Here is a 288,358-nt window from a genome sequence, read left to right as displayed (position 1 = left end):
AGAGAAAGCATTGTGCTTCCTTCACTCCCCTGTTCCTTCTGTGCTACAGAAACACCCAAGCTATTAATTTAACTGAAACACTCAAAATAATGTGATACTGTATAGATACTGAAAAATCAAATGGAAACATTTTTCCATATTCTCATCTGTTCCAATTTCTTAAAACCATGTGAATTTTGGGACATGTTTTTGTGTGCTTTTCACCATCACTTCTTCGCAACATTATCCCTCTATGAAAAGGAATATAGTTAATTTCTCTTACTCAGGTTTTTCATGGAAAAGAGAATATGTCACGCTACAAGCATTATATGTAGAAAGCGTTCCAAAAAGTTCATGAACTCCATTAAAACAGAGTAGCAGAGAAACACAGAGCTGAATTGTATCCTTAAGTCATTCCACTTCATCTATGGAAACAGCTAGAGAATTCAGCTTAGAAATCCATAAAAGTATATGTACATTATTTGTGTTACCTAAGGAACATGTTGCACAGGCATTTTAACCTCCTACTGTACTAGAAAAACATCTCAAGTAAGTGCTTAAGAGCTTGATACAACTGTGGATGACAAGCTACCTTAATTTGGTATGACCAGTAATAGCTGATTCCTGCTTCACAATATCTTGCCACCATTCACTCTTGGTATCATAGCTAAAACAGCTTCTCAGCTGATACTATTTATTAGCTAGCAAACTCAGGCAACTCAGCCAATTATCTTAACACACCAAGCTATGAGCATATTCTGAAGCCAACCAAACAAATGCCACAGCTCTCATTTCAACACCAACAAACTGGAGATTCATCCCAGCACATGCTTACAGCTCTTGCTCTCATGATTAATCAAATCACATAAAGAAAAAACAGTTGACTTATTCTAGTGAACATGTGATCACTACTAGCAACCTCTTCTTTGAGCACTGTCTTTGTGCTCCATTTGTGTGCAAAATTATGTCATGTAGTAAAGGCAAAGAAATGAAGTTATTAAGGTTAATGTCGGCTATGTTCTCAGATTAGGAGTGTTAGCAGCTCAGGAATCTCCTTGGAGCTTTTCCAGTCTCCATAGCTCTTGACACATTGAATTCACCTGTGCATTAACCACAGTTGCTCTTGGCAGGTTCCCTCTCTGACAGTTTTGAGATGTGAACTCTGTCATAGTGGGAAAACCAGATAGATTTCAACAATTTCCTAAACGCATAGTGGTTAACCAGAATTTGTGATATCATTTCCTAAGTAAGACTGGATGTAAGTTTTATGATTAGCTTAGAGGAGGTAACAATGTACATTCTGGTTTTATTGACATCTAGATACCCCATCTAAAATCAGTCCACCTAATCATTACATGTGGGCAAACCCAAGGAAGGAAGATTATAATCTGTGGTTTTGAAGGACATGTCTGAATTAATCTAGACAGCAACAGCTTTAAAATGAAGCCAGTTAATTGTATCTATCTTCCACATCACCCAGATGCAGATTTGACCTTATTCCATAGCATCTAAAAAATAATATTTAATGATGTGCTTTCCACTGCAATATGATTACTTTTTGTGGGTTATCAGTAAATGAGACAAGACAGATTTATTCCAGTTGTGGTGACCAGCTGGGAGTGGGAGGGATGGTCTGGCTTTCCCTAGCACCAGCAGAACTCATTACTATATTTTGGAGAACTCAGCCAGTGATGGAGCTCAGGTACGTCAGTGTTTTGGGTGGAAATGTTGAAAGACAACCCTAACTTGAGAGATATTCTTTGCTGTTTTTTTTTTTAAAGGATGCAGGTATTGCTCAGCTGTTTTGGAACAAAATCTTTTATTGATTATCTTTATTTTCTGTAAATTTGTAGAGTTAAATTAAATATAGTCATATCTATGAATCATAGAATGGCTTGGGTTAGGAGGGACCTTAAAGCTCATCTAGTTCCAGGCCCCCAGATGATACAATGGTACTGTACTGGTCAACCTCATTGGCTAAAATAAGGCAGAAAATAGGTTTAGGTTTGCATAAGCTTTCATCATAGAAATGGTTTCTCCCACAGAGACGATTAGAGTGTTCTGTTTTTGAAAAGAGATAAGGAGTTTATAGGCTAACAAATGTCCCCTCCCATAAATCCTTCCCCTTGATTCATTTGGAGAGTGATTTTTCCTATCATCTCCTGCACATCACTACATTTCACACACAGGTAATACCAGTTCTTCCCTGAGGAAGTTCATAGCAGCACATACCTCTAAAACACACTGCCCTATAGCCATCCAAGGAAGCAAAAAGGGAGAAGTTATGCTGCCAGGGAGCAGATCTATTTGGTCACTTTCAACAGAAAAGGGCAAATGTTTATTTCTGTGTATGCAAAGAGCCTTGTCAAAACTGCCTGTTGGGAAATGTGCTGATGACTGTAATAGACAGGTTGTCACACAGAAGAGTAAAGCGTAAATAAACATGCAGCAAACCCAATCAGAAGCAGAGACAAGCTGTAAGTTTGAAGATGTTCTTCAAATATGCACATCATGAAGTCAAAAGAGCAAAATGAGTTCGCAGTTACCACAGAACGGCAGCTTTTAGCCTAGGCAGAAAAAAAACACAAAAAAAAAATCACTATAAACTAGAGGGTTTATAGACTTACTAAATTAAAATCCCTTTCTCTGAGAAGTCAAGAGATTTAAATTAAAGAAAAAAAAGAGAAAGAAACCACCTCCTGAAAAACTGTGTTTGTGTATTTAAGTGAGTTTCTTTGTCAGCTCTTAGGCAACAATCTCCTAGTATTCATCAAACTAACAGTGAAATTATGTGGTGAGGAAAACCTTTATTACTACAGTATTGCAATAGTAAAAGTCATGGTAAAATATTTATGCTATTCAGTTACAAATGTCCCGGATAGCACTTACACCAATGCTTTCTGGTGCATGCTTTTCTGTCACAAAGCCTAAGTAAGGAGTTGCAACCTCTGCTGTATTCATGTATGTTCCCTCTATGATGAGGGGAGACAGACATCTCCAGAACATGAGCAATCTCATGCAGTCTTTAAATATCTGAGGTGGGTGATATGAATTTCCCCCTGGAGAATTCTCCTTCTCAGTTGCCTGCAGAAGAATCCTAGATTAACTAGTGTAGACCACTTCAGCACAACTAATGTTGTTTATATCATCTTTTCTTAGGTGGCTCTGCAAGTTACAGTGCTCATCAGAACTAAAATATTTTCATGCCTAAGGGAAGTTCTAATGACAAAACCATCTTTGAAAGGAACACACCCTGTACTCTTACTAAATATTTCCTTCTTAAGCCTTACTATTTACACTGTGAGCAAAATTATTTAAATATTGCAAAATCCTTCTTTTACAGAAGTACCTGTAATGAAGATTTTCAAAACACAACGGATATCTAATATATATTTTTGGGTTCGTATATATATGTATTTAATACCATATTAATGCTTCTGCAGGCTAGCATGTTAGTTATGCAGCAGTATATTTATGATAAAGCAAAATACCCCAGCACGCAGGGAGCATAAATAACATCTTACTAGTCTGAGCTCAAGAAAAAGTAAACTGAGAAATATAAAGAGCAACAGCACATTTGCTTCTGCATGTTTGTGTATGGAGGTATAGTCTTGATTTTCTAATTACCTTTCTTTTTACCCCTCTCAACCACATGTAGATTCTTCATTCATTAACACAAATAAAAAGCAAGTGCAAGTCTGAGCAATTAGACATTGCAGATTTCCTGCAAATGCTGCTGAACCAGGTATATGTGCATTTATATCAATGTGAATATGTGTGATATTCAATTATTACTATCCAAAGTTAGCTAGGAACAGATCTCGTTTTTTTAAAGTGATATAGTAAGCTATAGCAGTAACTGGTGGGGTTTTTTTCACTTCTTTAAAGGTAGAAGATAGACATTCTGAATACCTGCACGCAGACTCTGTATTCTGTAATGTCCTGCACCTGTTACAGTCAATGGCAGAGTTAAGGTTATATAAACCTTAAGGACAAGGATCCAATTACAGCTGATGTTTCTCCTTTAGTATCACAAGAATCTGTACCAAACTGCTTGAATAACAGAAAGAGAAGTAGTCATTGGGGTCTTTTTAATCTACAGACTAAAGTAGTTAGTTTTCTTACAATAAGAATTTGGATTCTGAAAGCAAAGCAAGATAGCTTTAGTGCATATCAGTTTCAATAGAACTTAGAATGCTTAAACCTAATCAGAAAGATTTTTCAATATACACAGCATTGAAAATACAGACTTTGTTAAATCATAAAGTGACATCATTAAAAACAGCTTTCTTTTCTGTTTCACTTTTCTCCTGTCTTTCCACTATGACAGAACATGAAAGTCATCCAATTCCGATTGGATTTGCCTGTTTCTAGGTGCTATCAGTGAGACCAGTGATTCAAGGAGCAGAGAGTATTCTGCTGTAAGGGTGAACTAGAGCAAGGTAACATATGTAGAAAGAACAGAGGATAAGTACAGAGTGTCAGGGATTAATGATCTTGAGAGCTGGAAGAACAATGAACAGGTAAAGGAAATTAAAGTATGAAAAAAAGAGAGACAATGTAGCACTGGCTTGGGAAAAACAAAAAACACCTTAATGAAAGTGTAAATGATACAGTCAGTGCTGAAAAAAAAGACAAAAGCATTTGTCACATGGAAGCTGATTAAAGTTATGAATCTTATTAGCCTCATGGAAACAGTTGCTGCAGATCCTCCAGGGATGCTTTATTTGTGTTATTAGGAGAGAGATCAGGTTTGTTATTTCCTCATTATTGATAGAACCAAGAACATTTTAACCTTAAATTATTGCCCCATACATGAAGAAATATTCAAAGTATAAGCTTTCTTCAGCTTTAACTTTACCATCCTAACTTTGGGGGACAGAAAAAGTCATGACCTCTTTAGGCCTCTTATAAACTGGATCTAAAGCTGCTCTTTCCTTACCTATTTCTCGTTAATGGAGGAATATCATTAGTCAACTTAAATGTTCCTGCGCCTTGACACTATGTTCCTGTAGCTTGACACCATGGCCCTTCAACAAGAACTAAGGGACTGTTTATTTATTGTATGCCCCATCTCTGCCATGTTTGTTTTAGGATCTGTTCCTAATCCTACTGCTATTTGTTTTACCAAAGGTTTGAGTATTTAGTGGAAAAAAGATCTACGTATTATTCTTCCCCTGAGGGGACACAAGAGGTTATTTTGACCTCCCATTTCTGTCCAAATTTTCAAATACTCAGCAGCTGATGAAAAATATACTTCATTCTGATGGGGTCCAGTTAGCCAATGTCGTTACTACCAGAGACAGCACTGTCACATTGTGACTCCACCATACCTTCATTTGCTCATCTGTACCCCTGAGCTATTGAAACCTGTTATGTTTATCTCCATAAGAGGTCACAAAACCAGCGTGCCAATCTACATCTTCCCATATCTGGAGTATTTCAAGCACTGAAAGCTTTTACTTACAAAATGAAGTACTCAGCCTCAGTTTGTCCAAGTGATTCTCCTCAGAGGGTTTTAATTTCAGAAAGCATTAAACAGAATAATGAATTACTGTGAAAACTTAAATCTGCTTGTTTTTTTCTGAAAAGGGTTCTAGAAACCAAGCTGGCTGTCACACCTTCAGCAGTACCTTTGTTATTGATCCTGGTGTCAGAGACCACCATCTTTGTCTGTGTCAAGTTGTAGATGTCAGCTGGGCTCCTTGTGCAGTGAGGTATTCTGTTGCATGAATAAATAGGAAAGTTTACAAATATTTTTCTGTCTGCATTGCTATTCTGTCCCTGGACATTTTGTTGCTATTGAATATGCCAATAATTGAACTGATCCCATTAAAAAGGGGGAAAATTGTATTAGTTTAACCAGAAAACTGAATCTGGTTGTTGGGAAGAGACGTGATTATTTTTAACCAATATAGCTTGCATACTAATATGTCAGCTTAACAGTTTTCTTTAGAAAAGTATTTTATTTCTTTAGTAAGGTTAATACAGTTTACCTGAATGGGTTGAGGCTACCAAGTTCAATTTTCAAGGTTTAAAGCTGTAACGTTTCTGGATTCAATTTCCCTTACTCCCTAAATAAAAATACTGATATAAATGTTCAAAACACTAGGTGACATCTGACCACCAATTTTTCTCTAAAGTCTTCCTGGAAAAGTCAAGCTTATTTCTGCTAGATCATTCATAATACCGTTTTCAGAAGCAAACTGGAAAGTTAATAGGAAAGTGCAAATGTTAAGCTGCATGTAGCGCTGAAATAAAAAAAAAGCTGATAAATCTTTTTGTGTCTGTTTTTGCTGGCTCGAACGAACCATAGCTTTTTTGAAAGTCTTGATAACTTTACTTTCCTATGTTCTTAGAAAAATAGTTTTTATCTTGGCAATTTGCAATTGGGTTGTAATCATGCCATTTCAAATTCACCAAGGCAGTATTTGAAGCCTATCAAGTAAGAAAAAGATTACACATTTACATAGATCATAGTACTCCATTTTCATCAGTCAAAATAAGGAGAAAAAAATGATTAGAGTCCTAAATACAGCATTTTTCTATGCTTTAAGCTTTGAAGTAATCAATCATGTTCAGAGCTAGAAATCAAGACAGAATAAATACAATGTCAAGAAGAAAGGAGCAGCCTTACAGAACATAAAAGGTGCTTATATTCTTTCATAGAAGAGTTTATATTGTGTTATTTTGAACCATTATCTTGTATAGTCTAATCAAATTCATTAGTACAGGAATATCTAGAGCTTGTTACATGAAGTGTCAATAGAGAAACAGAGCTGTGATTAAGGGTGAGGAAAGTCATGATCAGCACCAAACCAGGTACTCACCAGCAGGGCAGTAAACTAAGCACTCCCAAACTGACTTCTTCTCCCACAAAATCAAAACTCATGATGCTACCAAGCCTGTTTTGAAGGGATTTTACCCTGGATGTCACAGCAGCAGGATGCAGTAACCATGCTATTTAGTACTGAATTAATAGACTTTGGAAAAGGCTACTTCCAGGGCTGCTAGAGACTCAGGATCAAACTCAGGTCAAATCCATAAGCTGACGTTTATGTCCTAGACACTACCCGGAAAACTGTAGGAGGGAAAGAGGATTCCTACTTTCAAGCAGTATATTTTGTTGAAGGTGTGAAGTACATAATTGTACTGCCATATAACTTTATAGCGAAAATTATCATTACTATTACTTCAAGCCTATATTAAAGTTAGTTAGAACAGTTTTAATATGTAACATTTTAATGTTTTTCTAACAATGTTGTGTTCCTCAAAATTGGTATTACAGCAAAATAATATGAAATTATTTTATGTGATTATTTCAGAAAAAAAAAGAAACAAATCAGAAAATATCCTTTTATACTGCCATTCCAGTTTAAATGTGGTTATTGTTAGTGTCCCCTTCCATCAGCTGCATTTGATATTTACCTATTGAATAAACAACTAGATAGCTCTTATTGAGTAGAATTTTGCAGGAGACAGGGACACTAATGTGTCTGTATTTTCATGTAATTATCTATTGGTAGATGCTCTAATGGCTTATGTTACTAGACAGTTGGAAAAGAGCCACCAAACACTGCCCTGGAGCTGCTGTAGAACAGCAGCTAGCAATAAACTGTGGCACTGACCTCAGGCCCTCGAGCATACACATTACAGCATGACCTACCATAATTTTTTATCCAAAAGTAAGAATAAATGTATTAAATCAATAGTACATTTGACAATAGAAGAAATAAATTCAATAAAAAACAACAATAATGACCCCCAAAAAAAAACATTGGTTCAAGCTCACCCAGTTGAAGTATTTTAAGTGGTTAACTAACATGATCTAGGATTTATTTTTTAAATATTTTCATCCTTACTTCCCTTCATTATTTTTCACTTCTTCAGCTTTCCTGAGTTCTGCCATAAAGAACTAGCAATATTCAAAAGTTGTTAAAGACTAGTTTTGTAGCTTTTCTTTCAGCAATAAATTATGAGTTACCTTACAACTTGTCTATAATAAAAAGAACTGTGACCTTAGCCACACTGTTTTCATGACCTAGTGAAGCTATTCATTACCCACTGGCAGATCCAGCAAGGATAAGAAATCCTGTATCAGCTCTTCTCACATAAATGGCACATAAAGGAGATCTTTCAGAGGGTAATACAACTGGCAAGGAACCTGTCTGCTGAGTCTTGTTATATTTCTCAATTGTGTTACCATCTTCGTCAAGTAATAGTACCACTTGACATAGTAGCAGCACTCAAGTAGTACTACTCAAGTCAAGACCAATGAGATAAGGTTATAAACTCCCTGAATCAGAATAAAGCAAGCCATCCATAGGGACATATAACTCCCAGGAGCCAGGGATCTCCTCTGTAGCAATTCTCTGACTAAGGCCAGTCTTTCACTGCCTAGTAAAATGGAGGTGAGAATTCTTAATACACCAAAGCTAAATACTGTGTGAGAAAGTCTTGATAAACAGTGTGTCCCAGTCATTTGTACGTCTCCATGTCCTTGGAGCACACATGGCTTCCCACTAGAGACAAAGAAAAATCATTTCAGCTATTACTTGCACCTTGCAGATGATTTTATAAACTGTTAATATAATGTATTAATACACTGCTTCTGTTCCAGTACGTGCTTTGCTATTCAAGAAGTGTAGTCCATTGACCATTTACTTGTCAGCCTAAGGAAGGATTTACTGAAATAAATAGCAGTTAGTTCTTTCAATCCCCTAGAGCTTGGCTGCTTAACACAGCTAATACAAAACATTGCAATACCTTGAATTAATTTGCACTCAACAAAATACAAATATATACGATCATGTTTGACTGTATTATGTTGCTAATCAATGTATTAAATACAGCTGCATACATATTACAATAAACTCTCCTTTATTATGTATGTGCATGAACTGTAGTAAGTCAATACATTGCTTAATTGCGTAGGCAGGAACAAATCTGCCCTGTTGTTACACATGTTGCTACAGTTTACTATGACAGAAATAGCTTTTACTTTGAATCTTTCTGTTATGTGATAGATTAGCAAAGCACTACAATCCCATGAAAGACATCAATGCTAAATTCTTTCGTGTCAGTGCTATTCATTTGCTAAATGAATATTTTCCTCTTATTAGAAAAACACTTTATTAACATTTAAATACCTTTTTTCATCTGAGTATCAGAATGCTGTTGTATTCACTCATGTTTTCTGCATCTGTCAAATCTGTACTCTTAGTAAGTATCAATTCATTTTTAATAAAGCCCTAACTAACTGCAGTAATTAGTCTTCTAAAGATAAAAATATTACATTCCTCAGTAAAATATTAAGGTATTTGTCTCTAAATAGGACACTTCCCTTTAATTGAGTAGATAAGTTTTAATGAACTCTCTCTAAAATATGAAAGTTGTGATTTAGCTTTAATAGTAGAAAATTTGATGATTGGAGCATCCTCAGCAGTGTTATTTAGTTCAGATGTTGTAATGGTTTTTCATTTTCAGTGACAATCCTTATACAATCTGCTTATATAACCTGAAATATTAGTCCATGAGAGGAATTTAATCCCTTTTCACAAAATGAATATATCACAGTATGCCAGAGATTGGAAGGGACCTCAAAAGATCATCTGGTCCAATCCCCCTGCCAGAGCAGGAGCACCTAGATAAGGTTACACAGGAATGTGTCCAGGCAGGTTTTAAATGTCTCCAGAAAAGGAGACTCCACAACCTCCCTGGGCAGCCTGTTCCAGTGTTCCGTCACCCTCACTGAGAAGAATTTTCTTCTCACGTTTAAGTGGAACCTCTTGTGTTCCAGTTTGTACCCATTACCCCTTGTCCTATCATTGTTTGCCACTGAGTAGAGCCTGGCTCCATCCTCGTGACACTCCCCCTTTATATATTTATAGACACTAATAAGGTCACCCCTCAGTCTCCTCTTCTCCAAACTATAGAGACCCAGCTCCCTCAGTCTTTCCTCATAAGGGAGATGCTCCACTCCCTTAATCATCTTCGTTGCCCTGCGCTGGACTCTCTCCAGCAGCTCCCTGTCCTTCTTGAACTGAGGGGCCCAGAACTGGACACAATATTCCAGATGGGGTCTCACCAGGGCAGAGTAGAGGGGAAGGAGGACCTCCCTCGACCTACTAACCACCGCCCTTCTAATACACCCCAGGATGCCATTGGCCTTCTTAGCCACAAGGGCACAGTGTTGGCTCATGGTCATCCTGTCGTCCACTAGGACCCCAGGTCCCTCTCCCCTACACTGCTCTCTACCAGGATGTTCCCCAACCTATACTGGAACCTGGGGTTGTTCCTGCCCTGATGCAGGACTCTACACTTTCCCTTGTTATATTTCATCAAGTTATTCCCTGCCCAACTCTCCAGCCTGTCCAGGTCTCGCTGGATGGCAGCACAGCCTTCTGGCGTGTCAGCCACTCCTCCCAGCTTAGTGTCATCAGCAAACTTGCTGATAGTACACTCAATTCCCTCATCTAAATCGTTGATGAATATATTAAATAATACTGGTCCCAGTACTGACCCTTGAGGCACTCCACTAGTTACAGGCCTCCAACTAGACTCCGCCCCATAGACTACAACTCTCTGGCTTCTCTCCTTCATCCAGTTCACAGTCCACCTCACTACCTGATCATCCAGACCACACTTCCTCAATTTAGCTGTGAGGATGCTGTGGGAGACTGTGCCAAATGCTTTGCTGAAGTCAAGGTAGACCACATGCATGGCTCTGCCATCATCCATCCACCGTGTTATTTCCTCATAAAAGGCTATGAGATTGGTCAAGCATGATTCCCCCTTGGTGAAGCCATGTTGACTGCCCCTGATAACCCTCTTATCCTTGACATGCCTTAAGATGGCACCAAGGATAAGGTGTTCCATCACTTTCCCAGGGATGTGGAGGCTGACTGGTCTATAGTTACCTGGGTCCTCCTTCTTGCCCTTTTTGAAGACTGGAGTGACATTTGCTTTCCTCCAGTCCTCAGGCACCTCTCCCGTTTCCCAAGACTTGGTAAAGATGATGGAGAGTGGTCTAGCAATGACTTCCACCAGTTCCCTCAGCACCCGTGGGTGCATCCCATCTGGACCCATGAATTTATGGATGTCCAGATTGCTCAACTGGTCTCTAACCCATTCCTCATCGACTAAGGCAAACCGCTCCGTTGACCTGACTTCATCTGAGGTCTCAGGGGTACAGGGCTCTTCAGGACTGCCTGCAGCACAGTAGACAGAGACAAAGAAGGCATTCAGTAACTCTGCCATCTCTGTATCTTCTGTCACCAGGGCACCCATCCCGTTCATCAGTGGGCCTACATTGCCTCTGGTGTTAGTTTTATCTGTCGTGTATTTGAAAAAGCTCTTTCTGCTGTCCTTGACCCCTCTCGCCAGGTTTAATTCTAAGGAGGCCTTAGTCATCCTAGCTGCCTTCCTACATCCTCTAGCAGCAGCCTTATATTCCTCCCAAGTGGCCAGCCCCTCCTTCCATGACCTAGAAACTCTCCTCTTCCACTTGAGCATACCCAGCAATTCCCTATTTAGCCACGCAGGTCTCCTAGCCCTCTTCCTTGACTTCCTACGTGTCGGGATGCTCCAATCTTGAGCTCGGAAAAAGCAGTCCTTGAATGCCAACCAGCTATCTTGGGCCCCTTTACCTTCAAACAGCCTTGCCCATGGGATTTCCCTCAGCAATTGCTTGAAAAGGCCAAAGTTTGCCCTGCTAAAGCCCAGGGTTGCAATTCTACTTGCTATTCTACTGGTCCTACCACACAAGATCCTGAAATCCACCATCTCGTGGTCGCTGCAACCAAGGCAGCCCTCAACCCTTACTGCTTCGACCAGACCCTCCTTGTTAGTGAGGATGAGATCCAGCAGCGCTCCTCTCCTGGTTGGCTCATCCACCATTTGCATGAGGAAGTTATCATCCATACACTGGAGGAACCTCCTGGACTGTGGCTGGGTTGCTGAGTGGTCCTTCCAGCAAACATCAGGGAAGTTAAAATCCCCCACGACGACCACGGCCTGTGACTGTGAGGCCGCTCTCAGCTGCCTGTAGAAGGCCTCGTCAACTTCCTCACCCTGATCTGGCGGTCTGTAACAGACACCCACAACAGTATCCCCCCTGCCAGCCTGCCCCTTAATTCTCACCCACAGACTCTCAACTCGCTCGTCATCTGTCCCTGGACAGAACTCGGTGCATTGTAGTTGCTCCTGCACATAAAGAGCAACCCCACCACCCCTCCTGGCGGGCCTGTCTTTCCTGAAAGGGACATAGCCCTCCATGATTATATTCCAGTCATGTGAGCTGTCCCACCACATCTCTGTAATTGCCACCAGATCATAGTCTCCTGACTTAACACAGGTTTCCAACTCCTCCTGCTTATTTCCCATGCTGCGCGCATTGGTGTACAGACATTCCAGGGAGCGAGCTGAGCACACCGATTTCACCCTAGGATTATAGGAGGCCTCCCAGTCTTCATCAATTCTGGAGTGCTGCCCCACTGGGGCAAGCCCAGCTACAACCCCATCCCCCTTCGAATCTAGTTTAAAGCTCTCCAAATGAGCCCTGCTAATTCGTGCCCCAGCATCGTTTTGCCTCTGTGAGATAAACCTTTCCCACTTGTCATTGTCCAGACTGGTGCCCTATAAAACCAGCCGTTATCAAAGAATCCAAAGCCCTGCCTGCAGTACCAGTCTCAAAGCCAATCGTTTACGAACTGAATCTTCCCATTCCTTCCCACATCATCAGTGGAAGATGGAAGGAGTGAGGAGAAGATCACTTGAGCCCCAGACTCTTTCACCATCCGCCCCAAGGCCCTGTAGTCTCTCTTCATCCCCCTCAGACTGCGGGAAGCAGCTTCCCCCTCACCTGTCTGGAAGACCAGCAGCGGGTAGCAGTCTGTCGGGTGCATCAGGCTGGGGAGCGCCCTAGTGATATCCCTGATCCGGGCTCCAGGCAGACTACACACTTCCCTATGATGAGGGTCAACTCTGCATATCGGGCCCTCTGTTCCTCTCAGAAGGGAATCCCCTACTACAATGACCCTTCTTTCTTTCTTAGCAGAGGCAGTCTTGAGGTGCAAAGTCGACCGCCTTTTCCTATGTGGCCTTGTGGGCTGGCCTTGCACCACATCCTCACCTACCTCTCCTTCAAGATCCAGGGCCTCAAACCTATTAGGGAGGGACACCTGGGGAAGCAGGGCAAGAAGGGGAGAGGGTTTCCCACAACACCGAACTGGAACTCGCTTCCAACCCTCACCATCTTTTTGGACCCCTACCTCTGCGCAACAGCTAAAGGGCAGGGGCTGTCTCGGGCCATCCCCCTCTGTGTGAGAAGGCAGGGGGTCCTTCCCCTTTCGGGGGGTATCTCCCTGGAACCATTCTGACTGGCACGCCAGGGAGTTACTCCACCAATCGATCTCCCTTTCGCACTCCCTGATGGTCCTCAGCGTCTCAACCTCCTCCTTAAGTCTTGCCACCAGGCTAAGCAGATCTTCTACCTGCTCACACCTCACGCAGGTGGAACGCTGTCCTCCCTCCCCCGGCAGCAGTAGGCTCTGGCACTCCCTGCACCCAGAGACCTGAACAGCCACGGTTTGGGACAGGGTCTCTGTCTGAGTTGCTAATGTAAACTCCATGTGTCAGGTGTCTCAATCCTGTAGTCACGATTGTACATAACTGTACAATTGTACAAAATTGGCTTCTGGCAGCAGGAAGAATGTAACATTCTATGAACAATATATAACAAATATGAAAACATATATGAATAACATTCTATAGACCATTCCATGCAGCCAAAAGAAACTACAGTGAGGGTACTGTCATTTCTGAATAAAAAATAACAACTCATAATACTTAGCATAAGTAGTTAGTTTGAATGAGGACTAAACTGTATCACTATTTCTACAGTGATTTAATTATTGTTACTAACAGAAACAATGTCATAATCTGTGCTATGTTGCACTGTATGCTACAGACATTCCCTCTTGTCTCCAAACCAATAGCAAAAATCAAACACCACCCCAAATGCTGAGAGAGAAGAGAAAGAAGTCTGAGGAAATTTGCAACAAGATGTCTGCAGACATCATTTTAAACATCCATGGTATAGTGTGGGGGACATTACGTAAAATAATGGAACTGAAAAAGAAATAACTGCAAAGAAGAAATAACTGCAAAAAAGAAACAACTGCAGTGTCACAGGTATGAGGTATCTGACAAAAGGGTGTAGTCCTGGAGAACTAGAGATGCTCCAAGTAGGGGAGGGACCATCCATAACACAGAGGATTCCACATTACAAGCAGAACCATGGAGAAAAAGACTTCTCATCAGCATGAGCAGAATACAAGAAAAAAGCCAGTAAGCCAGGTGTTGAGAGATGAGACAAAATGTAGACACCCTGGTGCCAGCAATGCAAAAGACACAAGTAAAAGGGAAGGAAAGTACAACCTGGGACAGGGTTTGAGCAGGGACAAATCTTACATCCCAGTGCTACAACTGCCTATGGAAGAAAAGGTAGCAGCATATAACATTATCTGGATGACAGAGGCATCAAGTCAAGAGAAAAATATTTATGGTGTGACGCCAGTAAATCTAACGAGTCAAAGTATATGAATGTCAGGAAAAAGCCATCTCTACCCTCACTATGTCATGAGGTGAAGAGCCAACTTCATGTGTAAGAATCCGTTAACTCCACGTGCTGAGAATAAAACCAAAATCAACAATTTAAATAGTTATTCAGTAACTTGCACAGTGTAAATTTCTGCAAACCTGGAAATTATCCCTGTGTTTTCTCTATTGAAAGCAATGAAGTCGCAATCTTCTTTAATGTGGAAAACAAAACAGTGATATAAGAGCCTGCAAGTGCAGCTTCTCTGGTATATCAGTCAAAATACATCTCTAAATAGAGAGCTAGAAAGAAAGAAGATGGCTGCTGTGGATATATTTTTATTTAACTTCCCTCCAGCATGTTTGAAGACAGCTTACAGACCACACATTACCAATTGCACAAGGGAATTCTGACTCATGGATAATCACTACTATCTGCATTCATATGAAAGGATTTTTGCTGTATTAAAATAGAGGCAACTACAAATGTATTTTCTATTTCTTTGTAAAAAAAAAAAAAAAAACAAAAAGAAAAAGAAAAACAAAGTAATGGAGTTCTCTTAGATTTCAATTAGTTAATTTACTGGGTAAAAATAATTTGGCTCCATCTACTAAACATCCCCAACGTAAACTTTGAATGCTAAAGCAGTTGGAAGACATGCGAGTTCTCTAAGTTTACTAAACTGAGGTGTTTGATGTTAAGCAGAAATTGAAGCAAAATAGCATAGGGAAGCCAGTGAATACTTTTTATCTTAAACTCACATGTTAAAATGGTGTTCATAAGTTCCCTAAGAGAAAAAGAGGCAGTCATTAAAACCTTTGAAGTTTATCTGCCCGTGCAAAAATTAAAAAGAAAAAAGCAACTTTAATTTACATTTTAATTTGTTGTTCTGAATTCAGCAGGACATTTGAGGAAGCAAAGGTGACCTCTCTCTTTATTCCTATGTATTTTAATGAGTGACAGAACTTACACTGTGGATTACTGCAGTTACACAATTATGAGTCAATTTTAAAAACAACAGAATTTTTTTCTTATTTAATGCTTTAGAACTCAATTAAATAATTTTTGCTTTGAACAATCAATTAGAAGCTTTAAGTAGTCTTAAATAACTGGATCTTTTGGAGGAGTTAAATGGAGTCTGAGGTACACCTCCGAAGTCCATTATGACTTTCTTGCAGGGACTGCTACTGAAAAAAAAAACATCTTTAAATCTTATAGTAGCACAACACAATGCCTCTGCCTCAGTTAAAAGGGACCTGTGAATTCAAAGCTCTTTCCCACTTCTGCCAATGTCAAGGAAAGCTGCCTGAGAGGAGCACACCTGGGACCTCACATCTGCAAGAACCTGCGCACAAAAATCATTGTACACTTGAGCTACAATATGCTTCTCCAACTAAGTAATTTCCCTAAATAGGCAAGCAAAACCCCTTTGTTCTTGTATTTCCATGGCTGGAAAATGGTATAATTTTGAGAGTACTTACATTACTAATTTACATGTGTCATGGTTTAAACCCCAGCCAGACAGCTTGTTCGCTCACTCCCAGTGAGTGGTGCCAGGCTGAGAGCAATCGAGGCCCCAACCCCCACCAGGGCTCTCCCTTTCCCCGCTCCCAGAGGGATGGGGAGGAGGATCGAAAGAGTGCAACTCCCACGGGTTGAGACAAGAACAGTCCAGCAACCAATGTACAACACAAATCGCCACCGCTACCACCAACGACAACAATGATAAGAGAAAATAACAAGGGAAGAGAATATGATACCACCGGCCAAGAAACGAGTCCCACCCGGAATCCCGTGTCCTTCCGGGTAACTCCCAGTTACCCCCCACCCCGGGCATGACATGCTGTGGTATGGAATACCTCTTTGGCTAGCTTGGGTCAGGTGTCCTGTCTCTGCTTCCTCCCGGCTTCCCCTCCTCCCTGGCAGAGCATGAGCCTCACAAAGTCCTTGGTCAGGGTAAACATCACTTAGCAACAACTGGAAACATTGGTATCACCAACACTGTTCCCAGGCTGTAAGTCAAAACAGCACTGCACCAGCTACCAAGAAGGAGAAACATGACTGCTACAGCTGAACCCAGGACATTATCCACCCCTTATTCCATACCATTCACGTCATGCTCAGATCCCACATTTTCAATACACCATCACTCTCCCACATATATACATCCATATACATACAGACCAAGAGAAAAAGATCATTTTCTTAGTGCATGGACCAATCCCTATAATGCTGCCGAGTCCATTCGGTCCATGATGTCAGGTTCCATCTGTTGTAACAATCTTTCAGGGCAGGAAAGGCTGTGTGCAGTATTGAATCATTGCCTGCTGATGCTGGTCGTTCCTTTACTGCGGAACTCATCCGGTTCTACCAAAGTTCATTCTCTGTTGGGATGATGGTTGGAGGGAAGTCAAGGCTAGTCGCTGGTGACCTGGAGACATCTAGTTGATGGGCTATAAAAGTATTACACAGCAGGCAACAGCATACAATTAAGTTCATATCTATAGTATCTATAAGGTTATTCTGGAAATGAGTCCCATTGTCTGACTCAGTTCTCTCTGGGGTGCCGTGTTGCCACAAAATCTGTTTCTCAAGGCCCAGGATAGTGTTCCGGGCAGTGGCATGGGGCACAGTGTATTTTCCAGACACCCGGTGGTTACTTCGACCATGGTAAGCACATGGCGCTTGCCTTGGCGGGTTGGTGGCAGTGTGATATAGTCAATCTGCCAGGCCTCCCCATATTTATACTTCAACCATCGTCCTCCATACCAAAGAGGCTTTAACCGCTTGGCTTGTTTAATTGCAGCACATGTTTCACACTCATGAATAACCTGGGCAATAGTGTCCATTGTTAAGTCCACCCCTCAATCACGAGTCCATCTATAGGTTGCATCTCTGCCCTGATGGCCTGAAGTGTCATGGGCCCACCGGGCCAAAAATAATTCACCTTTATGTTGCCAATCTAAGTCCATCTGAGCCACTTCAACCTTAGCTGCTTTATCCACTTGTTGCTTGTTCTGGTGTTCCTCAGTGGCCTGAATCTTGGGTACATGGGCATCTACATGACGTACCTTCACCACCAGGTTCTGCACCCGGGCAGCAATATCTTTCCACAGTGCAGCAGCCCAGATGGGTTTACCTCTGCGCTGCCAGTTGCTCTGCTTCCATTGCTTCAACCACCCCCACAGGGCATTTGCCACCATCCATGAGTCAGTATAGAGGTAAAGTACTGGCCACTTTTCTCGTTCAGCAATGTCCAGGGCCAGCTGGATGGCTTTCACCTCGGCAAACTGACTCGATTCACCCTCTCCTTCAGCAGTTTCTGCAGCTTGTCGTCCAGGACTCCATACAGCTGCCTTCCATCTCCGATGCTTTCCCACAATACGGCAAGAGCCATCAGTAAACAAGGCATACTGCTTTTCACTTTCTGACAGTTTATTATATGGTGGGGCCTCTTCAGCGCGCATCACCTCCTCCTCTGGTGACATTCCGAAATCTTTGCCCTCTGGCCAGTCCATGATGACTTCTAGAATGCCTGGACGACTGGGATTTCCTATTCGAGTTCGTTGTATAATTAGTGCAGCCCATTTACTCCATGTAGCATCAGTTGCATGATGTGTAGAGGAGACCCTGCCTTTGAACATCCAGCCCAGCACGGGCAACCGGAGTGCCAGGAGAAGCTGTGCTTCAGTGCCTATCACTTCTGAAGCAGCTCGAACCCCTTCATAGGCTGCCAGTATCTCTTTCTCATTGGGGTATAGCTGGCCTCAGATCCTTTATATCCCCGACTCCAAAAGCCTCTGTCGACCTCGAGTCTCCCCTGGAGCTTTCTGCCAGAGGCTCCAGGTAGGACCGTTCTCCCCAGCTGCAGTGTACAGTACATTTTTTACATCTGGCCCGGTCTGGACTGGTCCAAAGGCTACTGCATGAACTATCTTCTTTAATTTGCTCAAAGGCTTGTTGCTGCTCAGGGCCCCATTTAAAATCATTCTTCTTGCGGGTCATATGATAGAGAGGGCTTACAATCAAACTGTAATTTGGGATGTGCATTCTCCAGAACCCCACTGCACCCAAGAAAGCTTGCGTTTCTTTCTTATTAGTTGGTGGAGACATTGCTGTTATCTTGTTGATCACATCTGTGGGGATCTCTCCACGTCCATCTTGCCATTTTATTCCCAAAAATTGAATCTCCTGTACTGGTCCCTTGACCTTACTCCGTTTTATGGCAAAACCGGCTTTCAGCAGGATTTGGATTATTTTCCTCCCTTTCTCAAAGACTTCTTCCGCTGTATCGCCCCACACAATAATGTCATCAATGTATTGCAGGTGTTCTGGAGCTTGCCCCTGTTCCAGTGCAGTCTGGATCAGTCCATGGCAAATGGTAGGGCTGTGTTTTCACCCCTGGGGCAGTCGGTTCCAAGTGAACTGGACACCCCTCCAAGTAAAAGCAAACTGTGGCCTGCACTCTGCTGCCAAAGGAATTGAGAAGAATGCATTGGCAATATCAATCGTGGCATACCACTTGGCTGCCTTTGACTCTAGTTCATACTGAAGTTCTAGCATGTCTGGTACGGCAGCACTCAATGGTGGTGTGACTTCATTCAGGCCACGATAGTCTACTGTTAGTCTCCATTCTCCATTAGACTTTCGCACTGGCCATATGGGGCTATTAAAGGGCGAGCAGGTCCTGCTGATCACCCCTTGACTCTCCAATCTACGGATCAGCTGATGGATGGGAATCAGGGAGTCTCGGTTGGTGCGATATTGCCGCCGGTGCACTGTTGTGGTCACAATTGGCACTTGTTCTTCAACTTTCAGCAACCCCACAGCAGAGGGATCTTCTGAGAGACCAGGCAAGGTGGACAGCTGCTCAATTTCCTCAGTCTCCAAAGCAGCAATACCAAAAGCCCATCGGCACCCTTTTGGGTCTTTGAAGTACCCTCTCTTGAGGTAGTCTATGCCGAGGGTGCATGGAGCCTCTGGACCAGTCACAATAGGGTGCTTTTGCCACTCCCTCCCAGTCAGGCTGATTTCAGCCTCCAGCACAGTCAACTCTTGGGACCCTCCTGTCACTCCAGAAATATAGATGGGTTCCACCCCTTGACAGCTTGATGGTAGCAGTCAATTTTTCTCCTTCTTGGTAGCTGGTGCAGTGCTGTGTTTTGACTTCCAGCCTGGGAACAGTGCTGATAATACCGATGTTTTCAGTTGTTGCTAAGTGATGTTTACCCTGACCAAGGACTTTGTGAGGCTCATGCTCTGCCAGGGAGGAGGGGAAGCCGGGAGGAAGCAGAGACAGGACACCTGACCCAAGCTAGCCAAAGAGGTATTCCTTACCACAGCATGTCATGCCCGGGGTGGGGGGTAACTGGGAGTTCCCTGGAAGGACACGGGCTTCTGGGTGGGACTCATTTCTTGGTGAGTGGTATCATATTCTCTTCCCTTGTTATTTTCTCTTATCATTGTTGTCATTGGTGGTAGCAGTGGTGATTTGTGTTGTACATTGGTTGCTGGACTGTTCTTGTCTCAGCCCGTAGGAGTTGCACCCTTTCGAGAGCCCGGGGGGGGGGGGTGGGCCTCGTTTGCCCTCAGCCTGGCACCACTCACTGGGAGTGAGCAAACAAGCTGTCTGGCTAGGGTTTACACCATGACAGGTTCTCTTTGACACCTTTTTACTCTTGAATGTTCATGGTGAACTGAGGCTCTTGGATAAATGTCACCAGCCCTGTAGGAAAAGTCAAGCTTCAGAAACCTGATGCTTTTTTAAAGAGTCACAAGATGGGCAGATCCAGTTGGTACAAATCCATTTACATTTCGAAACGACTCCCATATGTCTCCTATTATAAGCTTTGAAGATATTTAAGCAACTTTTGCTTGAAAAGGAAAATAGGTAAAATAATTTGTTAAAAAGCAGTTAGGAAACTGAGAATAAGATAATTTTCTCAATCGAGAATGATCTCTAGTGGTGTTTTCACAGTCTTCCCATCCTTCCACAGTTTTGAAGCATGCCATAACCTGTTCATAACCCAAAAGCTGACTGCTCTTTGTGATACACACAGAGAAATGTTCAGAGACATGATTTGGCCAACATACTTATCAATTAACTCTTATCTTTAAAAATATGTTATAGAATACAACTTGCTGTGAGTTGGGGCTGAATTCAATTCGTATCATTTGCATTCTACAGATGTGCATGATGAGTTCCTAAAAGTACTGAAAATTTTCAAGTTTGAAAGGAACTGCTAATTCCTGAGTAGAAATTACACCTGAAAAGAAAAGCTAGGAAGTTGGCACTTCTACATCTCCTGTGCAATGGAAGCAAAGTTTTACAATACAGCTCAAGAAAATGCCATGTATTTTGTTACAACAATACTTAGAAACAGTCTAGGAAACATTCTTAGATCTTTATTTTGTTGGACCCCTTAAAAAAATAAATTGAAAATGCCTGTGCGTGCGGTACGTATATACAATAGACACTTACAAGGCAGTATCTTGAATGCAAACTACTGTTTTTATCTTCTCTGTTTCAAGCATCATATGAAAAAATCCTTAGTAAGCATAGTCACATTTACAGTGCTTAAGATCAGTGGTCAAAAAGCAGACTAATGCTCTCTCCCATCCCCATCACCTTGAGCCTTTTAGGCATAAATTTGTGAGTGAAAATATGGATTTGGCTTTCCTTTGTGATCTTAAAATTTCAAATGGACTAAAAAACGATGGCAGCAGCTTTATAATCTTTTGCTGAAGAGGGAATATCATGACAGTGAAACACAGCAAGGGTCTCCATTAATCTTCCAAATTATTCCATGCTTTATGCTTTGCTTCTGCTTACCCCTGTGCTCCCAGAGGTGACTCTGCCAGGTTTCCTTCCTGAAGTTCCCCTTTTGAGTAACCAAGCATTAGACTTTGACTCCAATCTTTATACAGTGTTCACAGGAAATTTCATCCAATTCTCAGCAGTAATAGCTACATGGACATAATAAATATGCTTACATCAGCATGGCGGCTCAGCTCAGAAGCTCACATGGAAGCAAATATCTCTATTTATCCCCTTTGCTGTGGTTTTCGCTCTTCAAGTCATTCTTTTCCTAAAGTAACTTCCAGGCAAATAACAACAGAAGTGGTATTTCACATTTCATTTCTTAGCAACTGATAAATGTCAATTTTTATTGTCTGATATTATAATGAAAGTAATTTGTAATTAGTTTAAGTTCTCAAAATTAATATATTTTAGTTGCTTTTCAGGCTGCAGTCTCCTTACAGCATGTTTGCATGATGAAAACAAATACATTTGAAATAAAATCACATCCTTCAAAATGAAATATTTCTGAAATAAGTAAGAGTGGCAAACTCATGTAGTGATTAAAAGTGAAACAACACTTTTACAAGAAACAAAGCGTGAGAGCATGTGTGTGTGCATGTACGTATTTAAGACAGAAACTTTTTGAAGAGAGTAACAGAAAACCTCCTAACATTCTCTTCTGAAAATTAGCCACCTGGTTAAATAAATTTAAAAGAAATTACAAACTCTTTTCCAGTGTTCTTCTTCGCCATATGCTTATGTTTATTATTTTAGGTATTTTATTTTTCAGCAAGTGGTAGATTGGAATTGTGAATGCAAAGATACAATATATGCCACAGGTACAACCAAGGAATTAAAAAGAAGGTTTCTAAAACAAAACTCTGCTGATAAATCAGATCTACCCCTATTCTATGTAAATTCTATGTAAATTAAATTAATAACCAAATACCTTCCATATTCTCACCTTAATCCAAAAGGATTTTGCCTATTTTTATACCAAAGTCTAGTGTATATCCATCTTAGAGTCTTTCTTTTCATTATAGCTGTAGCAGTGCAAGTGAGATCTATTCTACATGATCTAAATAACTGTAGGTTTTTATCTGGAGCAGTAAACCTGAAGCCAAGGCAGTATCAGCCAAGCTCTGAATTCTGTTAGTGGTAGGTCGATGGGGAAGTTCATGCCTATTGTCAGTGCTCTGACTACCCATAGTTTGCACTGGACATGAGCAGCTCATTGTTGGTATACAGGTTTGTAAAGTGGAATCATATGGTCTGTCTTGCTGTCTGAGCAGGAGGTGACATTATACTTTTTTAAAAAGGCAGAGATCCTGACACCTAACTGATTTAATATAAGCATCTTCAAACTCCTCTAGTAAAAGTGCTAAGAGAGAGCAATGGATTTTTTTTTCTTTCACATTTCTTTCTTGTACCAAGAAAGGCAAAGGTCACTGAAAACTTCATTAGTAATTTTGCTTTCTGTTTACTCTTCTTCCATTCCCTGATTTCAGAAGCTGCTCAGCCACTTTGGCTTCACCTTTGCAACTGCGTAGGAAACTTGGAAGCCTTTTACAAGGGATGATGCTCATGCCACACAATGATGTATACTGAATATATGTCTGATTCACACATCTCCAGCTTCTGAGAGCCCAGAACTCTCTTAATAAAAGTAACTGGAAATTTTAAGCCATCTAAAGCTAATTATATTCAAGGACAAGGAATATTTCTTCACATTTGCCTCACAAAATGCCACTCTATATTGTTGCCTGGCTACCTTCCATTGAATTCAGGTACAGCACTGTTTCTGCCCTTTAAAAGCACTAATTACTTACTGCTGTAATTGCAGCACACTAGTTTAAACATTTCATCATTACTTTGGACAGATTAACATGCTGCTGTAAGAACACATCAGAGCCTTTCATTTCAAATTTCCATCATTAATCGGGCCAATGTTTCTGTAAAATTCAATATTTACTTTCCTGATAACAATGTGTGTACTTAGGGCATCTGTGCTTATAAAGGACACATAAAATAAGGGTAAACCAGTGGTCAGTGAGTACATAATGTATCTTTCTTATGTACTAGAAGTATTATACACCTGATGAATCTATTTTTTACCTGTTATGGCATAAAGACATTGTGGAGCAGGATTTGAGAAAGGCCAGTCAATGAATTGCTCATCCTGCTTGGACATTGCTGTGCATATTTGTGTGCTGTGGCCCTGCATCAAGAGAGATACTGACAGCTCTGGACATCTGGGAAGGGGTGAAGAGAGGACACCCCTCTGGCCCTCTGCTCAGCTCAGCCTGCCACAGCTGCCTTAAGCAGCAGTGCACAAGCCTTTTTCCATGCTAACCACCCTCATAGGCAATTTGCATATAGCAAGAAGCGCAATAATTGTCTTCTACTAACCAGCTCCACAGTAAGGGCTAAGGATGTTGTACGCATTACAACTTGAAGCACGTCACAGAGATCGTGTTCTATCAGAAGAATAACCAAAGCAAAAGGGATAAAGTATTTGCAAATTAACTATCATTTTAGTAATTTGTGCAATAAACATTTGTTACTCCCTAATAGTTATGTATGGATCACATTGTGTATTTCTTCTGATTCAACAGATTACGGTTTAATAATAAAATTAATAAAATGATTATTTAATAATAGAATAATAAAACAATTGCTTTTGTGTCGATAAATTCCAAGGTGACAAAGCAACTTAATCTTTTGGTAAAAAAATGTATAAGATTCAAAGCTTCTTTAAAAATTTTAAGCAAGGGTATTTCTTACCTTATGAGTGCAAATGTTGTACAGCTTTATTTATAACTGTACAACTAGAGATTGAGTCCATCCTACAGATGTTAATCCTTCCATTCTTTTCATAATTGCAGCTTTATTTCCCTTTCCATTCAAGAAAGAGTCCAGTATTATCTCTTTCATATACTAAGAAATAGACTGAGTGTGATTACTAATTGAAACACTTACTGATACCTTCTTCTCTACAAATTTACTCTCTGCAAATACTCCTCTAAACAGCATTTAACTTTATGCTAGTACTTATTGATAACTACTGAGAGGAATACAAAAGCTAGAGCATAGAGCGAAATATTAAAATATTTCTTTTCATTATGACTTCCCAGCTATATCTGGCTTCAAGATATAGGCCAAGTTCCCACCTGTAACTGTCTCCAGCTGTGCAGATTTTGCTAGCATCTTGTGCGGGTTACAAGCATTTGAATCACCTTCCTTTTGGCCACCCTACAGAATACATTTTTTTTGCTTAAATGCCAAGGGTCTAAGCACCTTCTCACAGCTTCAATGGCCAAAACTATTCCCCAAAACCACTTTTTTCTTGTTTCATAATAGAAAGTAGTAGCTTTCTTCCACTGAGTTTAGGCACATCATTGAAATGAGTAGCTAAATTTAATCAACTGACTTCCCTGAGGCAATGGCCTAAATCAGTCCATCAGTGCAACATTTGGAAGTTTTTCCCTGCAAAAAAGGATTGATTTTCTGTCTAAAGCAACCATTGACATTTTATTTACTTTGTTTTTCTTGTTCCTATTATGTCATGCAGTTTTAGCCATTTTATCAAATACTTCTGATCCAACAAAGATATCTAGGCTTTGGGTTACAGATGCTGAAAATTCTTTAAACACTACATTCAAGTACAGTCATTGTTGCAGAAAGTATTCATACAAACTGTTTATGTCAAGGTGACAAATTCCTGACAAGGTCAGAAAACTTGAAAAACAGAATTAACAGCTTCTACCTTAGTTATCCATTCCAAAAGAAAAAGGCAGTAAGTACTGTAAAAGAAACTAAAAATTAGAGTCATATGTCATTTTTGCTGGGGGAAAAAGCTAATAAATTGAGGCAGGGGATAAATATTTACAAATTAGCTATTTCCAGAAACACTGGTAAGGAGCTGAAGCTCAGTTACCCTATTCACCAGAACAGTTTTCTATTAAAAATGACGATTTAATGATGTAAAAGCATGCTCTGGGAACTTTAAATAGAACTGGAAGTCACATAAATCAAGCATCAAGCAGTGCCTGATTTCCATAACGTCAGGGAAAGTGAAATTTAAAACAGGACTTTCTAGTTCTATTATCTTATATGTGCAAAGAGCCTCATTTAGGCAGAGCATCTTTGCACAGAGACTCAATTTTGAAATACTCAGATGGACTTGGCTAGATTTGTATATTAAGACTGCAATAGCTTTAGCAACAGAAGTAATATTGTAACCTCACAGCTTAGCTTAACAGATGTCTTAAAGTTACAGAATATCTTCAAGTTCATCTGTACTTGAGGGAATAGCTCAGTGTGCTTATTTTCTGAAATAATACACTTTACTTTCATCTTCCCATTGAACTTGATTTCCCCTTACTGCCTTCCCATCTGAGAGTTGCTCATTTTTGTGTTTGGTTATGATTCATTTGAATTTGAAGCAGTAAATGAACCTTTGGGGACAATGACATCTCTCAGTAGCAGCTGCCAGAGTACCCAGGTCTGAACTAATTAAATCCTTTCCTAAAAAGTACCATTTGTGTTCAGTCGTAATTCCTGGACTCAGCACAGAGCTCCATTAAGTGCCTTTAACAGGCAATGATGCTCTTCTGGAGAGCAAGTGGAAACAGCAGAGAACAGTTAGTAAAGAGAGATAGAGCTACCCCAGTAGTGGTCTACAAATCATGAGTGACATGTACAGAGAGGCTTTCCACCATCTTCTCCAGCAAAAATCTGGGGGGGGGGGGGCTAGCATGAAAAAATTCTAGTGTGTTCAAATCAAACCGAAGAAACTTGTTCTTCAAAGGCCAGGTGGGAGACCTGTGAAACCTCTTCCCAACGAGGGCTATGAAAAACCTACAAAGTAATGGCATAGATATCCATTCAACAGTCACTAAACACATCAGAAACCACATTTGAACAAACAAGTTCCTAGAGATGCTACTGGTCGGTTGCTGGAAGATTGCCTCCCCTTCTACCTGCTTCCTTGCAAGTCCCTGGCCCTTTGCCATGGCAGGACTGGGCACTGCTTGTCTTACAAACAGGTATCAGGTTCACCTCAGCCCTATACTCTCAGTCTTCCACACAGAATCATGCATAAGCTGCCTAACAACCCCATTATAAATGCAGCTAAACAGTCTAAACCATCAAATTATACACATCCCACTGTTTAAAGCCACTTTTAATTATACAGCACTCCATACATTTCCAGACTGCAAGGAAATGAATAATCTTACAATGGCTACTGCTAACGACCACTTGCAAAATGAGGTGTTTTAAACATAGTCTCCTTGAAAGCCCAGCCTCTTAGAAGAAACCACAGGAGGAGTAATCTCTGGTTTAGAAGTGTTAATTTAAATGATGTACTCAAATACTGCTTATTGACAATATGACAGACAACCAGATACCATGAGATTTAATGATGGTTTTACTGCTTGGATCCCTGGTGCTCAAAGCGATAATCCATGAGTTTTAAAATTCAAATAGTTTACTGAAACTCTGGAAACTCAAGAGGATTTAAACCACAGTTGATAAAAGTAGATCTTTAATTAGACCATCACTTTATAGGAGATTTCTTGTATGAATATTAAGAAGGCTTGAAAACCTATTAGAAGCTGTTTACAGAACACATGCAGCTCTGGGAATTTTTTCCTAGGAAATCTCATGAGTATGAATATCTTTTAATAAAACTAGATATGAACTATCATCTATGATACCGAGTCATCAGGTTACACTCATGGGATAGATGCCCTAAAACTGATATTGAGCAGTCAAGAATCCCCACTAACTCAGAGTACCTTTAATATATGAAACACAACGTAAAACTTGCAATTTAAACTTTGTGTTTTCCTTGCTATTTCACATCACAGATTTTTTATTCTTCTCTGACTCAGTAATTCAGATGACTATACAGCTTTTAAAGTGCCACTTGAGGTACCCTGCACCTCTCTCTTGCCTTACATCACAGCCAAACCCAAATTGTGGCAAATACTCGAGAGTCATGTTCCATAAAAAAACAGCCTGCTTAACATAGTACATCAGCTTTCACCCTTTCCATCTCCACTCTATTCTCAGGATTAGTTTAAATTACGCACTGGTTCAAATTTGTTTATTTTTCCATGGCCGGGGGAAGTTGACTTGTTTCCTGAAGAGAAAAAAGATTGATTGCTAAAACAAGTCATGTGCTACTATGCACAGGTGCATTATATCTAATATTCTAAATGAAACACTGTTGTAGTTTAAACCCAGCCACGCAGCTCATTCACTCACTCCTCCCCTTCCTCTCCCCCAACTGCCGAAGGGATGGGGAGGAGAATCAAAAGAATGTCACTCCCATGGGTTGAGATAAGAACAGCCAGTAACTAAGGTATAAAACTAAACCACTACTGCTACCACCAATAAAAATAATGATAAGGGAAATAACAAGGGGAGAGAATACAACAACTCATTACCTGCTGACCGATAATACCCAGCCACCAGCAGTGAACTCACCCTTCTGGGTAACAGTCCTCAGTTCTACATCCTGGGCATGATTTGCTGTGGTAAGGAATACCTCTTTGGCTAGTTTGGGTCAGGTGCCCTGTCTCTGCTTCCTCCCAACTTTCCCTCCTCCCTGGCAGAGCATGAGGCTCACAAAGTCCTTGTTCAGAGTAAACATTACTGAGCAGCAACTAAAAACATCGGTGTTATCAGTGTTGTTTCCAGGCTGAAAGTCAGAAACACAGCGCTGCACCAGCTACTAAGAAGGGGAAAAATGACTGCTACTGCTGAACCCAGGACAAACACTCGGGTTTCAGCTTTTAATTTCTGCAGGCACTATGCACTGCTGTTTAAGAAACAGTAGTACTTGTTCTGAAGGAAAAGGATGATATTTAACTTTCTCAACACATTCAGGCTTGCTAGTTTCCATGCACACCCCACCTCCAAGTCCATCCGTGAAAAATCTTCCTGTTTGCGAGTATAACTCAAACATTAACTTATAAGTTATAATCCTGATTTCTGCCATTCCTGAAGCTAATCTGCAGTTAGAAATTAAGTAATACCTTAATGGGTTTTATGCATCCCTTTTTTTTTTCTCAGTACACTACCTGCTATTTGCTAGAAATTTCTGAAATAATAACAGTGGCATTAGAGAATAAAGATAAACCCACAAGTTGAGCTTTCACTTTGCTATATGACCCATGCTATGTGTCTGGTTAATTCATGCCCTAGTTATTAATTGTTCTTCCATAGTAAAGAAAAACAGAATCCTGTTATCTGCTTCTCATTTTTATTACCCCTTTCCCTACCAGTTTTTACTAATATTTTTTACTTATCTCAGGTGACATAACTCACATCCACTAAAAGCTTTAATTCCACAGTGATCAAAGTAGGTGTCCTGGGTTCAGCAGTAGCAGTCATTTTTCTCCTTCTTGGTAGCTGGTGCAGTGCTGTGTTTTGACTTTCGGCCTGGGAACAGAGCTGATAATACACACCATACCACAGCATGTCATGCCCAGGATGTAAACGGAGAGTTAGCCAGAAGGGCTGGGAACTGCGGGGTTGGACGAGGTATCGATCAGAGCTTGGTCGGGCTTGGGGGGGGGGGATGTGGGGCAAGTTATCAGTTGGCTGGTGGTGAGATGTTGTATTCTGTTCCCTTGTTATTTCCTTTATCATTGTTATTATTGGTGGTAGCAGTAGTGATTTGTGTTATACCTTAGTTACTAAACTGTTCTTATCTCAACCCGTGGGAGTTGCATTCTTTTCGATTCTCCTCTCCGTCCCTCCAGGAGCAGGGGGAGAGCAAGAAGGGGGGGGGAAGTGAGTGAACAAGTTGCTTGACTGGGTTTAAACCACGACAGTAGGTCTTCTTTATTTCTCTCTTTACTAAGCCTCTGGTTTATACTTCGTAATGTATCACCTTCATTTCTCCCCTTTCTTGCTATATACCCATGCAAAAAAGAAATCTATATTTTCTGTATCTTTTACTATTCTTTCCACACAAATTTGTGGTAAATTAATTCCTGGGAAATCCCTGGGGTAAATGAGTATTAAAAAAAAAAAAAATAAAGAAATTTCCAAACTGCAATAAGTTAGTAAGCTCCTATAACTTTAACATTAGTGACCAAATGCACTTTCTAACTGATGCAGAGTGAGATCTATTCAAATATATATGCTTTTCTTTCAAACTGCCATTCAATTTGGCAAGCAATGTGCTGAATTCTAGCTCAGATTAAATTTACAGCAAACCTTTGTGTTACCATTACCTTTACTATGAAAATCATTGTGAGGATCCATTCATTCGTAGCCATATCATTTTGTAAAATCACTTTCTTTTATCTTGATTTTACATAGAATCACAGAATAGTTAGGGTCAGAAAGGACCTTAAGATCACCCTGCTCCAACCTCCCTACCATGGGCAGGAACACCTCACACTAAACCATGTCACCCAAGGCTTTGTCCAACCTGGCCTTGAGCACCACTGGGGATGGAGCATTCCTAACTTCCCTGGGCAACCATTCCAGTGCCTCACTGCTCTCACAGTAAAGATTTTCTTCCTTATAGCTAATCTAGCCTTCCCAGGAGTTACTATAGTTTGTATCTTGCCTTCTCAGAATCTATCAGCATTAGCTTATTAGTCAAACAGCACTTCTTAAAATACTATGTATTTATTAATACTATGCATTTGTTTTATATTCATCATGCAGGTTTATACAATGGTTATAATTCCTTATCCTTTCTTGCAGAATCTACTTGATTTCCAAGGTGTGCTTCTGCACATAGCCCCGGTGGCTCCTACAACTGATGACAGCTCTCTCTAACCGCGTCTATAAGTGCTGTCTTGTCAAGTTCAGGAAGCTCTTCCTAATTTTTGTAGCAAAATGGTAGGGAAACCTTCAAGTGATGAGCCTCATCTGCAGGAATGTGGCTCCATTCATTCTGCTTGGATCCTGTTCAGCTTAAAACTGTAACTGTGGGAAGTTGTAGCAAATACATTTTAACTAGAATGAGCTTATTAGCAGATAATTTTTTTCTCAATAAAACCAATACCACTCACATCTGTTTCTTGATACATGATCTACTCACTTTGTATAACAGAAAATAGAACTGATTGCAGCAGAAACATTTTCAAAAAGCTTTTTTCAGGTGGTGCCTCACCACCCTCACAGGGAAGAAGGTCTTCTTATATCTAACCTGGACTTCCCCTGTTTAAGTTTTAATTCATTACCCCTTGTCCTACCACTACAGTCCCTGGAGAAAAGTCCCTCTCCGGCATCTTGTAGGCCCCCTTCAGACACTGGAAGCTGCTCTGAGGTCTCCACGCAACCTTCTCTTCTGTTCACAGCCCCAACTTTCTCAGACTGTCTTCATACAGGAGGTGCTCCAGCCCCCTTTTCATCCTCGTGGCCTCCTCCAGATTTGCTCCAGTAGCTCCATGTCCTTATGTTGAGGACACCGGAACTGCACACAGTGCTGCAAGTGGGGTCCAACAAGAGAAGAGGGGCAGACGTAGATCTCTGTCTTATCTCTGTCTCTCTGAATTTCTGAAAGCCTCAGCAACTCCACGGCTCCTGCAGCATGCATCACACACCTCAGTGCCTTTTGGACACTGGAGGCATATCAATGGAAACACTTCTACTTGTTAGCATGTGAATTCTAACCTGAGCCACTAAAGGTTTCCCTGTGCGTACATAAAGTCAGTGGAAGTTCTTCTGTATGTAGTGTTACACTGAAAATACGTAAGGGTTGGGGATATATGACTATATCAAAAATCTTAAGACAAAATCTTACCCAACTGCCTTGTGGAATTTAGAAGTTAATAGGACTACTCAAAATAAAAATAATCTGCAAAATCAGGCTTTTGTGTATGTTTGGGGAGTGGTTCTAGTTATGGTTTGGTTTTGTTAAGTAGTTTGTTTGGTATGTATTTTTTTGCAGGGAAGGATGTTTGGCAGACTTCATTATTCAGGACACACAAACAAGTACCAAATAGAACCTATGGTCCAAGAGTAGGAATTAAAGGATAGAAGTTTCTATATCAATGTACTTTTCTTCTTGTGGGAGAGTGAAATTTAGTATGCTCCTTGCTTCCCTCAGTCTTTTTTTTTACTGTATTTTTTAATACAAATTGCTTCTCCTGATCATTTCAGTGATGTTTAATTTTTCATCTGTAGAGTATGGTCTCACTTTAACGTTGTTTAGTTAATACCTAAACACCTCAAAGATTAACCTCTTTTCACTTAAACTCTTCATTTTTCATGGTTGGGATCCTTGACCAATTACTTTACACCATGTCTTATCCATGACTGAAATATAGTCTATGAATATGTACTGGCTTATTTATCTCCTTTAGAAAATTGAAGAGCCACTGTGGAAGTACTAAAGAGATGCTATGTTTAGCAAGCTTCCTAATGATATTACATATTTTCTGAATCTAATAAATGCTCTTATGTTACTAAAGAGCAGGTACATGCAGAATTAACTACCTGTTTTCTCATTAGTGAATTATCTTTATGTATTTTTCTACTCACAGACAACGGTATAAAGAATATTTCCAGGATTATTTTTGTGAGCGCATATTTAAATGAAGGGAGAACAGAAATTTGTTACAGCTGTTGCTTAAGAAAACCTTGTTATTCCCAAAGCAAAATAATGCTCCTGCTTTGTTTGTTCCCAGTGCAACACAAGACACAACATGTGTGTACTATACTGTTTTTATGGCTTAAGAATAGACTACTGATTTTAAAAGAAATCTTACTTTCTCTTCCTGACATACATTGACTCAAGCAGTCTTACTAGCAACCTATTTCTTTCTATTTTGCATTCTCATCTCATGAGCTGGGGCTTGATGCTGAAGTCTAGTTTCACTGACCAGCTAATAAAGTGTCTTCTCTAGTGTAACTCACTCTAATGTACTTACTGGTGTATGCAAATGGTCCTTATAGCCTTTGCAAATATAGCTCTCAAAGCAGCACTCTGATAACTGGTAGTCAGCATTCTTACACTGCAATCAAAATGATGTTGGCAAGTACGGGATTACAGTTTCAAGGTGAGAAAGCGCAGGTAGCAGACCTTAACTTGAAATATTCCTTAAAGAAGAGTGAAGAAAGAGAAATATAGAAAGGAGCAGAAACCTACTGTGAATGCAGAAATATTTGGCTCTGAAGGCGATGTTTTTCAAACTTACCTGGGACGTACTGGTCTAGTTTTAATGTATACCTTATCATGTCAAGCCAGGCTGTGGAAGGAACAGACTATGAAGAGCTTTAGGGGATTATTTTCCCTTGTCTTACTCAACTTCTGTTCTCTTTCAGTTTCCACTGCCCCACACCCCCACTCTCCCCTGCCCCCCACCCCAGGAGAGACACTATGTATGGATGAATAATTTGAGCAATTTTTCACATAGAAAGGCAGCACCCTACAGACTAATAGACCCATAAATTTCAACCTTCCAGTGAAAACACAGCCAGGAATTAATATGCTGGGGAGAGGGAAGGGCTGGCAAACACCCTGTGGGCTCCCAAGCCCGCCAAGTCTCTGCCAGAGCACCTCAGTGCTTCCCTGAATAAACCTTTTCCAAACATGTCCTCATCCAGAGCCACTGTGATGAACTGCAGCAAGCTATTGGGAATGTCAATGTGGATGCAAGTGGAGGGGCTAGCACAAAAAAAAAAAGTCTTATTCATCTGAGGCCTAATTAGCATTTGCACCTGTGTCACCCGCTGAAGAGATTTCTGCAGCAGATTCCTCTTCCCATGCCGTGAACACCCACACTTGCTGCACTCTCAATAACAAGGTGAGAGAAACGATAACAAAAAATACACCCTCAGCCATGACATTTTTCAGAATTCAGCTGGTAGCAAACATAGCAGGTGCTTTTATCTCAGAATCTCAGTTAATTTGAACACCCAGCTTTGCTTTAAAACGGGTATCATTCAGATAGGTGTGTTGTGTACACCCACATCACCAAACCCTTGGTCAGGCAGCAATAACTCCAGATGAGAGGAACTCTTTTGCAGCTTCAGAGGACACAGCACAGCACTGAAGCCAGCCACTTTGCCTATAATGCACTGCATAAAACAGCTTGAAAACGGAAGCAGTTTGACCAGTTTAAGAGGTGGCTTTCCAGTTGGCACTTACTGTGGTACCACTTGCTCATAAGCAATTGTTTAGCATCAGCAATAAGTCACCTTGTAGTGTTCAGTAATGGCAGTTTGATCTTAGAGATGGATTTTGATCAAGTTTTGTAGGAGTTTAAGCTGTATTTACCTACCACCAGAGAGTTGTTTTTTTAAATACAACTCCTTATAGTGTTCATTGGATAATATGAACATTATAAAGAGTGAATAACCACTCTTTCTGCCTGTGGGATTATTGTTTTTCTCCAGAACGTTTTCCTCTGTTGTCCTCTGGGAATAATTTTCATCCCAAGACCACTGAATTTTCTCTGGCTTTGAGGCATAGCTTAGCATAAAACCAAAATGAGTATCATATTTCACCCCTATAAAAGTTAGTTCATCAGAAAACAGCACTGTGAGAATCCAAATTACATAAACCAGTCTTTTGCTTTATTAAGGATGTGATATTCTTATACCACTGAAACATCAACAGTCATGACCACTATCTGTTAGCATCCAGAAATATGTGTATAGTGTGAAATAACTATAAATGCTGTTAATGTATCTGATTTTGTATAAGATGCCATGAAAATCAATGTGCTGACAAACCTAGGGAAATTCTTAAATAAAAATGCAAATACCACACAATGAAAAAAAATTTCCTATGCCCAGGCACACTGCAGAATGACATTTTGGAGCCAGCATTTGAATCCCCACTTATCATGATTCCTAAATCCATTTTTATCTTTTTATTGATTTTAAGGCCAGAAGTAGCTGCAGAGATAGTCCAGTCTCACTTCCCACAGAATGCAAACCCCTTCACTTTCAACAGTAAAATACTGACAAGGCATATAAGTTAATCAAATTTTGCTTGTCCTCAGTGCTGTCCTTTGGGCTTTTAGAATTCCAGGGAGTCCTCCCAAAAAAGATAAAATTAGGTGTTCCAGAGTTTGCAGCTGGAACCAAAGCTGTCCAGAGAAATTTTTTGGAAAGCCACCTAATTTATTCATAGAAAACACAAGTTTACACACGCATTTCCAAATGTACATCTTCATCTTCTAGGTTTCCTGTTTCCTTTCAAAACAAGAAGCTGAAAATGATTAATTTTTTGGACAAACCTAGAGAGGGTAAATTCAACCATCTCATCGGACCTCCCATTCCTGGAAGAATTCTGCACTTGGCAATTTCCATACTTTTACCTGGAGGCATTGACACAAAAAGCTGGGACTGTAATTTCACTTCTTCAAGAAGAAAATTGAGGAAACTTCCTACCCCATTCAAAATACGCAAAATGCTGAGTAATGTCCCAAAGATTTACTTTCCTGTATTATCACCAAGACTTGCTCTCAGTGCCTGAGACTTTTTCTATCTTACATTCTTTATCCTTACGTGGATGAGTTTCCAGTCTGACCAATACCCGTAACACAAAAGCATTAAGGAGTACTCCACCAAATTATACTTTGGGCAGCATCAGGAACCTCACATGGAAACAGTTTTCAAAATTTAGCTTTTCCGAACAAAAAGAAGCTTTGTGATAACATAGGTAAAATGAGAATTTCCAAGTCCTCATTAAAACCATCGTTACAATCACTATTTTTTCTTAATTCATCAAGAAGAACATAAAAGTCTTTAACCTTGAAGTTAAATTGTTTTGAAGGCATGTTCTGGCACCCATTAGTTCCTTACGCTTCCCTTTAACGAAACTGTTTAAATGCTATTTGGTACTTCTGACTGCGTAAATGTTCCTCTCATGATGACAGTTACCTACAATTATACTTAGTCATGCTTTTTTTTTTTGCTTTTCCAAGGTATAAATAATGTTCATTATTCCTGTTTTCCAAGCTTTGCAGTTTAATGCACAGCCTCAATTGTACAGTTGTAAACATTGTTGTGAACTGCACCTTCCATTCCCACACTTAATAGGCTGTATAATGAAAAAATATAAAGGTCACGATGACCTACAAAATATCTTCAGTTTCATTTAAAAGCTTTTTCAAGGGTCAGAGGGGAAATCCTGCAGCATCTTAAGATCCTAAAGATTCACATATCTTAAAATTCACATAAAGCACAATCAAAGCAAGACACTCATGGAATAAAAACACATGTACAAACCGAGAAAGAGTATGACTCTTTCTTTGGAATTTTGATTTTAAACCTGGGTTTTGATCCTTGGGAGAGTTGAGCTAACGTATTTTCTTGTAGCATGGACTAAATAAGTGGAAAAACATTTAACTGCAGAAAGCACAACGGCTTTATGTAAATGCCTTGTAGCTGAGGAAAATGCATTTCTCTGAGGAAATGGCAATGGCATTTTATGTTCCTTTTTTAAGGAGGGAAAAAAAATAACACACGGGAAATACCATTTTTTCACTCCTCCATTTGCAAATAAAAATAATGAAGTATATAATCAAGGCAAAAACGGTAATAAATTTAGACTCAGGGGGAAGATATCTTGTTTCAGTCAGCATTTTCAAGGACAAGATGACAATGTTTTATTCTTTTGCAGCAGCTGGATTTATACAGCAACAGGGTTGCTGCACCAAAATTGCAATAAAGCTGGAGACTTACTTGTCTATTCACTCTGTTCTTCTGTTCGTCCTGGCACTAAGTGAAATGCTCTTCTGCGTTCTTGATTTTGTGCTGTGGGACTTCAATGACATAGCTTTAAGGAGGAGCATGGGGTAGGGAGGAGACAAAAAAAGACAAAAAAGTAAAAACTGCATGTTAAGGAGTTTGCTGGAGGTTTTTGCTCCTATTTAACTTGCAGAGAAGGGGGAGGACTTGTGTTTTCTAACTGACTGACTCTCCCTTCAGGAAGACGACACTGATAATATGGTGCCAGGACTCCATAGTACTGATATTTTCATTTCTTTATTTGTGTAAGCATTTCAGGTTTCAAATCCTGAAAGCAAGATATGTAATATCAGTAATCCCCTTTCCTTTTCCCTTCCCCTAAGATATGAGAAGATAAGGTCAGCAGTGCTTTCACAACACTGATGAGCCCTCAGAAGTCTTTTATACTGCTCCTGCAGCTCTTGGAAGACTATCTGTGAACTATCTGTTTTACCGTCTTATGTTTTGCTTTTAGGTCTCTTTCCTTTGTCTATTCCCATCGAGAGGAGTGTTTCATTAACCTAAGTGAGAAGGAACAAGCAGTTCGATTCCTCACCTCTAGCAGTAAAAACTGTAATGCAGTTCTAGTTATTGTGAGGCCATTAAAAAAAAATAGGCACAAGGTTTCAGCTGCATCCTTCTCGCTGTACACTGTTCATCAGCCCCGAAGCTGTTCCACCAGGGACACAGAGAAATCCAGCTCTGTGTTTCTTTGGAATCACTCTCTGCAGGGGACTTGTCAGAAACAATAAGCATAATAACACAACACCTTTTGCACTCTTGCAAGCTCTAACCCAAGGAAGATGCTGCTGCATGCCTTTCCTTAGGAGACAACTTGGAAGAGGTTTTATGCTGTTCAGATTGTGCCAGCAGCTGAAAAGCTTCTAGATAGCCTAGGGAAATTAAGTATAGGAAGTTAGTTTTATTTCTTTCTTCTCAGGTCCTATGCTTCACATTTCACCTATCTAACCAGAAGATTGCAAAGGCTGTCTGAGCATCCCAAGATCAACTGCCTCTACAGAAATCTCCAACCTTGTCATATAAACTCTGTCAGACAACTCTAATCTTTCTTACTTGTGAATAAAGACCATTGTTAGAAAATTCTTGCTTCCTCATATTGTCAGATATGTTATTATTTCTGCTAAGTATATGAAAATACTTTAGCATCCTTGTTATATCACATTGTGGCAGTTCTAGAGAAAAGTTGATCTTTTTCTGTGAAATCTATTCTGTGCATCTTGGTCATCACTACCTACATTTGTCCCCTAAAAAAAAAACAACACTGTTTTGGAAGGTCTTCTCTTTCACGAAGGGATGCGTTTGGCATAGGCACCAAATTTCACAAGACCTGACACACTGTCACGTGTTCACATGAAGAACAACTTTTCATTTGTATCCTGCCACTTTCAGGGCTGTTTATATCACGGCATTAACAACTGCAGAGGTTTCACACAGAGTCAAGTGAAGCCTTGGAATGGCTACCAGTACTCACACCAGCACACTGAGTCAGTTACCACCATGTCCTACCATTCTCTTCGCTCCCTGATAAGGGAAGTAATATCTTGGAGGGTTTTTTTTCCTTTTACCCTTCCAATCCATAAGCAAAACTAATAAATGCAAGTTTTACATAAATAAGACCCCGCAAACCTTACTCCAAGCAATGTTGCAGCCCATGAGAGAAGAAACACATGTAACACTATGTGCATTTCAACATCCCACAGAGCCTGTCTTAAAAGGACTTATATGCAGCAGTAAGAAATATAAATTTTTGAAATTCAGCCACAATTACTGTGTTTTGTGTTCACGTTTAGGAGCAGCAAGTGTGACACTGTGACCCCAGAGTAAAAATAGAATTTCTGTTTCAAAGGTTTTAAAAAATAATAAAAAAATAAAAAACTAAAACCAGACAATAGATAGTAAGCAAATATAAACAGATAGAGAATGAGTACAAGAAAATAATATATTCAATCGGAACTGTGCACTTTTAATGCAAGAAAGCCTTTTGGGGTGTTTATCTATTAAACAAATGTATTTGCACCTTGAAAGTTTCAACACAATTCTACATAAAAGAGACATTTTTTTCTCTTTCCTGCTGTCTTACAGCCATCTGCAATCAGTTACTAAATATAAGCCCAAGAAAAGCAATTAGACCGCATGTGGACTCATGTAGGTGTACAGAAAAGGTAATGCAGTTATGAAACTGCAAGTATTTGCCTCCAATCAAAACCTTCTGGCTGGATTCCAGGAAATCAATTTAGCACCACTGAAGGCTGTTAGTATATCTTCAAATCTCGTTGTAATTTGTCTTTGTTCCTTTGCACAAAGGCATAATTCTTGGGAAAAAATCTCTCTAAATGGGAAAATGGGCTAAGCATAATTCTAATAATGTGTGATGAGATTTGTACAATCCAGAGTGGCATAACATAACCACGCAAATTGAAAAAAGGGAAAAAGCCACGCTGTTTTCCCTAGTGCAAGTTAGTGCTTACATCTGTAGACAGATATACATACTCCAGTGAAGTATCTTTATTTTACAGCACCTGATGCATCAACACCTGACTTCTAATAGAACTAAACCACTCTCTCTATTTAAAAAAAATACTGCCTAAAAGGCATATGTATTTACCTAATCAATGGAGACCTTCTGATCCATCATAGTGTAACTGGTGTCTCTACAACCACTGAGCCTTCAAAATGTCCTTTAGAAGTATAGCATCTCAAAGACATTGTCAAGGAGCTCCACGCACATTAGTGCATATGGATTTTTGGCTATCACATCACTGGGTGTTTTTGTTTTTTTTCTAAACCGAATGTTAACTTTTCATACATAATTTTTTAACCTGCCAAAAACATTTTGCATGAAAACTTAAAAAAAATGCGTGAGTTTAGAAAGGAAACATGCCATTTATTATATATGACATAGGAAGACTGAAATCTTGTACCTTTCTTCATGAATAACAATTATTCTTAGTACACTGTCAATAGATGACAAAAGAAAATAATTATAAAGGTCTTAGTACCTGTGCAGAAGACGTTGGACGCTTCTGAAACCAAGCCACTCATTTCAGCGACTAATGCACAGATCCACACATCTAGTGCTGCACAACAGCTGAAAAGTGTGAAAATTCCTTTTATATGAAATTCTAAACAGATTACAAAGTTACTGAAAAGTTCTTACTATTGCAGGAATCACCTAGAAAGTGGGGTTGAAATTTACGCAGTATAGCTCTAATGCACCTAATTTTGAAAATATATTCACAGGAGGAGAAACCTGTCCTGTATTCATCGCTTTTTTGTCTTCCCCCAGACTCTCATTAGAATTTAAATCTCATTCAGGACACTACTTTAAACTAGGAATTTATACATAACAGTATATGGTAATGTCACTCACTGCTACACTTGCTGAAACTAAAGCTGAATGCAGCTTTTCACTGAAGTATTCAGGTTCAGGTCTGCAGCACTTCTGAATTTGTGTGGGATTTAACTCAATTGACTGAATACAAAGGACAAACTATACTCCAAGACACAGAACTTTCAGCACTTCGGCATTTTCATGATGTTCAGGTAATAGTTTAATTTAAGAAAAAACAATTTGTTTGAAATATCCAAAAAGGATTCAAAAATAGTAGCATTTTTTTCCCTGGAAAACTCAATGAAAAATTATTTTCAGACTGGTTGTAATAAATTCTTTCTTTTTTCTTTTTTTTTTCCTTGAAACCAAGAATAAAATAATGCTTACATTCCTAATTGAAACATGATTTTTTGGACAACAATGCAATACACAAATAAGCTTTGTAGACTTCTTCCCTAGGCAAGGGTGTTCATTAGGAAAGAGAAGTGGCTCACAGCTAGTATAACAATGAAAGTATAACAATGAAAAAGGACCTTAAGTTCTGATGTGGTGGCAGACCCCAGCTAGCTGTACTTGCTACACAAGGTTGTTTGAGCATGCTTCTAAGTGAAAATAGATAAATAAAATAAACGATCTTTAGTTTCAACAACAACAAGATCCTGTTGAAATAGCAGCATGCTTACTGCAGAGAAACACTAAGTGGCTAAGTAAATATTCATATCTCCCTTTGAGTCTTCAAAAATCAGTAAATTAACTTCAATTTTCCCTGCTACCACCAAAAAATCTAAAGAAAAATACCCAAGAGTTTCCTTTACACTACCAGGTTGTTTTATCTTGGAAGTTCAGCTTTGAGGAATAATATTCTACATGAATAGCAGATGGGGTATCACTTGTGGATCTGCCATCATTTCATTCAAGTCCCTGCCATCATTTCATTCAAGTCTCTATCGCCTTCATTATGACAGAGAAATTAAAAAAAAAAATGATACCTGCCAGAATAATTTTTAAAAATCTTTTCAGGAGGGACTTTCTTCTAAAAGATTAAAAAGCAAGAGAAATGCCCAGTGATCTCACACCATATGTTTGTTAAAAGACACATTCCTGGGACAATACTCTTAAAAACTTGCTTAACCCAACAAAATGAAGAAAAGCAAAAATAATCCATTTTGCAGATGACACACATTCCCATGGGCTATTACATTTTGTAACTCTGCCAAAAAATTTCATCTATCTTCATTAAGCTATAGGCATGTGTAATTACAAACTTGTCAGGTAAAATCTAAATTCAGAATATCAATTTCAAAATCAAGTTTGCATATGTCAGGAAATCTTGAAATTCTACAAAATTAAAATTTAACTCATCCCACTCAGTATTTCTTATCTAGCAAGTCTGGAGAATTAGTTAATCCTTGCACAAAATGTTATTTTCTAGTATGTTTACAATACCAATAAAAAGTCTAAAAAGCACTCTTGCAAGAGACTATCATGAAGTACATGGAATTGACCAAAATATTAATGGTTCCATATTGCCTTTATATTCCAATTATTTTCTTGCATTTCCTCCTTACCTTCTATACTGAAGCAGATGCTGTGAATAAAAGGCAGCAAGACTGGCTGGACAGACTGGCCTCTGAACATCTTTAACAAGGTTGGATTTAGGTGTCATGAAATGTACCTTCCACTTCAAGACTTACCTTTGTGTGGTAAATGCTCCATCAGTGCATTTGTACATCAGTGCATCACATCCATGGCAGTGCTCAAGACCAGGCTGGATGGGACTTGGAGCAACCTGGTCTAGTGGAAGGTGTCCCTGCCCATGGCAGGGGGTTGGTCCCTTCCAATCCAAAACAGTCTGGGATTCTGTGTTTAGACATTTAGCTGAGTTCATGTAAAGACATACTGCACTTACTGTATAAGGTTAATAATAGTTTTCATAGTTGACTATATATCAATATAGTTACCTGCTATCGGAGACCTTAGCTGAGAACACAGGGACCAGAGCAGCTAACTCTTTGTCATTGCTGAAAAATTTCTTCTGTCAGGAATTCCTTGAATATTATTTTAAACCCCTTTTACCTGCTTGGGTACTGAACTGGGGGAGACCCAGACTACAGCCAGTTGCTACTAGACCACCCTGAATTCACTAAGGTGTTAGCATCAACAGATTCAAGCTGGTTTTGTTACTAGCAGGTACTAGCTATTCACACCACGCATGGACTTCACATAGAGGAGCACACAGAGGTTCAGATGGTTCCTGGTTTCTGCATCAACCTATTCTTGCCCACCAGGGCAGATGACACCAGAGTTCCTCAGTCCTTGGGAAACTTAGGCACACTGTCCATTTCTCATCTCTTCAGACTGCTCTTTTAATAGGAAGAATTTCTGCATCCAGACCTATAGGTACATGGAGAAACCTCCAAACACTCACATGGAAGTGGCCTAAGAGTAATCCTTTCTAGAGCGTTGGGCACCAGAAAGTTTCATAATATTAAAATTAAATTCAAAACCTTCTCGATCCTCCTCCCCGTTCCTCCGGGAGCGGGGAAGGGGAGAGCCCCGGTGCGGGGGGGGGGGGGGGAGACGGACACGGACCTTGATTGTTGTCAGCTCGGCACCACTCACTGGGAGTGAGTGAACAAGTTACCTGCCTGGGTTTAAACCACGACACCATGTAATAAAACCAGGAAACCGAACAAATACGTATATATAGTGCATTCTCAACTTTCAACCCAGAGTTTCCAGACAGAAAATTTCCACAGGGAAAACCTTTAGCTCCAGAACTCTAAACCCACTCATTTTCTCTTCACCTCAACCACGTTATGCAGTAATATCATTGAAAGCATTACTTAAAGTCTGAAATTGAGGAATGTTTCTTGAGTTTTCCCTGTCATAATGTGCAGATTTAAAAATTCTTCTAAATTGCAAAGTGAAACATAGTGGCAAATATGGATACATTTTATATATATGTCAATCAGAATAATCCCTTTAAATAGGCTTCTAGCTTTAGGTCTGGTTTTATTTGCATCTCTTACATATCTTTATTCCACATGAAAAGAAAACCAAATAGCAGTTTTACTTACAGAATAAATGATAAAAGTATTAAATATATCGTATTGTTTTTAAATAAGAATTAAAGGAGAATCAGTAAAAGCAGCTCTTCCCTAATGAAATGTTCCTTTTCAGCAAGTTGCAACTTCAGGAAAAAAGTTTCAGTCAAAAGCTGCTGCCTAGTGCAGTTCAGCAGTATGGAGTCCTTGTCTCCCAAGATAAAAGCCAGAGCCTAATTATCCCAACTCTCTCTACCTCAAGGTAGTTTTCCAAGCACCCCAAGTTCCACAAAGCTTTAAAATATCAAGAACATGCAGGAAATGAGCATTAAAGCACAATGTGCATTCAAACCTAACTTGAAAATGCCTTTTTTGGTGCAGGTAGGAGAGGTGGTGAGCTCTGGCAGGTCTTCTCTGACAATTTCCACTTCATGGTATTAGTATAGAAAATTCCTCACCTCTTCTGTAAGGCTGTCAGAGTGTCTCTACCTTTAGTCCATCTGATAGAAAGTAAACTGAACTCTTAGGCACACATTAGATTTTTATAAGGGAAGCAAGGGTGTTTTTTGCCTTAAAACTAATGAAAAATGCACTTAACATGGAATTTAATTACGTCAAGTACACCATGTGAGTTTCTGCTGATACATGGTGAAGCTCTAACTAGAAGAGTGACCATTATAAGCAAGGAGGTTTTGTCTTTTTTTCTCCTTAACAAGGCATATGAAGATTGAAGGACTCTTCAATACATCACTCAAGTGTTCATAAAGGACAAGCCTAACATCTGAAAAGATCTAATTTTGTTTCACATATTCTTCCTGTCTTCTCTCCATTCACTGGCTAAAAACTTGATAAGCACATTACAGACTTCCTTATAGACATTTAACCTCAACTTCTAAGTTATATTCTAAGTTCTTTCTTCCATAGAATTAAATCTGTATCAAATTATGCCTAGGCTTGTGCTTTGCAAGAAGATCAGACAATAATGCCAATCAAGGCATTATTCATTACATTGCTAGGGCAATGTATCTGAAGATGATAAAAATATTCAAATACTTAGAGCTTAGAATATGAGCCTTAATATGAAAGTATGGTGTAAGCCAAGGTTGATGTGAGTGGAAAGACTAGGATAGTTTTCAGTGGGATTGGGATCCGGGCCCCTGTGATTTAAGAAACTCAACCCTCAAGATCGTTAATGCCCAAGCCCATGTAATTTTATTGTCTGAATCTCACAGTTGCTGAGAAGTCTTCCAGCTACACAGCCCAGAACACACTTGAAGCAATCAACTTCAGTTGAAATGAATAAAGCAGTAAACTTCTGGGACATTATTACTGATTCTTGATTGAAATGGACTACATAGCAAACAGTATTGAAGAAGGCTATTAAACTGAGAAACACAGAAACTAAACCCCAAACCTTTGCTAGCATTTAGACTCTCAGATTTCAGGTGAAGCTTCCCTCTTCCCACATGGCTGCTTTCAGTATGCAAAAGTGCTTGAAAAAAATTAAAAATAAATCTTTTGACATAAATGAAACATTACCCCATTATCCACATAATCCAAAAGTTAGCAGTATGTTACAAAGGTTCTGGACCTGTACTAGGGTGAATGAGGATAAATGTGACATTATTACATTATTTCAATCCAATTGGAGCTAATTAATCTCATTCATGAAATTATGCGCATGCTTATATCTATGCAGAAACACATACCAGTTTCCAGAGGTCTGGCTTTGAGTTTTTTATGCTTGTTTGTTTTTTCAAACACTCTCTTCAAACATATTCTTCGACTACATAGAATGTTCCTTCCCTATTACTTAATGCTAAATGAAACATCACTACTAGTATTTGCATCCTCTTTAATAAAAGGCTTAAATTTTTCCTACATGGCTTTTGACACTTGGTTGGAATATAACTGCTTTACTGATTAGAAGGTTTTGTGCCTGCAGATCCAAGCCTAGTCAGCAAACATAAATATTAATATCTAGTGCATTTCCTTACAATTTACCTGGAAAATAAACAGTAATTTTCTAGTGCTTGAGTTACAAAAACTTGTATATATGTATGCATGAATATGCATATCTAGACACACACATGTAATTTGTGCAATATATTCAAGTGGAATAAAGGTAAATAATTAAAATATCTTGTTAGTTTTCTTTTCTGCCCTGGCATTACATGATGCAGTGTATTACATGATCTTTTAACATTTTTCAGTATGTAGTATGATATTTTCTTCTTACTCTAAATGCATCTCAACCCACCAGCAAGAGGATTATTAACAATCAAAGCAAGTTAAACTTCTGTTCACTTTTCCACTTTTACTACTCTTCCAATGTGGTTAAAGACCACATCACCATCTTTGATGTGGTCATCTTTGACTACATCAAGCTTTTGACTTGAGCTGATTTTGTTTTATTTCTCTACTCTACCCTCCCCCCACCACCCTGCTCCTTTTCCTTTTCCCTATTTCAAAGAAGTCTTGAAGTGTTGCCCTTCAGGTACTTCATTATTTCTCTCTTTTTGGAAGGTTACAGAGCAGAAGTTTGCCTGTGCTAATCTGCTGCACCAAGAGGATACATCCTGCAGAAGAACTCCAGGACTTTCTAGTCTAAAGCATCATAAATGTATGAGTACAGGCTCCTGTGCTGGGAAAGACCCTTGGTTAATAACGTCATGACATTTACAAGACAGCTGACACTAATGCAGCTTGCAGTCATATATTGATTCAGGACATACATGCCATTCCCCTCAAACAACACTCAAAGGAATGCTTTATGCTCTCCTATTCAAAAACATCCCTACTACTTATTGCAGAAGCCTGCCTACTTTGAGCACTGAGGCAGTGCCACCATGCAAGGGGATTTGTACCACCGTTGGGGAACCCGAGGATGCAGTCCTAAGTCCTCCTAAGGCAGGGAATGCTGTAGTACCCCAGCTAGATACATAATTTCTAAACACTGACCCTCAGTCATCACACGAGACCTACACACAGATATTTCCAGGCTGTAAACTGAAAAAGAACAACAACAAAAACATTTCCAGACAGCCACTAATGTGTTACAGGGGAAGGGCAAGAAGAAATGCAGTGAGACAACAACTCCAGAAAGATAGCCCAGCCTTGCTATGAGGTAACCACCAGCAGACAGCCCACAGGGGAAGGCAGAAGATGCTTCTGCCTGGATCAAAGCACCTAAGACAATTCTGGGCCACTGTGTGCTTCGCATGTGGAGTGGTGACACAACAGTCTCCCAAAGTGCTGTCCTGCCACTGAGGTCACTGAGGTCCTTCAGGTCCTCCTGGGGAATGGGTGGGATCCGAAATGCAAAGGAATTTTAATAAACAAGAGTCAATTTCCTATGAGGCAAAGCAGAAAGTCCTTCTGTGCAGAAGTACAGCGTTCAATTTGTTATGTAAATCCTTCACAGAACATAGAATCCAAGACTGGTTTGGGTTGGAAGAGACCTTAAAGCTAATCTGTTTTCAACCCCTGTCACAGGCAGGGACACCTTCCACTAGACCAGGTTGCTGCAAGCCCTATCCAACCTGGCCTTGAACACTGTCAGGGATGGGGCAGACACAGCTTCTCTGGGCAACCTGTGCCAGGGTTTCACCACCCTCATAATAAAGAATTTCTTCCTCACATCTAATCTAAATCTACCCTCTTTCAGCTTAAAGCCAGCCCCTCTTGTCTTGTCACTACAGGCCCTTGTAAAAAGTCCCTTTACAGCTTTCTTTAGGTATTAGATGTGTGGAGGTCTCACTGTTTTCCTGATCCATATGAAATTAATAATGTCTGCTTTATTTCTATGCAAACATCACTAGTTTTATGCTGCACATTTAGACTCAAGCCTCTTCCCCCCATTTCTCTTTTGCTAAGTGATTAATAAATTTTTAACTCCTATAATTTTAAAAAGCAGTTTTGCCTTGTAGTGGTGCCCCAGCCCCCCTCTGCCCCCCAGCTGTTACTACCATTTTGGAAAAAAAAAAAAAAAACCTGTATTTTAAAAGCACAATTCCAGAAGTAGTAGCATGAAGGGAAAAACAGCTTAAATTAGTTAGTCATGACAGTAAAAAGTTTAAGACATGCTACCCAGAACTGAGGAACACAGTTCAGAGTTAGTTACTTAAATAAAAAGGATATTAACTGTCAGAGGTGCTAAGCAAGACAGCATCATTTCTGGTCTCAAGTCACCCATAGTTTCTTATATAAACTAATCTGATTTTCTTCACTGCTTGAATCCCATCTGGTTAGCTCCTCACAGCAAAGTCAAGTTGCATCTTCTCTAAGAAGCGTTTGTACAGGCATAGCAAAAGCCCTCTGCTGAGATATGTCATGGTTTCCTAAGGTGTGTGTTTCCATTCAGCACTGCACTTTAATTCAGCTGGAGAGATATTTTCAAACTTGTTATACCCTGTGATCTTGAACAACAAAATAATGAGCTGCTTACCCAGATGCCTCTTCTGAACAAGACACAGTGTGGGCTGCTGTAAAAGCTTCTGTAATCATTAACTCCTTCACTATGAAGCTGAGTGTTGTTTGGACACAAAACACAGGAGGCCTGGACTTGCCAGGAAAGCATGAGTTGTGATAGGAATTGCACACTATCCACAGCAGCAAGTTAGACCTTTGCTAATAGCCTGGAAATGCAAGACCTGTAAATAAACCTGCTTGGACTGATAAGAGGAGGTTATCAATATCCACCCTATTCCACAAAGACTTCTGCACTGCAAAGGTGAAATCCTTTTTCCTGATTTCATTGCTTTTGTGCCTGAAATAGAAGAAATCAAAGTGCTCTGAGGCTGCCTGCTGCCATCTGTCAGTTTAAGAAAGAAAATATGAGGATGTGTCAAGACAGCATCATTAAGACCATCTGGGAGCTCTGGGCACTGGGCAAACCAATTCCTCTAATTGTGGTAAGTATATTCTATGGGATTCCTTTTAATTGTTTCACAGATCATCTTTGTTAATGTAGCAAAGCTCAGTAGTGGCTAGAGCACACCCTTACAGAATAGCAGGGACACGGACTAATACCTTGACTCTGTCAAAGAAATGCACACAGCATTGTGGTAAATACACTAATCTCCCTTTTTAGACATGATAGGTAAGTATTTGATGAAATTTCTCAAGTCATTGAGTTGATTTCTTTTTGGGGGTGTTTAGAGGTTACAGGCAACCCCACTGTATCTCAGCTTTGCTAGCATACATTGAGCTACTTCATTTTTTTTCTCCCAGGAATGGACAATAAGTCTGTACATTGACATTTATTTAAACATTTACTGTGACTCAAAGCATCATCAAGTAGGGATTTAAAGCCTAAAGTAGTTGCCTGATGATTAATTTAGCCTCCTAGCATTGCTGATTAAGGGCTCAGTTTACTTAAGAAGGATTTTTTGAAGTCAAATAGATGCAGACCTCCTCAGAGAAGATGATTTTACACATCTTTAACTATCTAATTAAAACAAGTAAATGGTTTCATTTACTATTTTTAAGAATTTATCTACTCCTTGTTTTTACTCTAGAGCAAATAAAGTTGTCAGATTCGTCATTTGTGGTCTCAAGAACATCAGTAAATGAAACTTCTCCTATGTATTGTTAAATTACTTTTTTTTTCTTTTTGTGGTATTAAGCACAGAACCGCAGTCTTGTCCTGCACAGTCATTAAAAGCAAATCAAACCAGACAACAAAAACAACCACAAAAAAACAAGCCATAAATCAAAGTGTTCCTGGTGAAGTAAATTCTTACTGGTTTGGGTTTGGTTTTGCTTGGTTAGAGGCTTCTTTTTCTTTTGGTTTGTGGTTTTTGGTGAGTTGTTTGCTTGGTTTGGTTTTTTTCTGATGTTTACTTTTTTTATATGCAATTTTAAATGTTTTAGCTCCAGAAAATTTTGCTTTTAAAGAGATTTTGTTTTGCATTTCAGGTAGTATAAGATGTTTATATCTGTGTTCCATTTCTTCAAACAAGCAGAAACATCATGTTTTGGTTTAGGCCATTATTTTTCTTTCTTTAGCTATATTAGCAAACAGCACATGCTGAAGCTGATGTGGAGGACCTGACAACCACAATATTTTCATTTCAAGGAGTTATCACAATAGAGCTCCAGCCTGGTACTCTCAACAGACAGCTGGCTACAGACCATAGCATAGTGATAGGAACAAACTGGGATATTCACTTCAAAAGCATGTCCCTGGTCCAACCTAAACCACGCTTTCGAGTTTTCCCCTGGATCTGCTTAAACATCCTCCAACAGCCTGGTTGCTTCCAATAAACCAACTGAATTATATACTAGCGTACAGCCACAGGATCCTTCCAGCACAACTATTATACTGACACTGTCTTTTATTCCAGGATAAGTTTCAGATATAGAGAATGTCAAAACATTGAAGGCTTTTTCTGATTAAGGACAAAAGTCTGTTATATGCTTTTCAGAGCTACTATTGCTCTAGATTTTCTTGTTTTCTCAATACATTAACCAGACAAATTTAGTTACTTCTTACAGCTATCTAGACACCTGAAAAGGACTATACATTCTGAAAGGTGAAACAAACTGTTATTTTCTTTATTTATGTATATGACTGCATCAGAAAAAAAGAATAGGAAAATTGCACAAAAGAATAAACAAGCTGGTTTTAACTCATGTTTGATTTTTTTAAAAGCAGTCATTAAAGTTTCAACCCTATTTAAAATTTCCCACAGTTATATTAAAACCAAAGCATTGCCATACTGCAAGTAGATATATACCATAGGGCTACAAGAACACATTTCTTATTGACAGTGAATTGCACTTCCTGTGAAGAAGAATAAACATATTCTAGAGGCTGGTCATACAGAAAGGTCATACAATGCATTTCTGATTAAAAGCAGATTTTAAGTTTTCTTAGCTTCTTCTAAATGTGAATTGTGATTCACGTCATGCTATTCAAACCAGCCCAACTCCATAAGACCCTTAGATTTGCTTTTGTCGAGCATGAAATCAATGCCCAAAGATCTTTTTTCCATCTACAAGATGGATATTCTCAATGAAATCTAACAGCTACCCAAGGATTTGTAATATCAGAGTAGTAAAGTGGCTACACACAGCCAGTGAACAAGAAACCCAGCTCCATTCTGGCTGACATACTGGACCACAGGTTAAAACAACAAAGCTGGTTCTTTTTCCCTTTTCCTTTCATTTTTTTTCTCAATTCTGCCAATAAATTGACATGTTATCTTTGGCAAATCAGTTTATTAGCAGCTTGGAGATAAAAAAACTCGGCTAGCTGTTGCAGAAGTACCTGCTACAGACAAGTGGCACAGTTTTATTCTTATTACAACTGCAGACTGTACCTCTATACTGTAAGCAAGACGTGATGAAGGCAAAATATTGAAACCATGGCTGGACAAATAATATGATGAACCCAGAGAGAAGAAGAAACACGACCAGAAAACCTCACCAAAATTAAGGGCTTAGGCTGTAAGACAAGGTTTTATAAACAAGCATTAAATGAGAGAAAAGAAGATCGAGCATGGATATTTAAACTTCAAAATATGACTGCTACTAGCATTGCAGGTTTTTTTTCACCCATGCTCTTATTTCAGAAAACACAGGGCATCTATTTTAAGAAATGAATTTTACCTGTGGTATTTTGAAAGCTCAGGAGAAAATAAAAGTCTATTGATTTTATCTGCAGACAGAAACTCAGACACAAATCAAGGTGAAGTGACAAAGCTAATAAAGGGCAAACCATCACAATGAAGTACAAGAGGGCAATTTACTCAAGTCCTTGAAGCAGCCCATTAAAACGAGGCTGTGCTGCATAGTCAGCATCATTTTTGGATTTTTACAATCAAACTACTTGGCTAACACCAATTAATGAAAGTTTACCTTGTAATCAAACACCTCTATAAACCCATTTCCACCAGTTTGTGATGCCTGTGAAGATCACAGATTTTACTAGCTCCAAAACTTTGCGGAACGGATCTTATGAACATGCACTGTATTTGTCTTAAGAAACTGTAAATTCTGCATAGTTTTCTAGCAGCCTTAATCATGAGCCCTTAAAAATCACTTTTCATCAATAGGTGGCTAAATAGTTCACAATGGAGAATGATTTTAGTTTTCAGGACTGTATCAGTCTGAAAAGCATTCAGTTCTCCTGAGTCACAGCCCAGTATTTTTAACAGTCATACAGGTTTGTCATTTGGATCACTGCTTTTTGGAAAAAGTTAATGCTTCAAAAGTGTAGCAAGGTGTGGTCATCTGTTGAAAAATAACTGCAAAGTATTATCCAGTACATTAAACAGCATTGACTGGATTCTGACCTGTCAGATACACACGTTATCTATTTTCCATACAATACGATAACATTCCTGCAGCCTCAATAGTATTATAAAACATACTCACAGAATTTTGCTCAACAAAATAATTCATTTCGGCTTCAAGACAAATCAATATTATGACTACCAGCAGGAGATCAGGCACATGCTTCTCTCCTTATCTGGCCCAGGATAATCTCAGCTACTCCTTTGGAGCATTTTATATCAAATTGTTATGCATATGCTTGCAAAAATGACAACTAGGTGCAGAGTCATTATCTCCCCATTTAAGCCTTATTCTAATGTCATGTCAGCAAACCAAGAACTGGTCAATTATTTTGCAAGTAATCCAGAAATAAAGGCAAAACCATAACAAAACCCAATAAAGAAAACCCCCCAAATATGAACTGTAAATAATTTCTGAATAGAAAGATTATATATATATACACTTGAATCTATTATTCACTACAAGTTATCACTCTAATCCTTCTGTAATGTCTTTATTTATAGAAAACAGCAAATGAGCTCTTCCTGCTGTCTGCTCTGCAGAGCCACACTAGCTGAAGAATAACAAGCTGGTCTCATTCTTTTCTAATGTGATTACTGGAATTAACAATACTTCTTCCACAGTCCTTATTGTCATCATTATTCTGTAATGACAAAAATGCGGTGATTGATTCTTAAATTCAGGTGAAGCTCACAGTTAAAACAAAATGTCTTTTTTAATTTTTCTTTTTTTGTAGTGTAATTCAATAGATTTTTATCTGAGAGTCAGTGAGGGAGAATAAATGAGACACAGAAGTGATGCTTTCCCTCAGAGACTCACCCTTCAGACAAGATCTACATGCAGAGGGTTTTCATTTATCTTAATGAAAAACGGCAGATCATTAATATGCCTCTAAAAACTCAAGGTGCACACTCCAGTAAAGATGTGAGGAATTAATGGGCTAGCTACTCACCCTACGATGGCTTCTTGGATGTTCAGCAAGCAAACTGAATGAAAAGCCCATTTAACCAGGCAGCTGTGCACAGATCCTGCTCTGGATAGGCTGGAGGGTGCTTCAGGGATCCCAAAATCTGAGCAGGGATTAAAAAAAAGGACCTTAACCCAGAAACTGCTTTCATCTTCTCTACAGCAAACAGGCCAAGGACTAGCACTCATACGGAAGGTCCTTTATTCATACCTGAATTCTGTTTTTCCAACCCATTTCAGGCAGAGCCAAGAATTTATCCCACTCAGTCCACTTCACTCCAATTTGTTGGGTTTTCTTTTGGAAGGAATATATGATGGAAAATACTTTGCATTTACCTCATAAAATTTAATCAAACACACAATGTCCTTTTTCAGCCAGCACAGCCAGAAATATTGTCCATTAAATGAATACAAGAGGAAACATTTCAAAGGCTGTTCCTAGTTCCCAGAACTGTTCATTCATAATGAACATCTAAGCTGCTTTCAATAGATGTTGGAAGTAGTAAATTGGAAATAGAAGACAGAGCCTGGAAGCTTTGGGGTGGGCAGGGGGGAGTAGGAGAATACCAGAAAAAAACCTTTTAAATGTGTTAAATTTCAGACCCATCAGACTGATGCATTACTATAATGCTTGCCTGCAAATCACTGGATTATTTTAACTGCCAGCCACATTAGTGTGTAACACTCCCATGTGTGTGCTGATGTTGCAAATGATACAGAATCCATGAGTGAAGGCAGCTATGTTTTATCCCCAGCTCTCCTGAACATCTCATCTCCCATGCCACACCATGTGGGATGCTCCACCTGCCTCAGCCTTGTTCTTCCCACTGGATCACCCTCCGGCTCCCTCGGGATTGATCCAGGGAATATGAGCTGTGTGACAAATTGTTGAAGAAGCACAAGTAAGTATACATCTATGGTGCATAAATGAGCCTTTTACATTTCAGAGCAAACATGGGAGGTGGGTGGGAAGGCTCTTTTCTTCTGATGGATGATTATAAGAGATACAAAGAAAATGATGAGTTCACGTCTTACATGTCTGAGACTGATTACAGAAGTACAAACGTTTTTCTGAAGATGCCAACCCATTTAGACACATTTTTCAGCTCCTGGTTATTTATAAACAGTAGCTCCCAAATGCTTGTTATCGAGGCACTAAAGGCAAATTTGAAGAAAGCCGTTACAGGTATTCTGAAACATCTCTCTTGTCCCATTATATACAATTTTATCTAACACTTTCACTCAAAACCTGCATAGCTGAATCATTCTCTGTGAAGAATGCAAGATTTATTCAAGTTTGAAATGTTAGCTGTCTGGTTTGTGTAATTTTCTATTTGCTCCAAGTACTCAGATATTTAATTCTACCAGCCCTTAGAGTACAATTGTACCGACACTAGCACGGGCCTCATTGCAGTAGTTGGAAAAGCTTGGTCTTGGGCTTTATGGACACAGATGCATCCCTTTCTCTTTCAGATTCTGCACTTCATCCTGCTGTGATGGGGAAAGCAAGGCAGCAATCCCAAATCCATCAGATTCTTCTTGCCTCTCAGCTTTCACACAAAGCACTGACAAAAACATTAGTGGCTTCAAATGCATAACCCTTTGGCCTTCCTTCTGCAGAGAAGTTAGTGTTGAGGAGCTGACTGCAGCTCCCAGGCGTATTTTCAGCAATGCTCTGTACAGTCATTGCATTAGTTTCTCAGCAGTTCCCAGTGTACTGTAAATGTAGCTGCATTTCAGTTTCTATTAGGCCATCACAGCTGTTGCTCCCTTTCTTGTCAGAGGAAGAAAACCTTTTCAAGCCAAAGTGGCTTAAATCTTCGAAACCTCAAGACAAGAAGAAATGTTTCTTCTGCTTGTATTTTTTCCAGAGTTCTCATAGCTTGTTTCCTGTTTTGGCTTTTCAAAGCAGACACAGAAATATCTCCTTTTCCTCTAGTCACCAGAGTAGTAAAGAACTCTGATCACTGCATATTTTGCATACTCATCTGTGTTATAAAAAATTGTCCATTTTAAGCTGGCGTTTTGTCTCGACAACTGCACTGGACATCATATAGCAGTTTGGGATTGCTGCCTTGTTCTAGGTAGTAATCTTTGTGCTTTTTTTTATGTACACAAGAAGGATACTGCTACTACACACCTGTTGCTACTTCCAGCTTTTTTTCCTGAAACCAGATATTGGACTGAATAATTTTCCTTATGCTTGGTAATCTAGATGGTATTCTTTACTGTAGGATAATTTTGAAGTTATTACATTCCAGGGAAGGTCTTAGTTGGAAATACAAAAGGACTCTTTCTGCATGAGCTTGTGCCTTTTCAGTATTAACAACTCTAGCATCTTTCTTTGTAACTATTTTTATCTCATCAGCGTAAGTTACACTTAATACAAGAACGCTGAATGATGAAGAACATTGGAGATGGAATACGGGTATCAAATTAGATCTGAATCACTGCAGTGTTTGGTAGCCATTTCTACAGATTTTTCCAATACCAGTTTTCTGATATTTGTTCAGAAAATTAATATAAAATAAAAAAATAATAGGTATAGTCCAAATAAGGCTTAATCTTATCAAAATGGTTACCAATTTTCCCAAAGGTCAGAACTTTCTCTTCTCTCCTAGTGGCCTACTTCAGCTGGGATCTGAAGTAAATGTATTAGACAGCTGTATGTGTAAATATCAAATCTTCTCTGGATAATTTGCTTTAACATGATTTACAAAGGAAAGTCACCAGCATTATTAAAGTTATTATGTGATTGCAGAATATTCATAAATACTTCTGCAATATTCTGCCAGAAACAGTGTTTACCTTGACTTTCTATTTATCAGTGTGCTCCAGTAAATAAAAAGAAATAAGTGGAATAAAAACTTGGGTTATAAATCAAGATGGCTCTCCTATATAAGGGGACTAGTCTACCTTCATTGGCGGTGGTCCCACTCTTTATATTTCTTGTCCAAGTGTCAGAAGATAAACCTCTTGAATCATCATGTAAAGAACTTGAATTAAAAAGAGACAATAATCCTTAACTCAGTTATTTCTGTTATAAACTATACTCTTTCTTAGAAACAGGATAGGATTCCAGAAAAAGGAAAGTACATCTTGTTCTAACAGTATGTTTAATTGAATTTCAGTCTTTTGAAAGTAGATAAAGCTGACCTTCATGCTCAGCACAGTTCATTTCAAGAAAGAAATTAATAAAGACTACTAAGACTATAAGGATTTCTCCATCAGCTACTCCTATGTTACATTTTAAGTGAACATAACACTAATGCAAATTTATCAGAAACTCAGTTATTGTAATCCCATGTAGCTCACCTAAAAGTTAAATCCATTTACTGAAACTCCCTCAAAATTACATATTCATCTATTTGCCATTGCAGATCTTTTTCAAACTTAGGAAGTATTTTAATGTTTTTATGTAACTTATATTCCCAAATTATCTTTATTAAGAGTTTTTAGCTTGAAATATGATTACAAACATACCTGTATTTTACTGCAATTTAATGACAGTACAGATATCATAATGCATTAAGTAGGTGGGTCATTTTACTTTCTTAGCATGAGTGGCCCAGTAACCTATTTCAAATAGTGCATAGTGAGAAAAGAACTATAACAAATTCATAAAAGCTTTAATAATAAAAAATAAAAAATAATTTAAAAAGCTGCTACTTAGGACAGACTCATTCTATTTTCTTGAGCAAAAAGTCTTAACTGTCTTGCAATGATCCTATATCAAAATGTCACACTCTTCAATAGAAACACAAGGCATATTGAAGCCTACACAGTAAGACAGGTCAATCAGCATCTCACCTATTTTTAAAGAAAATCTAACTTTTCAGTTATATTGTGACTCATATATAACACAGTTGATCACCCATTGATACCCTGAACCAACCTCTTAGGCTTCATAGAGCACACGTGAAGTGGAGCCCCAAAATTTCTCCTGCCAGAGCAATCCAACAGCTCTGAACAGTTATATCTCAATCCTGCCTTCTTTTGATTTAACAAGGCCCTTAGCAGCAGGCTCTTCCACCTAGAAAAAAGAAGAAAGACAGTATACTCTATAATATATACAAAATACAGTAGTGGATCTGTTTTGTCTAAGATGAATTTTCATCAGAGCTTCCCCTGGCTCTTAGCCAGCTATGTCGGAAGAAAGGCACCAGATCAATTTTCCTGTATGTTTTGGGTTTTGATTTGGTTTTTTGTTTTGTTTTTTTTCATTTAGCTATAATCCTCTGTCATTAAACAGGAAAAAAAAAAAATCACCTGGAGCTGACGAAAACATCAAAAAGTCAAATAGAGGGCCAGTTTTAATCAGTATTTCATTGTTTATCTTCAACCTTCTAATTTATTTACAAGGAACTAGGTATATGATCAGATTTCAAAAAACTAAGCACTTAAGTGATTTGATTGAAATTAGGACAAACAGGTTTTGTCAAACAAAGCTGATTTTTTTTTCTTCTAAAATAAGTTTGGTTAATTAAATTATTTTTGGTGACTTAGTAACCTAAGTGGGAGAGTATTTTAGAGAATATTATTTCAGCTAATTAATTTTATTATAATTAAAGCCGTAAATGAGGTTTTATTCCAAAAGAAGTTAATTCAGAATAGGGCATTCTAATTTACTTTTAACTCCAATCAGTGAAAATTTCACTGCTCTTATCCTGGAAGAAATAAGCTTTCAAGAAAATTACTTAGCTTCCATAACTTGTTTTTATCACTAAAGAATACGCATTCAGCCTTAATTTCAGTGATGAAGAAGTAAGGAGACAGTCATTTCACAAGAAACCTCATACTGCACACTATGTTCAGCTTTGGTAAAAAAACAAAAAAAAAATAATGTGGAATACAGTTCCATGTTAATTGGCATAAGGAACCAAGAATGTACATCACAGGTAAGGTTAAGAATTCAAAAGCCAAAAGAATAGCCAAGTACTAATAAGATGCTAGGACAATTGCAATCCTTCAATGAGTTTCCAGAAGAATACCACCATCAACCAAAAACCTGTTATTGCCATGACATATCATCACTGAGACATTCCTAATGATTCTCTCCTAATATATTCTAATAATAGTGTCTCGATTTCTAAACATAGTTCAGTATAAAGAAATCTGGGAATATCTTTTTAGTGTTCAACAGATACGGCAAGATATGGTTCATTTTTGAAGTGAATTTGGTAAATCAAATAAAATTATGTGCCTCACAACACAGCAAAGTTAGATCTCATGAATTCCTCTACTCAGCCTTTCTCAGTCATTTTTCTCCACAGCCCATGTAACACTTTTGATATCTCTAAGAATTTCAGTTCACTAGGTTTCTTAGGGACCACGGGTTAAGGGCTTGACTATGTCAAGTGAGCTTCATGGTTGATAATTATTTATGATACAGGTCCCCAGAAATTATTTTGTTGGATATATCAAAAAAAGGGGACATAAAGGGGAGAGATGGGACAGAAAGCAAACAGTCAAGCTGCTTGACTTACTTTCCTTCTATATATGCCTTTGCTGGTACACTTCATTTCCCTTTTAAAAAAATATACATACATATACACACACATGCAGAAGGCAGATGCAGAGACACTGCATCTTTACATTAATCATTTAAAAGAATGAATAACTTAAAAGAATAAATAATTACAGAAGCATTTGATCTTTTTAAGGGTACAGATGGCAGGGGAAAAAAAAATCCACACTACACAGACCAGTAGAAGCACCAAGTAGCACCTAGACAGCATCTCAAGCAGGTAAGGAAGATGTACTACATACAGCATTAAGAGCTCTAGTTTAAAGGAAATCAGACTAGGAGAGTTCAAGTCCTTTGGAGACAAAGGCTAGAAGATTAGTGATAGCTCCAGGCATATGGAATGGCTTGACTTTCAAAGCTGACTGGAAATGAGGGATATTTACAAGTATTTCCTCCAGGCACTTGATGCTTTTAGCTTAAGCCTGGGTTATAGCACATTTCTTACCACCACCGTTCTTGGAAGAAAAACTGAAGTTCAAATGTACTTATAGTATATCCATTTACCCTTGAATTACAAATTAACATGCCCTGTCAATTGACAAACCTTTATCTATTCAAGAGGTTACAGAAGCTGCTTTTTTTCTCAGTATAATTTCACTGGAAGGTGCTGTTTTCAAATGAAAGGAGGATTGGAAAGGCCAGCAGAGGCCAGGAGCTAAAAAATAATAAGCTTAGAAGCCACAAACACCAAGAAAGAGATGAAGAATAGGGCAGGAAAAAAAAAAAGTGGCCCTAAGATGATAAATTTAAGACACAAAAAAGAAACAAATTTGCCTTTGTACAAGCAGTGAGAGTTTCACTGGTTTCCAATTCAAAGAGAAAATGAGTTTAAAAGTTCTGATATTGGACCCAAGAGCTGTGTCTCCACAGAATACTGCTTTCCTTGCTGCATTTACTTTGTATGCTCATCTAAGTCCAAGAGAGACAACCGATACAAAAACAATGCAGAAGCTACATGGCTGAAAAGACACAGGAATTAAACATTCAGATACCCATACCCAACAGATTGATTTTTTTTTTTAATGGAGAATTTTACCTTTCTTTGCAATCTTAAAAGAAAACCTGAGATCCAGGTATTCATGCCAAATAACTACAAGAACAAGAAATCCTTGCAGTAACCTCTAAATGACCTGAATGTGCTTCAGTCTTCTTTAAGAGAGTGCTTTGTGGAATTATACCTAATTTTGCAGTAAGGTTTTAACATAACTATTTTGTTTATTCTTCACTTACTAATAAGCAAAAAGCCCTTCACATAAGAAATTAACAGCAGTTCCAGGAAGTTGCTCATATGGGGAACTCTAAACAAAGCTCCATAACCCTTCCGTTTTCACAGAACATCTAGAAATAAGCAGAGAAGAATGCATAAGCTCTTAAAATAATCATAATGTATAAAGCAAGACAAGGAAGTAGGACACTATGTAGGACACTACATCATTCTGATCCTGGTAAGAAATTCAGTCCTCTACCATCATTGCTTTGCCTATTTTCAACTTCATGAAAAGATTGAGAACTCAGTTCTCCTCCTGTATTTGGGGCTAGATTAATTAGGGGCTATTCATATTGATTAGCTATGACAGCCAGCAGCTAGTTATAAACAACAACAAAAATTCTTTCTTCTCCTCATACTGACCTACCATGGGAAAATTTGTGTAGGTGCAGCAGAAGAGAAAAGTGGTCACCTCCTCTACTCTTCTTGGTACTTTCTTAAGCCAGAGGACTTAATAAGCGATTGTTTTTCATTAGCATTCCTTCTTGTCTCAAGCCTTTTCTTCTCTTGCCCTAAGTTAATTTAAACTCTTAAAGGAAAAAGGAGGGGAACAATGAGGAAGGCAGGCCCTTTCTCACTGTTTGACATAGATATTTTCACCAACATTTGCAGGTAGGAAAACAGCATGGGACTGATTAAAGACAGTTTTATTCTCTCTCATTTTACTCTCCTTTTTGTTGCTCTGGGCTAAAATTGTGTTACAAAGGAACAGACACATTAGCTAAACACAGGCTCTTCCCACAATCAATATTGCAGTGAGCTGAGTCACAAGAGTAAACTGGCACATACTGCTTATATGCATTCCTGGGCATTTGTTAGACTTGGCTCACTCCTTATTCACAGGGACTCTCACATATTTTCTCCCTTTTCTATGAAAACTAAGTTATCACCAGAAGACAGACTTCCTGCTACAAGCACTAATAGCCGACAGACATATTAGAGCACTTATACATTGGTTTGGGTTGGAAAGGACATTAAGATCATCCAGTTCTCACCCCCTGCCATGGGCAGGGACACCTTCCACTAGATCAGGTTGCTCCAAGCCCCATCCAACCTGGCCTTGTACACTGCCAGGGCTAAGTCATCATCATCATCATCATGGCTTGACTTCGCGAACGAAGATTTGGGAGGAAGGGCTTTACCCACGCTTACTACAAGCACGCTGATGACTAAAAAGGCCAATGTGGGATAGGCAAATCCAGTTGCAAAAAGCACAGCGAAAGGTCTCCTCGGATGGGGTGCAACTCTTTCTACATTGTCTTTTCTCCTCGAGACTGATTCTGTGTGAGTTCTCAAAGGAGACAACGGCATTATGTATGGTCTCCAAGTCTCCCAATTTGAGTCCAAGGTGGACCACTGATGGCAGTCAATATGACCTGCCCATGGACACACTTGATCTGATCCTTCAGTTGAGACCTGTCTGGCATGGGAGACCCTACCGGAGGCATATGCCACACCAGCATAGCTCCCAACCTCACAAGGGCAAGCAAGCTCTTTCCCCATGACAAAGGGGTGCCCGTGAAAGAGCGCCAGGGCTAAGTATATTGTTTAGATATTGCATGCAAGACACCTCAAATTAAAGCTGAGGGCAAAGTTAATTTTACACTCCAGCCCCTCAAAGTCATTATGCTATACCAGGAAAACAACAGTAATGCAGAAAATGCGCCACAGTACCCTTCTCTTGAAGCTGGGATGGGCAGAGTTACTTTTTTCCTTTTATTTAAGGAAGGTATATAGAGTCAGTAGTACACATGCATCTGCATTGTAATTTGAAGCCAGCTGTCAAAAGCATTAAGACCCACTGAGATCAAAATTGTGATATCTTAGGCTGTTACTAACATATTTACCACAGATTATCTACAGATTTTCTTAGAAATCCTTTGACACAAAAACTTGATTAAATAGAGTGGTTTGTAGGACTAGGTAGTATTTTTTTATGCTGATAGGCAGAGAAAATGCTTTTACCAGCTCAGTTTCTTAAATTCAATCTCATACAAACAAAACTGTTTTTTCCAACCAGCCCTGCTATTAGTTCTCTGACAGGTCTTGCCTCATTCATACATATTATCTGTCAAAGAATAACAATACTGGTATACTACACAACTTGGGCAAAGCATGAGGAGAACTGCAGGAGCACGAAGGAAAAATCAGTTCAACATCAGCTCTTCCAACACCGTTAGAATGCAGAATGTTTGTCTCAGGTTTCTGGCAGTTTTATAACCTCCCCAAATATGCTTTTGCACCCAGGTTTTTTATATCCTTATCTGAAAGACAGCTTTCTTCACTTGGTTTCCTACTCTAACAATTTTAGTGACAAAGTAAGTGCATATTCATTGATTTAGACAATTGATACTATAGTTCCCAGGGTATTTCTCACAGCATACAAATCAAATCCTTTATTTTCATAAATAACCGAGTTCAAGATCACTACTAATGTTACTATTCCAATTCAGGCCCTTGAGAAATCTTGTGCTACTTCAGGAAAATGTGGTAGGGTGGGGAAGGGTACAAGAAAGAAGTCATTGTGTTAGATTAAACAAGGTAGCACTGTTTAGCAAATTCAAGCAAAAATTAATGATACAGATCTGGTGATCCATGGGAAAACCACCATGGTTGGGAACATACTCCCCTCTGTTTTTCAGACAAGACCTACATATATTAAACTCTCATCTACTCACAGAAACATGTATCTGTACAACATCACTCTGACTTATCCTGAACTTAGCCTTTCCTCCTAGGAACCATCATTACATGTATTTCAGGGTTTTTCCTAAAACAAGATCTGAAAACATTCAGCTCACACTCAGACTTGACCAGTTTAACTAGAACATTAGGCAACAGTCATTATACTGGCTCATTACAGTAACTGCACTAATCAGATGTAGCAGGAACAGGAGGAAGATGCTTTCACGTAACACGGTTTCTGAACATCACTGCAGACCTCTCAGAGTAGTTCCTACTACTACTGCAGAGTGGTTTACATGCTAGATATACTGCTGAGTCTTGTCTGAAAAGAAACAAAAGCACTCTAATTTTTTTCCAGTTATACGTATTTATCAGAGAACAGATTTGCATTGCAACCAAAAAAGCCTATGTACCACATATAGAATAATATTTGAAAAAAGGCAGGCAGCTTAGCTTTACCACCTCCTGCAGTGCTATGCTGTTTCAAGGAGATAGGCAAGACACACAATTCTAATATTAGTCATTTGTTTGTCCTGTACCCTGTGCTGGTAGATGCCTGGCAAGGCCATATTTAAAGGAAGCTTTCTTGATAGGAAAACTTTTCTGCATCTTTCATATGTGCATAAACAGCATAGTAATTGACAGAGCAAGCAATAGCTGCAATATCAAGAAATCTTAGATATTATTTATAGAACAGACAGCTGTGCAATTGCAACGGCATCAATTTCATTTGCTAGTTTTTGGGCGTACCCACAGGACCATTAATTTAATATTTAGCTCACCCAAATCCAGCTACAGTGCACTTCATGCAGGCAGGCTTCTTCCCAGAAATAACTATTTTCTTAACAGGCCTTCAAACAGTTTTCTTAATTTACACTTTTCAAGCTTAGGCTGTCTTGGAAATAAGGGGCATTGGATATTCTGAGTCCTGGCAGAACACATGAATTCTAGAACTTCACCCAATATTTTTTACAGTTTGCCATAATTCCTAACTGAATTAAGGCATGTCATGAAGTGCCTTAAATCTTGACTTAAAATTTAAGAGGATTGGAGAGCTTGTGATTCTAACAGTCTCAATATGAGCCATCATTTTTATTAAGTCCATCAACATGTCCTTAGAACATCTTTCAAGACGAAAGTTACTTGTGGAGTTAGTACAGGGATCAGTAAATTTGCGAGCCCACATACAACACAAAGCCTGTATCTTAGCATGCATTTTAATATTTTTGTTTGATAAAAATTGATGAGAAACCAGATGAGAACTTAAGTAACAGACATTATTTCTCTGTGCAGTGTGTTTTCCCACAACATCCTGTCAGTTGTCTTCTATTCTTGTTATTTAGAAAATAAATTGTCACTGTAACTGAATGCACAAATTTCTCAGCCAATCAGTGTAAACTAATCCAAATACAACAGGGATAGTGCCACATATCCATAGGCTAGATTTGGTTAGGCATCTTTCAGACATGATCCATATAAAAATGAAGGAGAAGATACAGAAAATTGTGTGTCCTTTCTGAGGCAAGCCATAGAGATAAATATGTTGCAGCTTGCTTAAAAATCTTTTTATGACTGTGATACCTCTGGGTCAGACTCTATTTTGTAGAGCGCAGCAAATTTTGACAGAACAGTACCTCTTTGTGGCTGTAATACAGTAATGTATCAAATTGGTGAACAAGACAAAATGGGATGACACTTTTTCCAAGTTCACTGAAAACCAGAGGTGTGAGTCATTACACAAATGAAAAACCCAGAACTAAAGAACCCCAAGAGGACAAAACAACTCTAAAGTATACTTGAAGCATCCTCTGCTGGAATATACATTCTTTTTCTTTCTTTTTTTGTTTTTTTTTACAACAAACACACAAGGGGAAGCTTTAAACACTGAGTATGACTTCACTCACTATCAGATGTAACTGTATTTCTCATTTGTTAGGTAATAAACAGTTTGATGACTACCATTTAATTTACAGGCAGAAGTCATCTGCAAACTTCAGAAGGTCAGAAAGATGCTTGTGAAAAACATGGAGGCAAAGGAAAGGAATTTGTAGTCTGCAGAAAACAAGCAAATAAAATATAAGGAAGACTGGGGACCTGGCTAGGGTCATGAATATTTTCACAAGCCTGCAGAAAACAGAGGAGTGAATTACTGTAATGCTTTGCCAGTGGAACCTACTGTATGCTATTACTCACTTTCAAAACCTCTCTACTTCGAAGAAAGTGCTTTTGCGTGAATTTGGATGACTAAGCAGGCCTCAGTACCTGTTTCTTTTTCTTTTTTCTTTTTTCTTTTTTTTTTTAAGCCCCACACAATGGATTTTTTCATTTCAGGTACATTTCAAGAAAATATTGATCTGTTCTTACTATTCTGAAGAGTAATTAAAAATCCCTGATTGCTTCCAAGCAGAGAGCAATGCGTGCTTAATAGAAATCTTCTGCAGGTGATAACATGCAAATTTCTAATACTTTTCAAAACCCATCTGAAACATTTTCCAGAGAAAGCTCGCAAAGGTGTCCTGTTCAGGTAAACGCACATGACCCGAGAAGCAGCGCTCTGCAGGGAAGGACATGTGGAGCACATCAACCCTACTTCACTTGAATATCTGAATATTTATACAACATGCTTTTATAGAAACATACATATAAGTGTTTAGTACAAAAATATTACACCCCAGGCTTTTAAAGCATTGCTTTATATAATACCAAATGTGAAACCTCACCAGAGAAACAACCAAGAGAGCCCAATGAGCTGGTAACAGAAGTCAGCATAGAGGGGGTAAGGATATCACAGGTTTAAAAGACCCTCCAGGGAGATTTTTCTAATGTCTCACAGTTAAGCTCCAGGACTCTGATGTCATTTATTTTCTTGCCTTGAGTAGAGAAATCAGAGCATCACAAACACCCGGAATGAATGTTTCTGTCTGGTTTGATCCACTGCTGAATCAAAGCTGTCTGCGAAGCAGCCTGAAGAAGTGTGTTTAACTAGTAACATGCACTGGGAGATACAAGCTGCCATTTTTTTTAAAGACTCTCACACACAAATATATGGGAATTTGAGCTATATAAACTAGTTATGTCAGTATTTAGGAATAAGGCCTGTACTTTATTTTCCAGAATCCAAGTTTTTATACTGCATGTTCTCTACTGTCTACATTGTTCACTTGCACTGTTAAATAACATGAAACTCCACACTGACCCAGAAAAAAACACTTAAACCAGCTATTTAAGTGTTAGGCAGAAGAATATCAGAAAAGAGAAATGGCTAGGATCACATGTATGTGACTTCTTATTTAGGTGACAGGGAGGGTAACACTGCTCAAAACCTCCCCACTCTGCTGCTGTTGTCCTACAGTGGCTTTTGTGGGGAGGGAGAATGAGGTACAAGTGATATTATTTACTGTATGGAAGCTTGCAAACAAGGACTGCCATGGGATTACGCAGAGAAGAATTCAGATGCCTGGCACTCCAGATTTCCACACAGCACTCTGCTAGAGAGTGGGGTTTTCTTTCTTTTCTCTACAGCTCACATGTATCACACGTAATGAAGTAATTCAAATTGATTTTTCCTAACATAAAAATACCTCACCATGTCCCAGCCAGCTGGGTACTAACCCTAACCAGAAAGAGAAAAAAAATTCAGGGAAGGAATTCCACTTAATTTTTGGAATATTTCAAAGCCTTTTCTTACATACACAAACAGCATCTGCCTATCTGCTTGACAGCTGCTACCATATGATGGATATTAAAGCACAGCACTCCTATTCTAAAGGGAAACGCGTACAAGCATTTCATGAAATAATTGTAACACGATCGATGTTTAGTATGAGAATTTTCCAATGGCTTTCCTCTGTTTAATATCCCAAATGAGTACAAGTAAAGGTGTTACATCCTGTAACTCTACAGCTACACAAACAGAATCTGAAATAATCCTTCCCTCATTTGGGAAAACTAAAATCTGTATTACTTCTCAGCTTTGACAGCAACACTGGTAAAGCTACAAAACAAGTACTGAATGAGAGTATACTGAACACCATCCCCCCTGAGATTAATGGTTTTCACAAGATAACACAGATTTCATGAAATCTAAGGTGAATTCCTGGTCAGCAAAGCTCCAGTTTGTCCTTTCTGGATCCTCCTCTTGGAACCTGTACCTCTGACTCAGCAAAGGTTTTGTTCTTGAACTACACAGGAGAAACAAGAACATTTCTTCACTGTTTGTGTACTCTGGATTCACCTCTGTGCTGTAATCAAACAGCCCTTCTGAGGTCTTCACTGGCCATACACAGCATCTGCTTTCAGTCACCCCTCCAAAGTGACTCCAGCCTAGACAAACTTGTGACATCCTTCCCTGGTCATTTAACAACTGAGTTTATGCTAAGAAGTTATATTCCGAGTCTCATGTTTCAAAACAACCTCTCCTCCCACAGCTAAGAAAAAGCAATGGAATTCGCAAATGGTTTTACAACACATTTTACTATAGTTATTCAAGTATCACATACTTAGAGTACACTAGCCAGCCCAAATTAGAGCCCAGTTTGCTATGCGCTACAGAACCAAAGACGGTCTCAACATTGCTTATTTTCCTCTTCTCCCTAAAGCACACAGAGACAGGAGTTCCCTTGGCATGGAATCATAGAATCTCAGACTGGTTTGGGCTGGAAGGGACCCTAACATCACACAGTTCCAAACCTCCTGCCATGGGCAGGGACACCTTCCACTAAATCAGGTTGCTCCAAACCCCATCCAAGCTGGCCTTGAACACTGCCAGGGATAGGGCACCCAAAGCTTCTCTGGGTAACCTGTGCCTGGGCCTCTCCACCCTCACGGGAAAGAAATTCTTCCTTTTATCTAACTTAAATATCCCTGCTTAAGTTTGAGAGAAACAAGGTTCAAACACTACAAAGTGAATCCATGCATAGGTTTCTCCCCACCTTTCCATATTAATTTTCCATATTAAGACTCTTCACACACATAAAACCTTGCCTTAAGCATTTCTAGAATCTACACAAGTCTTGACAGTGCCTATAAACTAGGGCCTGGGTTTTTAAAGCCAGCTTTGGCTGAACTGGGCTCTCTGGCATGCACTGCCTTTGCAGTACCCCATTTGGCAGATGACCTCAATTGTATTGGGTGGACAAGGTGCCAGAGGTGCTGATTTCTTGTTTTCTCATCCCTCTTACTGCCAGCATCAAATCAGTGACAGAAGATACGGCAGACTAGCTCAGTTCCATCCTTTGTCTTGTTTAAGCTGCCACATGAAATGTTTCAACCTCCAGGTACAGGACAGCCTGAGGTAAGAAAGGCAATGGTATCAATCTTTCCTACTGAAGTTAAACTGCTTCGAAGAGATGAATTAAGTATGCATTGAGCCAAGAAAAGAAGAAAAAGGATTCACAGACCACTGGTTTGGATATCTGATTATTCTCCAGGGAAACACAGCTTTCTGTGCTGCTCCACTGAATGCTTAATGTTAAAGAAAGTGTTGAAAAGCACAGACATGGGGATGGATGTTCCCTTATCTCCCAGCTAACCACCAGAGCCTCAGGCTATCAGAGCCAGGTATCTAGGCTTAGAGAGTCATGCTGGCTCCCTGTTTGCTACACCGACAAATATTTAACCCTTCTGCACAAAGGGAATCAAGTTAAGGAGATAGAAGCTCTTTCTATCTGTGAAGGTTTTTCAATGCTGCAGAGTATAATACCCTTTTATCCAACAAAGCCAAAACATTTCAAAAACAAAACCAAGCAACAGAAACACCCCCAGAAAAACTGAATGGGCTTGCTTAAGAAAAGTGAGCATATCTTGTTACAGTGCAAATTAGTAGAGAGGTGTCTAGGTTTTTTTATTACCCCAAATTAAAGAAAACAGTGTTATCTGCAACTCTGGCAAGTGACTGGTACAACATTCTGAAACTGTGAGATCAAGAGGAACAACTCTGAGAGCCAATAAATCAGTATTGTGACGAGTGACTATTAATCCGGTCAGATCTGTCGTTATCTCAACCCCTCATGCCCCACGCTGTTGTGGTTTAAACCCAGTGAGGCAACTCGTTCACTCACTCCCCCTCTTCTTTCCCTCCCCCTACTCCCGGAGGGATGGAGAGGAGAATCGAAAAGAATGCAACTCCCACGGGTTGAGATAAGAACAGTTCAGTAACTAAGGTATAACACAAATCACTACTGCTACCACCAATAATAACAATGATAAAGGGAATAACAAGGGAACAGAATACAACACCTCACCACCAGCTGACTGATAACTCGCCCCTCCCCCCCCAGCCTGACCAAGCTCCGACCCATACCTCCTCCAACCCTGCAGTCTCCCAGCCCTTCCGGCTAACTCCCAGTTACATCCTGGGCATGACGTGCTGTGGTATGGAATACCTCTTTGGTCAGTTTGGGTCAGGTGTCCTGTCTCTGCTTCCTCCCGGCTTCCCCTCCTCCCTGGCAGAGCATGAGGCTCACAAAGTCCTTGGCCAAACCAAAACAGCATTGTTATCAGCTCTGTTCCCAGGCCGAAAGTCAAAACCACAGCACTGCACCAGCTACTAAGAAGGAGAAAAATGACTGCTACTGCTGAATCCAGAACAACCACAATACAATATTTATAAGCAGTGGGTGACACAGACTCTGACACAATTTTCTGTGAAGCAGTCTATAGAAATAACAGTATCCTATAAATCTCAAAAAATAGTCCCTATAAATTTCAAGTTAGCTGCAATAAACATACATGTGATATGTTAGAAAACCCTCTTCCATCAACGAACCACTAACCATACAGTCACAGCAGGAATAGCCACATTTAAATTCCCTCACTAGACTAATGAGGAGAAAAAGAGAAAAGTCTTTGTTTATGCCATAACCTGAAGCCACTGTAATTATTTTCCCAGCTGAATGCAAAAAAGAGATCTGCTATAATGAATGTACACTGGCTTTGTCAGATGGTCAAATGGATTTCTGGTTTGGTGGTGGAATTCAGTAGATTAGATCCCTAAGGACTTGCTCAGAAAACAGCAATCTGGGGATGATTTTTAGTGATGCATACAATGAAAATGAAGCTCTATAACAAAATAAGTTTTGCCACTGGCCAGATTGCTGAATAAAAAGCTGGAGCTGCATTAGTTCCCATTATCTGTATTTGCAAGCTGTTCACAAATAGCTAGCTCAATGAGATATTTTCCATTAATATTCACTTCATGTTTACTGAAAAAAAAAAACAAAAACCATAGTAGCTTGCTATCCAAATTTATAGTAACCATTTCCTCTAGAAATAGCATTTTTTATAGGAAGCAGAAGAAAAGGTAAGTGGGTGGAAAGTGGCTGAACCTGTGCCAAACTATCAGCTTTGTGCACAGACCAGAAAATGCTCCAGTGTGCTGGAATTCAAATTTTATCGAGTCAGTCAACACATTTCCAATAAATGTCATTTTCGTGCCTCTTTTTTGCATGCATAAGCGAACTAAGATGAGGGTTGGAGCAACCTGGTCTCGTGGAAGGTGTCTCTGCCTGTGGCAGGGGGCTTGGAACTGGATGAGCTTTAAGGTCCCTTTCAACCCAAGCCATTCTGTGATTCTACGGAACAGGCAATATCACATCAGTGAAACAGAACTAATAAACTAGAAATTATGTGCCTCTGTTTTCCTTACAAAGTATCTCCAGAGAACCAGAAATTCATCCATGGTGACCACGGACTCAAACCCATTAAGAGTTGTTTTTGTCTCTGCAGTTGTGTGGCATAGATTGCAATGCATACCTCAGTAAGGAAAGCAATTTGGAGGGACACAAAGGACTCCCTCTCATACATATTAAAGAAAAAATTCAATGATCAATCAAATTATGGGGCCACTCACTTTAAGCATATGGTATTTGGTAATTAGTTCATGGCAGCACTTCAAAAGAGCTACAATAAGCAGATTGATAAAATTCAGTCTTTTTTTCAGACCAATAACTTTAACATTTCTCAGGCTCTGTGATTTACAGAGAGCTTGGATCCTCAGCTATTACAAAGCATCAGAGTTCCATTCATATCAGTGATGCAGTAAGTGTGAAAGTCATTTACACCAGCCAAGGATCTCATCTACAATGCCTGACTCATGGCCACCAAACAGCTCACAAAGCTTTGAGCAGCCTCATAAAGCATTGCCCAGTAAAAAATTCACTGCTGTCCTTGAAACTTGTCAGTTTAACAGGAATTTTGCTTTGAGATTAATATATAAACCCCAAATTGGAAGGACAACAGTGATAGGGATCACTGGTGCATAAAATCAACTGAAATAAAAAGACTGAAACAGTGATTTTTATGACAAGCCTGATTTTTATGCCTCACTCAAAGCCTGGCTTTAAGGATGATATGGACAATATCTGGTGTTCAGAGGACTCTAAGGCCTCCAAGAGCAGAGTACAGAAGAGCAGGAATTCAGGAATTGCATCACTCAGAGAAGTGGCACCCATAGCAATGCTTTAGATGTGTAAAAAGTATTAGGTAATATAAGCTAGAACTCAACTTTGTAGTCAGGTTAAAAGTGAGGTAGGTGGTTTAATAATTGCCCTTACCCCTACACTCTACCCATATATTTTGTTTTTAAAAACCTCTTCCTCAGTTTTCACATCTCTGTTTTTAAGATACATACACGCGTGTCTATGTGCATTCAAGCAGCACAGAATCATAGAATAGTTAGGGTTGGAAAGGATCTTAAGATAATCTAGATACAATCCCCCTGTCATCCAGCATGTGAAGTTATTCTGCATTACTGCGAGTAAGTAGTCATGAGAACATCTATTGTGCACTCAGCTAAATAGGGAAAGATATATATAGTTAATTTTATCATTCTAGACAGTTGCTACAAGCAGAAAGGTAGCACAAAAACCCAATATTTAGAGAGTTGATAGATTTCTGTAATCAACTGATACTCTACAAAACACCTGAACTATGAGCAGCGAGGGGCAGGTCACAAAGCTGAATGTGACAGAAAAGGTCACGCAGGACCTGAATGCACAGAAAAATTGAGAAGTTCATTAACCTGCAAGGCCAAAGGCTTTAGTCTTTCACACAGTTGCTCCTGCACTGAAGCTAGTAATGTGCATTTCCTAAACCCCATCTTCCCTGGATGCCATCAGTCCTGATTTAAAACAAGTGACATTACGGAAAGAATTACAACTTCCCTGGTAAGTAGCTCCAGTGGTTGATTACCACATTGGAAAGGAGAGTTAAAAAAAAAACAACCCCAAAACAAAACAACACAGCATAAGAAAAAGACTGCAAGACAAAATTTCAGCAGCTGGGCACCACCAGACTGAAGTGATTTGGTGATCTGTGAGTGGGTTTTTCGGTTTTTATTGGTTTTGCTCCTTTCAGATTTATAAATATTGTGTCACTTCTCACTTCCTCTTTCCTTTTTCCTTGCATTTTAAAGTGTTAGCCTGATTCTTCTCTCACTACAATGAATTTTCATCTGCCTTCAGAAATGTTGGACCTTTTTTTCCTTTTAGATCATTAACTGCATGTCACAACATTTTAAAAACCTACTGAAAACTTGGTGCCATATACCAGTATCACTGTTCTCATTAGTGCTGCGGACAGATCTCTTCCTTGCTCACTCCTATTTACTACTCCCTAATTTATCCCCCTGCAGAGCATCCCACCTTGTTTGATTCCAGCATCACACAGAGAGCGTATGTTCCATTGCTCACACACTCTTACCCCTAGATACTTTTATAGTTGCTGCCTTCCAGGGTAATTTCTCATTTGAAGTAAGCTCACACTCCTAATTTCTGTAAGGATCACTTTATGTTGGTCACTTAAAGCTTATTTCTGTTTCAGTGAACCTCTATTTATCATTCTTTCAACCGTTGATTTATCTGAACGTCTTCTCCATACTGATTTTATAGTTACTGTTGCAAAAACTGTATAGCTGAGCTGTGGTAAACTTAATAGGATGGTTCCCTATAATCTATTCTGGATTCCTGGGGACTGTTAAGATCCATCAGACCAGGAGCTTATAGCACTTCTGAAAAAGAACAGCCATTCTGGCATGCACATAAAATTAATTGTGTGGAAGTTTGGGAGGAGAGAGGAAGCAGCAATCCAGCTTTCTCAAGTAAGGAAGTACTTGATTTTTGCTGTAAAAAAAAAGGGCAAGGGAACTCTCTACTGCAGTCAATAGAGGTACATGGATGAGGAACAGAATCATGAACCATGAAAAGTTAGGCTGCTCGAAGCGCATTTCAGCATTGACAAAAGACCTATCCAGGCCTCAACTGACACTATAGTCTTACACAGTTAATAACAAGAAGCATTTGAGTTAACTTCCTTCAAACAACTTCAGATTTCAAGCTGGATTGACTTGGTTTGTCACAAGAGGAAGCCATGAAATGGGTGAAAGGGAAAGAGAGGAAGATCAATCTTATGCTAGTCCCCAGTCTACCTTGTGGGAATGACTGACATTACAGATCCAGTGAGTCGAGGACATGAAATACAGTAAACCCCCAGGGGAGCCAAGCACTGCCCTGGGACAGTGTCAGGCACAGCATGCCACATCCTAAAGACATTAGCTAGGAGCAGCATCTCAATAATTCTCCTAATGACAAGCAGAGAGAAGTGACTTTCTCGCTGAAGAGAAATTCATCATCTGGCCTGCTGAGCATGGGAGATATCCAAAGAGAGTCAGGACAAGGGCTCCCATCACACACTGTCTGACAGATGGCCACCTCCCTACCAGCCTCTGACTACTGTATCTATTTTGCTTGATGAAAGAGTTGCCTATAGAAGAACAAAGGAACTGATGCAGTGCCTTAATACCCCAGTAATCTTGAACTGGTCTTTGCGATAGTTTTGTTGGTTTTTTTTTTGTGATTGTGGAACTTCTAAATAATTTCTAGTAATTTGAAACATGTTCCCAAGCAGAGTCAGTCTGCCTCTGCACAGAGCCCTGGGTCTCCACTTGGGACTTGCTTCCTTTCCCATGCTATTACTGCAAACAAAATGTCTCCTAGTCTTAAGAAATCCAGCATGAAAAGACACTTCATTACTCTCTATGGCAATGAATACCAAATTTCCCTTGCGCTGTCAGGAATAGAAGGTTTATCTATCAGTGTACCAAAATAGCAGCTTGATTTCATGAAACCTACTTACAGACGACTGTTCTCCAACTCCTTAAAGTTCTTTACAGTTACTAACATTTTGGGACTGGGAGCAGAAGCAGCATCATTGAAGATAGCTCCATTTTAAAGATGCAATGGCCACTGCAAGCAATTTCTGCCACCCAAAATAACTTATACAGGTTATTTCCAAATACTGTTTATCTTTATTGGGACTTTAGTGTGGCTTTGAATTATATTTTAAACACTTATTTTCCCTGAAAGGCCTTATGATGACCTTTCATCAACAAATCAGCTTATTTATTGCTATTGAAGTGTTTATTCAAATGGTGGCTGACAAGGGAAAAGAGTTTGGTTTTTTCAAACTTTACTTATTCAACTTTTGCTAAAATGTCATTTACTTCAATCAAAATAGTTACACTCACATTTATTTCTCAGGGAAAGAGACAAAAGTGACTCTTTAGACCTTCACATGTTCGTACTTATTCAACTACTCCACACTGGCATTATGTTCAGACAGGACTTTGAAATACTGTTGTCATAAGGACCACAGATTGGAGCTAGGAGCCCACAAAGTATCAAAAAACATGATAAATATAGGATAATGATCAGCAGGATAGTTTCCCCTGAAGCAAATAAACAAAAAGCCAGCAGATAGTTTCGATGATTTATATTTGCCATGTCACTCTGATAGAGACTAAGAGCATTGCTTCACAATAAATCTATTTCAGTTCACAATTCATAGTCACATAGACACCTTAGATTTGCACTGGGCTACAGTAAACACTACATCAATATACCATCACCTCTGCTTATCAGAGATTTTGTGCAAGAATAAGGACCTACACTGTATTTGAACATGTTTGCTGTGAACTGGCTTTGCTCATTAGTACTATGCTCTTAGTGCAAGTAGCAGATCAAGTTACATCCTTTGAGACAGAGCCCTGCCATTAAAAACCCTGTATTTCTCTGGGTCAGCTGCATGCACTGCACCACTGCAATAATACATCACCTACCCTGCACCCTAGCAGATAGCCAGGGCTTACAAATGCACTAAGAGCATATTAAAATAAAAAGCATATAGAAACAGAAAATATGGACAGTGATCATTTATAAACAGACAACAAATAAAATAATCATGACTTCCAAGGTGTGAACATTTTTCTCATTGCAAGAAAGGAAAGCGAAATGGCAGTATGATCAAAAGCTTCTGCACAGTCACTGGAAAAACTGATTATCTTGACACATGTGAAGATAAACCCAGCAATTTTGTTTCAGTCAGAAGCTCAAACAAGTTATCAAAACTGCAGCAAAACTGTGGGTTAATGAAAGTATTAAAAATATTTAGATTAAGAAGTCTTCTAGCTTTCTGATGTACACAGACTGTTCTCTGGGATTTAAGGCACTTGATATGTAAACACAGAGTATTCAAGAAAAATATTACTTCTTCAACAGCAAAGCTACTCATCAGTTTGAATAATGGGAGAAACAAGCACCCTTTCACCACCCACTGAATTCAAATCTATGGTGATTCTTGTCTCAATGAATAAAACCTTGGCAAGTTTTCCTTGAACTGAAAGGTGAAAGACATAACACATTCCTATTCACCAGTGAGGTTCAAACAGTCTGAAAATTGGATCATGAACTTTAATCCAAGTTAGCCCTCTCCTGAAATAATTAGATGATTTTTTTTTTTTTCTGGTGTTAACAGGAAAAGAACAATCTCCTTCCCAAAATCTCCCTCTTCCCTATTTAATGTGTGTCACTTATTTTTCTCTTTAGTGAAAAATACTATTCTCTGTCAATCTCTTTAAACATCTCGTATATAATTGTCCTGATTTCTGCTGGGATTGAGCCAATTTTCTTCCTAATCGCACAGTGCTGTGGTTTGGCTTTAGTCTGAGACCAGTGATGATAAGGCAATCATGTTTTCAGTTTTTGCTCAGTAGCAATTCCCCTGATCAAGGACTTTCTGAGTCTCATGCTCTGCCAGTGAGGAGGGGCATGGGAAGCCAGGAGGAAGCAGACAGGACACCTGACCCAAACTAGCCAAAGGGGTATTCCATAGCACAGCATGTCATGCCCAGTATAGAAACTGGGGGAATCACCTGGAAGGGACCAATCACTGCTTGGGTGCTGGGTACTGGTCAGTGGGCTGTGAGCATTTATATTAATATCACTTGTCTTTCTTGGGGCTTTATTTCTTCTCTCTCCTTTTCATTACAATTACTATTGTTAGTTTTGTTACTATCATCATTATTGTTGTATTTTACTTTGTTCCGATTATTAAACTGTTCTTATCTCAGCCCATGAGTTTTACCTTTTTCCATTTTTCCTCCCCATCCCATTGTGGGATTTGGGTGTGTAAGTGAGCGGCTGTGCGGTACTTAGCTGCTGTAGGGGCTTAAATGACGACAGTAATGGAACTCCCTAAAAATCAGTCTTGATACTTTGCAATCATTGTAGTTAACATTGGAAAGACTTGTTTATGACATCCCTGCTGCCCTTCTCTGTCTTGTTTCATGCTTAAGGCACATTTATATTGGCCAGATATTTATCAGGATTCTTTAAATATATTCAAAGTTCCCTTTCTATGTTCAAAGAGCAGCAACAAACATACTGTGACACAGCATGACACACAGCATCAATCTAGCCACAGATATACATGACTTACTGCATTTCCTCCCAACTTCAGCAAATTACTTCAGGGTTGTAGGACAATAACTCGGCCGAATCACTTCCAGGCCCAAGCCCTTTATATCCCTTATCATCTATTTTTACATACTACCTGCTTCCAAAGTGCTGTACCCTTCACAACTCAAATGGCAATGAATCCAAATGCTTACAGATGGAAGTCTAAAAATCAACTTCTGTCTTGAAAAAAAATCCACACTAAAAAGAACATGCCCTCAATTAGAGCACTTGTTATTTAAAGCAGAGCTCCGAAAATCTGCAGCATTTGGCTATCAGTCTCACAGGAACAATCTGTTGAAACAGTTCCACTTCCTGCTTGCAAGCAGACCAGTAATACACACAATCTGCTTACTGGTATTTTAGTACTTTTTTCTCTGCTGCATGAAAGTACATTAATCTAGCAAGGCATGTTACAACTGGCTTAGAAAAGGATATAGGTTCTTCGCATCCTCAAAAAGTATGGTTGAATAAACCTACTAGTTTGTTTAATGGAAGAACCACTGAAGGATGACTTCAAAGCTAAAACACTTAGTTTGTAAAGCTGCAAAGGAGTACTAAATTCCCTAACCCTTCTAATTAATAAGAAATATGCATTAGAGCTGGGGACCATTTTCAACCTTGATTGTTATGACAGCCTCAGGCTCCTGAACACTTAAAAATCATCTCCCAGTTTAATGAATTGTTCATTCCACAGGAAAGTCAAAAAAATTTCTGGCAGAAATCCCCCACCTAATGGAAACACTGGAACTTGTCTTAAAGGTAGCAAGGACAGGGTAAATGAACTAAGTAACATCACTGCTGAGGTAGGGAATCTCCAAAGAAATGATCTTTTCACAGCTTTGAAAATGCAACAGCTAAGTCAAGGGCTGCATGATTAAATGATGTGATGCCAGAATTATTACTAGTATATCACTAGAAACCCCTGGCCGTATGGTCTACTAGTGAGAACTGAAACACCTATAACTTCAAACAAGTAATTTATCGGTGAAGTACCAGCAGCTGGCCAAAGCTAAGGCTTAAAAGATTGTCATTTGCAATTGATTTGATATCAAAAGAATCCTAAACGCCTGGGCTGTCCAGGTCCCACAGTAAAAGCCAAGAAGCACTAGCTGAATGCCCTGTTGTGTTCTCTCCACATCACTGTAGCCCTGGACTGAAACCCCAATGACCATTTTTATGTTACAAAATTGCGAACACATGCGACTGACAGTTTACACCCAACCAACATCATTATTGAGCAACCGGGTCTAGTTGAAGGTGTCCCCTGACAGGGAACCATCTTTAAAGGTCCCTTCCAACCCAAACCATTCTATGACTGCATTAGATATGGGTGTATACACATGACTTAAGGCACGTAAAGACCACACTTAATTTTTTTCTCTGAAAACTCCTCCTTTTTTGATCTTAAATTCTAAATCTTCCATAAAAACACTGGCAAACTCAAAAACTTAAAACTGGACCAGTCTGCTCCTCCAGAACCAAGACAAAGGGAGCTATATCAGGGGCCTTCCCGCCACAGTTCCTTGCTTGATTCCAGAGCCAGTTGCATGACAAGCAGTGTGGAGTTCCTTACCATAAAGACTTGCAGCCTCGCAGGTCTAATCCTTTTCCTCCTTTCCTGGAAGCAGCAGAGTATGCTTGAGGTGCAGCCTGAGCAGTCTCCAACATGAATGCACATTCACAGGCCGCGCTTTGGGAAATGTCTTGTTGCAACTCTTATTTCACAAAGCCAGTTTCTCTCCAGCACGGAGCTGGCTGGTTTCAGAGAAAGCGATAGGAATGCATCTGCCCTTTGACTGACTGTTTGTCAGAGTCCCTGACACATTTAGTTTTGAAACCTGCCAATATTTCAGAGCCTCTGGAACAAACAAGCTGCCAGATTTCCTTTGGGAGAAAGAAAGGAGGGGGATGTACATCTGCTGAATGAAAATAACTAATGCAGGGCTGGATCCAGCCTCAAATAAGCAAACCTTACACTGCACAAGGGCTACAGGTCTTGCTTTACTGACTTTAGGTGTAAAACAATTCTAGGATTTTGCCTTTACATTTGAATGCAAGACTATTTTTTAAGCTTTACTTGCCTTAAACCAGTAAAAGACTGAAAACGTGCATGAGCACAAAATGCACACAAGCTATTTCAATTCCTGAAAAACAGCTCTACAGGCACACAACTGCTACACAAGCCAGCAATCACTGCAAGCTCATGCTGTTTAACACAACAGCAGCATAATTAAAACACCAACTTGCAATGCTGCAACACACTGCAGAGCTTAACGAATAGCTTGACAGAAAGCAATTGTTATGATGGCAAACTTACTTGATTTTTTAATGACAGATTATGTATATAAATTTATGTGGAACAGCCATAGAGAAAATGCTGTAGATGAAGAAGTTACTGCTTTCCAATAAATGGTCAAATGAATCCTCATTTTGATCCCCAGATTTCTAGAGACTTTCCTGCTCCAACATGATGCTATCTCCCTTGACTCTGGCAAGAGTTCTGAACCCATAGGAAATCCTTCCAAGCCTTGAATTTAGCAGAACAAGTGTGAACATGCAGCATAAAGTGCACTGATACTCTCCAAAACTTTTTAACTGAGATTTGGCATCTTTAATCCTTGTCTTTCAGGGTACAGAGGGGTTCCGGAAAGGGATTCATGCTTGAAAGAGCCTTTTCTCCACAAACTGAAGTGGTTGTTAGCACAGCTTATGCTTGTCTAAACAGAAAAGCCCAAGCAGGGACCGGTTCTGCTGTGGCAGAAGGTTTTCTTTTGGAGGGGAGTATTTGTTGTTTTTCTCTTTTAATTTAATTTTTCATGCATATAAAACCACATTCAGGTAACCATGGATATGCTTTCTCTGGCTTTTGACTGTAAAACCTATTTCTGTTACCTGTAACTTTGTCAAGCTGGAGTTCATCAACACAAGGCAGAAACCTGACAAACCTGACATAGCTGTTCCAGTTTTTTGACAGAACCAACCGAAACATTACATTTCACAGAAAAGGGTGGGAGAAGGACCCACACGAAAGTGTCGAAAAATCATTTCAGCAGGTGTTTCAGAGCAACATTTTGAAAAGCGAGTCTCCACGTTCATCCTAGGGGTCACCTTTCTTGTCACAGAATTGGCTTGTGGGGGATGTTCCTGAAATAGGAAAAAACAATCATCCACAAAGATAACCAAGAAATGAGCTTCTGAAAGGAATAGTCACAGGCTTTCAAAACCCATATGCTATCTCACAGCTCCTCTGCTCTAATAAAACTGTATCAGCATCAACCTTTCAAATTGACTATCTAATTCACCAGCCCAGAAGGGTAGGAGCCAAGTAGTTGCCAGGCATAGGATATCATAGGAAAGAGACCCCTCCAAGTGTTTCTGCTGGAGACAGGAAAAGGAACTATTTTTTTTTTCCTTTTTGCATAAAGGTTATAATGGTGGAGGGTTGAATAGCAGCAGAAACAGTTTCAGTGGAATACTACTTGCATGCCTATACACTTAATGCAATCACACAGCACTGCATGAGAAGAGAAGGCTGACATGCACAACCCAGTGAATTTCCACTCACCTCCAGGAAAAAGGAGTCCTTGTGTCTATTCTTGCCTTCTGCTGGGGGAATGAAAAAAAGGAACACAGTGGAAAGCCACAATACCCTATTTGAAATGCTAGATGTTAGGCAGCTAATCTCCTGTAGCCACAGGTGATTTCCATTAAAACAAAGAGGAGTAATTCTGTTGTAAAGCAGGGTAGCCTAGTTGGTTGACTGCCTCCACAGATGTTTGGGTCTGGAACGCTAGATACTCTGGGGAGGATGAATCCTTTGCTCAAGGAAGCTTGGAGTACTTTGCGTTATTCAAACTACTGGCCAGGTTACTTACATTTTTGTAGGTATACTCCCCCAGTATTATGGTTGCAACATTTAGCATACAGCTCTTAAGTCTTCTTTCAAAACACTGGGGACTTGCACAAAGGACTAAGTCCTCCCTTTCTCACAGTAGTAGAATTATCAAAATAATTACAGGACAAAGGAGTTATGGGCAATCCAGGAACAGGAAACCACAGTTTTCCTGACTGTACCCCAGGTGTTTGAAAGGATGCAGGCGCTACATAGAGCAACATAACGGAGGTAGTATGCATTCCTATATTGTAGGATACAGTGCTAAGAGAGAGAAAAGAGATAAATATAATTTTATTTGTTCTAAATCAATGTGTAATTTCAAGAGGATTCATATTTGTATCTGAATAAAACATTTACATTGTCAGAAAGTGTATTTTTCCTACAGATGTCTTATTGTAAACCCTGATCTGATTCAACCTGCAATCACTGGGGCTATTCACATGCTAAAACACCATGATGGATGATGCATTCTAAGGATTAATTGAAATGGGAAATAAAATACCTATTTCTCATCCAGAAAAGCTACACTATATACTCAAGAAGTACTATGACTGAAAAGCAAGCTCTGTTACAGATGGAAAGACTCCAAATAGCTTTTTCTGGCCTCTAGCTTGCCACCAAGCCCCTAAAGCTTTCCCAGGCAAAAGACAACTCACTTTTCATGCTAAAAGCATAGCAGAACTCAGGATTTGCCCTGCTGCAATAAATATGCTGATGTTGATTGACGACTGATGCAATATGTTGATCTTCCAATTACTTTCATATTTTAGAGCCTTAAGAAGTGTGGTTGAGATGATGGTGTACTTCAGGAATGCTCACACCTGAGATGCAGACCTTAGGCCTGGGGCACTTGTGGATCTCTTGTTCTCATCATCTCAGCTAGCAACCCACACAACTGTGAGTCCTTTGCAGTGAAAAATTAGTATAGCATCCAATCTGAAAAATACTTCCAGCTGCAAACAATAAACCTCTGGGAAAGAAATCAATATGAGATTAGCTGCAAGGTTTGTGCAAGTCTGTGAAGGACATAAAACAAACACACCAAAACCAGCCCCACAGAACAGAAGTGTACAAGGTCAGGATTCCATATTAAGGGCACATTGTTCAAAACTAAAAATGAAACCTTCGGCTTTGATAAAGGCTAATACACATCTACTTTGAACAATGAACTGCAAAGAGATTGTTCACACATGGATATAGACAAAATATTTTGCATTACGAATACCCAAAACATCCAACAGAAATTAGGCTGAGAGAAAATTAGTAGTGAAGCTAATCTGAAAATTCCTAACTGGTTTTTGGGTTTTAATTGCAATCTTTTGACGGGATTGCTATGTCTCCTCTATTTTCGAGTCAAAACTAAATAGCACACTGAATACTTCTCAGCATTCCTGGCAAGGAATACTCCAATATTTAAGGAAAACAGGATGCACATTTTTTTGTACCCTGATCTTTCAAAACATTTACTCAGCATTTTGTGTGCTAAGTCAGGGCACCTCAGGTACAAAAGATACTTATAAACAACCTAGCACAGGACCAAATCCAGCCAGAAAAAAAACAACAGTCTCACAAATTGAATGAGCTTTGCATGAGGAGCAAAAAGCTGAGTCCCAGTGGTGTCAATGCAACTAGAGGATGTTGTATTTAAGAATCATTACAAGTGTTTAATATGTAAAACTTCTCTAGGCGCCTCCCTACTGAAAGAACAGTGGTGAAGATGGGTAATGACTCAGTCTATGCAGAAGGCAGCAGGATGTTGGCAGGGGCACACGGAAACCTGGAGCAGTGCCTTGCCCAGGTTTACAGGCATGCAAGCCCACAATAAAAATCAAGTCAGCCCTCTTCTTCTAGCACCATACATCACACCACACAACAAATCACAAGCTGGTCTGGTTGTGATATAGCGGTGTTTTCCCCACTATCTAGACACAGGCCTACTCTGTAATGAACTACTCTATAACAGTACTGACTGCTTGGGTCTGTAGGCTGAATTCCAGTAATGTACTTGTAAGAACATCCCTCTTTCAACAGAAAAAAAAAGCAGTAGTAAACAGATAATCCAAATTCACCTTAATATCAAGTGCTCAATTTGGCTCCCAGTCTTCCCACTTTCATGAACTTCAGCTTCTTAATACGGATCAGCATACTGCTCGAGTCCTATAGCTTTATTATGCAATGAACAACAGGGAGTAACATCAGATATTGATCAAGCACTCTGGGAATTGATTAGTGCCTGGCACAAGCCCAGCTTGAGCTTTTCTCCTTTACATTCTGACCAGTGACAGCCTGATGGCCACAAAACTTTCCTTCCTCATTCCAAGGCTGTCCCTTGGCAGGGCTCAAAGCTCACTATTTCATTTACCCTGGAACCTTTCCAGAGATGTTTAACAGCGCTGTCACTCAGGCATTATTCTTATCTTTTGCATCTTGGCTCTCTAACAAGGGGAGAGTAGTATGGCAGCACCCAGGGCAGCTGTTCACACCGTGCTGTTCTCACACAATTATGTTGCGGAAACTGCAATTCCATACAAGCTGAATATTCAACCCTTGTTGCTGGCTTTTTAATAATAGAAAAGTTTCAGAAAATAGTTGTTATCTCCAGTTTATCATCCCAAACTTGGTGACCAGAAAGAACCAGGAAGAAGTTGTTTAGAGAAGACTCACTAGAATAAAAAAAATGATTTGATGAAGGCCCATAGCTGCAGGCTGTCATGTATGTTGAAGTCATTATAGACTCATAATGTCATCTGTGAATGCTGTATTAAACAGCAATCAGTCTTTATATAGTATAAGGACTACAGCTATGATTTTGACATCGGAAATGGCAGTGCAGTACCTTTCTTAAAATCAGTCACCCTGGAATCAGGGTGTTAAGTCTTCTACTAAGTAGAGGGATAGTGAGACTTCGGCAAGGAGAATGCCAGTCACTTAGCTGGCAAGAGACTTAACTAACAAAATAAGGATTAAGCATATGTTGATTTCTGCTCTCCGGAGTTTCAGCATCTTATTCTCATCTTTTCATAGACAACAGATCTGGAACTCGGCTAGAGGTTTTGAATTATGGTGGCTTTTTGTTTGTTTGTTTTTGCTATTTCTTGTCCTCAAGAGAGCAAGGAAGAAAAGGGCACAGGCAGGATGGATTTTTAAATAGCAAGCACCATGTACCCTTTCACTAAGCATGGACCAGGACTGAGGCATGATTCAGTTTCTTCTTCCTATGATTTAAAACACTATTTCCAACCTCCCAGGATTATTTTCTTCCACCAGGTCTCTGAAGGGTACATATGAGAGGAAGCACTGATATTCAGGATCTGCTCTCAGAAAGAGTGCTTCTGCTGTGACCCAGAGCTGTCATACAAAAAAGTTCATTTCTGTCCACAACTCAGCTGAATTATCGCAGTAGACAGAAATCAGCAGAATTCTACTGTAAAATCAGAACTCTACTGTAAAAGCAGAACCAAAGCTCGTCCCTTCTTTGCTGTTACACGCACCAGGCATCGCATTTTTTCTAATCCCCGGAAATTACATCCTCACAGACCCAAGCAGAGAGTGTGAGTAGCTCATTTGCTCATGGGGGTTCCAACTCTACCTTATGCTCTTTTCTCCTGAATAGTCCAAGCTGTTAGCTAACCTTAAAACTTTAAGTATGCATGCATTGGTCAAAACCATTTTAAGGCTGTTGTCTCAGCCAAACCACAACAGCTGTGATACCAACAGGAAGACAGTACAGCTGTTTTCACAAGTTGACATGGTAAAGTGAAATACAGACATGAACAGGAAAAGAATAATAGCTCCTCTCTTATAAAAGTATTATTTTTAATATATGCATGCACCTCCTGTAATCTACCAGAAACTCCAAAAGACATTTTTGATATGTGTTTGGATGCCTGTTAGTGAGGGAGAGGGTGCTAGGCTACCTTTCGCTCTTATTGCGTTTAAGTGCTTCAAGGACCGTGCCCACAGCCAGTAACTTTCCGCATACCCACTGTGGTTCAAAGCAGGTCTTGGCCAGCAAACATGTGACTCACGTACATCTTAAACATCTAAAAGGTAAAAGTAATTCCTTTTCTGCCCTGCTGTGGTTCAACTAAAATAAAACAAACCTTTTCCACTTCATGTTTAAATTCGAATCTGCAGAAAGCCTGACTCACCTGAATGAAATTGTCACAAATTGCATTACAGCAGAACATCTGATAATGGAAACCCTTATGGAAGGTTTTATTCAAATATTGCAAGAGGAACAGTCATTCTAAAGTATCCCCTGGCATTGAAGAAAGAATTCTCTCCCTGCAACACGATTCTGGAGAAGCCCTGTAAATAAAGGCAAATAATTTCTTCAAAATATGCATATTTCTAATGTAATTTATGTAGAAAACCTTATTGGTTTCATTCCTGTAAAATGCCAATAGGACTCTCCAAAATGGAATTAATTTCAGAAGGAAAAATACCATTTAAATTTATTAACTCCATAAATTAATAAAATCATTTTCTGACCTACATTAGACAGGATGTGGCTGGCCTAAAATGAAAACACAACTCTTCTGAAAGTTTTTTTTTCACTCATTTGTAAAACTATATAGCTAGTTTAATTAGAGCTACAACATTAGACATGAATTTCAACTCAGACCCACATCTTTTCATTCACACAAACACTGTGGTTTCCAACATGCTGAAATGCCTCTAAGTTCAATTTCCTCTGGAATAGTGGATATAAAATTATTCCATAAACTCTGCATATTTACAAGGATATAGAAACACAGCACCGCTTCTATTTACAATAGAAAATGGTTTCTACCTTGAGGAAAAATTTATGCAGTATATCTAAAAAAAAAAACATAAACAATCACTATTCATTCAAGTATGGGGAAAGAAGTGAAACTTAACAGCTCTCAAAACAAGCTTTGCAAATCAGTTAAACTCCTCTTAATCCAGTGATTAACAGATTCGATAAATGAGGTTTGCCTCACATTTACATCTTCAGTGGAAAAATAACAGGAGCTCTAGAAGGAAAAGTAAAGCTCCAAATATCTTAGATGGTTTATCACGTAAAACTGTAGGATGACAGCCATATTAAGCAGTGACACACATTGTGGAAAAATCTCAAGAAAATATTTCTAGAATCATAGAATGGTTTGGGTTAGAAACAACCTTAAGATCATCTACTTCCAAACCCCTGCCATGGCCAGGGACACATCACCCTAGACCACGTCACCTGAGGCTCTGTCTAACCTGACCTTGAACACTGCCAGGGATGGCACAAGCCAACCGTATCCTGGGCTGCATCAAAAGGAGCGTGACCAGCAGGTCGAAGGAGGTGATCCTGCCCCTCTACTCTGCTCTTGTGAGATCCCACTTGGAGTACTGTGTGCAGCTCTGGTGTCCTCAACGTAAGAAGGACATGGAACTGTTGGAACAAGCCCAGAGGAGGGCCATGCAGATGATCAGGGGCTGGAGCACCTCCTGTATGAAGACAGGCTGAGAAAGTTGGGGCTGTTCTGCCTGGAGAAGAGGCACAGAGACCTCACAGCAGCCTTCAAGTGTCTGAAGGGGGCCTACAAGGATGCCAGAGAGGGACTCTTCATCAGAGACAATAGCAATAGGACAAGGGGTGATGGGTTCAAACTTAAGCAGGGGAAGTTCAGGCTGGATATAAGGAAGTTCTTTACTGTGAGGGTGGTAAGGCACTGGAAGAGGTTGTCCAAAGAAGTGGTAGAGAACAATATCGCCTGTTTCTATTTCAGTTAAAATTTCCAATTTCTTAATTATCTAATCTTAAAAATATATTATTTATATTTACATATATATGCAAATATATTATAAATGCACATAAACATACATGTGTCCATATAATGAGCCTTTTTCAAACCCTGTCATTTGCAAGCTATTAATAAGTATGAGATATATACATATATAAACCACAAAAAACCTTCTGCCTAGTCTAGGAAAATACATAGTGCCTTGATTTCTCCACCCATAAAGCTCTATGTGTGCTTCCTTGACCTTGTTCTCAACCTTGATGGGGTGATATTCTCTCAGTAACAACATAAATGACATTGTGTAACAGAACCTCAATCTATTTCAGATGACTAAGGCCAGTCTCATGGCTTAAATGCCCCTACATTTAATGGGGAGATAAAAAGAGAGCTCATGGAAGTGCAGACTTGGAGAATAAGAACATATTAATCTCATTGAGCATCCAAGCTCTCTAGAAACATGCAATTTTCTACAGTACAGAAATTAAAAATTCTGTAATTTCAAGATGTCTAATCACAAGCTACTTGACACTAAGCAAGAAGCACTAAAGAAGATGAAATTCTGCAAATACTAACTTTCAGAGTAATTTATGAGCAACTTCCGCCCTATATATAGTGATCTATACATAGATCCGCAACTATATATAGTGAAACATTCTGAACAGCATAAAGCAAATCGCTGACCTTGGAGGCTCCAACATTGTAAAACTCATTTATTATCAACCAGAATTATTCTTCAATACTGCTGAATTAATGCCTCTAAAAAGCTTGTACCTTGATGACTTTAAGTGGCTGACAGAAGTAAACACAATTTATCAAGCAGATTTGGGCTTTTAAACCTTCCTACATGAACTAGTCAAGAGACATTTCTACTTACAGGACTTAAGATACAAAAGATCATGCTCAACAGTATATACTGCAGTATTTCATTAGGAGAATAGCAAAGTTTCTTTAGCTTGTGACCCACTTTTCTTTCACTAGAAAAGAAAGCTCTGGTGGAACTAGGGAGTCTGGTGAACACAGTAAAACCACGGTTAAATACAGTTTCTTCACCAAAAGCACCTATATTTAATGATACCATTAAAGAGCAAATGACGTAACTGGAAGAACTCTGTAACTCATAAGCAACTTAAATATAGAGGCTATTGCAAAGTCTTTCCCCCACCCCACCAAATACTGAATGTGACAGTCACCAAAGTTCACTGGGGCTCCGTGAATTGTCTCATTTCATGTCAAATCACTCGGGCCACATGACAAGATCCTCCCCATCAAAAGGCATCAGGCTTTTTAACCTGCTCAATTTTAAGACAGAAAAGCACATCCTTCAGGTTTCAATTATGTTTCAGGCAATCACAGTGTGTAAACAGACAACAGCAAACTTGAGAGGAAAAAGAAGCCACCAGGTAGAGATTACCAATAAATAAGGAAATACATTAATGGTCACGTTAATGATATGTGGACTGTGCTGCTGTTCACGCTTGATAATAGGTCTTACATATCAAAGTCCCCAGGACAGCTTATTTTGTGGAAAAACAAGTAAAATTCTTGTATATTCTTCATTACAAAAATCTTTTTCACAAGCAATCAGCTGCTGGCTTTTAGAATTACATGTTAAGAATAGAAATACTAACCATTCTTCAAGTATCTAGTCTAGATGTAGCTCCTAAGACACTCAAAACATCTGTGTTCAAATGATACACTGATCATTTGCTTGCCATTAGATCTTGCTGCAGACAATCAGAGGTCTCATGGTACCATTTTGTTCCTCTCCTGTTCCTCACATACCAGTTTATATTTTTATGGTTGAAATATAATTTCCACTGGTATTTTTCCAAGTCATGTCTAGGCTTTCTGGAAAGTGCATCCATCTTGGTTTCCTTTAAGTGTGCTCTTACCAGCACCCAACAGAAGATGTGCTGCTATGACAGCACTTTGTCATAACATCACACTTGACAATCGCATTGTGCGTGCATATGGGCATGTGTGTCTATGTATACACACAGTGAAAGAAAGAGATGGTAGGATTCATAGATTACTTACAATATTTGTACATTTCCATTTAAAACCTAATTAAGAACACTATTTTAAAAGGCAGTAGGTTGAAAATGTTGTGGAAGATCATTTTCAATGTATATTGGATATCAATATCATTGCCTTGGAAGACACAGCAGCATACTTGTCATTAATGGGATGCATAACTACCACCTTGTGAGTACAGTTCATACCTGTGAGATTAGTCTCTGGTTTCATAAATTCCTTAAGCACAGTTATAAGTTACACCTCTAATATTAGCAATATATAAAATACCAGCTAAATTAGTCGTTGACAAGTTAGTAACCAAAACCAGAGATAAATAGGAAGCATAAAAGCAATATTGAAAATGGAACTCAGGAAGACAGTAGTACGAATATTTTCCAACAGCCAATTCATAGAACCCATCAACCATTATGTGTTTATTACTGTCCTTTGTAAATTTGTCTGGTTTTAGTAGGTTGGCGCAGTAACAGACAAACCTATAGATTTAATTTCCACAGGGCCACATTAGTGCTTGATTGTTCTGGTAATGCCCATCTCTATCCAATACTTCTGCATTTCAGTGGCTCCTGTAACAAGAGATGAGATTCTGATAATTAAGCCTACTATTTCAGTGGCAACTCAGATTCACACTTCATGCAACTCAATTTGTAAGTGGTTTGAAATATACTGGGATAAAAGTCAAACTTGCCACTACGTTAAAGGTATATTCATGATTAATTTGCAGCCTGGATTTCACTCAGATTCCTTGAGTCCATAATGATATGGAGAAGAATGATAGTTCCACAAGGCATGTTGGTCTACAGATGCTATCACCATGACTTGTAGCAGAGTATGTGTCATCTGCAGTGCTTAGCAAAACTTCTTTTTTGCAGACTGATGACTTGCTCATCATGAAAATATGACTGATAACTGGGCAAGCTGAAAGAGAAATATGCAATTCCCACTTATTTATAGTCAACTAGCAATTGAGAGTGACTCACATTCAGTGCTAAGACCCACATCCCACTAAGAAGTACATATCCATCTGCAGGAGCTCTGCATAATTGTTTTAATTCAGTTTTTAAAATGATAAGTTGTTTCTTGTATGGAACGTAAAGTTTGTCTGAATCCCAAGTCTGCATTCAACTCTACAGAATAAACAGGCAAAATGCTGTCATGGAAACATTATACTAATGAGATTCAGACCTGACCCAAGTTCACAGAAGAGACAGCATGACTTTTTAATTGCTGCAGCCAGTGAGCACTGCTGCTGCAGATACAGTCAGGAATACTTAAGCAAGGGACAGCATGAAGCAGTTGTTTCCCACTTGCTCTTCCACTTCTTCCACCTGCACAGCTTTTTCTCCACAACCAGTCACCAAAACTCCCATGTGTTCCCAATATTGACCAATATCTAGAGTTGGCAAGGGCTGGCATCTTATCCCTGCACTAGCCACACCCCTGAAACCAGGGTAATGCCTTTGCTAAAGAGCTTTGGCACATAAGAATCTCAGGGAAGTTTGCATTAAGCATCTGACTTGGTGCTGCCCAAATTCGACATGTAGTAGGTCAACTTTGCTGAAGCTCCTCAAAGTAAGGCAGCCTAAGGCAAACACCCACATGAAGATTTTCAGTCCAAGCAACTCAAGTCTGGTAGCATAAGAAAAAGCTGAAACCCAAATCATGTCCTAATAGGCACATGTAGAAATGCAGAATTGAGACAGTACCCTTCTGCAGGGTCAGTGTATGGACAGAGGATTTTACAAGACTATCCATGACAAAAGTAGTTGTGAAATTCTAAGAAGCAGCTGAGATAAAATAACATGTAAGCTGAAATGCTGGTGAGACACAAAAGTCTAAAATGTTAAAATGTCACAGGTGGAACACTACTGCATTAGCTTCTACTGCTAAGGGGTACCCACGCCTCTCCTGTGGTCAGCACTCTTAGGCAGGTGAATGCTTGTTCAGTTCAGGTGTCCTTTCCAAATAAGTAATAGCGCTTCATCCAGTCTGTTTTGAACCAGTAAACTTTCTACCTAGGAGAGAAAGCAAATTCTCAGTGTTTCTACAGTAATGAAAAACTTTGTTATCTTTCAAGCAAGCTTTTCACTTTATGCCCACTAAGCATTTATGTGCATTTATAAATATGTAACTAGGGACTGTAGTGATAGGACAAGTGGCAATGGGTTCAAATTTAAACAGGGGAGATTTAGGTTAGATATAACAAAGAAATTCTTCACTATGAGTGGTGAGGCCCTGGAATAGGCTGCCCAAGGCAGTTTTGAATGCTCCATCCCTAACAGTGCTCAAGGCCAGGCTGGACAGGGCTTGGAGCAACCTGGTCTAGTGGAAGGTATCCCTGCCCATGGCAGGGGATGGCAGCTGGATGATTTTAAGTTCCTTTCCAATCCAAATCATTCTGTGATTCTATGGACTCCTGCTATAGTTGAAAGTGTTTCCCCAGAAAGGCTCGTGGCTTGCTTGTTTGCCTTTCAGCTGGTAACCAGTAACAACACCTGATTCAACATGAATGTATAGCAGAGGTCAGTAAAGGGCCAGGGACATGAAATCTTCCTCCCACTGCCATTTGCTTCTAGTATGGAATTAAAACATTAAGAGTCTCAGAGGCTGATGTGTCCTGAAAACTATGGCAACCAATTCTGGAAAAAAAACAGTGAATAAAGATGACTTACTGCAACAAGGTTTGTTAGCAACACAATACAGAGTCAAAATTCTGGGCGCTTAGCACATCTTCACGATTTCCTGAATTCACTGTGGTTAACAGGATGCAACCTCTGTGGCCTGCACAGTGATTCCTGTTCAATTATTATTCCTAAAGCCTTTGTTAAATACAGTCAGTCACACAGAAACACAGATGATAAGGTTTATATATATTATTTCCTATAAAACACACTATTTCAAAGGGAATAATGAAAAAATTACATAGCTAATTTATTGTTATGTGACATATTAGAATGACATATATTTATTCTAATGGCCTGGCAGATGTTCTTGTTTCTCCATATAGCTCTGACAAGGGTAATTACTAGAACTTCCTTGAATTCCATTATAATGTTATAGAACTGATTTTTATCTTCAGTTTTCCAATTCCTATTTATTGGACTTTGATGTGATGCTACATGATAAATGAAGTCCTAAAATTACTCCTGAATTTATGGATAGACATAGGCCATGTGTCTAGGTGAAATTTAGCTTCATTCTTCTCTTCAAGGAGATAATTAAGGAAAAGCAATATTACTACATCCATGGAATCACACAGATGGGTTGCCATATGACTGAAGAGACCATGAAACATCAGCACTGCAAATACATGCCAGAACATGCACCCATGGGTATTGGCTGTTGATAGAATAATTTACATATCACTAGAAGTTTTAACCTTAATATCTATTCTGATTCTCTACACAAAAAAAAAAAAGAATGAGGAAAAAAGGTAGATTTCAGCTAAGGACGCTGTCAAACATGCCAGCATCTGCCCACTGCAAACATCAATTTTTAATGCTTTGTTTTAGTACAGAAAGTACACATTACTTTTTTCTTAAGGTAAAGGCTTAATTTTTAACTCAGATTTCCAAGATGAGAAAAAGAAATGTGTGTCTGTGTCCTTCACCTTCTGTGTCATCATTGTTGTCCCCTAACTCCAATTTAAAATGTTAGTCATAGAATCAATCATAGACTGGTTTCAGTTGGAAGGGACCTTAAAGCTCATCCAGTTCCAATCCCTGCCATGGGCAGGGACACTTTCCACTAGACCAGGTTGCTCCAAGCTCTGTCCAACCTGGCCTTGAACACTGCCAAGGATGGGGCAGCCACAGCTTCTCTGGGCAACTTGTGCTAGCACCTCAGCACCCTCACAGGGAAGAACTTCCTAAGTTTCATCTCCATCTCCCTTCTGTCAAGTTAAAGCTATTCCCCCTTATCCTGTCACTACATACCCTTGTAAGAAGTCCTTTTCCAAGTGATCTAAGTGTTCCCCACTTAGCAGATGCAAAATGTTTAAAAAACCCGAACAATCAAAACAAGACAGACACACAAATAGTGCAAGTGCTTTTATGTATGAAAACACCACAGCCTTGTAGAAGACTGTGGTATGTCCCTGCTCTCGCAGGCCTACTCTTCGCACACCACACCCTTTGCGAGGGCCTAAGCATTCCTCAAGTCTGAAGAGGCAATTTTGCATTATGATCCTCATTAGTGAGTGGTCAACCAGTAAAAGATTCAAACAGGGAAGTGCTACAGAACCTCTATCAAGCCAGCTCTGTGCAACACAACATATCCTTACTGACATCATCTTTTAATAAGGTATGTTAAAGTTATATCAATCTCTGGGAAGACAGACACTGTTCCTGCCCGGAACCCCTCTGTCAAACTGGTGAGAGTTATTCAAAACACAGAAGCCAGATGTGTGAGAGCTTACTTCCATTCTGCACCCAAGATATGAAACTGGTGCCCCAGGCAGGGCTGGTGACTATCAAGTGCCTACAGAAACCAAGGCACATACAGGAATCAAGAAACCAAGCAGAATATACAAAGGCCAAGAATTATCTGCTCCTATCCTTACCCAATTGTGCAAAAATGATCTGCATGTTACCTGTTTTTGACGTTATTTTACGCCCAGGAACTCCTGTCTATCTCTGTTAACATGCTAGAGGAAGAAAGCATACTCACTGCTGTGTGTCTTGTGAAGGAGTCTATTGCACAGTGATTTTTTCAAATTTTGTAGCGGTACCAAGGCAGAGTGCAAACTGACCTTAAAAAGCAGTGAAATCTGCCTTCTCAGTTTTAACTGCCCTTGCACTCTAGCACAAGCTATTTCATGATGCAAACTTATCCTTAACCGAGTTGTACAGTCAGTTTTCCTGCAAATTTTAGTGCTTCGTCTGTATGGTTTTATAGCACAGAAGGAAACTGTATAGACAGAAGGCTTGCATACAGTAAGCAAGTTTTTAGTCACTAACTAGCAACATCCTTAAGCCCAAAAAGCTTCTTGCTTCTGCAGAAGAGACCATGACAATCCAAGGGGAAAGGTGTGAAAATGATGGAAAGGGACTCAATGCTAATGAAGGGAAACTGCCACGATTAGCTGAAAGCCTATGAAGTACGTTAAACCACAGCTTAAAAAAAGCTCAGCATTCATGGACCTCAAGAAAAGCTGAATCCTCAAGGATTATACAGAGCTTGGATTGCAATTTGACACAGTAATCCCTGAACTGAAATACAAAAAGAAAATTGATGAAACTCATGAATCAGACACTGAATATCCATCTCTGTAATCTATAATTAAGCACTACACCATATCCACTCACCACAGGTTAGAATGAGTTAGAAAAATAAATTTTAAAACCCAGCCTTGCTACATTCTTTAGCTCAAACTTGCAATGATGTTGAGAACTAGTACTTTAAATATACCAAAGTATTTTGTAATAACTGCGTGTTTTTATCTAACTGCTCCTTACATGACATCCAAGCTCTGTATGATCTCTGAAAGTTCAGTCATCTCTTGCCCTGCCATTTTGGGCAGAATCATTTACATCTAAGCAGAGGGAAATTAAAGTTCATTATTATTTCACTGCTAATATTTTACTATGCACGCATACAAAATACCTTTTGTCTAAAGTTAGGGTGACAATTAACTTATATCTTAATAGTGCATGATATCTGTGGTGGGAATCAGCCTCCCTATATATCAATACAACATTATTAATAAAACCCAGAGTCGCATTTTTTCTAATTCTTCACACCAGTACTCAATGCCTGTGTCAGTAACTGTGCTTTGCATGGAAGGCTTTACACATTCATTCATGAACACACACACACACCTCCCCCCCTCCCCCCCAAACCAAGGAGCCACAACGAAAGCAGCTGAGGATCTAAAACCAGCACTACTGCCAACTTCAGCACAATCAGTGTACCAGAAGCACAGCAGAGCCTGCCTGTTTCTTGCCGCTAACCAGGTATTGCTGGATTAAGCTTAGCACTTGAATAACCCTGGAGAGGACAGGACAAAGGTGAAAACACTCCCTTCAAGCCCGACCTGCTGTTCCATAAGTGACAAGACTCCAGAAGCACTTTCCTCTGCATTGCAGGTGGCATTTACAGAGAGACAAGAACTCTTCCACAACCACAAATTGATTTTCCCCTTTAATCCACTGCTCTGAGAGGATGGTGCCATGCAACAATACAGCCAGAGGAGAAACAGCCTAAGTGGGACTGACTTAGTGCTGTGGAGAGTGCTAGACCTGGAGGCTCAATAACCAAACCTGACAGACACCCGCTGCCAATCACTGCTGCAGGACTACACCTGCTCCCATGAAAATCAATAACAGTGTAGGCATTGATTAGCGTCAGTCCCTTGCTATCGATATTTAAACTGATGTCTTTGAATGACTACAGAGTTAACATAGCATGGCCACAAAGACAACGTCCACAGATGCTGCACTCAGTTCTGCAGTACACAGCCTGGCGCTAAGCTGTTCCTCAACTTTCCTCAAAAGCGCTCCATGCGTTTGTTACTTGAAGTACTATAGCAGCCTTCCAGTACCTAAATGGGCTTACAGGAAAGCTGGAGAGCTTTTACAAGGGTATGTGGTGCAAGGATGAGGGGGAATGGCTTTAACTTGACAGAAGGGAGATGTAGGTGAGACATTACGCAGAAGTTCTTCCCTGTGAGGGTGGTGAGGTGCTGGCACAGGTTGCCCAGAGAAGCTGCGGCTGCCCCATCCCTGGCAGTGTTCAAGGCCAGGCTGGACAAGGCTTGGAGCAACCTGGTCTAGTGGAAAGTGTCCCTGCACATGGCAGGGGGTTGAAACTGGATGAGCTTTAAGGTCCCTTCCAACCCAAACCATTCTGTGATTCTATGATTATGACTCTATGAAAAGCTGCCTATGACAAAAGCGAGCACTGCTGGTTCCCAAACCAGAGTTATGACTCTTTTACAATCACTCTTACAGACATTATGAATCTATCTTCAAGAAAAGACAGAAGTTGAGAATTCAAATGAATACTTTCATTAGCTGGAAGGAAAGTATGATAAGTAACTGAATACATCCAAGTTAAATGCCAACTATAATTTAATCACTACCGAGTTTACAGAGTTTTCTTTTTTAAATAATTATAGAGCATGATAACTTTCTAGCCTACCAGAAATGGATTCTTTCTCTAGGTCTATGTGCAATAGCAGTAATATGAATCCTCCATTATCACTAAGTCCCCACGTTCAAAGGTTAATGCTATGATTGCTGTGCCCCTTTAGACTTCATACTTGACAGATTCTCATTTGGAGGGGTGTATGAAATGTCTCAGAAGACAGGTATCGAAAGAGACATTCATGGGGCAGACCAAGTATATATAGCACTAATTTTCACCCTGGAAGTTAAGGTCATCAACCTGCAAGTCACCTACTAGTGACTGCATTACCCTGAACGTATAGTACTGCAGGGTAAATAACTGTCATTCCCACCCCTGAAGTCCTTGCCAGTTGTGCTGAAAAGCTTTCTGACCCTTCCAGAAATCTAGCATATGGTAGCATCTTAATTCCTATTCAAAGCCACACTGCTTGCAACATCAAAACAATAAATCCAAAGTGTGGTAATGGCTTTGGGAAATACAGGACATTTTTGTGTCAATAGTACCACCTGCTGGATTTTGAGACTATAAAGAGAGTTGGAGACTAATCAGCATTGACAGAAGTCAGATGGAGATGCAATTCAATATTGCTCTTGTACAAATGCCACCCACCATAACTAAACCATTACAAATGAGCAGGTAACAAACTGCCGGATCTTCTAAGGAGCTGCCAACATCACACAGAAAGTTCAGAGGCATCTTCAATGTTTCTTGTTAAATCAGATATTCAAACCTCACTGCTACCCCAATAAAAGCAATATGCTGCTACTAATGTCAGTGTTGAGTATGGTTTCTTTCTTTATTTTTTTTAAGTTGACTGCAAAACCAATGTGTTTTTCCACTAGGGTATTATTTGTCAGGGTGGGGAAACTGGACAAAAATGCCCCCAAAAGCACTAAAACATACAAAGAAAAAAAACAAAACAAAACAAACAAACAACCTTTACTATTGATATGAGGTGTTAATATTTCTGATCTCATAGTATCAAGAAATACTCAGCATGCCATGAAAAAAAGAGCACTGCAACACATAATGGAGAAGAACACACTTTGCCATGTCAAGTGATCACTGCGAACTTTATAGTTAATTCACCACAAAACGCAGAGGGCTGCTCTGCACTGTCCACACCCAACACAAGAAGTAAGTTTCCAGCAGAAAGAAAAGCAGAAATTTGAGTAGTAAGGATTAGGAGACTCCAATGCAGGTGAATTCACCCAAAACCCACAGGGTAGGTCTTTTTTACCAGTGCTACCGTACACCACACAACTGCCCCAGGGAATAAGCTGCCCAGTGCTATGAGTGTGAGAGCTTTCTATCAACCCTCACCTCGTTAACCAAACACAGCAAGGCTAACTCCTCTCTCATACTGACTCCAGATTACCTCCAGATCTGAATTCGTATCTAGTTTTCAAGCTATCATTGATTATCGGTGCATCTAAACACACAAAGATCCTGTTGATCACTTCATATCACACATCTTCAGGATTTCTTTAAGCTCCTCCCAAGAAGACTCAAATGGAAACAGTTTGAAGACTTTAATCGAAGTGACACTGCTAAAAGGTTATCCCCAAAACTTCAGCAGTAAAAACATCAGCCTTGACAGCCGTCAGTGATAACTTATAAGCCTTTTTTGCTAGAAGTTATTACCATATTTCCTGCTGTTTCTCAACAAATAACTTTCAGGCAGGCTCCTGGAAATAACTGAAGCTGTGCTTGAACCACTCACTTTTTCAGTTATGCATCTTTAAAGAAAGCTGTGCTCTCTTTCCCTGTGCAGAGTTCTTTCCAAGGGTACTTGAATCTTTCTTTAAACCTGTTAGATGCAGAAAAGTGTATTTCAGCTGCACTCAGAAGTTATCATCTGATAGGTCAAGCAGGAGACTGCAACCAACCAAGAACTCCTCAGGTGTAACCTGAAGCTTGACACACATGAAGCACTTAATCCACATAACCATCAACGAATAGCACCTTCATACTTTAAAATAAACAATAATAAATGCTTTTATTATAAAGCAGAAAGTGAAACCATAACCCACTACACCACGCAGCAGAAAAGTTACTGCAGCTCCTAGGACAACAGAACCAAACTACTCTGCAAGAGCATTTGTGCACTCCTGCAGGTAATCTCAGCCTCACTAGCAAGGGACAGGCAGCAGGTGAGCCCCCTCCAGCTCCCTCTCTCACCAGCCTCATCAGTTTCCCACCAGAACAGGAAGACTTTGGATGTTCAGTTCAGAAACCCCAGCCGTGATGTGTGAAATATTTAGTTCAGCAATGCAAGAACCTTACCTGATGGCTGGGAACTAATACAAGAACTGAAATTAATACTTTACAACAGTGTTTGACATCACATGCCCATGGCATAAATGGGTGGAAGAACAGTGGTGCAAAAAGATATCATAGAATCATAGAATAGTTAGGGTTGGAAAGGACCTTAAGATCATCTAGTTCCAACCCCCCTGTCATGGGCAGGGACACCTCACACTAAACCATCTCACCCAAGGCTCTGTTAAACCTGGACTTCAACACCGCCAGGGATGGAGCATTCATAACTTTCTTGGGCAACCTGTCCCAGTGCCTCACCACCCTCACAGTACAGAATTTCTTCCTTATACCCAATCTAAACTTCCCCTGTTTAAGTTTCAACCTGTCACCCCTTGTCCTATCACTACAGTTCCTAATGAATCACAGAGGTAGAAAAGAAGTTGGGTAAGATGTTCATTGCTTATAAGGAATACAGTTACACCTTTCCTACGTAATCCTTGGGCATGGGTGTATACACCAACATGCAAATTCAGGAAATACTGAACAGGGTAATGCTGGAGTTTAGCATAAATAACTAGAAGAGAAGGTGGCAAAATTCTAAGGAAGAGAAACAGTGAAAGAGACAGAAAAGAGGGAAAGACTTTTGCTTTCCTCTATTTACTGAGTTTTCCAGTGAAGGCCAGCAAGGGAAGCAATTGTTGCACAGCAGCTCCTGACAGTAAGCTATAGCAAAGCATTCCAAAGTCAAACCGTGCAAGTCAAAAAAGCCAAAAGCCGCTGGATGAGAAGTGTAAGGCATGGGCTACACAGGTCCCTGCTCAGCCAGACCTCATGTTCTACGTGCGAGTGTGCTGGTCCTCCAGGACAAGCGGTGCATGCAGGAGCTTCCAGCACTTCCTAATGAAAGGGCTGCGAGCTTAGGCTGTGCCAGAGCACCCATGGGCTTGTCTGGCTACAGGCAAATCAGCAAAAGAACCTCTGCAGCTCCACCACCAACAGACCTGTGTCAGAGCTTCAGACAGGGAGAGTGGAAGGTGTGCCAGGCTGTGGCGGGGGGAGGTGGAATTAGATGAGCTTTAAGGTCCCTTCCAACTCAAACCACTCTATAGTTCTATAAAATTTTTGTGTCTTTTTACAAAAGAACGTAGTGACAGGACAAAGGGCTTTAAACTGCCAGGAGATTGAGATTTTGGCACCTTCCCTGCGAGGCTGCTGAGGCACTGGCACAGGTTGCCCAAACAAACTGTTGCTGCCCCATTCCCGGCAGTGTTCAAGGCCAGGCTGGCGTAACCTGGGTTGGAACTGGATGAATTTAAGGCCCTTTTCAACCTACACCATCCCATGGCTCCCCACAGCGCCGATCTCGGCAGCCCCGCTCCCACCCGCCGGGTTGCGCCGCTCGGTGGCAGCACCGGCTTGGGGAACGGGAGGACTGGTCGCCGTTGGATGGAGCCCTGTAGCCAACTTCCCGGAGCGAGCTGGACGTTAACGAGAACTATCGACCTTTAGCCCTAAAATAGGACGAATCTAATTTAGTTTCATGCCTGGGGGAAGGAGAACTAGCGCTGGTCTACCGCTGTTTCTTTCGCCCACCCCCACCCCCCCCCCGCGGGCCTCCTGGCCGGGCCCGGCCAAGCCGCCCTCGGCCGCCGGCCCCACGACGGGGCGGGCCCTGCCGGAGAGCAGCGCCGGGCGGGGCCGGGCCCGCCACCGCCTCTCCGCTGTCCGCCGGCACCGCAGCGATTGCGGGTCGTGCGGGCGGTGTGGCCCGCCATGGGGCTGTGCCTGCCCTGCATGGGGGGCGCAGTGAAGGACGTGGTGGAGACGCCCGATCCGGTGAGTGCGGGAGCACGTTCTCCCGCTCCGCCTGGGTGTTGGGTAGGGGGACTGACGCGGCGAGCTGCGGCCCTCCCCGCTGGGGCGGGGTGGGGAACCTGGGCCGCCCTAGCTAATATGGCGGCCAGGCCGCAGGGAGGGGCGTGGCTGCGCCGGCAGCGCTCGCCGGAAAGCCTCAAAGCAGCGAAAAGGCCGCGCGGGTGCCGGGTAGAGCGGGTGGCCGGGTTTCCGTCATGGGAGAGCTGTCTGGGACGGGGCTACGCGCACCCGTCCTCTGCTGCCTCAGGCCTCACCCGTGAGCCCTCGTTTGGAGACAGCGATTTCATGTCGAGGGGGTCCGAGCCACGGCTGGGGCCATGGTGACCCTCTCTTTAACTGGAAACAGTGAAATCTAGCGCACAGTGATGCTCGGTTCTAACTAACCTTCTCTGTGTGTACCTGAGAGGCGGGGTCGGTCACCGCTCCCAGGTAACAAGTGGTAGGACACGATGAAACGGCCTTAAGCTGTGCCAGGGGAGGTTTAGACTGGATATTAGGAAAAAATTCTTCCCCAGAGGGTGTTCAGGCATTGGAACAGGCTGCCCAGGGCAGTGGTGGAGTCACCGTCCCTGGAAGTGTTATCAAACCTTGTAGATGAGGCCCTCAGTGCCATGGTTTAGTGGTGGCCTCGGCAGTGCTGGGGAACGATTTGGCTTGATGATCTTAAAGGTCTTTTCCAACCCGTTTGATTCTGTGGTTTGTAGGATGGCATTTCTTCTGGCGAGTAGGAACCTATCCCCATGCTTCTGTACCCCTTTATCTGAAGGTTTTGTGGGGGTAGAAGGAAAGGAGCCCACTCAGGCTGGAGGATTGAGCTTTCCTCTGCTCAAACTCCAAAAGGACGTTTCACACCCTGCGTGCCTTTCAGTTGGAATTTTTCAGAGTGAAGGCGTAAAACTGACAGCTGAATACAGATTTTTGGTGGCGGTTTGCTGTGGCTGTGTCAGCAGCTGCTCCTGTAGCATCTGAGTCACTAGAAACACTTTGTTCTTGCAGACTGGCAATGCAGAGAAAGATGATGCTAATTGGCTTAAGGTTGGCATTTTGTGGCAGCTTGCATTGCAGAGTTGAGTCATCCTCTAAAAAAACTGAGACTTTCAAAAGAATGTACAGACTGTGCTGGAAGAGAATTTCACTGTCTTTCACTTTTTATTTAGGAAATAAAAAGAAGACAGCTAGCAGAAGCTGCTGAAAAGAGGCAGATGGAGGTAAGGTCTGATAAAGTGCCATTTATTCAAAATATATTTAAGGTAACAGATTTATGGGGAAAATAGCCAGTACTCTCTGGAAGCACTGGATATTGTGCCTGGATTGTGGGAATTGCCATTAAATATTTTCATAGCATTAATGTTTTACCTTATACCATTTTTACATATCTCTATAGTCATGTTTAACAGCTTGGTATGTGCTCTGAGACCATTGCAAGATAACTGAGCTTGTTTGGATGGGAGTAGTTAAGAAAACAACCTGAAAATTGGAAAAGCAAGTTGAACATTTGGGTTTTTTTCCCCGCCATGACTTGATAACAAGAGATTGAGAAATACTTCAAACTGGAATCATCAAACAATTGTTGTGCTAGCAATTTCAAGTGGTACTGCACTTGTACTTCACTTACAAATGCAGGCTATAGGCACTTGCAAGTTCAGTTTATCAGTGTGGAAACAGTTGGGCTCATAATTCCAGAAGAGAACAAGTATTAACTTACTCTTCTGTCTTTTTAAGATTGTTAAGCTTTAAATACTGCAATATCCTTGCAAGCTAGAAGAGGGTAGGATGCAAGCATACTAACAGAATGTAAAATAGCTAGCCTGTTTATACCTTTCCATACCCCTCAAAAAGTTTATAACATACACCACACAAAAGCTGTTGTAAGTAAAAAGTGTATGTTTGAGACCACAGCTGAACTAGCAAGAGAAAGGAACATGTTGTATGAGTGTTAGTGACGTTACATATTGAATTAAACATCAGCCATTATTGATGAGGACCATGTTGACCTGTTTTAAGGGAGTTTGGTCAATAATTCAAGCCACAGTTGATTGATGCTTCAGAGTCCTCTAAAACCCCTTGATTTTGTGTCAGACTACATAGAATCACAGAATGGTTTAGGTTAGAAGGGGCCATAAATCTCATTTCGTTCCAACTCTGTGCCATGGGCAGGGACACCTTCCACCACACCAGGGTGCTCAGTGACTTGCCTCAGTAGCCTGTTGAGAGTTGTGCTTCTCATCACAGCCTTGAATTTCAGGCGAGAGGATTGCTACTTTCCTCTGTTAGATTATAACATCTTTTGTGTAGCTATAGTGACATAACCCAAAACATAGCTAAGGAATCAGTTTTTAGAACATATTTCTTTTTTTCTGTGTTTACAGCATTAAGTGTTCATAGTTCTGATATTCCTGCCATATAGTCAAGGTCCTCTTCAGACCATCACCAGGGGGATGTGAAGTAGGCAGCTGACAGAAGGTTTCTCATCTAGGTATTTACTGCTGTCCGTACATCCTGTGAAGTTTGAAGGGTAGACTGGCACACAGGTTATTTCTCAGATCACAGTTTAGAAGTTCTTACAGCCTGAGCACTACCAACACAAGTTTTTTCTAACTCCCCTGCATGTAAAGTTCTCATCATTTTCAGTAGTAGCTGTACAGAGCTTGTGACTTCCTCTGCTTATTGTTAGAATAGAATATTGTCATGATTTCCATCATTTGTATGCTATCTCTAGGTAAGGTAACCTTTTGATAAAAAGAGATGGAATAAGTGACCACATGATGAAACAGCTAAAGTCCTTGGAAGTTCTGTCTGCCTGCATCATCTCTTCCCAGTTAGTTCTGTTTCTGAGGGCAAGAATAGGCCCTGACACTGACAAAACCACAGACTAAAGATTTATTGGACTGTTAGGAAGGGAGGTTCTGGTTCTGCTTCTTAGTATGCAAAGCAGGTACATGTAACTGCATTAAATATGTTCACTTGGATGTAATAACAATATGAAACAAACCCCTCACAGATACCTGCAGGACCAAGAGCTCACAGTGTGAAGAAGCATCCTAAAAGGTCTATATTTAGGTAATAGTAGCATTACTTAATGTTTCAGTCTTTTCACACAAACCAGAATTCACAAAAAGTTATTGCCAAGACTTGCAGTTTGGTTTCTATACAGAAAAATAGCTGAGTGGTCTTACCCAAACGTGTTCTCTTCCAGGCTTCCTCTCGAGGTATTAAGAACGTTTACTCTGTAGAGCAAAAGAAAAAGAAACAGGAAGAAATGGAAAAAAGAATGACAGCTTCAGGTTCTGGAGGAGGAGGACTGAGAGTAAGTTTAAAGAAGAAACAACATGATGCAGCTGTCTGTATTTTCACTGAGAAAGTCCTGCTTTGTTGCTGTCCATAAGATTGAATAACGAGGAAAAACTAAGAGGAAGGGAAATGAAAGCATGGGTCATTTTCACAATGTTCTTAGTGAGGCTTCATTTCTGGGACACAAAGACAGCAAGGATGGCAGAGAGCTCCCCATTTCTTCCTCCTCAGTTTCTCCATTGTACTTTCAGCACTGGGGACCTTCTCATAGATTTGCCCTGTACTCAGTGTCTCTTTTCAGTACCAGCTGTGATTGTCTCACTTCCCTCCGTTTACAGAAAATGTTTGAACCAAGTAGGGTAATGTCTTTGGGTTTCCTGTGTCTGTCTCTGCATTCAGTGTTGGCATAGACACTGACCAACTTTACTGCAGTTACTACTAGTTTTCTAATGTAAACTTTGTCAGACCAGGCAGAGATTTAATTTAGAAATAGAATCCCAGACTGTTTTGGGCTGGAAGGGACCTTGAAGCTCATCCACTTCCAACCCCCTGCCATGGGCAGGGACAGCTTCCACTAGACCAGGTTGTTCCAAGCCCTGTCCAGCTTGACCTTGAACACTGCCAGGAATGGAGCAGCCACAGCTTCTCTGGACAGCCTGTGCCAGCGCCTCACCACCCTTGCAGGGAAGAACTTCTTCGTTTATCTAACCTGAATCTTCCCTCTGTCAGTTTAAAGCTATTCCCCCTTGTCCTGTCACTACCTGCTCTTGTAAAAAGTCCCTTTCCAGATTTCCTGTAGGCCCTTTTTAGGTATTGAAGACTTAAAAGGTCTCCCCAGAGCCTTCTCTACCCCAGGCTGAACAAGGCCAGCTCTCTCAGCCTGTCATTATGAAACGAGATTCCTGTAGAATGTCTCCAAAGCAATAGGTACATCTGGTTATCAAAACACAGGTTTCATAAGCCTTCACCTCTTACTGTCACTGCTGTATGTGGCTCAGCGGGCATTTTAGACAACCTGGTGCTGGTGGGTTACACATCCCTCACTTGCTGGGTATAAAAGGTGTTGGAATGGGAATTCACTGTATTTAGACAACTTTGTGTTTGGGTTGGGTTTTTTGGGGAGGTTCGTTAGTTTGGTTTGGTTTTTTTCTTGCTTTCCCCTATCTTCATAAAAACTTGTGGTGTGTTATGTTGTTTTTGTCTCTAGTGGCAGGTTGGATAAAGAAGCATGACTTGCAAAGAGAAGATTGACGTTTACTGCCAATAACTTGCCAGTTTCTGCAGCTGAGTGGCACTTACTCATCATGTGGCTTTTGCTGTTTGCATATGAAGACTCAGCAGTACTTCGCCATTGTGGGAGAGCAGGGGTGGAAACACACTAAGAAATTTAAAAACTAACTTTGAGCACTAAGTTTTCGCCAGTTTTTGTTTATTTTGTGTGCATGTTTTATTGCTTCCCTGTCACACGACTGAGGTGGATTCACATGGAAGTGGCCTCCGTGTACCTGTAGTGAGTCAGTACATGGATGCTTATCTGGTCAAGTGGGTGTCTGTCTGTGTGACTGGCTTAGGCACATCTCAGGTGTCCATGTGGTGGTATTGACCCTTATTTCAAACTCTCCCATCAAACTATTTTCTAAGTCCTCATGTAGAAAGCTGTCCATAAATATATATATTTGAATATGTGGGTAATGACATTTCTCTTCAGTTTCTTAATGACTTTTGAACTGCTTAGGGATTTAGTGCCTTGTTCAAAACAGAAAGCAGATTCACAGTGGACCCTTGCCAATAGAAGTGTTTTGTGACACTAGTTTAAAAAAAATAGAAACCTTTATAAACCTTATGTACTTACATGAAGAAAGCTGTTCTATTATGAGCCTAATAATTGTTTTTGGATGTGCATTTCCTTTGAGACTGTAAATATTTATAGTGAATGCTGGAAGTTAAACATTACATTAATAGTATTATTAGTCTTTCTCTTTTATTACCACAAGAGAGCAATGCTGCACCTCGCAGGAGTTTGAAAAACAAATGGCAAAGGACTTCATCACGTCTTGGATGGTTCATTTTCTCAGATTTGTGTTCTGTCCTGTCTAGGTGGGTTTGTTATTGTGCAGTAACATCTGCCAAGTGTCCAAAACTCTGTGACTATTTCCCTGTCTTCAGCAATGTCTGTGGTTCCTTTCCCAAACATGAAGCTGTCTTTTATTATTTATTGCTCCCTAAACCCTGGTGTTAAAACCAGACTTTCAAACTAATAGCCTCAAGCCACTGCTTTGATAGAGCGGTTTGTTGCACCATGTTTGACACTTGAATCTAACTTCATTTTCCCCAGAGAGCACAATGCTTGGCCTCAGTATCTTACTGGCCTCATTTCTGTCCTAGTTTAGGTTATAGAGGCTTCCCCCACCCCACCTTGAACTAAATATTTCTGCTTTTATCTCCCTCGGTAGCGTTTCATGCTGTCTTAGGAGCGCAGTCCTGACACAATGAGTTTTCTGGCTTAGCCTTCAGAATTGAGAAGAGAGACTTTTCAGTATTAACATAGTGGTGTTTGGGCTAAGAAGCTGTGTCCTTGGCAGATCAATGTCTTCGGTTTCCTTTTGGTTGCTGGCAATTAACTGGTCATAGCAAGTTGGGGTTTTTAAGTCTTAACAAAACATGCATTGAATTATAATAAAATATATTCTTAAAAACATCACCCATTAGTGTTTTGATGCTGTCAGAACTGGAGGAGTTCACAATGAGAAGCAGTTGTATATCCTTGCTTATCAGCCTAAGGCAAGCCTGTTGGGTTCTGTCACCAGTGGAGGTGCTTTATGGTCGAGTAAAGGATTGCTGCCCTGGCTGAACACACACACTGCTCAGTACCCATTTGCAGATACAGTAGCTTGACTGGGCCTGCCTGCCAGCTTCTCTGCAAGGGTTAGGGAAGGTCTGAACCACCTCGGACCTAAGAGGTGATTTGTGTAAGTCAGAATTACCACAGAAGAAAAAAAACAGCTCTTATCTCTCCATCCTTCTAAGTAAAAGCCAGATACATCTGTGCTTCTTAAGAGTCCTTGCTCTCAATGTCAGATGTATTCCTACAGCTAAGAAGGTCAGAGGATTTTGGGGCATGTAGTTGTACATTACAAACCTCTGCTTGATAAAGCTGTTCGTGAAGATGTTTCTATGCCGTACCCATCTCACTGCTCACATGACTGGTCTGAACTGAATCTGGGAAATTCTTGGGGTAAATAGAAACACCTCTTGATGGTTTAAGGGTTTGGGTTTTTTTCTAATATTTTCAGTTGAGAACTAATGCAGAAAATACTGCAGTTCAGTTAAATACGCCTAATGAGTACCTGAAGTGTACCATTAAATGGTAAAGCAGAGAGCTGTGTAGATGAGAGCTGCTTTGTCCTTGTAGGAGCAGATGCCTCCCCTCTCTTTCTTACCGTTAGCACTGCACTAATATGAAACACAGTAAGAATTTTGTCCTTACTTCCCCCAGTCAGGGAGGTTTACTTCACCTTTAAGGCTGTCAAAACACATCCAGTCACACAGATTATGAAGGCAGTTGGCATTTTGTTTGCTTTACAGCAGTACAACTACCTTTTTTCTCTCTACCTTCTGAAAGCACTGTCTTGCAGCTCACTTGAACAACTGGAAGGCAGAGGCCAGTGCTTGCAAGCCAAAATGAAAGGGCTGACTCGGTGACTGCAATAGTAGCATCTTTGTTGCAGTAACAGAAAATGAAGCCATCTGCTACAGCCTGTTGTTAAAACACACAAATAATGCCGGGAAGAGTGTTTGGGGCACAACTTCCTGAGGTTTGGGAGGACCCAGGAGCTGCATATCCACAGGGGCAGTAGCCTTCTGCAGCCCCATAAACATTCACATCATCCCATGTGTCTCATTCACCTGACTCTGGATTCTAAACATAGCACAGGCCAAGAAAGGAAGAGAAGCAGACAGAGCAAATAATAAGTGCTCTGCCTCCTCTGTCAGGTACCACACAGCAGTAGCCAGTGAGGCAGCACGGAACACAAGCCCGACAAAAGCCAGCCCTTTCCATACCTCCAGCAGCTGCTTCTACAAACAGCTCGTCTCTCTGATCTAAAATGCATGTAATGAATTCATTTTAAGACAATCTATATTATATAGTCTGTACAATATAGAGCTATATATGTGTGTGGCTATACCACCTATTGACGCCTCCTTACTTCACTCCTCCCCACCAGCAGCCCTTGAACAGCTTCCATTGATTACAGGTAGCATCTCTAAATCACTGTTGGAAAAAGGGCAGTAACACAAAGGAAGAAACAATTCCGCTATCAGAAAGATAAAAACCCTATCATTAATCAGTTAAGTAAATAATCCTGCTTGGTAGAAAAACTCCAGGTAATCCATGAAGAGCAAGGTGACAGAAAGTACCTCCTTTAACGAGCAATTACCAATGTTACATTTCCAACCTAATTCTGAATTGCTTCCAGCATGGTGATACTTTTCTGACATTCTACAAGACTAATAGTTTCTGTAAGTGATCTTACAGAGCCCAACCACGTGGGGCTTCAGCACAGTTACAAGGTTAGTGGTGTATGACCCGATGTATGTGTGTATGGCTTGGTTGTATGACCCAATGAGAGTTTTAAGAGTATTTGCTGCAGCTCATAACTCGACTTTTGATGACTTTCAGCCTCCTCAAAACTCAAATCCAGTCAAGTTACACTGCAACAGTGAGCTCAAACCACTACAGAGCACTCCTCTCTACAATCTTCCATGCCTAGTTCAGCATTTCAGTATCTCACCTCCTGCTCTTTTATCAAGAGACTGTTCCACAGCCCCACCAGACCCTCTCTCACTCAGGGGGACAAGAGAAGAGCTGCAGGCCATCCTTGGGGGTAACTCTGAAATTCAGTTCAGCCTTCTAGAAATCTACACAGATACCTCACTATCACAGACTTTAGCATAGAAACTTCAAGTACCACCCATCTTAGCTAGCTGGTCAAACAGTGGGGTTATTTCCTGCCTAAATACTTCCTACATGAAGGCTGTTCTGCCCCAGCACTGCAACAAGGGCCATGCCTCTGAGCAAGATTGTGATGCACACAGAATCATAGAATAGTTTGGGTTGGAAGTGACCTCAAAGCTCATCCAGTTCCAACCCCCTGCCACAGGGGGGGACATCCAGTTCCAACCCCCTGCCACAGGGCAGGGACACTTCCCACTAAACCACATTGCTCCAAGCCCCATCCAACCTGGCCTTGAATGCTGCCAGGGATGGGGCAGCCACAGCTTCTCTGGGCAACCTGTGCCAGTGCCTCAGCACCCTCAAAGGGAAGAACTTCCGCCTCATGTCTCATGTAAATCACCCCTCTGTCAGTTAAAAGACATTCCTCCTTCTCCTGTCACTATATGCCTTTGTAAAAAAAAAACCCTCGACAGATTTCTTAACAAAATCTTTAGCTTTGTAAACTGAGGCTTAGGCTACTAAGAAACATCCCAACTCCTACATTGCCACAGAATCCATTACATTAAGAAAATACTATGTAGCATGCTAATAACACTTAACCATCTGAATAGCATACTTCCAATCCCTTTCTCCAGAGGTACTTAGCCTGACACATTTAATTGCCTGTTTCCTTTCTTGATGCTTCTGCTTTAATTTCCTCCTCTGCTCCCCCCACTTACACCAGCTGCACTAAATGCAGTTAAAGTCGCACCTGGAAGTTTTACCCAGATAAAGGGCAGTGGCAGCACTTTAAAAAGTCCTTTATAAGTCTCCCATCTGGACCTAAGTTGAAGTGTTCAGGAGGTGTTCTAATACGATTTTTCTTTTTATGGTGCTTCAATACACTGAATCAAAAAAAGATTATTTGGATAGCTCCAGTGCAAGCACATAAATCAGTTCATAATTAACTTAAAATCTTCATTTGGATTTACCAGGATTATTTGTTGAAGTATAATATTAAAGCAAATCTAAGAAGACTTAAATAATGACCTGCTCTTGATTTATTAACAAGTAAAAACCTTCAAACATTTTACAGAAAAAAAAATGACAGTAATGCCAACTTCATGTTGAATAATAGAAATGCAACTATTTCTGTTTGAAAAAAGTAACATTTCAAATAAACACCGGATCCTTTCAGAAGTGGTAGTTTTTCCTTCTCCATTTGGAAACAAATCTCAGTGCACAGATTTCACATCATGAGGGTTTTTTTCAGCCGTGTTGGATTTTTCACATGTTGCTTATGGTCTCGTCTCTACTTCCCTAGTGGATACATCCATTGGTTCCATCAGAACTGGGTATTCTTGTGGCTTTTCAAAGGATTTACTGCTTGAGTAGATGTTTGACCTTCCTATAAACCATCTCAAAATTAAAAAGGCTGCAATTTTTCCTCCTAAAAGCACAGGTCAAATGATGTGTTGTTGCTTAGTAGGGTGAACCACACCATTGTGAACTGCTGGTATTGAGCAGATATTTTTAGGTATAGTGGTTCCACAAGTGAGATATAGGATACAAGTCGTGGAACATGAAAGAAGGCGGTCTTGATCATGTCTAGCCAGCAGATATTTTGCTGTTAATTTTACAGACCATGGGAGCAGAGCATGAGGCTGTTTTGAACATCAAAACATACAGAAAAATAGCTGGCACTGATAAAATTTTCTCAAGAATGCTATTGATTTTTTTCTCTCCCTGCAAACGAAAATTAAATTTCAGTAACATCCAGTATTTCTGTGCTATCTGTAGTAAATGAATGCTTGCCTTGTACACTGGGTAGCTCATTATTTGGTTAGTGAGCAGTGCTGTGTATCATAGGCATTCAGGCAGCAGCAGCAAAGCACAGGAACACAGATTACAAATGACAAATGAGGCTTCCAAAACGTAGGAGTATTTAAAAAAAATTTATTTCATTTGTAATGAAACAACTGAGTTCTGCTAAAATTTATACAGTCAGTGAAATAATCCTATAAAATGATTTTTCTAGGACGTTGCAAGGCACATAAATTACCGAATATAAACATAGAAAAGTAGCCAAAATAATGAACTAAGCCCCTGTATGCCTTTAACTATTTTTGAGGTGTGCAAATGATTTACAAGAACGTGAATCACTCCACTGACAGGGCAATGAGTATTTCACATTTGGCAAGACCAACACCATTAAAAGATAAGGGGAAAGGAAAGCTCAAATCTGGGACTCCAGAGGGACCCAGAATCTTCTGCAGCTCTTCCCTGCAGCACTGCTTCCCTTCAGGGGCTGCAGAACGTCACCCCGTGAGCACGACTAACACCTCTATTGTCTGCCAGAGGAAGGGGCAACCTCTCAGCTTCCCCATGCTTCTATATCAGACAATGCTGGAAGGAACAGGAAGGATATACAAACAGAAATAACATTCAGCATTGTCTTTAGCTTTAAAGAGTAGAGGTGTGGGGTTGTTGGGGTTTTTTTTTTTTGAGCTTTCTTTTTTAAAGTAATCACTTTGGGAAGTCGTTTGGCATGCAATAAATCTTTGTATTCTACTGGTTAAGAAAATCTTGCAAACCATAAAAATAGCCAATTTTTCTTTCATTTCAAGAGGCATTACCAAATAATTTCAACAATTGTTCATTTTCCACCTGCATATCTATTTTTCAACTAATCTAACAGTCAAGGATTCAATGTAATACAATTTTCATACAAATATAATGTATTGTGTATTTTCTTCCATTAACAGGATCCACTCCTTTATGTAACTCTAAGAATACGTTCACATATTAAAAGAGTAATAATTTGGCTAAAAATATATGTCTATTTCTTATCTGACTGTAGTAATTAGCCTATCAAGGGTAATTTGCTATAAAAGATACAGTACTAGAAATAAATAGTTCTACAGTTCAAAGATCTTCAAAATGGGTTGCCATTTCCAGTCTGCCTTAAATTTTCTGAAGTCCTTTTAAAGCATAAACTAAATTTACTACACTTGAGAAAATAATTTGGACCTACGTACATAGCGTCCCAATCACATGAGGAGCTTATTTCACTTAATCTCCTTCTTGGTTTTGTAATGGGCAGAAACCACCAGGTAATTGTCTGGATTCGTGTCCCTGAGGGTTGGAGACTTGCTCTGGATTGGAGAAGTTTTCCCATCCACTCGGGAGATCTGCAGCATTCGGCATGGGTCATGCTTCAGTAAGTAACCTGCAAAAGTTTCCCATCCTCCTCCAACACGAACCATCACGTGTTTGTTGTGCAGCATCTGAAATTGCATATACAGGGGAAAAGAAAACCAAACACAAACTCTTTAGAGAGATTCGCTCACTGGGAAATCACTTTTTTTTTTTTACTGTAAAAGCTGTGTTTGCTTCAATTAAAAGCCACAGAAATGCGTTAGTAGTCTGCTTTATAACAGAAGGAAAAGAAACAGTAGAATAGTTTTTATTTGAATTGAATAAGTCAATTAAAAAAAGAAAATGAGGTAGTATTTAAAGATTCTCATATTGTATGGAAGCAATGCTACATGTTCTCCTAGTCCTGCAGCACCCAATGATCCTGGTCTTCATGTGTTTAGGATAAACACGTTAGGGAATATGAATGATTTTCAGATTAATTTTTGGAAAATATGTTCATAAAGATGCCATTTTATATGTCTTGAAACTGGCTTTCTTTCTAGGCTAGGGAGCTATATAAAAGGAGCAGTGAAGGGCAAACCACTAAAACAGTCTCCTAAAATACCAAAAAATTTATTGAAGAGAATGAAGTACCATTTAGTTTAATAATTGACATAAATTCTACCTAAAATAGTCTGATGTTGTAATTAAATCAGTCTAATGAGGGACATTAGAAAGAAGACATCTGGAACTGTTTGCAGATACCTGAATTTATGCTGAGTTGTGAAAGAAAATACAAGAGAAGTCCCCAGGCTTTTTATTAGTGGGACAGCTCAGGACTGCTTACGTTCACTGACTTTATACCAGAAACCCTGGGGCTTGACCTCCAAAGGAATTTCAGGTGGAGAGGGGGATCTGACTGCCAAATTAGGCACCTATCTATTCTCCCATGTCAGCAGCAGCTGAGACTTCAGCTGGCAATTCCATTAATTTATCTCCTCCAGTTCTCCATGCAGAACAATCAAATAAATACCAGTGCAGTATCATAAAGCAGCATATTCTATAGAAGCCACATCCTAAATCACGCTTTGAAAAATGCTTTCATTAGTACATCCCATGAAATGCTCAACATAATTTAGCTGTAGTGCCAGAAATTAAGAATTGGCCATGTAAAAGGCAGCTTATAAGATGTTTAATGGAGTCTTGTCGTGGTTTAAATCCAGCCAGACAGCTTGTAATGATGTTTGGATTTATGGCTGTGCTGTGTATCTTCTACACATTCAAACCTCCCTTGTGGGCTGACAGTATTTGTAATTGAGACTTACATGGCACATAAGCCTTTTGCAACACAACGTATTTTAGATGAGAACACATAGCACAGAGAACAAAACAAGATCAATTCCCAACCAACAAAATCACAGATGATAATAAAAGGCAAAACCGAACTCTTTAAAAAAGCCAACCCAACCAACAAACACCCCACCTCAGCCTAAAATTGCATTGTTCGACTTCTGTTACCTGAGGAGACAGATTCATCTGGAATGAAGAAAGCATGGAAAGCTGTACAACTTTCTGAAGTTTGAAAATCAGAGAATGGTTTGTGTTGGAAGGGACCTTAAAGCTCATTAAGTTCCAACCCCATGCCATGGGCAGGGACACCTTCCACTAGACCAGGTTGGTCAAAGCTACTAGACCAGGACAAGTTTATAAGGAATCAAACTCTTTATTCAAATAAGCGGCTGCAGGTGTAATCTGGTTTGACAGTTCTCATTTAAAACATGAGAGTGCAAGGAAATACTTGTTTCTGCATTTTGTCTTTTGTGTGAAGCACAGCGGGAAGTCAATTCAGCTTTAGAGATACTGAAAAATAGTTACTTCTGATCTATCCCTGTGAGAACACATTCAAGTACTCTTAGTTTAATTAACATGTGTTAGCTACTAAGACTGTCTGTGCTGTTGCTCTCAGTTGCAGGAGCATTAACTTCTGCAATAGCTATACACACACGAGGTTTTCCTCTTGGTTTATATGGGTATGAGAGCAGAATAAGCCTCACATCTTCACAAACCACACTTTTTCATCTCAAACTTTGTATTTTAGTGCCCAGACTTCACTTTGAACTGACAGTGGTATGATCAGCTTTTAGCAAAATGAGAACTGACTCATGTCTTTAGTCTGGACAATGTATCATGAAAGAAGCGAATGTTTTTTACATCAAGTTTGAAAATTGCAGTTCAAACAGTGCCTCAGCCTAGACAACAGTCTACAGAATTTTATTTAGTGACTTTCCCGTCATAGAATGCCTAGAAAAGCATTTGAGAAACACCCCAAAAACTTATGTTAAAACATTTTAAGCCCATCGGTTCCACTACAAGTGAGACTGCTGCAGGAAGGAGTTAACTGTTGCTGAATTTCAGCTTCCACATATTGTCACGGGGGTTCACGTTCCAAGAGCAGTTAGAATCTGTACTTTTGATTAAGAGTTGGGAATGGAAAGTTAGCAGAAAGCATATTTGGTTCCATTTCCCTTAGGGACTACTGTGCAGACAAATAAAATCTACCACTGGTATGTTATTTCCTGATGCTCAGGCTGAATGTACATCTTCTGTCTTCCCCCCCCCCCCTTTTTTTTTCTTTATTTTTGTATTATTATACTATTATAAAATCAACTGAATGCTCATTGTCTATAGAGATTGGGGTTTTCTGCATCCTAAATATAGTTGTTGTTCATGCTGTGCTGTGCCACAAAAGTACCATTTTACTCCTATGGCCATATTTTGACCTTAGTGACACCAGCACAAATCCAGAGTAATTCTGCTAGCTTCAGAATAGCTCCAGGTTCACAGATGTAGAAAGGATTTCTCACCAGGGGTAAAACAAAAAAAAGAAAATAAAATAAAACAACTTTCTCTACTTTCTAACTGAAAAAGCACTTTCTTCCCCAACACACTTCAGCAGAAGATGAAACTTTTGAGATTTTATGATCCACCCAATTCAGTTTTTCCATTGCATGAGATCTCTGAGAAAGAAGTTGGATTCTACAATAACAATGTAATTATTCAGTTATCAATGTAAATAAATTCATGCCACGTGTGTATTTTCACACTGCTATCCAGCCAATTGAAATTGAGAAAACCCTTTCTGTGAAATAAAATCCAACATATGTTTAGGCTTGCTGTAAATCAGACTCCCAGACTGGTTTGGGTTGGTAGGAGCCTTAAAGCTCACACAGTTCCAACCCCCTGCCATGGGCAGGGACACCTTCCACTGGGCCAGGTTGCTTCAAGCCCCGTCCAACCTGGCCTTGAACACTGCCAGGGATGGGGCAGCCACAGCTTCTCTGGGCAACCTGTGCCAGTGCCTCACTCACAATATTTTTAGTTGTGTCAAAGCAGGGCTGTCACTAAAGCTGTTCTGTCTAGAATCTGTGTTTCAGTTGAACCCATGGTGAAGCAAACATACAAGAAACCAGATGACCAGACAATAGAATTGCAGAGGGAGAAATTTTAGATTGTTTTGCATGCTTTAAGGCTGTATCAAGAAATAATACAAAAAATAGACAATAGAAGTTAGGTGAACTAAGCTGTCATTGCATAGCACTTTGGCATCAATGTGAAATATAGTCTGAACAGTTCTGGTTTTCACATAAGTTTTGAGAGCTTTATGGCTTATTAAAGCGATATTAGGCTGTATGTGAAGATATTAAGCTCATGTAAATGAACACAATTTTACTGACTTGAAAAAAATCTATTCTGTCTTATGGGAACTGAAAATCTGTCCCAATATTGTTATTGTGATTCTTCAGATTATATTATAATTTTCTTCAAGAGCATTTCAGGGAGGGAAGGGGAAGCAAGAGGAGAAATTACACACTGTGGATTTGATCCAAGTACTGCAAAAGTCAACGGAAAGAATCCTACTAACTCAAAAGGAACTTGGGCTGGGGTCTGGAAGCCAAATGCAGCAACCTAAAGCGAATCACAGCCTGAAGCTAGTTGGTGTGATTTTAAGCCAATTTCAGAAACAATGTAGGCTACATACTGAGAGAATATTGACTATAAAATCCAAAGGTGTTTGGCCAACTAACACAGTGCATCACACCAGTGGCTGTGCAAAGAAATTGTTGCACTCCCAAAGTGTAACATTAATGAGACTGGGAAAGAGAAGAACTGAATCTCTTCAATTAACTTTTGCTGAACACGAACCACTTAGACTCAGCAGCAGCAGCAGATATAACCCTTGTTTCTCATATCTGAGCATTTAAGGGGCCTTCTTTGGGAGGTGTTCAGAACTACATTATGAAGCAGGCTTCTAGATCAATATATTTTCATCCTGACCCAAGGTATTTCAGGCCAACACTAAGGAAATTCCAATGTTGTTAAGACTTAGCACATCACTGTGCCAGACCACTACCCATAGCAAGTTGGAAGGCCTCACCACCATCGCTGCATGCTTTTCAAGTTCTGAAGTGAATGCAAACACACACAGAGCACACTCAGACATGGCTTCTCTACAATCTTACTGCAACCCAGGCTGATGCTATTTAGGAATCTTCACTAACCATTCTTAGCAAAAAACAAGGTGATAGCGAGGTACAAAGCTCAATCAGGAACAAGACCCAGATCTGGGCAGTCAGCCTTCCCCGGTGAGTCTCTGGGCCTATATCTAGATTGTGGTATTGCCAAGTAATGAAAAATTATTCTTCAGGGCGTAGCCAGCAGGAGGCTGGAGCTGGGATTCTATGTGGTCCGTGGAGGTTTTGAGGAGACCTGGCATGAGCAAGTGCAAGGGCCTTGGGCAAAAGAAGAGCCACAGGGCTGCCCTTGGGAGCATGGATTAGCATGACTGAATAGCGATGTTTAGCAACATTGCATTTCCATAATCATTACTATTATCATATTGACACTTTACTAATTTACAATAAATGCCCATGCAGTAAAGGCAGTAGCGGGTGGTAGTAGGTATTTACAGCAAGTCTTCTAAATACCTTCAAATAGGGAAGTGTATTTTCAGAAACTTGTAGGTAACTATTGCCAAAGGGAGTTTTTCTACTTACCTGAGAATTCAGTGACCTGAAATACCATCAAGAATGTGTCACAGTCCCCTGATCAATTGCTGCAAGCCACAATTAAATATGTAAAAATACCTCATTACCAGAGATTATGCAATTTCATCCCTAAAGTTCATTGTAAAATCTATAGCAAAATCCTGCAGCACCATCGGATCTGAACATCAGTCAGCTTAGATTCAGATGCATCCCCACTTTAAAAAGTTTACAGCCACCGTGTGATATCTATTATAAAAGGCATTACTACTGCTACATACTGTTATGGACACAAGGGAACATGGAAGCAATTCCCAAGAGGATATGGAAGAAAAGCAGCTTCCAGCTGGAAAGCTAGAAAGCTTCCCTCCAACTTTTCTTTTTCTTGGCTTTTGTTCTCATTTTGCCATTGAATTTGTGTAAGTTGTCTTCTTAAAGTTTGAGTCTAATATAAGCTTATTTTAGGCTTTCAAGAACTCACTTATGTGCCTAAGTGCACATCTAAGGAACTCAAATCTCAACTCTGCAAATCAGAAAGAGCACGAATTATGCAGCCAATTCCAATTATTAATTATTCATCCACACTGAAGTAATCCACTTAAAGTATACTAATGTGTATTTTGGCAGGCAACAATATATAGTCCCTTCCAACCTCAATTATCCTACGATCCAACTGTATTAAGAAAAAAATCTTTCCCCACCTGAAAACCAGGAAAAACGCACTCTTCATTTTTCCCTGTCATCCCTCATTAAATCACATTTTGCCTAGCCCCCTTCTTGATACAGGATTATACAAAACTGTTTTGAATTACATCTACTAGTTTTAAAAGTTCCAAATGATGCAACTTGCATAACTCCAGTCATTACATATGGATTTGTTTTGGGACCTCCTCCAAGTTTCTCTGTTGTTGTTCTGAAACCCCAATAAAGGAGCCTGCACTTCCCCTCTCTGCATACACCATGATAATGACATGGAAAATAGCTTGCTGGATTAACATCTCCCTCTCGTTTTCAGAGATTTATATGTAGTAAATCACACTACATGAATCTCACTTAGCTGGAAAAAGCACTGTAAAAAAGCTCAGCTCAAAAAACAGATGTCAAGAGTGTATGCTAACTGCTTGTCACAATATTTCTAGTGCTAAAGCTGGTCTTCATAATTAACAGGCTTTCTGAATGTTAAATTTATTTTAACATTATAGCTTAGGTTGTATCAAATATATTAACAGGTATCTACTGATTTTACCAAACTAACCTCTTACACTATGTTGTGTAACAAAGAATGGGATGGAATGATACTTTGCAAATTATTTATAAGCATCATTTGTTCAAGAACATATTCCCAAAACAAATCAAATGCAAACATTCCTATTTTATAGTAAACATCAATGGTGGGAAATAAACCTGAATGGAAGCACTTGCAGACTCCCTAAATCTCCATTTTGGGGCAGAATAACATTTAAAGCTGTGTGTCAAGTGGTATTTCTCACTGAAAAAGGAGCTCAATTTTCATGTAGAAGCTAATAAAGTTCCCAATGTCTTCAGCAACACCACCACACCTACATTCTCCATATCTATTGACTGACATACAGGCTGGGGGGAACTGAAAGAAGTTTTGACTTAAATAGGTGATACAAAAAAAAGCTGATACACTGAAGCCTCATAGATTTTCTAGGTGAGGCAGCCACCCAGGCACACACACCAGTAGATCCTTCAAAGCATATACAGACCAGGCCTTACACTAAATATCAATCAGAAGCCTCCTATAATTCATGGTGTCATTTTTTCACAGTTTGAGTTCAAAAGAGCAAGCAGACTTCATGTCTATTTACGGATCCTCACTTGCTCACAGGGTTTTCCGTGATAACAGAATTTAACTTCTTAAGGTTGTTTTGCATCAGCATGAAAATAGCAATCTTTTAGTGGTGAAGGGTGATGTGTTTGTTTGAAACATGATCAAGCGTTATTACTTTGCCACCAAAGAAGGCGGCTCACTAACAATACTTACAGCATAATGTTTGTAAGCTTCAAAATACTTAAACTGATATTAAAATGATCCATGTGAGGGATGCAAGTTAACTTCTGGTCTTCTAGCAGATTAACTGACATATGCATCAAAAGGTCCAAGAGAAAACATAATGAAATGTAATAAAACTGAATGAGATCAGTTACACATTTTCAGCAAGTGACTGGATCCAGCTCCTACTGAAGTCAATGGGACTTTATTCAGTTCTTAAAAAATGTGGTTTGGGTCCTGTTTTTATGAAATTTGAACTTGATAAATAAGTATTTTTTTTATCTTTTCCTTAAAAAGACCCACGAATAAAGGCTTTAAAACCATATCCACCACATCTTTTGTTAATGAAATCCGCTCCTTACAAAGCTGCTTTCTTTCTCATTCTCCTTTTCATCTCACACATCTTTCTATGAAAAGATGCGTAAGAACATCAACTTTTTTATGTCACTAAATCTCACTGTGGAGAACTCTCTCTATTTAGAATAGGAAGTGAACTGCTTTCACCCAACTAATCTTTAATTGATCAGTTAGTCATTTTGACTGCATGCTGATTTCTCCTTTTTCTAGACTGATACTACTGTCCCTTCATCAGCTGTCCATTTGGCAACTGTTTCCACTTGCAAAAACACTCCTTTCCATGAAAAAATGAAGGTATTAACATACCTTGTTGGTATGACCTGTATCACCTGGTCACCTGCTGAAGCAAACTAAAATGCTCTAACACTGCGTAAGTGGCATATCATTCATGCATAACTGTAAATTCTCCCTAGCAGGAAGCCAAGCAGAACTAGTAAAATCCTTTAAAGTCCAGGGACAAGTATCTCAAGTCTCTGCCTTTCACCTTTACACAGAGCTAAATCCTGCTGTTCTGTTACTGTTTATACAGAAGGCAAATCCTTTTCACCAAGCATCACAGCAGTATGGAACGAAAACAAACATTCATTTAGATCTAGTCACAGCTCAGCAAATTAACAAGTAATCAGGTTAGAAACCCAATACCATGGCGAAGAAGTTTATAAATTGTTCCTAGAGCTTCTCCCTAGTGGAGGTACATATATGGAAAAGCTGAGATGGCTTCTCGTTACATCCTGGTGTACAACAAACAGCTTCTGAAAGATTATAAAAGTCTGAAAGAAGCCAGGAAATGTATATTTAAGCATGAAGACACCAGGTGTCTAAGAAAACATAATGAATAGAATGGTAGATGACTAAAGCCTCATACAACATGAGGGAAATAACAGAGGATAACTAGGATCATGACCTCCAGTGAAAGCAGTCAGAGAACAGGCAAAGGGCATGTTTACACCAGTACCAGCATGACGTGCCAGAATTTTCCCACATGATATTTCAGCAGAAGATCATACTAGATGAGTACACAGCCTCCCAAAAAGAGCAACAGCAACTGCTGAAAACAATGCTCTTGCATACCTAATCCAGCATCCATACAGTGGTAACAACGAAGATCATCAATTGTGGATTTACCAGAAATATGGTAACAACAGAGTGGTGACAGAATGGAAGAGTAGGAAACTGTGTGTCCCAGGATGTGGGAATGAGTAACCCAGAGACACCCACTGAAATGTCAGAGAAAACATCTCTTAAAAGCCAGGGCAAAGTAAGTTTCTTTTCAGCAGGCATCTAGCAGTAAGCAAGAATCAAGCAGCACAATGAAACCCTGAACTGATGTGAGACATGAATATTGAAGGATGGAGAAGGAGATCTCAGGGCAACCAACAGTAATTAGTGAAACTATTGGAAGGACAAACTGAAGAGCGGCTGACAACACTGCCCCAGTAAATTATGGGATCTAGCATAGAGATGATTTTTAGCTGACACCCAGTCATCTGAAGAGATGGTAGGCAATGAGCAATGATCAAGAGAACTGCACACAATACTGGACATGAGCACCTGGGATACATACAAAGATACATACGGAAGGTGGTGTCAGGGGAACTCAGTATTCTGCAGGAATGGGTTAGGAAAGAAGAAAGGTCTACTCTAACAGCAAAGTGAATGAAAGATCTCATGAGGCATTGAAGAACAACCAGTAGATCAGTGCAGAGGTCCCAGCTTGAGAAGTAGCATTTCCTCAGTCATTCTACCATTAAAGATACTCAGAACCCATGAAATAACATCTTCTGCAAGAGAAATAATCAAGTGAGAGAGCTGAAAATTTTTCCTTTCACACTGCAAAAATGCAACCTCCTCCCTCTATTTCTTCTTGGTAAGAAATATGAATAGTGAATATGCTTGGTAAAGTGGCATGAAACACTAATGCCTGGGAGCTTAGTCACTTTTCATATACCTCAAGAAGCCCAGAATTGGCTTAGAGGGTGAAATCACAGCCATGTAAATCTGGCATGGCACAGACACCTTATAGAGAGCAGCCTATTGACCCCTGGAGGTAAGGAAAAGGCAAAGTTGCAAAAAACCCAAAACATTTTTACAGAGGGAAAGCACTGGAGAAGGTCAAATTAAAGAATTCTCCTTATCACAAATGTTGCAGTTAATGAAACTGAAGTCTTCATTTCTACTTTCAGAACGTAGCAGACATTAAAATAATTATTCAAAATGCCCCTGCCTAACTAATTGAAATAAAGATGCATCTTTGTATGTGTCCTGATAGAAATAACATGAGAGTTTGAATATTTGGGATTCCCACCCTCGGTTAAACTTTCCCTCAAATCTTACTTTTAGTTTCTGTCTGACACAATTTGATAGAATTTGGGCACAGTACACATTTGGTGTCTATTTAACACTAGACCTTGGTTGCTGTCTGAAAAAAGCATCCTGTGTAGGCGAGCACTGCGTGTGAGAAATGACTCAGATGCAGGCAGAAGTAAACACGCTTGTTGATTCAATAAGGGACAAGTGAATTCCTGACAAGCGGAGGCTTTTATTTCTTGGACAAGGAGAAACAGTGTCAAGGAAAATCAATTCGATGTGGGAATCATGTTCAGAACTGCCTTTGTAGGTAAAGGGACAACGCATTTCCAAGCACTCTGGATGCGATTCTGTGCCCGATTAGTTTTGAGAGCAGTAAGGGTGACACTTACTTGTTACTTCCCCTCCAGCCATGTCTGTGTGGGCCAGCCACAAAGACCACCTATTCTCTATCAACTGAAGTGTGGGATCTTAAAAAGAAATCAAATTGCTTCTAGTTACAGCACTGACTCAGAAGAAATATTTTATGCAACACCCGGCAGGAGAGATGATACGGCAAACATTAAATATAGAAAAAGATATCGGAGATCATGAGTTTGAAGTGAAAGCACAAACTGGCACTGAAGACATAGAAAACCACATGTGCTAACACCAAATAATGGGGGGACAGGAAGACTGTCTTTCAGAAAAAGAAACATTTAAAAAATGTAAGCATGAGGCTGCCAAAATAGTATTTGGAGCCTTGGAAAGTGTCTCTTAAAAACTTAAAAACTCTAAAAAAACTGGAGCAGTGAGATACTAACAGTAAGTTAGAGAAAATCTAATGAGAAATTTAGAACAAAAAAAGTTTTCCTTATAAAAAATACACAAATTTAAAACAGAACCCTAAGTACAAAAGGAATTAATTTTACCTGGACTTTTAAGATTCTCCTAATTTACATTCCTTTAAGAGTGCATTAATGCACAGAGCGATCACCTGTTTAAATTTTGCCACTGAATTCAGCAAATCTTGGGTTTCACCATGCAAATGTGTGTGGGCTGCACGCAAACACGCTTGTGTTAGAGCATTGCCGAAGTACATGAAAATGTTCTTTTGAACCCTAAAGTGCCATCTGTTTTCCAGCTATTTTCCCAAGGCTCATTCTGTCTCTCCTAGTTCCCTGAATAACAGCCTCTAAACAGTCAAGAGAAACTATTGCCTGCAACCAGACTAAAAAAAAACAACCCACCTTTATCTACAGAATTCTTCTCACTGCATGCCAATGGAAGTGATGTGCATGTGTGACACAGACACGTACGTCTGGCCCCACTTGACTTAACGTCACACGCACCCAACTGCGGCAATGTCTATGTTTCCCTAACTCTGCCTAGATTCTTTCTTTTCAATGTTCCAAACTGCTTCAAACAGCTTCTTCCCAGTGCATGCAAGATTAATACAGAAGCTGGATTTAAAATATTTAATGTGGTTCCTTCATTGTGCATGCGTATCCTCAGGGATACCAGTACAGCAGACCCAGCAAGAACTTCCCTGCAGTTGTGATCTTTGTCAGATTTGCCTCAAAAGTGATTGTAGGCCCCTATTTTTTTGCCTCCTATTAAAATAAAGATGCTACCAGGTCCCTTATTGGTAAAAAATGTGACCCATAACTTTTAAAATTGTGTATTTAAGATATTTTTTATGTACCCAACATCCAAAATTAATTTCAGTTGAGACAGAAACGGCAATGTCCTTGAGTTGGCTGTTAGTATTTCAGTTTAATGTTTTAAGTCCAAAGTCATTACACTGTGGAGGAAAAAACCCAAACCACAAACCCCAAAATTAAAGCATAACCCTGACAGGCGCTTTTAAACATTTCTCCCAGTTGACTACAGACCTCAGGCTCGAGCAGGTCAGTGAGTCAGTGTGGATCAAGAACTGGATGTGTGGTTGTCACTTATTCCAGTTTGTATGACTGACCTTTCTATGATCTTGAGATATTAATTCCATGGATCCGCTCTTTTTTCCATCACTACCCTTCCATTTACTTTGTCTAATGTGATCATCTGAAAACCAAAACCAGATCAGTTTTAGTATGAGATTTTATAACATCTACCATAAGAGACCTGATCTTAGTTAGGTCCTCCAGACTTCACTGCAGAATAGAACACATAATGTTAACAAAGTCATGAAACAGAACTACCCCATTTTCTTATAGTGCAAGTCAGATTTGTAAAAACATCATCACTCTGTCCTAACCTTTAAACAAACATATATAATAGAATAATTTATTCAGAAATCCCAAATTTCAGGATTTTCTGTGGTTGGATCTGGTTGTAACCATTTTATTTTCAACCCTTTTTTACTGAAACAGCTGCTTTTCATAGCTATGCATCCTATGCTACAAATTAACACTAAAAATGTTATTGCCTAGAGTAGCAAAAATCTAGGCACAAAATGAAGTACCTTCTAGGATAGTATAAAGGCTTACTGAGTCACAAGATAAAAAACCTAGTCAGCAGCAGGAAGGTATGACAGCATCAGCTATCATTTATGTGAAGGAAAAATGATGACCAAGCGTGGGATCACGCTGTTCATTAATAAATCTCTCAAGGGCATCACTCTCATGAGTTTCTGAGAAATAAATAAACAAAAGGTATGCCTAGAATCATCACAATACAATTATTTAGCATGACCTATTTAAAAAAAAAAACCCTCCCAGCTCAAAACCAGATACACCAAACCGACCGGGATTGCAATTATAAAGAAAATCACAAGGAGGCAGACAAACACCACAATCAATTAAAGGCGTGAGGAAAACGAACAAGAAAGGATGTTCAGGGCCAGTGAAGATCCCTCAAAGGATGGTTAGAACTATTTTGCTTGCTTGTGTAATGAAAACTAATTAAAACTAAAAATATCGAGCATATTACAAGGAACTGAATGCCACGTATTTCATAATTGCAGATTTATCTTTGTGAAGAACAAAAAAATACTTGACACTCTAGGGGTCTCCTGCGATGATCAGAATAACCAGCACTAGTACCTGCCTCATTTGGTTTGACACTAGCAAGTAAATGAAAGTCTGAGGAGTTTGACAGACGGGGGAAAAGAGGCCTACACTACAGCAGCATGCCGTCTAACTTAACTGGGAGATAGAGACCACAAAGACTGTATGCTCAAAACATAATTTCTGATGGATCACTGGAAACAGAGGAAAATCTTGTGACCTGGATTTAAGCCAGAGCACATACCCATAATTTCAAGCACAGATACCTGAAAGGGTAGGCATTTCCCTGTTTTTAATTTCCATTCAGGCTTACCTTCAAGTAAGAAGAGATTTAAGAAAAAAAATATTATTTCTCTCTTCTTGTATCCACATACTTGATTTCCAAAAGCTGAATCATGTCACAAGCAGCAATCACAGAAGAACTGTTATACTGAACTTGAAGCTGATGGCAACAGCTCCTGCTGCATGTCTGGGCTTAGATATCCACCATGAAAAGCTTGTTGCTCTATCACTTTCAATCTGTGCTATATTGAGATGACATGGCCTTTGGAATCTACATAGAAGTTTTTACATCTTTTTTTCAGGAAAGCAACACTAAGACTAGAACATAAACCCTACAAAGCACTCTTTAGTGAAGGCCCCATCAGAAGAATGCTGGTCAGATTTGTATTTTCTGGACATTCTCAGAATAATCTTCACAGTTTCAGATGCAGCATTTGCCTAATTTTTATTTTTTTTATTAAAAGTTTCATAATACCTTTATTAGTCAGAATTTTTACCTATTTGTAGTATTACTTTCAGGACTGGCAGAGTGCTGGGGTCTTTGATCCAACCCATAGGAGTGAATAATATACCGTGACTATAATACCTTTTAACTTCCTCAAATTTATGAGAGATGTAGGTTTAATTATAAGCTCCAAGACATACTTTTCATATGATCTTCAGTAAGTAAATATACTGTAATTCTGTACTTCAATTCTCTAGGCTGGGCGTAACAAGACTTATTTTTTCCATTTCTTCTGTGTACAGGCTTGCTGGGTATTCAAAGATAGGGTCTTTGAATATATGTAGATAAACCACCAACATTACCTGTGGTTGAAATTAAAAGCAGAAGATTAACACATGCGTCATCACAACTCCTCACTGAAAACTTGCAGATGAAATTGGTCTGCGCTCTTAATTATCAAATCGCCTACATGTACCTGAAGATGCAGCAACTATAGCACCCAATTGCCACACTCACTAAGCCCCATCTCACTGCAACTGCAGCCTATTAAAAATACTAAATGAAAAAAAAAAAAATCTACAAATAGACACAAAAGAACACCACCAACACAATGCACCACAACGATGATAGCTACAAAGCATAATTCAAGTGAGGCATTTAAAACTGGGGAAGCCCAGGGAGATCACGTGCCAAACCCCAGAAATTGTTCAAGAGGTGCTGTAATATGCTTACAATCCATTTATTCCTATGCCAAAGAACTAATGTTCTTTTAAAAAGCTTTTACAAGCAATACAATATACCAGACAGACAGAAAGCTATTTGTCCTTGGTTGCTTAGTGATCCTAGAATAGAGATGTAAAGAAATTCATTGGGCCTTTACTCTGACTAATTCAAAAGATTACATGCTATTGTTTAGTCTTGTCATCAAATATATGTTACAATACGGTCTGTTACATGGAAATTATTCCTTTATACTACTCTTTATGAAAACGACTCATTAAAATGTGATTACATTGAAGACACTGCTTAGGAGAGCTCTTCTAATAGCAACAGAAATTAATAAACACTACTAAGGTACATTTATCATGTTTAAGCATGCACTACATTCAAATCATTTAATCCATCTATTTTTCCTCCATCTTTCCTTTACAGGATGGTTTGGGTTTGGTTTTTTTTTTTCTGCACTCTCCACAGCTTGCAAGCTTTAGGGAAATTTGTTCTCTGCATTATAAGCAACAGAAAATTAAAACCTCACAAAGAATGGAAGCACAAAGAAACAGTACATGAACAGAGAAGAGTGAAACCCTTCTCTTTGCAAGTGCATCATGGCAATACAGTACTTCAAAATGCAAGGAGGAGAAAACAGAAAACTCTCCTCGCCTCAGTTTCCTACCTTACTGGTATTCTGAGGCCACAATATTCCTTAAATAGGTACAATATAATTTTAGTACTGGTCCAGTAGGGACTATTGCTTAACATTTACCTTAAAGTGAAAGACTGCACATATTGTGTAGTAATAGGCATGCTGCTAACTCACATCCTAGAAGTAACTTGGTTAATTTGCCCAAAAATGTAAGTAGCATCATCTAACTCCATAGAGATGTAAATTAATTCCCAATATACTGAAAGAGATCTTCTAGTCTGACTCTCTTCCAAAAAGTTCTGGACCACGAAGTGAAGGCTTGGCCTCCAGTTTGCTTCCCTCCATGGTGTGGTGCAGCAGGACCTGTAATCCTATCGCCTCCCACTCATGCTCTCTGCAGTAGGAATGTTTCCATTACTCCAGCCTCCTTCCCTTGGTGAGTTGCAGGAGAGCACCACATTGCATTAAGCCCCTGACACCCTCACTACTTATCAGAAGCAGTAGGGAACTCCGCTGCTCCTGCCTCATCTGGGGTAGGAGATAGGTACGTAGACAGATAGGTACGTAGACAGAAGGACAAATAATGGACAGAACAGTTAAGAAGAGAAAAATACTTTTTTTCTTTCTTTTTCATATTTATACAGTTCCACCTCTACAGCTCCATTCAACCAGGTATCCTTTCCCTCTTTAAAAAAATGCCCTCCTACATTCATAAACCTTGTAGGCAGAGCATGGTAAGGTAAAAAACATGAGCCGACCAACATTTAAGATTAAAGGTCATGATATGCATATGCCTGTATCTCCTCCATTTAATCTGTCATCTATTGGATAAACAATAGTTAACAAATGATATTTAACAATATTTAACTATACTGAACATGAGTATATTATATAATCATACATATTTGATTAATTCCAGCTTTATCTGGGCTTTTTTACTGGTACAGCAGTTGTCTTTGGAAAATGCATCCTTTGTATATTTTATTACACTCTCTTTCACACACTCTTTCCATCTTAGTCCTGAATGCAGCAAGTCTCTCCACTGTAATTGTCCTGTGGCCTCACTGCAATGTCAATTCACAAAAAACCCTGATCCCTATCTCTTTTAGCAGCACTGTGTTCTCACTGACAAATTCCAGCTCAATCTGTCTTTACATATGTGGTACTGTCTAAATAGAAACAATTTTTAGTTTGATGTAAATTGGAATTAAGGAACACAATAAGGAAAGAAACATTATCTGCAAAACCTAAGGTCCCAAGAAACTTAAGGTCCCAAGAAGTACACACAATGCCAGATCTAACCTGCAGTATAACTGCTTACCTTGACCTATGACTGCAGATGCCACAGCTATAGCTTTTATGGGAAAATTATCTTTTGGTTATTTTTTAACAGAGATAAAAGGCTTATAATAAAAATACGAGTGAGCTGGCAAAATTCAGATAAACATTCCTGCAACCATCACAGATTGATTCTATTCACAAGAATTGTTCAAGATTCTCCAAGACACTTGTGCAAAGTGCATATAACCCATGATACCGGTTGGCTTCCTCTAAAGTACTTCATATTCCTTCTGTTTTGTGATACTTAGTTTTGCTGGAAGCCTTAGTCCATATGCTTTTAGGTAAGATCTAATAGACACAGAACACAAAGGTCCCAAGATCTGTTTTCCACAGTCTTACACATGAGCAGTTCAGGGTAACACCAAAATTATGAAAACAGTCACAGATGTCCCAAAGTAAGAGGCAGAGATTTGGAAACTGCCTCCTGCCTCCATCCCCTGGTTTTTAAATCAGCAGAGCTACATGCATAACCAAGAAAATTACATTTTGAAGGTATCTAGAGACAGATTATTTTATCAGATCTTACTTGAAGTAAGACTAGAGATTATTCTTTTAAATGAACAGGCCTGAAATAAACTTTAATTCTATGGGTTTCATTAAAATGTCCTCTAATTTACACTGGTGTAATGAGGGGAGACAGGGTAGCGTGATTTCACTAATATTTATACTTAGGCTTAATTTCCTTCAAGTAGGACAAAGCATCTTCTCTAAGTTTTGAAAATGATGTCAGTGTGAGTCTATGGGGTATGATGTTACAACGGTGGAATGAAATTATGTCACTGCAAATGTATGAAAGCAACATTGTAAGTAACAAACCAAAGTTATATTAATGTGTTAAACTGTGAAAATGACCTGAATAGAATCAATAACTTTGCATAAGATGAAGATATTTCAGACCAGAAATTATTTATCTGAGACTGCAATCATCAGTCTTAACTATAGATCCATATACATATTTGGCTGTAGAGCCCAATGTAGTCAAGTACAGTCTGTAGCATATTACCTAAATTCAAATCCGCCATAGTTCAAGTGACTGCAGCATGCATGGGAGTCTTTGAGACAAATTTGATCAGAGTGTAAATATATTGGAAATTACATACCAAGTGTAAATGGAGATGAGCACAAATGGTTGGAGAAATTTAACTAGCAGGTTAAGTGGACAAAATTTATTCCTGACACAATGTGAAAGCAGGAGGTCCACATGTAGTCACTCTCCCAGCTTCTAAAAAACAGGCATTCAAATGAAAATCAAGAGATTTAATTGCACTGATGAGGGTAGCATGACCACAATTAACATATGATGACATGGCTGCACAGTATTTCACTATTACCAACTTCTCTTGCTCCACCTTTTTCCTTTCTTTTGGGGATCACGTTAGCACAGACTTACCATCTTGAATCGAATTTTCAATGTATCTGAACCTAAAATGGGTTCACTCTGAAATGAGTGCCATAAGGAAATGAAGGATCTGCCTTTCAGCTTACAAAATGCATGAATTTTGCATGCTGAAGTTGACCATTTCACACATAACTCCTTTGTCACCGTATTTTCACCCATTTTTGGACTTTGTTACCAGTACCCCATATATAGTCTTATGCTATTACTCCATAATACTGACCATAACTGGACATACAAGTTACAGTGATTTCAGTTCCCAGGAAAATTAAGAAATCTTTCTTACATTCTAACCTGTACACGGATGAATCATCCAAGTTTGGATTTTTGTTTTCTTTTAAATAGTCTAGCCCAAAGTGAAACACAGCTGAAATCAGTTTCATCTGATTTCATGTGTTACATGAGATGATGTTGATTTTTTAACTGTTGACACAGGACAATGCATTTTACATGGACATGAAACTGCCAAGATTTACCAGTTTGGTAAATTTGGGCGATAAAAGAGAAAATACTGATGCTTTTGTTCCCCTCAGCTCTACACTTTGTTAGCACATCTGATATTAACTTTGTGCCTAATCCTCACTTTTCCGTGGGACAGATCCAGGAAAAATCCTGGTAATACTATCACTTTTGTTCTGCAGAATTCCAAGTTTATCTTTGGAATGTGTTCCAGGACAGTTTACTGTACTGTACTTTTATGACACTTGTGACTGGCTGACCAGTGGCCAAGCCCTGAAATCCATTTAAGAGCTGTGACTGCTACCAACAAAAAACACTTCCTTGGTTTTGAAGTGAAGATGAAAAACCAACGGAGTCAAGGACAGAAGCAGTCAGAATTAAACAGTGCACAGATTTCTCATGTGCTGTTTTTCTTTGGTATATTTAATAATTTTAGGACTCTGATAAGTCTCCTGACACAGGAATGAATTATTTAAAGTTAGTGTTAGTAATTTAGTTTAGTTTTGATAGCTGCCAGCTGTAACCTGACGGCACTTAGATTTAGTCACATGGAAATCCCCTGTTGTATATATTCTAGTATGTTGGCTCTCTTTGCACTCATCAGTTTTATATCTTTCCACAAATACCAAAAGAAAGATCTTTTTAGGTTCTGGCAAAGATCTTGGAATGGGAAAATGTGCTAGTTGCCAAAAAGGCACTGATTACTGTAACAGAGTAGCCTGGAGTTTATATCCTTTTCTTTTAATATGTAAACTTGTTTCTGATTTAGAACCAGCTCTTCTGGCAAAGGTGTTTTCTCAGTGCTAGTTCATGTGCAGCAAGACTTTATGTGGCTCTGTTGCCTTAAAGTATGCAAAGCAAGTTTCACTTACTTGGAAGCACAAATAAATTTTATACCATGTAGTCCTACACTGCAGGAGATAGATAGGGACAGAAACAGTACTGCTACTGCTTGTATGTTTTTAACTGTGATTTCAATAGCAGGAACTATGGAAAACTCCTTTAAAAAGAAATCTAACAAAAGAAAGAACTTCTTTTTAACAAATCAAATATGGAAAGATCAAGCATGCAAGGATGGTTTTATACTTCAGTACTTCATCCTTAGATCTCACTTCCTTCAGAGAAATGCTTTTTGCTTACTGTCAGCATAATAGATTTTCCTGATTTTCCTTTGATAATGCTCCAATCAAGAATTTAATGACATTTACAGGACGACTTGCCATTTATTAAGGCAATCAGGTAATGTTCCAGTAAAGCCTGAAAAAGCTTTGGAATGCTATGGAAGCATTCTTGGCTCAAAATTCCTGGCTAAAATTCCTTTTCAAGTATTCTCTCTCACTCATTGCTGCCACATCTGAACTGTAGGATGGAACACACAATGTTCTACATACGTATGATGCACCCTAGTCACAACTTAATCCATGAGAAAGTAAGACTTTTTTTTAATCTTATATCTCCTGTTTCAGGTTTCCACAGAAGACAAGACACAACAGCTCTAGCTGCATACTCAACTGGACATTCAAGAAACCCCATAAGTCCAAAATTACATCTACTTCATTATCTAAACATAGTCAGAACTGACTAGAAAGAACTGCTGCTGCAGTTCCAAAAAATCTTGGTTGAATCTACAGGTCTGTTAAATCCCTAAAGCCTTATTATGATCCCTTAGTCCACCTGCAGTGAAATAAGTTATTATTAAATATAATATTCTATTCTATTCTAAATACAAAGCATGACAGTTCTTAACTTCTTGAAATTGCATATTGAAATTGTATGAATGTAACTTATTAAACAGTGAAAATGTATGAGTGCATCTTTCCATATGAGGTGCTAAAGGTCAAAGTCTTCATGCTCAGAGTCCTGAAAAGAAATCCATTGCATGACAAGTTACTAAGCCATATCTCCTTGAAAGCAGATCATGATGGCTTGTACCTTATGAACAAAAATCAGGTCTCACTCCAAGGTACTGTTTGACAAATCAGCTTCCCCAGCTGCCACTGGAGAGATTAATTCCTAATGAATCCTTGTGCACTGATCTTTGTCTTCATAGTGTCTCTCACCACGTGCTGTTTTAATTGATTCTTTTCACTATAGTGTGCACGTTCTGCAAAACAGTCTGACTAGATCAGAAAGTACCATATAGACAAACATATTTCCAATTCAGGGCCAAAACAAAGAAGATTTAATCAGCATGCCCTTCTCAGATTTGCAGTATTTAAAGAGCACAGTTCTCCCTTTTAATTCACCCACCCAGATAATACGTATCCCAAAACTGCAAGAAAGACAGATTGAATGCCACTGTCCTTGAATAATGTAAAATATTTTAAAAGGCATATTGAAGTGAAAGAGAGAAAATACTAGAAACCAAACTGTGCCACTGCATAGATTGCTCTGCAAGGTGGGGATATGGCAAAGTCAGACAACAGCAAGAGCAGGAGCTACACTCGGAACAGTCCTTGCATTCAAGCGACCAGCTTATGAGTAGAAGCAGAAGGTCAGCTAGCCTGAACTTGCTTGAAGCCACAGGTATTCTGTGGAGCAGTTAGGTCACAAAGCCTGCCCTTAGGATAGATTAAGAGCTATTTCTCAGAAGGAATATATCTAACCTTGAGAGGTTGAGGGAATAACTACAAGTCAGTGATAAACATTGGTGGAGGACTGGTGAATGTCAAGCTGGAGAGTATTTCTTGATTTGAACTGACTTATCTTTTTATCCTAAATTGTACAAAGTTCACAACTGGCCCTACAGACCTTGCTTCCACCAAAGTACAGCACAGAATGGCAACACAGAACCACCCAGCTAATGGGTATTATACCTGGGAGTACACAGAAGTGTGCCCGTGGTAAGTGAAGCTGTAGTCTGATATGCAATTCCAGATCAGCATCTGCTTTGTCCTTTGGTCTGAACTGCAGTCACTGTTGAGCAAATCAAGCTATCCTTTGATAGGATAGCTTTGATCCTACCTCCACTTTGATGTATTTTGAGTGGACATCCTATAAATTTTAGAGGACTATGGTTTCACTGGTCACAGTGTGGCACGTGTATGTTTTTACACACCCACCTGTAGGTGTGTAACACTCCCCGATACACTTCAAACCCGCTGTAGCCAGGTAACACCATGAATAAAGCAGACAAGAGTTCCTAAATGCAAACATATGTATTTAGTTGGTAGGTCAGCTGGTTCACAAAATATTTTCATAACTTTTTTTTTCAGTTCTGCATAATGACTAAAGCCAAAGAATCATGTGTTGTAAAAGAAAGCTTCTTCAGACAAGAGAAGCTATTCACCTAGTTTTAGCTTTCATTCTAAAAAGACTTTATGTTTAAACCAGGTTTTGTTATTATGTTAATACTGAAAGTGGAAACTAATTGTTAGGATAAGACTTAGGTCTGACTTCTTATCTGGTCGGGGGTAACCCCAAAGCAGTAGCTCTAGACACAAAGCTACAGAGATCTTCCCCTTAGACTAGTACTACTAATGCTAAGCACCAGCTCTGAGAAATTCCTTTTTTTTTCTTTCTGCTCACAATCTCTCCTAAGCAAGTATGATGAATTTTTAATAGCTAAGAAACATGAATGAATTCCTCTTGTGAAGATGACAGTGTAAAAATGTCATTATTCCTGTTTTCACATCAACATGATCTTTCATCAACACTACTGTCTTATTTTTGAATTGGACTCTTTACAAATACAGCCAGACTCTTGGCTCCACAGAACCAACTTTTTATACAGAAATAGATACATTGCCAGATCAGGATCAAACACTTGATCTCCAAGTTTCCTACAGCAAAGCTTTCATACCACAGACACCGTATTACACAGTATCAACCTTTGAGCTTGAAGGCATCTCATCTGGCTTAACCCTCAGGCCAGCTTGCTGGACAAAACTGAAGCCATAGTAAAGACAGGAGAGTTCAAAAAGTAGTGTCACAAGCCTAGTCATTATGGTAAAGACATTTTGCAATGCTTCTCATTAGCTGAAAGAAGGGATCTGGATGTTTAGCACATTTGGGGAAAGGTCTTTCCCCTATTTTTCTAAACATACTCAGGTACCCCTGACCCACTGGAAGCTTACTTTATCCTTACTAGCTTTTTTTGTACTGCTAGAATTTGCTGAAGCACCAAGAATCAACTCTAACTCCATGGAGATTTTGGGGGCTTTTTGCATTTCTTGCAAGGGAAGCAGGGCTAGGTCAAGACTGAACACTTAAGGTATAATTCTGATTAAGGAAATTCAAAACAGACACATTTTATACACACTGTTTACTATTACTTGTCCTTAGCTGGAAAATTAGGCCTGCAAAAGAGTAACCCTAAGCAAATTAGCTACATTACACCTGAATTTGTAAGATAATGAAATACACACAGACCAGGCCTGCATCGGCTCCTTCAAAATTAGGGCTTATGCTCTGAGTTGTCTTACATAGGACTTTCTATGGCATCTTTTGCAAACACCATATTTAATTTAAACCAAAAAAATGCTACCACTCTACCAAAGCAGACTAAAGAGAAGGAGGGAGACTTGAGAACAATATACGCTTTCAGCATGAAAGTGCCATGATATCATTCTTTGGCTTGGTAACGTATATACTTTAAGAGACTGGGGAGGGGAAAAGGTAAGGAAACAGAAACAGAGTTCTTTGTACCCTTATGAAACACCACATGACTCTTTCTCCCTCTTGCCTCTCTGTAAATCACAGGGAAGTGGCTCAGTAACGTGAACCACAAATTGAGCACAAGCTGCAGAGTTATTTCTGAAAAGCTGGTTTAACTGAACCGCCAGCCTGTCATTCTCCCTGATTTATGCGATTCTGATTAGAAGCTTTAACACAGAACTCTGAATGCCACTCTGGTTCTACACCTTAGACACAACAGAATATTGCTATTTAAAATACATGCTTTTTGTAAAGAAAGTTTTTTTGACCAGCCAGAATTATCCTTATGTTCTTTGTAATAGATAGAATGATAAAATGATTTGGGTTGGAAAGGACCTTAAGATCATCTAGTTCCAACCCCCCTGCCATAGGCAGGGACACCTCACACTAAACCATATCATCCAAGGCTCTGTCCAACCTGGCTTTGAACACTGTCAGGGGTGGAACATTTACCACTTTCCTGGGCACCCTGTGCCAGTGCCTCACCACCCTCACAGTAACAAACTTCTTCCTTATAACTAACCTGAACTTCCCCTGTTTATGTTTAAACCCGTCACCCCTTGTCCTATCACTACAGTCCCTAATGAACAGTCCCTCCCCAGCATCCCTATAGGCCCCCTTCAGATACTGGAAGGCTGCTATGAGGTCTCCACGCATCCTTCTCTTCTCCAGGCTGAACAGCCCAAACTTTCTCAGCCTGTCTTCATACGGGAGGTGCTCCAGCCCCCCACAGATGCCTGTGTTTTAAATGCATACAGAGAAGTCATAGTAGTAACTATGCCCTGACATCAACAGGTGTGGGAGTTTGTGGTTTTTTTTAGCTTAGGCTGTAAACTGGCTTGGAGTTTACTTTTAGGTGCTAATTTTACCTCTGACTCACAGATCCCATTGGGTTTCAGTACATTTTTTTTTCGTGTGCATTTGAACAGAAAACAGACTGGAAATATATTGGGTGAAACATCAAAAATGGACTCTGCTCCAATCATGCCAAAGGAGGGAAGCTGAACTTATTTACAAGTGGAAATTATAACCTGTTGGCATTTAATAGGCTGCTCTACCAGCCAGCAACATTTAGGCAGCCCAAAGTCAGTGTGTTGCACTTCTGAATTTTTGCTATGCTTTTCCCTGTAAAGCAAAATCAGATTAAGCAATTAAAGACAGTCTAATCAATGCTTGGTTCGAAAAATCCACAGACATGAGTTTGGCAATGAGGAATATCTGGTTTTGGCTTCCACAATGACACTTTTTTCCCAGAGCAGAAAAAAACAAAACAAAACAAAACCAAACCAAAAACCCACGTGAAGGAGCTAAACAAAACAGTTTGAAAACGTTACACTAACAAACAGGGGAAAAGAAAGTTGCTTTTGTTTCCTTTATCATTACCTTTGCCTAACTAAAACATTCCCAATGCATATTACCTTCCCTACTTCCTTGATAAATCTCAGGCATCTAGCAGAGTACAGGACCAGGAATAGTGATAATCCTGATGGATTTATGGTGGATTTTACTTTTTCCCCCATGTAAGAATTTTCTGTATGCTCACTTTTTCCATGCTTTCCATACCAAGTTTTACTGATCTATGTTGAAGTTGTAAAACTTAAATATGTTATTCCTTTCTTCTCATTTCAGTTTACATGCCTGCTGGTCCTTACATAACAACACTTTGGGATCTCGGCAACATCCACCTTAATGTGTTGGAAAGTGCTCACTAACCTGAATAACAAGGAAATAGCAATAAACAAAGACTGTTGTGGACTCTGGCCAGCTTATTCTTCACCTGATTTTTGACTATTCAGGGAACAAAGCGATTCCTTTCAGTTGCTTGTGCAACCATACAAAGGGTCAGCTTCATCCAAGTGCTACTCTTCATGACTGTTTACCTCCTTCCTAGGATTTAAAACAACAGCAGTCCACGGCCAGGCTGAATGGGGCTTTGAGAAACCTCGTGTAGTAGGAGGTGTCCCTGCCCATGGCAGGAGGTTGGAACTGGATAAGCTTTAGGGTCTCTTCCAGTCCAAACCAGTCTGGGATCCTATGATGGAAATGCCTGGAGAACAGGACCCAAAGCAAAGACAGGAAACAGAATATCAAATATTCAGTAATTCTGGGAGATGGTTTAAAATGGTAATACAGTCAGAAGCATTACGAATTGGGATTCTGAGCATGTCAGTGAAGTTCCACAGAAATACTGGCTGCTTTTCTTTATTGTTTAAAAGAAATAAAGTAGTCTTGCTTGATACACCAAAGGCAGTAAAAGAAATGAAACAACACAGACCATTGTTCTGATGATCAGGTAATAAAAAGTGACAGCAAGATAAACTTAGGAAATTATATTAGATAAATTTAGGAAACAATTTATGGCAGAAATTTTAAAATCCTATCATATAGTTAAAAGAATTCAGTTCACTTTTCAAAACAACATTCAAATATTATGGTTAACTACAGTGTTTGAAACTGAGTTATATTGGTTTAACTGGTTGCATAACAGGCTAGCTAGTGACAAAATGTTTCCCAGGTCCAATACTGAAGGAGAAATCTGAGCTGTAAAAAGAGTAGCTACTACATTTTAAACTTTTTTTTTTAATGTGTTTTCTTGAAGAAACAAGGAGGTATTTCGGAACCTGAAGCGATAAACTTTAACCAAATCAGTTGAGCTCAAATGTCTTCATGGAAAGCAATGTGTCAGAACAAAATGGTATCAAAGAGTTAAAAAATACTTGTTTCAGTTTTAAAAACAAGAGAAATAAATAAGAGACGCTCTCATTTTTGTGAGTTAGCTGGTTCATCTTAAGTGATTTGTAAATATTGTCCATTTAAAATTATACTAGTAGAAGGGGACCAGGAACTCTGTCAGATGCTAAGCCAAAAGCCCCTAGCCACATGTCATGTCTTTGGGCCTCCCTGCCACACCACAGCAATAAGCGCAGGGCTGTGGTCTAATTTAGATGTGTAAAGATCAAGTATTATACCTCTATGTCATTCAAAAGAAACGTTAAAAATTCAGGGAAAGGAAAGCTTTCAGACTGGGGGCTGCTGGGGCAGAACGTAGATGAAGTAGAAACCAGTTCCTTCACATGAAACATAGGCAGTCTAACATGTAAAACTCTGAGGCTGGAGAACAAAACTACTTCCTTTATATTTAGAAAGTCTTTGAGATTTCTAAATCTTCCTTTAAGTGAGACAGGAATTTATAATGGCTATGTAGTTCCTGAATAAACAATGTCTCCTTATGAATAAATAATTACTCTTGAATACAATAATGTTCACGTGAAGTTAAGATGGTCATATATTTAAGATGATATGAGAAAAAGCAGAGTGTTAAGGGCCTTAGTTAGTAAATCAAGCTGCTCTTTTTCCCTAGGCTGTATTGTGAGAGTTTAAAAGATCTTGATGCAAACAAATTACTTGATGTTATTTCAGCATTATTTACAAAAAACAATCACGACCTAATAATTACCAGTTAATGACATGCTTAGGGCAATGTTTCTGGCTCTCTTTTGATTTTTTAAAAACATAGTTATGGTTGTATCTAGTTGGGTAGGTAAAAGGCATATCGTTGAGTGCAAAACCTAAAATTATCTAATCGGGTCCAATTTCAGCATGTAAACAGAGTGTTTATAACAACTACAGCATTTTGGCATCTGGTGACATGACTGAAATACTGACTTGATAAAACAATACAATTTTTATCATCTGGTATGGTGGGTTTGGGGATTTTTTTTTTCCGAGTTTCTTTTTAAACCTTAAGTTGAACCCATTTCTGGTGAGTTGAAGACAAAGCATAATAGTACACCACAAAGAAGCCAAGAAGCCTGAATGAGCTGATGCTGATTAATGACTTGTTGAACAATCCATGTTGGTGTTCAGTCACTATTTTTTGGAAAATACCCTTCACATAACTAGTTAAGTCTAGGATCACTAGAATTTACTCATCTTTGCCAAACAAAGTGTTTGCTGTATTTAATACTTCTGTACAGCAACAGATTCTTCTTGTTTAAATCCGAGTTTCAAAAACAGCAAAAAAAAAAAAAAAAGGTGAAGAGATGCTCCTAAACTTCCATTAAAACATGCACATTATTTTAAAAGTTAAATCAGTTTTACATGTATTAAGCTTCTATGAGACCTGCATAAAAAGCAGAGGTAAAAAAAAAGAAAAGTCTTATCAGAGCTTTATAAATTTGTTCATTCACCATTTTTAAAATCAACATATATGGGAGAATTTGGTTTTGTATACAGCTTTCCCTCAGGAAATGGTTCATTGCCACAAGACAACCACAAAAAATTACTTCAGGACTTATACAAAGAAAACAACATTGCTTTTAGAGTAATAAGGATGTGAAACTGCTCGAGTGACTTCACAAGAGGCCATGGAGATGCTGTGAGAGCTGGAGCAGCTCTGCTCTGGAACCAGGCTAAGAGAGCTGGACCTGTTCAGCCTGGAGAAGGGAAGGCTCCAGGGAGACCTTAGAGCAGCTTCCAGTGCCTGAAGGGGCTCCAAGAAAACTGGAGTGGGGTTTTGGACAAGGGTATGTAGGGACAGGACAAGGGGGAATGGCTTTAACCTGACAGAGGGGAGACTGAGAGGTGATCTCAGGAAGAAATCCTTCCCTGTGAGGGTGGTGAGGCACTGGCACAGGTTGCCCAGAGAAGCTGTGTCTGCCCCATTCTTGTCAGTGCTCAAGGCCAGGTTGGACAGGGCTTGGAGCAACCTGGTCTAGTGCAAAGGTGTCCTTGCCCATGGCAGGGGGTTGGAACTGGATGAACTTTAAGGTCCCTTCCAACCCAAACCTTTCTGTGATTATATGAAAAAAATAAAATGGCATTGGGTATATATTTTAAGAGAATGTCATATCCAGTTTTATCTCTAAATTTCACATTTGGAGAAGCTAAAAATTTTATCCCTTGGCTTTTATGGACTACCACGAACTTCGGTGTTTTTCTACCAACTTACATTTGTCTCTAAGTTGGCACTTACTCTATAGCATTCATGTGATGAATGCTATAGTTTTTATCTTTCTTATCAAGGCAAAAAGGTGGTAGTTATAACCTTTCTAATGTTCCATTGCTAAAGGAGTAAAATTACACAGAAAACATCCATGAAAATTCATTATTTGATGCACAAAGCATATAAGCAGACTTGGCCTCAAAAAGTGCTACTACTAATGCTAAGAAATTAAATAAAACCACAGAAAATAAAGTCAGGCTCACAAATTGACCTTGGTTGAACACTGACAATTTTCTGTTGCTGGATGAACCAGGAAAGTAGTTTTTTGTCCCAAGGGAACCAAAGGAGTCATTTGCTGCAGCTGTTTCCATTTGTGACATAAGGGGTCACACATAACAGAGACAGTAACTGACACACTCTAGTCTAGGGTTTGACTAGTGAAGAACTAGTAAAACCTGTATTTTAGCCTGTTCATATATTTTGGTCACAAACTAAGTTGCATAAATGTTTGGCACAAACAATTTGAACAGGCAAGCTGCGACTACATGAGAATAAAATATGCAATCAAATTTGAGAGCACATAACCTTAAAACCTCTTTCCCTCTTTCCTCAATTTTCTCTTACTGTACACAAGAACATTTACCAACCAAATGGAATGATAAATTAAAAGTAGCAAATTAAATTTAAAATACAAAGTAAAAACAACTATTAATACTGTGCTAAATTATTAACAGAAAATTAAACTTCAAAGGAAAATTTCATTACATTGTAGTTATACATCATGGTGTAAGCCCAGCCAGTAATTCAGAACCACACAGCCACTCACTGCAGCTAAAAATTTAGATTCCTAGATTTAAAAATCTGCACTTAAAAAGCATTGCTCAATATCCTAAAAATATTATTTCTAGGCTATTGCACATATAAGATAAACACACTGAACGTATCATGACTGTTTCTTAATCTTTGGCTCCTAAAAAGATAAATCAATAATTCAACTGTTATGGATAAATGTCTCATTGTTTTATTCATTCCCTACCATGAGAATTCATTCTTGATAAATACTCTTCTGGTTTTTGAAAGAGAAATAAATTCCTGTTGACTCACACAGATACGTGTGAATTTTCTTTTCAAGCTTGAATATAATATCTCAAGCTAGAACCTTAAGAAATAAATGTAACCCCCTCCCATAATTCAGAACAAAGAATACCTCAAACTGACAGTTTATTTTTTGTATTTTTGATCCAAGAAATAAATAATCTAAAATGCCTCATAGTTCTGTAAATTGGTTAGCAAGCCATTTAACATAATAGAAATAGAGAGGAATTGCTTGTTCCTGTATACTAACACACCCTTGTAGGCATCAATCCTAGGGGGGATGAATGCAGACTTCAGATTCTTTATAACAATATTCATAAAGAGAAAAAAAAAAACAACACCAAAGTAAAAGCTTAACTTCCCTTGACTCTTTAGTAAGAGTGGGCATCTCAACTTCTGCTTGGGAAGAAAACCCTAATGGAGCAGACTGGTTGATAAATTCATTAGAATGCAAATCATGAATACTCATAAAAATAAAATATCCTATATTTCAACATGAGAAAGAAGATTTGGATATGGAGTATTTACTACTTTTCTACTGGTTAGAATTAGAAGGCAACACAAAGGACAAACTCGTCAATAAACAAGAGAAAATCCGGCTGCCTTTACTTATGATAAAAAGTACTTTACAGGCATCTTGCATGTTGCCACAGAGGTGTGATTGAGTTTCAGAATAAACTACAGTAGATAGATAGTTTTTAGTGAACAACACAAATGCGAAGTATAACTTGATGTAACAGGAGGAAAACCCATTATTTCACATTGGTAAGAGAATGACAAAGAAATAAAACGCTTTTAAAATGCACCTTCACATTTTCTTGTTATTTCAGGAATGGAAAAGCCAAACCACACTGTATTAAACATTTAAAAGGCCTACATACCATTTTTGTTACATCACGGCCAGTTCAGTTCTATGTAGAACCGTCATTCCTGAGTCAATGTATAAAGCCCAGTGGGAAATTCCCATGTAAGCTGCAAGTTCTTAAAGAATATTACCCTAAAACTAAAGAACCATGCAAAATATCATCAATGTACATTTATGGCTGAATCCTAAACACTCAATAAGCACCTCTGACAAACAGCACAAAAACTTTTATTTATTGTCATTTCTCTAGAAGGTAGCATGAGTTATGTTTATAGTGTAAAAGTATACTGTGCAAGAAGTGTATCACAACAAAGAACCAGTTTTTTTTTTAATAGCATTGTATACTATTTATCTAAAGCTACAGAAAAGAGTAACTAATTCACCCTGTAAAATACGCAACATTGTCCCATTAAAGACACATGCTTATCTTGACTGTATTAAATATTACTCACATCGCAGTCATACAAGACCTTTTTACCTCAGCAAGGAAGAAGTTTAAACAAGGAAGTGAAAAGCTCGGTGCTATCCTTTTTCAAGAGCAACACCACAAATAGCTGCATCTCCAGTTCTAATGCATCAGGTTTACTAGAGCCAAACCGCAAACATGAACTTTTGTCTCATTGTTACAGTAAAACATTCTAATGTCTAGGAAGTATTCTATGGATTCCTACAAAATTATTAATCTACTAAACAGAACCACAACACAAGAAAATAACCAAACAAAAAGGACTTTCCCCTATTTAAGTTTTCAGTAAGGGGACCCAATCTGTGGTTCTTGACAATAAACTATAAAAGCTTTTTCATTTGCCAAATCTTACCTGTAGACTAATGGTGGAGGGGATTAGCGGTCTCTCTGTGCTCTTAGATATGCAGGTGCTGATACAGTACCTTTCATATAAAACTAGTCAGTGGAGCAGGGAAAAATAAAAGAGGGGGGAGATGGGGAGGAGAGGTTGCAGGGAGAAAAAAATAAGGCTGAAATAATGAGATCTATAATACATAACCTATTTATCTAGCTTTGTTTCTCACCTTTATTTACCTCTTAAGTATTGAGAAATGTTTTGCATAATGAGTTAACACACAGTAAACTGCTGATACTATCGTGCAAGGTGATTTTACATGCTGGCACATTACTGCCAGAGAGGAAATGCTGGTACCCAGGGAGGTCTCACTTTGCCACCTTCAGCTCTTGCAGACACAGGCTGCATTAAGAGCACACCAAAGGCTTCCTACCCCTGAAGTGCATTGCTAAGGAACTCAGATGAATTCTGAGGTGGTGTTTTTAAAGATGTTGCACAGTTTCAGAATACTTTACCCTGACCTCCTGTTCTGAGCCACCTCCTAAGGGAGATTTCTCTTTCCATTAAATACAGTTGTTATATCTTTAACTCTAGAAGTCTAAATTATAAATACCTTGGCAGGAAATTACTACAGATGTATTAGTCATTTCAAGAACAAAAACACGACACTCTTTGAAGATGCGTTACATCTTAGAAAAGCACAATGCAATCTGCTAAAGATTTTTCAGACATCCAAGAGGATTTCTCAACGTGCAATATTGCATAGAGGCAGAGACTGAGAATTAAAGACCCCACATTTAATTGTCCACAGGAGGTTGCTGAGGTGAACAGGTTTAAGCTAGTGAGGAAGAACTGCGTATCTACTGCACAGCCTGTCAGTTCCACTGAATCAGTGTAGCATTGGAAATATGTTCTGTCAAAACATTTTCAACCAAGACTAACAGGAACACCATTTGGATGAAAGTAAAAATGAGTAACTCCAACACATTTCCATTAAATTAGCAGCCAAGAATTTGATGACACACAGCTGGTTTGTCAATAACTTTATAATGAATCCTTTCAAAGCATTTTGCTCACAATTGGCTTCTGAACTTCCAAACACATCAGACACTAAATTAACATGAACGGCCACACAAAAAAGCATGTCAAAAAATATAGGAAATTATATCAAGAGGGGGAAAAAATATAATGAATTTCATGTACTTAAGGGGATTGGCTAACCCTCAATGAAGGTCTGTCAATCACCTAACTAATGTCAAGTCCTCATGGAACCAGGTAGTGCAACTGTAGCTGCTCTTGTGCCCAGTGCAAACACAGCACCATCAACAACAAAGTAAACAGAAAGATGTCCACAGGCTTATCTGCCTGGGTAAGAAAGGCTCAAGGCAGGAAGGGGGAAAAATAAAGGAAAAAAAGGGAAAAAAAAAAAAGAAAAAAAATAAAACTAATAAAGGGGAAGCAGGAGAGAAATTGTAACTAGGAGAACAAATGAGCTGTAACTTAATTTGGGGAGGGCAGGGGTTTGCCCAATGTAACTCAAGAGATTAAGGGCACAGTCAAGGAGACAAGCTTTCTGTCATACAGGCAAGACTGCTCCAGTCACCCCACTGACATGCTCAGTATCACTGTTTGCCCAAGAGCTTTTCTTAGGGACTGCGTTTTACTGGCTCTTTAAGGATGTTTGAGGTTTTTTAAACAAAAACTAAAACCTGAGAGAGTTGAGAAGAATTCCACCTTCACTAGCACAAGACAGACTGAAATGTGCCAACTACTCTGTAAGCACAAAGCAGCTGGAGAGGAACTGGCACGTAGTAAAAATGTGTCCAGCCACCCACTGCTAGAAGGTCTCCAAAACACACCTTGCATCCAGGAGATAAATTAGGGCTGGATTTTAGACGTGCCTTTCCCTGCGTCTTTTGCAGTCTACAGTTAAGAATTAGTATGTTTGTCTAAAAAGCATGAGGAGACAAAGAGGCCTATGACTGTCCCTGTCCTAAGGCCCAAGATGTATTTTCAGAATTCATTTACAAGATGATTCCCAGAAATCCCGCTACATCTCCCTTGGAGTTAATTCAATTAAAACTCCTTATGGTTTTGATATTTTAAACATCCCTGAAAGTTACCTGACATGGGTAAACGTCTAGGGAAGGAATGTCTGTGCTAAAAGGGTAAACTTTTATAGACTAGATGTGAATGGGCATGGGAAATGCAGAATGACTGTTAAAATACATGGAATAGGGGGATGATAAAAACCAGGTAAATGATGCTGAAGTAAAATTGAAAGGCAGAAGCACACCAAGCAAAAGCCAGTGATATTTGAATCTTGAAAACTGTAGAATCTATCTGCTTTCCATTTTCCCTTATTTCCAGTTCATAGATGGTGTATCATCCCTACCTGGATGTTTTGGAATAAAATGTGCTTCCATATTTATACATAAGCACATTTTTGCAGCAGGAAGAGGCAATAACATGCATCAGCCTGTCTGCAGAATGATTTTATATAAGTACACATATGGATTACACACACATTTTGATAGCAAATCCCAAAATAAAGGTTCTACATAGGTGGCAGAGGAAGCAAATAATGCCTTTAATTTCCTGGGATTTAAAGAATGTAAGTATTAATAAAAACATTTTATTATTACTGCAGCAAACTAATGCTAAGTGATACTAATGATTAAAAGTACAAAGTCAAAAAGTATAGCAACAAACACATGCTTGTCATCTGGTCTGCAAGGCATAGAATACCTACACATTATAGGAAAAATGACAGGCTTTCAAGACAGGACCCATTATATTATCTAATCTGAATCTACTTGCACAACAAATTATTTTTCCATTGTGCAGAACCCAATGATTTCAAAGTTACTATGGGTTTGGACCAATAGAACAGGTCTTTCTGAGAGAAACTTGCTAGCTTGTGGGAAGTGTACATCTTTATGTATTTACAATGTAGTAAAGACAAGATAGCTTGGTAAGTATATTTTCACTTAAATTATTAAAAAAAAATTACCTGTCTTTTTAATGCCTGACATTTCTTACTATGAAAATCTCTATTAATCTAAACAGCTCCTTTACTGCCTTCTGCAAGAAATACTTGAAACTCTGGGACTCTTTTTTTCCACATTATAAAACATGCATTTGTGCAGTGTAAGTTTTCATGACTTGTTATTCTTTATTCATTAAAATAGGCTTATTAATTCAGTTCTACTTTGAAAGATTGAGGCTTATGTTCCCTAAATCACTTCATGGCATAAGGGCATGATCTAAGAGGGAACAGGCAAATAATTGACTTATTCTAACCCAAGTTTTCAATTTAAATAAACTAGTCATTTCATTTACTGCAAGTTATTAATATTATCCATCATTGTAAAACACATCTTCTACAATTTTTGCATAAGCAGAATTTAAGACTCTCTCATTCCTATATGTCAGGAAAGAAAAAGCATTCACAAGCAAATAAATTTTTATTGAAAACAAAATTTCAGCATCTAAGCCACCACAACACTAGGGGAGGAAGCATGTTTAGTTTAGGTATTATGGAACTACTTCCTGTGTAAGAAACCTACTTTTGTGACACACATTTTTATCAGCAGACTTTATTTTCTTAGTGTTTTCATGTCTCTTCATTGTTTCCATTACTTTATGGATTGCCATGGTTTATTCTCATCTCAAATGTAAACCTTTTCCATTTTTATGTTCTTCAAAAAACATAATTCTTTATGCAAGTAATTTTAATTTTGAAGGACTGTCCCCCTGTATTTTGCTACATAGTCCAAACTTCTTTTTTCCTTGAAATTATTTTACATTGACACGTGTAAATTTTTGCATGTGTGTTTTTTGGGTTTTGGTATTTTTTGCATGAAGTTATGGTCTGAAGTTTGTTTTACTTTGCTGTTCCATATATATATATGTTTCATATACAGATATATGTTTCATATACAAAATTGTTTCATATACAGATATAAATTAACAAAAGGAGGGACTCTGACACTTTCTTATTATGGCTATTCTTAATAAACAAATTTGTTATGGCTCTTATTTATGAAAAAATCATAACCAGCAATTAATAGGTGTTAACTCCACTTTAAACTTAGGTCTTGGAATGCTTCATCATATGGTCTACTTGTAGCATCAATGAAACTAAAAAGATTTTCACCCTGATATAGGTTACTAGATCAAGCTCATAGTGATTGTAATGGGTATACTAAGCCAACTTAATAAAACTTTTGATCCCAATTCAACTGGGGCATGTTGGGTTATTAATAAATGGTATATTTCAAATCCAGGTTGAAAGGGGTCTGGAGCAACCTGGTCTAGTGGAAGGTGTCCCTGCCGATGGCAGGGGGCTGGAACTGGGTGAGCTTTAAGGTCCCTTCCAAACCAGTCTGTGATTCTATGATTTCTGGTTGTTTCACACTGTATAGACAACATACAATGTAGGAGGAACTAACTCTGTGGCATCAAATGAGGTGCCAAATGTCAACAAAATCAAAAGCCAGCTACACACCTCAAATGTATTTTCTTAAAAGTGTCCAAGGGATTCCAAAGAAAGGCTAATAAATCTACTTATGTACACAGAAAAAACACAGAGAATGAAGAGTAAAAACTTACTGTGATCCAGTGAAGAGTTCCAAACTGAGGATGAAACCAAGCAAAAGCAAAATACAACTGACTTTTAAAACCCAGGAATATTGACTTGCTCCCACTAAAATTCGTGTTAAGTTTCCATTGATATCAATTTAGTAGGAATGAACTCTAATCCTGCAGTTTAATGTCTAATCTATATTACTGGTATTTTTTGGCACAATTCAACTTGGAATGCAGTAGCGCAATATGAAAAGGGTGTTATGTTTGCAAACTTGGAATGAAATCTGACTTGGACTACACTGCACAATAAAGAAGCCAGAAAAAGGGAATCTGACACTCACCCTTCTGGCAGAAAAAAAAAAAATTAAGTTTCTTAAAACTAGAAGAAGATTAAAAATACTTTCATATTGTTATTTAAAATTACAATCAAATTGAAGAAAATATAAGTCTTGAACTATGCCAGATTACCAGGATTTTAGGTTCATGATCATTACCTTCTTCAAAGTCATTTGAAGTTTGTACCTAAAAATACCGCAGAACTTAAAAAATCTCACTGCTATGAAAGCAAAAAGCTATTAATCCTTCATACTAGCATGGTAAATCACAAACTCTCTGTAACAAATCCTGTATTTCTTCTGTCTGAGCTATTACCAAATTAATTGGGAGTTCTCAATCCCCATTCAGCACAATAGTTAAACACCTTCTCAACTTAATACACATGATAAGGATACCTACATCCTTATTTAAATTTGACTTCATTGTAAGTTAAGCATAAGTTTACTACAGAAGCAGCACTCTGGTGTTTTGCTGAACTAGGAATTTGATTTTTATCAATGGAAAATATTCCCTCTGACTTCTTTTGTTCTCACAAGTGCTAAATCCTCAGTTTTATCAGGTCACATTTTGCCTTTAGCAAAATAGGGGCAACAGTTCTTTGAGAGCAAGTGCTATTGTTTTTTCAAGTCATTAGTCAAGGACAGTACATGTGGAAAGGAAACTGGAAAGCATAGCATGAACCAGGGTCTTAACCTATTATTACAGGAATAATATGATTAGCATATTTTCATTATTATAACCATGAGCATATATAGAGAAAATAAAGAGGTTTGAAGTTGTTTGGATAATATATTTGGGCTAAATTCAGCCGGATACTAATGCTAGCAAATATTTATATTAATTGTTAACTTTGTTCTATGGGAGTTTATATACTACATCTGAAACCTGAAATACAACCCTGGGTTTGGAGATGCCTGTTAATCAAATGAAGTACTACAATACTAATGTTTTCTCACCCTACTTTAGCAATATGTCTTCATCGTGACTTGGCAATTCAATGATCATGAAGTCTTTGATCTGTTTCCTGACCTGTCAAATAGTATTAGTCAAAACCAAGTGGGAAAAAGGCTGCTTTAAGGCAGTGGATATTCTTTCAAGGCAAACTGAGAGGAAGTCATCATCTCCATTTGTGAAGAGTTTTGGTTGCCATCGATCAAAGACAGAGCAAATTCAATGACCTAAAGTTAGAAGGATCTATTACATGTTAGTAATTCCTTGGAGCAGTTAACCCACTGTAGCGTATTTAATATATGACGGCATCATAAAAATGAGTCAGTCTTTGTTAATATGAAAATATTTTGTCCTGTCGATCAATGCCATCATTTGCCAAGTGGAAGGTAGCAGATACTAGCAATTCACTACAAAAAAAAAACAACCAAACAAAAAAACCCAGAACCAACCAACCAACCAACCAAAAAAACCTTTACCCTAATAAAGAGGATCTTCTCTCCAACTCTGTATCTTCCTTGTGAAAGACGCTCCACACAGAACTTCGTAGGGCATTTACAAGGTGGATCTTCAGAAATGTGTTTAACCTAAAACACACAGATGTTACTAATAGAAACTGTTTAAAGCAGCACATGTAGCAAAACATTCAAACATGACATTTGCCATAACATGATATCGCTATGTCTGCATTAGTATTTTCTTAGTTTTTCTTAATATTTCTGTAATCCCAGACCATGGTGCTTCCAGTATCAATAATATTTTTCCAGCTGTGAGGAGGTGAAACAGAGACAACTGTTATATAGTTCAACATAAAATTTGCACAATTTAAGTCAAGTTTGCTAATTTGAGTTCAGCATCAAGGTTTTGTAGGTTAGCTCTAATTATTTTATGGTCAAGTGGCTCAGCTGTCTAAGTGCCAGTATAGCTGACAAGCAAAATTAAAATGTCATAACAGTATGTTTCCCCTTATAAATAAATACAGAAGCATATGGCTTATCAAAAAAAGGTCCTGCCAGATACATCCACTTGCACTTTCAAATAGTGCGTTAACACCTTAAAAACAAAGATATATGGAGAAAACAATGACAACTACAAATCCACGCCAAGATGCTCCCCAGCACTGCTAGCTACCCTTTGATGACTCTACCTTAGGACATTAGTGCTACCAAGGGTAATTTAAAGGCGCCTCAAGACTACTCTACTCCATCATTGCCAACAACATGGGCTGCTTTTTCAGCTTGACCAAAGGCACTGATGTTTAGTAAAAGCATATTTTGTACTCTTCAGTGATCCTGAAAGCAGCAGAGGCATGAACGCCAAAAGAACAGATCTGGCTGAGAAAATCCAATTTAACATTAAATTGCAGAACTGCATAGGAGCAGTAATAACAAGTGCAGCATTTTCATATACTGCAGTTCTCTTGGATGAATGCTGACCTGGCACAGGTCCCCCAGAGAAGCTGTAGCTTCCCCATTCCTTACAACATATTTTTCAACATTTATCACCTCTGGAAACACTCTTAAAATTTGAAGCTGAAAATGGATAGTGTGAACTATGCCTTGATAGCTGGGTCGACCAGGGGTCATCTAAGCAAGTAAAAACCCAGAGCAACCAGATCTAAGAGGTTCCAAGTTGTTTTGAACTGTGTAAGCAAAATAGAGCCATCTTGGGCCTGTGGAGAATAAAAGCAAACAGATTTATACTGGTGTAAAACAGAGCATATGAGACCTTTACTGCTGATTCTGCTATTGAGGCTTCCAATACCTGACTATCTCAAAGAACACAGAATTTAGAGTGGAATTTAGAAATCAAATAAGGAAGCAGAGGGCAGAACCATATCCTATTCTATTTTGCGTCTGGACTACATGAGCACTGCTGCTATTTTATGGTGTGAATGTCTGGGGCAGTGCAGGTCGGGAATCTAGCTGGATGAATTCCATTCTGTTTCTATCCCTACTGCTTTCTAAATTAAATGAGGTGGTTGGAGACAACCTTCATATTCTGTTCTGTTCCTAAAAGGAGCGTGGTAACTGTATCTACACATAGCTGCTCTTTCTCAATTCTGCTGCAACATGAGTGCTTCTGCAAAGTTAAGGAAGAAATACACAATATAAAAATCTGAAAATAATATTTCAATAAAATGAACCAACATGATATTCCATCTGCTTTTTGTAGCAACAAAGTGGCACATGGATTTTTCAAGAAATGCTTTGTAACTCCCAGGCGGCCCATGTAATATAGTGGTTACTATAGTAACTGCTTCTTTTGACAGAATATATTTGTACTTTTCAAATTTAACCTCTTCCTGGTCTCAAAGAGTGTCCTTTTCATCTGATTCCAGCTGTTTCAAAGGAACTCCTCTAGGATTTGCAACAGAGAAATGAAAACTGCATAGTGCAAAGAGCTTAATGAAATTCCAAGTAAGGTAGTTTCTTTCTAACAATGAGGGGAAAAAAAAAAGCTTCTTGTTTTGCCACCCGAGGAACATACAGGACAGCAGCATCAACATTTGCCTGAGATAACTTAGAACTGTTGGTTAACAATCTGTACGAGTCAGTGTAGACCAAATCTAGTCCTGATTCAGTCCTTTCTCAGACAAAACACCAAGTGGGAGTTGAATAAGAAGTGAACAGAAAAGAGATTAATAAGAAGGGAGCTTGACCTTCAGCACAAAGCAAGGCTAAATTTGAGCTGCTGTGTGCTTCAGAAGTAAGTGCATACCAGAATGGGTCAGAGAGGAGGAAACTTCCTCCCACAACTTACAGCATCATCCAACAGTTTCCCTGTGCTCTTTTTCCCTGGAGACTTTGTTGGTGACGGTGAAGGAGATGGAAGCGGGGCTGAAAGTGTTTCCTCTTGTTCAATCTCTTTTTCCAGCTTTATTAATCCAGGAGGCTCCACCCCAAACCTTTTGGAAACATGCAAACATATTAGTAGTCCTTAGGAAGTATTACATGTTTTAAAACAAAATGGTGGAAAAAATTTATACCTTCTGCATTGCACTACTGTGCAGTGATAAAACCCTATGTCTGTTACTAAACATGTATTAAATATATCAAACATTAATGCCATCATTCCAAATGAATACAAAAACTAAATTTATATGGAAGCTCTCAGTTGATCAAATTTACAGGAAATACAGGGTTTTTACAACTTCTCTGTCTGGCAACACATATGTTGGTGAATGAGCAATATCAGGCTTCAAAAACTGCTATCCCATGTAGAACATTAGATTTCAATAAATTAATTACAGTTGCCCATTTTTTTCCCTTCCTTGACAATCAACATCCTTTCAACTTACTTGACAACTTCTATTTCGTGTTAGTATTTTTCCAAGAAATCCAGAGGTAAAGGAATTAAAGGTTATCCTGGCCTCAGCTCTTGCATTGAATGCACAGATAAATGAGTCATGGCAAATATTTTTCAGAAGGGGCTAATACTTTTTCTAACCCCTCTGACAGCCAGTCTTCAGCTCTCTGCTGACAGTGAAAAACACTTGTAACTCCAAGCAAAACAAAAATACATGCAACTTTGGCATGGGGAATCTCAAGCACAGCATTTGAGAGCAAAACTCTTGAAAGCAATGCCTGCTTTTGAAAGCTTTATTGGAAGTGAATAAGTCTGTATCTCACAGCAAGGAGTAGAGCTTGGCCAGATGTCAGGAATCTAAAAGGCCATCCCATTTTTCTTATCGCTGATAATTCTCCTCTGTTGTTTTTTTATCTGCCTGTACTGAACAAACCCCAGAAAAGGACTTCAGCTTGGAAAAGTTATCATGCCAGGTAGGCTTCTAATAGCAAGCTACTTTCAAAAATTAAACCGTATTTTCTTTTGTACTAGAAAAGCCCCTCGCACAGATGCAGAAAAATGCTGACTTACCTAGGTAAAGATCTGGACACTAAAATACTGAGCATTAACATATATTATGAAAATCTAAGCTAAATACCATAAAAATGTTTAAAATGTACAGGGAAAGAGCATAAGCACATATGCTACCTTTTGTGTTTTTCTGGTAACTTTTAATTTACTCACACTACTGCCTAGTAAATAAATAGAAAGAAACCCAAGAACCAAATCTGTGCTATTATTGGCTTCTAACTGGTGCAGTCTGCCTAATGAAAAGTCAGCCAACATTGAAGCAAACACTTACACACAATCCATTTACTTCCTGTCTGTCTGCAGATGCTGACAGGCTGTAAATCATTAAATTCCCACTGGGCTCAGATCCTACACCTGCATGCAGCCTTACTCATCAAATAAAATTCCTCCACTCTAAGCAATGCTGTTGCTTTTCATAATCTCCAACTTTTGTCTTTGTGGCAGGCTTTTCAAATTCCTTTTACTTCCAGCATTATGAATTCCTCCAGTGATGAGTTGAAAAATAAAACCAATGAACAAACAAACATAAAATATGTGGAAAACAAAAGTGTCTATCAACCTGAAGCAAAGTTGCTGGAAAGCTGAAATGGTAAAAAAACACATCTTTGTCTGGAAGACATAAAAGTGAAAATTCTGTTCTGGAATGTATGCTGAGAATTTCCTTTCCTGCTTTTTTCTAGCTTGCCTTCTCATAAGTACAAATGAAGCAGCACTGGACTGTAATATGATCTCCAACAGACTTCTCAGAGCACCACTTCCCATTTTTAACAAGGAAAAAGTGAATACAATAGCAGAAAGACCTTGAAAGTGCTCAACAGTAATTTCTAAAGACCTGTGGGAGTTGTTTAAACCCCCCCCCACACACACACCCCCCTGAGTTTAGTATTTGCCCAAGAATATAATTCTTTCTGCAAAAAAAATTAAGCTCTTTTCCATTGTACAATCTGTGACTTTATAATCTGTGACTTCAAAACACTATGAGAACGTTGGACCTGTGCAACCCACTGCAATAGCCCCAAGTATTGTCACTGCTCAGTTTCATCTTACAGGATGCTTCCCCCTTGTATAAATGCTCTCGCTCTACCCACCTGATAACTGCTGGTGCACACAATGGCTCGTTTTAGCTATTGAGATTTCACGGATAACCTCAGTATTTTGTTTTCAGAAACAACTGAAATTCAGGGTAGTTTATCAGGTGATTCTATTTTTATCGGTACCTGCACTTAGAACTCCCACATTTGAGTCAAGTGGTCACATCAGTTTTCCCCTCACTGTCCATTCATGCAGACTGTCTCTCTCTAATTTGGCTACAAGTACAGTATGAGAGAACATGCTAAAAGCACTGCTGCAACCTAGCTGAATTATCAGCCGTCTCCCCTCATCCACAGAGTATCTGTTGAATGGGTTCAAGTTTAGCAGAACAGAGCTCGGTTCTCTCCCCTCCTCAAGCAATCCCTACTCCTGCTCACTTGTGCCTCAATCCCATTACATTCAATAAGAAAGCCTAGGCTGATTTATGTGAGATATAAGCTCTCAAGAATAAAAGTAATCCAGCTGGGCAAAGCGTGCTATGACCTAGCTCCTTGTGAGAGGCCACTTTGTTTTAGAAGCAAAGCAGTATGTTCAAAGAAGAGAAAAGTATGAACTTATTCAGCATCTCATACTCTTTTCATTCTTAAAAAACATACTGAGGCATCTTTTCAGGGATGTCTGAAGCTCCTGTTCTGGAAAGCAGACCCCCTAAGACTGTCAAGAGACCCAGTTTGCTTTACAAAACAAGTGTACATCTGACCTCTGTCCTTTTTAAGGCAGCGCAACAATTCAGCTCAACCTCCTCTTTTCTATGCTTAGTGGAGGCAACTACCTATTCTTTTCCATATAGCTCCTGTTTACCACACCTCAGGCAAGACTGGCATCACATATTTAATTTTCAGTTATTTTAACTTGATGTTCCCCTTCAACAGTTTTTGGGCACCTTAGAAACCTACAATATTATAAATAGGGTTTGTTTGTTTTCAGAGATATTAGACCAGGCAAAAGTAGACAGACATTTGTCATTTGACCCCCAAGCTATAAACAAAAATAAAATACCGTACCATAAATAAATAAAATACAATAATGACATATGGGAATATATATGGATTATAAGTAAACAGCAAAATAAAAATATTTTAAAGGCAAATTAATAATAATGAAAACATTCTTAATTCATTGGCTCAGGTTTCATTTTCATGCTAGGAGCAGAGAACATCTGAGATATGGAAGCTTAAGAGAAAAAGACAACTAGGAAGGGTAAAATACTACCTTAATTCCCTTGCAGATCTGTTGAGAAATCAAATTTCAGTACAAAGTGAGACTAATCTAACTCAACCAACTTCAGCAGAATTCAATCCCACCTAACCAAGGAAGCTGGATGCTACCAAGTAATCAGCCTGGGGCAGAGCAGGCATTCCTGACAGATGTGACAAGAGCACAGGGTCTTTGGATGCTGGGAGGTCTATCTCCAAGCTGGGGATCTTGAAAGCAGTTTGTTTGCTTAGATATATTAAAAATCATGAAAACCAATTTCAACAAGCACCTGCAGATCAGAATTCTTTATTATTCATGGAAAGTTAAATTGATTTTTTTTTTTTTTTGCCATGTTGGACTGAATCCAAGTTTTAGAGATAAGAAAATTCCTGCTACCTGTAAATCAACTTTTTTTTCTGGCCAGTGCTATTCCTTTGCAAGCTTCCACTGACAGCAAGGGCTTTTCTCAAACTTGACCAAGAGACAAATTTCTAGTTGAGCAGCTTACCAAGCAAAACTATGAAGACCCGTAACGCAATTATAACATGACAATACAAGTTCTTATGCTAGCGATAAGCAAGGGCCTCCTTTGCATTGATTGCAACCACAAGGAATTCATAAATTAATGGAAGTATCTGAATAGCAAGGCACCCTCACTTGATACACATGGGTGAAGGCACCTGCAATTTATACACAAGACTGGGCAGCAGCACTGCTGTTTACATATTTTGTAGCAAATCTTATGCACTCAGTGGTTAAATCTTCATCTGCAAGAAGAGGAAAATCACATTCTAATTCCTGGCATTTTGATTGTCTTGACATCAAAGATGCTACAGTGCACTGAATGTCCAGCCTGAGTAGAATCATCTGACAGAAAGAGAGCACAGACTATTAATTCAATTCTCATATTGCTTCTGTGGGTGAAAGCCAGAGCTAAGTTTATTTCAGTAAATCAGATAAAAGTCAGTGCTGTTGAGCTCAGATTTAGGCTGCATAAGTATCAATTTATTACCAGTAATGTTAATGAAAGCTCAATTGTTTTTGAGAGATCTCACTCTTAGAAGGAAAAATTGCTCCAAGAATTATTTAGAGAAAATAACTCTCAACTCTCTTCCCTCTCAATATAAGGATAACCAACAAATACGAGATTTCATATTTGTTAACGACTACCCGCAACATATTTTTATGACATCAAGACATGCATTCACCTTGAACCTGATGAGCATAAAAGCTTGAGATGAGAGATTTAACAAATCAGCACAATAGCCGCTGCTGTCAAAAATGTAAATCTCTCTTCATTCTGTAAATATTTTCACCTACCTTGCTGCAATCCTCCCAAGTTCCAGCAAACAAAGGCACACTTCTCTTGGCTGCTTGTGGAGAACTGGAAGAGTAAAGTGAAGATGGAAAACATTAAAATAAAAGCTATTTTAAAGATCTTTGTGATGAAAGAACCTGATCATCAACATCTGTAACTCTTGACTCAGATAAAACTTGGGTTTCCTAGGCTTGCAGTGGAATTTTACAGGAATTAAAAAGGATGGGATTGCGGAGTGGTCCTTCAAGTGCAGATGATTTAGGGAGTTCCTATTTAGTTATCCTTCATTTACTTTGAAAATAACATTTTAAATCTAAACCATGAGTAATTATTTAGGCTATTTGGTAACCTGCAAGAAGTTCATAACCATTTAAAAATAATCAAGAGCTCTGGCAGGAGCCAGGAGAATGCCAAAATTAATTAATAACACTAAAGTGATACTTCTCTTTCTACAAGCTAAGGTAATTGTTATCCTTTAGATAAATATTTTTCTTGGCCTATTTAAAATCGCCAAAATAACAAAATTGCAATAGCAAAGATACATCTCCCTCAATTTGGTCCTGAATTGGTTATGCATACACTCTTAAAGTAAATATGAAACTACAATATTTCATGAATTCAGATCATCATAGACAAGAATCCAACCAAACAAAAACCTTTTCCTCTGTATATGCATATACATCCATATATGCAAGTTTTCATGCCTGGATTCTACACAAGACCTAGAGTTTTTCGGCTTCAGAAGCAGCTGTAACACAACATGAACTTCTCATTAAGAAGTAACACCATAATTCAAAAGAATTCTTTTTTTATAATTATTATTATTATTTTCTCCCACAATTCCGATAATATTCTGCAGAGAAATCCAGCAAAACACATAAGCAAAATCCAAAAATCAACCAATGAGGAAAAGTCTATGGCTGGCTGCATAATCAACTCCCCAGTAGAGGAAAGGAAAAGAGAAGAAAAAAGGAAAGAGTCATTGTGATCTTCTCTCCGGAAATACCTACTGCAGCAAATACCTCACATTGTGGATAAAATTCAGGTTTTATAAATTTCCACAATTATCAAAACATTTGTACTTTAGATTGAACTGACACACAAAAAAAATGTGTATTTGTATAATATAAAAGAAACAGCAACAAAATTGATATGCCTTTAATGAGTTAAGGTTAACTTATACGTATAAATATTTTGGTTATCTAAGGCTCATCTAAATCAAATGCATAAAGGAAAAAAAATACCATACCTGAAAAAGATATTGCAATGTCTAGTTAAAGCTCTCAAAGTCATTACTTCATCCTATGCTGTATGAGATCTAGAATGGGAATCCAGACTTATGCATCTCTAAATAACTAACACCCTGGGGCACATCTTCAGCTTCTACAACTTCAACTTCAAGCTCAACTGACTTGAATAAATGCATAGCAAGTTGTTAGCTGAATGCTCATCCCACTACCTTTTACTAGAGAGATGTGTGCATTTTTCCTCTCTTATCTCATCCAACTGTATTTCCAGAAGTGAAACTGCAGAGCATGAAAACTAAAATGGCACTGCACTAGGAAAATATTTTTATCCTTCAAGTATCTGTTATTACAAATATAAAAGATGCAGACTTAGACATTCAATTATGCTCAATATTCTTCCTTGCCATATCAATAATTTTATGAAGTATTTACCTTTACTATTAATGAATATTTTTCAAGTGTCACATACATTCATGGCCCTAGAAATGTATCCTTCTGCTTTAGTTTGAAACCAGTTGGGACTGCCCCTAAATAAACCTTAAGAAATAAGGTATCTCTCCAAATATAAATAGAATAAACTAGTTTTGGAATAGTCAAGAGGAGTCCAATATTTCTGAATTACATTTCACACATATGCACATCTGAGGAGAAAAAGAGGCTCACGTAATACCTTATGGGAAAAAAAAGCTACAAATAGAACTGGAAGAAGATTTGATTAAGAAAGGTAAAGTGGTTTTCTTTCAATACTTAAAGCTCTTCTACCCAAAGAAAATTCCAAGTCTTCTAGCAAATCTGACTTGACATAACTGAGACACATTTCATGCATTTCGCATAGCACAATGTGACATGGTAAAGTTGTGAGAGGATGAAGAGCTGTGGGGGCAACAACAAACCACAACAAACATCTGGTCATCCAATGAGCAGATGATGACACAGCACTTCCAACAAAAAAAATTAGCATTCCTGAGGACTATAGCAGCTTATGTATTCTGGAATTTCAGAGACAAACAAACGTCATTTTGTGTACTACAATACTCACTGGAAATAATTTAGATTCTCAAACAAAAATTTGCATTTTTTTTCCCCCAAAGACCGTCTTTTTAATGGGCTAACAACCTCACAAGAAACAGCTGGGGAGTTAAAGCAAAACTCAGAGAGATTCCAGACTGCATTTCTTGGACCATTATCTTGGTCCCAAAAGTTCAGGATAACCTTGAGCAAGCAAATCAGATCATTGCTTTTTTGAACAAGCAGCACATTTGAGTACCTTGATTTCTGAGTATTTATCTTGACATACTTTTTGCTTGGTGCTATTTAGCAATGCCAGAAAGAACTCAGTATTTACAGTCACTTTCAAAAGGCTGCCTTTTAAACTTCTGGGGAAAAAAAGCTACCTTTACACTTTTCCATCTAGAAAACAGAAAGAGCAACATTTCTTACACTTCCTTCCCTAGTTTTACTTACAGAGGTTGAGCTGATTCACGTTTTCAAAGCACTTCAAGATATCTTGGAGAAGAGATGCAAAAACTATTTCAGAAGCACTATGCAGTGTCAAAATCTCTCATTATTTAAAATAAGTATGCCACTAAAGAAAATGCATTAATATTTTAATTCTTGCTGTGCTCTGATTTAATTCACATCTGCATTCTGACTATACTGGAGTTCATGGCTAATTACACTACATTCAGGTTTAAAAAATACCTAATTGTACATATGTGTGTGTTTTAATAACTACTATAATTTGATGACTACACACAATTCATTCTGAAGCTCAGACTGAAATATAACACCTGTACCCATGGCATTCTGTTGTACCTGGGGATCTACAGCTACCACTTTCTGAATTACTATCATCATTTATGTTAATAGTGGCACTTCAGTAATAGGCACCACCTCAACTTTTTTAGTTAATCCCAGGCATCTCACATGGCAGACAGACATTTGCTAAGCAACACATTTGCTGTAATTGCAGCAATTTATATGCGGCTAAACACAGTAAATACTGGCAGCTGAAAAAGGATTTTTAAAAACCAACTTTATTCCGTCTATGGCCATACACAATTCACTGCACAGCCTTTAAAGTTGACAGTCAACAATTCATTTCCACAATAGTACTACTCTGTGCTGTAAAGAATTCAAAGAAAAATAAAAAATAAAATTGAAGATTTTTCTACACATGGAATTAAAGTATAGGTATTAAATATAAAAAAGCACATTTATATAGATACTATTCTAAAATACTTACTGCCTGGTCTCTTGGGTACTGCTGAGTTTCCTAATCCTATATTTTGCATGAATTCAAAGCCAACACAACCAGTGATCCCACTACAAAGTCTGATACGTCTGCTCTGGCTGCATGTGGGAGCTACATGATGGAGCCACAGTCACTTCTGCTGATGCCATTCAGTAGCACCAACAAAATACTATCCTACATCTTGCACCACTCTCCAAACACCTTCAGGTTTTTACAACAATGAAGCATGTCAGGAGAGAACAACATACCAGTTATGAGTTTCTTTCACTTCATGAACTATACTAAACCAAGATCCACCCTAAAGAGAACACAGCTCTTGTAGGGGAAAAATAACCCACGACCACATCAGACAGTTATAGTTTAACTAATGCAGTACAGCCAGCCTTAATTACAGCCCAAGTATTTCACTTTGCATCATTAATACATTTTTTTTTGTATCCAATTTCATATAATTTTTCAAGCTTCCACAGGGGGAATAAAACAATATTCCTGGAGAATCCTTAGCCAGACCTTCCCTATCCAACATTAGCAAGAGGAATCAACCAACTAAGTAACCATAGGCATGTAGCAAATTCTAAATGTAGAAGATGTACGCTACACAGATCTGCTGCATAAAATGAATGGAAATACCCACCTTGCCAGAGACTCTCACTGACAGTATTTGCTCGACAAGGAAGCTGTGTGAAGATTTAGAAATCATGCATACAAGTCCAGCTTATTTTAGGTGCCCTAACGGTTACAGACCATTTTGCTTTACATTTCATTCATTTCAGTTATTTCTCATCTGCTGTCCTCATTGTCTGCATCTTTTCAAGCTACTTCCAGGGGCTCTTTTTTTAACCATAGTTCCTTTTCAGCTCCTAGCAAGCTTTTTCCCCTGCTCCTCTCTGTCTATAACTTCTTTCTCCATAATGTTTCCATCTTGTTGCTGCTCCTTCTTTATTTTACAGGTCCTTCTCTCCTGATCAATAACCTCTTGTTCTCCTCCCTTGTACTTAATTTCTTTCCTATCTACTGTTCATATTTCTGAAGCATTTTTAGCTCACTGAAAGTGATTTTCCAAAGGAGCTTAATACTTATTATCATTGTCTTCCAATTGCCATCAGAATTCAACACATTCAGGGAAGATTTTCAAAAGGTTGATCCCATGATCTTTTTTCATGTTGTCTTTCTCCTTTTTTTTTTTCCCTATTTTTAAACAGTGTTTGACAAAACATACTCTGTTCAACATATCCCAGACATATCCTCACTTCTGCATCCAGGAGATATACTTAAATCAAGGAGCTGTGTTCTCCATCCCCTGTTTCATCACTATCACGTACGTAAATCTCAAAAGAATTAAGGTTTCAAACACAGTAAATCTACAGATAGTAACGAATTATTCTAGAATGAATACAGAAATCACAAATATTAATAATTTATGGAAATTCATTAACTTAAGGTGCTAATCTAATGGTAGTAACAGTGTCCAGGATGCTTCTATAACCCTCAAAACAAGACATATTAGACTATATTATAAGTTTAGTAAAATATTGTGAAAGCAGGACAAAGGCTTATTCTGATGCAACTATGTGTAAAATTCAACATGCTGTTACAAGCTGTAAATGGGTCACTGTGAAAGAATGGTCAAAATACTTCCATTTATGAAAGGGAATTAGATAAACAAGAACAATAATTAAAAAAAAAAAAAAGGCGCTTTTTTTCTTTAAAAACATCACATCAGAATAGGTACCAGAAACATCTGTGATTAAGTCAATTATTTCCATCAAGGCACCAGATGTTTTTGTTTAGGGAACCTGTCATTAAACTTGAATCAAAGTTGCACCAAAAGAAGTCCATGTCACATACTGTATCACATATTGTGTGTACACACAAAAGTTACAGAATACACAAGCACAAAACCTTAATACAACACTATCATCCAACAACTCCCAAAGCAAATGATGCACATTAACATGCTGGCATATTTGGCAAACCCTTGTCTTGATGGGTGGACTCTGTCATAGAAGAGATACAGAATATTCATTGCTTCCAAATCCCATAATCATCCAACAACACTGTTACCAACAAAGAGTTCATAACTGAATGCTTTAAGTTCACATTAAGTAAAGCAGTCACAGAAATTCTTACCATTCTTACTACTTGGCCAAGAAGAGTTTTCTTTGAGTATTACACTCTTCAGGCTTGAGCACCATAACTACAAATATCTCCATCTAGAATGCTTCAAGAAATGTTATTACCATAGCTGTCTGGATCTGCTGCTCTAAAACCTACAAAAAGGAACTTAAAAAATATATACAGCATGCAAACAGAGGCGTTACAGACAGTATTACTTTTCTTAGACTGCAAAGAGAATGCATCATGTTCCAAGTCTTGGATATGGCACAAACTCAGACTGCTGAAACATCCAGAGAACCCCAAAGACAGGCATCTCTAGATTTTCCCAGATGACATAAGTTTGGACTCTGTACCCTAGTTTTTGGTATTAAAGCTTATTCCTTCTTCTTTAAATACACCAAAAAAAAAAATACTTATGAAAAGCACACCGAATTGGTCAAGGTGTGCGGGGAGCAATCAGGGTCTCCCTTATTTTTGCAGCATTCCAGATGATACATACATACTGTGGTGCTATATTTGTTACTATTATCTTTTGGCAACTGATACAACAGGTAACACCATCCACCTTTTCTTTGCAAGGGCATTAACTCTTGAGACTTTTCTGCCAGGTCTCTGCAATAAGCTAAGGGCAAGAGATTGCTACCAGTCAACTCTGGCTGTCTTGTAAGTCTTTACAGAAAACTGTACTTCTAATTTGTTTTTATTTCAAGCCATGTTAATGCATCATAACATTCAGCAAGACAAAATACATCCTACTGCACTACTAATTTATAGTTAATAATCTCTTAACTGCATTGTTTTTAAACTTCTGAGCTCTTTACTGATCTTTTTCAAAGACCCTTAAAGTAACTCTACTGATCAGAGGCCATAATTTTATCTACCAGCACAGCAAACATCACTTGTATTTTTTCCCCTTCTATTTATTCTGAACAAAGTCTTTTATCCCATTTCCTTGTTTAGCTCAGCTGAATAGCCCAGCAAAACATTTGAACCCATAATTAGTCTGAATGCTAAAAAAGTGGGAGTGTTGGAAGCATTTGTGTGCAGTTATGCTTACATGATTTCCAAGGCTTCGGAACTCATCAGGATGAGAATATATTTTTAAATAATGAGAAATAATAGCAGTTAATTTCTTAGTTAGCACATAGCTAGTTTTGCTGACCTCTGAACAGACTCGTCAAAACTGCTCTTATAATGTCAGTACACAAATTTGACAGAAAAAGGCCTCAGGAATGCCTTATGAGATACAGTGGCATGAAGAAAACAACACTATTTGCATCTAATTAAATAATACAGTATTTAGATACATAAGGCAGGAACAGAATATAAAAGAAAGGTAAAAGTCAAGTCAATTAAGAACATTAACACAGTGGGGTTCCTCAATCTAGACAGAAGCTACGGCTTTATCACTAGCAATTTACATATCAATACAGTTTATGAGCCATGGAGAAAAGTCACAAGGAAACACAAAACCCAGTTACCTCTGTAAGCATAATTTCACCACATTTATTATAAAGAAAAAAAACACATAAAAATTCCATGAGGCAGTGCCAACACTTAGATGTCATTCACACACATTTCTCACCACTTGGCATATTACTTACCTTTGCTGAAATTTTATTCCCTATGCAGTGGAGAAGTGATTTGTGGGAGAGAGAGGAACACAAAAGCTTTAGATTGGCAACTGCTATGATTCATCATTCTTTCTAATGCCGCAGAAAATCCTCAAGTGAAATCAACACTTCTACGAGTTCTAGCACAAACTGAGGGAGAAGAGGAGCGTCTGTTTTTATCATTTTTAGAAGTGGCATGGTTAGTACCCCCTTCCCAACTCTAGAAAAATGAGTCAAAATATTACCAAGTCCTAATCCTATTTCCAGCACTGTAAGTCTTTTCAACAAGTACATAAACAGTAGCACTTGGAGCAGGAAGACAACAGAATCTAGTTTCAATCAGACAAGAAAGTCATTCACTAATCAAACAAATCTAATCGAGCGCAACATGTATTTCTGCAATTTCATTTCACTTTTCTGAGAGACGAAGATGTTCATCTTAAATATCAACTTTCCAGGTGCATTTGCACTCCGTGTTCTACTGCGGCAGTCAAAGCACTGTGTAAGTGTAAAAATTAACTTATCCAGAGAATGTTGGTATTTCAGCTATGCCAATTCCATCTCTAAACAAGAACTTGTTTCTTAATGATGCACAAGCAAATTCCTTATACAAAATGCTCTCAATTTCGCAGTTAACCTATTACTGGAACAATGATAAACTGCTGGGTTTACCATAGTAGTACAAAGTATAAATTAATTCAAGTGCTTTATTAACCACAGGTTCTTCTGCTTCTCTCAGACATCGGAGGTTTGGGTCTCCTTCATTCTTGTGTTTGCAAGTTTCTTTGTCCTAGTAGTGTCCAATTACTCCATTATTTCAAATCTTTGGAAACACAGTTGCTGTTCATCTTCTGCATGATTTACCACATCCAATAAGAAATTCAACTTGATGATTTAATTAACAAAACAGAGACAATACATATATCCTCCTATTTTTGATTGATACCAATTTCTCTTCTCCCAAGCATCTTCTCCTGGACATACAAAATAATTTAAAACCCTCACAGAATGCAATAATAGAAAAATGAAGAAAAATAGAAAAATGGAGAAGAAAAAAAAATTGCTTCAGAAATAGTTGTGCTAGAAGAGTAAGACTGTAAAAGAAGGGAAACAGATCACACAGATAAGAACTTCAACTGGCAAAGACCTTTTAAGCAACAGAACAAAGAAGCCTCTTGATTCATCACAGTGTGTTCATTTGTCTTATATAGAAATAGAGCTATCATCACAACTGCTTTGCACTTTTATCTGAGTTCAGCTAACAAACAAACATTTGATTCTCTTTGTTTCATGGTATTTGGCTAAAAAACTCCTGCTGTAAGACTTCCTTTGAAGACAGAAAAGTTAAAATAATGAAGAACATGTAGTTGTTCTTCATGAAGACATGAAGGACAGTGATTTCCTAAAGCAGTCCAATTCTTTTGTTGGAACACTCTGAAGCACTACTGTTGGACAATTTTTATCCAGAGCTGCACAAGAGAACCTGGTGGAAAAAAGGTCAGTACAGGCAACAGAAAAAATTTCCTGTTTTCTTGCCTTCTGCACAACCCACTGAAGCTCCATGAATAGCTAAATGCCTCCAGCCAAAACAGAGCCTGCACTGACAACCCACTCTCCTGAAACAGAAATACACCACCCTACACAGCCAACTAAGGAACTGCATTCCATGGTCAAAAAAAAGTGGGTGTAGGATGAAAAATCATCTGTGTGCAAGAAATCATAGCAAGATTTTTTTGCCTCATGTACTTATGAATTTCAGAGGATATGTACTTTATTCGTTCAAGCTTCAGATAAGGGACAGAATTAAAACAGTTGGACACAGGTCAGATTTGAAGTCAGGCTCTAGTAAGAGAGCCATTCTGTCTTCAAAGGCGAACACACAGGTTATTTACAATTACCAACTACTATATAAACAAATACATACCCAAACCTTCAGACTCAAACAAGCAGGTATCATCCACCCCCACATCTCTGCACCAGGATAAGAAATTTGCTGTGTTGTCCCGTGCAAAAAAAGACCCTGAAGGAGCATTGGCTTTGCATGGAATCTTCCGTACTGGTAAGGTCTGCAAAACAGAAGTTCCCTATTTAGATAAATGACACATGTTAACATAATCATAGAACTCTACGATGGTTTGGGCTCATGCAATCTTAAGAGGTCATCCAGTTCCACCCTCCTGCCATGGGCAGGGACACCTTCCACTAGACCAGGCAATACTTTAGTGTTATGAAATCAATATGCAGATTTTGTATAGATGGGTGACTGCCACCAACGTATTTCCTTGTCCATTAAAGAACTGCAAGCAAGGAAGAATGAGAAGTGATGAAGTTGTTAACCACAGTCTTTTCAAAAGCATCATAATGGTTGAACAAATATTAGCAACTTCTTCAGAATATTAGCAACTACAAATTTGGGAATTCGTGTTTGGTCCAGTTCACTGAATAAACAAAAAAAACACAAACAAAAAAAACACCCCAACTTTATAAATACAGACCTTAAACCTGGAACTGAACTTTCCCAGAATTAAGGGTTAATTAGTTTCAGATGTATATTAGGAGAAAACCACAGTCTAAAGCAATAGGTCTTGAGGCCATAAGCACTTCAGAAACATCACAGTCTCAGATTTAACAACATGTGAATGCCCCCTATTCACAATAAGAAATGAAATCTAATAGCAATGAGATCAAGCTGTAACATGGAGACATGCTCAGCGTGTTCCAGAATAGTTAATTTATATGATTTTGATATTGGAGGAGATGCTACTCATATAGCCTATCAGTATCTGAAGCAAGCAGTAATGACTTTTTGCTTGCATTGGTACATTTACCAAGATGTGTAAAAAGAATACTTCAGCATTTAGTTCTTATTCAAGGTTTCTTTTCCTCAAATGAAAAGTAGTCATCACCCAGGGCAAAATGAAGAAAGAGTTAAAGAATGAAGCATTGTTACTAACCAACATTAGGAACATCTAAACCATGGAGGAATTCAGACCCCAAGTCCATTTGAATGTGCTGCTTTATGAACTATTACCTTCTGGAGTCAGTAGTTACTTGATGGCAAGTGAGTTAAGAGGCAGAAAACTGAAAATAGGGTCTTTTTTAGTTCCTAGTTCTATGTCCAAAAATCTGGTTTTAACAGTCCAAAATAATTCTTGGAAATGCGGACAGGGAAAAAGACACAGGAGTAAGCTTGCCCTTACAACAGCTGCTGCTAGCATACTAATGTCAGTATTTAAACTGTAGAAAATGTAGAAAAAGTTTCTGTAGGATTTTGTATTAGACACATGATAGAAGCAATGTAATTGTATAGAGTATCCTAGATGCATAGAACTACTCACCTCTATATACCTGATAAACCAAATAAATTGCAAACATGAGGAGATAGTAATACTTTTCTATATTGGATTAGCAGAAAACACTGACCAGTTTTACATCATATTTTATAGAAAAATACAAATAAACCTTTGTGTCACAGACATCACGTCACCTCCTGGACTATTCAGAATAAGGGAGGAAAAGGAAGGAGGAAGTAGGGAAACGAAGACAGCTATCCACTAAATCCAGAATAAATAAAGCCCAATGAAACCTGAATTCTTCCAAGGGGCTCTAGATATGGAACAACCTTACACATCAAGACACAAGCAACTTGTGAGACACTATTTTAAATCCCTTTTGTTCTTCTGGGAGTGGGGGATGCTCAGTTCCTCAAAGACCAGGCCTTTGGTTTCTTTTTCTTTTCTTTTCAAAAGGGAGGAAAAAAAACGAAAGCTGGTAGCACTAGACACATTTCTAGCCTAGCACCCTTTTCACATCATGCTAATGTCTTCAAAGAAACAATGAGTATCTGCACCCCGATGTAAATTCACATTATATGCCACAGACTGCTTCACATGTTGAACTATGATTTAACAGCCCTTAGGAAGAAGTAATGCAGCATTTGTCCACCTCTGTCCCACCTACATCCTTCCTCAGGAGACTTTAATTGGACAAGTCTAATAACCTTAAAAGAGCACCAACTTCTGTTAAAAGGACTCAGACAAAATTCTCTGGCAGAGTGTGGGAGGAAGGTCAACTAGTCCTGTCTGCATTCAGAGAAAAGCTGTCAAAACAAGCCCTTTGTTCCATGATTTTCTACTAAAATCTTACAAAAAAACTGCAAAAAAAAAAAAAAATAAAAGAAGTTCCTTCCTGAAAATAATTTCTTTAGCAAAGGTCTAACCTGACCTTACTTCCTCCAGTGCAGGAGAGGAACAAGCAGTGTGGGCAGAGATGTTCAACTGGCTAAGAAATAGCAGCACAGAGCAAGATGGGAAACAGGCCAGGAGCAGGAAGAGTTCTGCTGCTCTGTGAAGGAAGATGAGCCAGGAGCCAAGTGTAACCCCAGCACAGGTGGTGGCAGCCCTCACTGGCAACAGAGCAGTCCCACAGCACCCAAGTCAGGCACTGCTGGTGGCATAACAGCTTGAGCCAGCTGCCTTGTGACAAAATAAGGTGACAAGTCAGGTTCTAGTGTCATAAAGTCACAGAAGGGTCTGGGTTCCAACCCATATGAGTTGCAACTCCCTGCCATGGGCAGGGACACCTTCCACTAGACCAGGTTGTTCCCTGTATAACCTGGTCTTGAACACTACCAGGGATGTTTGATCAATAAACAGAACATAAGGCCAGGGGCAAGGCTACAGCAGAGGCCACAAAGCCCAGCCAGCTAAAAGAAAGGCTGGAGATGGTCTGTCCACAACTTAGCTTAGGCAAAAAGTGGGGATAAGGACAAAGGTAGCTCCTGGGCCACAGGCATAGAGGGGAGGCTGAGGTACCAGGTGAGGCTGGTCAAAACTGTTAGGGTCCCCTCAGGTCCTAACAGCAAGTATTCTGTGTTTTGTAGTGTTTCATTGGACTCAATCCATTCAGAAAATCATAGCTAGTTTATAATTGACTGTCTTGTCAATAAATTCAAAGAGGAGCCATTTCATGGTACTGTATTTTAAATACATAAAATGTCCACTGTAGATACAACACGCTGCTTCATATTCTCACAGAACCAAACTACCAGCAGCTATAAACTAGTTTAATACCATTAAAATTACACATAATGAAATTCTTTTCCCATTAATACTTGAGTATTTGAAGTAATACATTGTCAGACTAGTCCTGGAAACCAGGAGTTGCTCCTTGGCAGAGATGCCCTCAGCACTACAAAAGCAGCTAGAAGCAAAGAGACAGAGGGGAGAAAGAGCTCTGCTTTTCTTTTAAGGGGCTGTTAGGAAGGCTTTGCAATGCCTGGCAGGAATGCAGAAAACTAATTTTCTGCTGGGTCACTGCAGCTCCCCTGTACTAACACATGAATAAATCTGGTTCTAAGTATTTTGTTTTCTGATTTAGGTAGATCATACTGACTGACTATAGAAATTTTTTCAAAAAAAGCAAGTCAGAGGGTTTATGTGTATACATAAAATCTATATTGAATTCTTCTACATATGAAAATATAGATGAAATCTATATAGGTTATATAGAAATATATTTCAAGTTCATATGAAATCGATATAGATTTCATATATACACATCCATATTTCATATACAGATTTCATTATAGAGCATTTATGTGTATACAGGTTGACATATCTATGGATTTACATATATATCTACATATAGATATCTACATATGTATTATATAGATTTCTACATAGATTTACATAGTTCACACATAGATTTCATTATAGAGGGCTTATGTGTATATAGGAAATATATATATATTCATATGATTCATACGAATCATATGATATCTGTGCAGTTAGAGTCAGCAAATAAACCACTGCGAACTATCCATAAATTACACTTCGACAGCTTGACAACTATGATAGGCCTTTAAACACATCAGGCAACTTAGCTTCACCATGAAGCTCAGACAACCGAAAAACTGTCTGATTAATGGGTGCCCTAACCAACTCAAAAGTGAAACTCACAATATAAAAATGAGGCTTGTCCTGGACTACAGAAGGAAAAAAAGCTTACACTATTTAAGGAAAAGAAAAAATAAAAGCTCCAAGTCATTTTATGAAACAAATACTACACAGATAAATATCCCTGGCCTCACACGATCTCACTAAATTATAGGACACTATATTTCATCGCATTTCCCACAATATTAGGGTCTTGCTGAAGAGAACAGCAAAAGAAACACCCTCTTCTCTATTCAACAACAGCACAATCAGGTTGATCACAAAAATCATAGGGAAACACTCGTATTTTCTGATCACCTCATAAATTTCCCTCCCACCTTTTAAACAGAAGTCTACTTTTTTAGTATTTCCAAAACTGTCATAGTAACATTCAATCTACACATGAAAGCTTAAAGGCGTCACGGGCAAATATTTTTTACTGATTTGTATAAATGGCCTGACTATCTCACAAGTACTTTCTAACAGATCATTCTGAAGTAATTAGGTTTCCATATGGCAAAAGTGACTTTTGTTGACATAGTATAATATAACTGCAGTTGCTTTGCAACAGCAGAGTCCGCAATTACTCCTATCAAATAGCATGAAAACAATTCCCCAGTCACAATCCTTTTACAATCTTGTCTTGTTGATGTGTGTGCATGTGGTTTCACATGCAGGATGTGAAACTGTGAGTGAAACATATGATGCTATCCTAGAAAAATGCTGTCAGGTTCACATTGAAACCCAAAAGGTAGTCTCTTACACCCATGCTCTGAAATCACATGGAAAAAATGTAATTTTTGTACCATTTTTCCAAAATGAGGGACAACAAACACATGTTAAAGCCCCCATTTTATACAGCAGACTTGAGACACATTTTGAAGATTTGTAATCATACTTCCCTCTTTACTTACTATTAGGAAACAGCTCTTCCCTGTGAGGGTGGTGAGGCTCTGGCCCAGGTTGCCCAGAGAAGTTGTGGCTGCCCCATCCCTGGCAGTGTTCAAGGGCCAGTGGGATGGGGCCTGAAGCAACCTGCAGTAAGTGGAAGGCGTACCTGCCCATCGCAGGGGGCTGGAACTGGATGAGCTTTAAGATCCCTTCCAACGCAAACCAGTCTGGGATTCTATGACTTCACAAATTTTTGAATAGTCACTTCCACTTGAATTAAAGGAAAAAGATTGGCAATGTTGCTTGTCATGTAAAAGGGTTACAGTTAGGTAGGATAGATTTAACATGGTTTAGTGGTGGACTTGGCAGTCCTGGGTAACAGTTGGACTTGATGATCTTAAAGGTCTTTTCCAGCCTATTTGATTGTCTGGTAGGAAAAATTTGCTTTTATCACCTGATGTCCTACATTGACCAAAATGGGGGGAGAAATTACTCTGTGGAGACTGCAGCACCTCACTGCAGGGGTGTCTCTCATATGCCATGTGAGCACAAATTCATACTGAAATGTGAGTATATCAGCTAGAAACCCACATATCTGGTTCAGAACTTTTTACACTTTTGCCTTTACTACTTGCCTCTTGCTACTGACCTCAGAGCTATTCTTTTTCTTCAATTCTTCCCTTATTTTGCTCAGGTATTTTTAGAAAAGCCCTCTTCCTCCTTATAAAATTAGCTCATTAGGATACGGAATATCAAAGAAGTTCTGCCACAATCTTCTCTATAAATGATTTTTTTCTCCCCGTCTTTTATTAATTTGTTAAACCTAAGAGAACTGAAGCTCATTGCTACCAGAAGTTACTTTTACTGAGCTGCTGCAATTCACCTCACCACAAAGTGACAATACAGTCAACTTAGCTGCTATTTCTAATTCTTCAGAAACTCAAACCTAAAAAGTTTCAGATGCTATTTATAAATCACAGAAGTAGTGGCCCAGGCACTCATTCCAGCAAAGGAAAATTAGGCTTACCTTAGCCTGCTTTGCAGTGCCAAAACTCAGGTTTAGTCAATAGCCATAAAGTAAAGACAAGTATGAATCAGACATTAAATAAATGAAACTGTAATACCCACAAGGTAAAATAACTACTCCTGGGCAAGGTGGGCCCAGTTTTGTTCTCTCCCTACCCCATTTACTATGGGAGAGAATGCTTTCCAAATATAAAGACTGGAGAAACAACCAAAAGAACCTGCTAAATGAATAATCAAAATGGATAGAAGGAACTTTGCATACGGAAATGCATGCACAGAATTTACAATTAACCATTTCCCACTGAAAAAAAAAAAAAACCCTAAGAAAAAAAATTCTGTGCCCCCTCCTCAACCCTCCCAAAGCTTCAATAAATGTTAAAATCCAGGAAAATTTTCAAAACAAAAACCCAACATGGACGTTTCAAAGGCTTTGGAAACATCAATCAAAATTGCCCAGCTTTTCAACAGACACAGAACCAGGCACAGCTTCCAGATGAGCGAAAAATGACATGGCACTTGCAACAAATAAATGAATTGCCTAGGGATGCTTTAACACTGGGGAAACATTTTCCTTCAGTGAAATACAGTCTTTGCACTGTCATATTAAGTACTGTAGAGAGAGACCATTAAATGGAATAGCAGGTTGGATTTCAAGTTTAAAAATCACCTGTTGGTTAGATTTTTACCCTATATAATCATTGCAGAGAACATCAAAAGCCAGAAGTCACTCTGTCAATTTCCTAGGTTCTAAGAAAGCATTTGTGATCTCTTTGGAATACCTAACAGATTTACGATATGCAAATAAAAATAATTAATATCATCAAGGCTTTATATCAACATATAAACTACAATGTTAAAATAAATGCAGAACCAAGTTAATGGTTTAACCATGCAGTTAGTGTCAACGTAGAATGCGTCTCCCACTTCTTTCACATAGAATTAGTTTTATATTCCTAAGAGTAAGCATAGATAGAGAATAAGATTACTTTAACAACAATATAGTTTTTAAAGTCAAGATTTGATTCATGGCTTTGTTCTAAGTGCTCTACTGGTCACACAGAATAATGAACACACTGGTTACCATCCTGAAAAAGATGGGGTTAATAAATAGTTATGAAAAATTAATGCAACTGAAACACTACAACTCCTACTTCTAGTAGTGTTAGAAAAATCAAGGAATGCAAGAGATGACTCAATTCACATACAATGCACCAGACAACTGGGAGATCCAGAAGTAAATCATGTCAAAACTTGGCAAGGCAGAAGCTTAATTCACCAGTTTAAGCACATTTGATTATTTGACTAATAAGTAATTTAAATGTAGTCAAGGGACATATCCATTTCAACATATGGAGACAGAAGTCACAAAGTCTGCCAGAATCAGGTGGACACTGAAGAGAGGCTGGCTGTTGGGCAGCTGGATAACGCAGAGACCAACAGCCAGGAATCTTCCATTAGAAAGCAAGTGAGGCACAACTAATCATAGAATATCAGGTTGGAAGGGACCTCAGTGATGATCTGGTCCAACCTTTCTTTCCAAAACATGACCTAGACTAGATGTCCTAGCAGCCTGTCTAGCCAAATCTCAAAAAGTATCCAACATCAGGGAGGCCACCACTTGCCTGGGGAGATTATTCCAACAGCTGATTGTAAGAGAAGCTGACAACCAAAAGCCCATTTAAAGTGTCCGACTCTGTTCCTGCCCACTCAATTTGTGTAATTGAGGATGGAATTAAGTCACTGTAGTCTAAAATCTTGGGAAGGTCTTAAATTAACATTCAAAACTTCGAGACATCTAACTCTCTAACATAGCTATGCCTACTGAGTCATGGCAAAGACCTCCTGGCGGGGCTCCTGAAAACAAATGCAATAGGCAGAGCCTGGGATTCAGTAGTTCATTCCCATGCAATAAATGCTTTGTCCTTAGACCTCTAGTTTTCAGAGTTTATGTTATGATGAGGATTGATAAAATTGGCATTTCATAACAGGTTCTTAGGTAAACTCCATTAGAACACAATGGGGCAATTCTCACAGTTGCTCTTTCAGAGGACTATTGCACCTTATTTTTTGATATGCGATTGTGAGCTTTTCACCACCACAACCACAGAAGCCAGAGCTGAATCAATGTAGGGTTAGCTGAAGAAGTTGAAGAAGCCTCGTTTCTGAATTTCCCTCATTTATATTGTAATTTAATGAGAAAACCAGGAGGACTGCGTTTCACCAAGTTGTTTGTGGCTATCTCACGGTCACACAGCATGACCTGTGAATAAACATGGCAACTACATGAATTAAGTAGCATTTTTTCCATGAGATATAAACTACTCAAATCTGAGTGGAGTTTCATAGGACACATTTCAAAAAGTATCTTTTTAACCAACAATCATCTTATCAAACATCACCTTCTTGAAGGGGACATGATTGTCTCAAAACAAATATGAAAAATATTAAACATTGTCAAAACCAACTCATTTTAGTCTCAAACTTCAAAATCACTTCTTCCCCTTAATCATTCCAGAACGCAAGCCGAGGACAACACTTATGTCTGAATAGCTGAAGTCCATCAAAATATATTATAGGTTCTAAAATTTCATATTGAAAGATGTTTCTGTACTTTCACTTACAGTGAAGTGTAATAAAGTTCAAATAACCAACATATTTCTTCAGCTATGGCATTAAAGTAGATAAGCTTCCCCGGGCGGCCTGACTAAAAAATGTAAGAAGCCATTCACATTCCTTGATATCATAATTCTAAATGCTGGGTTCACGGCTGTATTACAATCATGCCTCTTTTCCTCCTGTTCTTCTCTCAGTGATCAACCTCACACTTTGCTGACCTTCTGAAGTTTGAGGTTCCCAGCCCTTCCTGCAACATAAGTTCCAAACTCTGCTTTACACCAAGTCAATTGCCAAGGAAAACTGTGATAAAGATTCATGCAGCCTAAAGCAAGTCAGATTTCTTCAGATGCTTTATCTGTTTGCTTTTTGGATTTACAGATGTTTAACAAAGATGTGATCTTCATGCAGACACTGAAAACATTCAGCAGAAAACATTCACACATAGCTCACTGCAGGTAAGTCTGATTCTCCAAAGCCGTGTATGTTCTTATTTAAGAACTTCTTTTCCTTTATGATAAAGAATCTAATTTTCTGTGAGTTTGCCAATTAGAAACCACAAGGAAACTGCTAGAGCCCTGAGAATTCTAAACTGGCGTAGAGTTTTAAATTGTCTGTGATTGGAAAAACATGTTGGAATGTTAATCTATACAGCCAAATTTCCAAACCAGCCTTAAATCAGCCTCTAAAGTTGTGAACAAAGCTTTACTGTATACTTGAAGCATTTGGGGCCAATTTACATATACAAGCCCAAATGGGAATACATGCTTTTTTAAATAAACAGATTAGACATAATTATGATAGCTATAAATTTGTGTCTATGCCTCCAAGTGACTTCTGTTTTCTCCAGCTGCATTGCAGTCACTGCTTATGGCTCTATATTCACTATTCCCATTGTTTCAGAAAATTTGGCTCATTATCTTAAGTTCAAGACTCATTGTTGGTAAATGGACTAAATTCTATAGTTCTTGCTTATTCATTATTCCCTAAGAACTACTAAAACTAAGTTTGACCTAAGAATTCCACAATTAAGCTGACGATAGTTGATCTAAACTGTATTTTCTCAAGCTTTTAAAAATATATGCTTATTTCCATTCAGCCTTTCGTTTCCTTTGTTACCTTTCTGTTCCAGACTATTCCTAATAGTCAAAATAAAAAAGCCCCATAGAAAGCTACCCCTCCCACCATTTTCCCCCCATGCCATAACCACAGTCCTGCGTCCAGCTCTGGGGGTAACAACACAAGAGGCACATGGAGCTTCTGGAGCGAGTCTAGAGGAGGCCATGAAGATGCTGTGAGGGCTGGAGCAGTTCTGCTCTGGAGACAGGCTGAGAGAGCTGGGCTGGTTCAGCCTGGAGAAGAGAAGGCTCCAGGGAGACCTTAGAGCAGCTTCCAGTGCCTAAAGGGGGGCTACAAGAAACCTGGAGAGGGGCTTCTGACAAGGGCCTGCAGGGACAGGAGAAGGGGGAATGGCTTTAAGCTGAGGGGAGATTAAGATGGTATCTCAGGATGGTAAGGCACTGGCACAGGTTGCCCAGAGAAGCTGTGGCTGCCCCATCCCTGGAAGTGTTCAAGGCCAGGTTGGACAGGGCTTGGAGCAACCTGGTCTAGTGGAAGGTGTCCCTGCCCATGGCAGGGGGTTGGAACTGGATGAGCTTTAAGGTCCCTTCCAACCCAAACCAATCTGTGATTATATGATCTAAACCAAGCATTTTTAGTTTGCTTTAAAGATTTAACAAAATAAATAACAGGAATGTTATAATACATTTCACGTAAGAGAAAATCCAGCAAATCTCAAAATGGCTGTTTATGTATTTCTCTCAGAAAATACGGTATCCCTATTTGCAATACCCAGACTTAAGTAATGGTAAAATTGTCATGAAAACTTGCAGATTTAATACAAATTTTATTAAGTGTCCAAGTATTAGTATTGCATACAAAACCAATGTTAACTAATCTCTTATGGAAACTGGAGATGCCCTCTAGTAAAAATGATATTATTAGAAATCAAAGTTTGGTTCTCTCTTAACCTGATCTTCAGTCTGAGTCATTACGATATTTTCCAAAGCAGAAGCTAACAAGAATTAACTGCTTCAATAGTGTTGCTTTTTCCATAACAATTACCTTGAGATGCAAATTCTGATTATTTCTGCTATGTCAAGTAGGAATGGAAGGAGGGTATGCAAGAGAATCCATTCCTCAGGTTCACTGATGAGAGCAAGGCCAGTTGACACAGATTAATTGTGCTCCATCCAAACAAGGGAACAACCCACGCTTCCCATAGGACAAGGAGTATCAGCCGGAAGAACAATCTGGAGAGACATGATGTCTCAGTGCTCCTTGCAGGACTATGTAGCTTTGCCCCCAGCACAGTGCAAAGCTTAAAGTGTACCTAAAAGCCTCTAAGAATTTCTTCAATGTATTCACCTGGCAGGTGCCAAGCAGACCACTACATAATAGTTTCAATTTGTTCAGAAATCTCATTTTATGCATGGGGGGGGGGCACAAAACTCCATCCTAACATGCAATCCTCCTGCAAGCAGAAAAGCTTTAGCTGTAAGACTTATTTGCTGAGGCATTCCAGGTTTGTCCACATGACCTGTTGCAGGCAAATCTTACAATATCTGCAAGAAACCTCGTAGCAATCCAGTTGAATTCATGAGCTCAGCAAGCTATTGACTTGTCTGAGAAAGGTACAAGGAATTCTCTAACAAACAGCTTTAGTCTTGTGGAAATGATTTATTCCAGATGGATTAGCACTTGAGAGTCATTTTGCAAGATGATTCTTTTCCTTTCATAACCACATCAGTCTGCCACTATAAAGATTAATGCACCAAAGACAATGCTGTACTTTTATTTTTTTCCCCTCCCAAGGAACTGAGGGCCATATCTATATTGTATATGATTAGAAATTGGCTCCATTGGCTTTTCCTGCAAAACAAAAGTTTCCAGAAAGTACAAGTCTGCAGACAAGCAAATTGCTGCCCCAGACCACAAAGAATCTGTTCATAGCCTAACAACATTCATGCAATTCTCAGCTGGAAATTCAGATTTATAACTTACAGAGAGCACCTGCACAGGGCTCTGCTATAGCTGAGGATTCTTTACCTTGGACAGACAGGCTCAAGGTGCCAAACTTACAGAATATTGTATTTGCTGGGAATCCATCCCACCTACAAGACACAGGTAACCTTGAGAAACTGAAATCTACAGTAAAAATAAAACCATCATGTTGATTAGATCAGACTTTCAGCTTGGCCATCCATGGTCTAAGAGCAAGATCCACATATCTCAAAGGCAAATACTTTAAAGCAGACAAAATACAGAAGAGACTGTCCAAAGAGAACATTTATTCTTAGCCCTTTCCATCTGAACTTGAGTTACACCTCCAGGAATGAAAATTCATAACTTTTTCAAATTTAAGAACCATTTAAGTAATTCTATTTTACCTATGGATGGTCTAATAGCAGTCACACACATCTGATTCTGTTTAGGAATGTTAATCATTTTCTTAATTGAGAATACTTCGATGCAGTAAGTAATCAAAAAGTATTACTATATTTCAGAAAGACCAAGTAAAAGGAAATTATAAAATTCCTAATTTTCATTGCACAGCACCTCAATCATTTACCAAGAGGAAGACTTCCTTCGGGCAGGACCTTTTCTATTTGAAGAAAATAAGTTCTGTGGTTTGGTCTATCTTTTTGTATTTTACTATCCTGAATAATTTTAATGTACATCCACTCTCTGACAACTCCATTAAGTGAAGCTCTAAGAGCTTCAGTGTTGATTTTATTAACTGTAATATTTAGCTCCAACAGCTTTTTATTAGCCTCCTCATTTTTAAGAGCTCAAAAATACTGTGGTCTTTACTACTTTGAGGTTTAGTTAGATCTTAAACCAGCTCCTAAATTCTGCCAAGCACGCCTGCTGCCCACCAGCCAAGCTAGCTGCCTTGGGAAGGTATTAAATATTTCCCTAGTTCTCTTCCCCTGGTTTGATATTAATCAGTTTAGGAGAAATTCTATGATTCTATGAAAGTACACTAACATCATGTTATATATATTATACCTTCTATCATTTATGTGTATGGTCTTCTGCAAACCAAAATAACAATTTAACGTTACAGTATCTGTACAAGTGGCTCACCTTGTCCAAGACCTGAATGGATCCTACTGGATTACTTACAAATGAGGGTTAGAGTATCATGTTCATTTGTCACTTTACCTATGTGACAATGTATCATAATGAAGATTCATGAGATTTTCTGAAACAAAACTGCCTCATCTCTGAAGTGCTGCCAAACACTCAGCTTGTTTTGATGATGCATGTCTTGGAGACTCAGAGGCACTTGTTACTCCTTGTGAATCTCCAGGATTCTGCTAACTTCTCCATTCACATCATTGATGGAAAAGATAGAACAAGCATAAATATACCTTTTGCTCTTATAAATTGTTAGAGCAATCCCAGAGCTGTTACTCCATCCTGACTCTCACTGGTTTGGTGATGACTCAAATCCTAAACCATTGGTCCAGATTCTCTTCTTTAGAAAGACCAGCTTCCCTATATTTGCTTATGGCCCCATAGCAGAGGGGACACAATGCTCTTTGAAGCAGTAGATTCACAAACAAAGGTTTATCTCTTACTTGCATTTAGAGAACCATGAGTGTTCATGTTTCTTGTAAAGAAGTGGAGTCAAATATCAATTTATTTTCTAAATAGGAACTACCTGATACTAATCACAGCTCATCAAATGGGACAGCAATAGTGCAGTCAAAGTGCTCAAAGTAGTTAATAGAATTCACAAGTTAAGACACAAGTCCTTCACCGTCTACTTCTACGGACAGTTATAACTATCCTTAGAAGCATAAGTATCTTGAAACTTAAAACAAACCGTGAGCTTTCAGTTGCGAAACTGCTGAATTGTTTCAGCCCCGAGATGCAGGTTCAATATTAAACTTAATTAAGGGAAAAAAAATCTTCCATCGCAAACAACAGTTTAGATCTCTTAATTCTAACTCTCAACATGCATAACATGACTTTGAAAGTGCACTCAAAAGGCCAAAGAAAGCTGCATGACTCTGAGAATCCAATGCTGTGACAGTGATCTACACCAACCAAGTACCAGTACATTTCCCAGAAGCAAGTGAAAGCTTTGGATATGGAATAACTGTAAAATACGCTTCAGATACTAGGACTAGGGGTAAGCTGTGGGCAGAACCTCTTAAGGTTAGGAAATACCTGAATGCTGTGCGCAGAAATGGCCGTAACTGTGAAAGTTACTCTCAGTGGAAGTACATGTGCACATCCAAGAAGAAAATTCGCTCTCTGCTTTCCACACAACAGCTTTGCTTCACTGCACATTCAATTCAACCTTATTAAACCAGATCCCACTGGAATAATAAAATTAAATGCATATTTGAATGAAGCATCCTAGGACTTATCAAATATTTGCATCTGGATTTCTTTTGTACTTCTATTTTTTTTATAGGCCAAATCTAACCTAGATCCCAGCTTCCTGAAGATGAGATTGAATTTGAGATTCCAATTCAGTATTCCAAAGTATTTCTAAAAGTCATTTGAGTTGAGATTTAGCTGATTAACCTCCCAGAATGCAGGCAAAGAAGATGAATCATCTTCAACCTGTTTGCCAGGTTGCATTCGTTTGACATGAAAACACTGAAAAGTGTAATGCTCATAAAAGTATCTGCAGCTTCAAGGATGGTGGGCATACTACTATGCCCCATCTATTAAAATGGTGATAATAATTAACAAAATTTATTTATGTTTATTTTAAAAATCTTAATTCACAGGCTTACTAAACTAAGCCCAAGCAACTGTGGGCTCTGTACATAGTGCATATGCCTTGATGCTCTGAATTTGTTTGTACAGCTGTGAAATTCTCAAATTAACTGTCAGGAAAATTAAAATACTGCCTGGAGAGCACAGAGATGAAATCCAAGCCAATGGGAGAAAATTACAAAATACCATCCTGTGACATGAATCACTTTAATGGAATAAGTCCTGCTATGTTAGTAAGTCCGTAGTTTCTAGATAGTAGACCATTAGCAGCAGCAGCAGCACAGGTAGTTCTAACAGCTTAGTACCACACAAATCTTGAGCATTTATTAAGACTGATATCTGTCATCCCCTTGTGTCCTGGGTTCAGCAGTAGCAGTCATGTTACCCAGTCATGAACCCAGGGCACCTTGTCATTTTATAAATGTACATGACTATATCTATTTATGACCATAAAATCTCCAGAAAGAGGAAAAAATTACTTCTTTACAAATATGTTATAGAGTCGCACCAGTCTAATGCTGTCCTCACTGTCTAAAATTTCCATTTCAAATTCAAAGCTTTGTCTGTCTGAAGCAATGGATCAGATACAACAATGTTTTCACAATCATATGGTTTTGCTGCTTTAACAATGAAGACTATAGTCACCTTGGATTTGCAGAAGAACCGAGTGCATAAGATCCTTTGAAATGAACAGCTATTAAATACTTCATATTTATAAACTGAAATGCTTTTAGTAACTTCTTACTGAATGATTAACAAATCAAAGACCACAAGATTAGGGAGGCAGGTTGGTGGAGGACATATTCAGGCCTTCTATGATAATACCCAAAAACGCCTATTATGGCATTAAGCTTACAATGCCAATGAGGAGAGATGATGCAAATAGCACCAGAGGCTGCCAAACCCCACTGCTCTCAATCACACATTACTCCCTCTGGATAACAGATTCCAAAGCCCAACGCGAGTAAGGTACCATTTTTAACTGCAGGGATTGCTGCTAACATTCTAAAGAGGCATGTTTAGACAGAAAGAGTACATACTTAATTTAAAATAACTTCTTTGAAGTTTGACCCTTGTGAAAGGATAGTTTTGCCACTATCTACCTGAACAACCAGAAAGGGATTTATTCTCAAGAAGCAGTAATGCACAGAACATAAGAGTGACCCTGTGAGGCCAACTAAAGGTTCACCTAACCCAGCTGCAGACTGGCCATAAGTATTAGTTAAGAATTTAAGACTAGCAAACATGTTACACCTTTCAGTACTTTCTCAAGCTCCAACTATTTTAAGCTAGAGACCTCCTCACCTACATGTGGTTCCTGTGTATTCAGCCTTTCAAAGAGATCTCTCTTCCACTACTTACTCACTGTGTTCTTGAACCCAGGTATATTTTAACATTCATTGAAAAGATATTTCCAACCAGTTTGTAAATCAGCTTGGTTTCTACCAGCTTCATTCAATGTCCCATGTGTTCTGCGCAGATAAGGCTGAACATCTACCATGCCATCTCCGATATTGCGGGTTTCACCATATGCCCCCATGCAGTCTCCTTCCACATGGAAGGACCCTAACTGAACTCAGCCACTCATAAAAAGCTACTCACTTCCTTCATTTCCAAAATGTTACTCTTTCATTGCCTTCCTCTGACTTTTAAGGAAAGAGGACATTGCTTTTGCATCACATACCTTTTAATTCCTTTTCCATTTCTTCAAGCTGTATCCCCAAGGCATTACCAGTAGTTTCTTAACTCTTCTGAAAATGTCCCCAGCATCCACAGGCGTCTCCAAATGACACAAAGAGGAAGTCTTTATGTCAATACCACCATCTCCCTTCCAGGTTTGGAAAACACAATATTTTGGGAGGCACAACTCCTTTGGTTTATGCTTTCCCGATTTATTTCACACTCAAAAAAGGGTGATGCTGACCTAAGGGGTCCCTGAAAACTGAAGAAAGTTAAGTCCTTCCTAATAAGAAAGGGAATGATGAAGTCCTGTTCAGAAACAAACTGCAAACCCTACAGTGACTCGAAACACATTGCACAAGCAGTTAACCCAGAAGCAACAGGATTTAATCTCTGCCACTCTGTAGAGTATTGCAATATGAACTTAAGGAATTACGGCAATTAACTGATGAGTCAGTATATACAATATTAGTTTTTAATGTTTTCTTACATGTGTTGCTAGAGCTGCTAAACTGGCCAGACAGCCCACAAGAGCTCACAAGTAAATTCATGATCAGTAGCACATATCAAGCAGAACAGAATATATCATCTTCCAGTAAGACAAAACTAAACTCATAAGATTTTATGGAGCTTTGCCATCTAGGAAGTAGATCGCTTACAAGGAAAAACTTCACTTAGAAAAACAGACCAAATCTTCAAGCTTGCAGAAGGACTTCACAGGATTACAGCTCCCCCATTATCTATATAGCCTTATCCTGTCTCACTCACTCAGCTGCAACCTTCTTCTGCCTGAAAGCTGATCCTTCTGGCAGCCACTCATTTGCTATCAATATGCTTCTATCTAACAAAATTCAAAGTTATATATGGGTGGAAAAGCACTTTATCTATTTTGATAGAGGCTGAATGACAGAGGTCAGCTTTTAGCTGTTTTTGTCAATAATGGCACTTTGTTTGTTTCTTTGCTTGCTGAGGGGAAAAAACCCAAACCAAGAAGTAACATTTCTTTCTGCCTAGCTAGTTTCTAGACTCAATTGAAGACTGCCGTAAGTGCTTTCTCAGCTTGGGAACTACCATGATGCTAACAGGCCACCCCTTAGGTGAAGACAGGCTGGACCATATTACAAAGAGGAACTCAAGTCATCCAATAATTCTACTAACCAAACCCTGATTATAATTTGAAATATGAAATATGAGTCCCAGCTGTCTTTTCCTCCTTTGTGGAAAAAGGCTTCCTTCCTTCTCTACTTTAGTTCTTATCTTTCTTCCCAACTATCACTTCCTTTTTCTTCAGATAAACAGAAAACCCAAGCAAGCAAAACACACCCCCCAATTCACAGAAAGTTAACAATGATTAAAGCCTATCTTAGTGCAGACAACAATTACTAGGTTGGAACCAAGTAAAACAACTTAGGCAGCTGCAGCTGACACAAGGCTGTGGGTTCTCAGAACTGCTGATAAAATTTATGCTGTACCCTGATTTCTGCTGCAGAGTAGTTTTGAAAACATCAAGAATAGAAGATGCAATATGTGATTTCTGCTCTTGGGCTTTTTTCTAGCTGTCTATTTGCCTGCTTCACCTGTCAAGGAAGATGCATCTGAATTGAACAAGTAAAATAAAAACAGTTTCACAGTACATGCATTAACATGTCAATCACTTAAATTGTCCAAGGAAGAAACTTGTTGCACTCTTGAATTTCTCCCAGTAACACTGTCCTATGAAAATTATTGAAGTGAAAGGGTGATTGTGGTCAAGCAAGATCATAACCTGATTTTTGCAAAGATCCTGGGTATCTTCTGAATCTTTCCACATCATCCCTGCAGCTCTTGAATGAACACCTTCCAGTCCACCAACATGAACTGTAAACTCCAGCCACCAAAACCAACTATAGAATTTAATTATTGGCCTCCTTTGAGCTGTTTATGGAGGAAGAAGTACCTCCCACAGCTACTTAATATTCCCTTTGCAAATATATACAAGGATCACATTTTCTCGATTAGCTACCACGTCACACTGCTAGACTTCATTCTGTGTCTTCACACAAGTAATTTTTGGAGTACTTGCTTCTCATAGTTACTTTAATAAAGACCCAAGAAGTATTAATTCCCCCAATTTGATATTATAATTTTTCTACACAGAGCAATTACCTCCCTGATCATTTGCAGAGCCTTCACAAATGAAACCTCTCAACTGCACAAGAAATTTCAGTACCAAACAGATAGCTCAGATACTGATAACACATGCTAGAACATTTACCAACACTTACTTTGCCAGGCTTGTTTGCATCAAAGCTGTTTTCTTTAAATTTCTCCTGCAGGGTCTCAGCTAACCGACAAAGCAAGGCACCATTATCCAATTTCTCCAGAAAGGTTTCTGCTGTTATTTCTCTACCTGAACAGCAAAGAGAAAATTAAGATAGCAGAAAGCGTGTAAAAGTATGTCTGCATCTGTGTAAAAAGAGAAATCAGTGGAATTCTTGGCAGCAATTTGAAATACACTTGAACTAAAAAACTTGCATTATTCTGAATATTTAGTGAATAACCTCACTCCTATTTTACCAGTAGACATGCAGCAAATTTCTCAGAAATGACATGCTTTCTTTGGGAAGGCACATGCTATCTGAAAAGTAATTCTAGCACATCAGACTCCACAGATCTCATTTTACTTATGAAATTCCAGTGCTTTTAACATACTGCTTTACATGAGGGAGTATAGTTCACACCAGTGTGCATGGATAGCTATAGTGGAAGAGTTGCTAACACAGAATAGCTTATTTTGTAAAAGAAGTATAGAACCCTAGAATGTGTTGGAAGGGACCATAAAGATCATCTAGTTCCAACCCCCTGCCATGGGGAAGGACACTTTCAACTAGATCTACTTGCCACGCAAATTAAGATTTTTTCACCCAAAGAGCAAAGACAAAATAGTTGGATTTCAACATAACTATCATCATGCTAGATGACACTGTACTTTAGCTGCCACAGATGGTCTTCCCTGGCTACAGCAAACCAGATGACCTTCCATTACACATAATTACCTCTTCCTGGTGGAGGTGATCACAGGAGCCCCATGATGTGACGTGCATTCTGAGCAGGCTGGACAATCCAGAGGAAATGGTAATCATTCACCACTCTAGACTAAACTTCTAGGATCTTAACAGCATTTCCATGTAAAAATATTCCTTTCTCTTACTGAAGGTTTTCTATTTTCACATTTCTATTGGAAAATTTGCCTTCTCTTTGGGCACTTTTTAGACTACCAGCTGTATTTTTTCTGCCTCTTCTACTAATTTCAAGAGAGCATCAAGGACTAATTCCTGACCTTCCTATGAGCACAGCTTTATTTTTGGTGATATTTACATACGTCATTCAGAGACAGGAGTAACACTATCAACTCACTGAGGCTCTTAGTGACATGGTTTAGAGGTGGACTTGGCAGTACTGGTGTAATGCTTGGACTTGATGATCTTAAAGTTTTTTTCCACCTAGTTGATGCTATGATTTTTCATAGGCTGTTACACAGCAACTATCAGTAACTCTATCTACCCTGCCAAAAAAAAAAAAAAAAAAGATAAAAGATAAAAGTTTGAAAAACTGAGTGACCTAGATGATCTTTATGGCCTCTTCCAACCCAAACCATTCTACGACTGTAGCTTCTGATCCCATCCAGATCCACTCCTGCTGCTCCAAACTGACTTGTTTCTGAGCAGAACAGGCCAAAGTCTGTCCACTACTGGTCAGGTGTTTCTGACACAGATTTTTAACCACCAAGCAGCTGCCTGACCAAACCAGCAAAATGGTTTGTTTGGGGAAATTTGTTTTCCATGAGATGCCTGGAAACTTGGAGCATGATTCTGTTTAGAAGAGGTTCACAAAATCTTTTTGTCAAAAAAAAATAAAACAAACATAAAATCTAAGGAAAGTATATTTAGGGGGGAAAAAAAGTAAACCTTTTCCATAGCTCTTCATTCAGAAGAGAGGTGAAAATTAACATTCAAAAGTAACAAATATTAAGCAGATAATCAGAAGTTATCATTCTACTTCTGCAATATACTGCTGGTACATTGTGATCTGACAGCGAGTGGCACAACACTGAAGATCACAGTATCACAAAGCAGTATTTTTAGAAAAATGCTAAAGGACAGCTGAGGGGAGTTGGAACTACCTGAACTCCAAGGTCCCTTCCAACTCTAACCATCCTATCATTTCTCAAGGCCCTTGCCTCAAAACTGTTAGAGACTTCGGCATCCTTTGGGTAAAGGAATGTTAGGTTTTCAGCGTGGTCAGTTAAAATAAAAAAACTGAACTAAAGATCTTTGCAGCAAATCAGATACAACAGCAGACTTCCATTTTCAGTTGAATTGAAGCTTTTTTTTTTAACCCCTAACACATTTCCATTTCAGAAATATCTTTAATGTGAAGTTTTTTCTCCTCCCCACCCCCCCCCCCTTTTTTTTTTTCTTATTTTTTTATTCTTCCTTAATTCCCTCTGCCATATAGCCCACTTTACAGCTCCTGGATCCCTAAATGACTTCTCCAGGCATAAGAGCAGTAGCAGAACTGCAGACATTCAGTGGCAGCTTGTGCATAACTGCCAATATTTCAGTAGTGCCTCCTGCTCAGCTGAAGCCAGAACTTGAAACTATAGTAGCCCACAGATGAAAACCCTGACCATCCCAGCACCTCAACAGCCTTTATCACCGTTCTAGCCTACATATTTTCCTATTTACCCATCAGCATTTTTTGGCAAGGGGTATAAAGCCATTAGAAAGCTCAATTTGAACGATTACAGTTACAGTAACTGCTTTACTTTAGAGTATTGCATTTTGGAATAAACTCTTTTTTTCTAAAAAAATACTTCAAGTATTTTTAACCTACACAAGATTATACTTTCCAAACTAAAATAAAAAGTTTTCATAGAGGTAAAAAAAAAATGTTTTACATATCTATTCTGTCCCATGATTTGTAGATTTATTATTTCACTAGTCAAACATTAAAAAGCCTAAAACATATTTAGAGCTATTTTCTCCTTTCACAGACATGGGAAAATTCTTCTATCGCATTCTGCTATTTAACAACACATTTACATTCTTTTAAATGCTAAACAGCATTAGCAATTTGGTCACTGCATATTGTGCACTAAGCTGGAGTATTTTAGTTCTGTTCTCATTTATGAAAGCTGAAAGAATGAGTTTTGCACTGAACATCTGTATCCAATGAAAAATATATTAGGTGTCAGCTTTCAATTCACTGTATTTTATAGCTCCAAAAGGTGGCATTTCTTTGCTAGAACAGACACTCTGACATATTTAACAGTTGAAATGTATTGATTCAAATGAAAGTAATGTTCATAGCCTGAGGAAAAAAAATGGCTCTGTATATTTGTATGGAAAAAACATTAAACTCTATTAAAAATGTATAACTCCCACTATAATTACAAGAAAGCCCTCACAATATTTTTATAAAATGGTAATAACATTAAGGATAATAAAAACACCAACACTGCAAGTATGCAAAACAAACAGGAATATGAAAGCTTTTCCAAACCTTACAAGCATTTCTCACCCTCTCTTTGATCACAATCACCAGATGCCCCTTACAAAGACCAACTCTTACACCTGAGCACCTACCACTTGGAAACTGTGGCCAGCTATCTGTAAGGGCACCCAGTCCTGGGGGTCCTAATGCAACCACACTGGGAGGCTATGAAAGCTTAATCAAAAAGAGCCCACGCCCAGGGTGGGTGCCCAAGAGGCTGAAGACGAAGAATTCCCTATGGGTCACCTCAGACAAGAGCCTCAGGAGAAGGTGGAGGAAACCAAAAACTACAAGTACCAAAATCTAGTTGGTTCCTCTGTTACTGAACTGAGCTTTTCTATACTTCATTTAGTAACTATTTACTATTATTCTTATTGTACACTCCAGTGGTTACACAAAACTACTAGTTTCCAAATTGAAACATTTCATTCGGGTGCATCTCTGAGACATATCAGTAAAAGGATGAGCTTCTACAATACTGAGAAACCAGTGGAACAGCTCTTCCTGACCCTCTTAAATTGTGTGATATGTAAACCCAAAATAACAAAACACCATAAAAGTAAAGAAAACAAAGGCCCAAAGAGTTTATATACATGCAAAACTGGTTCTTTTCTGACAAGGATACTGTTTCCTACAATAGCTGACAGCAATAGTTTTGGTAGCATTGAGACATTATCACTGTTTTGAAATGGGACATATAAACAATCCCACATGCATGTTGATACCAAAGAAAATTGTAAAGCCACTCAACTAAAGGAACTGCATCAGTACCAGCAGAATCACCAGGAGTATCAGTATCATAAATTACTTTATATTCAGACATTTAAAACCGGCATTTCCCACTGGCTTGAGCTGAACATGCTGATGTTGAAAATAAAGGTACTGCTATAGAATCCTCTCCGACAACAAGATGAGCAAGAACATCAAGGTAAAGCAGGCTTTGGTTTAATTCAGAACCAAAGACAGACAGTTTTCCCACAGAAGAGTTCCCAATGTTCATCCCCCAAAATTGACATCTCCTTCCACACACTTCTGAATTCCAAGTCTTGTCTTCAGCTCAATACTTCTTCTAACCTCTTCACCTCCCTGTTCCTTTTCTCTCAGCCTGCTTAACTTTTGCACCCAAGAAACTTTTAAATGCCTCCTACAACACTGAACATTTACATGTCCAATTCCTCAGCATCCTGCATTGTCCAGCTCCTTATTCATGAACAACTTCTGAAGGCTAGAAACCTCTGGGTCCTCTGTTAGGAAGGGGCATCAGCACTGAAATCTTGGAGCCCAGACGTGTCAAATACACATCTTGCAGGACTGTTCCATGGTGCTAAATGAAGCTGGATTGAATCAGCAACAATATAACCCCCTGCAGCTAGTAACTGCGCTCTGGGAACAGGAAAAATATCAGAGCTCTACACAACAGCCAAAGGGGAAACAGAAACCATCCCTCTGTACCTGTCCTAAGCTAGAGACTGGTGATGAGGGCCTATGCATAATAAAAACAAGGCTAAGAGATGATCATAATTTGCAAGGCACTTGGGTCAAAACATCTCCTTAATTTTGCCAGTGCAAAGATCTCTCAACTGAGCCATCAGAGCTCTACAGAGAGAAGTGAGACTAAGACGCAATACCCATAGCTACAATCTTCCTCTCATGCATGCAAACTCTAACCCCTGCAATACTGACGTGTCCCACTCTGAGAATGCCATCATGCACAATATTGTGAGTTAATCCATCTGACACATCGATTTCATGTGCCATGTCCTTTTTCCAGCCCCCATAATACAGGCAGCTAAAATCTATTTAGCAATGGACCTGAAATGACAAACTGACCTCTCAAACTCTTGACTTCTCTGATGCGGTTCCAAAAATAATTAGCAAAATGCATACAAAGTACTTGTGAATCCTCAAAAAGCCCACAGCAACATTCATGCTAAATTAGAATGAAATGCCTGAAGTCATATGAAGGTTTGGGTTGGAAAAAACCCTAAGATCATCAAGTTCCAACCCCCCTGCTAAGGGCAGGGACGCCTCACCCTAGACCATGTCACCCAAAGCTCTGTCCAACCTGGCCTTGTACACCGACAGGGATGAAGCATTCACAACTTCCTTGGGCAACCCATTCCAGGGCCTCATCATCCTCACAACAAAGAACTGCTCCCTTATATGTAACATGAACTTCCCTTAAGTTTAAACGCATTACCCTTTGTCCTATCACTACAGTCCCTGATGAACAGTCCCTCCCCAGCACCCCTGTAGGCCCCATTCAGATACTGGAAGCTGCTATGAGGTCTTCTCACAGCCTTACCTTCTCCAGTCTAAACAGCCTCAACTTTCTCAGCCTGTCTTTATATGGGAGGTGCTCCAGCCCTGGGGTTAAAAATTCTTACAGGATTATTTTCCATCTGCACCATGTATCTCAGCCTTCTTATCTATCACTTATGTAAGGTCAACTTCTGGCTGTGCCTAATTTTCATCTGATATCAAAGCCCTTCATTCTTATTATAAAGTGCAATACCCCTCAAATGTTTTCCAGTTTGGAACTTCGAACCAGGCTATGCTGCTGCAATACTGTCACCCTTTTAACTCTCAGCAATACTGTTGGGCATCTTTGCTTCCCCACAAGTATGTCCAAACCCACGCTCAGTTGATCAAAGTACCTCAGAGAGGTTCAGCCCTATTCTTGCCTAAAGTATTATTATTAAAAATAAAAAAAAAATCTACATTTATTTGAAAATATTATGTGCCCCTGTTGACTCATAGTACAAAAGAAGGAAGAAAACACAGATGAAACAAAATGTAAACCAACATGATAAAGACTACTTGAAATACTTTTTTTTTTTTAATAAACTGAGAAATTCTATTGCACTAAAACTGGCATAAAGACAGAATAAGGCCACACAAGTTACAACAGAGAGCAACCTATGGTGTGGATACACAGAATATTATCTGCTGTGAGTTATCTGTGCATTCATGCACATGAAGATCCACCAACCATTAATGCAAAGCACATTAATTCTCCCATGAAGGAAGAAAACCCTCAACACAAAGGACTCTTGCCTACCATTTTGTCCTTTTGGATGCTGAAAAATGAGAGAGCACAAACAGGTTTTTACAAGGTAGCAGCATGCCATAAATTCATACCTACTTCCTCTTACATCATATGCTTACACATCCCTCCTCTCACTAAAGCTAATCTAAACTATAAAGTAATTAAGCCAAGTTTGAATTCTGAGTTAATACATTCCTATGAATATTAATTGCTTAAATTCAGCTACACTTATTTTGAATGCGAGTTTTGACCTAATGGAATTATTAATTTGAACAACAATGTCTACACAGGAATTTAAATCAGTTTAACAAATCACTGTAATTTCAGCTCTTCAGGACAACCTCTGAGAACAGAATAGCCTGGTGTGAGAAGGTGGGGGGGGGGATGCATTAAGCAAATGAACTGTGTATGTTGCTTAATTAAGTTGTGCCTATTTAGTTCTGCAGTGTAGAATTTAGTGGCCATATGAAAAATCAGATCTTTAATTACAGCTGGCATTTCAGAACCTCCTGCTTATTGCTACTTTCTTGCTAAAAAAAGTGACCTCATTCCTAAACTTGACACTGTTACAAACTGCAAACAAGCTTCTATTTGTTGGAAATTGGCTCACTAAAAATTCATTGTTTAAAACATTTAAATATAATCAATCCTTAATGTAATAAGTTTCCGAGTCAAAAAACAGTCTTTTTGATTGCTGTCTTGCGGTAATTAGAATGAAAAGTCAGGATTACTGGATTTTGTTCTGGCATTGCTTAGACAATTTTACATTCAAAACTCATTAATTTAAATGGAAGTACCACACAAAGACATAAAACAAGTGCCACTTTTGCAGTTGTGGATTCGCAACTATTCCAGCTCCTAAATGGGTATCGTCTACCTGCAAAATACTGTGCTCTAGTGTTCTACTGAAAACTGTAGTCACTGACTACACTCTTCAAATATAGGATACATCCTTTTCTCCTAAAAAAGGAACATGCAGCTAAAAGGCACTAGGTACACTATTACTGTATGACATCACTGAGATGATTCAGCTACAATATTTGCCAAGACAACACACTGCCTATGTCTCACCCACTTCCAGGAAAAAAAAAAAAAAGAAACCCAAACCAAACAAACAAAAAAATCCAAACAAGAAACAAACAACAACAACCAAAAAAAAAATACCACAAAAAAAAACACACAAAACCTCATACACCAAATTTAAAAATGTGCATCCCAGATTTCCTTCAAAATAACATCTGCAACAGCTTCATGTAAACATCACCTCCTCTGAAATATTTTCTCCACTTTGTTTAATGAGAGGAAGTGCTGCTGTGCTGCTACATTTCCCTTAAGGTGTTGTGCAAGTCATGTATTCCTTTGGTAGAATCCTTTGCAATTCCAGAGATCACACAAAAGCCATTTCCCCCTCAATATTCTCGAAAAACAACATACTATTTCCTGGCTCATAGTTCCTAAATTCCACCTTCTTGAAGGAGTCGTATATCCCAAAGAAACATCTGCCTCCTTCCTGCCAGCGACATACTCTCATTTGCTCCACTTCATGTGTGCCTATTTTTTTCTTGGCTTTTGGTTTGCATCCTCTTTCATCAACAACACGTCCTGGCTTCACACACAGCTGCAACCAGGAAATCCCCAGGTCCCACCTGCAGGGTCAGACCCCTCTACACACAAGCTTGAACATGCATGCATTGCCTTGGGCAGCAATTATCAATCACTAGATTGTTTGGTTGACAAAGGACTATTTCATGGCTCCTTCTGTTATCACAGTCATTTCACCCATACTTTTTTGGGTGCTTACCAATTGGCCCACAAAATGGAAGATGTAGGTGGATGGCAATAATTATCACCACTCAGAAAAGATATACAAAAGAACATTTAAAGGGAAATTTGAGTAAAAATAAATGAACAATAAAGGTCAATTGTGCTACTCACAGAAACACTGTAGAGGCAAATTACTTAATGGCTTTTCTGCCCTTGCTAACAGTCACACTATGCAGAGGTAGCTAACTAATCATAACCTTTATTTCTGAAGCCTGAGAGACTGAATTCCCAGCTAGCAGTGTATAGAGTTTTCTTACTGCCAGTATCTGCATTCCATCCAGTTGTATCTTACCCAGTAGGTTTGTGAGCCACAGGGCCAAATCCTCTTTCATCGGCAACAAGTTGGCCTCATGTCTACTTGCAAGCCACTGACTGTACTGATGCATATCAGAGAGGCCAGGCCCACGTGCCTTGGGGCTCAGAGCAGTGCACATGGCTTATCCACTTGCTGTACCTGTTTTATTATATAGTAAAAAGAGAAAAAGAACAAAATATGCCATTATACCAAACAAAGTTTCATGGGTTCTGTTTTAAGAATTGTAGAAGATAAGAACAGTAACTATGAGTCCAAGAAATCAGACGTCAGACAGACAAATGTGGATCTAACACATGCATACATCAAGGATGACTGAAGTTTTGCTTTGTTATGGATCACACTGCAGATGATTAAATTGTACAGATAATTGACAACTTCAACTGCACTTGCCAAGCTACACGTTGCCAACACATAACCACATATTCTGCAAGGCATGATTAAAATCAAATAAAAATAAACATTTTATACAAAGCTAACAACTCACTGCAGTGCCTAATCCAATAGCCACTGAAAATAAATGGAATGCTTCAGAGATTTTTGGATCAGGCCCAAGAAAAAGGCAGGAGTAACTGAGTTACACTACTACAGCAAACTTAGTAGCTATTAACAAATGCCATTACCAAATGGAATCAGTTTATTCTACAACTTCAGAATAACATAGGACAAAACTCACAGCAAATATATTTACTGAATAGCATTATTTCCTCAGAAAGCAGCACAACAGGTAGCACTTGTCACCCATGCCTCCCACTTCCACCTTTAACACAAATACTCTGCTTCAGCCAGGACTTACCTGCACGTCAAGTTTCAGTAAGACAACATGTCATGTATTAAATATTAGTTAAGTGTTGTGAGTCTTGCAGCAGCGAGAGACCTTAAACCCACTGGACCTATATCTTTGCCCCTGAAGGATTAATTCCTCCATCTGTGGCAGAAGCGTGCTAAGTAAAGAAGGTTATTTCTCTCTCTGAAAAAATACCTCAGACCTGGACCCTGATGCTCGTAGCAATGAGCCTACATACTTTCTTGCCTGGCTGGCTGTAGCCTGCTGAAATCCATCTCACTAACCAGCACTCCCAAGGTCTTCGATAGGTGGCACTAGACAGACAAACTGGGACAGACTTTATGGGAGGCCCATAAGCAACAGTTCTTTGCCTATTACAAACTGACTAATCCACACCAGCTCTAGTTACATACATCGACTGGCTTCAGCTTATGATATTATGCAAACATTGCTTCTATCTGTCCTTTGCATATCTTCCAAGTCAGGCAAGAGGCATTTGTGACTTGAAAAACAACAACAACAACAACAAAAAAAAAAAAAAAAAAAATCAAACGATTTGTTACACTATTCCCTTGTGGCCTGAAATAACAAGAATACTGAAAACAATTCCCTTACCAAAGAAAGAGGAAAATGTTTACTGAATGTAAAAAGAACTGCTTTTCCATAAAACTGTGCTGTAACCAACATTTCCAAACATATGAAAGTCTATTTGGGATATTTTAATGCTTACATTAAAACACTCCAGCAGTTTTTAACCATACCCTGGGTAATTAAAGTCCTTGTTGGCAAACTCACCTGCCTAAGCTCTTGTTCAGAGTACCTCACCCCAAATCCTGAAGTTTGGCTTGCCCTTCAGATATACACAGCTTTTACTGCTAACACACTTCTTACTGAAATTGGACATTTTTTCAGCTATGGATGGGGAAAATAAAGATGAAAAAATACTTTATTCCCTTGTATAAACACAGATTTATTAATTATCAGTATATGTTATACTAAAAAAAAATTTTGTGCATCAAAGTTCCTTCAAAAGCAAAGGAGTTTAAGGCAGTCTAAAGTATGTAATTTAAGCAGAACCTTATTCTGAAAACTTTGTAAAAAAAAACTTTGATTTATGATTTCATGGTTAAGAAATCCAAATCATACAATCATACCTGTTCATTTGCAGGGGGTGGTGGAGGGAGGGGAAGGGAGTGGAGAGAGAAGGATTTGATTTGTGCAGAGCTAACAGCCTATCTGGAACATCATTCTCAAAATAGAGACCTTCAGACTAGATGATACTAATAGCTAAGGGATTACAATGCCAGTATATGTAAGGTTGCTATTAGTCACTCAGAACCATGCACCTTAGTGCTTCAATGCACTGCTTCATTTTGGATAGAAACAGAGGCAATATGGATAATTAGCATCACCTTGCCTTCAAAGGTTATATGGGAAAAAAACAAGTATAAATATCTCTGTCATATAATTTCTTTAAAAAAAAAAAGAAACAAAAAAAACCCACAGCTACTATTTTTCTGTCCGATTTCTGGATTCTAGCAACTCTGTTGATATGGTGAGAGCCAAAACTGAAACTAGTTTATTCTCTTGAATCACCTCTGAAACGATACTGACAATATGAAAAGGCAATAAAAAATTACTTATTCCCGAATGTTCACTTCATGCGCAAGACACAAGGTAAAAATACATCCTTTTGGGGCATCCATTTTTCAGTTTATTAATACCTATGTATCTAAATATTTAGGAAACAAAATCTTGCCATTTATTTCTTTTGACATACAAACTGCAAAAATATACCTGAAAAAAAATAAAAAAGCAGAGCCATTGTACTAAAGGAACCAGTTAGACACTGCACCACTTTACTGGAAATAATTTCACAGTTCATACATGCTTTGGGGAGGTGTGGGGGGTGGGGTGTGTGTTAGACTACATTACCCCTGGAGGTCCCTTCCCACCTACGTTATTCTCCAATTTTTTATTTCAAAGATGCACACAGGAATATCCACCATGGGACCCTATGCAGAGTCTGCCCTGCTAAGAATACTACACATGGCACATATACCGAGCTAGGCTGCGTTAAGAGGAAAACTATGGAGATGACATCTTTTTCTTCCATCTCAGGAAAGGCCCACCTACCTTACCACTACAAGACTACAAGCTCCATAGGGCACTTCAAATATGGAGATAATTAATAACCAATATAATATAATTAATAACCATCATAATATGCCTGACAGCCAGCCAGATTTGCTACTGGATGCTGCTATTGGTGGGGCTGAAGTAATTTGAAGGTCTGAAAGTTGTATTTCTTTAAGACCAGAGCAAAGACAGGGAAGGCTGCTGGAACAGCTACATGGAGGCAGTTTGGGTTTCCCCATCAGGCTGTGAAACAAGCACTGCAGTCTGTTTATGCTTCAGGCTGATCTCCGTGGTGAGACAGCACAGAGGATTCAGGGATATGAGATGTTATTTCAGCTTGTCTCTAAAACACAAGCTGTCTTGAAATATATTACATATTGGCCTACCTCTCGTTTTGTAAAACTCAGCAACCAGGCTGTGTGAAAGTCTCAAAGAACTTCTGAGACTAATTAAAGGAAGAAAAGTGGGAGAACAAAGAGCTTGGATTTCAGTGGATGGATGGGTGCTTTAGTTTCAGAGTAACTGTGGCAGTAGGAAGAGAGAAGATACAGAGACAAGAAGGGTATTCTAACGTAGTTTTACTAGAACACAAGTTCGCAGAACAGGAAACTAGGAAAGATAAGGAAAGGCAAATAGGTGACAAAAATCCCTAGAAGCTAAAAAATTATTCCAGCATCTCTATACCAGGACTAGGTCCAAGATGCCTCAGGGCTGAAATACCTAAACTTCAGTAAAAACATTCATCTCCTTCATCAACTGTAATAGCCCATACATTAACTATTGAAACTTTCATCACATACTTTGTCACAGGATCTGTGACAAAGCTGAACTGGCTTAGGTGAAGGTGACAGAAGTTGGGTCCTGAGCTCCTTCAAGACCTCTTCGAAGAGTCAACCTCAAGCCAAGGCCAGGTTCTTGATTCTTTACTCATATACCATCAACTTCACTTCCTTAAAATGTCACAATGTATTTATTTTCTGGTGAGCTGAAGAAAAGTTTAACAATTTATCAGTGAGTAATTTGGTCATATTTTTAACTTGCCAGGGAGGTAGACAGTGTTCAAGGACACATCACCACAGCTGAGGCAAACCTCCGGCTCCAACTATTTCATCCTTTCCTTTTGGCAGGAATAAGGAATGAATTAAGTAGCCAAAAAAGACTGGTTTTCTTAATCTCACTACTTTCTAACAGCAACATCAGATCATCATATATATGGCTCTTTGAAACTAGCCAACACAAACACAACCAATATTTCACAGAATGTTACACTCCTCTATAAACTGTTCAGGCTGACATGATACGCAGAAGCATTTTCAAAACTTACCTCTGAATGACTTGCTCCTGAAAAAGCAACTTCTTCCCCCCACTATTCTGAATGTAGACAAGGAAAGGTCTTCAACTACTTTTCATTCTGTTTTGTCACAGGTCACATTTATTCAGCACAGCCTTTTTTTTTTTTTCCACTTAAGTAAGAGGATGACATCTCAAATTCTCAGACTTCTTGTCTAACTGAAGAATTCAGTGTGGGATAGTTTACAGTACACCTAGTGACATGTAACAGACTCGACACACTAAAAGGCTGTATTTGCTTCTGCTTGCTCCTACCAAACACTGAAGTTTTTATTTTCCTTTACAGTAATACATTTAGTTTTCTGTGTATTGTAGCTCACAGCTTCTAAGTTACCAGTGGTGTAACTTACGCTACCTGCTGATTGTTGTCAGTGATCATCAAGGGAAAGCAATGAGCATCAAACAAGTAATCTTCTGTAATTCCACTGCCTTTTGTTGGGGCTAACTGGTAGAACAAAAGGACTGAAGAATGATACACTGTACTCAAAACACACAGGAGGCAAGGACTGACCCAGAAAGCCAAAGTGGCTGCACACTTAGACACTCACAGTTGCAGATCCATAGATTCAATCCCATTTCCTATTCCAACCACCTTTCTTACCAAGTGTGATCAGGAGGAATAAAAACATATATAGAAAAGTGTGTGTGTATGCACAGATACACATACACAGAAAAAGCAAGTTCCACCCTTTGAGATAATCATACAAAACATTGAGTTTTTACTCCAAATTACCCATTCAGTTCCAGGATATGGACATAGTGGTTTTCACAGAGTAGCTGCTGGCCCTGCAGTGCTCTCTGTATTACACGAGTTTCATTGTTGATGCAGCCTGCTTCCTAATTACTACATGAGTGTTATTTCCCAACCAAAAGGAGGCTTGAGAGCTCCTTTTAACTTGCTGCTAGATATGATCCTTCCAGGTCAGGGATGAAGAAGTCTTGCTCAGTCACTTGTTCTTGATGACTTGGTTTAAGAATTAGCATAGAAATTCAGTATTTAGTCCAACAAGTGTTTTTCTTTGTATTTGTATTTAGTTACAAAAGATTAAAATCATGTTAAAAAGTATCTATAGAGGGGAAATAAATAAATCATAAAGCACATGCAGAACTCTGTATAGAGACTCCTACACAACATACTCTTTGCACCATATACCAGCTTGACTGTGACATTATGTGACAGACACTTGCTCTGACCCACCCAGGTACTGCCTCCTACCAGGCAAGCTAATCACTGGCTCTGTCCACCTGGCAGCCAAAACAGAGTTCTCCGAGACTGAAGATTTGCATGTGTGCCAATTCAGCACCCTACTTGCTCCACAAAGCTGGAACAACTGGCAAGAAGATGGCATAACTGTCTTGGACACCAAGTTCAAAGACTATTTCATAAAAACCTCAGGGAAGATGATGGCTCTAAGCTTCTGAGCCTTTGTAATACCACTGAGGTAGTGCATCAGGTATCAGTTGCAGAAGAAACAAAACATCATGCACACAACTGTGTACATGTCACACAGTTTACTGTCAGTGGCAGAGGCAGCAGACAGCAACTTAGGCAAGAGCAGCAAGAGCTTTTCTCTGAAGGAACTGGAACTTGAGTGCTAGACTGTACATTGGCTTTGACAGAGGGGTATCAGCTATAACTGCAGACAATCTCCTGCTGTCTTAGAGAGAAGGTAATGCTATTGGAAAGAAGCCATCCTGGAAAGAGAGGAGAGAAAGGATCAAAAGCCAGGATAGAGCTCATGAGTATCTGGCAAGGGTCTCTGCTGGATCTCCCTGCTAGTTCTAATCACCTCAAGCAGATGGAAAAGAACAGAACTTTTGAAATGTCACTGGATTTTAAGTGGACTGTGTGAAGCATTCATTCACTGGAACTGCAAGCTGGGTGCAAAAGAGGCTTAAATAAAAGACCCAACATTCATAAACACATTAAATTGCAGCAACAAAATACACATTTGTGCAAGTGGAACTGAGGCTGAACACAGCCTGAGACGTATACTTGCAATCACCACTTTCAGATCATCAAGTGCTAGTTTGACACACATAGCTGTGTCAAAAACCGATTTCAGTTTTCCTGTATCAGTATTAGCATTTTTTTTCAGATTGGGAGAGTATATCATTAATCCACAGACTAGAGGTTGTTCTTGTTTTTCTACCCCTCACCCATATACATATGCATACACAAATATATATGCAGAAAGGAGAGGAAAAAAAATATACATGAACAGCTTCCTTTGAGAGCCACAGGGGTAACTAACAACTTCTGCAATTGATATTTTTAACATCAGGAAACTGTTCCCTATGGTGAGATCTTCTAGACAGTGAAATCATTTCCCCAGGTGAAACCACGAAAGCTCCCCTCCTCAAAATCCTTAAAATGGGGGGGGGGGGGGGCAGGAGAAGCCAACATAAACAAACCAAAAAAACCAAGAAAGATTAAAAAAAAAATAAAAAAAAAATCAGAGACCCATCATTCACTGGTAGATGCTACTCAATTACCACCTTCAATTTCCAGTTTACTACAGAACAGTAATCACTCATTTTTCATTTTTACATATGTAAACACAAACACTTTCAAGCGAGTCAGCTACTATATGGCATAGCTCCTCCTCAAAAAGCTATTACAGAGCCTTCCCTTCCATAGGTGATTCTGACCTTCATCACACTAAATACAGGTATCTGTAACTTAGTTTTCTCACTGTCATAAAGCAGCAGGTAAAACATCAGCTCACAAATGTAGCAAACATTTTTCTAAGGAAATTCAATTTTTCTAGTTATTTTATTATCCTTATAAACTATACCACAACCAATTTAGGCCAAGGTTTCTGGATCTTTCCCAGCTTGACTTGGAGCACACTGTATATGCTGGGAGCAGGGGGAGGGGCACTGGAAGGGAACCACCATCTGAAACTCATTAATCAATTAGAATTTTTAAGGGCTTACATCAAAATGCGATCTACACTGATAAAGTAAACTTTCATCACAAGAAGCCTTTGTCCTTTACATTATGAATATACGTGTTACAAATGTGTGCAGTACTTCCAGTGGAGGATGGAGAACCTTGGCACAAGAGCTCAGTGATACTTTAGACCCAAAAGGCCCTTGGTCTGAGGCCAGAACAAAATGGAGTTAACCACACTTAAAAATCTGAGCTAATGACTGGAAGCCTAGACATTTGCAAGACTATGCCTAGAAGAAATAATCCTGTTGCCTTGATAATGTCTCCTCTACCAAAAGAAAAGCAAAAAGTCCTTCTCACTCAAACCAAAACAAAGCTTTAAGAATGTTCAATATTGATTTGCTCATAAAATTGTAACTCTTGGAAGCTAAGCCTGATTCCTAACACAGCCCAAAAACTTTTAAGTTGACATCTATTTGCCTGGCTTTTACTGTGTGTTTTTCTGCTTGGCTAAGCAAAATAGCCATTAAAAATGAGTACAAAAAGAAGTTTCGACTTCTACCAGCTAGAAAAGGAAATATATATTTAAACTGATACATCATACAAGGAACACAAGCATGTCTCTTGCTGCAAGTACATTATGCAGGCAGTAGTACAAGCTGACTCTAAATCATCAGCTTTGCTTTTAATCATGAAGTTCTATTCCTAAATCCTGTCCTGAAATTAGTGTGAAGCTTAACTGAGAGGTGTAAAGTGGAGCTGAAGAAGTACTCTGGATAGCAAATGTGCCAATTTAAATAAGCCTGTGGGTAAAATAAACAGAGTGACCAAATAAGTTAATAGCCTAAAGTCAGTGCAAGAAGTTGAGAGTAGTATTGCCTCTTCCTCACCTCACCACCTCCATCTAGGGTTTGGTTGTGGTTCCAACTAGGGCACCACGGTATAATGCTGATCAGATGGCCTACGGTAACATATGATGTTAACTGAGGAACATCAGCTAATTTCCTATTAAATCACAATCCACATCACAAAACCATGCCACTTGGCACCACATCTACTACACAGTGAGGAAACAATTCATAATTTAATACATATGGAAACCAAAGAATACTTTTTGTTGTCCATTTTTAATTTCCAAGTAACATCAGAAGCGTGCTGGAACTGCACTGGGGAACCTGCAGTGAACCCTTCCTGGTGCCCCAGGCACCCTTCTCCCCTAGAAGCTCACAAAACCAGCGGGCTCCACTGACAGCCATCATTGCAGGAAGATAGATAAGGAAGGATAAGCAAGGCAGCAACCTTCACTTCTTACATGAAAGCACTACTGAGTAAGAACAGTCCTCTTACAGTAAAACTCTACCCTCCTGAGATGGGAATCTAAAACCTGAAGAAGCAAGCAACAACCTGAAAGGGCGGATTTCGGTGTGAGAGAGGGTCTCCTCCCGCCGGCCCTTCGGACCCAGCAACCCAAGGGTACGCAGGACAAGCCTGAGATTGAGGAGAGGGATGCACAGACCAAGTAGGAGCCCCCGCGAAAGCCGGGCTGGAAGCGCTCACACCGCCTCGCAGGAGGACCTCCCCCCCCCACCTCTCCCCGAAAGTCCGGCAGCCGCCCCCCGTCTCACCCACCGCGGAGCCCGGCTCTGCGCGGCGCCAGAACGCGTCCGTCCGCCTCGGGACCCCTCTGCTGTAAGGCTAAACTACTAATGGCTTTGCCATCAGTGCTGGAGGCGCTGCTCCCAGATCTGCCCCTCGGGGGGCAGGACCAAGCACCACACGCCACGGGATGGGCCCCAGGAGCCAACCGATCGCAGGGCTCCATCATGAAACCCCGCAGCCTTCAGAAAGCCGTCCCGATACCCGCAACGCGGTGCCCGCCGCTCCCTGGGGAAGTGAAAGGGGTGGGGGAAAGACACAAAAGTACCGACTCCACAGCGCGGAGCCGCCAGGCACTCACCTTCCCGCTCCGCTCCCCAGCCCCTTTCACTTTAACCCTACCGAGCGCCCTCAATTTAAAGGAGCTCGAGCTGCGAGCTCTGCCGGGGCGGGCAGTGTTCAGCTCGGGTCCCGCTCCCGGGGCCGCACTCACCAGCCCACCGCCGCCGCGCTCCCCCGGAGCGGAACAGACGGGCAGCAGCCGCGCTGCCACTCCTCATGCTTCTGTCCGCTCCGAGCGGGGCTCGCCTGGGGAACCCCTGGGTTGTTTTGTGTTGTGGGGTTTTTTTTTTCCTTTTCCTTTTTTTTTTTTTTTTTTCAGAGGGGCGGCAGAGGCAGTTTGCACTGATTCACCCTTGAAATCCTGAGGTATTGTGTTACAGCCCTTGGCAGCAAGCTGGTGCTTGGGTCCGTTTCTCTGTTATTATTATTGTTACTCCCTTTCTAAGACTCCTGATTGTAGAATAAGGAAAAAAGAATAGTAAACGGAGAAAGGAAAAATTCTCATCCAAGATAAAACTGTCTTTTTCTTTGACTAGTTGTCTGGGGATTTTTTTTAACACTTTACAGCACAACTTTGTCACGTTGCACACACACACCCCCCACCCCCCCGACAGCTAAAAGAACAGCTTTGGGAACCCTGATTTATCACATCTATCTCCAAAAAAATTTCATATCACCTTGTAGTGTATTTAAGTAGAGAAGTTCTTCCCTGTGAGGGTGGTGAGGCCCTGGCACAGGTTGCCCGGAGAAGCTGTGGCTGCCCCATCCCTAGCAGTGTTCCAGACCAGGCTGGACAGGGCTTGGAACAACCTGGTCTAGTGGAAGGCGTCCCTGCTGGTATGTTTTGTTGCTGCCCGTGGCAGGGGGCTGGAACAGAATGAGTTTTAAGGTCCGAAAGGATTTTTCCTGTTCTATGACCTAAAAAAGTATGCTGCTCAGAAATTAAGCATTCTTATATTACTTTTTCAGGATGGTGATGGATAGAGGGTTTGCTCCTTCTTGTACATTTGTGTTTCATTTGCCAAATTGACTCTTCAACCCTTTTTCTTTCAGCCATTTTATTCTCACCTTATGTCCTTTCTGTGACATCTCAGTATTTTGTTAAACGCCAGAGATAACCTACTCCAACTGTTTATTCACTTATTCCCTGCACAGCGAAGCCCCTTTCATGAATCCAATAGCGGGAAACAGATGTTCAGACTTCTACTTCTCCTAATGCATGCATGTAGATTGTCTGGTTGAGTTTACTAATGGTATCATGTTAGCACTTTCCAGGAGAGTGCTCCAGTCAAACAGCACACTGATTTTTTTATCTTTCACAGAATATATCCACTTAATTAATTTGTTCTACCCAAAGCACATTATATGTAATTACTCTAAAAGAATTGTTTTAACCTGATTGCTGAAGAGCACATCAAGCTGACCCTTATTTTTTATTTACATTCATTTCTTTTGTACTCTGATCTGCTGGGAAAACTTGATTTGCACAATTAATGCTGGGCTATTTCTCAATAATTGCACTGTAAGCAAATTCCTGTTCTCTGAGTAGCAGATGTTCATTTCTAGCCAATCAGAATACACACATCTTTCCTTCTTTATTGTATTCCATACTCCTATTATGCTGTTTTCTGATGGACTATTAACTGCTGCGATGAGTGCTACTTCAATGAGAGCACTTTATCAGCATGCCAAGGTATTTAACTAGGATGAGCTCTAGCCATGTACTATGTGACTAACAGCACAGAATTAAATGAACTCCTAGTTTTGTTCTTGTTAGCAAAATTCAGATGCCCTGGGCATGGTATTCTTTGGCTCATCCAATTTCTTGGACACTAAGAAAAAAAAAAAAAAGGAGAAAAAAAGCCCTCAGATATCTTAAAAATCCACTGCAGTGAACCAGATGCTGAGCTGATGAGCAGATTCCTGTATACACTTCATTATCTTACACAGGTTTTAGCTGACTTTGAGAAAGATGGTTTTGGTTTGTTTTTTTTTAAATAACGAACAGCAATTTAAATCCAGTTCATGTGTCACCTCAGTATAAGAAGAAGCTTGAGATGAGAAGACCAATTCTGTTACGGTGTCCCCTACACCTAAAAGTCTTGCCCCTTTATAAAGAAGTTAGAATACATTCCCCTAAGCACCAATTACATTTCCATTAAAAGCTTCTCAAAGGTCATGTGTCCTCTTCCAGTTACAAGTTCCCTGCTTAGGAGCAATTCCACACAGGGAGTTAAGCTGAGGTTCTTTGAGCTATCATGTAAAAAAAACCTAGATGTGCATTTGCATATGTACTGGTGGAAAGCTTGTCAGCCCACACCTGGAATGCTGTGTTCAGTTTTGGTCCCCTGCTAAACAAAAAAGACATGGACAGGCTGGGGAGGATCCAGAGAAGAACCACAAAGATGATCCAAGGACTAGGAAGCCACATGAGGAAAAGCTGAGGGAACTGCTTTTGTTCAGCCTAGAGCAAAGAAGACTCATGGGAGACCTTGTAACCATGTTAAAATGGTGGCTACAGAGGAGATGTTTTTACAAGGAGTGACGTGGAACAAACAAGGAGTGATGGGCATAAGTTACTCCTGGGAAGATTCCAGTTGGACACAAGAGGAAAATTTTTCACAATCAGAACAATCAGCTATGGAAAAATAGCTCTTCGGAAGCAGTGGTTTCTCCAGCACTGGACCTTTTCAAGATTCAGTTGGACATCATGCTGGGACATCTTCTCAAGACCGTGATTTTGCCAAGAAAGGCAGGAGCAGATGATCCTTGAGGCCCCTTCCAACCTCGTATTCTGTGACACTAGTATTAGTAGTCTTTGCTTCAATTTCTCTTCCCATTAAATTACCCCCTTTGTTATTGGACTTTGTCTGAGAATATTTTGTTGAGTTTCTGTTTATATTTAACCCAGTTCTGCCTCTGATGTCACCCACAATGAAACTTCCTTTAACAGTAATGAAATCAGATGAGGACTTTTTTATACCTGGTTTATAAGAACTAAATTATTAGCAGTTATTCCAAATCTGAGAGTGCTGAATATAACTACAGATATAGCTTCCAATCTCTTCTTACAGTCCTATGGACTCATCTCAAAGTCTTCATAACTTCATCATATCTGCATTGAAACTTTCCCACACCAGTCTATACTTCTCAGCAACATAATCATAATATTGTACTGATGGGAGGGGGGGGGAAGTATTTCAACAGGCTTGCTAGTGATCAGATACATCTAAATGAAAATGCTAAGCTAACCCAGCAGCAAATATGTGGCATATAGAGGTATTGCTGTACAGAGGGATCTATGTGAGTCAAATGTCTTCCTTCCTTACTGGCTATCTATCTAGTGAAATACAACAATTTCATAGAACTTAGACACCGGAACAACTTCTGTAGTCCAATTTAGGATCCTGTATCCATGTCAAAATCCTATAAAGCAGCAGAGTCTTTGGCCATCTCAAGTTCAGCTCTACTTTTCTCACCTTGCTCTTTCCATGAAGTATAAAAAAGGCAGATAATTAATTCTAACCTATTTGAAGTAACGCACTTTCACAAAACACACAATTTGTAATAAACTTGCCTCTGTAACAACAAAAATTGCACATTTTGTGAATGTGCCTTATTTCAAATAGATTGTAAAGGGAGAGACACACACTGGTTCTTCTAAGCAGAAAGCAGGCGCTCACTTAGGTTTCCAAGTTTGATGTTCTTTCCGTACCAACTTCACATAGTTCTCCTTGCCCTTGTCCCTGTGTTTTCAACATGGCTTTTCAGCCACCCCTACAGCTTTATGCATCAACATTTCAAATGATTTTTCCTCAGAAGCTGTTGTTGAGATACTACGTCTATTGCTATTCTTTTCCAGTTTTTTTTTTTCTCTGAAACACTCAGTTCATACAGTCAATCTTATACCTTAGGGAATGCTTTCAGTCCAACATTCCTTTTCATTCTTCTATTAAAATGGCATCACTGAAACGTTCCTAATGGAAAGAACACCATTCCCTCTGCACTATATTATATTGCCAAATGAAACAGGGTGAATGCCAGCTCATTTAATAAATTATTTCTGTCTCTTGGGGGTTGGGAGATTCAGTTCTTTTTCCCAGCCCTGCAAATTCATCTGTTGTATGAGTTTTATCAATTCACTATTTCATTTTTCCCACCTGTAAAATAGGCATATTCATAAAAACCCTCTTGTAAAGTAGTCTGATGTTAATGAACAGTGAGAACTGTATAAAGATGGGCTCAACTTATTAATTCAATTTGTAGAAGAGTCCTGCACACATTTCCCTTCTCTTTCCTTCTTCCTTATCTCACAAACCACATACCTAGTAATATGTTATTAGAGAAGGGAAGTACAGTGATTTGGGAATCATCTTGGCTCTAATTATCACTTGCTGTCACAACCAAACAAGAAATCTGTATGTGATCTTGAGAAAGTTACTTAATCTTTTGGATGTGTCAGACTTACAATCTACAAGACAATTATTAAGTAGATCCCATGGGGGTTGTAAGGTAGGGGACACCTTTTCAACATTTTGATGTCACAGACTGAGAGTTCAACGCAGATGATAACCATTGCTTTTTTAATATATTACCTCTTGCTGTGAAGAAGTTGCTCAATTCCAGTAATCTCTGTGACATTATTCTTCATGTAAGGGCATGTTGTTGAATGGCAGTTTCCTTCAGAAGAATCTCCAGTTCACAGCATTACAATATCAAATGTGATAGAGGTATTTATAATTGCTGACCAAAACCAAGTGCTTATATTTTTAGTATGTTTCTTTCAGACGAAAAATGCTTTCTTAAGTCTGTACATTTTTCGTTACCATTTTGCACACGTTACTTCAGCACCTGCAAGCACAGATTATCCTTGCCTAGCTGATCTTTCTTTCCACTGGGAATAATTATTTATCCTTGCCATTAACTATACCAATGTCAAAATAAGGAGGTGGTTTTGTTCAACAGGTTTCTTGCTCAGAATAAAAGCAAAGTATCATTGCCAAGTGCACACTGGTTTTCCTCTAGGGAGGAGCCTGACATATCTCTGTTTATGCTGCAGACTATGCCTTGGGCATGTTTTCCTAATTGGGGCTGGCCGAAACTGTTCTGCTTTCCTGCTGCCTGTCATAGGCTGAATTACAAACAACAGGGAGACCGGTTACCAGCTCTCTTCATTAATGACACGTGTTGCTGAAACACATTGAGAGAATTTGAGCAAGATCAAATTTCAGACCAGCCTTTAAACCAGATGCCCCAAAAACAATAATGAGAAACCTAGAGATAGCTTGTTTTTCTGGTTTTTGTTTGTTTTGTTTTTTTTTTTTCTGGTTTGGGTTTGTTTTTTTTTTTTGGGGGGGGTTGGTTGGTTTGTTTTTGTTTGTGTTTTTTGGGCTGTTTTTTGGGGGGGAGGGGGTTAACCTTGTGAACATTATACCCATGCTTGCAAATAAGTCCAGGGTCAGAATTTCAGTATTAAATATTATTTAGTGTGATCTTAATTAATACATTGTTTTTTCTTCAACCATCACAAGTCCAAAGAGCCCACAGAATAATAAAAAAATCAAGAAATAATGCAACAAATGTGGAAAAAAGAAAACCCACTTGTGCAAAATATCATGGACCTGGTAAATGAGAATAAAGAACAAAGTAGGCCAAACAGATGAGTTATCTAAAGGATATGATAGCAGGAGATACTCAATTGCTGGTAATTCCAGATGGAATTCACTACTAAATACTGTACTGTGTATCTGTGGCCCTCAGGTTTCATTTGACAAAAAACAAGATGGGAAAGACAGTAATTTGAAACTCTTCAGTCTTAATATATGCAAGTGCTAGGGTCTAAATCCATCCAAAGGATCTCTCCGTTTCCATCCCAGTAGTTATGCATGTGATGTTTTGATCTGTAGGAAAAAAATGTACACAAACATATACAGTGATCTACCAAGACATAACTGGTGATACACATCATCTACTGTAACATTCACGAAGGCTTACTGGATAAAAATTCTGACTTTCAAAGGGTAACTTTAATTTTCATTACTCTAATAATAAACCCCAGATTATTAACCTAATAATAAGTATGGTAGAACACATGATCCTATTTTTTAGTGACAAACTGAGTTCACTGGCTGCTTCTTCATGAAATGCTATAAAAGGCAGAGATTGGGAGAAATGCTGATAAAGCCAGGAGATTTTCACTGCTGTGGAAGTGGAGCAGACACAAAGAATGCCAGGCCCACAATGTGTAAATTGGGAGGGTTGGGGGGGGGGGGGGGGGGGTGATGGTGGGGAGAGTCTGGAATATCTCTCCCTGAAAAGACAGTGAAAAATAAAATCTAACAAAGACTCACAGTTTTGCAGAGTTCAACAAAACTATCCCCAGGGATTTGGAACAATTCCATGGATTTCACAGAACATGGCAGTAATTTCTATACAGACCAGTTACAACTGACTGGGTATGTTCAGAGAGCTGTTAAGAACTGGGCCACTGAATCACTCTGGGAACAAATATAATGGGAAATCCATGACCAGGTCTGATGGATTCAACTTCATGTTTATGTCCATTAATATTATAACTAGAGGAACAATTGGAACAGGACTTAAGACACTGTTTGTATTTTCCGAACTAAAACAACATGTAAGGAAATAATGAAATAACATCCATATTGTTATTTTTGACCAATATCTTTGTCAGTACTTCCCAACAAGCTAGTTAATTAAAATTACCTGAGATAGTGATGCATTAGCCATAGTAGCAAGCTAGGCAGAATGCATCTATTTGCAGAACAAATTACCTAGACCCAATGTGCTGTGTATAACTTGAACCTTACATGTTTAGTATTAAGCCTAAATACACATGTTGAAATCATTCCCATCTGAAAACTTTTCCAAAACTGTAAAAGAAAAGGACTTGGAAACCAGGAAGCACAAAATGCTATTAGAAACAGTTATATAGCCAGAGAAGCAAACAACAAAACATGTAATGTAAGCAAAAGGAGAAACAAATAGTTTCCATCTGGCTATCAACCCATTCTCAGCCTACTGTCTGAGGAACCACTGCATCCTACCAGGCAGTCTCTACATTTCCAGTTCTTTGTCTTCCGCAGTTCTTCCCAAACCAGCAAGAGAAAGGGTGATTTTGAACCAAGCCATGTATCTCCACCTTGTCAACAGGACAGGGACTGACAAGGCCCTGCCTTCTTTTCCAAGTCTTAATAGATTGTCAGGGAAGAAGAGTTCAAACCAGTGCATATCTATTCAAACTAATGAGAGAAGGTTCCAAATATTTAAATGGAAAGCTGGAAAGTGCCTTACTTGAAGTCAAATCTCCCAAATTCTCTGCTTAAAGGTTTGTTGATGTAGAAGTAACCCTCCTTCCTCAATATTACTACAGAATTAAAATACTTTTTGAAAAATCTTTTGAACAAATGTTTCACTTTTTAAATCTTTAAAATATTTTAATTTAAAATTTTCAGTTAAAGGTTAAGTCAAAAATATTAACCAAAACATAACTGTTTTACCTGAACTAACATTTTGATTTCTTCCAAGTCATTTCATTTGATAACTTCATTCAGTATAAAATTCCAGCTCCTCATTCCAAGTGAAATCACTGTTTGCTACCTTTGGTAGCAAAGACAAAGAAAATAGAAGCCAATTTAATTTTGAGATTAAAAGAATGACTCAGATTACCCCTATGGAAATGCTCTGGAGTATTCTCTTGGATCAATTATTTCTATACTGTAGTTCTTAACATCTGTCCACTAGGTCTGCAGTATTCAGGTGAGTTGCACCCCAATTCTAAACTGTTAAACATGTCAGCTTCAATCATGAATAATGCCAGATGCACAGAACACTTGTTCTAGGTGAATGAGGAGCCCTAACTTGGACACAAGCATCTCCGGTAATACACAAGTTTTCAAGAGCTCTTAAGACTCTCAAGCATCTGGTTCCCATTGATTTGCTGTTGTGGCAAGGTGCCTGACTCCCTTAGGTGGTTTAGAACAGTCAATCATAGGCAAGCTTTGTCTGGAAGACAAAGTTTCTAAGAACTATTAGATCCAACTCTTCCTACAAAAAGCAAGGGAGCCGATCCTTACGAATCTTAAATTATCAGTTAACAGAACTTCACACTCTTTCTGGTGTTGATGAGCATCAGCATTTCATAAGAACAAGAAAAACAGACACAAGAAAAATTTCATTGTTTCATGAGTGTTGCAGAATGGCTCTAAGAGCAAGGCCATGGAGCCTTCGAGGCCTGTGCGAGCAAGGCAAGGGGTAGGCCCCACAGGTAACCGGATACCGGAGGTGGGAGGAGAATGTGGAGGAAGCTCTGTGGATCTAACCAATACTGTTGTGCCTAGGAGGCATGAATAAATATCATGCCTATATAAGTGAACTGCGTCACAGATAAAGTAGAAGTTTGCTTATCACCCATATTGGGTTGGCCTGTCTTGCTTCTCCTCGCCGCTTACACATGAGTGCTGTTTTCTTCATGCAGAGTATAAAATTCATTCATTAGAAAGTAATTAGTGCTTGATGAGGTTAAAAATGTAATTCTCTCAAATGAAGAGAAACTATTGTAATATCAAGAAATATGAGGACACTCATAGCAGTGGTTTAAACTAAGAATGGTTGTTTTGCTGCTTTCATTAGAACAAATTGAATTAATAAGATTTTGATTATTTCCAGGTTTACTACTGGGTGATTGATACCGTTTCCTTAATAAAAAAGGGATCTTTAATAAAGACCTCCCTTTTAGGCTTATTCTTTAATTCTAGGAATTCATCTTCACTTATCACCTTCATCCCATCCACAGCTATGAACTACACAGCAATTTTTTTCTGCTGGCTTTTTGGTTTATGCAAATATCCTTTGTGCTAGAATCTCTGCCACTTTTTTAAAAAAACCAAACAACTCATTCTTTTCTGCAGATACAATTCATTAATTTAGCACTGCTAATTCCTTGTCTTTGAGAAAGCTAATGGCAAAGTCTCTGGATCAGCTATAGAATCATAGAATCATAGAATAGTTAGGGTTGGAAAAGACCTCAAGATCATCAAGTTCCAACCCCCCCACCATGGGCAGGGACACCTCACACTAAAGCATGCCACGCAAGGCTTCGTCCAACCTGGCCTTGAACACTGCCAGGGATGGAGCATTCACAACCTCCCTGGGCAACCCATTCCAGTGCCTCACCACCCTAACAGGAAAGAATTTCCTCCTTATATCCAACCTAAACTTCCCCTGTTTAAGTTTTAACCTGTTACCCCTTGTCCTATCACTACAGTCCCTAATGAAGAGTCCCTCCCCAGCATCTCTATAGGCCCCCTTCAGATACTGGAAGGCTGCTATGAGGTCTCTACGTAGCCTTCTCTTCTCCAGGCTGAACAGCCCCAACTTTCTCAGCCTAGAACTACATGAAGCATGAACTACAATGTTCCAACACATGTAATTACCTGTATGGTGATGCTTTTTGGATCTACACAAAGGCTCTAACCTCTGCCATTGCACAAATGCTTAAGTGCAGCTCAGCACTGGACCACAAACCAAGTCAGAAAACCAAAATAATATGGAATTAATCTGAAATATCCAAATCCTAACTGCTGTGGAAATGCGCAACACCAGATCAAAGTGGTTTAGTTTCTGGGCCCTTTTACCAATTAAATACCTGTATTTTTAGTAAAATGTGGGAAAAATTAAAGAACACCATTAAGTTAAAAAATCTGGAACTAGGAAAAAAAGTTAAGCCTGCGTTTATTTAGTCTGCCTGCTCTGCAGAATACATCAATATTAGGACGATATAATAGGGGAATAATTTCTGAGATATGAAGAGCTTTCCATCAGGAAGGTTCTGACAAAACCTGCCAGGGGCATTTCCCAGAGACAGGCACACAACCAAGTGGCCAGCAATAGAAACTGAAATGGTTTTACTCTGCTACTGATCCTATAAGCATCAGTATCAGTTTTACTGATTTGCTTTCAGAGGATATTATGAGCATAGATAACAGAAACTAGTATTCCTTAATATGCGTTTAGCTAAACAAACAAATCATTAATCTTTTCTTAAATAGGAAGAAATATCCCTTCAAAGTTTTGCATTAACATTTATTGGATCCAGCCATTTATATGATTTTTTTTTTTTTCTGCATGGAATGGCCTTCTTTATGGAGAAAAATAAAATATTTTAATCATTAATGAGGTTAACATATAACCCCCATTCACTTAAGTAATGCTTCTTACCATTCCACTATCCCATATTTGCTTCACAGTGAAAGGGATATTAATATGGAAAATTCAATATCTTTGTAAATATTAACCAGTGAGCTTCTTAGCAAAGACTGAAAAAAATTTATGTATATATTCTGTCGTTTCCATTTCCTTGGCTTTATTGTTTTTATGTAAATTCTCCCAGGACATTTCAGGTTATATGTCTGGAAGCCCCAGCCACTCAGCAGAGGAAGGGTTGAGAGAATAATGAGAAAAGTGCTGGAAGAATTCACATAAAAGCTTTGGAGACATGAAAATGGAAACAACAGATACTTAAAAGCCTTATTGCTCAAGAAAAAGAAATATCTATCCAGCATGTGCATGTGTGTGCTTTAACACAGCTATCTTTGCATACATGGACAGCTATTATTCTTAAGACACTGTACAGAGCTATGAAGGAGTGATATTAGTGTATCTGATAATATGTTCTCGGGACATTAGGGCAATGAAAGTAAGATAATCCAAGTGACTTACAAGAACCCAGACATATGTATAAATAGCTCTATACATAGTTGTCTTGCGCTGAGTTTTATATATATATATTTATGTAAGTGAAAAATAGAACCAATTCCAACATGAAAGTGTGTTTATAATATCTCCCTGTACTCTTGTGAATGACAACAATCGTAAATACACAGAATTTAGGAGTAGGAAAGAATTTTTAGTTGCTATCCTTACATGTACATATTCCCCCCACCCACCCAATACTTTTCAAGACACTTAATTGTTTAATACTAAACCCATGATATAGACTAAGCTTAGTCCTAGTAGTATGCTTGACTTCCTACAAGTACCATAGCATTACATATCAACATGACGTTATCCAGGGATTATTAAGGGATTCTGATAAGATGGGATCTGAAACAGATAGCTCATTAAGACACTTCTTAACAGGTACCCTAAAAGGGTGGGTGGGTTCAAACTGCCACAGAAGGCTGAATTTGTGGACTTCAAATAATAGAAGTACTTTGCATGAGTAACTAAGCGTTTTCTTGGCTTAAAGAAAAGAATCCCAGAAAAGGGTATGTAGACAAATACTCTTACCAGTACATGCTGTGATTTATCAAACCCACCACCAAAAAACAGCAAGTTAAACCCCTCTAGAAGGTATCACAAACAACAGCAAGTGATCAAATCACACAGCTTAATACCTTTCCATTCATCACCTGAGTGATGTTAAGTGACTGTCTGCATGCTCTTATCCTACAGCAAACACAACCTAAAATGCAATAGCTCAAGCAATCTTAAGCTAAAACTGGTTATAGCTCATACACACTTAACTGCAACTGGTTTTGGAGTGCACACGTGATGCACTTATCTAGCAAGAGGCAACTGTGTAAATATCTACTAACTTCACCACTTCTAATCAACTATTAACAGAAGTAGGTGGCACAATTTGCCACTCAATTTTATTTAAAGTATTCAAGAGCTATACTCTAGCTTTGTAAAGTGTAGTCCTGACTCATAGTGTTAAAATAAAAATGCGGTTAGGCAGCGAAGTCTATCTGTTTATAACAACTTCCCCAAAATTCAGTTTTGGTATAGCTAGACATAATTCCTGGAGTGTTTTTTTAGGTTCTCAGTAATGACCTACAGGACTCATTTCAACACACTGTTTTTCAAACAATTTTCACTCTAGCACATTATAAAACTGCTGCTTAGTCACTGCATTGGTTATTGAAATCACAGGTCTAGCTCATCACAACTGGGCATTGCTACTAACATGGTGATAGGCTACAGTCAGCCTTTGTAGAACTTCCGGTGCTATCCTAACTGGAGCACACAGAGGATTCAGGAGAAATTTGCCCTGCGGAGAAGGACTTGGGTGTGTTGGCCGATGACAAACTTAACATGAGCCAGCAGTGTGCACTCGCAGCCCAGAAAGCCAACCGTATCCTAGGCTGCATGAAAAGGAATGTGACCAGCAGGTCAAAGGAGGTGGTCCTGCCCCTCTACTCTGCTCTTGTGAGACCTGTTCTGGTGTCCTCAACATAAAAAGGACATGGAACTGTTGGAACAAGTCCAGAGGAGGGCCATGAGGATGATCAGGGGACTGGAGCACCTCTTGTGTGAAGACAGGCTGATAAAGCTGGGGCTGTTCAGCCTGGAGAAGAGAAGGCTGCGTGGAGATCTCATAGCAGCCTTCCAGTATCTGAAGGGGGCCTATAGGGATGCTGGGGAGGGACTGTAGTGATAGGACAAGGGGTAACAGGTTAAAACAAACAGGGGAAGTTTAGATTGGATATAAGGAAGAAGTTCTTTCCTGTAAGGGTGGTGAGGCACTCGAACGGGTTGCCCAAGGAAGTTGTGAATGCTCCATCCCTGGCAGTGTTCAAGGCCAGGTTGGACATGGGTGACATGGTTTAGTGTGAGGTGTCCCTGCCCATGGCAGGGGGGTTGGGACTAGATGATCTTAAGGTCCTTTCCAACCCTAACTATTCTATGATTCTATGAAATCCTCCCACAAATACATTTCTTGTACAGTCTGTGACCCACACTGATGTACAAACTGGTAGATTCGATACCTTTATTATGCAATTTGATCTGTTCTCATTCCAAAAGCCCACTACAGCCTTGCTAGTTTTTAAACTATGAGAGATTACATTGACAAAAAGTTTTAAGAGCCTCACCATAAGTTATGGAAGGGGTAATACAGTCCGACAGGTCCTGGCTTGACTAATTACCCATCTTCCACAAAGTCTGGTACAGAAGCGGGAAGAAATTCTACAAGAATGGTCCACAAGTTCAGAGTCTTCAACATACATAATATACAGTACAATAAGTGTGGCAACTTTATGCCTAGCATACAATTTGAGGCAGCTAAACAAACCTCCTTAAAGTTGAAAAGTGAGCATTAGTGCTAGAAACCTAGCAGATGATCAAACATGTCTCTCAATGTATTCATTTTTGTAATTTGAAATAACACCTCCTACCTAAGAAAACACCATTCTGGAGTTTTGTAATACTAGAGACTGAGTAGACAACATCCTAAATGTCTATTAAGGTGAAATACCATGTTACAGCCAATACAGCTTCTGAGAGGAAGGAAAATACAATGGAATCCAGACTTCTGGCTACTTTGACAAGTTTTGCTTCAGAACTTATATTCCCTGCCAGGGTGAATTTTACTGGCTCCATAACTAGAGTGAAGAAACTCACTAGGTTCCATAAAACTTTGTATGAATCTTTTACTTGACTTCTCAGCTTAGATAAAACAGTGCAGTAATTCATACTAAATGCAGGGCTTGCGAAACCGCTCTGCAGTGCTTCACTGAAAAGTAAGTTTGTTTTCATGGAGCTGTGGAAATGACTTCCCAGATACCGTGTCTAACAGGCCTTTTCCATACTTGCTCAACAACTTTCTTTGCCACTTATCTTATCAATCAAAAGCTCAAATGAGAAATATTTGCTACAGCTTAACACAATGACAGATGAATACTCTCACATTCTCTTTTCTTATTTTAATGCTTATTTCAGAGATTGAAATAAAAATCAGACTTCATTGAGAATAAATAAACACCCTCTGCAACAAAGCAAACAGAACCAAAACCCACAACACAAAAAACACTGTACTCCCATTCACACTCTCAGAGCTACTTGTAAGAAGCACATAGAACAGAGCTTAAACAATACAGTTGCAATTATAAATCTATGCTCTAGCCTATCATACAAAATATGCCATTTTCTCTTCTGCTTTCTTCTTTGCTTTTAATTCAGACAAAACAAAGAGATGACTCTTCAGACTATGTAATCAAGTAATCAGTCTTCAAAATACCTGAAAAATGCTACTTCAAAATATTTCCCCATCCTCCATAGCATAAAGTCTCACGCACTCATACATACAATCTATATAACTTTTTTTTATGATATCTTCATAGGTTCCACTTCTTGTTATGAAAAAAAAATAAAGAAACTACATAGTTTACATGGAATGAAATACACATCCAAACACCTAGAACAGCAGGGAAATAGTAAAAGACTCACTAATAAAGGAAGCAAACTCATATACCTCATATACCCCTAGCAAGAGCTAGAAATGGACTTTTAAGGTTTTTCTTATAAAGCAGTCAATTTAAGTAGAAAACACAAAGCTACCTGAAAATCCACTCACCATTCTATCCCCACCATCTCTATGCTCTTACTGTGTCTCCCCGGAGCCTGACCCAACCTTTCCCATCCCTTTCCCCAGCATTAACTCTCTCCCTCACCTCCTCAATCTTGCTCAGTATTTACCTCCTAAATATCTCCCCACTATCCTATAGATGTTCCTCAGATACAAAACCAACTCTGTACAAACACTTTTAAACAATGCCTAGACAACTCAGCATAACTATTGGGTACCAAGAGACTTAACATAAGTAGATAGTAACTACAAAATACAAATTCTTAGCAGTCTTGCTGTTCATAACAAGAAACATACAGCTACACAAGCTACTGCTTAACTAAAACTAAGACTGCTCACACAAAAAAGAGTACTAATATCTAAAGGCTCCATGAAAATAAGTCCCTTGTGAGGGAAAACAAAAACAAAAAACCCCAACCCAACCCAACCAACCAAACAAACAAAAACACCCAAAACCCCACAAAAACAAAACAAGCCAACCAAACAACCAAAACCACCACCAAACCACATTTCTTCAATTTAATTTGATTATTACATGGCACCACTCTCAGCAGATCAGTCAACAGATAAATAGATTTCAGTCTTGCAGTGGAAGGTTCTGAAGTGCCTTTTGAGAGTGGCTAGGCTCCTAATTAAGGATACAAAACTCAGTGTGGAAATTTCCTCAATGTTGAGCATGAAAAAAAAATTAATGTTTTTAAGTGTTACTGTTTTGTAAAAATTCATATGAAACAGAATTGTCTCAGTATTATCCTTATTACTTTAGTTTCTTGAATTTGTCTTCTAATGCTTCTAATGCAAATTTGTCTTCTAGTGCAGAACTCTGCTGATTCTCCAGGTTAGGCTCTGTTTTCATTTTATGTCTCTCCATTATGACTGGAGATTCCAAATGCAACTTCAATATTTAGAAATACATTTGCATGAACCATTTATTACAGAGATATCAAACTCTACCTCTGTGAGAAAAAGTGCTGATATTTAGACTTTTCACCCTAATTTGAGACAGAACTGAACGCTGAAATAATCAGAGTTTTTCACAGAACAGAAATTCAGTTTTTCAGGCAAGTCTGCAGAGATCCATTAGAACACACAAGCCATCTCCCTTCACATGCAAGAGTATTCCATATACCATACTACCCAGTGTTTCTTCTAGTCTGGTTAGATTTCTGCAACTTGGTTTTGTGAGTTTCCTGGTGCTGCAAATGAGATTATTTCATTTATTTCAAGTGGAACATACAGAGACATTCACAGGATATAAACCCATATACTTTATCCAATAAAGAAAAGAACACTAATGTGGAAGACTTCTTGTGAGAAGTTTTCTGGTGTACAGGGAAATTTCTTCTCTTTATGACTTGAAGCATATACTCCAGAAATATTCCTCACTAAAATAGAACTGAACTGGTTTTTTTTTTCCTTTATGCTACTGAACACAAGAGATGCTGGATTAAACATAACTGAGAGGCCAAAGTACGTAATATGTAATCACACTTTGAGCAACCTGGTCTAGTGGAAGGTGTCCCTGCCCATGGCAGGGGGTTCGAACTGGATGAGCTTTAAAGTCCTTTCCAACTCCAACCATTCTGTGATTCTATGTTCCAACCACCTCATGTTTCTGTCACTTATGTGTGTAAGTAACATGTCCCAAAGTGTTGCACGCAACTGCATGCAACTGAAAAGTTTGCATGTTCTATCTTCTCTTCAATATGTATTAGCTTATAATATGCTTTAGAATATATGGGGACAAGGCAGGTAATAGGTAATTTGTTAACAATACAATAAATTTCTAGCCACTTGTAGCCAATTTCATGTTTATCATTCCAGAAATATTTAATAGAAATGTTGAAAGAGATTTTTTTCAAGAGGAACACATTCATTATTTGAATGATACCTGGAAATATGAATCTGCAGCCATGGAGAGGTTATTACAAGCTCCATAGACCAGAAGGGCACAGAACACTACTGCACACCTAGCCCAGTGCAGCCCAGTTCAGATGACTGCCTCCTCCCTTGGGCACTGCTGCAGCCCAGCTCCAGGCCCAGCGATACTGCAGGGGCTCACTGGGTCTCTCTGCTCCCTCTGTACCCGTGGAGTGTCCAAGTTTATAACCCGGGGGCTTTTGGAGTCCCAGAGGGGCAGGCAGCAGCTCCCAGAGGCCATGCTGCCCCCTCATACCCTCAGGAGCACAGAGGGCACCTGTGTAAGGTTCTAGAAGCCCCGCTGCCTGTTGCCTACTGTGGGGGAGTGCTGTGCATAGCAGGGTTGTCACGGGGATGAGGAAGGACACAAAGGACCCATCTCCCAGGCGAGCAGAAGCCCTGGACTTAATGGACATGAGAGAAGCAGCCGGGAACAGTCACTCCAACAGGTAGGCCACCTCCTGTGAGCTACACACAATACCAATAGCTCACAGTGTAAAACTGTTCTTCAGCTGGCAGACGCAGGAAAGGGAGAAGGGGTGTCCTTTCCTGGCTGTAGACAGAAGTAGTTATGGTGCATGTCTGCCATGATGTCTGTGTGGTAAACCCTGTATGTGTCAGCGCCCAGAAGGCCCTGGTGGATGTTAGCCATTGTATCTACATCAACCAGAGTACTAGAACAGGTAGAGGGGGAGGTCAGGTACCCTGAGAAACTGTTAATGAACGTCAGGAGGGTGAGCCCAGCTGTGTGGGCATAGTGGGATTGTGCCATGGCAGGGTGCTGAGCTGGGGGCAGTACTGGGGGGCAACCCAGTGCCAGAAGATGCTCTGTCATGGCTGCCTTCCGGAGACAGGGCATACCACAGAAAGCAGGAAATGTCCCCAAAATGTAGGGCAGGGGATGTTTGCTCCTGGAGTTGTGGGCTTTTTAAGGGGCATTTACAGATATCATTCTAAAGTTTATTCTAAGGCTCTTAGCGGTTTTGTTTGACTTTTTTAACTTAGTCCTACCTCGTTTTTAACGCTTTAATTCGGTTCAACTTTCCAGTTTTTCGCTGAGGGCTTAGAGCGGTTAAGGTCTCCTTTAACCGAGACTCAAACCGCATCAGATTGACATCTGAGTGAGCCAATAGAGTTACAAATGTCCTCCCTCTCCGGCTCGGATTGGCCCCAGTTCCGGGGGGAGGCAGGACCTCTGCTCAAACGGTTGGCGCGAGGGCTGTTCGGCTTGCTCGCTATGGAGGCTGTACTGGAGCAGGTGGAGCAGCTGCCCGCACTCCTGGCCGGCTCCCGCTCCGCGCTGGTGCGGGACTGGGACTCCCTGACCTTGGCCCGAGCTCTAGAGTGGGCCCGGTATTTCCAGCATGTCCACGATCGCTTCCGCACCCGGCCTCGGCTCCGGGAGGTCCTCGGGCGGCGGCTGCGGCGGGCTCAGCCGAGCCCTCCGCTCGGCTTCCCGCACCTGGGCCGCTGCCCACAGCTGCTGGGCCTGGCGCTGCTGGAGAACCGCGCTCTGCCGCCCACCGCCTGCCGTTGCCTGCTCCATAGCTTGCTGCAGCTTCCCGGCGGGGAGGCCGGCCCGGAGCCCCACAGCCTGGCACTCCTCGCCCGCCGGAAAGCCGCCTCCCGGTTGCTGGCGCTGCCCAGCGGCCCGCCGCGGCCCCCGGCAGATACGGAAGCGCAGCTGCAAGCAGAGGCGCAGCTACTGCTTGGCTGGCTGCGGGAGGAGAGGCAGGAGACCGAGCCAGCTGGGGAGTCCGCGAGGCCGCCGCGTTGGCTGTCAGCTGTGCTGGAGCAGCTCCCCATGCTACGGGCCTTCGAAGTGGTGGCGGCAGCGCTGCTGGGGCAGGGCAACGGCGCTGACCAGGGTGGAGACGGGGATCAGGCTGGGAACAGCCTAGAAGGAAACTGGGCGAGTGCCATAGGAGACAAGTGCGTTGCCGGACCCCTGCTTTCCTGGCTGCTGGGGAACCAGGAGAGGTTCTCTGCCTTCTGCCTTTTCCTCCCAGGATCCCTTCTTGCTTCCCTAGCTGGTCACTATTCCCAGTTAAGCAGACCTTATTTGGACCTCTTAACCGGCTGCGGAAGCCATTTGCTCTATGACCCCTTGCAGGGACGGTGGGTTATAAATTGGCCTAACAAAGCTGCTTTGTCCTGGGAACAGTTGAGGGAGCGCTTCACCTGCCTTTGTCAGGGATCTGCAGTACTCAAGGGACAGACACAGGCTGCTGTGAAACTCCTGAAAGCACAAGATGGGGACTTTCAAGTCCGTGGCCTAAGTGTGTGGACTGACTTACTTATGGAAATAGAGGAATGTCTGAGAAAAGATGCAGAATGCTAATGCCTGAATGCAAAAGCAACATGAACACTTCCAAGATTCAGGAAGTCTGCTTAACTTTGTTTAATATGAAACACAAGAAAACTGTACCTCTTAATGGGTTGAAAGCCAAGCATTGTTGTGACTGCTGATCTTGCGTTCCTGACTTCATGTGAACTCTCTCGGGGAAGCTTGGTACTTTCTTGTAATTCTGCTGTTAATTCTGGTCACCGCAGGAAATGTCTTCAGTACTTGCTGTTCACCTAATAAAATGAAAATGCTTTCCTTTTCCTATATTGAAGAGTTTTCTGTTTAGAATATAGTTGAGATATGGTCGTAGTTGTCCCTAGCTGATGGAGGCTGACTAAAATCTCGAAGGTGGAGTTTGAAATGTGAAAACCCCTAATTAAGGGTTAATTTAGTTGTGGTTGTCTTCATTGGGCTGTCTGCTGTGGTGGCTGCTTTCATGCTTCTTTAGCTCTTGCATTTGACTTAGCCCCTTGGTGTAAGTGCAGGTGAGAAGGAGTCAACTGGAAAGCTTATTGAAAAGTTAAAGTTAGATTTTAGTTGTTGCTATATTATATGACAATATGCAAGTATTTCCTAAGAAAGCTGCTGGAAAATGTAGGGTATTCTCTGTGGTTTTCTTCCGTTTTCCATAGCCTGTTACAATACTTTAGGTTTTTTTTTGTGTTGCAGAAAAGTGAGTGGACAGCAAACTTTATTTTTTTTTCATTCTTTTATGTTTAATCAGTTTCTGTGAACAGAGCTTGATCAGGGTAGTTTCCATGTTATCTTAATTTAAAAGGAGTGTTGTAATGCAGAGGTAACGTGTTCATGTGTCTTTAGCTCTGTATGAACAAAACCACACAGTGTGATAAAAGAATAGTTGAGGAAGATGGGGGAAATGTATGTAAATATTGCAAAAAGTCTTAATTAATCTTTTGTGTGGAGTACCTGTCAGATTTCCTGTGGCCCACATTCCTTTAGTTTCAAGATCAGTTGAGATATCTTCTGTTCCTGAAGTTCCTTTAAGAGGGGTTAAAAGGTGCTTTGCTTCTGCTTAGAAACTTAAAAAAGCAAATGACATTGAAAAGTATAAACTGGATTGAAGCTCATTAGAATAGCCTGTACTGTAACATAAAATAGTATATACAGCAATGGCAGGTATTTCTGCAAAACTAGAGTGGGAAGAATTTTGTGATTTTTTTGAATGGAAACAATTAGTATAAGGGGATGAACATTGTTTATCTGGGAGAAGGCCAATTCTAACATGTATGGAAATAATTAAAGTCATAAATAAGTTCTTATTCTTTCCCCTCTTCTAAAACAAAAGAGATACTCAAGGGTAACGCTTTAGATAGAAGAACATGCTGCTAATCTCCCATCAAAAATATGGCTGTTTGCTTTGGATTCCTTGCTACATCATGTCAGTTGAGGTGATGAAGTTACAGAGCTCTGCAGATGAACTCATTCTAAAAGCTACAGCTGTCAGTTGTCTTGCTCTTTCTTAAACAGGGTTGTCCCCCCCTCTGCAGCTTGTGGTGGTCAGCCTTAAAAAACAGCACTGTGGCAGTAGACCTCAGGATTGAGTCAGTATTTTTGTGGTATCAGAAGAAATATGAATGCTGTCTATAGGTGTTGAAAACTGCCCTGAAGTATAAAGCATGAAGTTTGAATTTGGGTTGTCTAGCCATGGTTCCCTGCGTTAGTTTTGGCATTTGGTATGGAAACTCTGCATTTGAGCTTGCTCTTAATGCTTTTAACAGGCATAAGATTTTCTGTCTCAGAATACTTTTTGCTATCAGAGGTTCCTGGTGGATGATATACCCAAAGGCACTAGTCAAAATCATTCCCTTCTCCCTGGCTGTGTTAAGATTGAATTTCAAATATTGCAGTAATATTACAAATGTTACAGTAACAGAACAAACCTTATCAGTGCTCCTTCTTCTTTGTGGGGATCTAATGGGGAAAACTGGGTAGAAGCTGCTGGCATTCCTTCTCCTAGTAAGGGATAATTCATCACAACTCTGTAAAAACTTACTTTTCCCAGGTACTTGAGTGTCTGTGACAAATTACAATGAGAGCTAAACCTTGGTTTTGCTTGTCAGGCTAGATAGGTTTCCTAATGTACTCAGCATGTTGACTGTGATTTAAGTCTCTTAGCAGCTTGTAATTATTTCTGGGATAAATCTGATGCTTGCAGGGAGGTTGTACTGGGACTGTTTCACGTCTTGCTTTTAATAAACTTAAGCTTTCTTTTACAAAATTCAGTTCATGAACACAGATGTCTTCTTTCCAATATTATTAAACACCTTTTACTAGCTAATGTAACAACAGAATCATCTACTGGAGTAGTTAGGAAGTAATAGGCTGTTCAGTATGACTTTATTAAGAAATTAAAGAAATAATCAGGGAGGGGAAGGCAAGAGATGGGCCAATGCAGACCAGGCATGCTTGATTTCCAATTCCATCTTCCTTACAGGAAACTGAAGAGTAAAAGGTAGTTTAGCCTCAGTGAGGCAGAAACACCTGCTTATAGGAATTTCATAAAAACATTCCGATCTATCCCAAATACATTATAAAAGAGGTGCCAGATCCATGATTACCAAATTCCAAAATCCATATGGCATTTATTGAAATAACTGCAGCAGTCCACATGCCTGTTATTTCAGCATGGTGGTTGAGTTTGCCAGGTAGCTGTGCAAATGACAATCACAATTGTTTGGAACTCAATTTTTAATAGAAGTGTTAACAGAAAAGGAAGAAGTGTGGTCTGTAACTTCCTCCCTCTTCAGCTCATATTTGCATGCTGAGGTTTGCAGCCCAAATTTGAAAACTCTTGACCTATACCATCTCAACTGTCATTTGAAGGAAGATACTGGAAATGATAGACTACAGCCTCTTCACCTATCACCTTCTTCCCTTGATACTAATAAAGAGAAGCAGATCTCTATTTTCTCTATTGAAATAATGATTAACTGCTTTAACCCTGTTTCAGAAGATTGGTCAGGATTGTGAAGTGAATCAGGAGGATTTTACTTGCTAAGATGGATATATTTTGCCTTTTTTTTTTTTTTAAGTAATAAAGGAAAAGATTTTACCTTTTCTGCAAACAGTACCATAACTCTCTGCAGGTGGTATGCTAGGAGATGTCAGGGTACTAAGTGCTTTTTTTCTGTTTCTTCTGTGAAGTTCTCTTACTTTGTAATAACCTTATTAAGCTAAATATAGAAGAAAACTTATTGTGTGTTCTAATAGTAATTTTTAGTATGTATCTAGATACTTGAATAAGAATAAATGGTGAAGAAAAAATTAATCATTTAGGAAAAATAAGAAGATTGGTACTGTTCAGATGAATATATGATCCCCATTGTGACTGAAAACAAGTGAAAATCAGAATGTCCAGTTGAAAAGTCTGTTAAGGTATTAAAAGGAATTCTTGTTTTGCATGCCAGGTTTCTTTCCCTCACCTGCTAGCTAAGTAAATAAGGATCTAATGTGCTTAGTTTTCAGTGACAACGAGTGATTTTTATTTATTTTATTTTTGAGTGACTCTTTTTAGATGATAAAAAGAGAGTAATATTTTGGTCACATGGCAGTAGTATTTCCAGGTGTTGTTTAACTACAAAGCTAATTGATATTGCTTGGCCTACAAGGATGCTGGAGAAGAACTTTTCATCAGGGACTGCAGCAACAGGACAAGGGCTGATGGGTTTAAACTGAAATGGCGGAAGTTCAGATTAGATATAAGGAAGAAGTTCTTTACTTGTGGATGAGGCAGTGGAACAGGTTCAGGTTGCCCAAATAAGTGGTAAATGCTCTTTCTGGCAGTGTTCAAGAGCAGGTTGGACAGAGCCTTGGGTGACATGGTCTGGTGTAAGGTGTCCCTGCCCATGGCAGGGAGGTGGGAACTAGATGATCTTAAGGCCCTTTCCAATGCAAACCATTTTATGATTCTATGATTTTAGTTTATTTTCTGCTGTTTCTGAAAAATGGAAGATTTAAAGCTAAATTCTAATTCTTGTGACCAGTCTGGATGAATGACCTGTTACAGAGTACCTGTGAAGGCCTCCACACCACTGCCATGCAGAATACAGCATAGAACATGGCATGAGAATCATCTGCTTGAGTAGCTTATGTAGTTTGATGGGGTAGAGTTAGAGAAAAATAAATCAAATGAATGTGGAGATGGTGAGGAGAAAAGGCAGAAAACTGCTGCCTTATGGAGGCCCTTGAGAAAGGGTAGATTTCCCATTCACCAAAACTGAGCCTTTGCTGCAGCTGGGGACAGCACTTGGTTTGTGCATGTTGTGATTAAAAAAAAAACAAACAAAAAAAACCAACAAAAAAACCTGTCCAAGATACTTGATTAGATGTTGGCTCCTCTGCTAAAGCACTCAGCCTCTGTGTTCCCTGATGACCACTGCAATCAATGGTTTAACAGGCAGGAATACTAGGGTTGTGAATGAGAAATGTAATTGTGTGTGCTGGGTAGGAAATGGTGCTTATTTAAATAGGGGCTGCTCTGACAGAGGTGAGAGCAAAAGAACAAATATCCTATCTTCCCTCAAATAGGCCTGAATCACTAGTGTGGTCAGGAAAAGTAGCTTTTAATCAGTTAATAATTAATAGAAATCCCTTTCAGAAGCTTTTTGCTCTCAGTATTTTATCTGTCTCATGAGGGATGAAACATAATTTTGACCAAATGCAGCTATTAGTCAGTTATGTGCCTGTACTGAATTTCAGATTAAGATGACAGCCTCACAACAAATACTTTTGTTCTCCCTTACCTATATACTTCTTTAAGGATTTCAGAAAAAGAGGTATCTGTAGCAGTGGACTACATTCATTAACAGAGATAAACACATAGTTAGGTGCATTCTCTTTTACAGCTTTTCAGATGTAGCCACAATAGACTGGTTAACATAGCTACTGCTTCAACATTCAAGTCATTCATGTACCAACCTCACTTTAATTCCTTGTGTGCCAATACCTAGAAATCACTGATATTACTTTCCCTATTTAGTTATATCCTAGTAGCTTTTCTTTGGGTAAGTTCTTTCACAAGTAGAGATCTTTGTCCCTAGAACTTTAATTAGAGTGCTTGGCATTTTATTTAGTTAGTGTTTTGAATCATCTCTGCTACCACAGAGGGTGGCAGCAGAGTCTCTCTGCACAGATGGCCCTGGACTTCTGATCCTGGGGGGAATCGAAGCTAATGGGCTCTTTCTTGAGGCAGAAGAGATACAGGGAGTAAATACCCACTGTTGTGCTACCCACTCAGAAGTTTTTTTGAAAACTCTCGTTGAGAGTCTATTTTGTCCCTGCAATTCTGATTTTACCAGCTCTTTAATGTAGGATCAGGTAATAATATAATCTGTATCCCCTACTTGTCTCTATCCAGAGACCTGTTTTATTAATAATATTAGATATTCAGCTCTTAAATTCCTTTTCTATTACATGATAAATTCCTGTAGTATTATGTGATCAATTTACTGTAACCCTTAACTAGGACATTTTACCAGAAATGATAGTGTGCACTGAGCAGAGAATATAGCAATCAAATTCTGATTTTCATCTTAAAATGCACCTTCCTATTATATTTCTCCCTCTGGGAAGAAAGTCCAGGATGAATGCTCAGACATAGGCTATTCATAGTGTGTAGCTCACAGAGGCTAATCCCAGCATCTGATAAAGCGTTATTTAAGTTCTTGGCAGTCACCATGACTTTTAAATCCCACCACAAAGATTCAGCTGGAATGTTTTCCTAGGGATCATTTCCAGAAATGAAATGATATGAACTGCTTTTACCTGCACATTTGTATCCGTGTTCCACTTGTGGCATGTTAGGCTTTATGACTGAGCAGGAAATCATAGTTGTGGTCTTGAGTTTCTGTACATAGTCTTTCTCAACATAAATGTAGCAATAGAAGAAAAAGATTATGTGCTGTCTATTGTGTATGATAAAAATTACATCCTCAATTACAACACAAGACTTACTGTTATATGATCCAATTGTCAGCTAAATGTGTAGAGAAGTATTTGATTTTAATGATGAATGATTGGGAAGAATTGTGTGGTTTTATTTGTTTTCCTCTCGTAAGAGGAGATAATGAATCCTCTTGAAATACCAGCAGGGTAAAATGTAAATGCAGCTGCTGTTTCCAATACTTACAGGCAGTGAAGTCATTAATATTTCCTTATTAATGTGAAGGAGCTAGGTAAGAACAATTGATTTCTTCTGGGAATTAATTGGACATGATCAATCCCTAAAACAAGCGTGACAACAAGGTCATTCATCAGCTGCTTAATGTTGCAATACCCAAAGCTTGCCCTTTCAGCCAGGAAAAGATGCCATGCCCTGGGGAAAAGGCTTTTAAATCATTATGCTATTGACAAGAAATTGTGTACCTTTGCCACTTGCAGCCTCATCATTCTTAATGTTGAGGTGAAAGTTGCTGAGTTCAGGTATTTTATAATTTGCCTTGTAAACGGTATCTCTTTTCAAGCTAAAGTTGATTTTATGTAGTAGAAATCTAATGTGTGAGGAAAGCTAAATTTAACAATCAAATGTGACAGCTGCTTGGGCTGGCCCACATGTTTGAGAAACATGGCCAGGTTTTGTGTCCTGCTCAAGCAGTTGCGTTCATAACTTCGCAGGGTTGGTGGTGCTCATGAAGATGTGCTTAGCATTCTGTTGAGTTTCATGTTGGGGTGGAGGAAAGGTTTTTATCTGAAGCTAAGGGTCTTGACAAGCTACACAGGGATCTTTAGGCGTTGGAAGTGATAAGCAATAAAAAAAATCATCTAATTAATGTCTAGATCTATTTTTTACTCATTCTTGAGTAAGATGATGTTTTATGCTGGCTTCTACCAATGAAATAGTCTGACCCATCATTTGTTTATTTACTTCAAGTTAGTTTGAGCACTGAATTTACTTCCAGTTTGCATAAGTCTTTTTGTCTTTTTGCTTACAGGTTTGTTTTCCCCCAAATGCACAAACATCTTTCCTTTTATTCCTCATAAGCATGCACAACAATCTGTTTGGGTTGAAAGATAATATACCTTAGAGGAATGCCAGCGTGACCCTAGTGCAAAAAATAATTTCTGTGTGAAACTAGAATTTCTGCTATTGCAGTAGTCAACTATTTTGCTTTAGTTTAAAAAGAATTTTATAACCAGTTATTACAAGAGCCAAAATTTGACAAGGTGTCAAAAAACCCACAACTTCTACTCATGTTCCAAGCTATCATTTAACCTTGCAAGCAGAGATGAGATCCAGCAGCAAGAAAAAAGCTTGAAGCAGTTAAAAAGAAAGATTCAGTTTTGTGTAATGTGAGGATTATCAAATTAATGAAATTATTTATGAACACTTTTTGTGATTTTTTTTTTTTTTTTTTTTTTTTTCCCCCATTGTTTGCTTGCAGTCTTTTGCAGGGATTTGATGTGTTTCTAAAATGTCCAGGGTGCTGCATGAAGTGGTGATGCAGTGCAGAGGTGAGATGAGCAGGAATACGGTCCTCCTGTTAGTACCCATTAGTGTTTTGATGGTTTTTATTTGGGGTTTTAAAATGTAAGTTTTTGCTGTGAGAGACAAAGAGCCTGGCTCTGCTTGCAGCAGCAGGCGTGCAAACTCCAGAGGTGGCACAGAGGGCAGGTCTAAAATGGACATGTCATCATTCATCTTGCAAGTAGTATTTACCTTAAATGCAAGGAGATAGGTACAGCTAGAGAAATGGTTTATATTGCCAGAGGAGTTCTGCCGCTATTCTTGGAGCCAATGTCCTGCTCTTTGTTTCAGAGTAAACAAACGTTGAAACAGGTGGTAGGACAGTGAGTGATGTGTGAGTTTTTTGCTTTGAATTCACAGAGTTGTGGCAGTACTATTGAGTGCAAGCTGCTGTCATCTTGCCTTCACCCACTGTTGTTCTGCTGTTGTCTTTCTGATTTGACAAAAAGCCCTGGTTCTACACACCAGAACATCTCGCCCAAGTAAGTGGTTGGGTGCTGTGCTAGCGCATGCCCTGGAATTCTGCAGTTGCTGCTTGTTGCACCTCGTGGCCCTGATCTTCTCTAAGTGCTGAATGTAGCCTAGAGCACATGGCTTCTCAAGATGAAATTTGTTGTTTTGAAGTGATCATTTCTTTAGGACTATTGGAGTCCCTCCAGTAAAAGTGAGAAAAGAAGTTTTATCTAGATCAGATTTAATAGTGCTTCCTTTGGAATGTCATTGGATGACTGTGATTGAGCAAGATAAAGCATGAATTTTGATGTGAAATGTAACAGACATTGCCACCAAAGCAGAAAGAAATACTGCACTTGTGTTTGAAAGACCGTACAAACATGTAGGGCGGGGTTCCAATGTACGGAATTTATACTGTGAACAAATAGTTGTTTCTTTTTAGTAACTGAGGAATGATTCCTGAGGTATTAGCTCTGGTAACATAAAACTTATCTTCACACCTTCTATCTCAGTTGAGTTTTCTAAAACTTTCTCCCTGTCTTATAAGTTTCTACGTATGACAGTTTTTATACCTGTCCATTTTGTGAAGAGGAAAAATGGCATAAATCATTCCTTGCCTGTGTTCTCAGTAATGTCAAAACCATGTGTTGCTGACACTGCCAGTTCAAGCCTGTTGTTGGAAACATGAAATAGATTGCAAAGGACTAACAGGAGCAATTTACAGAAGGTGCATTATCCAACCACAGACATGGGCATGCTCCACTCGTCAGTGGACATCTGGTTGAATCTGGAATTACTGCAGTAACTTCAGGTAACTGTGAGAATGCACTAGCCACTAATTACAGCGGGAAAACCTGGACCCTGTGCACTGCACTGACAAATTGCTCCCAGTGGTATCTAAGCTATTTTGCTGCTGTCATTATAGCCTGTAGCAAAGTCAGGATATTTGAAACGAGTATGGTGTCTGCAACCTATTAAAGGTATTAGATCCCTATTTATAGTCCAGTTCCACGAATAGAAAATTCCAACAGAAGAACATTTGCTGTAGAAATTTTGGAATACGGGGCTTTTCAAGGCAATTGTGTTTAGTTTATACACCAGCTATTTAGAAAAAAAGGCAATTAAAACCACCTTGCTCATTAACCTTTCCGTTCGTCATAGAGGACTTTAAGCAAAAGAAAGTGATTGCATTTTGATTTGTAATGCTTCAGTGAACTGGCCCTCTTTTCTGTGTATGTGTGCTTTGTATTAGAACACAGCTTCTAAACACTTGCATGTGGTTTTGTTTTACCACGCTTTAACTGATATGATGATCCCTTAAACTCTTTGAGCTCATGGAATCCCTTTGGCATGAGCTTTGTTCAGTTCTTTTTACCTTTGCTTTGCAAAGGTATAATACCAGAAATACATGGCATAACTGCATCACTAAGGTTATGGCTAATTTCTGGTGACTGAAGAGACTCAGCAAATGATAAACAACAGCAAATCAAGACCCTGATTGATAGAAAGCATAATTTGACTTCTTCATTATAAATTGGAAGAAATGATAGCATGATTGTTATCTCTCTATCACTCTTTGAGAATGATGAATCCAAATCAACAAATCAACCTTTAGAAGATACCTGAGGTGGGGGTGAAAAACCATTATTGCATACAGCTTGCCCAAGAAATGGGTTAGCTGAACCAGAAATTGTTATTTTAACACAGTGTCATAGTTAGCAAAAGACACAGCTTTAAATGTGTTCTGATTCTCAGAAGCTAATTAGAATTGATGTGTGTTGATGGGTGTCCTGGGTTCAGCAGTAGCAGTCATTTTTCTCCTTCTTGGTAGCTGGTGCAGTGCAGTGTTTTGACTTTCGGCCTGGGAACAGAGCTGATAGCGATGTTTTGGTTTGGCCAAGGACTTTGTGAGCCTCATGCTCTGCCAGGGAGGAGGGGAAGCCAGGAGGAAGCAGAGACAGGACACCTGACCCAAACTGACCAAAGAGGTATTCCATACCACAGCACGTCATGCCCAGGATGTAACGGGGAGTTAGCCGGAAGGGCTGGGAGACTGCAGGGTTGGAGGAGGTATCGGTCGGAGCTTGGTCGGGCTTGGGGGGCGAGTTATCGGTCAGCTGGTGGTGAGGTGTTGTATTCTCTTCCCTTGTTATTTCCTTTATCATTATTATCATTGGTGGTAGCAGTAGTGATCTGTGTTATACCTTAGTTACTAAACTGTTCTTATCTCAACCCGTGGGAGTTGCATTCTTTTCGATTCTCCTCTCCGTCCCTCCGAGAGCAGGGGGAGGGCAAGAAAAGGGGGGGGAGTGAGCGAACGAATTACCTGACTGGGTTTAAACCACGACAATGGGGATGTTCATATTTTCATTTTCTTCCATCGGCAATTAAAAGTAATTGATTAAAATCATAAAAGGTAAAATTTTTTTGCTGTTTTCTAGTCACAGAAAAATAACCCATATGTTGGATTAAGTTTTTCCTCCTTCAGCTTTTATGAAGGCATATCCAAATAAACTTAAAATACAGAGCCTCTTAAAATACAAAGGTTTTTCATAATCTTGGCAGCTGTGACACACGATTGTATGATGATGAATCCTTGTCACTACAAAAGCTTCAGGCACAGTGGCATTTCCCTCTTTGTGGTGCACATCATGGCTTTAGTGTTTGGTGAACTCTATATGTGTACTTGAGATAAAAAGCTACTTACTAAGGTCTGGAAGGACGTTTTTTCCTAACAAGGTTAGAAGAGATCTTAGGTTTTCATTTCACTGCATGTTTTGTAGTCTGAACTGTCATTGCAAAGGTTAGAAATGGTGGTTCTTTTGAGCCTGAGTTATGCAATAATACAGCATAACTAAAATGGTTTGGTCCAGCTAAAGCAGCTGGTCTCAAGGAGAGGCTTCTTGAAGTGTAATGGTAAAAATGAGATTTTCATATTCTTATTGCCATGCTGTTTGCTATACTTTTAAAATCTGTTTTTACCAAATCTCAGTCCATAAGCCTGCCTATACTTCTAGACATACAAATATTGTTAAAGGAAAAAGAAGAGTGTTACAGCATTTTCACTGAGAATTGTGTTTCCAGATGGTGAAATGGATTTAAATGTAAAGCACACTCACTTGAAAGTTATCAGCCAAAAGTTATATCTTGCAAATGAATTAAGTTCTAAAGAAAGTGAACAGTGGCCTTGTCCATCTGTGAAGGGAGAACTTGAGTTACAGAGAAATTAAATGACTTGTGCAGAGTGATAGAGGGAGCTTGTGGCATTTGGCTGCTTGATGCAGCTATTTATATTTCTGGGTCTTCTCACAAATGTGTCTTTGCTTAATTAGGATACCAAAATGTTTTGAATGTTTTGCAGCAGTTTGAATGCAACTTTTAAGGCAAAGCAAGTAGCCATTTGATATTACCAACAAAATTTTCATCATGTGCACTGTTGTAGGCTTCATCTGGGTGACTTATTCCTTTGGCACTTGTATGGTAAAAAGTAATTAAGTTCCCATGAAACAAATGGAGAATGGTAACTTTTCCACCACAGTCAAATGCTGAAATCTGAATGAATGTTGGAACCTGTAGAACTAGTGTCACACTACTGTAGTGAACTGAGAGAGTGACCTGCCCTGAAGGGACAGGGAAAAGTAATAATGTTCATGTCCCATCTGTCAGAAAGGTGTAGGAGACATTTCTTGTTACATAATGGCTGTCCCATTCTTTGAAATATTGTGGGGATTAGAAAATACCTTGAATAATTTATGTACACCATCTCTATTCCAGAACCATACATTACCGTTCCCACAGACAGATTATGCTGACATTCTGAACCATATGTATGGTTTATGCAGGTAACATGATACTTTCAAATTATATATGCTATGAGCCAATAAAATTAGTATGGAGTACTTATGCAATAGCCTCGTAACAGCTAAACTAACAAAGGTTTATAAAATACTTCTCTCCTAATTTTTCATGGGGCAGTCAGTAGGTTTTATTTTTTTCCTTTAGCTTTACTAATGAAATGCAGCATTACAAACCAGTTCTGTAAAATGCTGGTGATCTCAGGCGTATATGGAATTCCATTCTCCTGTCTTCTCAGACGTGAATTTCTAAGATTCAAGGGCTGAACTTTCAGCTAACATAGAATTGCTGCAAAACTATGACAAGTTAAACCTGCTTAGAATCAGGCTTTTTGAGAGAGGAGAATATAGATGAAAACTTCAGATATACTTTCCAAGATGGCATTTTACTGTTCCATCAGGTTTTATTACTGTATGGGTGGCCTGCATTTTTCCAAATTCCTTACAAACCAGTTACTGGCCCATTTCATTCCATTAGGGGTTTATCTCTTTGTTTTGAGGGGAGTTGCTTCTTTTTTTGAGAGTATTCTGCTGGTACAAAACCATAGAATCATAGAATGCTTAGGGTTTGAAAGGACCTTAAGATCATCCAGTTCCAACCTCCCTGCCATGTCGCCCAAGGCTCTGTCCAACCTGGCTTTGAACACTGCCAGGAATGGAGCATTTGCCACTTCTTTGGGCAGCCTTCTTTGGCCAGCGCCTCACCACCCTCACAATAAAGAACTTCATTATATCTAATCTGAACTTCCCCTGTTTGAGTTAAATACATCATCCTTTGTCCTATTGCTGAAGTCCCTGATGAAAAGTCCCTCTTCGGCATTGGAAGTATTTTATTAAGACCAATAAATCTTTCCAAGAGTTTATGAAAGGCCGAGAAGATTGACTGTTTCCATCTTATCAGGATTGCTTCTGGGCCTAGAGAGCTGGAGGCAGGACACTGAGGAGGATAGTGATGAGCAGCTTGCTCATCCACCTGGGAACTGGTGCTGGGTGCTGAGCTGTGCTATCCCAGTGGCATCTTTGGTATCTGTTCTCTGCAGCTTGCTGTGCCCTTGTAGAGCAGCCTGGCTCCTCTTCTTCTCAGGAGGATGGTGCTTTCCATCTGCTCCACTTCCAGCCCAGCAGTGCCTTGGTTCTGCAGCTCTGTGAGCCTTTGCTGCTGCTGAAGGAGGTGGCCTGCCCAGCCTGCTGGCTCCTGGGGGGAGGCCAAGTGCTTATGTGGTCCTATGGTTAGGTGGGTGAGTGCTGTAGTTCAACCAAATCCAAACAGCCAGAACCTTGCAAGGACAGCATACCTCATCTTGAGTGTGTGTGTGCGCTAGAGCGAAGGTGGTTCTCCACATATGTGAGAACATACGGCTGGGGTAGGGGATATGAGCAGCAGCTTTTTCTCTTACATTAGTGTGTTATGCTTTCCTTGAGTATGCCTTTTGGTGTGTATTTTCTTTATTCCTAACCAACAGTTTAGAAAATGGGAGATGTTTTGATCAGGTGAAAAGCATTAGAAAGTAATGGAGTTTTTTCTTTCGTGTTACTCCATTGCAAAAGTGCTGGGCTGCCTTATTCATGTAGTCATTTCAGATGTGACTATATCTGAACTAATTTTACCATGTTTTGCTGAATCAGCTTAGGTTTATTCTGAAAAGTACATGATTGTGCTTACAGTGTTGAGTCCTTTTCCTTTTTCAAAATTCAATTTCATAATTTGAAAGCCAAGTTGCTTGTTTTTCTATTTAGAAGCAATACTTCTTACTGTATGAGATTGCTGAGGAAAGATAGATCTAATAAAGAAAAGAGGAAACCATGTCTGCCTCTGTTTCACACCTGAGCAATGGAACTGCCTGGGACATAAGGCATTGGTCTGAGATTTGTTTAAGACTTCCAGGATTGACGCTTGCTAAAACTCATGTTTCACGGTAGTATTTTAAAACCTGATTTGTGAGCATTGTTGTGCTACAATAACTGAAATAGGTGTTGCATGGTGAATGTGAAGTCTTCCTGCCTTTACTGCTAATTTGAAATGTGTAGCAGGATTTAATAGCAGCAGGTGTGTTTGCTGATATACTTGCTGCTGATGAACCAAGTGTGCTCTCACACCTAAACAAACACACCCACATGCGGAGTTCTGAAGTAACTGTGTTTTAAAACTTTTCCATGCTGTAAAAGTAGGTGGTTGCTGTCAGCAACAGCATATTTGTTTTAGATTTTTCTGCAATAACTATCATTCTGAAAAAAAAACCCAAACCCTAAGAAAATCAATTCCACACAAATAAAATGTGTAAAAGGCAGGTTTAATTATTTTTCTAATTATATTAAATACCCAGATTGTGTTAAGATGATGTTGATTTGTGTAAGTCATGCCACATGATTACATGAAATACGTGAACATGGATTTATAGACTGGATAGATAAATTACTTTGCAAGTATTGTCTGTGGCTGTACAGACACATTTTGCCTTCCTATCATGTTTTCTTAACACAAAGAATTCTTGGTGGTAGGAGATGTAAAGAGAATAAAGCTGTAGGAATTTAATGCCATTTCACTGATGTATGTGAAAATCACCATGGGAACTTGGTGAGTCTTCTCATTGATTTCTGTGCCTTGATTTCTTGAGTGTTCCTTCATAGAAAGGGCCTCAGGTTTTTCATTGTGTCTGAATGCTGCCTCTGTGTGTGCTACCCCAAGGGCTTTGGAAATCAGCAGATAGGGTCATCGCTTTCTCATGTGTTGTAGGTCTTTATAGGTAATGTGTAATAGTACCTATTCCAAAACTGTCATTTGTACAATAGCTGGTGCATCAAAGAAAAGAAATATTAAGCATGAACTCCATTTCTTCTCCTGTTACTGGTATAGACCAGTATGGAAAAGACTTAATAGGTCAAAGTTTTCTCCCCACCCCGATAATGGCAAGTGACTGCTTTCATTAGGTTTCATGTATTTTGTTATTGTGTGTCAGGAAACAATACTACATCTAGACCTAAATTACAAGTGAAATCCCAACAATGTTGAGTCACAGCAATGCATCTGTTGACTTAGGGTCAAAATTTCCTCATCTGTGTTCTTTTGACAGTGGAAAGTACAGACTTCACAAAGTGCTACTTTGTGAATAAGACTGCCTAGGTGGTCACCTAAATGTGAATTCCTTTGCAGTTTGTTTTATCCAGGCTCTGTATTTTGGGACACTACCATGTTCTTTCTGCCACATCAAATAAGAAAGGTCAGACTATCTCAGTGAAATCAGATCATTTGGAGCCAAGATGCATTTCTGCTTCAAATTCTGTTCTGAAATATCATGACTGACCTCGCAGTGTTCTCTGGGTGCAGAGGTGGAAGTGCAAAAGCAATACAGGAGAGAGTAAAGCAAATATTTCTTTTGGTACAATCCGGGGATGGGGAAGGGGGTGTACGGTCTGGAAAATGAGACTACTAATTCTGCAGTCCCCCAGTGAAAGTAATCAGTAACAGTTATGTTATGTGAACTGAGTTGCTCAGAACACTTGGTTTTTGATAGTTTTATCAGAATTACTTAATTGCATTTCAGATGGATGCTATTTGTACATGGAAGAAACTGTGTATGAAGAGTAGTGTCTACTTTCTCAGTTCAGCTTTTACCCCCACTACTGGGCAGAAAGTTAGCAAAGGGAACTTAGTCTGCTGAGGGAGTGGGAAGCCCAGGGGTATGAAAGGCTGAGCCAGGGGAGAGTAGGTGACCTGCCACACCACAGGCTGAAGAAAGAGGCATTTTCAAGACAGCCCAACTTAGCATCTAGTTGGCATAAATGCCATTGGAATTATACTACCTTTCTTTCTAACACATTTAATTATTCTACTGATTTACACTTTCCTTTCCTCCCATGAATAAATACCTGCAAAAATTTGATGTAGGTTTTGGTGGGGTTTTTTGGCTTTTTTTTTTTTTTTTCTAACAGAAGGTGGTGGCTGGCTGTAGCAGGATGACATTTTAAAGAATGCCAGTTTCTCTCCACATTTTGCTGTAAGGCTGAAATTCATCTTGTGCTAAAGGCAACATAAGGTCTATTCACACCTTTTTCTTATTTAAAGCATTTAAGTTAGAATTAAAATAAGCTCTAATGTGGCAGCTTAGTGTTGAACTGGCCCTTTGAGAATGCCTAAATGGACAGACTTTTTTGTACATGTTCTTAGCATTCCACTCTTGGATTACTTTGGTTATGTCATATATTTGAATCTGTCCTGCTATAACATTGTAGCTGATGTTTCTTCTGTTTTATTATGTTGACTTTTTGTCATTCCTTAAATTACTACAGTCAATACCATCTCTATTTTCTTTCGTTACCTTTTTGTTTCTTCCCAGGGTGAATTTGTCTGTATAAAGGAAGAGTAAATCAATGTATAAACCCATCTTCAAATGCTTTCAATTTATTCTTGCTCTGCTCTTCAAGCAGGAAGCAGTAATTGGCACAGTATTTGGTGAGAATGTATGCAAATATTCTTAATATGAACAAAGTATAACATTAAATAAAGCATCCTAATTGCTTTTCATAAAACTATTAAATACAAAACCTGTGCATTATGATTAAGCAGTAAGTTTTTCACATCTACAGATGAAAAAAAGAAAGCTAAACATAATCTAATTTATCACAAAAGTTATTCCAAGGCAACTTTAAAATAAAATTGAGTTATGCTGGTGAGAATACATAGGGAGTATTTCTATTCCAACCTTTAAGAGCATAATGTTAACATAGCATAAATAATGAGTGACAGTCATTTTACTGAAGGTAAATGCCATGGCAGAGAACTGCACCATCATTAGTGGGGGTGAAACTCAGTAACTATCCTAAGGAAAAGTTTTTGCCACTCCCATAAAGCCAGGAGGGTGATGCCAGCAAAATGCTGGGTTAAGTTTTCATTTTCTCTCCCTCAATATTTTAAGCTTTCCATTGCTGTCACTTGTATTGCCACAGTGCTGTTGGCTCTTACCCAGCCTTGAAGTCCCAGCTGTGATGTGCAGCAAGAGACAACAGGAGAGACACAAGGAGCACCTGGTATTAGAGCGCTTACACAGATATGAATGTTGGTCATGATCTTCTACAAGTTTGGTCTTTGTGTGCTCCCAAGTGTGGAAAAAGGCCTGTGTTAGGACAGGCTGATCTTTAGCCAGAGGTGTTGGTAGGGCTTACTAGCTTGGTCTGGGCACCAAGCTAGCTGCAGGGATTGTCTGGGTTGCTTGGCCTGCACAGCAGAGGAAAACTGTGCAGTTGAAGGTAATGTCAGAGGGTACTGCAGTTTCAGAGCTGCAGCAGATCCTCAAGTCAGCCCCTAGGCAGCCATGTACAACGGATATACAAGCAGGAAAATAACTATTGGTTTGTACCATGGTTATTTCAGGCCAACAAACCAACATACCTACAGCTAAGGAATCTTAAAGCACAAATGTACTACGTGGTTCATGGTATGGTTATTAACAGCTACCACAGAAATCTTTAGGGCATTTAATTATTATTTCAGTATGCATTATTTCAATGACAAATGAAAATTGATCTCTGTTAAATGTTGTTTATTTCCTTGGGGATTTTATTCGGAACAGTAATTTGTCTTTTTTTCTTACCTTGCTTTCTGTAAGCCCCGTGATGAATTCAAACATTCAAGTTGATGAATTAAAATATTTCCTTCTCTGCTTATTTTAAAATGACACACAGTTGATTACCTTTTGCCTGAATTTTGAAGACTGATGGTTCAGCTTTGCAAAGTTATGGCTCTTATGAGAATGTTCTCTGAAATTATTTCAGTGGCCAGGTCTACGGTACGATACTACTTGAATCGTGATGGGGATTAAAAAAATGTTTTGTAATGGAATGCTGTTCTCTGTAATGTAACAAGAGGGGGAAGAAGAAAAGAAATAGTTTCCAAGCTTTGCCATCATGAGTAACAGATGAAGAAGGATAAAGCTGGGTGCTCTGCAAAAGAGATGGAATAGCAGTGGGGAGCACTGCTCTTAAAAGTTCTTATGGTTCTTTGAGCTCATGAAGATGCATCCCCGAATTTGGAGAGTTTAGTTGCTTTAAAAAGAATCCCCTTCCCCTGGCTCTGGAAAACAAAGAGGTATTCAGCAGTGGTTAAGAGGCAGAGGGGCTGAGGCTTTTGGAATGTTGTGTGTAACATGAGAATCCCTGGAGCAGAATGAAGGGACCATGCTGTCTGGGCCTCTTATTCCTACTTGCCTACAGGGATAGAGCTATGCAATTTTAAGTGCACTTTTTATTAAACTCATAATATTTTCCTTATTAATTCTGTAGCATTTCAGAGAATATTTTTGCACATATTTACATAGAGAGTGGAGTATATATAATTTTTATATTAATTTTTTATTAAGCATTCAATAGTTGAAAAAATATTTTTCAAATCCAAACCCGAAGGTTATTTAACTATTAGAAGTACAAATATAATGAAATGGCATTTCATTATGTTTGAAATCAAGTTGACAAAAAGTCAGGAGCAGACAGTTTCTCAATGTGCAAGCTGAAACTCATGCCGCCTTTTGTAGTTGCTGGGCCCTGTCGCAGGTAACCTGTGGGCTGGAACACCACTTGGTTGGACTTAATGATCTTAAAAGTCTTTTCCAACCTAGCTGATTCTATGATTAGTTTGGATGATGAGAATTTGGTTGCCAAGATGGCTGATATTATTGCAAGGGGCTGAGATTTGCTGGTGAGAGGAAGGAGAAAGGCATCCTGGTCTAGTGGAGGGTTGGAGCTAGATCAGCTTCAAGAATGCTTCCAACCTAAAGCAATCTATATAATTTGGTGACAGCAGCAGCTTTGTGCTGTGCAGAGGTTTAGCGGCCTCAGTGCTATGCTCTGGGTGCTGTCTCAGGGAAGCTGCTTTGCTGTGCTGTTGAGGAAAGCAGCATGCCTGATGATCTTCACAAATGGCCTCTGCATTTTTTTCATGACTTGATGGTGGTGTACTTTGGGCCAGTTCCTGAGCAAAATGAGAACCAGTTCAGAGTGGCTAATTCCTCTTACTCAGACCAGAGGAATCCTCTGCATTTTTTTAACCATCGGTGTTTGCTTTTCATGTTCTCAGACTTCTAAATGCACATTTTAGTATTTTTTGGTTTTGGTGTTTGGTTGGTTTGTGGGTTTTTTTGTTTTTTTGTTTTTCTGTGTGGGTTTTTTTGTTTGCTGTTTGTTTGTTTTGGTGTTTTTTGTTTGTTTGTTTATTTTTTTTCTGAATTCCTCACAGGTTTAAGTGCTGGATCATTATGAATTCTGTTCTTGTGGATTATGTCCACTCGGACTTGTAGGTAGTATTTACTGTTATTTATTTCTAGTCTACAAAATAGAAATCAAGTATAGAAATCCTCAATTCTGATTGCATCTTTCAGCTTCCTCCTGATACTGGCAAACTGAAAAGTGTTTTCTTTTCTTTGCATTTTTATTTTTCTTTCTAAATTACTTCCTTTGTATCTGGGTACCATAATGTAATAAGTCTTTTGGGTACTCCTGGAGTGTTTTCACTGCTCAGTTTATGGGCAGCCTTGATGAGAAGGCTCTGGCAGTTAGCAGCTGTTTTAAATAGGATTGAGATCAGAATTTTGGAGAGTTTCAGAAGGGTTTTGTCCTGCTGGGACACAAACCAGTGTGAGATGACTGGAGAGCTTCCAGGCTAATATGGAGTAGAGATGTGTCCATAAGAATGTTATAAACAAAGACCTAATGAGCATTGAACTTTATATGCTTTCAATATTGATAATAGAATGCACGTTGCCACAAGGAGCCGTGCTGCGCAAATGTAGCTTACTTCAGTGCAGATGAATTAAGCTTAGCAGTAGCATAAGTCTGCTCTGGAAACCATTATGGGACAAGTCATATGTTACACATATAGGAAGAGGTCTTCACCTGTAGAACAAAAACCCTTGCTGCAACAAGCACTGGTCGGCTAGAGCTATATCAGACAATCATCTGGACCAGAGAAGGACTGAGATGGTATCTATTCTGTTGAATGGTAAAAAAAAGTTTTTAATTTTGTTTGAGTTGGTTTTAGTGAGTTGTGAACTAATTCTGTAACATTACCTACTTGCTGAATTAAGGAATATTGAAGTTCATTGCATGATGGCAGATGCTGCAGTGCGAAAGAAATCATGGGGCCTTTTCACATGCTTTTTGTTTGCATATGTAACATAGGATCATAGAATCAACTAGGTTGGAAAAGACCTTTAAGATCATTAAGTCCAACCATTGCCCCAAGACTTCCAAGTCCACCACTAAACCATGTCACTAAGGGCCTCATCTACACAATTTTTGAACACTTGGCAGGGACAGTGAGTCCACCACTTCCCTAGAAACCCTATTCCAATGCTTGATCACCCTTTCTGTGAAGAAATGTTTCCTAATATCCAATCTAAACCTCCCCTGGTGCAACTTGAGGCCATTTCCTCTTGTCCTATCACTTGTTACTTGGGAAAAGAAACCAGCCACCTCCTCTCTCCGTCCTTTCAGGTAGTTCTAGAGAGCAACAAGGTCTCCCCTGAGCCTTCTCTTCTCCAGGCTAAACTCCCTCAGGTCCCTCAGCCGTTCGCCATCACACTTGTGCTCCAGGCCCTTCACCAGCTCCATTGTTCTTCTCTGGACCCACTCCAGCACACAGGATTTGAGGTACAGCCTCACCAGTGCCCAATACAGAGGGATGATCACTGCCCTGGCCCTGCTGGCTGCATGATTGCTGATACAAGCCAGGATGCTGTTGGCCTTCTTGGCTGCCTGGGCACAAGCTGCTCATGTTCAGCTCTGTCAGTCAGCATCCCCAGGTCCTTTTCCACTGAGCAGCTTTCCAGCCACTCTTCTCCAAGCCTGGAACATTGCATGGGGTTGTTGTGGGCCAAGCGCAGGACCCAGCACTGAGCCTTGCTGAACCTCATACCACTGGCCACAGCCCATCGATCCAGCCTGTCCGTGATCCCTCCACAGAGTCTTCCTACCCTCCAGCAGATCAACACTCCTGCCCAACTTGGTGTCATCTGCAAATTTACTGAGGGTGCACTAGATCCCCTCATCCAGATCATCAATAAGGATATTAAACATTGGTCATAAGAACAAATCTTACTTTATGTAAAAGATGATAATGAAATATATTTACATGAAGATCTTCAGCTGAGACCAGAGAGACAGACTGGAAGAACCCTTTATTTTTCAGACTATTTATTACAATATGAACATTCCTCCTGAGGACAGAGAAGAGATGGTCTTCACAAAGGCTGTTGCTTCGTAGCCATTGTAATTGTACTTTCAAACTTCAGCAGCTAGATACATCACAGTGCTCCATCCCTAGCAGTATTCAAGGCTAGGTTGGATGGAGTCTTGGGTGACGTGGTTTAGTGAGAGGTGTCCCTGCCCATGGCAGGGGGGTTTGGAACTAGATGATCATAAGGTCTTTTCCAACCCTAACTATTTCAGAATTCTATGATTTCTCTTTCAATTGTTTTGTTCTAATCACATTTAATAGGATTGAAATGTATGTTTACAAGGTCAGTGGGGTTTTAGCCCGTCATGTTGAACTAAACAGTGTGGTTCAGTGATGCTCACCTGCCTTTTAATAAGGCTTTTGAATTGTATTATGGTAACCTGGCAAAGATAACAGGATGTGAAGAAATACCATTTTTACATATCAAGGCAAGCCAATTGTTGTGCCTTTAATCTTGGAAGCTGCTGAGGTATGTTTTTTGTTTAATGCTGGTTGGCTGACGTACATCTCATCTTTATAGGACACTTTCAAATATAGCCCAGCCTATTGGGTTTTACATTGTTTAGATTGTGCTTCAAAGTCTGTCTCCTATCTCCCTTTCCAAAACATCCTTTTACCAAGAGAGACTCTGTACTAGAACCACTCAGATCAGGTGTAAAGCCAACATGAGCATCTTATAGCTGACAAGCACTGAGGTTTTTAGTGAATGTCAGAAAAGGGAGAACTTTTTGTCCTGTGAGCAGTGATTTAATAAATGGAATAAAGGTCAATGCCTATTGAAAATAAAAATCATAGAATAACCCCGAAATATTCTGTGGAAGTGGTGATGGACAAGCCACCTTGTACAAAAATAGCATGAATGAAGGGGAAAGAGATGGGCCACAAGCTTCTATGTACTTATTGGACTGAAGATCCTGCTTCACAGAAAGTCCGCAGGAGTTTTCAGCAGAAAAAGAAGCTGCATTCAGAGCTGACAATTTCTCAGGCCAGCCAGGCACACTGTGACCTCTTTGGTAAAGTCATTATGTATAGATAGTTGGTAACTGTGGGCACTTATAATAAGAAAATCCTATACCCTTGTCTCGTTATCTTGAAAATCTCAGGTACTGCTGTGCAGATAAACTCACAATCGCAAACTTTTCAATATCGGGAAATGCACTTTTAGGACTGGGATATGTTCATAGAACCCTGGCAAGTTTTGGGTTGGAAGGGACCTTAAAAGCTCATCCAGTTCCAACCCCCCTGCCACAGGCAGGGACACCTTCCGCTAGACCAGGTTGCTTCAAGCCCCATCCAACCTGGCCTTGAGCACTTCCAGGAATGGGGCATGTTACTGTCACATATGTTACTGTCTACAGGTGTATTTTTTACTGCAACCTATGAATTCTATCAGTAAGTTGTGGTAGGTGCTACAATTCATGAACAACTGTTGGAAAAGCTTTTGCGAGTAACTGATGTGCCTCAGGTTTTGAAAGGGGTATAAACTGAAATCTGTGAGTGGGATTTTATGGCAGTGGGTGCTCAGAGATTTTATTTTGAAGCCTGGTCCCTACATGCTTCATGGTAAATTTTCCCTATTTCACAACTGCAAAATTGAGAAGCTGTGAATTAGTTTCTCTGTCGTAGTTTGGCATGTGGAAATGAAAAATGAAAGGGCCTGCTGAGCTCAATCCCCGTGTGGGAGTTACCGGAGCACGTTGCAGTGTGATGCAGTCCCTGTCAGACCCGATCCTCTTGCATTTTTACCTGCTGTGGATTTCTTTGTTTCCAGGAAATCATTATATATCTTTCTAGCTCATGGTTTTGGGCCATTTGGTGAAGAATGGAACAAAAAAGTGGATAGTGATTTATGTAAGAAATAAGGTATCACAGAAGTAGGCTGATAGAAATTAGCATTAAGATGTATTAAGGTAGTATTCAGTGTAATCCAGTTTTTCATGCCCCTTTTTAATAACTTGTGATACGAAATAGTTTATGAAAATATCAGATGTTCAGTATGTATCTATCTGGTATAAATGTGACTCATTCACAATTCCACTCCTAGCTATGCTATTATATTATAAACAAGTCTGGCAGTGCACATTAACTCCTTTGTGTAGACTAATGTCATGTCTGTTTTAGTAATCCTCTGAAGTTTGATGGCCAAATTCAGGCCTGATGTGAGTCTCTGAGATTATAGAAAAAGGAAAACTTCAGCCTATTTGTTGAAGTTTCTATTTGAATAAAATAATAAACACATTGATTTAAAGAACAAAATAGCCTTAAATGTATGTAATATTTAGCTATTACCACATAGCATTGTTCAAGTTGGAATACTTTGTAAAGAGATGAATAATAATCCCTTCCATATTCCAGAAATCCAACATTGCGCTTTCTCCTTTGCCCCTAAGCTAGGGCACAGCCACCAAGGGATGTTTGTCTGGCATCTGTCTGGGTAGGTTGCAGCTTTACAAATAACTGCAAAACTTCTCATCTCAGCTGCTTTATAAATACTTTAAGATTCCCAGCTGTACTGTGCTTGAACAAACAAATTATGAGCTCACTGGCACGCAGCTGGGTGAATGCACAGTTACAAATGGTTTATACCCAAGGAAAATAAGTGAATAGCATCAGAACTTTTTATTGAAGTAATCTAATGTTAGGGAAGTGGAGATGTTAGGGCCTGGAGGTGTATTTAGTTTTCACTATTACTAACATACCTGTCATTTCATAGGTGGTGATGTGAGATCTGTGTATCAAGATAGTTATCTTGTGTCATCCTCTGCTCTCCTTTGTACAGAGTGAGTATATAAACTGCATACACTTCCTGCTTGTTTATAGCAGGAGGCGATGGAGGAACTAGAAAATGCAAGTAGCCTGTTACAGAGGATGCTGTAATAAACGATGTTTCTATTATTCCTGGATGCTCCAGTGAACTTTCCAATGGTGACACCCTACTTGGGGAGTACAGAACCCTGTTTCTAGAGGGTCTGTGCACACTAAGATTATGACTTCTTGCACAATGCTTAAACACTTGGAAAAGCAAAACCACCTTAAGGATGGATACCTTATTACATATTATAACTTCCTTGGAGCCACCTGCTGGCATGTTTCTACATCAAAGAATATTCATCTTTTGCAGATTCAGGGTCCCTTATAATTTAGTGTTTAGTTCAAATATCAAATTACAATTTTAGTGTATGTTTGTGGTAAAATATGGTGTGTTAGTTTTGAACTGCATTGTCTACATGACTTGCTTTTTGTTAATTTTAATGTTCAACTCCTTGGGGCAGAAGAGTTGTTCTTAAGTTTCATAGTATTGAGCACAATGATAGAGATTAAGTATGTGGAAGTGTGATGAACTGCATCCTCTCTGGCATGAAGTCAAGAGCAGTCAGTTTCTAGTTTAGCAGTTCATGAACCGGCTTTTGTTTTGACTGATGATGTATTCTTTCTTCTCAGACATCTGGGAGACTCAAGATATCTGCTAGCAAACTATGGTTCCCTATCTCCCTCAAATGACATTCTTTCACATAATGTTCATATCTGGGTTTAGCACTACTTCATAACTCCCGCTATCAATAATACACCATAGAATTACAGAAATGAATTGTGGGCAATACAGATATAAAACCCTATCTTGTGTCAGCCTGTCAGTCTTCTGACTTAGGCAGAGGTTGATTTAGTTTGTAGTGTATTGGTCTCATTTTCCTGTGGAAGCCTAAGGGTAGACTAACACTACTTGTGACTAAGAGAACCCAGCCTTTTGGCAAGCAATTGTGTTCTTCTGGCTTCATCACCAGGCATGTCTCTTCTCATTCATAGGGCACCTTTTGACTACAGACAATGCACACAGGCAGTTCTCATCATTTGCTTTTCGTTTTGGAAACATAAGGAAAAACAGATTTAACAAGTTGTTCAGTTAGCTTTAAGTTTTTAGTTTTCAGTTTAAAAAAGTGCTGTTTGTTTATTTTAAAAGAAATAGTTTGAGTTGCTTTGTGTATATATCCATATATTTATAAAGTAAATGTAGCGATTTATTGATGTATTCATTAATTTCATTGAGTTTTTTATCAGTAAGTTTATTTCTATTTATTATATTTGAGATGAACTATTTATTAGACTGAAGTAAACAGGGAAAGAATAATGATTCCTTCTTGCAGCATAGTAATCCTTAAAATCCAGACCTGCAATAGGTCTTGTACACATGACAGGCATTTATGCAGTAAATAATCAAAATTTTTACTACTCTTGGCACAGGTACTTGGAAAATACATTCAGTATTCTGAATTTTTCTCACTTTTCATGGTGTTTTCTCTATAAACATTCTGCCAAATGCAGAGAAAATTCCACTCACCACTTGTTTGATTCTCCCCCTGTGCTCGAATCTGTTCCACACCTGTACATTTTCTGTATGTGCTGTGCCCTCATGGGTTCGTAGCAATTTATTACCTGTGGTTGGTAAGAGAGGTTTCGTACACACAGCTCTTTCTTGTTGTGAGACCTTGAACTTCCATATTTGTGTAAGAATTCATGGCAAAAACCAACTTAGTGTGGCAAAGGTGTTCAGTGACCAATAAAGGTGTATGTAGGCATTACTAATCTGATTTATATTGTGTCTTGGTTAAACTAAAGGCATATTTGATTCTTTCACAATAGAAAAATGGACAGGTGACTAAAAATGCAATAATTCAACTTTTTCAGGGAAAAGAAGAGCAATTTTATATAAAGAATGGAACTGTAGGTCAGAAGTTCAGGGAGGAAAGCTCAATGTGAGAAAAGGTTGGGTACATCTGAATTGTCCTGTACTTTTTCAGCAAAGAAAGACTGAAGTTAAAATTTGTGTTTGAGCTTCTTAACCCCTTAACTTTTTTAGTACAATATATAATCAAACATGATGAATAAGTATGATGTTCAGACTTGGCTGGAATCTAGCTCTGTGTTTTATCTATCAAAGATTGATTACCAGCTGCATTGGTAAATAAGCCATTTTGAGGGAATATCAGCTGTCTAATACAATTACCAGATAGGTTGCTGAGTACTTTGTCATATACCTTTTACTTTAAGCAAACAGGCTAGATGAACTTTTAATGCAGATTTATATTCCAGGAGGTAGAGAGTAGAACTCATGTCACTGCAGCTCTTTTCCACGAGGAATTATCTGAAACAGTATAAGCTTATGCTGCCTCTGTTTTTGAAAGCAAACAAGTAATACAGAAAGCCAGGAGATAGAAAAGGTTTATCATTATTCAGCAATATCAAGATATTTATCTTGAATTCCTATTCCAGAAGACACTTAGATATCGTTCAGTTCTCCAGTGGGAATTTTTGGAGACTCCAAAATCATAGGCTAGGTGAAACAGCTTCTTAAAAACCTCTGTTTGCCAGCCTTTGCCACTGTTGTACTGTATTAGCCATGCAATACAGAGTCAGCAGATTTTTGTATCTGAAAAGCAAAACTACCCCAAAGGAGTAAAAGAATTTGACCATCCTTTACGTTTTAAAGAAGAAAGGGGGGGAAATGTACTTAAAAAGCTTCATTTGTAACTTTAGAAGTTCAGTCTGGCCAAGTGGAGACATTTAAATAACAGGAAAAGAAATTATCTAGAATGTTACACAAGAAAAAATAGATAAATGCAATACCTTTAACATAGGATAATTTTTTTTTGAATACTCAAGATGTAGAAAAATAGATAAAATGCTGGGCTAATCTCTTTATTGTTGTAATATTCATGGCATCAGAGGTAGGATTGTGTCCTTGTTATTCTCTTCCCCTGTTGAAATATGGGTGAAAGGGTCACGCAGAAATGGGAGTCCCTGCAAGCCAAAATTATTCCTTTCAATTCCTGTATGCAAGCATTAAAGTATTTGCAGAGCTTGTGTCATGCTTTCTCTTATTTGCCATGTCATTTCATCAGCCTCTGGGGTGGGTGCAAGCCTGGCCCATCTTTCATCCTGTTTCTTCTTGCTCTTTCTCTAAAAGCTACTGTTCATGAGATTGCTGGCAAGAGTTGTGTTTCCCTTCATATTCTTGCCAGGTCTACTACCTACAAGAATTTTTATTTTGGGTATTTTTGTTTATTGTTGTTGGTTTTTTTTAAGGCTTCCAGGTACATGATTTTTCTTAAATTTTCTGACTATGATCGGGAGTATCCTACAGTTAAATTTTAGAAGGGTTTAGAGGTGGTGATGAGTTTCACTACTCTGCTGTAAAGGTGGTAGAGGTTGCAAGCAAACTTAACATGAAAAGACATGGAAGAGCAGGCCTTCAGGACCACTTGACACTTGGTCTAAAACCATGAAGATGTAGAAAGGCTGATATTCTCACCTGTGAAGAACTCAACAAAATAAGTCTTTTAAGGGAGCTGCCGTGCCCATCAGGATACCAGTTATTATGCAACTTCTCTGGAATAAAGCCTCCCGTTATATTTAAGTCAGAACTAGTGGAACTGCTGTCTCCAAAAAGAAGGTTACATGAAGCTAGCTAGCTTTCTGGAACAGCATTCTAAGTTAAAATGAATGTTCTTTGGAGCAGAGGTAATAACAGGTCTGACGTGAGACAGCCAGTTTGTGCATGCCAGAATACCGTGAGCAGCAATGAGAGTACTGTCTGATGAACTTTTGGACATATTGCCACAACTTGTTCTCATGTTCCACAGCTTGAGTAAGACTATTTATTCTGTGTCTTATGAAGCTTACCTTACCCAAAATCAGGTTAAAGAGGATACATTTTGCCATTAGTTTCCAGTTGTGTTATGTTTATTGAGCAATATGACCTAGTGAAAGTTATTCCTGCCCATGGCAAGGTGCTGGGACTAAATGTGTAGGAGTCCTTTCCAACCCATATCATTCTGTGGTTCTATAGAGATAAAGCAATTTCTCAATCACAAGACAATGTAGCCATTAATATATTAATTTATATCATGAATAATATTAAGAAATGTAAGTACATCATAAACGTTCATGTCATAATATATTAATTAAAAAAAAAAAAACAAGTGCTGCTTATTATTAAACTTGTTTTATAAGATACTTTGAAAGCTAGAAGATGGTTTAAAGATATTTAAAGAGCTCTTCTGAAAGTGACTCTGTGCAATGCAGTATGCATATGTAATTTAATAAATCAAAGGCAAATTAGTAGTAATGGAAGAAAGCATAGTCATTTGAATTAGAAAATTTTCTAAAGTTTCCACTACAGCAGGTGGGGGAAAAGTGATCAATAACACATACTGAAGTGGAAAAATAATTTGATTACAGCATATTTTTTCGTGTATATGCTCACATTAATGTGAAGCTTTGCTGCCTTGATGTCTAATATTTTAAATCCCTTTCATATTGAAAAGTAAAATGTGTTGCCTTTTATTGTCATGTACAGCTGAGACAACGCTGTGAAAGAAACTGGTAACTTTTCTGCAGGATTTTCCTTTGGGGTGGGCAGAGGGGTGGGTATTTGAATTTCCCATTGATTACCAGTGCCAGGTGAGAGTTAAGTAGGTGCCAGTTAGGCCAGCTGGAGACTTCTGAGTGCCAGGTGAATCCTAGGTGGAAAGACTGAGCTGCTTTTTGGCCTCTTCTGGCTGTCAAAGGAGACACAAATGGGCTAGAATGATGTTCAGAGTCTGGCCTGCTATTTTGTAGAATCCCAGACTGGTTTGGTTTGGAAGGGACCTTAAACCTCATCCAGTTCCAACCCCTGCCATGGGCAGGGACACCTTCCACTAGACCAGGTTGCTCCAAGCCCCATCCAGCCTGGCCTTGACCACTGCCAGGGATGGGGCAGCCACAGCTTCTCTGGACAACCTGTGCCAGTGCCTCATCAGCCTCACAGGGAAGAACTTCTGCCTAAGGGCTCATCTCAATCTCCCCTCTTTCATTTTAAAGCCAAATTCCTGAGGCAGAATTGCTGATAATTCCAATTTTAATTTTCATTTAATTAATTTACCCATATGTCATGTAAGTATTTGTCAAAGGTGTTGTGAAGCCTTCATGGAATGGTTTCATGTGGAGGACCTTGGTACTGGGAATCACTTTAAGGTCCTCCAATGAAAATTGCAGTGGCTGCAAAACCAGTGCAAGTGTGAGTAGCTGTTTGTAGGAACCACTTGGTACATGGCTTGTGATTACCTTTAGGTACCTTTTGCTTTTACGTTGGAATCCATTGCCTTTACAAATGCTGTTCCCTGTAACAGACAAGAGATCTTTGGTTCTAAACCACACAATTGCTATTCATAGAAACAACTTTTCAGCCAATAAATACTATAGAAGCCTGGATTGAAAGGTCATTGCTGTGATAACCGGTGAGGGCCTGTTTTTTTTGTTGTTTTTTTTTTAATGGAAAGTAAGTATTATGTGGCTTTGCTGCATAATGTGTTTTGTTGGGAGGTGAAGCTGTGTAGCAGTGAGCTTTCTCTAGAGTCCTTTTCTCTTGGCTTTATGTCGAGGACAGGCTTCAGATTTAAATGGCATTAGGCTTGTCAAAGAAAGGTTATTAAAAATGTTCCTGCCTTTCAGTCTCCATACTCAATACACACAAAAAATGCAATACTACAGGGAATTTTTTTTCTATTTAGTCATGTCATTTGGCATTTTGCCTATAGCTAAAAAAGGGATACCATCTGTTTTAGGCTCACTAATTATTCTGTATTGTGACTTGAACCAGTTCACTAGTTTATAAGAAATAAACTTGCCTTCTTCTAATTGCACTTTTGCTACTATGATTTGGTGAGATTTTAAAATATCAATGATCCCTTGGGGTGGGGATCTGAAATCAGAGTTGTAAGTCTTCTGGGAACTCTGGGTAATCATAGAATCACAGACTGGTTTGGGTTGGAACGGACCTTAAAGCTCATCCAGTTCCAACCTCCTGCCACAGGCAGGGACACCTTCCACTAGACCAGGCTGCCCCAAGCTCCATCCAACCTGGCCTTGAACACTTCCAGGGATGGAACAGCCACAGCTTCTCTGGGCACCCTGTGCCAGTGCCTCACCACCCTTACAGGGAAGAACTTCTTCCATATATCTAACCTAAATCTCCCCTCTGGCAGGTTAAACCCATTCCTCCTTGTCCAGTCCCTGCAGCCTCTCGTTAAAAACCCCTCTCCAATTATCTTTCAAGATGCAAAGTTGTATTTGTGCTGTTCTGATCATTTATCGCAGTTATAGTCTTATATCATAGTGGGACCACATCTGTCTTTGTCCCTTTGAAATTCACTGATAGTTTGGTTTTGGTGTGTGGTGGCAGGTGGGAAATTGAAGTGCTACTGTTGAGCACAGCACTGCTGCTTTGCTAAACACGGGTATAGGGTAAAGCAAAAAGCAAGGGAATAGTTGTAGGCTCCCTATGATAGTAGTTACTGGTGCAGAAGCTGCCATAAGTGCTATTGCAGCCTGTCAGGGCATGTGTACTTCAGTGACAGGAGACTTCCTCAGACCTGTGCGTAATGCCTGCCTAGAGGAGTCCTCCAGAATAGTCATGGAATCATAGAATAGTTGGGGTTGGAAAGGACCATGGGCAGGGACACCTCACACTAAACCATATCACCCATGTCCAACCTGGCCTTGAACACCGCCTGGGATGGAGCATTCACAACTTCCTTGGGCAACCCGTTCCAGTGCCTCACCACCCTTACAGTAAAGAATTTCTTCCTTATACCCAATCTAAACATTCCCTGTTTAAGTTTCAACCCGTTACCCCTTGTCCTATCACTACAGTCCCTAAAGAATAGTCCATCCCCAGCACCCCTATAGCCCCCCTTCAGATACTGGAAGGCTGTTATGAGGTCTCCATGCAGCCTTCTCTTCTCCAGGCTGAACAGCCCCAGCTTTCTGAGCCTGTCTTCACACGAGAGGTGCTCCAGTCCCCTGATCATCCTCGTGGCCCTTCTCTGGACTTGTTCCAACAGTTCCATGTCCTTTTTATGTTGAGGACACCAGAACTGCGCACAATACTCCAGGTGAGGTCTCACAAGAGCAGAGTAGAGGGGCAGGATCACCTCCTTTGACCTGCTGGTCACGCTCCTTTTGATGCAGCCCAGGATACAGTTGGCTTTCTGGGCTGCGAGCGCACACTGCTGGTTCGTGTTCATTTTCTCATTGACCAACACCCCCAAGTCCTTCTCCACAGGGCTGCTCTGAATCTCTGCCCAACCTGTAGCTGTGCCTGGGATTGCTCCGACCCGGGTGTAGGACCTTGCACTTGGCATGGATCATTATGCACTTGGCATAATGATCATCTCCATGATGGTCTGTACTCAGGCTGCGTATTTTGAAGATATACCTCACTTGCTTCTGTTTTCTGATGAGTTCTGTGACTTGTTGACTGATACAAATGTTGCTTTTCATGGTAGAAATCTCTTGGATGTGAATCAGTGGGCACTGGGGCTTTGTTCCACTTTGCAATGAGTGCTTTCTAGCAGGAAGAAGTGTCTCTTCGTGGCACTAAGCAGCTTCCATGCTCAACGCTGTCCTGGGCTCATTCCAAGCTCCCAGTCCACCGTAGAGTAGGTCTTTGGGACTGGGGACATCAGAGTTCTTCACAGTGTCAGGGTTTCCTGCTCATTCTGTATAGTGGAAGTGCAGCATAGCTTAGTACTACTGTAAGCTAGTGAACCTTTCTTTAATGGATTACACCCTTCTGCTGCAATGTAGACACAGAGCAAAAGTCCTGCAGGAGTTGGGGGCAGGGGAAGCTATTTTTCCCAACTGTCAAGCTTACTCCAGTAGCAGAGCTCTGAATCTAAGGAGATTTCAAAAAGAGATTAGAAAGCAGTAAGGGACTGTTCTATGTGACCGACAGGAGCAGCATTTTGGTTGACAATACTGAGCAAGGGCTTTTCTTTAATGTCATCAGAGCTGGAGTCTGTGTCTATGTGCATAATCGTAGCATAGTTTGGGTTGGAAGTGACCTTCAAAGGCATCCAGTCCAACCCCCCTGCAAGGAGCAGGCATATCTTCATCTAGATCAGGTTGCCCAGAACCTGTGCCAGGATTTTCAGATGAGTTCAAGTCTTTCAAAGACTATGTAGGACTTTCAGGGAAGTCATTTCTGTGGTCAGCCCATGGACACCTCGAAAAACAATTGCTTCTCTAGAAATGCCTCTCATAATGGGGACTGAGATGCTTCTCTCATTACGAAACCTGATTTTGTGAGAATCTTACCCCAGCTGCTTCAGATTGTATGAGCTTAAAACTTTACTAGTCAGCTTTTCAGAACGAAGGCATTAGGTTCAAGTCCCAAATGGTTTTAGTATCTTATGTTCTAGTTACTGAGCAGTGTGGAAAGGTAATTTAAAGACAGTCCTGTGTGACTTTTTTTTTTGCCAACATCTCCTTGCTTCTTAAAGAAACCTTAGATTTTTGCAAGCAGCACTTCTCTCAGAAGATGGTCTTTAAAGCCTTGAAGCTGCTCTGATGTTTCAGTTTGAAAATTGGCTATAGCACATGTCTATATGTTACTTCCAGAATATATTTTTGTCTTGATGCTGTAATAGCGATGGTAATCGCTTCGTGATGTGATAAAAGATGAATAGACCACTTTGGTCCAAAATAGGAACTGTTTGAAATTCTTTCAGTTTAGAGTTTAAAAGTTATAGTTTTCAAATCTTTCCGTTTCACTGGTTTTCAGTTCAGTTTGCAATAACCAAGTATATGGATACTAATTGGTTGGTATAATGGTGTAATTTAAAAGGATAATTGCTGCTCATAAGGATAATCTTCACTGTTTGCAAGTATTTGCTTGTAAAACTATTTTGAATGGTGTAAAAACATGGTCTGCATTTAGTTCTGGCAATTTTTAAGAAGCTACACAGCACAAAACCAAGATGGATTTATCCTCTACAGCTTTGATTAAGATACATTAAATTTTGAATTTGGAAGACCATTTAGACTTTATTGTGACTTCCCTTTCTTACAGTTAGCCATTGGTTGTATTTTAGCCTCAGATTAAAGCCTTGCTTTTCAATAGTTAATGTTCAGAATGATACAGTTCTGTGAGGGTGTCAAAGAGAACTTTTAGCGATATCTTCAACTCTATTCACTTTTTGCTTTTTCTGAAAAAGTTGCATATTGTTACGTATACATAAGCCAGTGGGTCATATTTCTAATGCACATTGCTTTGTTTTCTAGTTTAAGGACACTAGCATTATTCATAGCTTAGGGCACAAATGCTTTTACTCAGCCACATGCAAATGACAGAAACAATTACTATATTATTTCAGCTATCTAAATCAACTCATCTTATTAGACTTGCCTTCTGCTCCCATTTTCTGGCATTTTTGTGGGAACCCTATTTAATGACATAACTATTCACTAACACAGGAAACCTTAAGAGACTATTGCAGAATATGAGATTTGAAATTTGAATATGAAACAGCAGAGAATTCGGTTTTGGGAACATCATCATCATGGCATTGAAAATGAATGGCACTTCTGTGATCAACAGACTTAGATTTCAGCACGTAGGTTTTTGTTGAATAGATGAAACAAGTCTCAATAGGAATCCTTAATGAGGAATTGATTATCTAAAATGCAAGTTAAGATTCAGCTAATAGTTTCCCATAAGAAATATCTTTTAAAATAGAGAATTGAATAATTCACAAAGAGAAAGAAGAAGTTGCCAACAAACTTCAGTTGGTGAAAAGATCTAAGTTTTGAGTTTAGTAGTTGAAAACATTTTCAAAGACTGCAAATGGTAGACAGGCTATATTGCTGAGAAGAGAAAGATCTGAAAAATAGGACTCTGGGAATCCAAAGCAGAGAAGTTCAACAAACTATGAACATGGAAATAAACAAATGACATCTATTCCATGAAATACCAATGATAAGCACAGAACAAATTAGTTCATGGATTTTCGAATATATATCAGAGAAAGCAAAAGTAAGAATACTTGCATGGAAGTTGGGAAATTGAGGTGGGTGAGAAGAATGGAAGTTGGGAAATTGAGATGGGGGAGAAGAATGGAGGGCATGAGGGGAGCAGACCAAAAGGGCAGAGAAAATGAACATCTTCAGAGATTTTGCAGATTTTACAGCTTCAAGTCTTAGATATCCGTCAGAAAAATATATTCTGGTGAAGGGTTTGTATGCTTAGGGGACCAGGTTTACATGAATTGCTACCCTCTGCTTACCCATTGGGGTCTTGCTTGTGGCTCTATGTGCTGAAGCTGATCAGGGCTGTAGCTGTTAAAGCCAAGAGAGGAGGAAAACACCAGCCTGTATGGGTGAAGGTGCCAGTATCTGTAGATAAATTAGGAAAGCCACAAAATCTAAGTTTGCTATCATAGCTGCCCCAGCTGGAAGTGTGAAAACCCAGCACAGTGATGGGGAAGATTTTCCAGGGCCTTACAGGAATTTGTTTTAGTACTTTTCACTGTTGTCCTCAAAACCTTTCATAAACTTGAGAGGGTTTCCAATGTACAAGTCCAGATCTAAATCCATATTTCCTAGTAAAATAAGACTGTCTGGATCCAAAGTTCTGGACTGGCTGATTATTGCATGTCTCAGATCACGAAGTCTGGACCTGGATATAGTTTTTTTAAACCTGAAAAGTGTATAATCCAATGAAATGATCCAGAATACTTGATCTAGATCAAACAGTGTTATTTGGCAGAGTTCATGCCCTTCAGCATTCTTTTCTAGCCACAGACCAGCCTCCCTTATTTTAAAATTACTTGGAATGTTTTGTCAGATCAGTACTAGTCTGAACAATGTTACCTGCTTTTTGTGTCAGGTGATAATTGCACTCTTTTATAGAGGGAATGTGAGTTTATAATCAGTCCCTGTATTGCTCTTTGCAGCTTGCACTTGTCTTACACTTCCCATTAAAAACACAAATAAATCTGAAGTGTTTTGAGCTGTAAAAAATCTGAACTGTTCTTTTCTGGGTGTCTTCCCCAGGATGAATGTTTTTGAGAAGTTCCAGCAAAATCCTGCTCATTCTTAGTGGAGTGGGAGAAGGAAGAGAAAGAAGTAGTAGAAAGAAGCAATAATTGTATAGGCATTAAGCTCCAAACTTCTGAGGGCTTTGTTTTGCTCTTTAATATTCCTTTTAGATTTTGTACTTCTTACTATCTCTTTCTGCCTGGCTATTTCTAGGTACTACATCTCTTATCACTCTAGTAAGAGGACGCAAGTGGGTACAAGCATTCCAAAGTGCTTTGTAATTAAATGAATTGGACTGCATCATAAATATAAGGGTTATATTCATGTAATGTATTTTTTATTATGATAGAATAGTTAGGGTTGGAAAGGACCTTAAAATCCAGTTCCAATCCCCCTGCCATGGGCAGGAACTCCTGATGTTAGACCATGTCACCCAAGGCGGCTCTGTCCAGCCTGGCCTTGGTTTTCAGTCAAAATTAATCCAGAATTGCCAAGAAATCATTCTATACTATATTTGGTACTTTCCTCCCCCCCCCTCTTTGGGAAGATGGTAAGATAAGCACAGGCAGGAAACCTCAAAAAGGCTCAGTTCACTTGATCCTTGGCCTGCCTGGTGCTGCCAACAGGGATTGGCAGCTCACTCTGGTTTCTCCTCAGGTCAGCTTCCCTTCTCCCGCAGCTCCTCTGACTGCAGTCACTGTCTGCTCCAGCCACTCGTGGATTACCTGTCCAGCGCAATTAAATTAGGCTGTATGGAGCCTGTAGGTTTCTATTACAAGCACCTGCAATAGCAACTGTGCCAGATAATAAATTTGTGACTTAAAACCCCAACAGCAAAGCATTTTGTGATTGAAAGAGTGACCAGTTAAAAGACAGTATTATAATAGAATCACAGACTGGTTTGGGTTGGAAAGGACCTTAAGATCACCTAGTTCCAGCACCCTGCTGTGGGCAGAGGTGCCTCACACGATACCATGTTGCCCAAGGTTATGAAGTAAAAAATAATTTAACCTGAAAATTTTCTGGGAGTGCAGTGAAGCAATGGTTATTGAACCAGACATCATCAAATCCTAGAATGGTTTGGGTTGGAGAGGACCTTAAGATTATCTAGTTCCAACCCCCAGGTGTGCTAGGTGGCATTACCTTGGCTGAACAGAGTTCATACCTCCACTGAATTCATGTCTGAAAAGGGAAGAAGAAACTTCCCCAGCATCACCATGTAATAGGCATGTTCCAACTCGTGATAAAATTGTAAGCAGTATCGTGAATGTTCATAGCATATGCTTTTATTTAAATTATTTTGTTGGGGGTGGAGGTGGTATCTTTAAAAGTTTATTTTGGTTCTCATTAAAAAAAAGAAAAAAAAAAGAAAAGCTTTATTATTCTGCTTCAGTATTCCAAGACAAGTGTAACCATCTGGCACCTTTTATTTAGGGATGTGATTGCTCATTAAAAGTTTGCATCTCCGTTTTTCCTGAATTGTGTTTTTCACATTAGGTGGTAGTGGATTTAATATGTATTATATCTGAAACACTGGATCTTTACCAAGGCCCAAGCTTCATACTCCCAGTATATTTAAATGAAATAATTTCTGTGCTTTAGTGGAGGGGGGGAAAGGCCTTGTTTATTCATCAGTGTAGTAAATATACTGAGTTTTGGCATCTATTTCCTTTTTGAAATCACTTCAGAGAGTAAAAATTGGTATCAGTGGTCTTCAGATTTTCCCTCCCACACCTCAGAACCTTAGAGGAGCTGAGTAAAGAGACTATTTTTTCTCATTTTTACTTGCATCTACTGTCCTGGCTGGAGGTTGAGACATTTTCGATGCAGGAGAAACTCAAGGCAGTCGTTGAGGTTTTTCAGTAGGGCACACATCCAAAGGCTGTCTGTGCTGGTAACAATTTCTCTTCAGTGCTGTTCCATTGTCAGGCAATGACAGATTTCCCTTGCATAGCAGAATTGCTAGTTCCCTTTTTCATCTCTTGCAGATTAACATCCTGTGGACATTCTCCAGCCTGAAATTATGTTAAAACCAGTTATGGTAACAGAGCTTGGGCTGACTATTCACTCCTTTCTTCTACTTAATCTCAAACCAGGGTCAAATGTGCTTAAATACAGTTTGAAATAACTATAGCTATGAGCACAAATACTCTGTTGAATAAGACTAGGCAAATTCTTCATTTTCTCAGGTACAACTGCAAAGCTTCTTCATTCTCTGCTGTTTCAAACTTCCCTGGTACATTCTGTGAGCTGATTGCTTTTTAATACGTTAAGGTGAAGATGTTTGTCCCTCATGAGCAGGACATAATCCTGTATCCTTATGGCTGGCAGGTGATTGGTGTATGAGTGCTCTCATAGCCTACAGTGCAGCTTGGGAAACCCATTCTGTAAAAACAAATGATTTGGGGCATAATAGGTAGTTCATTCTCTGTGCATGAAGCGCTTAGTGCTTGTCTCATACAACCCCTAGTACAGCATCAGCCCTTGACTTCCTCCCATCAGTCTGGAGAGGCACCAACCTGTGGGCGATGTCCAGATGGCACCAAGATATTGGTTTGGAAATGGTATGTGAACTGAGTTGTACAAACAGCTTGTTCTGCTCCCCAGTTAAAAACTGTATGGAAGATGGGGGACAATACATTACTGCTGTAGGACAAAGTGAGAGTATGAAATGAAAGCAGCTGTTTTTTGCTCTTTTTACTCAGCAAAAAGCACAATAGATTTCATGGTCACGAATTGTATGAATAGCAATTTATATTTAGAAGGTTTGAAGTTGCTGATTACAGATTTATGGTTTTTTTTTTTTAAATATTCAAGAGTCAGACTGTCTTGAAACTCTATCTCTCCATACCTTCTGAGAATCTGGGACAGACAAGCAATTTGTAAGAACTGCAATTTAATAGACTTAAGTGCATGAGTCTGAGCCTTCTGACTCACAAGTGATAAGCAGCTTCACTGACAAAGATTTTTCCCTTTTCAGACTTGGATCTTGATGTGTTAGATGATGATGCTGTGAAGAAACAGTGACGACAAACTTACCTTGTGTCTTAGTTTATCAGCACAAAGACAAGTGAGTTTCACTTTTGGCTTCCTCTTTTTCTTTCCCAAGTTTTTGTCTTGTTTAATTTCTAAATGTTTGGGTAATTGTTGGGCAGAGTGCATTCCCAGCTTCTTTTCCCTTCCCATATCACAGTCCTTCAGCTGGTATTTTTCCTTCCATGGGACAACTGTGCATGTGTGCCTGTATATGAGGGTACATCAGCTATGTAGTACCTGTCATCAGTCATAGAACCCTGAAAGTGAGAGGCCATAAGCTCCAAGTCGGGAGACAAAGATCTGAAGTCCAAATCAGTGTGATTTGGATATAAACGGTTCCTTGCTTGTGTTGGGATTAAGCCTTAAATCTGAAGCCTGTTGGCTTTACAGGAAATCAGTTACTAAGGATTCTCTGTCTCTTACTAGCACTCAGGAATGCTTCACGTATCTCTCATGTGAGAATATTAGTTACATACAGGACAGGAACCTTTACTTACCTGTATATCCCAAATGAAAAAAAATAAATTTCTCTTTTGTAGGGTTTTAAAAAGCAAATGAATAGCAAAGCTCTTGTACATCTTGATGTTCTGCCACTAGAGTGCACCAGAAGGTTTGGTTGAAATGGACTGATTGCAGTAACTGCCTTAAAATGCTGTTACTTTTTGCTGTACTAAAATGTCTGCATGATTTTAACCCAATTACAATATAAATGAGAAAATACCTGTTTGTAAGTATATGGTTGATGAAGGTGTAACTTGAAGTTTAGGCTTTCAATAGTTAAAAATGAGTTCTGCAGTTTCTGCCACAAAAAGTAAAGGAACTTGCTAATTCTGCCAACAGACGTTTTGAGCTCTTCAGTCTCTGACACTGGATTTGACTGAGCAAAGATCAAGTGGAAAACACAAGGTATGATTAGAGACACAACTCTTACAGTTTTCCTAGCTCAAAATTGCTATTAATGTGATTGTGTCAGAGTTTGAGTTGAGAGATGAAAATCTGATCATGATTATTCCTGCCAAAAATGAAACACTCATTAATAAAACGTGAAGGTTGGGGCAAATTTCAGGTAGGGACCCCTTTGCTTGCTTGCTGCTTTGTTTTGCTAGGTTTGAATGGAAGTGCTGACCTAGTTCTGCTTGTAAACAAGAGAACACATGACAAAATGCAGTTGTATCCCCACTTAGAGCAACAGCAAAGCTTACACTGGTTTAGTGGAGCCAGGATTTTATCCTCTGTGTCAGGGAGAAGAAATATTTTTTCACACAAAGGTAATGCTGTGGGGAGGGAGCTTATGCTATAAAGGAGACGTATCTTTTTGTTACTTTTCTGAAAGGTTCTCCAGATCCCCAGCACATGGATATCTAGAACTAGAGCAAGCTGTGCCCCTAAGAGTGCCTGAAAATCCTCTTTTAGTAAGTAACCTAAATCAAAGGATCCCAGACAATGCCCTTATGTGGCAGAGGATGTGCAAGACAGTAGACTGAAAATCCAGTAAAACTGGGGGAGAATAATGTGAAATGTGGTTGTTTGCCCAGTCCTGACTTGTGAAACTTTAGGGATACCGATTCCCTGAAGAAATATTCTTGACTTTTAGAGTGGTGAAAGAGAGACTTATGAGTTCTGCTATACCAATAGCCTCTAATTATAATTTTAAACATTGGGATTTGATTACTATAGAAATAAAGACCCAGGCTATTAGTCTATCAAAAATACAGATTTCTGGAATTTTGTTTGACCTTGGTACTTCTATCTGTACATTCATGAGTAAAGTTGCAATAATATTTCAATGCATTAATATCGCAGCAGCAAGCAACAGAGAACTCTGCTTCTAGAAATGCCTTCTAATGGCAAATATATCAGGAATAACAGTGCTTTTTATTTTTCAGGACTCAAACACTTGTCCTGAGCTAAAAATTATTATTTTAGTGTTACAGGATTTAAGTAATCCCTAAAAGGCATACTGAAACTTTAGCGAAATCCAGGTACCTAATTGCCTAAAGGCCTGATATAATGTGGTAATAGAACAAATAATCAGTAGATGATTGTGTTGGATTTTAAATCTACCTACCCTTGCTAGAAAAAAATAAATAAAGACTAACAATATCTATAAAAATATGTCTTAGGACCCATAAAAAGAGGAACCAAAAATATAGAAATAAGCATCAGCTGGTTGTGTAGATCATGAGGATCTGTAAGACTTAGTATAGGTTTTAATAGGTTGGATTAGGCAGCAATTCCTCAGTCCAGAAAATAAAGAACAAAAATTATGAAAACACTTGAGCATGCAAAATGTACTCAAATAAATCTGCTTTAGCAAATCCATTAAATATAATTTTTTTTTATGTAAGCATCTTCTTTGGTCTCTTCAATAGCAGGAGACTTAAATTTAAGGAGGGTTAAGTACTGTGATGAATAGACATGACCTGATAAAAGTGGGCTATTTGCCTCATCTAGAGTCATCCAGACTCCAGAAAAAGATCAAATTCTCACATGCCAATTATTTATTAGCAGAAAAAAATGGGTTTGATCTTTTTCTGATGATACTGCAGCATCAAAATCACAGAATCACAGAGTCATTTAGGTTGGAAAAGATCTTCAAGATCATGACATCCAACCCTTAACCTGGCACTGCTCCAGGCCCCCCTTTAAACCATGTCCCTAAGTGCCACATCTACACATCTTTTAAATACCTCCAGGGATGGTGACTCTACTTCCCTGGGCAGCCTGTTCCAATGCTTGGCAACTCTTTAGGTGAAGGAGTTTTTCCTAATATCCAATCTAAACCTCCACTGGTGCAACTCGAGGCCATTTCCAGTGATCCTATTTCTTTTTACTTGGGAAAAGAGTCCAACCCACACCTCCTGGCTCCTTCTTCCTTTCAGGTAGTTGTAGAGAGTGGTAAGGTGTAGAGAGTGATAAGGTCCCCCTGAGACTTCTCTCTCCAGACTAAGCTTTCTCAGGTCCCTCAGCCATTCCTCATCAGATTTGTGTTCCAGGCCCTTCACCAGCTCCGTTGCACTTCTCTGGACACCCAGAGTTCTCCAGGGTGGTTAAATTTTTTGTAGAATTCCATTGTAGGAGTAATGTTTGAAGTGAAAGAGGAATTCCTGTGTGATTGTAAGTTTAGCTTGTTTGCCCCAAAGCTCAATTACTTCAGACTACTTTTTAGTTCTTTATTTTTTTATTTTTTTAATACCACTGATTTACTGAATATGTTTACATTGGAATAGAGAAGATTTAAAGGATCATTTCCATGTATGTTTTAAAACACATTATCTAACTGTTTTTCCCCAAATGTGTTTCTCTTGACTGCCCTTAACTCACAGTTCGCATCTGTGGCAATAAATTTCAAATGAAAGAAAAGAAAAAAAAAAAGTGAAGGAAACTCCATTGTAGTAATTTGATTACTCTGGAAATAAAGCGGTGGATTACTGCAATCTAATTTGGAAGTGATGAAGTGCATGTGATGGCCTAGTAATTATTTCTGCACAGTTGTTGTCCATGGGGAGAACAGAATTATTGGACACTACACGATGTTAATGATGCCATAGTTTGACATTCGCACAAACATGCAGGAAAACTGGACTTAGGAGTACATTTTGTGACAGCAGTTTGTATCCTTCCCAAAGTCTTTATTAGTATGTGCACCAAAATCAGTCTGCATTAGCACTTTTTGCTGCTGTTTTCTTTTTGCAGAAAAAAAAAACAAACATGATCTTAGGATCAGAATTTAACTGTGTATGTTAACTCACTTGCAGAAGATGTTGGAGGAAGATGATGCAGTTGTGAAGCATGGAACATTTTGTTATATATAATTCTGCTTGTAATATTATCTGAAATTTTTGCTAGGCAGTGGCAAATGTAGAAATTGCTACCTGTGTCCATGATTATTAAATATTATTATATTGTAATGCCGAGACTATTTTCATTCTATCTTGGACGTATCTCTCAGATGAAATTTTTACTAATCTAAACCAATGAATTTTCCTTCAGCAAGAATTGCAAAATCTCGTTGTTAACTAACAGAAGGGCCAAAGCAGAGGCAGCAAATTAATGTACAGATGCACTAATCCTGTACCTCCGGTCTTGATTCCCTAAAGCATGTGTTGGTATCAGAATTTCAATTTTTATTTTAATTTAAAAAATGCTAATGTGTTTTATGCTCAATTTAGGTTTGCAAGCTTAGTTCATAAATAATGCAGAAGATCTGCTGAGTATTCAAGGAGCTTCCAGCAAGTTTCTGCCATGAGCTGGAAAGGAGTTCAGCTTTAGGGAGAAGTGGAATCCCTTTGTCAAGTAGGGGACCAGACATGCTCTATTCTGAGCATTGCAGTATGGATGCCGCTTGGGAAAGAGCACATTTTTATGACATTTGTTCATGATGGGATTCTCACTTGGGGGCAATAGTGCTGTAATTCTCCTCACTACCCCAGCTGCAATGATACCTTAACATGAGTAATGGTGAGGAGGCATCCTACCAGGATTTGCTCCCATTCTGCTAACTGGAAACACAGAATTGCAGAAAGGTTGAGGGTGGGAAGGCCACGTGGGCCTTGCTCAAGCAGGGTCACCTAGAGCCACTGCCCAGGACTATGTCCAGACAGTGTTTGAGTATCTCCAAGTAGGGAGACCTCCATCACCTTTCTACCATGCCACTCCAGTGCTTGGTCTTACCACCCTTAGTGGTAGATACAGTGGTGCTTGTTTTAGGTGTTTAGGTGTAGAGATCTACTGCCAATTTACTCAATACTTCAAACACATGCAAAATCATGTTTAGAAACTGTAAAAATAAACAAACAATGCTACTACCAACAACAAAATTGATGTTGGAGTCCACATATTCTCATTTTACTTCATTAATCTTAGATAAAAAATAGTATTATCTTAAGGTGAGCTCTGCTGCAAATACTAGTCACTACTGTATTTTTGAAGGCTTCCAAAAGGAAAAAGAAAGTTTAAAGATACATATTCTTCAAATAGTTCTTTGTTGGAAGTTATAATAAGTGAATGGATGATCTCCTTTTACTTTTCAGAAAAGTTAGAAATGGTGCTGGTGTGATGGTTATGAGCTTATTTGGGATAGCCTTTATATGTCCTATCTGGCTTTGAGGCTTCTCTGTTTAACATTTAGTTTACTGATGGCTTTGTTGAATTGCTTCCTGCCTGCACCCACTTCTTCATCAGTGGTTTAAAATACTCAGCAGGTAAACTATAAAAGTAATAAAAAGTTGTCTCAAACTAAGCTTTGCTCCATTAATAAAGAATGCCCAAACTTTATTCCAAATAGAGCATAATAACTGACTCTAGAAATAGCGTCCTATGACTTACACCAAATGCATTCTTTTATCAGTGGGCAGAATTCATCTCAAAGGGGTAAAAAGCTTTAGTACTGAAATTATCCTGTATTTTTCAATGCTTTCCAAATTAGTGACTTTTGCCTAGCTGGTTTTGCCTTATTTTTCACTTTTTTAGATTTATAGACTCTGATGCTCATTTGTAGTCAAATTTCATGGAAAAGTTTCATCAGCAAAGCCATTTCCCAGGGTTTTGATTCAGGCAGGGGAGTCACCTTCTCACTTTTGAATGACAGTGATTGCTGATGCTGCAAGCGTTCTCTGCATGGTTGGCAAAACTAGTCTGATGAAAACACCCACAAAAGGTAAACTAGAGATTAGAGGTAATAAGTATAAGAATTCTGCATGCATGTAATCCATTAAAGCTTTCTCTGACAAAGGCCAGTATATATTATATGGAGACTTACTAATCAGAAAATCAGTTGGAGATTTATTGTTTATTTCTGTGTGTATTGAAGGGCTGACCCTGCTTTGCTGAAGTCACTGGGAGGTGTTATGACAGAATTAGGGTTTAAATTTTAATTTTCCTAAGCATTCTTTAAAGTGCAGCTGTCAAGATTTGCATGCAGTTGTATTTGTAGAATTGAATTTCAGCTGTGACCTGCATTTAGAAAGACAGATTTAGAACAGGCTGTTGAATCACTTGTGTTACATTTAGGCCATAAGTAATGTTTAAGTGCTGTAGGATACTATGGTACCTAACTCAGTGGGGAGATAACCCACTGCACTCAAGTGACAAAGGAGCAGGCTTTGTAAGTCATAGCTCTTCTTGTGCAATATGGTGATTCTCTCTCTGTTATGGGATTAAAGAGTGATCACAGTGAAGAGAATGACCAGCAAGGATAAGAGTTTTTCATTTAAAATATAAAAATAACTATATGTTGCACCAAGTGAAAATTAAAACAGTTTAATTCCTCCTGGATTCTGAAGGAATTCTGAAAACATTCTTGTCCCTATTGGCTATCTTGACTAAATCAGAGACAGTATCTGTATTCCATTATGTTCACATATCCAGAAATCCATACGGAAATGTTGAGTGGTGAATCATTTTGTTCCCATTTGTTTTCCCACACTTTGCCTTTCTGCTGCACATCCTGAGTGCTGTGCTTCATGTCTGTGGCTGGAAGCAAAGGACTCCAGGCAGCTCCTGACCCTGGGAAGAATCTGGTGGGTGTAATGCTCCTGCTACCAAGTTTCAAGAAGCTGTATGCAGCTGTCACACTTAGGAACTGCATCTTCCATGAGCTTTCATATCACCAGTGAGGAAACGAGAACTACTGAGTTGATTGGTTCCAGAACAAGTATGTAGCTTTACACTTAGGAGTAGAGGGAGTCAGTTCTCCAAAATCAGGTGGTATGAATGCTACCTAAATGACATGTCTCATCTCATTTCTCCTGTAGCTAGAAAAAAAAAACAGTGTAATTAAAATATTTGGAATTCACTTTGAGTGGCTAGGATCAGATCCTTGTCATGTATTTCTGCTGTTACTGAGAAAATAAGTTGGAAAGATAGAATATATTTTCCTGCTTGCAGAACTGCTTTGAGGATTAAGTTGGAGGATAAGGAATGTGCAAGAAGAAGAGAAATGTAACCTGAATGTGTACCTAAGGTTTGTTACCTAACTGCTAGCAGATTGAGAAAATGAATTGTTAGCCCTGAAAATGAGTATTTCAGCTGAAGTTCTGCAACAAATTGCTGTGGAGTAGATTTCCTGCTTTTCACTTAGAAGGGACATTGAGAAGGTTAAGAATATTTTTAGTTACTGTTGTCTCATTTGTTTATAAAATAAATACATGATAAAGTAGCCTGCAAGGCCACAGTCAAAATGCAGCATATGCTAACTGTCCCTTCCACCTGAGGAAAGTAATAGGAACTGTCTTCTGATTTTCAAGACTTTTAAGTTTTTTTAAATTGCACATACTTATATCTTGTATATATCTTGTATATAACTATATAAATGGCTATATATTTCATTCTATCCCTATATAATTTATTCATTATAAACCTAATTCTAAAATCAAGATTCTAACTTGTTTCAGTATGCTTTTTGTCAGGGATTGTTTAAGTAAGTCTCTAAATACCTGATCCACTTTCTTTTCTGCTCTGCCCTCTCCTCCATCTGCTTGCCCTCTACCCTGTAACCCTTACAGGGAAGAATGGTTCCTTCCCTCCATCTTATAGAGCTTGCAGTATTTGCAGGAGTTACTGAAACTAGTAACAAGTCATCATTATATTTAATTTTACCTGGCAAAGTCATATTCTTATATGAATAAGTAAATTAACAGAGAGTTAAAGCACTTGGTGTTAGTGAATTCTCTTTCCACTTAGTATATGGAAAAAAGCAAAGGCCAGGACTGCACATTTTGGAAAATCTCAACCTCACTCTGATAGACCAGATCCAGTATAGTAGGCTGTTTCCTTCAACATAAGCTTAGGAGTGGAGAATCCTGCTTTTGGGATGATGACAGCCATGCACAAGGAAGGACTTGTAATATTTAATTCAGTCTGCGCTGGAGCTGACTTAGACGTTCTGCATTATTTTCTGCTTCCTTAGCCTTGGTACTTACATCTCTTCATTAAGTGGAGCCCAAAAGGTTTTGCATATAGAAAAGGGAGGTTCAGGAATCACTAAATATTTCAGAATCCTTTTCTGACAGTGTTCGTACTTTGTCTCAAAACTGCTAGAATAGGGACAACTTTAGTACCATCGTTTCCTCTGCACTGAAGAAATGTTTTTAGCAGTGCTGGGGAGGAATCAACACTTTCTTTTGCTGTCTCTGGAGAGTCTAGCTGCCCTGGACCATGGAAATTATATGATAAAGGGCACAAGAAAAGCCACTTTTTCAAACATCTGCAAAACCTGATCAAATATCTCATTATGAGAAAAGCAACATTTACCAGAAGATCAATATAAATACTTTGCGAATATATTTTCCACTATCACCATGTCAAGCCTGGACAGGATCTCTAGTGTTTCTGAGATAGCTTAAATGGATTTCTTCTTTGTTTCTGGCCTGAAACTTTATGCTATTTCTATAAAATAAAAGGTATTTCAAACAAAACCTAGATTGAGTGTCCTAACACTAAAAATGTATTTGTGTTTTATAGAATCACATTACAAGCCTGGTATGCATATGAAATGCTCTTTCTCAAGCCAGTTATGAGACTCGAATGGGTTAAATTAACCAGGCTGTATAAATGTGAGCTGAACATATGGTCAGTCCCTCTGAGAGTTTTAAAAAGCAAATGTCTGCTAAAAGAAGTCAGGTCCAGCTTTTTGTGAGTATGTTGTCAGCATGAAAAGAGTCCTCCTATTTACCACAATGAAAAAAAGGGGGACATCCACAATTATTTCACCTCTCTTGTTGCACACAATGAAATGGGAGGAAAATTAACTTTTAAATAGGGACAAAAAGGTAAAGAAGTGGAAAATCCATTTGGGAAAGTGATGTGAAGAATTGTGGAAGAGAAGAAATGTTTGATGGCTGGTCTCGTAATAAGAAAGAGAGGAACTCAAACTGCTGCAGTTTTGATTCCTAAGAAAACTGGGTTTGTTTTTACTCATTATAGCGCCTCAGACCTTATGAGATGAATGTGCCAAACCCCCAATTTTTTAAAATGAATTGTCTCTTTTAAGATTCTTACCAGGTGTTGGACTGCAAGTTTTAGAACTATCAAAGACATCAGAGGTTTTTGTGCTGTTTAAAAGATGATAAAATAAATGCCTGGGCTGTGACATCCATATGATTGCTGAGTGAAAGATATTTTTATCCCTCTTTCATTCAGTATGAACTAATACTTTCAAGCAAAAAATAAGAGCTAGTGTGGCTACTTCATCTATTTCAAATCAGTTTCAACCTAAAGTTTCAATTTTAGTTTTAAAAGATATCTCCATTGTTCTGAAAATCTACTTGACAAACTAAAAATAGTTTTCCTGTGTCCTTGTGACACTGTTCTCACCTGGCTTACACATTGAATGTTAGTTTAAATTGATAGTGATTGAAGAATCAAGAAGTCATAAGTCTTCTAAACAATAGACAAGTCAGTCTATTTTCCCCTACTGGATTTTCATCTGTGAGAGAAAATTATTACCATTTTGTCTCGTAGTTGGCAATCTGAAGGCTACAACAAAGCAGTCAAGGACACAATAGCATGCAGAGAATGAAGCTTCCTTTTCATGTAATTTCCTATACATCCGCTATAATCTCCAAGCACTGACTGAGATATGAGGATGTGAAAGAGTCTGTGTTTATGGAAGTAATGGTTTTAAGTTAAGCCTTAAGGGTGAATCAAGTCTAATAATATAAACAAAAGGATTTTGCTGATTGTATCTGATACTTAAAAATTTGTTTCTTTTTCCTTCCATGGGAAGTTTACTGAGGTTCACTGATTTCATCTTACATTGCATGCAAATAATGTCCATTTTATCTAAAGACCTAAGACAACAAAAAGCATTTTTGCTGAAGAAAACCAAAGAAAAAAAGACCTCTTCAAACAGCCAACAACCCCTATGCCCCCTCTTTATTCGCCTACTATTATTGGACTGTGCTTCACTTTTTCTCATGAAAATAAATAGAAGTAAATGTAATGTAAGCCTCTAAATAATACACTTTTTGCTATTTGGCTCTAGTTATTTCATTATCAAGAACAGATCAAATTATTATGATAATTTTAGCTCACTCAGACCACTACCTTCAAATGCAAAATATGGCTCTAAATGTCAAAGGCTTGTCCAGGGTCTTTAAAAGAGTTTGTAAGTAGCTCATAATAACATGAGTGAGCTTCCCTACATGACAAAAGATGGCAATAGCAAAGCAGTGTGGAGATGGCCATAGAAGGGATTCTTTGCTGTACAGTTTGACATGGGCCTGTTCAGTACCTGGGAAGTTGTTCTGAATTTGCCAGTCAACTTCAACGAGACAACATGAAGGATAACAAGTTCTTCATAATCCATTGAGAATTTTCCTCTGGCTTTTACTTCAGTGAGTGAAGTGAACCAAATTCAGTTTTGTCAGTGTCGCATGTGTTGGAAAAAGAGGCATGGATTGGGCTGGCCATTAGATAAACTCAAATCTAAAAAGAGCAGGTAAATTCTGTCCCAATCCCTAAATCCTCTAAAAGGTCTTAGGGTTTCAGGACATAGAATGTAGGACCATAAATACCAAGGACTAACTAGTTCCAGTCTGTTGGGGTTTGATTTCACTGTGTTGGAATCAAGAGCTTTTTCTTCTAATAAATACTGTAGTTGCATAGCTGTTGTGCAGTTGTAGGTTGTTCTTCTAAAGACAGCCACCCTACATCAGAACGTAATAGTTTAAAGGTGGGATTATTTGGAATGTGCATACCAAATACCTGATAACTGTAGTTCTTGGAAAATGCCTTTTTCTGTATTCACCCTGCCAAGGCTGTGGCTGTACTTTTTCCAGTTTGAGCATACAAACGCTCATTTGTATTGCACATACTGGTAATTTCAAAGGTCACATGATTTCTGACAGCTATTTCAGTCACTAGTCTGATTTAGAAACCAGGTGTGCACAACTCTGTGCAGATTAATATGCTTTATCACCACATTCAATGAAAATGCGCAAAGTCTGGGATAGACAGTGTTCTTCCTATGAAAATAATAATTTAGCTTCTAAATCAGGCTTTTCAGATTTTTTATTAACTCTGCACCAGCTTGCACTTTCAGTTACATGAGTATAAATCCCTGTATGTCTGAACAGTAGTTTAGGGCTTTCAATACATCAGTTTTCAGACAGGTGTTTTCAGTTCAAGTTCACACACACCCTATGAGTAGCATTTTTAGAAATTATTTTCATTTGTATTTTAGTGATCTACTCCTGAAGCACTTGGAGACCTCAAGTTTTTGGCTAGAATTGGATATTAGTAAGCCAGATCTTCCAGATATACAGAAACATTTGACTTGCTTTGTGTATCAACTTCCACATTCAAGCTCGAGTCCTGGAATTGTTTGAATTCTTGCTGGCTCACTAGTCATTTCTTTATGCGCTTTCTTTGCATCTGGAGATATCTGCAGTCAGGTTTGTGATGGAGTGTGAAGTGAAATCACTGGAGAAACTACAATCAATATGTGAGCTTGAATGGGGGTAAGGAAAGGGGGTGGTATTCTTAGTGCTTCAGAAAAGTTTGCCCTGGCCCTTTCTCCAGTCGTCTTATTACCAGTCTCCAAACAAAGTTTGCTTCTGATGTTTGTAGGAAGACAGTTCATCAAGAAGTTCACAAAAGTGACTAAGGGCATTCAGAAGTTTGTAATGGAGCATATTCTATTTACTCTTAATAAGAATAATAAGAATTTGAAATTCAGTAGTGTTCAGAGATAACAATTCTGCATCACTCTGGCAGGGTGTACAAGTGGCCAGGATGGTTTAGTTTCCATTTTGAGTAATTTTGGAGTTAGGCAGTGTAAGGATTAGATCGTAGAGTCATAGACTCATAAAATGGTTTGGGTTGGAAGGAACCTTAAAGCTCATTTTTTTCCACCCCCCTGCCATGGGCAGGGACATCTTCCACTAGACCAGGTTGTTCCAAGCCCCATCCAACCAGGTCTTGAGCACTGCCAGGGATGGGGCAGCCACAGCTTCTCTGGGCAACCTGTGCCAGTGCCTCACCACCCTCACAGGGAAGAACTTGGTGTTTTCAAATACCCATTGATCCTTCCTCCATGGAAGTTAGTGGGGTGGTACAGCAGGAGACATGAATACCTTGAAAAATCTCTGTAATGACAGAGAAGAACAAGCCTCCCAGGTACTACACACCAAAACCCAATCCCAAACCATCCTGCTAAGCAGGAAGGTGCACAACTCACTGACTTGCAAATAAGTCACTGGTAAATTTGCACTTGTTTTTACTTGTGTGCCAGGCTAACCCTAATTGAAAATCTTTAAGGACAAGAATATAATTCTTCCTTTTGTACTAAATCTTCCTGAGGTCAGGATTTGGTCCTGCATTTCACCCTCTTAACTCTGCCAATAATTTAGCCTTTCTGATATAAAGTGTATTTCTCACAATATAAGAAAACATTAAAACTCAAGAGATAATAGTGATAAAAAGAATAATAGTAATGATAAGATAGTGATGATAAAAAGAGAATTTTATTTTTATTCAGATTGTCTTCTAAAATCAGCTTTTTGAAACATACCCAATGGTTTATAATTTCTGTCTGCAAGCCACTAAATCCAGTTAATACACATGTTAAAATGCACACAATGCATCTCACTTCCCACTAATGAGCTTTCAGAACCCAGCCTGGTTTGCTGCTGTTTCCACAGGGAAATGCAGGAATGGATTGGTTCCTTCCTCCCCTAGCTTGCCCCCTCCCTGGCCGCCCGCCGTGGCTAGGCAACCGCATAGCCCCTCTGGAGCGAGGAGCAGGCTTGGGAGCAGCAGGGGCTGTAAGGAAAGAGGCTCTGGGATCAATTAAAATGCCAGGCTTTTCCAGGCTGGTTTCCAGAGCATCTGTGCATGATTCCACATAAATTTAGGGAATTAAAGATCAGACAAAGGTAAACATTTCTATGCTTTGCTTACTATTGAATTAAAATGAGGGGATGAAATATGACAAGAGCATTCAGACTGAAGCTGTGTTTAAAGTCTTCATGTTATTTATTTACAGCCAGTTGCTTTATTATTGCAGGTATGTCGTAACTATAGGCTGTTTGAGTCACTGCTTGGGTGCAGAGTGTATCTGGCAGTTTAAATCAAAATCAAAATGTTTTAGCTGTTGTGAAATGGTATCTGAAAAGCCACATTACCTTAACAAAGAGAAAAAAAGAAAACAACAGAAAAAAAAAAAAAAAAAAAAAAACAACAAAAACAAAAAGACGCCCCCCCCCAACAAACAAACAAACAAAAACAACAAACAAACAAACAAACAACCCAAAAGGAAATATTTTCCCATTAGTCACATACTCAGCCAATTCTGGTATTCCGTATCCTGGCAGACATCCTGGCTGTAACCAGAGCTGCTCACAAAAGCCCTTCTGTGTTTTTGAAGTAAGCAATACTACCTTCACAACAAATGCAAAGTACAGGTACATCTTTCCCTCTTCATCTCAACACCAGTCTGTTCCTGGAAGAAAATATGCTTTGTTTCTTTGCTGCACAGGGCAGAGCTCGAGCCCCTCCAGCCCTGCAGTACTCTATCAGGAGGCAAGGTGAAGAAATAGGCACCACCTTTTGTTGTTGGTTCTAGTATAGGTGGGGAACAGAAGCAGATGTCAGTGGGAAGTGATGGGATTCTGCCAAGATGTCAGAGAGGTGATGGGATTCTGCCACTCAGCTCAGAGAAAGCACTGCTTACATGAATAAGGAATTCAGAACTAGAGAAAGCAACCCAGAAACAGACCTTGAATCAACAAATCATGCAATGCTGTGTAGAAATGTTCAATTCAGCACTCCAATTAAATCCAAAAGGTAAACCAAAGGGCATACAAAAATACATCTAAAAAGAAGAGTTCAGGTGCAAAAGAAATAAAGCCTAGTAGCACCAAGAACATATACGTGAATCCTTATATTAGCAGATTCTGATACTGATCTCAGAATAATGTAATTCTTTAAATAGATTGAGCCTTTCAAAATTCCTTGAAGGCATTCAAATCTATCAGTTACTTTTCCAGCCTTCTTCAAAGCTTCATCTAAAACAATTTTACAACAGATAATTTTATCTCCAGAGACCATAAATGAACCATAGAGAATGTTCCTAATTGAACTTAACCTGCTGAAGTAGGTTTGGTGAGAAGGTGGTGGTTTAGATTGCTCAGAAACATATATGGCATGGTGCAAGTTTTATTATCCTAGATAATGAAATGTATAATTAGGAAAGGAGGGAGGTGTATAAAGCCCAGGTACTGATTGCAACAGCTGACAGGTTTTTGCTGTTAAGAACACAGGACAGAAATGCTGGCAGGAGAGGATATTTAAAATATGCCAAGAATCTTTTCTTTCAGATTGTCACAGCTTATTCTGTACCACTGCTGCCTTCTCACAACTAGATCATAGATCACATCTAGTGCCAGCAGACTGCTGCTGGTTGGGAAATGGGTCTTTTTTCAGCTGAATACAGATTTATGGTCTTTCGAAATCCATGATATTTCTTTACAGCAATGCCTTTTTGCAGTAGGATATGTTCATTTATTTTTTTCCACTAATCCAGCTATATGAGATTGCTGGCTATTGATATTTTCAGCACTATCATCTGACTTTCCAGCAGTAAACCTACTTTACAACATTTGTAGATTTGTGTTCTAGCACTGCAGAAAACTGCTACCTTTTGTTTGAGACTCTTGCCTGGCTAACAGCAGCAGGTTTGTCAAAATCCACTGTCTCAGCATCACAATAAGGTTACAAAGCTCATCTGATGTTATTTTTGGTTCTTAATGGTTCAAGTGCTAATTTAAAATATACCAACAGCATTAAACCAAATTGCTGAATCCTTCAGGTGAGCGCATATGGGTACTTTGTATCATATATCTTAGTTATATTGATACTGTTTTTACAGGCTGATAGAAAATATCCAAAATGTTAGCATCATGTGATTCTGTTACAAATGCAGACTTCAAAAATCTTCAACTGCCTCTTCTGTTGGTGCGCCCTGCTTTGCGCTAAGTTATATCTACTTAAACCAGGAATCACTGTCTTAACAGGAAAAAAAAATGGGTCAGCAAGTTCAGCTACTTTTGTCTTTCTGTATTGAACCAATGGCCTTTGCAGGTGACTGCCCCCGTAGCTTTCGTTTTAATCTTTGAGGAAGAAAAAAAAAACATTTATTCTGCCCTCCTGGAGAGCTTTCAGAGTCGCCTCAGGTTGGCATATTTTCTGAGCTTAGTGACAGGATAATTAATTTCTTCCATCTTCCCATTAAAACTGAAATGCTTATTGAGAGAATGGTCTTTGCTCCACCCCCTTCTTATGTGGATAAAATCTTGATTCATATCAAAAGGCAAAGCTGACAAAAAGTGCATTACTTCTTTGCTGCTTCTTTGGAACCCGTTCACTATCTGCCGCCATTTTAGGTTTTGGTGAGAAAATTCATTTTCTAAGCTTAGTAGATTCTTGCCCATGTCCTATTCTGTTTGTAATACCAGCACCTGCATGTGTACTGAGTGAAGGGTATGGTTGCTGTAGAGCAGTTTTACATAATGCCTCATTTAAGTCTGATTAAAACTGAACTTTTCCTCCAAATGCTGGATGAAAATTGCCCAGAGCAACATCTGTATCCACATTAAAAAGTAACTAAAACATGGAGTTAGCACCTTGGACAATTTATAGTGACTACCTCCCTTTTTCTGCAAATACAGCTGTTGTCTTAATATGTCAAGCAATGAGTAGATTCTTTCTAAAAGTATAAAAATATATTTTAAACATCTTCTGGCCAACACTTTTTATATCTTAAGTAGACTTTTACGTCTTAAGGAGGCCAATTTGAGTTCCAAATTGCAGAATGTGTATTGAATTATAGACTGAAGTAATAACATCCATTATGCTTTTATTGCTCTTCTAATTGTTATATATTAAAACATTTTCTAAGCAGTGTTATAGTAGAAGTCACAGGATCTGATATTCCTTTGACACAAAACATGCCCATAATCTGGGTAATCTGTGGGTGCTGGGCAGCAAAATAAGGATTCTGAATGTGTGGTGGCTGCTGTTTTGCCATATGTGGTTCAAGAGGACACAATCCCTGCTCCAGTCCTTCTGCTTCCCTGGCTAGCACTGCCATTGTGAACTGACAGGATATTGGAGTTGACAGGTTTCTGCAGGACCCAAGCCAACAGGAGCACTGAAGGCCCTGCATGAAATATATACTTTTTTTTTCTGGTGATGGGCCATCCAGATTGAACATTTTAATATCACCTTAGAATTCTTCTCAAGACATACAAATTAGAAAAGAAAATGCTCTGAAATAATGAGTATTTTGAGGGAAGACATCGTACTTAGAGAAACCGAAGGGGAAAGGATACCATGTTAATCTTCAACACATCTCTGATCTGGCCCTTTGACCCTTTGGATGGCTTTCACACTGCTTCAGCATGCCAGGTGGCCTCTGCACCACCCCACAAGAGGATTGCCCAGGCTGGGGAGGATCCTCAGGTGGCACAGAGCTCTTCTCAGCCGAACCAGAGAATCAAAGTTCTGCCAGCATGTTTCAAACTGTCAGTCACACCAACTGCCTTAATAATTTAGGGGAAGAAAATCAGACATTCCTGAATGTTCAGAGGAAGAAAGTGTATGTGTGTTTTTCAAAGCACATTGCTCAGTTTAATACATGCAGTTCCCAATAAAATCAGTGGCATACCTGGCCAAAAACCTTAGCATTTCTTTGAAAATTTGCCCCTAATGTGAATAACCATAAAGTGTATTTAAGTGCAGATGACTGTTCTTCTACTGCACCAGCAACTGTAAAAATAAAATGTCTCCTGCTGCTGCCAATGCATTACTCTGAAAGATTACTACAACACATGTGCTCACAAAGACTGCTCAGCACAGTCTAAACTTGGCTTACTACAGCAAACCACAGTAATGCTTTCCAAGAAATGGTTTAATGGTGTTGGCCTTCAAGTTTATCCGTACTCTTGGCAGACACCCCAAATCACAGAATGCAGTGAACACACAGGCTCACCGCTCCCCTCTCTGTTTTTGTGTCCATACATCACCCAACATGGCATCTATTCCTTTCGTGTGCAGTTGCTCTGTGCAGTGGCTTTGCCGCTTTGTTCAATCTTTGTGTTTTCTGAGATGTGACATTGTGTTGCTATTCTGCTCGTGTTCTCTTCTACAGGGCATCAAAGGGGAGTTGGTAGGAACTTTTGCCAATGGGGTTGACTGTCAAAATCCTCTTCTCAGCCTGCAGAAAGTTGTTTATTCAAACATGATACCTCCTGTTGGTCCAATAGCATGAATGCTTATGGCAAGAACCAGAGTTTATGTTCTCTCACTTTTCTTTAAAGTTCATAAAGGGCCTGAGAGCACCATAGACATGACTTTTTCATCATAAACCAAGGAGTAATGGGTTTAAGCTCAAACAGGGGAAGTTCAGATTATTTATAAGGAAGTTCTTTACTACGAGGGTGGTGAGGCGCGGGCACAGGTTGCCCAGAGAAGCTGTGGATGCCCCATCCTTGGCAGTGTTCAAGGCCAGGTTGGACAGGGCTTGGAGCAACCTGGTTTAGTGGGAAGTGCCCCTGCCGTGGCAGGGGGTTGGAACTACATGATCCGAAGGTCCTTTCCAACCCAAACTGTTCTGTGATTCTGTGATTCTGTGATTTTAAGTTAGCAACTTATCTGTTGAGGTATGCTTAAATAGAGAAGACAAATATTTTCTCCATTCCCTTAAAACAACACAAGATCTTTCGAAACTTTATTAGCTCCTAGTACTTAGGGGAGACAGTTTTAGGTTTGCTTTTGCTTGTTTGCTTTTGCTTGTTTGCTTTTAAATTGAGAAAACATGATGCAATATGGAGAGAAATATAAACAGCAAAACTGTTGCATTTCTCTGCCTTTGACAGCTGATTGTTTCAGGCTGGACTCGGTCCTACACTTCTATAAATAAGAATATATCATCACAGCAGTTCTGCACAGTGTTCCTCTGTATTCCTTGAAAAGTTCCTGAATGGATTTTCTCTCTGTAATTCTCTTCTTATATTGCTTCTTAAATTTATTCAACCAACCATCACTGGTAGCAGGTTTTGCCCTTAGCACATTTAAGGCAGTCAGTGCAGCTCTTGGTATGTTTTTTTGATCTGAATATTAGTTTCAAGTACATCTGTTTGAGCGATTAATTTGGAATAATGCCTCCTTTCAACTTTGCCTGTTTGGTTTTTATCATAGGTTTTGTGAACTGATTTCAACTTCAGTGGACTCTCACCTGCTAGTAGTTACCAGATAGAGATACTAACTACAATATGTTTTTAGTATGTTGTTTGAAAGTTATTCTCACTGAGCACATCCTGACCATTATAATATACAAGGAATAAATTTGATTTACAGCATGTGAGAATTTGCTGTTTGACAACCTGCTATTAGTGGTATAGAAGTGGTAATTTAAGACATTTTTTTCTTCTCTTGAATGACTGTCTTCTTCAAAAATGGAAAAATAAATGACAATGCCAAATAACGGACATATGTCTCTCTTTAATTTGCTTTTTTGTTGAGTGATTGTGTGAATGGAAATTAGAATACTGAAATACATTTCCCTTTCATGCTTCTTAAACTGGCTTTTGATTAGCCGGTCCATCCATTCCAAGCAATTATGAATAAGGAATTAGGATGAGCCAGAAAAGAAAGTCCTAAGTGAGATTCAGAATGGGGGTTCCAAATCAGGTTTTCATTGGGTTTGCAGCATTTGTTCAAATTTTTTTGAGCAGCAGAGCAGGCATTTCCCGCAAGTCAAACTTCATGTAGCTTTGTCATGAATTGTTTCCCTTTTCTATCTCTGCTTGTTTGATGTGAAAATATATCTAACTTAAAAGTTCTGCAAGCAGTTCCATGCTATATTTAGAGTTAGGTATTTCTTATCTTGTCTAACTACTGAGAACTTAAAGATTTTGTAGTTTCCATGATATAAGCAACCTGGCCTAGTGGAAGGTGCCCCTGCCCATGGCAGCGGGGATGGAACTGGATGAGCTTTAATGTTCCTTCCAACCCAAACCAGTCTGTGATATGCTCAACAAATGAAAGCAGAAGTTTTGCATGCATTGCCTAATAATAATTCTGGTTTTCAGAAGGGCAATATGCAGAGCATGCAGGGTGGATATCACCTAAAGGTATCTAATTTCAGTGAGGAATGAAACTACTCATATAGTCAAAGTTTTATGCATAAACAAGATTTTGCAAGACAGGGACTTTTTCATAACTCTGCTTTGTAAGGTTTGTAGTTAGCTTAAACACTGTAATTTGTTTCAGGACTAACCCTGTTTCATATCCCATTTTCTTTGCTCTTTTTCCCCTGTATTGTTTTATCCCACTGGAATATATTGGTCAGGAATTATTGAATTTTAATTCAAGGGGATTAAAAATACATTTTCTTCCCAACACAACATTTTTATATTTATGCTAACATCTCTTACAAAAGAACAGTCATTTCTACCTCAAGACATCACAATAAAAGCTAATTAAAAATAAGATGTTCTTTCCCTGATAGCCAAATAGAATATTAAATTAGCTATTATGTGTGTAATTCATTACTATTTAATAAAGTGACAAAGCTCCCAGTTGAGATCATGGCTCTATTTAGTTTGCTGCAATACAGAAAAAACATGGGTTTCAATCTCAAAAAGTTTATCGATTAGTTACTGGTTGGCTGGTTTCATTATCCTGAAAATTAGGAATAATAGAACTTTTTTCTGTGTACCTGACATATGCAGGAAAAAAAGAAATCCCTTCTTTACTATGGAAAGAAAAAAGAAATCCATTTGAGAACTTATATCAGCTAAAATAAATAATTAAACCTTGACATAATTCACATTTTGAAATGTCCTCCAAAATAGTTTAGAAGAAACAGTAAGGATAACTTAAATACATGAAACTGAGATCTGGGATTTCAGAAAGCATTCATGCGTAGATTTTGACATATTTTACAAAAAACAAAACAACCCACAGTAATTCTCAATATTGTGCAGACAGAAAATTGAGGCCAAGAGGAAGCAAATTACCAAAATTCAGAAGACAGGCCACTGGCAAGGCCCCCCAAAAATAGATATTTGAGTCCTAAGTCAGTGTCCTATTCACAAAATCATGTCATTCTATATGTTCTCCCACTCTTTTCCTTCTTTAAACCTGGATCACATCACTGATCTAGTTCAGAACTCACTCTTGCAAATCCTTGCTGAAGCTATCTTGGTTTGGGGAGCAGAAATGAGCTGTGAGGACCAAAGCGAATTAGGTGCTTTTCTTGTGTAGGTGTTAGAGCATTTAGATACATTCTCAGTATTTGTAGGTATTTTTTGGCCCTAAGTCTGGGGTCTTATTTTTCCTGGTGGATTATGATTGTGTAGTCATGTGGGTCTTCTCTCTAGTGATATTGGAAATTTCTGGGAAATCCAGGAGGGAGCAACATCTGACTGGTGCTGTGGCTAAGCCCTTCTTAGAAGGCAAGAAGCTTCTGATGCCCTCTAGATACTCTGTATAGCCAGTGACAGGCATCCCCTGGTATACCACATTTCTCTGTAGGTAGCTGCTTCTTCAGTAGAACCAAGTATAACCTGAAGAATTGTCTTATTTTTCGTATCTTCAGTGCCTCAAAAAAGCATAAGATCTTCCATGAGAGTAAGTATCTGGTGACAAAATGCATGTATCGCTTCTGAATTTTCATGTATCTTGATTCCTGTGGAGAACATTATCTGGTGATTTGAGTCCCAAAACATTTAGTCATCTTATTTTCAGTATCGCTATCATCTTTTTAAGACACATTGCACAAAATCTGTACCATCTGTTACACTTAAATGGATGCATATTAGTCATCTTCACACCTACAAAATGAACTTCATAAGCAAAGCAAAAAAAGATGGTATAGAATATTAATGAGCTAAGGATTATTTTTCTGGTTTATTCCATTTTATCCCCTCTTCCAGTCTTCTCCCCATGAACCCCTCTACACAGGTCCTTTCCTCCCCATCTTGGACCCAGAATTAGGGAAGTGTGCTGTGGCTTCTTCTCGTCTTTAGCATACTCATTTATCTTCTGGTGCATGAATACCTGCATAAATGATTTTCAAACTGACATGCCCTTACTCAATGAACAGCAGTAACATCATACCACTTTTAAAGAGCCTGTAAGCTTATTTAGACTGCAATCACTGCATATCATTCTTGCTTATAGGAAAGATAATGTAGTTGAACAGGGGTTTAGCTGGTGAGCTAAAGTGTAAAGCTCACATATCCACTGATGCTTGGGTTCAAGCAGGTAACACCTGAATCTAAAATTGGCTTTAAAAGCTTCTGTTGCAGTCACCCGATAGTGATTTTGGAGTTCCTGCACATACACAGCTAAAGATAACATTTGGGATGAAAGATCTCCTATGATACTGTTTGCAAATTATTCTATTTCTGCTACATTAGTCATGCAAAAGAACTGCCTCTTCTCATTGCAGCTGAGGGAATGAGTCAATGCCATCTCCCACAGATACCACCTGAGGCAGTGTGGGCAGGGGAACCACAGCAACCACAGAAAATTGCCTTCTTCTAGTTTGAGTTGTATTTTACCATCCAGAAAAAAACACTCATTAGGGAGTGTGAAAAGCTACTTGTGTTCTTTACCCTCTTTGTTCTCATGAAGCTGCTGTGTTCCTTGGATTAATTCTAAGAGCATGCTCACAAGTTGGGCAACAATTTCAGACATTCTGGATTGCATGCTGCGGTAGGAAGACCTATCACACACACAACCAAACTTGGGTGAATCATGTACTACACAGAGCTGCAAAGCATTTTGCATTCAACACTTCCTCAGTCACATTGCCATGGTGTTTACTTCACATCTAGCAGGAGTCTGCCTACAAAATACTTAAGCCCCCATTTGAAATCAACACACATGTAAGTAAAGCTACACAAGTTTTTAAAGTCCTGCCTGGATTCTGAAGTTCTACCCGTCTACCTGAGGGACACGAATGATTTCTTTGGAATAGATATCATTACCCTCAACAGGCTTAGAACGTATTTCTTTTTTCAGTGTTGTGCTTTTAGATGATCATAGGAAAATTCATCAAACAGTCTATACTTTCAAATAATGAGCACACTTACAGGTCTGTGAACAAATTCGCTGTTCATATTTCTGCCCCAGGTCTCTTGTTTGTTCTCAAAAGATAGACTCTATGCCCTTGTATGGGTTCTGTATCACTTAAATCTGCCAAGTAAATTATTAGCCATTAATTATTTCCTGATTGCAAAACATTACCAAAAGGCAACAGCAAAAGAAAAAGAGGTTATACCAGGGTAGAATATATCTCCTCAAAGAGAATTGCCATATGCCAACAGCTTGCCACACAGCTTTCATAAAATCAATTTAAATTGATTGAAACACAATGCAAGCAGATTATATCCTGTGGAACCTGAATTGCAAAAATCTGCAATATATGTTATTTGTAATTTTCTCTTCTCTCTGAAGGTTAAGAGATATTTCACCCGAGACATCTTTCCAGTGATTAACTGAGATAAGGTGTGGGCTGGAAGTGACTTGTGTAAAGGTGCGTATCTGACAATCACAAATTTATGTCTCCAGTTAAATTAAGTTGTTGGCCTGTCATTCATCACATCAGCTCCACTCACTGCCAGTGAAAAGTTGTGTCAGTCCTTTGGGGGAGAATTTGAGTAAGAAAAAATGCCTTTCATGTTAGAGTTCTCCTAACAACATTTATTTTGGTATACTGAAACCCTGAGAATAACACATTTATCTTAGGTGGTTTTTTGATGTTCCCATTATAATTGCTCACTCAGTATGTTGTGACATACAGTGTTACTTAGAAGTAAATTGTAGGAGGAGGAAAATGCCACTCCAGTAATTGATAGAGTTATTATAGCGAACTGTTGAATAAATATAATGCAGGCTGTATTGCTCATCAATGAATAGATTCACATCCTTCCTTACTTTATTATATAGCAGGGAATGTCAAAACCTAGTCAAGCAGCTGAAGTGTTTCAGCAACAGAAGTGGAAAAAGAATGATTCTAGTGTGTGAGCTACCTAATGGGTGCACTTTTTTCTTTCCTTAGATGAATTAATTTATTCAGTTGTAGGAATGTGCTTCTTTGGAAGCAGCTGCTATTGTGCACCCATCTGAGAGTCAACATGTTATAAACAAAGCAGTTATTATGCAGATTGTTATTAACTGAATCTTTCCTCCCTTCTTTTCCTCCTACCTTTCCTCCACTTGAAGCACAGCTGATTTGGAAAGTAAATAGCAGCTTTTTGCATCTGTGAAAAATAAAAAAAAAAATGCCATATAAGTGGTTTAGCTTTTTATTTTTCTACATAGAGCCTTGATGGCAAAATACACTGCTGCCAACAAGTGTCTGTACTAGTTTCTCTGTGCACAGCATTCTCCTCTTCATGTACAGCAGGAAGACTTGGACATTTGGCTATAAAGCCCACTCTCATCTGATCTGTTGACCACTATTGTTAAAGACAATATATAGTTTTTTTATACACACGCACACACATACATACATATATATAGATAAAATTTTGTCATCAACAATTCTCAATTCCATTCCCAATTCAGATCTCTATTGTCCTCCATGTGCCAAATAAGGAAGCTGAGGCAAGAGGAGGTAGGCACCATACCTTCTGTCCTTGAGCATCTGCTGCAAGGTGGCAGCACTGGGTAAACCCACATTTTCTTGCTGACCATCTTTTTCTGAAGGATTAATGCCAGTTGCGTTATTAAGGCCCTCTAATCAGAAAGGAGTGAAAGGAGAGGGGGGAAGAACATGTCTTGCCAGCAGCACTAATGGTTTAGGGCAGACAGTTAAATGGGAAATATTTTGTGTGTGTGTTTGGCAAGCCAAGACATAACAGGTAATGCTCCATAATCTCCCTGAAACTTATTTCTGTGAGACTTTTTTCTTAGAACACTGCCAGCACTACAGCCTGCTAGAAAAACAAAACATTCTTACATGGACAGGCAGGAGGACGACTGCCCTAGAGCAAATTTAATGTCTTTTAATTACAATTGGGCATTTGGAAATGCTTTGTGTCTTCGCATGTAGTTTTGTTTAGCTCTTTTAACCAAAGAGGGAGAGAAAAGGTAAAGTGAGAAAGAATCTGACTTTTGCAAAGACTGAGTGTCTTGTCTTGTTTCAGTTAGTTAACTGACTTGAAATCTAGCAAGTCCTCACTCTGTGAGGACTTTTTTCTTTTGAGAATCTAATCTTTTTTTACTATTATTAAAACTTGTTACTTTTTAGTAAACCAGTAACGCAATTGTACAGGCCTAATTTTGCTGCACAGGGGAATTGCACGTGAATCTGCACCAGAGTTTTGTCTGTGCTTGCCTGAAGTGTTTTCAGTGTGAGCAGACTGTGTTTTCTAGCAGTTCATTTGTCAGCCTTGCTAGATTCTGATGAAAAGAGGATTTCCAAATATATTAAAAGAGCTTAATCTGTTTGTAAATCTTGTTTATTTATTTTGGAGAAACAAAGCAACACAAAGGCTTGTTTGTCTGCAGGCTGTGCTGTATGTTGATGAAGAACTGACGGGGTGGTGTGGGCTGAGGCTCTGTTTTGCTTTGAAGAGAGAAGGAGTCTTGTTGTTGCTTGGCTACAGCCCTTGCTTTTCACCTCTCCAAGGGATAAGTTGTGATGTTAGGAAGGCAAAAAGTGTTTTTTTTTTCTAGAAAACAATTTATATTCAGAGCTGTAGATGGGGTTCTTAAGAGATCCTTCTTTTAAGCACGAACATCTGAAGATACATCACATTGTCTTGTTTTTCTCTGATGCTGTTCATCTGTATCAGGATGGCAGATGTCTTTTCCAAGTACACTCTTGTAACTATGTACATCCTTCATTTCCCCTCTCAATCTCCTGCCAACATGCAATGAATCCACATGTTCTGGGCCAGCGAATTGTCCTGTGTGACTGCTGAAACTGATATACACCTGTGCCCTGTGCACTCAGAAGCAGCTGAGGCTTTCATGACCTTTTGATATGAAGCAGCCAAGAGAGGAAACCAGCTTTTAGAAAGGTATGTAAAAGAACAAATAACTAAATGATTATAACCTGATACACTGTAAATCAGAATCAGTGGCAGTTCTTTTCTGTATTAAAATTAGATTAGTTGAATGTGCTTCCTAGGTCTTCTAGCCTGGTGTCAAAAATGTGTCAGTTATTTCCCTCTGCAAATAACCCCTGCCTATTTTACTTCATCCAACTTTCTTTTGTGCTGCTTTAACATCCTCTGCACAGCAGGAGTTTCTGTGTCTCCATCTAGTTAAGGAGCAGATGACTTCTTCCATCTTACTGGAGATGCTGAGCCTGGGATTGCCTAAATTCAGCCTGTGTCTAGTCCATGCCTCCTTCCTGCAACAGCAGTTACACAAAAGGTGGCTATGAACACCCTACAAATCACTGTCATAGAATGGCTGAGTGGTAAGGACTGCTGGAAATCATCTAGCCCAACCCTCTCTACAGCAGGAACTTTTCAGCTGGAGTTTGAATATCTCCAGTGATGGAGGCTCCACAACCTTCTTGAGTAATCTGTTCCAGTGCTTGACCACCCTCATAGCAAACAGGATTTTTTATGTTTAAAAAGTATTTCCTGTGGTTTTGTTTCCATCATCTCTTCTCTTGTCACTGGGCACTTCTGGGTTACACCTGGCTCCATTTCCTCCCTCCTCTCCCAACCACTCAGCACATATTGATGAGATTGCCAGCCTGGACAACCCCAGATCTCAGCTTTCCTCATGTGAAGGGTGCTTCAATCCCTCGGTCGCGTTTGTGGCCCTTCACTGGATTCACACCAGTTATGCCCATGTCTCTTGTACTGGGGAGCCCAGATTTGGACCCAGCACTCAAGCTGTGCCTCACCAGTGCTGAGCAGAGGGGAAGGGTCACCTCCTTTGGCCTGCTGGTGACACTCTTCATAATGCAACCAATCTTAGAATAAAATACCAGTTTAGACATCTCATAAGAAAATAGTTTACTAAGTATATAAAGAAAATATGCAAAACTGCCAACTATTCAAACACATTAACTTGATGCTTTTTATTCTCTTACCCTACAAATGCTTTTCTTATGCCTTTCCCTATGCCTTCTTTTTAAGGAGAAGGTGCTAGATTCCAAACAAGATTCCATCTTCTTTCCAGCTGAGCTGTCAGTGCTGATAGATTTAGAGGATTTTATTACCAAGCAGCGTTATCCAAGCATCTGTCATCCCTTTAAAAAAGTCCTCCTTTTTGACTGACAGATGTCACAGAACAGCAAGCTTTTTTGCACACTTGTCTCCAAAACAGACACCCTCCCGGTCCATTTCATAGTCCTTTGTGCTTCATCATTCATTTTTGTGATGAAATCCCAAGGTGTTATTTTTTTATCCTGTTGGCTACATTATTTGAAGCTCTTCATTATATTCAACAGTTTCTGATTGCAGGGAGTTGTTGCTGTGATGCCTGACAAGGGCTGCATCTGAGGCCATAGCAAGAGAAAATGGCAAACTAGAATGGATGAGATTCTGTTTCTGCACCAAGTCAACAAAATCTGAGTTCATGGGACAGGATTTTTCCCCAAGTCCATTATGTTTTTCCTTATTCACCTTCCTAAATCTTAAATTCATATAAGAGAGGTTTTGGTGAACTGGAAGTTTAGCATGAGACACAGAACACTGTAAACTGTTGGATGTGGATTACCCTTCAGTGATGAAAGCTAGCTGTAAAATGCAGACATGAACTGTGCCCACCTCCATATGTTCACACAGTCAGTCCCAAATCAGAGAGATTAAGGTGTTTGGTTTTTTTCCCTTTCTTTTTCTTTTTTTTTCCTGTCTGACTTCTGTTCGAATTCAATGGGCAGTATTGATAATTCACCAGCGGACACATACTGCAGGGGCATGTTGCTGAAAAAAACTCAAAGGCAGCTATAAATTGAATAAAACAGACTCAAGTATGTCTTCCAAGGTCTGGCAAGCAGAGAGATAATTAAATTGTGATTAGGAGATATAAGAACTTTAACAGCAAAATTTAAGGAAAAAAACCCTTAGAGAGTGCTGCCAAATGTCAGAATAATTATTTTTTATTTCTTAAATAAAGCTTAATTTGCTATTCTTCATTATTCTTAGGGGTAAGTTCAAGATGCTGCCAAAGCTTTGACTGATAAATTTGACTGACTGATAGTAGGATTAATTTGTTTCATTATAGAAAATTGTATTTTAAACAAATTATGTGATGGAAACACAAACCATGCTGGTAAGACGCATGGGTTAAACCCTCCCACACCGTATTTTTTGTGATTTCAAAATGATGCCTGCTTTAGCATACATTGCAGAACTGCAATATTTTAGCAGTTTTGTTCCAATGTATAAAGAAATTGGAATAACCATAGACTTCTTACAGGCCCTTTGCTTGTCTGTGCTCTTCCTAGTTAAGTACAGAGACCACTAAGTAACTGTCATCTCTGTCTTTCTGTCTCATCCTCCTCACTGCCACATAAAACAAACACCTGCACTCCAAATCTCTTCATTCTTAGGTGACAGCATCAACGAATGTTCAGCTGCAGCCAAAATATTTTGGGTTTTGAGCATCTGAGGTTTTTCATTCAGCTAAAATTCTGAGGTCTCTGTAGAAAGCTGACCCTTTTGATAGAATAATAATAATAAAAATAATTGAAAATAAAACCTACTGTGAAACAACTTGGATGGTTTTCTACTGGTTAATTTTCATGAAACACTTCCTTCAAACCTGCATAGAGGAGAATTTAATATGTGGGCCTAAAATTTTCTTTTATTAGATCTTCTCATAAACTAGTTATTCCATTAAACTTTCATTTTGGTTGATTTTTTAGTGTTGAATTACTAATTCAATCTACAGTTTTTAGAAGCGGCAATGAGAACTATTGAGAGCAATGTCAGAGGGAGGTACACTTATAATAAGATTTCCCATCTGAATTTCTAAGCCTTTCTGTTGCTAACAGTATGGGTTTCTGAAATGTGGCAGGGAATTAATCTTTCAATCTCCTGAATTTTGATTTCCCAGTGGAAATCAGCCAGGAATGGTCAAGGCTATGAACTATGTAAAATTGCCGTTTGCACAAGGGAATGCTCAGGGTTAGTTCTACATGAAGGCAAAGTAAAGGTTTGGCTGTGGTGCCAGATAGCTAAGGAGAGCAAAGTGCTGAGAGCAGAGGAAAGCCAGGCTTCTCCCCTTTGGGAAGAAAAAGATTCCCCTTCAAATATCAGTTGCCATCTTCACCTTTCCATTTCCATAGGAAAAGTAAACCAAGCTCTGCAGCTCTTTCTTCTTCCTCTCTCTTTTATATAGTGGAAATATCTGGGCTACATTGCCCACATTCTTCCAGCAGCAGAATTCAGCTCTGCTGATGCCACACAGCGTGTGCTGGGATGGTCCTGAGATCATGGGCATGGGTTCTTTTAGCACTGTAAGGTCCTCCTACCACCCTGGCAGGATTTCGACCCCCTCCATTGCTGCTTCCATAGCACAATGCTTTCCAGATGAGAAAGAATACTGATTTAGGGAAGCAGAAAACTATTAATCCAATTCCAACTTGGCAAAAAATATTCCTCATACAATATAGACTCTGTAATACTGAGTAAGTCAAAGGACAAGAGGAAACAAACTCAAGCTGCACTAGGGAAGGTTTAGACTGGATATTAGGAAGAGTTTCTTTCCCAAGAGAGCGTTCAGGCATTGGAACATTCTGCTCAGGGCAGTGGTGGAATCACTGTCCCTGGAAGTGTTCACAAACTATGCCAGGGTTTAGTGGTGGCCTTGGCAGTGCTGGGGAATGATTGGACTTGGTGATCTTAAAGGTCTTTTCCAACCTGATTGATTTTATGATTCTGTGATTCAAAGTATGAAATTCCTATCCAAAATCTTTTATCCACTATTTGAGTCAGGTAAAGAAAAATCCTTTCCCATGTACAAGTAGATTAACTGAAAAGCTAACTCAAGTTTATTCTCATAGCAGAGCATGGAGCACTCTCGAGTAAGACAAATTCCAGCCATATCTTGTTAAAAGGAGTTTTTGTGAATGACTGTGATTGACTCTGCTGTCTATTACCCCTAGACATCATTTTCACAGGACTGGAAAAGGGAGGTGAATCCAGTAATGTGATTATCAGACTTTTACCACTGTATGGCAAGGAGTTCTGCCTGTCTGTGGCAAAGAGCTGGTGCAGGCTGAAGCTCTCAGTGGGTTCAGTGTGGTAACATACAGGGAAGCCAAAATCTGTGGCTCAGACCTTGCCTGGGGCTTACATGTTGGGGTCAGATTTTCTGTGCAGTTACCACTGACACACAGCAGGAAAAAGAGATTCTTTGCATTTCCAGTGTTAGTACTTATTGTAGGTACTACAAGCCCAAAAAGGGCTAGATTAAACAACTCTACCACTAACATAACATGTTACCTTGAGGTTATGTCAATTTAAAGACAATCTGTTTACTAAATAGTGTAGCATGCTTTATCTTTAAAATCAGACAACGCCTATGTACATAAAGTGTGCCTTTAGTTATTATCTGCAAATAAACCTTTAGTAATGAGGTTTCAGATCTATTGGTTGAGTGTTGATAGTAAATTCTCTGTGGAACTGACTTCAGCCCATTAAGCAAGTCTGCTTCTGCTGTCGTGGTTGTTAATTTGACAGGACTGTGTCACATTAAGTAGAACAAACATGTTTTCACCCACTCAGCCATCCAGAACGGACATGGCTGTTACTCTAACAACTGGATATTGATTGGAAGCATTCACCCTTTCTGACCTGGGGCTGGTACATGAAAACAGAGCCAGGACTGATTAAGAAATCGCATGTGTTTGTGCACATGTGTGCAGTGTTAATGGTCCACATAAATTTCAAGCCTTTTGAATTCATGTCATGTTAATACTCTGAGCATGAGATCTGTCACTCCTTTCCTGCAGGGGCCGTGAAGCCTCATTTATTTTGAATTATTTATTTGTCTGTATGCTTGTACCCATCTGGTCAGGCCATGCTTTCAGGTCCACTGCCCCATATTGAAAAATTCGTTTATTAGCTGCAACTCCAATAAAAATATCTCAGGAAATGTTGAAGTAATGTTGGGATTTATTTCTGGTTTTAATCTCATGTATGGCATAGTTCAGTAGAGTGTTACTTTTTTTGTGATACAAAGAATATCTTCAGTAATTTCTGTAGATATCCTAGAAAAAATGAGCTGAAGGGGGATTAAGAAAATAGGAGACAGTATTTTCATCTATTTATGAGAGTAGGCTACCTTGCAATAGAAGCATTCAGTATACTGTAAATTAGTCTCTATTGCTTATTGATGTACATGTTTTGATGTATACACAGTCTAGTTTGCAGCACAAGAGAGGAGGAACTGGGGTCAACTGCTCCCATATCCCATGTGGATCAAGTGTGGAGAGCCACTGTGGAAGGAATATGCTGCTTGCCTTGCCACTAGGAGATGGATGGCAGGTGGTAGAGGGGAATCATGAACTCAGGAGTAATTCTCCAAGGTTCACTGAGGTTGTGTGCTGTCCCTCACCTCCTACAGACCTGCTGGAATCAAGTTATCACTTCACAGTGAAGTTGCTGGTTTGTTTTTCCTTTATTATTCTTCTGTTTTTCCTGCCGCCTCTCAGAAGAAGGGTTCCACCAACTGTATTAGATCACTCAGCAAAGCTGCATTTTCTCAGCTTTACCATTTCCAAAACCAGTACCAAGACCTGATAATAAATTTTAACTTGTGACAGCAACTATTCACATACTGCCTTACAGTCAGTGGTCATGTTGTGGCAATCAAAGTGGTAAATAAGAGGTTTAAGTAGACATAACATGAAGAGGAAAGAAGAATCATTGGGCCTAGTTATGTCTATGAATTTTTAACATATGCTTGACCTTGTGCTCACCAACAGGGAGGGGCTGGTTGGAAAGTTGATGCTCCAGGGCAGCCTTGGTTGTAGTGATCATGAGACGGTCAAATTCAAGATCCTCAGGACAGTGAGAAGAGTGTGCAGCAAGCTCACTGCCCTGGACTTCAAAAGAGCAGACTTTGGCCTCTTCAGGAACCTGCTTAGGAAGGTTCCATGAGATGTAGCCCTAGACGGTAGGGGGGCCCAAGACTGTTGGTTGATATTCAAGGATCACCTGCTACAAGCTCAGGAGTGTTGCGTCCCAACTAGAAGTAAGTGCAGCAGGAGGGCCAGGAGACCTCCTTGGATGGATAAGGAGCTGCTGAGGAAAATTCAAATGAAAAAAGAGGCTTATAAAAGGTGGAAGCAAGGACAGGTGGCCTGGGAAGAACACAGGGATGTTGTCTGAGAACCTAGGGACCAGGTGAGGAAAGCTAAGACCCAGTTAAACTTGGCTAGGGATGGGAAAGATAACAGGAAAGGATTCTATAGGTACATTGCGAGTAAAAGACAGACTAGGGATAATGTGGGCCCTCCCCGGAAGCAATCAGGAGAACTGGCTACGCAGGATTTGGAGAAGGCTGAGGTTCTGAATGACTTCTTTGCCTCGGTCTTCACTGGCAAAGGCTCTGACCACACCACCCAAGTCTTGGCAGGCAGATGCAGGGACTGTGAGAATGAAGACCTTGCGCCCACTGTAGGAGAGGATCTGGTTCAAGACCCTCTTAAGAACCTGAACATGCACAAGTCCATGGGTCCTGATGTAATCCATTTGTGGGCCCTGAAGGAGCTGGCAAATGAAGTTGGTGAGCCACCGTTCATCATATTTGAAAAATCATGGCAGTCAGGTGAAGTTCCCGATGACTGGAAAAAGGGAAATATAACTCCCATTTTCAAGGAGGGGAAAATGGATGACCCGGGGAATTACAGACCAGTCAGTCTCACCTCTGTGCCTGGCAAAATCTTGGAGCAGATTCTCCTGGAAGGCATGCTAAGGCACATGAAAAACAACAAGGTGCTTGGTGACAGCCAGCATGGCTTCACTAAGGGGAAATCCTGCCTGACCAATTTGGTGGCCTTCTATGATGGCGCTACAGAACTGATGGACAGGGGTAGAGCAGTTGATGTCATCTACCTGGATTTGTGCAAAGCATTTGACACTGTCCCACACGACATCCTTGTCTCTAGATTGGAGAGACATCAATTTGATGGATGGACCACTCGGTGGATAAAGAACTGGCTGGATGGCCACATACAAAGAGTTGTGGTCAATGGCTCAAAGTCCAGCTGGAGACCAGTAATGAGTGGTGTACCTGAGGGATCGGTGTTGGGACTGGTCTTGTTCAACACCTTTGTCAGTGACATGGACAGTGGGATTGAGTGTGCCCTCAGCAAGTTTGCCGATGACACCAAGCTGTGTGGTTCAGTTGATAGGCTGGAGGGAAGGAATGCCATCCAGAGGGACCTTGACACACTTGTGAGGTGGGCTGATGCCAACCTCATGAAGTTTAACCATGTCAAGTGCAAGGTCCTACACCTGGGTCAGAGCAATCCCAGGCACAGCTACAGGTTGGGCTGAGAAAAGATTCAGAGCAGCCCTGCAGAGAAGGACTTGGGGGTGTTGGTCGATGAGAAAATGAACATGAGCCGGTTTCAGAGTGCACTTGCAGCCCAGAAAGCCAACTGTATCCTGGGCTGCATCAAAAGGAGTGTGACCAGCAGGTCGAAGGAGGTGATCCTGCCCCTCTACTCTGCTCTTGTGAGACCTCACTTGGAATATTGTGTACAGTTCTGGTGTCCTCAACATAAAAAGGACATGGAACTGTTGGAACAAGTGCAGAGGAGGGCCATGAGGATGATCAGGGGACTGGAGCACCTCCTGTATGAAGACATCCTGAGAAAGTTGGTGCTGTTCAGCCTGGAGAAGAGAAAGCTGCATGGAGACCTCATAGCAGCCTTCCAGTATCTGAAGGGGGCCTATAAGGATGATTATAGGGAAGGGACTCTTCGTTAGGGACTGTAGTGGTAGGACAAGGGGTAATGGGTTAAAACTTAAACAGGGGATGTTTATATTGGATATAAGGTGTAAGTTCTTTACTGTAAGGGTGGTGAGGCCCTGGAATGGGTTGCCCAGGGAAGTTGTGAATCATAGAATCATAGAATAGTTAGGGTTGGAAAGGACTAGGGATGAACACTGCCAGGGATGGAGCATTCACAACTTCCCTGGGCAACCCATTCCAGTGCCTCACCACCCTTACAGTAAAGAACTTACACCTTATATCTAATCTGAACTTCCCCTGTTTAAGTTTTAACCCATTCCCCCTTGTCCTATCACTACAGTCCCTAATGAAGAGTCCCTCCCCAGCATCTCTATAGCCCCCCTTCAGATACTGGAAGGCTGCTACGAGGTCTCCTCACAGCCTTCACTTCTCCAGGCTGAACAGCCCCAACTTTCTCAGCCAGTCCCTGGGATGCTCCTTCCCTGGTGGTGTTCAAGGCCAGATTGGACAGAACTTGGGTGAGATGATTTAGTGTGAGGTGTCCCTGCCCATGGGAGGGGCTTGGAACTACATGATCTTAATGTCCTTTCCAAGCCTAACTATTCTATGATTCTATATTAAAAAAACTGCACAACATATACAGTATCTATTTTCCATAATTTGGTATGCTTTGTTTTCTATCAGTAGTAGAAATACACATAGACATTATAATATGTTATGAATTATTTAAAATAATTGCAAAACCTTTAGATTTTTAAACCTTAAGTACTTTCATTTCAATAGAAGATGCTTAAGAAACCAATA

General features: G+C 39.3%; 3 protein-coding genes across 6 annotated transcripts; 2 read left to right on the top strand and 1 right to left on the bottom strand.

Annotated features, from left to right (window-relative positions):
• Positions 1-97,779: 97,779 nt before the first annotated feature.
• SVIP (small VCP interacting protein) lies at positions 97,780-103,975 on the top strand. The gene is made up of 4 exons (XM_061479198.1): positions 97,780-97,944; positions 99,141-99,191; positions 101,180-101,290; positions 102,482-103,975. Exons 1-4 carry the CDS (start codon positions 97,882-97,884, stop codon positions 102,494-102,496), a joined length of 240 nt encoding a protein of 79 aa, XP_061335182.1. The 5' UTR covers positions 97,780-97,881; the 3' UTR covers positions 102,497-103,975.
• A 4,210-nt stretch (positions 103,976-108,185) lies between these two features.
• Positions 108,186-198,341, bottom strand: GAS2 (growth arrest specific 2). 4 transcript variants are annotated; one of them, XM_061479173.1, is made up of 8 exons: positions 198,228-198,341; positions 188,946-189,107; positions 180,510-180,634; positions 162,222-162,363; positions 153,068-153,131; positions 148,343-148,487; positions 146,059-146,166; positions 108,186-109,497 (listed from the first exon to the last, which is right to left on the bottom strand). In XM_061479173.1, exons 2-8 carry the CDS (start codon positions 189,085-189,087, stop codon positions 109,279-109,281), a joined length of 945 nt encoding a protein of 314 aa, XP_061335157.1. In that variant the 5' UTR covers positions 189,088-189,107; positions 198,228-198,341; the 3' UTR covers positions 108,186-109,278. The 4 variants fall into 4 exon arrangements, with proteins under 4 accessions (XP_061335157.1, XP_061335155.1, XP_061335156.1 ...); XM_061479171.1 differs by having other exon boundaries at positions 198,096-198,327; XM_061479172.1 differs by lacking the exon at positions 198,228-198,341 and adding an exon at positions 197,768-197,882.
• Positions 198,342-215,405: 17,064 nt separating this feature from the next.
• FANCF (FA complementation group F) lies at positions 215,406-216,993 on the top strand. Its single transcript, XM_061479157.1, has one exon. It carries the CDS (start codon positions 215,527-215,529, stop codon positions 216,724-216,726), a length of 1,200 nt encoding a protein of 399 aa, XP_061335141.1. The 5' UTR covers positions 215,406-215,526; the 3' UTR covers positions 216,727-216,993.
• Positions 216,994-288,358: the final 71,365 nt, after the last annotated feature.

The sequence above is a fragment of the Pezoporus flaviventris genome, unplaced genomic scaffold (genome assembly GCF_033815535.1).
Source record: "Pezoporus flaviventris isolate CSIRO_AGI_PZ_B2104156 unplaced genomic scaffold, CSIRO_AGI_Pfla_v1 ptg000143l, whole genome shotgun sequence".
Taxonomy (NCBI): Eukaryota; Metazoa; Chordata; class Aves; order Psittaciformes; family Psittacidae; genus Pezoporus; species Pezoporus flaviventris.
The sequence above is the reverse complement of the archived record's forward strand: the minus strand, read 5'-3'. Positions and strand labels throughout refer to the sequence as shown.

Excerpts from the sequence above, each read along its gene's own strand:
- GAS2 (XM_061479173.1), bottom strand. The coding sequence starts at position 189,087 with ATGTGCACTGCTCTGAGCCCCAAGGCACGTGGGCCTGGCCTCTCTGAT. Across the intron at positions 153,132-162,221 it reads GTTTGAGTCTGAAGGTTTGG|TTCTCCACAAGCAGCCAAGA; the intron begins GTATGTATTTGT and ends TTACTCTTCCAG. Across the intron at positions 148,488-153,067 it reads CTTGGGAGGATTGCAGCAAG|GTTTGGGGTGGAGCCTCCTG; the intron begins GTAGGTGAAAAT and ends TGTTTCCAAAAG.
- FANCF (XM_061479157.1), top strand. The coding sequence starts at position 215,527 with ATGTCCTCCCTCTCCGGCTCGGATTGGCCCCAGTTCCGGGGGGAGGCA.
- SVIP (XM_061479198.1), top strand. The coding sequence starts at position 97,882 with ATGGGGCTGTGCCTGCCCTGCATGGGGGGCGCAGTGAAGGACGTGGTG. Across the intron at positions 97,945-99,140 it reads TGGTGGAGACGCCCGATCCG|GAAATAAAAAGAAGACAGCT; the intron begins GTGAGTGCGGGA and ends CTTTTTATTTAG. Across the intron at positions 99,192-101,179 it reads CTGAAAAGAGGCAGATGGAG|GCTTCCTCTCGAGGTATTAA; the intron begins GTAAGGTCTGAT and ends GTTCTCTTCCAG.